Source organism: Psittacula echo (genome assembly GCF_963264785.1).
Source record: "Psittacula echo genome assembly, chromosome: 1".
Taxonomy (NCBI): domain Eukaryota; kingdom Metazoa; phylum Chordata; class Aves; order Psittaciformes; family Psittacidae; genus Psittacula; species Psittacula echo.
The window spans coordinates 59,271,885-59,560,242 of NC_137735.1; the positions used below are offsets into that span (position 1 = coordinate 59,271,885).

The 288,358-nt window shown below is 42.1% G+C and overlaps 1 protein-coding gene across 5 annotated transcripts; it reads left to right on the forward strand.

The window, feature by feature from the left end:
• Positions 1–17,164: 17,164 nt before the first annotated feature.
• EPHA5 (EPH receptor A5) lies at positions 17,165–220,006 on the forward strand (the record flags this gene model as incomplete). 5 transcript variants are annotated; one of them, XM_080621607.1, is made up of 17 exons in its annotated part: positions 17,165–17,291; positions 32,871–32,935; positions 65,545–66,208; positions 130,890–131,045; positions 136,443–136,778; positions 168,824–168,948; positions 171,781–171,940; positions 175,955–176,060; positions 185,258–185,323; positions 192,162–192,229; positions 193,693–193,818; positions 194,838–195,023; positions 199,509–199,570; positions 200,381–200,590; positions 202,422–202,571; positions 207,224–207,417; positions 211,158–211,317. In XM_080621607.1, the coding sequence occupies 17 exons, from the start codon at positions 17,165–17,167 to the stop codon at positions 211,315–211,317; spliced, it is 2,961 nt and encodes a 986-aa protein (XP_080477733.1). The 5 variants fall into 5 exon arrangements, with proteins under 5 accessions (XP_080477733.1, XP_080477732.1, XP_080477734.1 ...); XM_080621606.1 differs by lacking the exon at positions 17,165–17,291 and adding an exon at positions 219,593–220,006 and having other exon boundaries at positions 32,882–32,935; positions 211,158–211,313; XM_080621608.1 differs by lacking the exon at positions 17,165–17,291 and adding an exon at positions 219,593–220,006 and having other exon boundaries at positions 32,882–32,935; positions 175,958–176,060; positions 211,158–211,313.
• Between the last annotated feature and the right edge of the window lie 68,352 nt (positions 220,007–288,358).

Below are 288,358 nucleotides of genomic sequence, written 5' to 3' on the forward strand. Positions count from 1 at the left end.
TTGTACTCTTGCAAAGTGGGTTTTTGGATACAAGGTTTAAATGCATTCTACAGTTCCCAGCTAAGAGGTAGACCTCTGCAGCATAGCTCCCCTTCTATGACCAAGGTCTAATGAGCAACAGAGCAAGCCAGAATTCAGTTTAAGTAGTTTTATTTTGAAGTCTCTGAGTATTGCTCATTTCATGTAATATCTACTTGCTCACTGTAAAGGAAGCCACTGCTGCTTTGCAGAAAGAAGTAGCAAAATTGAGTATTAGAGAACTGTCTTTAACCCCTCATTTTCACAACTAATTTCAAGATGACCATCATCAAAAATACATCTTCCTGAAAATTCACAGCATGGACATTGAATTCATAAATATACTGTGCCACTGACCAAAGCCAGAGCTGCAAGTAGCAGAAGTATTGTTGTGCCCTTACAACAGGATCAAGGAGCTCAGCATCTTAAAGAAAGCAGCACCTTCTAGCTGCACTCAATCCCACAGGTCAACTCAGAATGTACCACCAATTATTTCCCATCATGTCAGTAAGCCACAAAAAGTTCAAGTTCCTGATGTGTTTATAAGATACCTTGAGACAAGCATTAGAACTTGATAGTGAACAGACATAAGTTTGTGTATTTTAAACATGTTTTAATACTTCAGAATAGTGAGGAAACTAGTTTTGTCATAACTTTGCTCTTGCTAGCATTGACCATCTTGCAAGAGAGGGCAGGTCCTTCATTGCTCCAGACACAGCAAACAAGAAAAGTCAAAACCAACATATTCGATAACAGCTGAGCTCTTGCTGAGGACAAGCTGAAAATCAAGGTGCTGCGCTTGGCTTCTTTTCCAGCCTCAAATGCTTGCTACACACAGCAAGCACTTTGGAAACTTTGGGATGGTTGTTCAAAAAGATGTACAGGAATCCTGGACAGCACAACCAGCTGAGCTATATCAAATGGTCTCATAGAATTTCTATACCAGCCTTCATTAAGCTTCTGCTTCTTGTGGCCAAGAACCCAAAGTCATGTTAATGCTCATTTAATATTTTACTTTTGAGTCACATCTGCTGTGTTAATTTGTAGCACAATCCAGTACAAATGATAGCATTTAACTTGACTCAAACTGTGAGCTGTGACTTATTTTTCTTTAAATCATGGAAAACCAGTGAATCTTGAATGGTACTTCACTCAGAAAGGATGTCAGTTTTGCAATGGGCATTTAAGCAAGTGCTGCTTTTAGGGCACACAGCAGTACCAAACCTGCCTCACTTAAACACTGATCAAAAGTTGCCTCTACGAAATATCTCAGAGAAATTTACATGAAATATTCAAGTACCGGTCTCCTCTTCTGTAAGAGATTAGAAATGTAAAAATTTCAACAGGAAGAACTGGCAACCTGCAGTGTGTTGGCCCCAGCTGGATGCCATGTGCGCAAAGCCACTCTACCACTACATCTCCTCAACTGATCAGGGGAGAAAAAACATAATGAAATGGGTCAAGATAAGGCCAGGAAGAGAGTATTCACTGCCTACCATCACAGGCAAAATAGATTCAACTTGAGTAAATTAGTTTAATTCATCACAAATCAATTCAGAGTAGGATAATGAGAAATAAAACCAAACCTTAAAGAACACCTTTGCCCTACCCCTTCCTTCTTCCCAGGCTTAACTTCACTCCCTATTTTCTTTACTTTTTCCTCCATAGCAGGGCAGGTGGATGGAGAATGAGGGTTGAGGTCAGCCCATCACACATTGTCTCTGCCACTCTCTTCTCCAGTGTGGGATCCCTCCCACAGGAGACAGTCCTTCATGAACTTCTCCAACATAAGTCCTGCCCGTGGGCTGCAGTTCTTCACAAACTGCTCCAGTGTGGGTGCCTTCCATAGGGTGCAGTTCTTCAGGAACTCACCTTCTTAAATGGGTTACTCCAGAGGTGCTACCACTGTCGCTGGTGGACTCGGCCTTGGCCAGTGGTAAGTCCACCTTGGAGCCACCTGGCATTGGCTTTATTGGACATGGGGGAAGCTTCTAGCAGGTTCTTAGAGAACCTCCCTGCTAACAAAACCTTGTACACAAACCCAATAGACCTCCCATCTCCAAAACAGCTTGCTAGGTAGAGCAAGTAACTGGCCTTTAGTTGTGAACCTAGTTCCTACACACTCTGGGTGCCCCTGAACTGCAAACCACAGAACACATGGTCCAGGCTTGCTGTTGCAAGTGAGGTTCAAAATGCCTTTTAACTCACCATAACCAGAATTCCCTATAGACAAGAACAAGCACATTTAGACATCTAAACTTCTTCAATCAAATATTTCACTGCAAGCAATTTCAGTCAGCCTTTATTCTGGGAAATCACACAGGTGTTTGAGTCAGCCACTGACCAATTAGAGCAAGAGGGTCAGTCCAATGAATTGCCAAGCTAACATTTACCTCAGGCAAACCTAAGCCAAGGCCAATCTCTTTTCACTGAGAAGTATGTTGTACAGTTATCACTGGCTCTGCAATTCCCCTCAAATTGGAGTACAGTTTGGGGAAAACCTATGAACATTCTCACCATCTGAGATGAAAGTTACTGAGTATTTTGCCCTGAAGCCAGACTGCAAAGTGCTATAAATGCAAGAAAAAAATCAGAAGCTTGACAGGAGGAAATATTTGCAACTAGTTCTTTCATGAAGAACCCTGTACATCACAGACACCATAACTTCTGGCCACAAAGCAAGGAACCCAATACCACCAAAATATGCATCCCACTCCCACAAAGCAGTGAAAACACCTGTCATATGTAGACATATACACCAACTGCAATCATACTACTGCTTAACTACCTGCTCTCCCCTGAATTGCCCCATGCAACTTTGGTCCCTTGATGGCCAGTTAAAAGTAACATGAGCAGATGAAGTAGAGTCAAACTGTTCTATTAAACTGTAAAGCAGGACTTCAGTTGAGGCAAGTTATTTCCCATGCACGTATGCAAAGTAGATATGTTAAGCAAACTTGACAAGTATCACCTGATGATTTTTTTTATTACTGAGTGTCTGAGATGGAAATCATACTCCTTTCTTATGCCTTTTATACACACAGGTCCAAACAGAAGAAATTGAGCTAGACGCTAATTTGCTATAGGACTCAGACTTCACATTCATGAGGCCTTTTCCAGAGCCTTGGCCATCTCTGACATGTGATAACACCCAAATTGCTATTTCTTAATTTCATTAAATAGACACACATGCTATGTATCTTAACATGCTGCAGGAATTCAAATGTTATTTTTTACTTTATTGCCTGCTGATAGACCACTTTTGAATTATCAGATGCACACTAGTATGAGGAAGAAAAAGCTGTAGTCCCTGAGACCAGTACAAAGTGGTGAGACTATAAAAATCAACTGGCCATTACGGCTCTATGTTAAAGGAACATGAATCAGTCAATTATTTTGTCACTAAAGTACCTTCTATAAATTAGTGTCTGACTAGTTCTTTTGGAACTCTTTCTGTGGAAAAAATACCAGCAAGGAAAGTCAAATTGACAAATAAAAACCTAGGCGTGACTTTAGTTACTTCAAGTTAAACCTGTAAGTGAGCAGGGCTTTACAATGTGAGCAAGTACTTCCAGTGAAGATTTCTCCAGATTTCACATCTAAAGGCACAAAGAATCACTTTTAATTTATCTTACATATCTCACATACAGTGTCTTTTTAAATCCTTCAGGTACATACTTGTCTTCTTTAAACTTCGGAGAAGTTTGTTTGGAAAACCTTAATGTCAACTCAAAACTCATCAGCTAAGGAGGGAATAACTCTTCAGAAGTATGGGAAAGTTTCTTACTGTTCCATAAATTTATAAGTGAAAATATGCATCATGTATGTTAATCATATCAAGTGTTACTGACAGACCACATTACTTCTCTGCTCACTATACAGCCTGGTCTATTTTCTGTAGTTTCTTGCGTATGTTTAGTTTTATGCCCCTGAGAAAGCTTCAGACATGTTAGCAAGATTACCTACAGCATGAAGCTGAGCATATGCTTAAGCAGAGAAACAAAACTTGATCAGTATATTAGCAGCAGTGCATAGAAGTAACCTGCACTGAACAGGCATATAGCTTTCTCCCGTACCTAGCAGACAAAGCATAATTAACAACCAGGTTTTGCTTTGCCTAAGGAAGACTTAAAGCTTCAACCAATTTTAACTAGTTTTTGCAAACAGCAATTATCACAGGAAGCTCTAGTAACCACCCTCTCTGCCCTCCACTGTTCCAGGGAAAGAAAGGTACTACTTATGCAAAATATGCATATACTGTAAAACATGGCTCAGGAAAAAAAGCTACAATACTACTTCTCAGAAATAAACAGAGAAAAGAAAAACCTCTGCTTACTACAAAAAAACACAGATTTTTTTTCAGCTCTCAAAACTGAGACTTCCTTATTGTCCACATAATACTTTAAACATCCTCTAGTACAGAGGAAGAGAGTTCACCTACACAACTGGGAAGCCCCAAACTACTCATGAACAAGAGCTGCTTACTGAAGAGGCACAATTATTTAGTTGACAAGAAAAAAAACAAAGGGCTTAGCAACATGACTGCCAGCAGAGACATCTTGTAAAGCTCTCCATGCTGCCTAAAACCAAAATACAATGCCATCCACAGCTCATAAGCATCTCTGTAGCCTTTCGCACCCCTAGTTTATCACTCCCTAGGCCTTTATTTTTAATAAAGGAAACAAATCTTTCTTACCACAAATCTTCAGCTGAAGAAAAATCACCCCACCTTCCCAGAATATGCTGCAATCTGCCCCTCCCTTACCACCAGCCAATCTCCTTCTCACATATTAGAAAACTCCTCCAAATGCAGACTTTATAGCAACTGTGTCTAATTGCTGCTTGACCACAGCTGGGAAAAGGTCTCAGACGTTTCCCTTCTTTTTTTTCCCTTCTTTTTTTTCCCTTCTTTTTTTTCCCTTCTTTTTTTTCCCTTCTTTTTTTTCCCTTCTTTTCCCTTCTTTTTTTTTCCCTTCTTTTCCCTTCTTTTTTTTCCCTCCTTTTCCCTTCTTTTTTTTCCCTTCTTTTCCCTGTGGTGCATAGCTGAGGTTCTTGTTTGTTCCTTATAAGAGAGTTGTAAAATAGAAGGTGGTTTGTTGCTATTTTTGTATTAAATGTTATGGTAGGTTGTGTTTATTAGCTTTTTCATATTGAAGAAAGTGTTAGTTTAATTTGGAGTCTTTGAATTTTGTTTTATTCAATTCAGTAGCAACAGGATTTCAACACTTTGATTTTATTCTTTTTGTTTTATTTATCTTTTGTTAGTTCAGCATACAGAATACCGAAGCTGTTCAGTATTTCTTGTGGAAAAGACATTGTAGGCATATGGTTCATTTAGTGTTGTGGTTTCATGGATACATTCCAAAAGTGCGTTATGTTATTAACTGGTATCAGTCTTTGATTATAGAGGAAAAGAGGCTACTTTTAATCATGTCTTATAACCTCTCTAATACTTCTGTTTTACTGTAACTTCTTGCTTATGACTGCAAGAGGCTTACAGAAGCTTTTGATAGCTCATTAACCATTTATAAAAAGATTTTTTTTTCCAGAGGACTGAATTTATGTGTTTTCTTAACATAAAAGTAAGAACTGACTGAATTTGGTCTCAAAGTTAGCCTCTGAAATATCTCGGTTTCTTTAATATTCTTCTTAATAATTCTAGTTTCCTAGTTGAGAGTGTTATAGAAGGTATTAATTGAGATTTTAATGAAGGTTGATATTTTCCAATGTAGGGAAATTAATGGATGGGAGGGAAAGATTGGAAAACTTGGCTTTATTTAACACTATGGAAGGAGATTGTCCAGACTGTAGGCAGTGTTAAGTATAAAAATATAATTTTCATAATTTTCTTGAGGATTTTATATTTCTTTATTTCTATATTCTGTATTTCTAGGTGATGGCTTTAATAGTGTTTTAAATGGTTCGGACGGATTAGTGATAATTAACTGGGGAAAAATTTAGTACTATTTAAACCTTCTGAAAGGATCAGTCTGAGCATCCACTGATATACATGGGCAAGATGTAAGCGAAATTTGGTGCAAAATCAGGACTTTTTCATTACATTTGTGGTTACAAAAAGTACTGGAGAGGGTTTAAGTTCAAGTAACAGCTTCCTGTTTTATAGCATGCTTGCTGTATACGTGTTGCTCAATTTCTTTTTTGACCATAGCAGGATAAAGAAAACCTGTCAGTAGCTAGTGATGCATGAGGTTTCTTAGTTACAGTATTTCTGGTTCTTTTATGTTTTAACATTAAATAGGATTCTTTTGAAATGCAAAACTGAGGGCTAAAACTGTTGGGCAGCTCTTGGTTGATTCTCTTCTACCTGAATGAGAATCTCACTTCTGGTAGTGTAAAAATGATGATGATTTGCCAAATCCTGTATCTTTAACCTGGTGTGTCAGTACAATGTGATTTCCAGTTTGCTGGCAGCCCATCTTGCTCAGAGTAGTCGTAAACAGTGATGCTGGTATTTTTATTGGCTAATTTTACAAGCTGGCATCTGTCAGCAGCTTCGTGTAAACATTCTCCTGCCACGGCATCTGTTCTGTTGCATATTGCCCTTACCCTAGAGCTTGCATGGAGCTGGGGAGCGAATGATAAAAGTCTCTTCTGAAACGAGGTATGTGTTGAAAAACAGGAGCCGAATAGGGGGCCTCAGACCTTCTCCTGGGACTGAATTTCTGGAAATTAACTACTTGAGTCAATTCAAGGACAGTGTTTTCTAAATGGCTTTGAAGCCTCCACTTAGAGTCCAACCCTGTTCTGTGTGTCAGCAAACACATTTTTCTTTTCATGCCAGGAAGGGGACATTAGTCAGGATGTGGGGAGTCAGGAAGTGGGGACAGTGATCATAGAACAGCGGATTTCTGCATAGAATGGAAGATGACTTTTTTGTGAATAAAACTTGATGGAGGTGCTAGCCAAATGCAGTTAAGCTAAGACTGATTTTGTGGAACCCAGGTATAACCCAGGTGTTTATGAGTATCAGGAGAGAACAGAGCCCAGTCAAAGCAGGGACTATTGTGTAAGGAGCTAAGTATATATACGGAGACAAATCTTTGATCTGAATGGAGAAGGTAAAAGGTAATTACAACCTGCAGTTTGAAGATGGATTATCAAGCTATCTATGTTTAGCTACGGATATATTAAGACCAGAGCAAATCAGTGGCAATGCCACAGAAAATCTGGCTTTCTTTGGTATAAGGACAAAGAACAGATCAAGGCAAACCCTAAGTAATTGCATTCAGTGTAGTATGTTACAGCATATTACCATGTTTAAGTGACCTCATGAGTCTCCTACTGCTTCTAGTGTAAAGACAGTTGCTTTGTCTGAGTGTCTAGATTCATTCTGTGCTTGTCACCATTAGCTTTCCTCCCATAAGAGCACTGAGGGCTGATTCAGATAAGGATAGAAAAAAAATTACAGAAATTGTCCTTGTATTTTTACTGAAAGGTGTTGAAATCTTTTGGTTTTAGAGGTTTATGGATCAGTTCTAGGAAAAAGGTCAGCTACAGAGTAAAGGGATCTGTATTGCTTTATAAGCATGGCCTAAGAAGGAGGGGTTTTCTCCCATGTTCTGCAATGCCCAAGTGAGATCTGATGGCTGGTATAGTTCTCCTGTCAATTCTTTCCTGGTATGTTTTTCTGCCTCCAGTGTTTGTGAGGGGAATGACATCCAAATACTGAGAAAGTAGCTATTAATCTGAAAATAATCTGTCTGCTCTGTTCTCCTGGTGGTGTGTGCATACCTGCAGCAGCCCCTTTTCCATGGATGCAGACATTATGTGAATGTGTTCCCACCTTCCAGATTAGGGGTTAACTCAGGCCCAAAACAAGATATCAAATATGTAGGTGTCCAGTTCCTGGGGTGGTGGTTATGAAGAGAATTAATGGGACAGAGTTTGCTACAAACAAAATAGGGAGAGCTTGGTGTGGAGGAAAGGAATTCACAACACCCACCAGCAACAAAACAGCAGAGAACAGAAGTGTCAATTGCTATCCTGTGCAATAATTAGCCCCTTCGTACAGCATTTTGGTAAATACTCATCCTTGGCATTGATGGTTGTGCTGGCCAGGGGATAATGCTTGGGCAAATCCCTGTCTCTCTCCTGGATACTTATCTGTAGCTCTGAGGTACTCGTATTTTCTGTATAGTTGCTTTTTGGTTAACGGACTTGTCCAGAAAGGTGGGATTGTGGATTTGATGCTTTCCTCAGAATACAGTCAAAACTTATTTAGTGTTGAAATGTTTGTTTGGAATAATTCTCTCTGAGGTGGTCCAGAAAGATGACTCATCAGCTAGTTACGTTAACAAGACAGAGAGCGAGATTTGTACTGCCTCCTGACTGGACTCTTCCCTATAAATGCTTTTTCAGCAATTTTTATTTTGTGGGCAGAGTTATGTTTGTTATTTGAAATATGACAAGTTAAACACAATTTGCTTGTTAGTGTTGAAGTCATTCTGAGCATGTGCAGGAACAATATGTGGCCCCACAAAAATATGGTGTTTATGTTCTACTTTACTGTTCTGTTGAGCTTATAAGGGGTCTGGACATTGTGAATATGAAATTGGAGTGAAAATATTAATTTTTGATATAATTTCTTTAAATACATTGATCTGCAGAGCGCAATTTGTGTCTAAGACTGAATATGTTTTGAAATGGTCATTGTTAGGTGGCTGGTTCTTGGACATCAATAATGCATCCACCAAAAGCCATGCTAAGGGTGATTTTTCAGTAAATCTTTATGTAAATGTCCTGGTAATGACTTCTGCTCACCTTGCTTATTTTATTATTCACTTCCCAATGTAGCTTCACTGTCTACAGGAGCTATGCAATCAGCGCATCCGTAATGGTTTTATTAAAGTTTAAATGTTTATACCAGGCTCAGTATTTCCTGAAGTAAATGTCTTTGGGTGACCATTGCACTCGGTAAAATGTTTATTATGTGTCCTAGACCAGAGAACCATTATAAATTCACATTAGGAAGTATTCTGCTCTAGGCTATAGCTGTAATCTGATTGCCACTCCTCTCTCAACTTGCTGTGCATATGCCCCCATCTCCTTCACCTCCTGATTGAATGAAATTGTAATCACCTACTTTTCTGTTTAGCTGGGGGCAGAATTAAAAGCAGTAAACAGAGGCAGCCAGAAGTGCCTGGGAGTGCACACACGGGAAGGCAAAACCTACCAGGGGGTGAACTGAGTGGAGATTAAGCAAAGGTGCCATAGCCCAGAAGATCTTACAAGAGACAGAAAGCGGAATGAAGTTTAGAGAGCAAAGAGGAGAAGCTATAAAAAGGAGAAATAATGGATAACGAGCTGTCAGTTCTCATTTAAAGCCATGCCATGATGCATGGTGTGTTTATACCGCAGTACTGTCCAGTACACTGGTAATACTTCAATGAAGTCTGTGAGGAATACAAACACACTGTCTGAGCATGAAAGGATGATATCAGAAAATGTCCAGCTAGAAGTGGATCTGGCAAGGGATGTCAAAAGTAATGAGAAAGGCTTCCGTGGGGAAATGGGTGACAAGCAGACATGGCTAATGGCTATGTTAAAAAGCAGTCCTGCTGGAGAGAGAAAGCAAAGGGTGTTTGGCAACAAAAAGGGCTGGACTTGGTAGAACAGGGAGGTGAAGTAAGGCACATCAGTGTTTGCAATCATTGGATTTGGCTTGTCTGGTTCTCAGAATGTTGCTTAGGTTGTTAAACCACACTGCAAATGAACAGTAATGCAAAAGTCCTACTGTGATAGTCATGGTGCAAGAGCCAGCCTGGATGGTGATCCCCTCACCTCATGTGTAATGCTGACCCTTTAAAGCACATGTCTTTCTTAACAGGATTTTACTTGCACCTCGTTTGGGACCCTGTCATAGAGCATTGAGTAAACGGATATCCTCAACTGAGAAATAGCTTCCCTAGGATTACTCAGGGTATCTGTGTCAGAAGCAAAACGTATATCAATGCACCCGAGTCTTGTAGCTTGATTGCAATACCACCTAATTTCTTCAGCAATTCTCGCATGGAAGGAACAGGTTTTCCTAACAATGAGCAGAAGTCTGCCTGGAAGGATTGCTTTCTTATGCTAGCTAGACCCTCAATTTGGGAAGTTTCTGTATGAAGGTTAGACGCTGGATTTTTTGCCTTTTCTTTCATTTTTTCAAAATCTAGCACGGTTAAGATCTTTTGGGTAGTATTTTGTTTGTAACTCTAGGATGGGATAGGAGAAGACACATTGAAAGCTAGGAGTGATGGTGGGAAACACATGGATTGTATGCCACTGAGCAATATTTGTGTCAGAATTTGTCACATGAAGCAATCTGCCCCAGAAAGCTGGCCCTGATCTTACCTTGTCACTCTGTTGTTTAAAAATTACTGAACAAAGCACATGCCAAAAAACCCCCCTTAAACTTTCTGAAGCACTTCTATGGGTAGACACTGGAGTTTTTCAAGCTAAGTATTTCTGAGTTTGAAACTCAAGGCCTACCTAAAGGCACAACTTGAACAGTACAAAGGAAGGAAACAAATAAGTAAGCTCCTGCATTTCAAAACCAGCTGCAATTAGCTGATGGAAAGAACTGAAATGTCATAGCTGTGATCCAGATGCCATCTCACAAGAACATAAATGAATGTGTTGGCAGCTGAAATTGCTAAGCATTTGCAAGTATTTGAGATATGAAGTGACTGACGATGATGTGATTTATTTAGGAATAAATTTTTATCATTAGGGATAGGTTAAAATAGAGAAGTCAGATCAAAAAAATTAATATGAATAGACATACAGCTATTGTATTCCACTATTCCAGTGTGGAATACAGGGCAGTAGCTTGAGTTAATGAAACTAGTCTGCCTATGATCAAAGAAATTCAGGGTAGCCATCCAGACTGCCCTTAGGAATTAAAGAAGGTGATATTGATCTTATGAAATATAGTTCAGAAAGGAACTGAGTTCTGGACAGTACTGTGTACAGGAGAATAATGTACTTCATTATTAAATGATGCAGTAATATAGCTATTTTCATCATTATATACATTGTGTTTGCACCTTGCAAGAATGTGCATTTTATAAGTGTAGTGCTGAATGTGAACCCTTGAACTACAGTAATGTCCACGTTTGCTAGCATAGATCCTGATCTAAAATGACATACTGGAAAAGGAAAACGGAGAATAAAAAATAAATGGATGCTCTAATAGCTTTTGAGCTTTATTCATTTCTGCCACACACCTTCTGTGTGACCTCGAGCAAATTACTCAAGGACTAGGTTTCCATAAGCATTCTAGTACTTGCAAATGTACCCAAGTCACTTATAGAATCATAGAATCATAGAATAGTTAGGGTTGGAAAGGACCTTAAGATCATCTAGTTCCAACCCCCCTGCCATGGGCAGGGACACCTCACACTAAACCATGTCACCCAAGGCTTCGTCCAGCCGGGCCTTGAATACCGCCAGGGATGGAGCTTTCACAACTTCCCTGGGCAACCCATTCCAGTGCCTCACCACCCTCTCAGTAAAGAATTTCTTCCTTATATCCAATCTAAACTTCCCCTGTTTAAGTTTTAACCTGTTACCCCTTGTCCTATCACTACAGTCCCTAATGAAGAGTCATCCCCAGCACCCTTTTAGGCCCTCTTCAGATACTGGAAGGCTGCTATGAGGTCTCCACGCAGCCTTCTCTTCTCCAGGCTGAACAGCTCCAACATTTTCAGCCTATCTTCATACAGGAGGTGCTCCAGTCCCCTGATCATCCTCGTGGCCCTCCTCTGGACTTGTTCCAACAGTTCCATGTCCTTTTGATGTTGAGGACGCCAGAACTGCACACAATACTCTAAGTGAGGTCTCACAAGAGCAGAGTAGAGGGGCAGAATCACCTCCTTCGACCTGCTGGACACGCTCCTTTTGATGCAGCCCAGGATACGGTTGGCTTTTTGGGCTGCGAGCGCACACTGAAGCCGGCTCATGTTCATTTTGTCATGGACCAACACCCCCAAGTCCTTCTCTGCAGGGCTGCTCTGAATCTCTTCTCTCCCCAACCTGTAGCTGTGCCTGGGATTGCTCCGATCCAGGTGTAGGACCTTGCACTTGGCATGGTTAAACTTCATAAGGTTGGCATCAGCCCACCTCACAAGCGTGTCGAGGTCCCTCTGGATGGCATCCCTTCCCTCCAGCGTATCAACTGAACCACACAGCTTGGTGTCATTGGCAAACTAAACAATACACTTGCCCAAGCCTATGCAGCTAGAAGCTTTTGACTGAATGTCTTCAGCAAATAACGCAGTTCCTCTTAACATCTGCTGATTCTTTTTCTGATACAAGAACAAGATAACTTCATTAGTATTTTAAGAATTTTTCCCCTGATCTAGAGAAGCCATAATAAATTTGGCAATGTTTATCTGGAACTTTAACCTCTTTGTGTCTATCCATCTGTGCAGGAGTAGTAACGCTCTTCTTCCTCACAGGAGTGGGTTGGGAAAACTGATTCAAGAGCTTGAGGTGCTGAGCTATTGCAGCTAGTGGGTGCATGTAAATAGCTTATGATGAGAAATGTTGAAGTGAGTCCATTATTAAATTTATACAGGCTAACAATGTAATCAAATTAGCCTTTGCACTTTCTCCCATGCTCCACTTTCTGCATTAGAAAATATCCATAAATCTTTGCAAAGCCATTCCATTTGTTCCATTTATTACTCTCCTCTGCTGTGATGCAAAGAAACACCTCAATGTTTGCTAAGTAGTGGGTGGTCTGCAAGTACTGCCACCTGTATCTGCTGCTGCTATTGGTCCTCACAAATGTGACTGTGACTGATCTGGATGCCTTTGCTGATCAGTTTAATCCAGATTGGCATGTGAAGAGACATACATTGAGCTCCTGGGCCAGGCACCATTCCTTTGCTTGCAGATGGACAGTGAGGTTTTATCATCTGGGATCTGGCTCCATGGGATCACTGTGGGGCAGTGACAGAAAGAGAGGAGTAGTGACACAGCATTTGCAAATGGGAGAGTGTTCTGCCAGGTCAGGGGCCTTTGAAAGAACTGTTATCAGGGCCAAGGGCTGGTGATGAAGTGCTCCAAAATGAAATGCCAAGCTGAAATGTCATGCTTTCTCTAAGCCTTTTCTGACTGAAACAAATATTCACGTGTTTTTCTCATGGATTTTTATGGCTTTGGATCTAATTTCAGGCTGTAAATGAAGTGAGCAGATTTTCCTAAATGCACAGCTGCCAGTAGCTCCTGTGTTTTGTGGGGGTGGCAAAAGACAAATCAGTGCTGAGACCATACAAGAGGCTGGGTTGTGAACTAGCACAGGCGATGATTTTTTTATCACTTGCTCGTTTTATTCATGCAAATATCGGTTTGTTTGTTAACATCTTCCTCAAATCTGAAGCATGAAGATTTCAGCAGTGACCGAGGGGCACAATCTCTGGTATACCTCGTCTGGCCAAGGGGTGGCCCACCTGCACTTACGGTTTAACTTCCCTGTCCCCGCTGGCTTTTGGTACAGATTTTGCTGTTGTTCTCTGGGGCTCTGATTATTGCTTTCTGCAGTCCTACACAGGCTGCTGTTGTGTTTATTGAACACAGCCATTTTGTGTTAAAAAATTGTAGTTGCATTCATGGTACATATCCAAATATATCTACTATGCAAAGCTGCTTAGCTCATCCCATGTGGCTTCTGCTTTTAATATGCATTTAGTTTTTGAATAGGAGGTAACTCTTCAGTTTCAAAGGGTTTGTGGGAGAAAAAAGACCCCACAAATTAATAAATTTCAAGAGGATATTCCTTAAAGGTGCCATCTTCTCTGCCTCTTTTGAAAGGACTTTTCAAAGGAGAATGGAAATGCTTATATGCCTAACTAATTAAACACTTTGTTGTATTACAGTGGGGCTTCTATTCCATTAATGCAATGAAGACATAGCTTTAGTGGGACTGTTTACCCTTAAATTTAAAGCATGAAATTGAATCTTTTCTCAGATGGTGGCCCTATTGAATATGGAGATGCAATAAGTATTATGCCGTTACACTTCCGTAAAGGGTAATGATACAGGGAATGGATTTGGTTGGCAGTTTTTGGTTCCTGAAATAATCTGAAGGATAGACTCATTTATTGTTCAAGTGTATCCTGTTGAGGATAGGATAAACAGCATGCTAACAAAATGAATTAGCAATGCAGAATTAGAAGCCAGTCAGAACACAGAAATTAGATGAAGAAACTATATACATGGGAAAGAAAATAAATAAACTTGGGAAAATGAGCTTTTGCATATCTAAGTGAAATAACCTGAAATGCACTAACTCAAAAGATGTCTGGTTCAATAAATAAATAACCAAAATAGTAATAAAAAATATATATAAAATATGTGGAATAGCTGACAGCAAATTATATATGAAGTGGCAAGTTACACTAGGCAAAGATGTCATTTCAGCTTCAGACACTATATGCAAAAGCATTTTAGAGATAGTTGTTTATTATGGCTTTAGTATGATTACACTTCTGGGCAAACTGTTATGAGGAAGATGCTGGGAAAACTGGAGGGAGTTTGGATAATAACAGTATTACTAATGGGAAGCAGGAAGAAAAATTTGAAACTAACATAAAATATTGGCTGGATATAGGGACAAATGGCATGAACCTGAGATGGTTTAGATTCCTGAATAGTTTGCGACCCACACCTTGTGATTTTTACAGTGAATTTACTCGAAGTGATGAAAGAGGTACTCTTTGGTGGGAGATAGGAGGGATCCCATCAGAGATCATCCAGCTTCTCTCTGATTACCCATCAAGGCTATCAGGAACGCTGCAGCACTTCACTAAAATTTCTGTCTTTTCTTTAAGGGCCCACTGGGCACACTGATAAGGCAAAAGGCAGGAGAAAATTGCTTGCTGCAGATTCCTCCTGGTTTTGCTCTTATTAGTAGAGTTGTAGAAGACTGAGCCCCTACCAAGTGGGATCCAGTGGACAGTGCATGAAGTTGCAATACTCTGCATTTGGGGTTAAGACAACGACTCCCACAAAAATAAGGCTGTATTTAGTTTATCAGTACTCAGTAATGTCCTAAAAGGTGAGGTAGAAACACTTTTCCTGTGCCACAGCCAGAATGGAGAACAAATCAAATGTCTTGGAATAAGAGCCGGTTTCCTGCAAGGAAAAAAGGCAGCTAGGATGAAACCTAGAGCATGGTGGCTATTTTTAAATAGCTATGAACCATATGAAGATCACCTCAGTGTTTCCTAGAAAATTAAAATGTCACTAACATATCTGAAATGCCTCTAAATTATAAGCCTGGCAGTCTAAACAGCAGTTAATGACTGTCAAATACCAGCTGAAAATCAGGAGCAAACAACAGTTTGACATGAGATTGTGATAAGAGACTTGTCTAGCTACAGCAGTCGTGTCCCTTGGCCAGTGGAGAGGCCTGTCCAGCTTGGCATTTTGCTTGTTCTTTGCCATCTGATCCTTTTTACTATGCTAGCAAGGCACTGTTTCTTGATGATGTTTTCCTGCATTGCCCTGATTTCTGGGTGGCAAAACTTAGCACTGCTCCTACAGATGGTAAATCTTTAGAAATGAGTATAGCACATGGTGCTGCTCCCATTCTGAATTGGATGCAGGGCTGGGGTCAGCTCACAAAATAACAGTTCTCCATTGTGATTTATCGCACCTGAGGATCTGGACATGCAGCTTTATGCACGAGTGGTCTGATGGCAAACTTTAGTGTCTTTTGAACTATACAGACCAGTAAGAGAGATGAATAGTGAAGATCTGATGCACTGCTGTAAACAGATGCATTCCATGCTTCTCATTTGGCTGGTAATTACTGATGTACCTCATGTTGTAAAGCAAAGCCCCTTCCTTGTCCTTCTGGTGGCAGTAAAAATGTTGAAGAGCTTAAGGCAGAAAATTCTCTTGCAAAATGAGTAAACACTTTTGAAAATAATATGCATGTACAGCTCAGGTCTACGTTAACATTTTGGCAGCAGCTGAGGTTTGTATGTGATGCAAGGACACAGAGAAACACATTGTCCAGCTACTCATGAATAAAAAATGAGCTATGGCAGTGTAGAGAGCTGTGGTATTGTCAGTTCCTGGAAGACTTGTCCTCTTCAAACTGGCTTTGGAGGTATTGTAATTTTAATTTCAGCTTCTTTGGAGCCCTGGTTCTCAGCCTTGTCCCCTTGAAAGAGAGTTTTTGCAGGTGCTCAACCTTTGGTTACTGCTTTTATAATATAAATAAACTGGCCAAAATCTTGGCAGTGGGATGAAATGGAGGAGGCAGCACTGGGTGAGCAGGGTTTTGGTCAACCTTGGTTTGCTGCTTGTGCACCTGCAATACTGGATTTTTGTCTTCATTGGCTTCTCTGGAAGTAGTCTTCTCAGGGGAGGAACTGATGTGGGTGAATAAACCCCCAGGAATTAATTCCTCATGCTTTTGGATTGTTGGCTTTTTGGTTTTAAATGAAGATGAAGTAAGTGACAAGTAGGGCTCTGAGGGATGTGAAACCTCAGTGAAAATTTCTATGAAACTAATTGTGCTGGGTTCCAAGCTGTGCTCTGATGGGGACCTAAGATTAAAACACACCTGAAAATCATCCTTTATGGAGTTTCTGGCATTTTTCCTTTCCTGGCCACTGATGAGCCTTCCTCTCAGGCTTCCCCGTCTCTGTGGGCTGACGGGATGGAGGTTAAGTTTTTGGGACCGTAACGGGTGGCGGTTGCGAGGAGCATCGAGGCTCCCCGATTCCCTTCGGCGGGCTCCCCGGGGCCCGAGGGACGCCACGCAGGGACAGCGCTACTGCCCGCTGTCCCAGACGCGAGCGCGGGTCTAGGGTAAGAGCCGTATTCCAGGTGTGATCCCGGCTGCTCCCCGAGGCTCCCTGAAGCGCGGCGGGCTCCGTCCCCCGCGCAGGGACGGCGACGAAGCCAACGACGACGGCGGCCACGGGTCCGCCCCGTCGGGGGCGTCTCCGCGGCGGCGCGGGGCCTCCTCCCCCATCCCCGCCCCCCGGCTCCCCAGTCGCGTCTGCCGCTGGACGGGAGCGGAGGGTAGCCGAGCTGTGCTGTCAGCTCGCCCCGTCCCGAGCCGACCCTAGCGGGCAGCGCCGGGGAGGAGCCGCCGCCTCATGTGCTGAGGGAAGGCGGGATGGGGCCGCGAGTTGCTGGCGGCTGGGCCGGCACCGCCGGGGCGCCGGCTCCCGGTTGGACGTGCCTCCTGCCGCTGCTGCTGTGCGCCGTGCTCCGGAGTCTGCTGGCCAGCCCCGGCAGCGAGGGTGAGCGCGGATGGGGAGGCCGGACCGTCGGGGCAGCGCCCACAGAGGAGGGAAGGCTGTCCGGCGGTGGTCTGGTTCGGGCTTATGTGACTCAGTTGCGGAACATTCTTGGGGAAGTGAAAGAGGCTCTGCTCGTGGGGAGCCGGATTCCGCGCCGGGAGAAGGGAGCGATACTGGTCGATGAGGTTGGGGGTCCCGGGGAAAGGGAGGCGGCTGCGTGCGGGAGCGGCAGCGCTGCCTCAGTGTGTGCACAGATTCCTTGGCATGGGCGGATTTTGCAGTGGTTTGGGTTTGGATTTTTTGGGGGGAGGGAGGGTGGAAAGGGGCGCAGCAACGCTGTATAGGTGCCGCTGCGTGGGGACGTTTGCACGGGTGGGTTGGCATGTCCGGGCTTCCTAGTGGTTTGCGCAGGGGGAGTTGCACAGGTACATTCGTGCGGGTGATTTTGCAGGGCTTCGCACGAGTCGGGCTGCACGGCTGTAACCGCAAGGCTTCGCACAGGGGAGTTCTCACGGGCATGGGGGTTTGCGGTGCCGCGCGCAGGCGGAGCGGGAGCGGGGCTCGGTGGGACCGGGCCGGTGGCGGCTGCGGCTGGGGAACCCTGCAAGCGCTGGCCGCAGTGCGCTTACTTCGTGGCTTGAAATACATGTATAAAAAGGAGGGGAAGCAGCGGAGGTGCCGGTATTTAACCCGCAACGCAGCGGAGCGCGGCCGTTAGGGATGAGTTTTTTTTGGTACGTTTGATCTCTCTGAAGCCAATAGCCAAAACCGTGCCCAGGCTGCTTGCCTGGCAGGGTACTTCCAGACTTTAAAACCGGACTGTGTTTTTTCCCCTCTATACGTGGTGTGGGCACTGCTTGGGGCTTTTTTTGCTATTATTTTTGGATCTGCGGACAAGCTGTGATGTGAAAGCAATGGATGGAGAAGTTCAGTATCTGAAGGGGATGCCGGCGGCTCGTAGCAGGCTGGCTTGGTGATGCACCATAATTATTGCTGAAACTCCTTTAGAGGGAGGAGGTGTGCAGGGTCTGGTATAGGAAAGCAGTACCAGAATTTCAAGTACGTGGCCTGAAGTAAGCAGCTAGCTGTAATTTGTTTTGGAGAGCGAGAATAATGTGAATCACAGTTTTCTTTAAAAAAAGTGCAGAGGAAGGGGAAAATACAGTTCCTCTGTGTGTGAAGTTATCCAGTGTTCAGGAAGTGCATTGGTTCAGGGGATGGTGGAAGTGACTTTGCCTTGGTTAGATAACGGTGGGCCCAATCCTTCTGCTCCTACGGGATTTTGGAGGTTTTTACCCGTGGGAGGTGGTGTAGATGCTTCTGAAGGTCTTTCCCTGTTACTTGCTTCCTGGAAGGGATTATGTCCTGCGTGCTCTAGATACCTGCTGAGAGACCGGCAGATGCTCCAAGCCCTGTCTCAGTCATCTTTGCCAGTTCTTGGAAGATCCGGATAGTGCTGAGGGTCAATGGGAACGTTGGCTGAGCATAGAGGTGTCTCTGCCCATGAACAGGCAACAGTAGAATAGGATTTACTCAATAGGAGGCAGTACTGTAAGGGATTAATGAAGCTGCCTAGCAAGCGGGTTTAGTGGCATTTTTATGGGGAGGTTGCAGGGGAATATTACAATAATGATGAGCAGCATGAGCACTTGCTTTGTGGTCTCTCTCCCCCTACTTTGCTTGCTGTTGCTCTCTGTTTCTTTAGTAAATGCAAAGCTAAAAGACTTCAGATAGGAGGAGTCTGACTCTGGACTTGAACTTATTCAATAACCACTGTCCTTCGCTGTTAGGAGATTTATCTGTAAACAAGCATTATTTGACAAGTGCTTCTCACAGCATGTCTCATTTGCCAATTACTACTGAACTGCTCTGCTCTGGGAACGTCTCACCCTGCAGTACGTGAAGTCTAACGCATGAGAAACCTCAGCTGCTGAAGTCTGCCTGCGTAGCTGTATGCCACTGACACTTGTCATGAATTTGGGCTTGAAAAATTCAGTTTGGCTGCTTCTGGGCTGTGATGAGAGAGATCCTCCCCTGGGGTTAGTTGTCATATTCAGCTGGTTAGAAACTTTACTTTTGCTTGGGTGGAGGTAGCCGTCTTAGACCTGGTAATAATATCTTCAAAAGTTAGCGGTATTGTTTTTTTCTGGGTTTTGTGTTTTATTATCTCTCATCTTACTCACCGTGGTTAAACAACTAGCCAATACCCTGTGCTGTGTAGGTGTGTAACATATACGCAGGTTCATAAGAATAACAAGTTCTCATAATTACTTTTTTCTTTAACCCTCTATTACACTATTTTATTTCTCAAAATCTCACCATAATACGCAGTGACTTTGTAGCATAAGATATATGCAGGTAAGAATTCACAGTGCGTGGTTTTCTGTTTTACCCTCCAGTGGAGGAACACTTAAGGGAAAAGACTTTAAAAATCTAGGTTAGGATTTCTGGGAGGAGGAAAAGAAGGTAAATTCAGTGCTAAACCCCCCAGTGCTTGGGTTCTTTAATGTGGAAATAGCTTTTTGCGAGAGCAGCTGAATTTCAGAAGCTCCTGCCATTTTTTCTGGGGAATTATCAAATGCCCAGCGTGTATCAGAAGCCTGGTCACCTTCATAGGTAACTTCAGTTACTGATAGAAGGGTATACATTAGGAAAATGGATTTATATTTTTTCAGGTTTTCCTATAATAGAGAAATAAAACAAATTTTTATTTTTACACTATATCTCAGTTTATATATTAAAAGCAAAACATATTTCATGTATTTTCAATTATGGCTTAGCCTTTGTTTTCAACACTTTATCAGAGTTCATTGATTAAAACCAGAGATTTCCATCTTCCCTTTGACTACTTCTACAAATGCAGAAATTAGTCCCAAAGAAAATGTTCCAAAGAGTATACTGTAAGTATCACACTATTTCCAAGTGCCCTTATTTCGAAAGTGCATCATTGCTGTAAAATGCATCCCCTATGATAATAGGGTGTGAGAGGTGAGCCCTGCAGTATGCGACTGGGCTTCCTGTGCCTCCTTTAGTTTAAAAGTGTGTATGTTTTAAGTCTTTCTATTGTAAGTACTGGAGTTTGGGAAGTGGCTTGTATAAATTATTTACATAAAACATAGAATGAAGACACACAGCACACCCCCCCTCCCAGGTTCATTATTTGTTATGCATCACCTGTGGCTTTGGAGTTGTTTGCAGACCTCATTTGGATGTCACCCAGATGACCTTAAAAAGTGTCATGCAGGCTAATTATTAAAAGAGTGGAGTAAGTTATATCTGATTGCTTGTAACAAAGTAACTCCACGACACATTTGCGTAATTGTCATTAAATACATAGTATATTTCATTTTAGGGCTTTTCAGTAGAAGTAAGTGCTGATGGGGCAGTTTTATAACAATTAAGTACATTGTTAAGAAAATAAAAGAAATACAGTTTGAAATAATGACATTGACCTAAATAGACAAAGGCATGAAAGACAAAATGAGTCTTTGTAATGTGTTGTATTTGTTTTAGGATTAGAAGGATATTCTTTAGTTACAAACTTCTGCATTTGTTCCTCTTCCTCTTAATTCTTCCAGTCTTTTTTGGAGCTTCCTTTATCTTAATGTATCGTTTTTATTTTGAATGAATGAATAAATGAGTGCAATGAAAGGGGTGGGTCTGGTGCAGGCAAAAATAAAGAAAGGTTTTAATTTGCGGATTATTCATGCCAGAGCCTGGAATGAGCCTACCTGTTCTCAGTGTGTTGACTTGCGCGTGTGTTGTTTCATACTGACATATAATTTTGGTGTTGTGGCACACTGCATAAGAGTATATTTAGATATAACATCACAATGTTTATCCTTAATCAGTGAATGAAGTCTTTTTGAGGGAGTTATTTTTCGTGTATTTAATAGAAGCAGGTGTGAAAATGGTTCTAATTTTCATATCAATGTATTTCAATTAGACTAATGCTTCAGATAAAAATACACACGATCTGAACGTTTTGCTCATTACTTTGCTTCTGGTAGCTTGTCTTTGTATATCATGTATTCCCACAGCAATTGCATTTTGTGTAATTACGTAGGAGCTAAGCACTGCTAGCATGCATATCCATGTGTATGCAGAACAGGTAAGTTTGGACACATTTCAGTCTGCTCACAATGCTTTGTAAGGGTGCTTTGAGGAGTTATATGTTTTTCATTTTGTAAATTGGAATGGTTCCTGGTGTGCTTTCTGTGATAGCAGAGCGTAGCCCCAGCGCTGTGTGTTTATTTTATTCACAGGAATAATCCCATTAACTTTTAAATTTACTGCAGTGGATTTACTGGTATGAGAAGGACAGCTCATGTCTAATGGTCTTTTTGGGATCAGTCTGATGTGTGATGTATGGCTTTTCAAGAGGTTTAGAATGACTCAATCATGGCTTTAAAATGGAAACTACTATCCTTTTAACAGTAAAACAACATTTGAAATGCAGCACTTTTAAGTATATGACTAAAAGCATTAGTGCCTAATGACACATGTTTAGAAAAAGCGAAATAAACAATAGCAATGATTGACTCGAAGATAGTACTGTTTCCTTTTGAAGCTTATTTTAAAAATTGTAATAGATAGTGGGAAACAGGCAAATTGTCTTAAACAGAACCACTGACAGTGCTTATAGTATCGTAAATGTTGACACCATAATTTGATGTATAAAGAAGCTATTTGCACATCAATCTACAGATGGGTAAACTAGCAGGTACCATGGGAGAGAAGAAAGTTAGTGGGCTTGTCTGACAGCTTCTTCCCCCTCCTCTATTAACTCTCCCACCATTACCTCACTTTTTAGCTCCAGTGTACAGTTTACCTCCATGTTTGCTGTTCTCTTTCTGTTAAATAAGTGAACAAAATCTTGCCTATAAAGAAGTGTTTATTCTTTGCATTACAATGCAACGTTTTGCAGCAGGCTCTAGGGGATTGGAGGCGGGATCAGGATTTAATAAAATCTGCCAGAAATTGCAAAGCTGGAAGAGTTTATTATGTGTGCCTTGTTCTCTGATCTTTTATTGATGCTTTACTGTTTTGAGGGTTTCTGTGCTGCTTCTGCAGGAATTCTTGTTCCCAGCACGTGCTGAGATAGCACAGAGTCTTTACCTTGTGCTGAGATCCCTCAGCTCATCTGACTTTAGGGTCTTGAGCAGAAGTAGGTCTGTTAGATGTCCCCAGTCTTTTTTACTTTTACTCAGTTCCTGTATGTGCGCAGGAATGTATATTCTTGAATAGAGATGAGCTTTAAACATTGCTCAGGGGTGTTAGGGACATGAGACCCTGCCCCAGAGTAAAAAGAAAACAAACCCTTGGCTTATTTTTTTCTCACTTCGTCCTTAGGAAGTAAATTGAAATCTGTATGTGGCATAAGGGCAAAATGAGATGTAAAAAAAGCCCCAAGTGCACACAGATTAGTCACTTTGTGGAAGCACTAAATTTCTTTGTTATTTAGTGCTCACTTCCATGGAGGAAAGAGTATTCAGTGAGGCTCGTCAGCAGATACGCAGCGTACTATTCAATAAAAGGTAAAAAAAAAAAAATCTCATGCTTATAATAAAACATCTAAACACATAATTGAGGTATTGGTCATAAGTGTACCTTTCTCAGTGACTGTAACTGCTGGTGAGAGATGGGGCCTCATTTCAGCTGGGATGGGCTTGAGCTGAGTATTTTTCTTAGAGAATGTTGAAGAATTACTGTGTTAAAGATTGCATTGGAGAGAACAATTTTTTTATAACTTACTCTTTACTAAACTCATTTTCTTTGATCTTGGTAAAATTGCAGTGTATTTTAAAAGCTAGTAGAGAATGTTTTTTTTCCTTTGAAAATATATTTTGTTTATAAGATGTCCCTCATTTTTGGCACAGGCAGAATGGAGAGATGGATTGTCCTCTGTGTTCACATTGTGCCTGTCTCTCTTCACTCTGCAACTGGCTGGACGTTGAGGTGATAGGTTTTGCTGAGGTGAAAGGGTTTGTTGCCGCAGTTGCTTTCACAGGCTTCTGTATTAGCAAACTTAAGCATTGGCTACAGTAGCTTAGGTGTCTCAAGGGATTTGTTACCCTTTTAGTTGTCTGTTTGACCTATTATATCTCTTACAGTCTCAGTTTTGGTATTTGCTATGACTTTAGCCAATGCGGTATCTGAGCCTGTCTGAAGGTTTAATGCGCTTATCCTCTTGGAGGTAGAAAGCAATTATCCCTGTCTTCCGCAAGGAGGCTAGTCAAGAGGGGACAGTTGGGAGGAGATGGGAACATTGCGATTCACAGCACTTGTGGGTATGGGAAGTGATGAGTGGCTGCTTGTAGAGGTGCAGTGGCATGTTGACTGCTGTGGACAAGTATGGTGAGACCTGCAGGCTGCCCTGAGCTGTGTGTATGAGCATGACTTTCCTGCTTCTGTCTTGCAAAGAGGACTAAAGATGCTTTGGGTCAGAATGATTGGCATGGGAGCATGCTGTGACTGTCTCACGGAGAGAGCTGCTTGTGGAGAAACACCCTCTTTTCTCTCCCTCTTTGCTGGTATTTGAATTGTTCAGGAGGTTTGTTAGGAGGACTTTGACCAGGTAGTGCTGTTCTGGTGACCGCTAGGCGGAAGGATGAGTTATCTGCAGGAGAAGGTGATATAGCATGTACTATCACAGCAGATCAGAGAATACCTGTGTGAGCTGGTCTGGCAGCCCTAAGGGAGAAAGTAACTCTTGCCTCTTGTCTTATCCTAGCAAGCTCCTGAGCATCAGCAGGGTTTCAGCTGGTATGCTTTTGAGCAAACCATGCCCCTGCCACAGCTGGGTGCTTCTAGGTTTAGGTGGCTGTGTAGCAGATAGTTGAAGCTGTAGGAGAGAGGACAGAACCCCTGGGCTTGCAGGTTTTCATGCCAGCTACTTAATTTTGGTGCAGGGGGCAGTACTGAAGTGTCTTGCCAAGTTCTTATCTTCTGGGTTCTCTAACCTGAATCACTTAATGTTAGAAAGAGGTCAGGCCAACCAGTCTGAACTCTCTAATTCTTTGAGGGATAGAGAAACACCTGGGAGGAAATTAATTATTCAGTATCAGTAATGTGCAATTCATGATGTTTCTGGGTGGGCTTGTATCACTTTTGAAGTTGTGTCCCAAACCAGTGTAACTACTTGGTGAAGTTATCTGCATACTTGCCTTTGCAAGTTAATTTCTGAAAACCCCCTGGCCATTTTGGTTTATCCATCTTTGCTTTACTAATATTTACACACTACCTTTTTTAAATGTGTTGGCAATGTGCTGTTCCCCCTAGCAACCTCCATCCTCTTCCCTCAACAGAAATAGAAGGGATAAACTGTCAACCCCCTGAAAAGATGATAGATCATCTTAAACATTTTTTTTTTCCTACCAAGTGCTATCTAAGCATTATGTCAGTTCCTTTTTTTATACTTGAGTGAGCTCAGTGGCAGCAGAGTAGTCATTATTGTCAACAGGAAGGCTTTATTGGTGCTGGACAGTGAGGTCTTGCAAGTCCACTGGTAGTGAAGCTGACAGCCTTGACAGGTCTGGATGTGTCTGTGCCATATTTCTTTCCTTTTGTTTAGTTATATGCATAACAGAATTTGTTCATCATGTCTTTTAGGATACCTTTTAGGAATGGAGACTGTATTGGTTTTAGCTGGTAATGCTCAGATTTAGGGAAGAAGGTGAGATACCACCTCAGCACTGCCGGCATGTGTTTTGATTGTGCTGGGAAGCTGTTGGGATTTTTAGGGCTTGACTTTGTGTATGTTTAATAAGGTGCTTGCTTAAAGTAGGGTCTTTAAGAAACTGCGTCCTTCAATGGATTGCAGTGGCTGGAGACCATGGGCCTGCAGGCAACGCTGGTATTTTGTTTCTTCATGCAGGCTGGTTGTCAGGTTGCTGACTGCAGGTGCTGGTTGTATCTTGCCTTCAGTGGAAGCTGCTGCTTCATTCTTACTGGCAGAATGATACTTGCCCAGATGGTTTCTCCAAAAGATTTGTGCTGTGGCCAGCTCAGAGATCAATTCTAGTGGTACAGTGTTGTTTGCATTGGATCTTATGAGTGGGACTGGAAGTATTTTATTAGCTTACTTCACAGTGAATAGATAATTTTGAATTACGTGGTGATTTTGGGTGGGAATGGGGGTGTTTGCTATTTAAATTAAAAAAAAAAAAAGGCAAACCATGCTGAAGTTTTTAAGTTTTCAGGCATTTTGATGTCAAGCTAATAATCTCCTGAGCTTCTGCTTTAAGTTATGTGTGGTGAGAAGAGCAAACCACTGCCTCTTGTGCAGGTCCTTGTAAAGAACCGAGTCCGGTTGTCAATGTGGCTTTGTGTCCCACTTCCTGGTGCTACAGCTGGTGCTGTGCCTGTGGGGAAAAATGCCGCCAACCCAAAGAATTTTGTCAAAGGGCAGTATTGCACCCCTGATAAGCAGTGTGTTCAAACAAATTACAGACGTAATGCAGAAATTACTGGCTAAAATTCTCTAGCTGATGTTATGATTGCAGTTGTCCATCTGGCCTTAAAAACCTATTAATCTCTGATGCAGATTCTAGTGTTTTGGCTCTTGCTATAAAAGAGAATCATGAGAAAACTTGGAGCAGAATGAAGCCAACATAATAAAATATAAATCTGCAGTTAATATTAGTTTGCTAGTTCATTAAGTAGTGTATATTTTCTTCCTCCAGTGGGCCATAAATAATAGGTATTGCTACAGCTTGCACTCTGCTGTAGCTTGTTTCCACTGATGGAAATGTTCCAGAGGTTCTTGCCTCTGTGTGTTGTGTTTGGTCCCAACTCAGTGAAGCTAATTAATTCAAAATGTCTGCTTCCTGATGGCTTTGATTCCTTTTAAGAGTTTGGTTTTCTTGGTTGTTTTTGTTTTCCTGGATTATTTTTGACTGTCACTCGTTGGAGTGCATTGGATTTATACTTTTTGAAGAAATACTTGGCACATCATGGAAAACAGTTGGAAAATGAATGGCAACAATACTGCAATAAAGCCAGTGAAGATTTATGAAGCAAGAAAACTCATGATGAAGAGTCCTCTGCAGTCAGTGTGTCTTGGTAGCGCTGTGAACTCCAGGAGTGCGCGAGAAAGAATGGGGGAGGTATGCAGTGTCAGGAGGAACCAGCTCTGTTAATGATGATGTGTTTGGCAGCTATACCCCTGCATTGGGCAGAGGAAAGAGGAGGAGAGCAGGGGGATGAAGCTTGGTAGAAAACCTGTGGTGCTACTCAGGAGACCTCCCGATAAGGGTTGGGTGCAAAGTGCTGCTGTCACATCTTGTCATGTTCCTTGACACCCATTCAGCAGAGCATTTCACCTAATGTTTAATTGGCAGTGTGTGAGTGTTCCCATGAGAGGTTTCTCACAAGTACTTTAAATGTAGTTGGTCCCATAAGCTATGGTCATGTCTGGGGCTACCTTGATGTAGCTCCGGCCTTCCCATGAGTGGCTGCGTCCTGCAGAGTGCTATGTGAAGGGGGCCAAGGGGCTGCAGAAGGAACCTTGAGGAGGATGTAGAAGCACTTGATTCACACGTTTTTTTCACATGGGAGTTCAGACTCAGGCTACCTAAAACAATGTTCATATTCCTGTTCAATTTGTAACTAATATATTAAACCAGAGTTTTGCTTCATTTGCTTAAAATGAAACATTAGAAATCATGTGATGTTTTGAAATATTTATGCAGGCTTTAAGGAAGGTTTCTCCTGTTTGTGATGGAAACTGTGCTTACAGGGTATTGATTTGCTCAAAGAGGATGTTTTTTTCCTCCTGCTTTAGGTGTGTTTTAGTGAAATAAGCTTCTTACGATTTTACAGCTTCATGGCATGAACTCCATCAGCTTTTGCTATTCTGATCATTTTGCCTGTTCTAGAGCAATTTTTCAGGATAAATTTTGGTAACATGTGCCCTGTGACAGGCTGTAGCCTGCAAATGATGCTACTGAAAAGCAGGACTACTCCAGTGCATAAGGATTTAGCAGAAATCCTCTCAAAGACCTTGGCAACCCAGGAGAGTTCAATCTTTTGTGTGCCTGCAGAGATTTTCCTGTAATGTGAGCAATGAAGGTTTTTGTGGAGGATCCTTACGTACTGAAATGGCAGGAGGGTGTGTGGCTGGTAGGGTCAAAAGTGCTCAGTGGTTTAGATTGTTGTAGGGCTTTTTTATTTATTCCCCCAGATTGTTTCCCCCTTTCTCCTCCCCTCCTGCATTTGAAATTGAAGTGAAGAAGCTGATTGTGCTCCAGACTGGATCCAGGAGAGCCATTTTGCTTAAATGGCATGACGAAAACAAAAGTCCATGCATGGATCAGAGGCTTGTACTTCAGGCATTGTATCATTATGACAAACATGTCCTGCTTTTGCCTAGTACTGCCACATGGCATTGTGTTAGATAGCTGTGTCGGATGGTGTGCTTTGCTGTGTACATAGCACTATTGGTTTAGGTGAATGTTGCATACCATCAGCCCTGGTATTTCTTGTGCTTCTTGCAGCCGTGGTGAAGCTGCTAAATGCTGGCTGCGTGAATGTGACAGGGACATTTGAGTAAAAAGCTATACCCAGTCTCCCTGTAGGAGATTCCTGTGTAAAAAGAGCACTGTTAATTTGCCAGCTAGAGATCAGGACAAAGTTTTAAATCACTTCTGGTTTTATTGTGACTTGATTGCTCACTTGTAGTAACCAGCCTGTCTGAGAACAAGAGTGTATGCCAATTCCCTGGGTTATTCTGTATTAAAAAAGAAAAAAAGACTATGGTATAACTTTAGACTTAATCATCATTTATCCTACCCTGAAGGCATAGAAATTAATGATGATATAGATCTGCGTGGCTTTGTGTTCCCCTTGACTGAGCATTAGAAATAATTAGGGCTTGTGGGATGGATGCACTGATGGTGGAGATGAGCAGAAAACATTTGCTGCTGTGTGTATGTGCCTCTTCCAAGTTTGCTGGCAAAGATACAGGTTACGTGTGTGCTTATGGGCTCTGAGGTTTCTTGCTTGTTTGTTGAGACATAGCTAGCTAGTGCTGACAAAAAGAAAGTGGGAATAAGCGAGATCTGTTGTTTTGAAGGCTTTTAAGATTGTGAGCCAAGCAGGGTTGCTAGCGACTTCTAGAGAGATTTCTTCAGTGTAAGCATTCCTGCACTGAGTCCTGCTGAGTCCAGCTCTGGGTTATGACTGTGGAGTTTCTATAGCATTGGGACCACCCCAGGAGCCCTAAACTATACTGAAGCTGGCACTAGACCTCTTGAAGTGTGGAAGCCTCAAGTACATAATTGGAGGCTTTCCTGAATTACCTCCTTCATTGACCTGAATGCTTGGATCAGTTGGTTGTTACCCATACCCAAATGTGTGCTGATGGTCATCACAAGTCAGATGGGGACCAAGTGGTTCTGCTACTCTGGAGAAAACCTCTGGTCTCTTTCTTGCTGTGGCTTGAATGAAAGCCAGTTTCAGGGGGTTTTATTTGGGTGCAAAAAGCCCTCATCTCTTCTCAAGTAGCCATGCAATGAATTAGGAAAGCACCTTTTTGGGATGGTGGCAGCCCTTCTATAAAGTCTCTGCTAAAATGGTTTCCTCTGTGTTGCAGGTACCTATTTTACCTGCTGTTTTCCCACTGTTTCTTCCCCAACCTGACCAATCTGCATTTTTTTTTTTTTTATTATATCTATTTCACCAAAATTTTGTTTGTGCTAGGCTGGAAGGTGGTGGGAAGAGAGTCTGTGCCGAGCCTGTATGGACTTCTGTAGTGGGACCATGTACTGGTGGCCTCTCTGGCAGGGTGGGATGGAAAGGCTGCCTGTGTGTCCCAAAAGTGTTGGTAGCATCATCACCCTGCGTGGAGAGCTCTTGCAGCTGGGCTGTTAAAGGAGCCATGCCTTTGGAGAGGGGATGCAGGGACGCTAGCCTGATTGAAGGCTGAATCAAGGTGGGATTGGGACCTGGCAATGATGCAAGTAAAGGACAGATGTACTGACAATGACTGGGTAGGGTACTGATGGAGAAGATGCAGATACTTTGTATCTAGATGAAACAGTGGTAATTTGTGTTTACATCAGAGTTTTGAGCATTCTCACAGCACAAATGCACATGGTCCTTTCAGGCAATTTAGAATAACTACTGGCTAAATATATTCCTGGCAGATCAATGTAGTGTGGTATTTTAGAAGATACACTGTGAAAGCAGTCCTGGGCAGAAGCATATGGAACAGATTTAGCCTCCCAGAGTTGTGTGGGCTGTGCTAGGAGCCCCTCCATTGCAGAGCAGCCTGAGCACAGGAGGAGCTTAAAGTCACTTGTTGCTTTTTGTCTTTCTGGTATGTGAATTTTGGGTTACTGTGCCACACCTGTCAAAAGGTGTATCCAGTCCTCTCCTATTTATTTTTATTCTATGCATAATTCTACTAAAATAAGGGAGGAATTGAGTCTTTTCTGACTGGAGATTCAGTATTCAGTTCTGCTGGCTGACTCACAGGTAGGAAGATTCTCACTGACTTGAGTTAGAGCTGAATGGGTTGTATTATCTTTTCACATGAAGAAAATTATTTTGAAATTGAAGTTAATAACTGCAATTTTAAAATTGTCATTGATAGCAAGATAATACAATATTTAGTTGTATCTTATTTTTATGATCTGATGCTTGAATAAAACATTTTTTCCTCTTTTCTTTAATTAGCATGTTATGAAGTTTGTGGCATCAAACACACCATCTAATTACATTCATTAGTAGCATCTCCAGGACAAGTTTTAATTAAATTGTACAATGTAGATCAATACATGTTTTGCATCCATTGCAACTTACGACAGGAATATATTGTTCTGCACAGTTTAATTACAGTGACTGTAATAGAAGGAATTTGAGTAAACCTGCCAGTTTGGCAATCACACTCCTGTCTCTTGCTTTTTAAAATAGCATACAGTTATAATACAGGACATGTTATTTATGTGTGTCCTATTGTGAAGAATATATTAAGATCATTTTTTTTATCCTATTGGAAAGAAACTGCAGTGTGGTTCAGGAGCACTTGGATACTAATGCTTGACTTCAACTGGAACAGGAGAAATTAATGTGCATTTTTCCTCAAGACTCTGGGAAGGGAAAGGCTGCCCAGCACTGGGTGACACATCTAGTGGTAGATAATAGGAATGCTTTTATTTTGCCTGGGCTATGAGGTGGAAAGCCACCTAATTGTATGTTTACTTACTATGAATATAGTTCATTGCGGTCTCTAAGTATTGCTTCCACCAAATGTCCTGTAGATTGGTAACGTTGCCAGCTCCCAACTGTTTTCTATTTTGGCAGGAGAAAGCATTCCAGGCATGAAAACCCTGAGCTACCAAATGTTTTTGCTCAACTTAATGAAAATGTACTTGGCTAGGTAGAACATAGAATCATAGAATAGTGAGGGTTGGAAAGGAACTTAAGATCATCTAGTTCCAACCCCCCTGCCATGAGCAGGGACACCCCACACTAAACCATGTCACCCAAGGCCTCATCCAACCTGGCCTTGAACACCGCCAGGGATGGAGCATTCACAGCTTCCCTGGGCAACCGATTCCAGTGCCTCACCACCATTACAGTAAAGAATTTCTTCCTTATATCCAATCTAAACTTCCCCTGTTTAAGTTTGAACCCGTTACCCCTTGTCCTGTCACTACAGTCCCTGATGAAGAGTCCATCCCCAGCATCCTTGTAGGCCCCCTTCAGATACTGGAAGGCTATATACCTTATGGTAGTGTCCTGTAGTAATACTTGCATACATTGTGAGAATGTGTGGATAGACAACTCTTTAAGACAGATATTAGATGCCAGAGCTGAGAAGTGATTGTTTTTCTACCTGAGTGTTATATTTTTGTGTCTTGGGCTGGTTTTGTGTGCAAGGGATTATAGCAGTCAGCCTTCAGTATAGGTACAATGATGAAGACCAAACTGACTCAGAAAAGTTTATTGTGTTTTTTCTTTTTTTTTTTTTAACCAAATCGGTTGTTTAATCATTTTAAAATTTTATATTTAGTATTATATTATTTATATTTATATTATTTAATATTATATGTAAGATTTTAAAGGAACATACCTTTTAGTATAGGTACTTCTGGGGTTTCTTACTGTTTCTCTGGAGATAGTGTAGTCCTGATATCTGAGGAACTTGTATGGCAGCATTGGTAATTTTTTCTGCAGTTCCCTGCAGTGGGGTGACCCGGGCTGGTGTAAGGTAGGCTTTGTTTACTTCGTAGCCATTTCTGTTAGTGTATTTTGATGTGCAGTGGCAGCAAATCAGCCTGATAAAGAATGTTAGTGATGAGAGTTATGATACTCACATCCTTTATTCTTGTGCATGAAACCTGTTTGTTTCTGTTCTCTGGTAATCTTTAGTGTCTACATGGTTGCATTTCTAAAAGGAGTGAGCCCAGCACCTCCTTCATCTGTTTCAGGCTTGTTCTTGGGGTAGATCATCAGGGGCTGGGAAGTCTTGAAAGTCCAACTGGGAAAACTTCCAGCGGGATTTTTAAAGAGCAAGGAGAAGATCGGGAATTGAAGACCCAGGGAAATAGCTTCCTTTTCGGAAAGGACATGAGTGCAAAAAGTGAGGTATCCCACAGACAAATGTACTGTGAGAAGTGAGCGTTGTAATCCAAAGACAAGGAAGCGTACTTCTAAAGAACAAGAAAGTTCTTCATAGGTTGAGATTTTCGATGACAGCTGTTAATGCAGAGATAAGCCTTTTACTTCGAGATTTAAAACCCTAAATACAGGAGGTGAAATTTCAGCACCAGAAGCTCCTATAATTTTTCTTAGCTGGTTAAGTGTGTGTAGACTTAAGTGACTTCACACTTTTTACTCAGTATTTCAGGTAAAATGAGGGGGGAGGAAATGTTAAAAGCTTAGGAATGTTCTTTTTGCTGCTTAATATAAATTGCTGATTGCTTATGTGTTTTAAAACTCCTCTAAATTTGATTGTGTGCGGAAAAAATTATCCCTTGGATAACTTATAATGAAGTTGTCAAAGACTTGGGGAAAAATGTGGGAGATAGAATAGATTCCTGATAACAGTAATACTATATACCTGCATATAAAATACTTTGAATTAATGATAATCTGGAAACTCTGCATCTGTTGTTTTGTGTTTCGTTTTGTCTTCAAGGCCTGTTTATGCTACGGACATGTGCTACCTTAGAAGAAATGTATGTATGACCCTGCATAGGTGTTTGTATGTACAGCTATGTACTTTATGTCTTACATATGCATATAAACACACAGTATGCATTGTGTATTTATTCCCCACAGAAGACTAGATCCTAGGAATGGGAGGGATCTGGATCTTACAAGAGTTTAGTGCATTTGCAACTTGGTTTCAGTGGCAGATCTCAATGGAATAAAGTAATGCATTCATAGAACTGTTTTCAGTGTATGACCTCATTGTTAGAGGAGTTGTCGCATTGTTATTCTGCTTTACAAAAATCCAACTTCCTTGGTTAATTTTAAATACCTTGTTTACTCTAGCCACCTAAACATGGAAATATTTATTGAATGCTGTAATCCACTCATCTTTAACATTTTTTTCCCTCTTATTTTCAGTGAATTTACTGGACTCACGAACGGTAATGGGGGATCTAGGATGGATAGCCTACCCAAAAAATGGGGTAAGTCTCTGTTGTTGTTTGCTTTCTCTCTTGCAAATTATACTAATCCTTTCCATTTGGAAAGTAGACTACTGGGTTTAAAAACTCCCTGGAGTGGTTTGTCAGCAATGGAGGGAGAAAAATAAAACAACAAGCTGTGACTGGAAAAATGGAGCTGTGTGGCTAGGGGATTGATTTATTTATGCAGTGGAGCCAGCCACAAGTATTAAAAAAACCCCCATAAGTCAACCCCCTCACTCTTTCCCTCACCAAGAAAATCCATAGGGTTATTTAAATTTTTTCAAACTATAAATTCCTGCTCTCTTTGAGCCTTTGGGGCAAATGTACAACACAATTTCCTGGAAATCTTCTTCTGAAACACAGGCCCTGGGACATTGCTGTTAGATTTAAATAAGCAGGGCAGTTTAGAAACACTTCTCATGCCCCTGATAAAATTCTGAGAGCTGATAAAACTGGAGCACGAGCTGAGTTTTAAACACCTTGAAGAGCCTCTGTCCCTTACCGTTACCTATACTGAGAACTGAAAGAACCTGGCTTCTAATTTCATACCTGAAATAATGTTGGAGTTTAGATGCTTTAATACCCTCCATTGTGTCTGCCTGGCCTGACTACATCATGTGAGCAGTCGTTGCTGTGACTTTGGCTTGGCTAGGGCATCCTCAATGCTGTTCCTCAATGCTGTACTGTAACAGAGCTTTGGTACAGTCTTGAAAGGTTGACTGAGTCACAGCTCTGAGTATTCCTGTCAGTTCCTGGGAGCCATGAGCACCATCTGAGGTGAGAAATCATCCCAACACAGAGATACTGCATGACTGAGCCCTCTAACAGAGCAGCTCTCAGGAATGTGTTATTCCAGAGCTTTAGTCACCAACTGAAATGGGCTGCACAATTGTTCTGAGCTCCAGTTGGATTGTCATAAAAATGGTGGCAGTGTTTATATGAAATGCAGCCAACCCTGCATATATGTATATATATATTACACAGTGACTTTCCATATGTTCTGTGTGAATGAAAAGTGGTAGAAATGGCAGCTTGGTAGAAATGGCAGCTTCACTCAGGCAAGCTGCATGGCAGGGGTGTAAAAGTTACATGGGGAGCTGAGTTTATCCTCAACTTAGTTCAAGATCTAATCCTGTTGTGGTCAAAGCTTATAACAATTTTTTTTTTAATCTATTAATTTAAAGCCTAGAACTAAGCTTGCTCCTCTTGCATGTGTGGACATCGGAAAAACAAGTACTAGGTGTGCTACCATCATGTGTTGGTGCCACGGCTTTCTATGAAGATCCTGATGTCCACTTCTTAATAGAAGATTTTTCCTTTTTGAACACCTCTTGGTATTTTTCCTATGGTATAAAGCACAGTTGCTGTATATTCCAATGTCCTGACAGGAATATCACTATTAAAATAACTAGGCCTGATGAGTTCAGAAGACTGCTGAGTCTGTATAGGTAGATGAGTAAATGTAAAGCAAAATATCCCATGCAAACGCCTCAGTTGTATCTTTTAATTATTTAGAGATACCTTTCTATATTTACAAGCTCAGTTTCCGAACAGCACTTGGAAGTGCACTCATGAATGCCAAATGAATGGTTACTTACTCAATAGGGAGATTTTTTTTTTCCTTCCTTAAATTAACTTCCAGAAGTAAAAAGTGAATCAAGCAGTTGGTTTTGAATTTCCAGAGGTCTCCTCTTAATCTTCTTTTTTTCATGGGGTATCATAAAAATTTAGGAGGTCAGTCCAATTGTCTGTTTTTTTGCCTAATATAGTTGCAGTATTTTGCAAGTACTTTCCAGAGCTACTTCTCTAACTGCCTTACCTGCTCTGCAGTCTGTGCTGCACTCATGCACTGTTTACTTAGTTTTTAAAAAAGATCTACCTTGTAGAAAGATTTAAAGTAACTCACTTCAGGATTTGAATTTGTAAAAGGAGGGATCTTTAACTGACATCAGAGATACGCAGCTATTTTTTGAGGTATTATCATGCAAATTTGTTATTTCAAGATGTCCTCTTAGGGAAAATCTTGGAAGGTCTGTGTATCTGTCTGCATCAAGGAAAGGAGCAGAAATGTCGTAATGAGTCACACTTTGCAACACTATAGTGTGTAGATACAGACTATGTGCTGAAAAAAGCTTTTTGATGCATGGTATTTTATTACTGTTATGAACAGTATTCTGTAGAGTCTAGTCATGCATGATAGCAATTCAGTGGTGATACGGTTCCAGCTGAAGATACATTAACTTTTGAAGTACCCTTCGACACTTCTAGTATTGCTGCTTCTCCACTTGATTTTTATTATGAATCTTAAGGATACAGTGTTTTTCTTAGGACTACATCTGCTGCAAGTAGGAGATTGCACCAGGAGCACAGCTGCTGTTAAAGAAAGCAAGTATTTAGTCTTCATAGTTGTATGGGAGTGCCTGGGAGAAGTTATCTGTGTATTACAAAGGTTCAAGCTGGTAGGTTTTCAAATCAGATTTCCACATTTATAAAAGACAAACAAATAAAACCACATCCAACCGAACACAAATCCCACCAAAACAATGGGGGTAAGATGCCCAGTCAAGCCAAAATAGTGCTTTTGGCACATCTTATGTAGGTGTCATAGTCTAAATTTTTATTATAGCGGTGTGTCATGGTAATTTTTGTGTATTAAAGTTTTCAGACATTCCATGCTCCAGGGAGGTCCAGCCGCCCTTGTTTAGCCACCCCATTTTTGCTGAACATAATGGGAAAGTATGATCTAATTTGGGAAATGAAAGCAGCAGTGTTTGGGAAGAAGACTGATCCTCTAGTCTGCAGGCAGATGAGTTTTAGAGGTAGGCCTGTTTCATGTCTGTAATTCCAGATAAAGCACTGCATCTGCATTAGTCCCCACAAGAACAGACCTATATCTACTGATAAACAGTATACAGCAGCTCATCTTGTGAGTAATGGGTTTTAGGGGAAGGGAGACCAGCAGTTTAGCCAAGGGTTGCCCCTTCAGAGCTTTGTCTAGCTGGGTGCTTATTTCGTGCAGGTTTTGGTGTGTCCATGATCCCTGTAACCTGAGTGTCCTTCATTTCCCCCATGCACATTGAAGGTGAGAAAAATCCCCCTCTTCCTTTTATATGGAGCATTGAGTGACCAGTGGAAATGAAATGATGTGGCCAGGCAGGGGTTGAAACAATGTCTCCTGGTGTGAAGAACCAGCTTTTGTGCAGCAGAAGGTGCTTTCTTCTTTCTGCTGCTTTGCTCTGAAAGATTAATGTGATAGTGTGGCTTCCTGGCTGCCCCAGGAGGCCTTCTCTGGCTGTGTGGGTTCATCAGCTTGCAGCAGTTGAGCAGTCAGCTCTTAAACCTGCGGTTATAGCTGTTAGAGTGTGAGCAAAGTCTTTGTGAGTTCTGCGTGGCCATGGAGCTCAGAAAAGGACTTTCTCTGCCAATGGTTTGTGGTCAGCTGCCGCTTTTTCAGCTCAAGTTGGGAATTGATCCTGTTATTATCTGCCAAAGGGACAATCTGGACTTTGTGTTGCAGCTCATGGAAGTTTATTTTAACCTGGAGGAGGTTATTAGAATTACCAGAGGCTATATCAGAGAAGTCTTGTCCCTCTTGAGTAGTAGGAAGCCTTCCAAACACATCAACAAAGCCAGTCAGTCTTTTTTATTAAAGCTATGCATTAAAATACAGAGGTCTGCAAGGTCTTTTACCTCTGGACTGATCCTGGAGTGTTGCTTAGGATTATCTGAATTGGGCACATCAGAGGTTTACGTGTGCATTACATATGGCTGTGACGCTGACCAGCTCTGACCTACAGAAACTGCCTGCACTTGCCTGTGCTAAGCATATATTTTTATCATACGGAAGCTCACATAAGCTTAAATACAGGGTGTTTGCAGGCTGTATCACCTCATTTCCTCCCTTGTTTTGGCAGGAGACTCAGTGATGCATTTTGACTCCCTGAAAAACCATAGCAGGGGGAGAATCTCCTATCAGCCTGTGCTGTTCAGTCGTATTTGGTCTGGCCATGTAAAAACATAACCACTTTTAACAATATCCAGATAATTGCAAAACTGATTAAAATAAATGTTTTTTTACCTGACTTGATTTATTCAGTGATTACGTCTGATTTTTGTTCCAGTGGCTGTAATAGCACTGATTTACTTGTTTCAGACCCTTCTTCCTTTCGGGGTATGTTTTAAAACTTCTTTACAGCTTAGAAGAACTCTTTCTGTCCCAGTTAGAAAACTACACACCTGCTTTGCTTTTGTGTAATGGCGTCCTCTCCCATCTCCTCCACTTCCATTGATTTTCCTGCTCTTCCTGTAGCACAGAACAGGAAAGCCTCTGCGGTCCCTGGGGAATTGGCCATGTTCTGTGGCTCATGGCACAGCTCCATGTGCTAGGATTTTCTTTTCAGGCTCAGACAGGAAAATAAGCATGTACTAAGAAACCTGGTCCTGTGGAGACGTTACAATTCTTTATTCATTGCAGAAAATGGGGCTAGATGACTGCTTGCGTGTGAACGGCGAGAGAGAAGACAATTGCCCCTGCTTTTGGTGGTTAATAAGGACAAATACCAAAAGTCGGGATAAATTCAGGCAGTTTGAGTCTTCAAGTTGCTTCTCATTTATGAAGGACATTGGTGGGTTTGATATTTTTTTTCCCTCCCCAAACAGCATTTCTGGCTCATTCTTTTGAGCACAGGTATCCGAGGGTGCCTCTTTGAAGTTAAAAATAACAGTGGTTTAGATTACTCAGCATGGTGTGTGAATACATTCATGTTGCTCTCTGTTAATCTTAGTTCAGATAGAGATTTTTACACAAGAATCCTGGATTGGAGGCAGTGTTTGCCCTCAGGGACAGAAATAAAATAAAGGGGGAGGGATATGGGGTAGTGAAAGGAGAAGGAGGATTCCTGGCACCATTGAGCTATGTCATGTAGCTATGATTCTAATTGGCATTTTTGGGGCAGTACTTCTGGCAGCCTGTAATTTTTGTTTGGGTTGTTTTTCTCTTGCAAAAGCTGCTTCTTGACTGTGACCAGTGCAGAAGAGGAACTGGGAATATGCTGTGGTTTCAGCCCAGCTGGCATTTAAGCCCCACACAGGCCCTTGCTCACTCCCCCCTGGTGGGATGGGGGAGAGAATCAGAAGGGTAAAAGAGAAAATTTGTGGGTTAACAGATTAATGGGTAAAGCAAAATCCAAATGTACAAGCAAAGCAAAACAAGGAATTCATTCCACGCTTCCCATCGGCAGGCAGGTGTTCAGCCATCTTCAGCAAAGCAAGGCTCATCATGCATTACTTACGAAGACAAACAACATTACTCTGAACATCCCCCTGCTTCCTTCTTCTTCCCCCAGCTTTATATGCTGAGCCTGGTGCTGCATGGTATAAAATGTCCCTTTGGTTAGTTGGGGTCAGCTGTCCTGCATGTGTCCCCTCCCAGCTTCTTGTGCACCCCCAGCCTACTCACTGCTGGGATGGGGAGAGAGGCAGAAAAGGTCTTGACAACACTGTTTTCAGCACAAATCCAAAACATAACCTACTAGCTACTTATGGTCACTTATGCTTATATCCTTTGGGGCCATGATTTTGTGTTTTCTTTTGGTTATGCTGCCTGTTTTAGTGAGCCAGAGTGATTCATGCATGCTTGCATTGTGCAGCATAATTATAACAAAAGAGGTTGAGCTTTGGGTCTGAAAAGACACCAAAGGCTAATAATGTAGTTACGCAGGACTCTTGTGGTAATTGAACTAAACTGCATTTTAAAGCAGTGCGGAGTTCATGTTTCAAAGTCTGAAAGCCCTTGAGTGAGGCTGAAGATGCTGGAGTTTATGGGAGTAAGGGCACTGCCAAGAGAACTGAATTAGGCCAGCTGACTACTGTTTGAATTGATGGATTTCCTTGGTTGAGTTGAAGGCCTTGCCAATGCTTGTAGAGCTGCATTTGTTTCACAGAGCTTGAGTGTATCAATCTAAATCTAAATATTTCAGTTCTGCAATGGGAAGATACATCTTGTATGGAAAGGCTGATGGAGTTGGGTGAAGCGTAGAGTATTGGACTGGCGCACAACCACCCACTTTGAAGGATGCAGAGAAGACAGGAATGACTTCTTGCCCAGCTTTGTAATGGGTAGGACAAGAAAAACAGGATTGGTTTCAGCTAACATGGTTCAGGTTAAATTTGATGGAAAGGACCTTATACTGGTGCATCTCTGGGGCAGATGTGGTGTTTCTTTCACAGGAGGACTCTGACAGAATGTCAGACATTCATCTCTGTTACTCTGGACAGAGTTCATCTCTTGTGGAGGAATAAACCAAGTGATGTTTTCATCTTTTCCAGCCATGGTATGTAGCTGCTTTTAAACCAGAGAACCTCCTGCTGGAAAACAGTTCTCATTGAATAGCCTCACTATTTTATTCATGTTCTTTCTCCTATCTGAAGTTAAATCTTTTCACTCCATTTGAGAATGCTCTTAAATTTGTTGTCCTGGGCTCTCAGCTACCTGCCCTTTGATTTGTATCCTGTTGTCATGAATCAAGCTTTTCTTTGGTAGCAGTGCCCGGTGAGGCATAGGTCTTATTAAAGGAGACCTAAAATGCCTAGAGTACTCTAAGGTACTGTAAAATAAATTAATACTAGTAAGATTAAGAATAAAGCAAATCTTTATCTTGGCTAGAAGTGTATTACAGGAATAATATATTACTATCCTGGTCTTGAAAATACACCACAGAAAAAAAATGAAGGCTGATCCTTTGCTATATCACTTTGTAAATACAGTTGTCATCATTAGGTTCCTCCACACAGGCTCATTGGGCAAACAGTAATCTCCTTTCATGCTAAAAAAAGTCTTTTTTTTTTTTTTCTTTAGTGCCTAGGAATTATGTTTGGGGATAAAAGAGCTTTGAAGAGCTTTATCTTCTAAATCCATTGTTTTCTCTGTTACTTTTGTGCCAGTTTCAGAAGTATTTGTATCCAACAGTTAGTAACTGTACAATTAAAATGTATAAATGTAGTGCCGTCACGGAGAATCTGAAACTCCACAGAATAAAATATTACCATTATAGAATGCGTATACAAAAAATTGGGGCTCATAAAACATGCATTAGGATTTTATAGCTTATGTTGATGAATTTTTGTAGTGTATTACTATTTCATATGCTAAATATGTGTCAGTGGGTTACTTAGCACTTAATTACATAATCCTTTTATAAGACTTAAAATGCATTGGCCTTGCTCTTGCCCCATTTGACAGCATATATTTTTATTCAGGTTAATAATTTTTTTTGGCATAACTTAATTCAAGAGTGCAGTCCTGTTTGGTTTTCTTTCCATGTTACTCATTTGGGAAGCCAGCTCAAAACCCATATAAAATGAATGCTAACTTTGGAAAGGGAAACACATGGTATGTTTGCTTAGGAGGAGAACAGTTAAAATGTAAAATTCCTGAAAATAGTGTTAAGATAGAAGCTGCTATTTTGTCTTCAGGACCAGTGGTTGCCTTGTGTATTGCACAATGAATCCAGACAATAAAAATTAAAGGGCTGTTTTGAAAACTCATCATCTAGCTTAAAACCAGCAAGAAGAGCTTTTTGATTGACTGCTGTTTTACTGCAAAATCCTGTTAAGTGACTATTTAAGAAATAGTTCAACAACCAAACTTCTATTACTGTTAGAAAAGCTTTCAGCTATTTTTCAAGCTATTAGAATGGTTCAGAAATTTTGAAGCTTGAAAATGGTGGCATTATGTTCTCTGTGCCCGTTTGTAAAATGGGGTGGTTTTCAGTGGGTGAAGGCTATGTGCACACATGAAAGAGGAGAGTTGGACCGAGTTTTTAGCTGTTGAAAGAAAATGCCACTATTTCAGTTGAAAGCTCTTTTTGCCTCAAAATATTTTTGTTTTATAGTCTTAGTTTACCTTAAGATGTCTTTCTTTTTTGGAGAAAAAACATGTAGAACTGTATGATTCAGTGTGGTTTGACTAAAGGAGGTAGTAATCATAAGATTGGTCACTTTTAATATTGAAAATACTGTGGCAAAGCAGCATGGAAAGTAAGTACCAGGAGTACACATGGATCCAAATACATCCTTTCAGAGGTTGTGTGTTAACTCTCTCCAAAGAAAAGTGGCAGCTCCTCTCACCAGGTTTTAGGTTCTTTCCAACATGAATGATGATGTGCTGTTGAAGGGAAGATGGGTGACACCCAACTATCAGTCATCTCTGCCTTATCACTGTGACACTGCATGCTGCCGAGACGCTGTGATAGATTGTCTGTACCCCACGGGATGAACAGTAAGTATGAAAGAATTGCAGAACTTGATTTGGCTGCTGCTTCCCCAGCCTGATCAGAGGGTTTGGGGAGAGAAAAACCAAACCCATGAAACCCTTCATGGAAAAAAAATAAAAAAAATCCTGTTGTCCTGTGGGAACCTGTCAGTATTTAGGGGAGAGAGCAGTTATTTCTTCCATGTGTAATGGGAAATTGCTGATCATTCAGGAGGGTTTACTGAAAACGCATCAGTGATGTGGTAGTGATTTAGAGTTAGAAGTGAATGACGTCTGTATGTTAGTTTGATCCTCACCTTACCCCTGTATGACCTTAGTGTGGAATAATCCATGGATGTTGCCAGGTAGCTGCAGGAGAGGGCAGGATGAGGCCCTGAGTGTTGGTAGGAAGCACGTGTGCTCCAGCCCAAGAAGAGTGGGAGCTGTGCATCAGCATGTTGGTGGAGAAGGAAAAGGAATTGCCTGCTGAGCTGGGAACCTCTGGGGCAGCTTTCAGGAGAAGGGTGGTGATAGCAAGGAGTAGAGATTGCTGATGGCTTTCTAAAAGCTGCAGCTGTCAGGCTATGCTGAAACACCTGCAACATAGCCCTTGATTTGCCTTCTATTGCTGCTGTCCAAGAAGTCCAAAGTATTATGAGATACCTGTTTCTTGCCAAAATGCTCTGATAAGCATTTAACTTGTATATTCTTACTTATTTCTCTTTTGTGTTCATTACTCCAGCAAGTGCCAGGCTATTGTTCTGATTACATTAAATTCCTGATTTAACAAACTGAAGAGTAGTAAAAAATCAAATTATTGTATTTTTAAGCACATGTGTTTGAATTGTTAGAAAAGTTATCCATACCTTAAAACCTGTTTTCCCTTTAAGGCTGTGCATTAACATTGCCCAGTTGTGCAGTGGTGGAGTGAGGAAGGCCAAGGTGCAGCTGGAGCTGAACTTGGCAAGGGTCGCAAAGAATAACAAGAAGGGCTTATACAGGTATGTCAACCAGAAGAGGAAGGTCAGAGAAAGTGTGCCCGCTGATAAGCAAGGCTGGCAAACTGGTAATGATGGGCGAGGAGAAGGCTAAGGTACTCGACAGCTTTGTGTCAGTCTTCACTGGCAGGCTCTCTACCCACACCTCTCAAGTGGATGAACTTCAAAGTGGGAACTTTGGGAGCAAAGTCCCTTCCACTGTAAGTGAAGATCAGGTTTGTGACTATTTGAGGAACCTGAACATACACAAATCTATGAGACCTGATGAGATCCATCCCAGAGTCCTGAGGGAACTGGCTGATGTAGTTGCCAAGCCACTCTCCATGATATTTGAGAAGTCATGGCAGTCAGGTGAAGTCCCTGATGACTGGAAAAAGGGAAATATCCCACCCTTTTTTAAAAAGGGTAGAAAGGAGGACCATGTGAACTACCAACGTGTCAGCCTCACCTCTGTGCCTGGGAAGATCATGGAACAGATTCTTCTAGGGGCTGTATTTTAAGGCACATGGAATGCAGGGAGTTATTTTGAGACAGCCAGCATGGCTTCACCAAGGGCAAGTCCTGCCTGAGCAACCTAGTGGCCTTCTATGATTGGGTAACTGAATCAGTGAACAAAGCAAGGGCTTGATGTTGTCTATCTGGACTTCTGTAAAGCCTTTGACATGATCCTCCACAACATCCTTCTCTCTGCATTGGATAGATATGGACTTGATGGGTGGACTGTTCAGTAGGTGAAGACTTGGCTTGGATGGTCACATCCAGAGGGTAGTAATCAGTGGCTGTACATCTGGATGGACACCAGTGACAAGTGGTGTCCCTCAGGGGTCTGTACTGGGACCAGTACTTTTTCATATCTTCATCAACAACATAGACAGTGGGACTGAGTGTGCCGCCGTCAAGATGACGGTGTGGTTGATACACCCGAAGGATGGGATGCCAGCCAAAGAGACATGGATAAGCTTGAGAAATGGGCCTATGCAAACCTCATGAGGTTCAACAAGTCAAAGTCCTGAACACCTGGGTTGAGGCAACCCCTGGTATCAATACAGGCTGGGGGATGAAGGGATTGAGAGCACCTCTGAGGAGAAGGACTTGGGGGTACTGGTAGATGAAAGATTGAACACGAGCCAGCAATGTGCACTCACAGCCCAGAAGGCAAATTGTATCTTGGGCTGCATCCAAAAATTGTGGCCAGCAGGTCAAGGGAACCGATTCTACCCCTCTGCTCTGGTGACACCCCACCTGCAATCCTGTGTCCAGCTGTGGTGTCCTCAGTACAGGAGAGACACGGACCTGTTGGAGAAGGTCTAGAGGAGGGCCACAAAAATGATCAGAGGGCTGAAACACCTCTCCCATGAGGAAAGGCTGAGAGAGCTGGGGTTGTTCAGTCTGGAGAAAAAAGAAAGGAGGGAGACCCCTTCCAGGGAGACTTTACTGTGGCCTTTCAGTTCTTAAAAGGGGCCTATAAGAAAAATGAGGAGAGACTTTTTAGCAGAGCCTGTTGTGATAGGATGAAGAGTGATGGTTTTAAAGTAAAAGAGGGGAGATTCAGGCGAGATATGAGGAAAAAATTCTTTACAATGAGGAAGGTGAAACTCTGTCACAGGTTGCCCAGAGAGGTGGTAGATGCCCCATCCCTGGAGACGTTCAAGAACAGGCTTGATGTAGTCCTGAGCGGCCTGATCTAGTTGAAGATGTCCTTGCTCATTGCAGGGGAGTTGGACTGGATGACCTTTGAAGGTCCATTCCAACCCAAATTATTCCATGATCCTATGATCTTACCAATTTCCATGTGTATGAACTATATATTGAAACACAGAAAATAATGTCCTCTAGATCTGTTACTGTGCTGGAATAAGATAAACCAGAATCTTGTAGAGATGTGTGCTTTCTGTGGAAAACTGTCCTCCTTGAGATGCTTTCTAGCATATCAAAGATGAGAACTTTTGGCTCTGAAGTGGGGGAAGGACTGAGCCTTTATGCTGCAAAAATTCTCATTTGACTTGAACAAAACTATTTTAGGGTAAGTGACCTGGCCCTAGCCTAGTAAGGTCTTCCTGTAACAACAATGATTCTTCCTGTAATATTGACAGTTCATAATGCTGTACAGAAGATGCAGTTGGCAGGAGAAGATAACACAGAGTATTTCTTAATGTGATTTGAGATGTTGGTGTACACAGTTAATCCATTTGCAGTTCTGTTCCGGTTGTGAGGAAGAGATGCAGGCTTGGTGTTATTCTTGTTCGAGTCAGCCCTTCATTTGCTTTGCCTTTGGCTGTAAGCTAGACCAAGAACCAGTGAGTGAGGGCCTGGTGAGAGAGGTGCTGACAGGACTTTGTAATTTAAATATCTACTTATTGAAAATGATCTTTCAGAATTAATGGCTATTTTAGATGTTTGAGTTTCTCTGTAATGCAGATGTGCTGCTCATAGAGAGCAGTCCAGAGGAGGGCCATGAGGATGATAGGGGGCTGGAGCACCTCCTGTATGAAGACAGGCTGAGAAAGTTGGGGCTGTTCAGCCTGGAGAAGAGAAGGCTGCGTGGAGACCTCCTAGCAGCCTTCCAGTATCTGAAGGGGGCCTACAAGGATGCTGGGGAGGGACTATTCATCAGGGACTGTAGTGACAGGACAAGGGGTAACGGGTTCAAACTTAAACAGGGGAAGTTTAGATTGGATATAAGGAAGAAATTCTTTACTGAGAGGGTGGTGAGGCACTGGAATGGGTTGCCCAGGGCGGTTGTGAATGCTCCATCCTTGGTGGTGTTCAAGGCCAGGTTGGATGAGGCCTTGGGTGGCATGGTTTAATGTGGGGTGTCCCTGCCCATGGCAGGGGGGTTGGAACTGGATGATCTTAAGGTCCTTTCCAACCCTAACTATTCGATGATATCCCCAAGACCCAGCTGTACTGAGCAGATGCCAAGTGGAGTGGGGAAACTGTCTGTTTCTGAAAAGCAGGACTTAGACTTGCTGTTTTCTTCCAGTTGTTTAGAAAGACTAGCACCTTCTGCCTCTGCTGGCAGCTGGTTGCCCAAGGAAGTTGTTGTCGTGGTTTAAGCCCAGGCCGTAAATCAGAACCACGAAGTCCACTTCCCCCCCACCCTTTTCTTCCCTCCGCTTCTGGAGGGACGGGGAGGAGAATCAAAAGAATGCAACTCCCACGGGCTGAGATAAGAACAGTTTAATAACTAAGGTATAACACAAATCACTACTGCTACCACTAACAGTAATAATGATAAAGGAAATAACAAGCAAGAGAATACAACCGCTCACCGACCGGTACCTCACCCCCACCCTGCCATGATCCAGCCCTTCCGGGGACTCTCAGTTCTACATCCTGGGCATGACGTGCTGTGGTATGGAATACCTCTTTGGCTAGTTTGGGTCAGGTGTCCTGTCCCTGCTTCCTCCCGGCTTCTCCTCCTCCCTGGCAGAGCATGAGACTCACAAAGTCCTTGGTCAGGGTAAACATTCTGACCAGCAACTGAAAACATCGGCTTTATCAATATTTTCCCAGGCCGAAAGTCAAAACCACAGCGCTGCACCAGCTACTAAGAAGAAGAAAAACTGACTGCTGCTGCTGAACCCAGGACAGTATCCACCCCTTATTCCATACCATTCACGTCATGCTCAGATCCCACATTTTCAATATACCATCACTTGTAACAGTCTTTCAGAGCAGGAGAGGCCCATTGCAAAGTCCACCCCTCGATCATGAGTCCACCTCTATGTTGCATCTCCGCCCTGATGGCCTGAAGTGTCATGGGCCCATCAGGCTCAAAATAATTCACCCTCCCCTTCAGCAGTTTCTGCAACTTGTTCTCGGGGACTCCACAGAGCTGCCTTCCATCTCCGACGCTTCCAAAGCACTGGAGGGGCCCAGTGGATTAGATACTCGCCCATACTGTCCCACACACCGTGACACTCATGACTGTCCAGCCTTGGGGAAAACCTCTCGGTCCCCCTGTATTGTCTAAACCCAGACACGACCCAAACCTGACTCTGCTTAACTCTTGGGATCAGACAAAATGGTCGTGGGTAGAACTCACTCTGTGTGTGTGCCAACATGCTGATCCCCATCACAATCAGCAGGCAGGTCCCAAGGGTACCCAAAGGCCATTCAAAACCTTCAAAACTCTCAAATGCTGCTGCTGTACTTGTCACTGGGGCTGGTGTAGCTGTTGTGCTTGAAGGCTCTCTCACCACCAGCTCTACTTTTTCCGAGTCCAGATCTTCCTCCTCTGCCTTGCTGAAAAGTGCTGCGGGGTCTCCTGCATCCTTCTGTGGCTCAGGCTCCCGGGGCTTGGTGGGCAGGTGCTGGGGGATGCTCTCGGCCGCCGCGGGGCTGGGCTCGGCCGCGGGGCTCGGCTCCTCCGCCGCCTCCTCCCGCTGCTCGGCAGCCGCCTCCTTCCCGGCCTCCGGCCCCGCTCCCGCCGCCGCTTGGTCCCCGGGGCCGCTCTCCCGGGCCGCTTCGGCCGCCGCCGGCTCCCGGGGCCGCTCCCCCTCAGCTCCCCGCAGCCTCACAAAGACGGAGGCGAGGACGAGGGCCAGGACGGGGAAGAGCAGCGGGACGGCCAGGTACAAGTCCACGGCCACGTCCATCCCGCCCTGCTGCCGGAGCCCGCCCGCATTACAAGCCATTACCATAAAGTACAATGAAACAAGAACCTTAGCCCAAGGCCCACACTTGATAAACACTAACACAGCAAATACCGGCCCTAAGTAAGCTGCAGCATACTGAAACTGTGGCATCAAGAGAAACAACTTTGAGAGCCAATAAATCAGCATTGTGCCTTGGTCAGATCTGTCGTTATCTCAACCCTTCGATCCCCACGTTGGGCGCCAAAAAGAACTGTTGTGGTTTAAGCCCAGGCCGTAAATCAGAACCACGAAGTCCACTTCCCCCCCCCCACTTTTCTTCCCTCCGCTTCTGGAGGGACGGGGAGGAGAATCAAAAGAATGCAACTCCCACGGGTTGAGATAAGAACAGTTTAATAACTAAGGTATAACACAAATCACTACTGCTACCACTAATAGTAATAATGATAAAGGAAATAACAAGCAAGAGAATACAACCGCTCACCGACCGGTACCTCACCCCCACCCTGCCATGATCCAGCCCTTCCGGGGACTCTCAGTTCTACATCCTGGGCATGACGTGCTGTGGTATGGAATACCTCTTTGGCTAGTTTGGGTCAGGTGTCCTGTCCCTGCTTCCTCCCGGCTTCTCCTCCTCCCTGGCAGAGCATGAGACTCACAAAGTCCTTGGTCAGGATAAACATTCTGATCAGCAACTGAAAACATCGGCTTTATCAATATTTTCTCAGGCCGAAAGTCAAAACCACAGCGCTGGACCAGCTACTAAGAAGAAGAAAAACTGACTGCTGCTGCTGAACCCAGGACAGTTGTGAATGCCCAATCCCTGGCAGTGTGCAAAGCCAGGTTGGACAGGGTTTTGGGCAACCAGGCCTAGTGGAAGGTGTCCCTGCCCATGGCAGGGGGTTAGAACTTAGACAATCTTTAAGGTCCTTTCCAACCCACACCATTCTGTGATTCTGTGACCTTTTTCATTGAGACCTCATTTTTTTTTGTGTGTGTTTGTGTGTAGGGGGTGTTGTCTTTGCATATTCAGCCTGCAAACTCTAGTTACCACACTGATGATGTGATTCTCCTAGTTTCCTGCTGGAGCTTGGGGATCATTCCTGAAGTTGAGGGCTATCAAAATAACTTCTGCTCTGTATGCTGTCTGCTCAGCATTGCTTGCTCCTGGTTGAGTCAACAGTAAAGGACAGCAGAAACGTGGCCTTTGATTTTCTGCTCAGAAACCTTGGGGGTTTTGCAGTTTTGTTTTATTTTAGCTTCACGTCCTTCAAAAATTGGGGAGATTTACACTTCAGAGCTTTGCCGTAGTTTCAAACCTCCAGACTCTTTGACTGGGCAGCTGTTGGACCTCCCTGCAAGACATAATTTTAAGTGCTGTTGCGAATTGTAGGGAATGCACAAACTGTTTTGGTTGATTGCAATGTAAATGTATAGTAAACCAATAAATCATAGCCAGTGTTGTGATTACAAATCATTACAATAATGCAAACTTTATTTTGTTGCAAATCATTCCAGACTGCACAATAAAAGTCGTAAGTATAATCCTGTGAGATAAAGTCACTTCATTACACAATCTCCTTCTGGTTTACTCTTTGCTTTATTTTGATGCTAGAGTGAATAACTGAATGTTCCTGTGCTGCGAACTTCAATGGCAGCATGTATGCTTTTTATGTCTCTGCGAATTCTGGAGTTTATTCTACTTCCTTAAAAATATAGAATCATAGAGTCATAGAATAGTTAGGGTTGGAAAGGACCTTAAGGTCATCTAGTTCCAACCCCCTTGCCATGGACAGGGACACCTCACACTAAACCATGCCACCCAAGGCTCTGTCCAACCTGGCCTTAAACACCGCCAGGGATGGAGCATTCACAACCTCCCTGGGCAACCCATTCCAGTGCCTCACCACCCTCTCAGTAAAGAACTTCTTCCTTAGATCCAATCTAAACTTCCCCTGTTTAAGTTTTAACCTGTTACTCCTTGTCCTATCACTACAGTCCCTAATGAATAGTCCATCCCCATCACCCCTATAGCCTCCCTTCAGATACTGGAAGGCTGCTATGAGGTCTCCACGCAGCCTTCTCTTCTCCAGGCTGAACAGCACCAACTTTCTTAGCCTGTCTTCATACGGGTGGTGCTCCAGTCCCCTGATCATCCTCGTGGCCCTCCTCTGGACTTGTTCCAACAGTTCCATGTCCTTTTTATGTTGAGGACACCAGAACTGCACACAATACTCCAAGTGAGCTCTCACGAGAGCGGAGTAGAGGGGCAGGATCACCTCCTTCGACCTGCTGGTCACGCTCCTTTTGATGCAGCCCAGGGTACGGTTGGCTTTCTGGGCTGCGAGCGCACACTGAAGCCGGCTCATGTTCATTTTGTCATGGACCAACACCCCCAAGTCCTTCTCTGCAGGGCTGCTCTGAATCTCTTCTCTGCCCAACCTGTAGCTGTGCCTGGGATTGCTCCGACCCAGATGTAGGAACTTGCACTTGGCATGGTTAAACTTCATAAGGTTGGCATTGAATGTTAATACAATAGTTGAACAAAGCCCTGATGATTTCAGTTCTAATGCTGGGAAAATCCAGCTTAAAAATTATAACGTTTTACAAAATAAGTGCTAGTTATGTCAGTCATTGAAGATATCTTGTCAGATGATCAGAAAATAAATGAGTTGCAGTCATTGGTACATGGTGTTAGGTGACAGAGTGACTGCAGGTCAATGCCTCCCCACAAAAAGTAGTTGCTGCAGTTGCTCTGCTGCAGAATTACAGTGAGGCAGAATACAGCTGCTGAACAGGAACAAAATGAATAGTTCACTTAGAAATAGATTTCAGACTAAATCAAACCTTTTTGCACAGTTTCAGATATCCATCTCCTTACTTGTGTGGTGCCTGTCTTTTCCTGATGTTGGATGTCACAAGCTTCCAGTGTGAAGGAAACCACAGTGGGTTAAGGAGCGACTTGTGCCTATCATCCGGAGCCCAGTGACTCAGTGTGTCAGAGTAATTCTGATAAATACCCAGACTAAGATAATCAAAACCCGTCAGGGGATTTGGTCATTGTCCTACTTATTAATTTTAATGATAATTGGATATCTGTGCTGATTACACAGGCTGTAAGCTCAGCATCCCAAGCCTTGTAGATTCAGTTTCAAAATGCTGCTTATTCAGAGTCTGGTATATTTAACGCGGAGGGGTAGTCTCAATGTGGACAGGCAGTACAGATAAGATGGAAGCTACCTGTGTCCTTTGGAGTCATAGTAACTAAGTCTGGCAAAGCCTGTTTCTCAGAGCCATATAAATGTACAGATTTACTGTACTGTATTGACCTGGCAAATGTCGTTAGCCCCCAGGGGATTTGGTTATGATGCTGCCTGTATAATATTTGTAAAAGGGTTTTGCTGTTAAGGTGTTGGAGAGAAAGCGGTGAATGCTAGGCAGTCCTTGCTTGGTGTTTGCAAAACTTTTTAGTGACTAGATGTCACTAGTCCAGGTAAACCTGTTGGACTTCTCTCTTCCCTGCTGCTTTTGAGCACAGAGCTAGTCCTGAGGTTTTCTGCGTACAGGGTTAGCTGCTCCAGGGGTGACATGGGGTGTTTCCCTCAGCAGTGCAGTTTGCAGAGGCTGGCCTCACTGAAGCTGGATGTGCATCTCTCCAGTTGCTGCAGAGGGTCTTTAGCAGAAGTCAGAATCTGTGCTGTGCTTTTTTGCCTGAGAGGGGCTTTTCCCAGATGAATTCCCTGTTGCTTCTGTCCCTGCTGGAAAACCACATAGTATCCCCATAGATGAAGGATAAAGCAAGCCACTGAGACCCAAAATGGGTGCTAGTGCCATAGGTGTCCTGTGTTTTCTTGAACTGGGAATGAGCCTAAGTTAGCAGAGTCTTGATTATGGTCTTTAAAAAAGACTGTCCCCTTCCTTTTTCCTAACCTGCATTTTGTCTATTTAAAAATAAAGCAGTAAAGAGAGAAGATAGAATGAAAACAATATTTTCGCACACAGTGCTGTGACCAAAGCTATTACTTGGCAAATTTCCTTTCTTCTTTGCTCTGCACAATTTTAAATCTGCAAACTGAACTAATTTTAGAGTTAATATGTAAATAATCAAAATAATATTAAGAAAGTTGGGCAACTCCCTGCTGTTCGAATATGTTAATTGCAAATCATTAACATTCTAGACATACTGTTTCTTATTGAGTTTCCTTTCTGGTGGAGTAAAACAATTGGAAAAAAAAGCACAACATTATAGTATTTGCTAGTTCTTATTATTTAAAAATAAGAACAGATTTGTGAATGTGTGAATTAAAGGTAATGGTGTTGTAGCTTCATAGGATTTAAGGCCAGTGGGCTTGTTAATATTGCGTAGTTGAATCTCCTGTGGTATGTACAGCATAGAAACTTTTTCAGGGGTCCTTGCAGTAGGTCTGTAACCTTGATTTGACCTCCAGTACATCTTCTGGAGAAGGATTTCTTCTTTGATTTAGTCTGTTATGGCGAGTTTACCATATCCGTTTGTAGCTTGTGCTAACAGCTGTTCTTGTTATAAGAAAAACTAATCTTCCTAACTTGATCTGGTCAAACTTCAGTTCTCAGTCAGTGGATCTTGCTATACCTCCTCTTGCTAACTTTACAGGTATGTACCAGTCATCTCTGTCTTTCTGCTCCCCACACCCTATTTCAGACAAATAGAGGCCACAAGCAAGTTAGCCACATTCCAGGCTTTTCACAGAATCATAGAATGGTCTGGGTTGGAAAGGACCTTAAGATCATCTAGTTCCAACCCTCCTGCTCTTTCTTCACTACTTTTTTTTTTTTCTTTACAGGTTTTTGTGCTGTAAAGTAGGGTTTTGATCTCTTGAGTAGCTGTGGACTCTCTTTTATGATATCTTTACAATTTGTCCTAGCTGAAGTTGTTGCCATTCGAAATGAAAGTGGCTTTCTGGAAGTGGTCATAGTAAAGTGTTGCATTATCTTTTTATTTGCTCTGTAAGGCAAATGGATCACAAGGAGAAGAAAATCATCCTTGTGATGGAAGTCATGTAGAACTGAAGGAGGAAACTTAGTGGCTGCTCAGGTTGATGCTGTGTCAGTTACAAGTTGGGATACAGTGCTAGATGCATCTATGACATGAAACTCTGTGCTAGGGCTGTGCTGAAGTCTCTGCCGTCAGTTGACCTGAGTGCTTGATTATTTGGCAAGGGGGGTCCATGGGAAATGGATGCACTACTATATGAGTGGATCATTTCTGGTGGGAAGGCAGGCTCCTGTTACAGTGGAAGATGCAAGTCTAGAGCCTCCTAAAGTCCTAGGAAAGGTAGAATTCAGTCCTGGCTCAGCATCAGCTTTAGTGCAAGTAAAGTCTTCATACCTGCAAAGCCGAATATCTTGCAGCATCTCAGGACTCTGCATCCCTGAGCAAATATAGAGAAAGCTGCACTGAAGTGTAAAAATTGCTTTTTTTGTATGTATGAGTGGTAGAGTTCTTTGGATCTGGACCTAAGTCACTTGCACCCTAGGTGAAGGGAAACTGTGGAGGAGCATAACAGTGGTTTTGTGTCCTTTCCCTAAATGGCCTATTCCTTTATTTAGTACGAAATTTCTTTCACTGCCTACTGTTTTAAGTTTCTTTGTGCACAATAATTTATGGATGAGAGCACACATTATTAGATAGCTTTGTGTTGTGCACTATGGGGGCAACTTTTCAACACAGTGCCATTTCTTCAGCTGTCTAACTTCCAGTGAGTATGTGTTTTGATAAGAAGAATGATGTCAATTAACCACATAACCTATAGAATGCTGTTTCCTATGCTAATCAGTTCTTCCTCTGAGAATTGTACTTTTATTTTTTTAAAGTGCATTCATTCATCCTTTTCCTTTCCAACTTCAACATTTTGTGAAACATGCACCCAGCTTCAGCATCCAGTTTCACTGAAAGAGTCTGAAGCTGCAGAAGACAAAGATTGAGAGGGGATTGATTTCAGGTTTAACTGCTTAAATAACGATGAAACTGGGTTTGTAATTTCATGTTTGTGTGAGGAGCTAAATCGGTCCGCTTTGTACAGTGAGTGTAAAGCCTAGAATAGTTTCTGTGCTAAGTAGTGCCGTTCCTCTGGGAAAGTCCTGAAGCTTGTTTAAAACTTGTTTTTACTAGAAATTCAAGCCGCAGATGAGGATTATCTTGCCTTGCAATAAAAATGATGTTGCTGCCATTTGCTACATTATGTATATAAGCTGCACAAAACAGAGATGTCATGGTGTTGGTGGGTGGATAAGGAAAGAATGACTGAAGTCATCTACCGAGACTTGTGCAAGGCATTTGACACTCCTGCACAACATCCTTGTCTCTAAACTGGAGCCTTTCCAGAAATGTATCTTTCCTGTGATGAATAGGATATAGGGCATCCATCGTAAACAAATGCGTGCATCCATGTTTCTTTAATTCCAGATTTAAAGAAATATTGAGGTCCAGGTTGCGTCTCTATCCAACAGATTACATCTTTGTAATTCTGATGCTGTATTGAAATAGTAATTTCAACTGGGCATGGTGGGAATTAAATCCCATAGAATAAAAAGTAGCTAGAAGTTTCATTGTGTTGTGGAATAAGCATAACAAGCACCCACATGTATAATTTATTACCTATAGTGGGTAAGTACTTAACAACAGTCATAATGAACGCATTCTCTTCATTCATTTTTAGATCTTGGAATACTGATTCAGACCTTAACTGAAAGTGAATATATAATCAATGTGAGGCTTTTTATGCTGGCTTAATAATGTAATCCTGCTGAGGATCTTTAATTAAATAATTATTCTTCATTCAATCAGGATAGATTGCTTCACTATAGGGATTGCAGGCAAGAGCATTCAAAAACTGCCCTGAACTAGCCATATTTTTAGCTGCTTATTGTAGTCCTGTGTGATAGTCTTTGTCACACAAACCAGTGAAAGCAACCAAAAAAACCAGGAAAAAATTGTAGTTGGATATTAAAAATGTAGTGCCTCATTCTGAGGTGATCAAAGAAGAGCATGCCAAGGCCCAATCTGGTGGTGCTGTGAACAAAGTTTCAGCTGTCTGACAAGCAGGAAAAGTGGATTTTCTACAGGGTTCAGTTTCAACAGCTTGCTTTGGTTTTGGTGACTATTGTAAGGTGCTCAGCATGTAGGGAATCAGAAAATCTCGGTTTTGGTTTTCTTACTGGTAACCTCATGTATTCAAGGGGTTGCAAATGGAGCTGTTAGGAAGAGGTGCAATAAATTGCATGGTGTATGAGCATGCTGTGCATGCCAGTTTCACTAAGAGGGTTTGTCCAGGCAGAGCAGCCTTCTCATTTCTTCGTCTGAGTGTACTGGAAATGAAAAAAATCTGTTTGGCGTGGGGGCTGCTGCTGGCAGCATTGTGCAAGGCTGACTTCAGATAGCTCCTGCTGCTGTGGCATGTCATTAATGCAGCTCATGGCAGCTGGACTGAGAGGACGTCAGTGTTTATTAGGGGAATATAATCATTTAAGCCTGAATAAGCTTCAAAGCTCTAATGTGGCTGTTTGGCCAACAGAAATGAGATGTAAATTTGTGCTGAATAGCCACTGATTACAGAATGATGATTAATGCAAGATTTAAAATTGATTTATGGGTGCAGTTGTCAAGGCCTAAACCATGAATGTAATATTATCTCTATGAAAAGCTTTGGGTAGATTACAGACCAGGGAGCAGGGGCAAAATAATGCATTTTCTGGAGGATCTGATATAGTGTATGGGCTGTCTGTAATCTAGTCAAATTTGATATATGTGTGAGAAGTTAGGCTTTGCTATCACAAAGCATGGATAGTTGTATCACTGTGCCTGAAATACTAGAAAAAAAAGAAGTTTAATCCACTTTATTTTCATTAAATGCACTTTTTGATCAAGTATTCTTTCTCTTTTACAGGAAACTCTTAAAAAAGGTTTAATTGCTTTCAGGAAATTATAGATAGCCAATGACAATGATAAAGATTAAGGATTTAGTTTAGTTGTCACAAATTTTCACTGTTACGTACTTATTAAAAATAAGCCAATAGCTTTGTGTATTTCAGTTGTACTAAACAGAAGCCCCAAATAAATTTTGATTCATTTAAATATTAGGACAATATAAAAGTAACAAGGATAGCTTCCTTTCTTCCTGCTTTCAAAAATTATTCTGTGAACCTATTGGTATTATCAAATGATGAGTAGCGTGAACAGTATTCCAAAAGGTTTGAAAATCCAAGGATCTGGTCATAAAACTTAAATGTATGTCATACTGTCAGTCCTTCAGAAAATTTGTCTCTGTCAGTCTTCCAGTGTTAAACCTTGTGGTGTCAACACTGTTTGTTATGGCTTTCGTTCAATTGTTCTGCAATGAGTGTTACGTTAAGCATTGAAATGTGATTTAATGGTATTGTGTTTCTTCATTGCCTCTTTCATGCTCATCTCCATTGTTTTACCCTCAATTGCTGGACTGGGGTTTGAAATGGATGTTTTCATTTGGATGTACAGAGAATTTCAAACCTTAAAAGAAATAAAAAAGACATAAAATTGTGGAGAGTGGATTGCAAATAACGCATTGCTTTGTTCTGGCAGGAGTCAGAGCAGTCCCTGATTAGGCATGCTAGAGAGGGGCTGATGCTCCTTCTCATTTCAATTGCGCTAACCTCCAGCTGGGTTCTCTTTCCATTTGGATTCTGGTCCTGACATTTTTCATTGATCATGCAAATGATCAAAGTCTGAGCTAAACTTCTGTCATATTTTTTCTTTCTTTTTTTTTTTTTTTTTTAATTTTTTTTTTTTATTATTTTCCCCATTGCCTCTTGGTGTGCAGCACTGAAAAGTCTAGGTGACTTTGTCCTGATGTTTCTTCATTTTTCGACAATTTGAATCATGCAGGTCTCTGAACAAATATTTCATCATAAGCATGTACTGCAAATAATTCTTAAGGGCTTAATTGCTCTTCTGTTTTACGGGCTTTCTTGGATGACACTTGGTTTAGCAAGTTACTACTTGTGTTTTGAGATGCTACCTCAGTTTTACAGAAATCTGCATTGTTTCTTGTCCCGTTGGTAGTGGAGAGCAACCCAGGAACTGTCAAAAACCTTGGCATATATTATATTAGACAAAGAGAGTTGTATTGAGAAGTTCCCTGCACAGCCTGCTACAGAAATAAAAGGCGTGGTGGCCAACTTTACATGCGTATTACATACATAAAAGAATATTGAAAAAGTGTTTGAGTACCAAATCTAAATGTTTAAACAATATGGGTTGATGATTATGAAATTCCCCATGTAACTCTAACTGACTCTGGTGCATCTTCACATCTAGCACTTCTTGAGAGGAGCAGTCATGCTTAGTCTTAGTTTCTGCATGGGTCTGTCCTATTTTCTGTTTTCCCTTAGCTATGAGCAGTGTGGCTTTGTGAGAGCGTTACTTGGCATAACTTTGTGGAGGAAGAGGGAATTCTAGCAGTCCTGATTGTGCACAGGACATTGGAAGCTTGACTCAAGAGGAATTAAAAAGACCCAAACCACTGTAGGATACAGAAGAAGAAACCCCAAATGCTTAAGTTCTCACTTCTAAAAATTCTTTTTGTTTTTTTTAAGCTGATTGCTGACAATGAGTTCTTCTGAGTATTGGAGAGTGCAATTGGCAGCAGGAGTTGGGATGGAGATTGATGGTGCGGTGAACATTCACCCAGCTCATTGTCAGTGTACTTCCGTTTTATAGTGGAGATGACACTTTAAGCATTCCCCAGTCTTCACTAATCCCTCTTCTGCCCTCAGTCACAGAGCAAAGCAGTACATAAAACCTTGGCATCAAGTGAAATTGAGCCTTGTTAAATCTTGATGCAGTGGTGAGTCTTTAACATGTAGTTAAAGTCCTCTGCACACTTTTGCTTGCCCATATGTTAAAAAAAGTTATTCAGAAGCACATTTTTGGCTGTTCCTTTAAAGTTGCTGAAGTGAGGATTTAAGTTTTTGTGAGCTTTGAGGGGAGGGTGGTGGAATTGACTTTGCTTTCTGCTAGGCAAGTATCACCTGTGGGATAGAAAGGAATATGTGAGTCTTAGGTTAATATAGAGATGGAGAAAAAAGTTCACCAGTCAGATGTGGTGTGTCTCAGAAAGATGCTATGAACTTCTAGTTTATACCTCTTTGGAGTTTACTTCCTCCACTTATGTTTTAGTTTATGAAAAGTGATAGTTAGCTTCTGGCTGGGATAACTCCAGTGAGTGAGGAAACTCACATTTACTTCAGGTAACTAACTTCAGGATATTCTGAGGCTTGTGTGTTAACTGGATTGTGCAGCTTAGTGGCCAGAAGCTGTGTCATTTAAGCTGACATGTTGTAAGAAGCAGCAGCAAACTGCAATCCAGTAGTAAAATGAGAAGTGTAGGCCCCAATGTTGTGGTATTCTTATTTGCTTTTATTTATTTTCCTAGTTGGACAAATTGAGGGGAGTGTGCCAAACAACCAGGAAATGTTAAGTTCCTTCTTTGGAAACTCAGCTTTTTAAATTAATTTCACTAGACCAGATTTCTGCCTGAAAAGGGAGATTAATCAGATCCTTTCTATCCTCTGTGTCTGTTATCCATTATGTTTTTTGCTTGACTAGTAACTGCTGTCAGTAGGAATATATGTCTGTATGCATAAATGTCTCAGTTGTAAAATTGCCATCCAAATAAGTCTTGACCTTGGGTGGAGGGAGTAGCAGATGTATGGAAATGGTAAGATCCTGGGCAGTTACAACTGCTTCTGGTACTTAGAGTTTTTAATAAATATTGGACTGAATATTGTTTGTATTGAACTCACTGCAGTTCTCTTTTGACACTGGCTTCTGCCCTCGAAGTGAGCTTCAAACCCCCAAAACCCAAGCTGAGACTGTGTAGGAATCTTCGCCTTTTACATTGTAGAAGTGGTTTTTGGTATTGGAAAAGTTTGTACAAGTAAGAAGTGTTTTTTTTGTTGTTGTTGTTGTTAGCTGAAATAAAAACATAAAGTGTGTTTGAGATTGAAATAATGAGTTTGGGTTATTCTAGAACAGTTTTCTTATAATTTCTTTTTCTATTTTTTTCCCCCTTCCTGCCCTCTATGTTGTTTATGTTCAGGAAGGAATGATGGTAAACACATGGTTTGGGAGGCTGTCAAAACCACTGTTTCGCTGATTTATTATTTCTTTTTTTGGCCCCCTTCCCTTCTTTCCTAACTTGATCCAAGTACATTAATAGTTTTGGTTTCCTGGTTATTTTTATTTCAAATTTGTGATTTACTGGAAAAAGTCTCACAGCTATGGTTGGTAGTTTCCTTCCACTGTCTGGTTGGTGCAGGGCAGGAGGGGGGATGCTTAGGGCTGTCCCAGTGCATGAGCATCCTGCCCCCAAGCAGAATTTGAACTTGAAGCCTGGGTTATAACACTGGCACAAGTACCTAAAACTAGTTGCCTAAGAGCTCTATTTAAAGCAGGGCCCAGTGACCTGGCATTGGTGGCAGAAAGCTGAACAAAGCAATTTTGCCTTCCATTGGACATGCAGTGGGCATCATTTATGCTGTAGATCTTGAGCTGCTTGCCATGTCTCTACTCTGCTCCTAGCAGTGTTGCTCCATTGGGAAGAACACGCTTGCAAACTTGCAGCATTGTTGCTGCATTTTAATTCTGCATGAGAATAGTTTGGATCATTGTCCTTTGCCTGGCCTCCCAAGTGCTCCATTAGGTGCTGGTGGACACTGCCGCAATCAATAGGTCATATAGGTTATACATACACTTCTTGCCAATGCCAATGTTCAAAATGGAACTGGTTTGCTCTGGGGCAATCCTGAGGTCAGCATACCTTAGAGGGGGCTACAAATAAGGTGACTATAAATAAAGTACTTTCTATTTTTTATTTTAATGATGAAGCAAAGAAAAGCCTGAAACACCCTCAGCTAAAGCAAAGACTCTCCTTTAATCATACGGCTCCAGAGCTGAAAATCTGGGCAATGTCATGCATTGCAGATCATGTCGATAAAACTGGCAATATTGGTGACATGCTTTGAAGTAGTTGAATTTTGGGACTGCTGTTTCTGTAGGTGGTGTTTGCAACAGGTAAGATGGTGACACAGTCAGCCTTATTTTACAGCTATCACAGCCCTGCAAAACCTTCCGCAGTGCAGGAAGAAAAAGATGTGTCGTGCTCTGCCTGGCTTTCACTAGAGATTTAGCCTTACGTGACCTCGCTGAAGTCACTGAAGCTGTGCTTCTTACTTGCTTTAACTCTGTGATATGGCAGCAGGTGGAAAGCTGGCAGGCACCTAAAAGAAATCCAAACACTCAAGTTTTTGGGTTTTAGGATAGGAGGAGAATGGCAAAGGGAGGGAAGAAGCAGGCTGGGAGATAAAGTTGAGTGAATGCAGGAGTGAATGCTTATGGGAGCTGAGCTGGAGGCTATTGATTGGCAGCCAGGTCTTAACATCAGCTGCATAAAAGGAAATCGAAGAGACTGCCTGGATATTACCAGGATGAAAAGAAGGATAAATAACACAGAGCTGAACATCAGGCTGGTTTGCCCTTCTGGAAGGGCAGCAGGTCTCCCTTTTTATCTTGGCATAGGGATTGCATAGCCCCACGCCATGCTCTCCTCTGCATGAGTGTGTGCTTCTGTTGGGATTGACAGCAGGATCCATGGGTGAAATTACTCTTTTGTGTCTGTAGGCAAAGCATATGGAGTATCTTTAACTAAGCTTTAAACTAAGAGTTGTTGGGGGAGGGGAATCTCAATCCATCCAGCTCCTACTCATCTGATGTTGGTGCCAGTAGGAGATGCCCAGAAACTGGTGGGGGATCACCAGTCTGGGGCAGTGGTCAGACTTGTTGATCTTACAGGTCTTTTACAACCTAGCTGATTCTACGATCAGCAAGGGAGCACATGATGAGCAGCACAGAGGACTTCCAGCCACTCCACCCAATAACCCAGCATTGTCAGGGGCCCAGCTGAAATACCTCTATGCCAATGCATGTAGCATGGGAAACAGTCAAGAGGAGTTAGACGTGTGCACATGCCTGAAGGGCTGCAAACTCATTGGTATCATGGAGACATGGTGGGACACCTCCTACAGCTGGAGTGTTGGAATGGAAGGATACAGGCTCTTCAGGAAAGACAGGCTGGGGAGATGAGGAGAGCATGTCACCCTCTATGTCAATGACCAGCGGCTGAGCACAAAGCTCTGCCTGGGGATGGATCAGGAACTGACTGAGAGCTTACGGGTCAGGATTAAAGGGAGGGTGGGGACAGGGGATATTATGATGCAGGTCTGCTACAGGCCACCTGACCAGGAAAATAGAGATGATGAGGCCCTCTATAGACAGATAGACATGGCCTCATGTTCACAAGCTCTGATCTTCATGAGGGATTTCAACCACCCTGCTATATGTTGGAGGTACAACACAGCAGGGCACAAGCCATGCAGGAGATTCCTGGAATGCATTGATGATAACTTCCTTGTCCAAGCAATAGAGGAAGCAATGAGGAGTGAGGCTATGCTGGACTTTGTTCTAACCCACAGGGAGGGGCTGGTAGAGAATGTGAAGCTGGAGCCTTGACTGATAGAGGAGTGTGAAGCTGGAGAGCAGCCTTGGCTACAGTGACCATGAAATGGGAAAGTCTGAAATCCTTAGGGTGGCGAGCAAGGTGAGCAGCAGTCTTGGTACCCTGGGCTTAAGAAGAGTGCGCTTTGGCCTCTTGAGGGATCTGCTTGGTAGAGTGGAGGGAAAAGGGCCCCAGGAAAGCTGTGCAGTATTCAAGGATCTCTTCCTCCAGGCTCAGGAGCAACACATCCCAACAAAGAGGAAGTCAGGCAAAACCACCAGAAGGTCTGTGTGGATGAACAAAGTGTTCCTGAACAAATTCTAGCATTAAAAGGAAGGTGATTAGTGACAGCATAGCTTTACTAAAGACAAATCATGCCTGACAAATTTGGTGGTTATGGCCCATTGGTGGATAAGGGAAGAGTGACTGATGTCATCTACCTAGACTTGATACTGTCCTGCACAACATCCTTGTCTCCAAACTGGAGAGGCATGGATTTGATGGATGGACCATTTGGTGGGTATGGAATTGGTTGGATGATCACAACCAGAGTTGTCAACAGCTCCATGTCCAAGTGGAGACAAGTGACGAGTGATGTTCCTCAGGGGTCAGTATGGGGACCAGTGCTGTTTACCATCTTTGTCAGTGACGTGGACACTGGGATTGAGTGCACCCTCAGCAAGTCTGCTGATGACACCAAGCTGTGTGGTGCAGTCAACACACTGCAGAGAAGGGATGCCATCCACAGGGACCTTGACAGGCCAGTGCAAACCTTATAAATTCAGCAAGCCCAAATGCAAGGTTCTGCATGTGGGTCAGGACAATCCCAAGCACTACTACAGGAAACTAGATGGTCTTTAAGGTCCCTTCCAACCCTAGCTATTCTGCGATTGTAGCTCATTCAAAGCCTGGGATTAGATATCTATGCCAGTCTTGCCTTTCTCCAAAAGAAAAGTGCAAATGCATAAATCTTTTTCCAATTTTACATCTTTTTGCCAGCAGATTTTTAAATTAACCTGCCTGTGTTGTACAGCTCTATATGGTGGGTGGAAAATTAAATGGGAGAAGATGAGGCTTGTACCCATGGAGCCTGTGGAATAGGTAGTGGGAACCAGAGGCAGGTTGCAAGTTCTTGGAGGTAGGGAGTCCTACATGGAAGGTTCCAGGCAAGTCTTAGGAACCCCTTTGCTTAGTGCTTTTAAGCTCCCTTTCCCTCTTTAAACTCCTAGGATTTTGCTAAATGTTTGATTTCTCTTTCAGCAGTGCCAGGATGTGTGAAATTATGAAGGGGGCTTGAAATATCTGCACTACCTTAAGTGTCTGCAAAAGGGAGTGAGTTACTGAAGACCAGTAACAAAAATTCTTGCAGAAATACCTTTGAAACCACATAAACAGCAGCTCTGAAATTTTCATCCCTGCTGTCAGTGTTTGTTTTTGGGGCAGCAGCCTTTTGCTGTGCTGTGCTAGCAAATTGCAGTCCTGGAATCTCGGAGATTAGACACAAGCCTGAGTAGCAGACAGCTGGCAAATGTGTTCTAAAATTGCCCCTTTAACCCAAGGCTGCTCCACTGAATGCTTTTTAGCTCTTATATTTTTAGTTAGATGTGAGATATCTTTGCCCTTTCTATAGGCAGACAGCCTTCATGAATCGCATGCTTCCTATTAATGGAGCAGAGTGCAGTCTTTAGCTTCTGTTAACTTGCCAGCAGTACTGTACTGGAAATTTCTGATTCAGAAATAGGTCTCCTATAAATGATTTAACATCAGACCATTGAAATGTTTTCGTGTTTTCCTTCTTAGGGCTATTAAAGGTGTAGAAAAAAATTTTAGCACCATATTAATGGTTGCATTTTTGTTTTAATCCTGCAGATGGGGTTGATTTAGATCTCAAATATGTTCTGCAGAGAGGAATTATAATATTACACAATCTTTCAGTTGTACTTAGTTTTTTTTTTATGCCAATATTTTCAGTTAGATGTTGTTTCTTTAATGTGGTGACTTTTCTTTTTCAGTAACCGTAAGGTGCTGCATTTCATTTTCTAGTTTGTAATCCTTTGGTTGAAAAGCTTGTCTGGGGTCTATAGGGATTGGGAAGCTGGGACCAGGCAGAGGTGCAGGGACTCTTTACCCTCTCCCTTTGTCATGGAGGCATGTAAAAGCAGAAGGCTGACAGGCTGCCTGCAGTCTTTGAGGGAGGCAGACCCAGCTGAAGAGAAAGAAACAGTGCACTCCTACATGCAGATGGGAGAGAAAAACATTAAATGACAGAGCAGAGATTTTGCACAATAGTGGCTGTTCTGATAAAATCAGGTTGGCTTTCCCTTGAGGATTATACAGAGATAAACTGCCTTAGCTCATTAGCACCTCCCTTTCCTCTTGCTCCCTGGTGATTGCTTTAGGTTTGATGGCAGGTGATGATGGCAGGACTTGCTCTGATCTGGGGTGCAGTGCTGGAAAGGTGGCACATCCTGAAGACTGAGATGTCAAGTTCTGTGCCATTTCTTGCAGCTAATATTAAACTAGCTCAGCTGATGTATTGATGCTTCGGCCTTCCTTTTCACAGTGCTTAGTGCTGTTAGTGTGTGAAAGCAACTATTAGATTCACTGGATTTAGTTTCTGAACAAATGAGCTTTCTTATACATGCTCCCACTAACAGAACTTGTGGAGCAGCGATAGAAATGAGCTTTACTTCATAATCCTGGAAAGCATGATGTGTTGGGTCTTTGATAAATGATCTGGCAAGTATTAAAGAAAGAGAAGCGATGTTTTTAGATATGCCTTCAAGTAAGGTCTCTAATGATATTACTGCAACACTACAGTCACTGCAAATGGTCAGTTCTCTGAAAGAAATACACATCCCTGCTCTATCCCTGGCAGTGTTTAAGGCCAGGCTGGACAGAGTCTTGGGCTACGTGGTCTAGTGTGAGTTCCAACCCATGGCAGAGGATTGGAACTAGGTGATCTTAAGGTCCATTCCAACCTTAACTGTTCTAAGATTCTACACTTAGGGAGCATCTGTGGAGTTACATTATGTACCTTGTGGCTATCTGTACACATTCCCACTTGCTAAAACTGGTCTAAGCTATTTCGATCCCTCACCGCCTCCTGCTGGAGGTTAACACTTCTTCATATACGCTGGTTGATGGGTGTGATTGTTTGGGTGATCCTTTGACCTTCAGCCAGAAAAAGCAAAAGTATAAAGTCATTAAGGTTATGGCCTATATGAGGTATATCTTCATCAAATGGAGAATTGCTGCTGTGATAAAAAGGAAACTACGCATTTATAAAGTGTCATGTTAAATAAATCCACTTGGAAGCTTATATGTACAGCATATTTACCACCTAATCACAGTAGTTGAAGGATGGTGCTTTTCTGCTTTTTAATTTCATGTATTTAAACCTACCCCATTTGCTGGAATGTAGAGAAGCTAGCTGCTGATTTGTGCTATCTTGCATATTCTTCCTATGTGTTTTCTCAGCGGCTCTACTCTTTATAATTGTTAATTGCTCCTCCTCTAAGTAAGGCGAATGAATCCTGGACAGGTCTGCCTAGTTTTTGCTACAGGCATATCTCCAGCCAAGTCTGTGGCACTACCAGGAAGGGAGAAGTGACATGTTAATCATGATAGGGTCATGGCCTGTTTAAGCCCAGAGACATAAAAAGAGTTTAGAAATTAAGATACTGCTTGGCATGACAAAAACTCTTCAGGTTAGGTTCCTCACTTGGAAGACTGGCTGTGCATGTGAACTCTGCACATCACAGCAGGTATGTCTTGCTGAAGTTGTGAAAGTCTCCACTTTTTCACATCCTGAGTCGAGGAGAGAAAAGACTTTTTTGCTGGCAGTATTTACAACTCATTTGGGACTGTAGTATCAGGTTATGTTTTCATTCCACTTGTTGCTGCCATTTTTATTTAAATTTTAAGAACAGCATTTCCTTTAGAAACCTTTATCATTATTCTGACTCTGAGGATGTTCCTCCTCATCCTCCTCATCAGCTTTGCAGTAATGGCAGCTAGGTTGAGAAGACTCTCAACTTAATCTCAGGCTGTATTTCCAATGACAAATATTGGCCTTTAGCCTTAGAAGATATGCATCCTGGAATATAGCTATTACCTTGTACTGAAGCACTTCTAATTCATGCTCTGAGCGTTTTCTCTGTGATGTGACTTGATGCAGGCAGCAATGTTGAGCAGAGGATGGAAGAGGCTGTGGAAATTAAGTGCTTACAGAGGAACAGGTCAGAAGTAGAAGGGAACAAAACTGAAACCATCACAAATTCTCCCAAGTTCTTTGCTGTACTTACATGGGTTAATCTAATCTCATTAATGTGATGCTACAGTTGTCAAAAGCAAAGAGGAAACAATGTTGTGTTTCTATTGTAGGCGTTATTGTGGTACTACTAACTGTGGTGTGCTGGATCAGGAAAAGCATTTCTTCCAAGGGACGTACTTCAGAGTATGGCCAAATTAAATAAAAAAAAACCCCAAACCAGTAGCTACAATTCCCACAAACAGCTGTGAGAAGTTATCTGTAGCTCTGCTTAAAAACCTGTGTAGCTCACAGACAGCTGTACATTTGCATATCCTTGTAACCTTTACTGGAAGTAATCTTCTTGCATGAGCAGGAACTCCTCTGACTAACACACTTGGGGAGAGCGAAGGCCTATTTCTTTCATATATCACTCTGCTCATTTTCTGGAAGGCTGTTTGCTGGGGGAGAATAGCTTGGAAAAATGTGGTTGTTCTCATTGTGTTCGGCAGTGATTTGAGGATGTAGTAGAAAGCAGCCTGGAGGAGCAGGAACAGACGGACCGTAATAGTGATCTTGGTTATTATTTTTTTTCCTCTCTTATTTTGATGCATTGGAAAAGGCCAGCTCATGGCCCCATCTGCTTTTGTTTTGTTTCCTAACAAAGTGTTAGTGGACAAACCCAGCAGTATGTTTTCCCACTTCCAAAATACCTGAAAGAAAAGGTTTTAACCAGCATCTTTTTATATTTCTAAAAAGTCTTTTATCTGACTTTACCAGAAATGTATTGAGCCTCCAGTATGCAGAACTGCCAGTTAACTTCTTTCACCCTAAAAGTCCTCTTGAACCTCTGAAGGCCAAGGTGCTTTTAGGTGGGATTAGCTAAGATTTTGCGGGAGCTGTAACATTTAAAAAACAGTAATACTTTTCCTTTCTATACAGTGGGAAGAAATTGGTGAGGTGGATGAAAACTACGCTCCGATACACACATACCAAGTATGCAAGGTAATGGAACAGAACCAGAACAACTGGCTTCTGACCAGCTGGATCTCTAATGAAGGGGCATCCCGCATCTTCATAGAGCTCAAATTCACCCTGAGGGACTGTAACAGCCTTCCAGGAGGACTTGGGACTTGCAAAGAGACTTTTAACATGTATTACTTTGAATCAGATGATGAAGATGGGAGGAACATCAAAGAAAACCAGTACATCAAGATTGATACCATTGCTGCTGATGAGAGCTTTACAGAGTTAGATCTTGGCGACAGAGTTATGAAGCTAAACACAGAGGTGAGAGATGTTGGTCCCTTAACGAAAAAGGGATTTTACCTTGCTTTCCAGGATGTGGGTGCCTGCATTGCTCTGGTCTCCGTGCGTGTGTACTACAAGAAATGCCCGTCGGTGGTCCGCAACCTGGCCCGCTTTCCTGACACCATCACAGGAGCAGATTCCTCACAGCTGCTGGAGGTGTCAGGCGTCTGCGTCAACCATTCGGTGACTGATGAAGCACCAAAGATGCACTGCAGTGCTGAGGGGGAATGGCTGGTGCCCATCGGGAAGTGCTTGTGCAAAGCAGGGTATGAGGAGAAGAACAATACCTGCCAAGGTAAGGGTTTGCAGGAAGGGTGCTGTGCTGAGGTGATGTGTGGTCTCAGCTTTCTTCTCTTCCATGTCCTTCATGCGTGGTTGAGTTGACAATGGTGGGTCAGGTTCTCACTTCCACTGAGGTTCTTTGAATGACTGTGACATCAGGAAGGGAGAGGCCTTGGCTGGATGTAGTGAGACTTGACACTTGTGTATGATTGCTTCTGGTGCTTGCAGGACTGTGGACAAGGAGAATCTGGCACACTACTATTATCTTTGGAGCACTGTACTGCTGAGCCCATGAGGCAATTGCAATTTTATCTGTTATTTAAGGCTGTACCTTTTTCTACTCAGCGTTGGAGCTTCCTTATGAATTTTAGAAGCTTGATTTCTTTTTTCTGGATTGTACTAGGGAATGTTTGAAGTTAATCTCCCTATGCAAGATGCATTTTGTTTCTGTATTTAAAGAAGTATGTTTTTCTTTCTTTATAACTCTGTGGGGGGGAGTGAGGATTTGATGTGGTGAGGTGATTGATTTTCCTCTCTGGTAAACAGTTTAATATGAAGCTGCTCAGCTGTTTAGAGTTAAACCTAAAGCGCTACCAACAAAAATGCTTTCATATGTGCTGAAGTTTTTCATGCAAGTAGCTGGCTGAGGTTCCCAAGTTGCTGGTCAGAAGTGCTGGTCTCCTGAATCATCAGGGGCTTTTTGCAAGAGATCTGAAGCTTAAGACCTAAAAAAGAATACTTTTAAAATGCAACATACTCGAGGAGTGCATAATCTCATTTTATGGTTTGCTGTATTACATGCTGGTTTATAAAATTTGCCCCTCTCTTGTAAATATGTAACAGGTAGCTTAAAACTGATTTGGACATTAAAAAGAAGGGGAAAGGGAAAAAAACCCAACATTTCATGCAGTTTGCTTTTTGCAAAATTACTATATGTTGGTTATCAGTCCCATCTTAACTGCCTGCACTTCAGCCACTTAGTAGTACCTAACCTGTGGGGAAGTCAGAGGGATTCTGTTCCAGTCAAAGGTGGTGTTGAATTTCCCTCTTCATCTATCTCCAGACACTTGTTATTTATGATTGTAGTGTTGGTGCAAAGGCTAGATCAGTACATATCCAAAGCAAACTGGCCTCGATCCTTTTATACTTGGTCACACACTGTACCTCAGAAGTTCAAGTCTTTTCTAGGGAGAATTTTCTTGGAGAGAAAATGTAGGTAATATTGGTTTTGAAGAACCTTCTGGTAAACAGCATGTGGAGTGTGCTTTTTAACCAGGGTAGTCTTCTTTTTTTTGCAGATGTAGTCCATGCAAAAAAATCTGACTTGGTTTTGCTTTTCCTGTGCTAATAAAAATACTTCCTCCACGGGGAAGGGGGAGAAGAATCAGATTTGATATTTGATACTGCACAAGGGGAGCCAAGATCAACATTAGCCCAAGCTGAGGAAATCCACATTGTCAGATGAGAGGTGTGGGTCAGATAGATCAACAAGGATATGCTTCGTTATGGATAAAAATATTCTTATACTTCACCTACAGGCTTCACCCGTGGCAGGAGTTCATTAAGTAATTTAATTGGTCTAGAGCTGTTAAAGCCCATAATTCTCATTTGTAGGAAAGCCCTAAATTCCATCACCAAATCAGTGGGACACTGGGATCTGAGTGCCTACAGCAAAGTCTGTTTGAGGGCCCCGTTTGGATATGCTGGTGTTTAACCCAGGTCATCGTGCCAAGTGTTTCCTGCTGGTTGGCTTTGAGGAGATGCTCAGTCCATAGGAGATATTCAGCCTTAGGCCATTCATGCATGTATGGCATGTATAGGCCACTCAGCATGTATGGAATTCCTGCTGAAGCTTTGTGAGTAAAGTGCTTTCTTGTTTGGGTATTGTTATAGTCATAAGGATGAGGGTTTTTTTATAGGACAGTGAAGTTAAATTTTGCAACCCACGAGCAGTATAAGTAACACCAAGAAAGGTCCTATGTGCTTGTAGATGCCTCTTCCTACTGCCCCACTGGCCTGACTGGTGTTTAGGAAATGCACTCTGTGCTCCTGGCTGACATAATAATGATCTTGGCACTCTTCAGTGTAGCTTAGACAAACACCTAAATAACCTCTGACCTTTAGTTTCTAAATCACTTGGCTGCATCTTGCAAGCAGTTTCCCTGCTTCCTTTTGCTTAAGCATAAGCAGGTTATTAATGACCATGCTTTAGGAAACACTTTCAACCCAGAAGAGCCTGGCTCTGTTTATTAAAATATCTCCTGCAAATATGACATTTTCCAAGCTCTAGTGTCACGTCTGGACAAAGCAGACTACACTCTCTTATTAGAGGTAATGTAAATCCCAGTCACCCTCACAAACATATGGGAACTATTGAAATCCCTTCTGCCTACAAATCATTAATTGGCAACGATGTTCTGAATTCATCATCCTGTCAGCAGGGTTCCTGTTTGAAGAAGGCACTGACAGTAACAGCTGAGCAATTTCTCTCGCTGGGGACACTGAGGCTGTAAATATGACATGGTCTAATCTCCTTATATAATGCACTCACTCTCTCAATTAATATAGGCAGCTAGCTAGTATTTATTGTAAAGAACTCAGACTACTTGGATTTTATACATCCTTTGGCAACATGGCTCATTTATCAGCATCTGCTATGGAGCAGTTAGAGGTAAATTGTGACTGTTTTGGGACATGTTTATAAGGGACCGGTGTTAAGGTTCATTATTCACAAGAATAAATTGCTGTACTAGTTAATAAGAGAAATGAAAGCAATTGCTCTGTGAATTTCTATGCTGCTTTCCAGAGCTGTGATTTGGTGTTGCTGAAAGGACTAATGGTTATTGGCTTTGCTTTGGTTCAGCTGGTGCTGTTTGAATGGGGCCTTGAGGAAAATTGAGAAAAGTGCCCAGTTTCAAGTCTGTTTGGTCTATTTCGAGTCTCTTAATGGTGGTATCCTCCTTAGCAGGCAGTACTCAACCAAAGTTAATGGTCAGCTCCCCAGATACTGTAAAAACATCATGCAGCACCACTGCAATGTCTGCCTTTATCCATTTAGGGGTTTGGCAAAAAAACCTCTTATCTGCCTCAGTCTATGCTTTCCTTCTTCCTGCATTGGCATAGATGGGTTTTATTGTAACTTCGGTTTTAGTTGTTTTCTGTATATAGCAGGGCTCACTATTGGGATTTGTGTAAGAAGTTAATAAAGCAGCTGTGAAAAGGGCACCTCCTAGCACTTCTCTTTGTATTCATCCTCACCTTCAGCCCAATGTGTTCTTAGTAAGAAGTACTTACTTTTATGCCTTTAAAGGCTTTGGAGCCCATAGTACTGGAAGGGAGAGGATGTTGACAGGTTGAGCTAATGAGACCCAAATACAATTGCAGTGGTGAGGTCCTGCTAGTGACCAGAGTGGTAATTGTGGGTGTAATTGATTTGCAGAGCCTGATTTTTTTTCAGCTGCTTTTAGAGCTGAATCAAAAATTAATTAAATATTTGAGTTTAAAAAAAAATAAAAAGGGTGAGGGGGGGGAGGGGAGAAAAACTGCACTGAATGAGAGCCCAGCTGAGAAGGTGGATAATGAGTTCAGGAGGTTGTAAGGCTTTCCTTTCCAAGAATCAGTGCATGCTGCTACTTAAGAGACATCAAAAAGAGTACAGCTGGTTTTAGTCAGCTACAAGTATGGATAAGATTACAGATGTTAGAGGTGGACAAAATAATGGAGGAAAACTCAGTGAAATCTTTTTTTACCCTTGCCTTCTTCTGAGGAAGAACTTTGAAACTGATGGCTGGAGGGAGGATGGGTTGCAGTATTGTTTTCTGGTTTTAGAAAGGAATTGCTGCCAGAGGAAATACTTGGATATTTTTCATTTGTAAAACAACTCCAGTGTTCAAGCCCTTCTGCTGTCTTAAATATTGATGTTTGTTTGATTATTCTTCCCTTAATCAACTTTGAGCATACCTCAGTGCATTTACCAAACAATATTTATTTTTGCTGATTGTTCATTGCTTGTGTTGCAATTCAGCTGAGCTCTGCCAAGAGAAATGAGAATTTCTTACAGAAAACAAAGCTGAAAAAACCCCTTGAGTTCACAGGTCTTTTATTCTTGATATAATTAAAACTAATTGACGTAGGTAGCTAGTATACATAGATCAGAAGTTTACCTGATAAATCAGTTCTCAGGTGATTTTGTTGCTGGCTGATTGGGGATGAAACAGAGTTACTCATCTTCCTCTAAGAGCAGTGCAATCAGTGCAGACATTCGAAGGCACTTTCCTAGAGCAGTGATTGCCCCCCTGTTGATCAGCGACTGGAAGGGTATTCAGAGGCAATTGGGTTTCTTGCAGCTGTGCAGGAGCAGGCAGGCAGAGGTGGTGACCCTTGCCTGGTAGGTGGCACCATCTGTGGAGGGTTAGAAGGCAACTGAAGGCTTGCCAATGATGGTGATGGCAGAGCCACGCTTGGCGAATATCGCGTTTCTGTGCCTGCACAGCAGCTATCCCAGAGGCCTGACCTGTGAATGAAACACGTAGCTGATACCACAATAAAAAACACCTCTATTTTTAACAAATTCACTGTATGCGGTTTCCTCAAGTGACATAGTGCTGCAGCTCAGCCATTGCTTTCCCTGTCCCCTTATTTTTAGGGAATGGAAGCGTGCTGCTGCACAGGTACCCTTATTTTGGAGCTTGGGCTTTTGCTCTGGAGCAGCCAGTGTTTATTGTTTTGCATCGGATGTAGGTACAGGAGAGGGGCAACTTTTCTTCCTCTATACCTTGTTTGCTTGCCTCTTTGACTCAGGGCTGAATTCTTGCTCTAAACTCCTTGTTACAGATGCTAGAATGACAGTGTGCAGCTAAATTCTGCTTGTCCTGTGGGACACTTCCCACCTGGGGCTTAGGTGAATAAGGCAAGTGTGCTTTTACCCTTGTGGTGGAGTGGAAACCAAGCATAGTCCAGGGATGACAAACAACCAACCACCCATCCAAAAAAAAACCAACCCACTTTTAATTGTTCTACTGGGAGGTGATTGCATGGAAAGAGAAGCAATGATGGAATTATTCAGTATATGGAGAATACTGAATTTGGAAATACAGTTGCCCCTCAAGGGAGCTCTTTGCCCATCATTCATACTTCTCATGCATTTTTCTGATTAAAACCAAATTGGTTAGGAGTATAGCATCATAGGTGTTTATATAATTATGAGCTGAAGTGCCTAGTTAATTTTAATTTAGGCACAAAACAAACCAGTGTCAGAATAGCTGAATTTTTGGCCACACGGTGTGTATTGTCTTTTCAAATGTAAAGAAAAGCAGTTGAATGCATCATTTTAGCGAAAGGCAGTTGTCACCAGAGGGAGAATGGGCTTTATTCTGCAGAGAGGTATGTGCATGTGAATATTTAGATGGTTTGTTCTGCAGCTGAAATAATTAACAAAAGCAGGGAAATGTTTTCCATAGATCAAAACTGTGTTGCAACAGGATTAATTAAACATTATTCTCTTTGCTTTATTTTGCATGCATATATGCCTTCATTATAGGAGGCTCGGTATCTCTTTATGTGCAATATATAGTGCTTTGCTAATGAGTTGTAACCTTCTGCACTGCCTTGTTTGCTCATAACCCCAATGACTCTGAAGATCTTTCCTCATGCTGCAGCAACACTTTTTAGGCCATTACTTTGACCAACCTAACCTTACTGTTTTTTGCAGTGTGGCTGCTGGCAGTCACCTTCCAGAAGGACAGTTAAGGAGCACTTTTTTCCCCTACAAAGTATAGATTGAACAGTGCAAATAAGGTTTGGAAATGGCTCCAAAGGTGTCAACCGTGAAGGTTGTGTTTGCTTCTTAGCTGTAAGATATTTTGGGGCAGATCTTAGGGTACGCTTTTTAGTCTGATCCTAGATAATTAACTGATATTTATTTGAATACTGCCTTTGGGTTTAGTGTTCTTTACTGTAGGGTATCCATTGGTAGAAATTGGGATTTCTTAAATTATGGGATGAGAGAAGTGATGCAGCAGAAAAGGGAGTGTTAGCCATGGTGCTGTTAGGTTCCTTTAATGATTCTGAAATTCTTGGAAACAGCTTTCTTATTAACTGTGGTTTTTTTAGAAACAAGTAAAGACTCTGGAGAAATACTAAGGATAAAGTACACAAATGCTGGTTGGCAATGCAGTGAATTTAATTGCCTTGATTTAAGGTATGGCTGTCCCCAGCTGCCCTCTCTCTCAATCCGGGAAGCTGCTGCTGGCTCTGCAGAACTGGATAATCTGCCCAGGAGCCGATGTGACAAGTATAGGGTTTTTCTTGATGCCCCAGCTACCCAGGAAGCAGGCACTATCCCACTGTGATCTTTAACAGGAAGGTATCTACAACCTTTTGAACTGCCTATGGTCTGCCAGAGCTCATTTGTCAGAACCCTCATTCCACCTAATTTAATGGGATATTAAAATGAAGTTGTACTATTGTGTGTTGTTCATAATTTGGGTTTCCAGTTCTGTGTTGCTCATTTAGAAGCACTTAGCAGTAGTTAATGATGTATTGACATTTCAATAATAAGCTTTTCCATCTGCCTGCTTTACATTTTGACCATTTTAACTTACTTTGGGTTAACATTGAGGTTGAAATCCTGGCTCTGCAGAAGGAGAATACGATTGTGCTTGCAGCTTACTTTTTATTTAACTTCTTTAGCTGGATAAACCTATATCATGTATAAGGTAAGTGTTCAATAGACTGCAGTAAAAGCAAAGAGACTGCAACACAGATGTCTTCAGAAAGAGGTGAATCTGTTCTTCATGTAAATAGAAATGCCCATTTATTTTGCTTGAAGTTTGCTCATTTTCTGTCACTGAAAAAGTTGATCTAGTATAGGCACAATGGTATCAATGAACGCATGGCTGAGGCTGCAGCAGATACTGATGTGCTTCTATGTTTCATTTCACTCAGGGATGGCTGAGATTGTTAATACTGGAATGAACTTGAAGAGTGAGGAGGCTAGGTGTTACATAAACCCCAAGCTCTATAACCAAAGCAGATTGAAGGGGAAAAAAATAAAAGACAAAAGAGACAATGCCAGGCTTGTGGATGGATGTCTCTTATTGATTTCATATACATGTTTTATCTCTGTAAATGTATGTCCTTAAAAACACAGCTGAAGTCATGTTCCTGGATGCCAGCTGGGTGGGTGGGAGAGAATATGCATCAGCAGAGCATCTTCATCTGCATCTTCAGCCTGGCATCCTTGCACAGCCCGCTGTGGTGGTGATGGTGGTGGGCTCAGCTCCTACAGCAGGTTTACCTGGCCAGTGTGGCACAGGATGCAGCACTGGCTTGGGACGTGACCCATTGTTGTGGTAAGACTTGGTGGTGTATCCTGAGTCACGGCCTCATTGTAGACCTTGAGTGGCTTGTGAGTAGTTTCTCTAGCACTTCAAATGTGACTGTTTTAGTGTGAGGAAATAAATGGTTAATACAGATTATTAAAAACATTTGCAGGTTGTATAAAGGGCTTTTCTCTGTTGGATCTTGAAGGATCTACTTTATGAAGTAAGTCAGAGTCACTATTCCTCACTTAATAGATTACAGCCTTGGGCCAGAGGCTGAATTGCTCAGTGCCAGCCAGAGGCTGTAGCCTAAATGTACTTGATCCCATGTGCTCCTTTCATGGTCTTAGACTAACCTAAAACCCTAAGAACATTCATCTCCCAAGTAGATTCGTTGAGAAGTAACAACAAACTTGCCATTCCTCTAGATCCAGAATTTAAGTAGAAGCTGTCTTTGCAAAAGGCTTGCTTTTGTACCTTGATTTGATGCTTCTCTTTCAAAAAAATGTTTGGCCTGGAGGTGCATTTTCTGAGCAGAACTCGCACATCAGCCATACCCTTTGCCTGGTGTGGAAGCTGTGCCGAGGAGTCCATCTCTACCTAAAGGTCCCTTTCACTGCCAAAGCCTCAGCTTTATTGAGTGCCAGACGCTCTGCACAGAGATAAAAATGCTTCTCCTACCCCAGCAGTCCCTCTGCACGTGTGACTAGTACTACTTGAATAAAGTGAACCTGTCTAGGCAGCCAACGTGATCTTTATTGAACTCTGGAGTCATGGTTACCATCCACTGAGTGAAATAGCTGCCTCCTGCATGGTCAGAAGGGTCGCTTTGCTGTAATACTAATTCCCCAAATAATGCGTTATAAGTCTTACACTGAGTCTCTCATCCCATTGCAGCAGTGATGGAGGTCACAGTGTTGCCTTCGAAAGCTGCCTGGAAAGGAAGCTTTTTAATTACTGCACAGCCGAAGAAAAGCTTCTCCCTACAAGCTTGGAGAATGTGCTAATTTGGTATTCAGCAGAAGCAGCCTGTGGGTTGTAGATTCCCAACTATAAGCTGCTCTGCAGATAGCCTGCAGCCCAGGCAGGGACAGAGACAGAACCGTGGACTTCATTACTGCTGGGACTCTGTGCGTGTTCTGAAAAGCGCCAGTGATGATGGGGTCTTGGGACAGGAGTCAGCATTTTATTTGTATAAATCCAAGGCAATTTGGCATGTTAATTACTGGAAAAAAATCCATGGCAGGGAGGAAGAGGTTCAGGATGACAGAGAGATGCCACAGTTAATTGCCAGTGTCCACAGATGCCCTGTGACCCTGTGCTGATGGGATTTCCTGCATTGCAATGGTAGACTTGCAGCAGATTGAGTATTATCTCTCTGTCAAAGAACCTCTAGAGCAAAGTGTTTGCAGAGGGAATTTGATTTTAAAATGGCTGAAGAGCTCACAGAGTTGCAAAACCAGCCATGGGACGTCCAGTACCAAGTCAGATGTTGCTCAGGGTTTTGCATGCAGGTGAGTGTGCTGGTAAAGGGTAAATGTACATGTGATAGAATTTCACTTTTCCTGTCCTGTCTGTTTTGGGGGCTGCTCTTTTCTAGAACACTTGATGCTCTTTCAGTGCTAGAACAGGTGATTGGCAAGAGACTCATCCTGGAAATGAAATGCATGTAAATGACTACAGACCTCTGTAGAAAAAGGCAAGTGTCTGTCTTGCAAAATAATCTTTCACTCTGTGCCTACCCAAAGTTTTCATTTAGGCTCAGGTAAAAGATTTTTCTCCCCTTCCTGTATTCAAGACTGGCCCACATTATTTATTTATTTGTAAGACTTTTTTTTTTTTTATGACTTTTACATTATTTTTCTTTGCTCTCTCAGTTCAAGCATGATTTAATATGTCAAAACTAGTTTGCATTGATTGTCTTGCATACTCCCACTAAAACAGGGCAGTCATCCTTTGAGTCATGCTGCTGCCCAGACAAATGAAGTGTCACAGCTGCTAGGACTTGCTCTTGTGTTGTGACAGCAGTAGCATCCACCAACAAAGCCAGCAGCAGGGGATTTAGATGGGGATAATGGCTACAGACATGGCTTGGGTCAGAGCCGTGTGGCCCCACACAGTCAGATGCAAAGACAAGCTTATGCTTGAGGGAGTTAATTGACCATTTATGTGCAAAGGCAATTCAGTCCAGATTGAGAGTCTAGCTAGTATTAGAGACAGAAACTGCCCTTTTGGTGTCTGTGCTGGTGAGTCTGGCAGAAATAGCAGCCAGAGCCCTTGCTGCGGGGTAGCGCTGCCAGGCTAATACGTCTGGGTGCAGGTTTCCTGGCAGAAGTGAGTAGCAGCGTGATCTTGTGCTTTCTGTAGTCAGTAGGGATTTTATCATTGATTTTTGGTGGGAGATGATAATCTTTTATAATATATTCTTAACAACTGAATGATTTCCTGTTGCACTGGCTGCCAGCAGAGCACAGCCTATACGATAGAAATGCAGTTCATAATAATTGATGTAATTCACATCAGACCTCTTTCTCAGCAAATGGTTTGATCCTGATCTCCTCCATACCTCCCAAATTTCAGAGTTCCTGGCTCTTTGTGGTTGTCTTTTTCTCATCTCATGCAGGGAAACACAGGCTAAAGCTCATCCATGTGTTTCTGCATTGTGCTCCATTGAAAAGAGTAGGGAAGAAGTTTTGAGTCACTCCTCGCTATTACTACCATCTAAAATGGCATGTCAGCACTCTGAGTCTGCTTGCAGGACTTAGTGCATCATAGGAAGCCTTTTTCCTAAGCTGCTGCTGTCATTCTGTGTGCTCAACTGACTCTTGCTCTGCAGTTGGCATCCCCATTGTTGACGTTTTTGGGCTCTCGCTTCCTGGATGCGTTGATAACACAACATTCAGCAGTCAGGTCAGACATCTCCTGGTGCTATCTTGCTGGTGTTCCATGTGGGGTTTTCACACTGATGTGTGGCATGACTGCCAGCTGGAAATCTGGTGCTTGGGGGCAAATGAAATGATTGTACGAGTCTGTTATTGACTGAGCTCTGAGCATGGCTAATGGCATTGACAAGAGCTGTGTCATTCTTATGGTGAAGGTGGAGAGCCACTCATGGGCTCTGAAAGGTAGTGTGTTAAGTGCACTGGTTGATGAGGGGTCAATGACCCCTGTCAGACCCTACCCTTCCAAAACATTGGTGGGTACTGTCTGGTTTGATGGCCTCCCAGCAATTCCCAGGGCAAAAGGATACTTACAGAAAGCCAAAAAGTCTGGTTTTTTCTCTGATTGGTTGGTTTATTCCCTACCTCCCCCACGGTAAGTCTATCCTATATCAGACCTAGGTGTGTAAAGCAGTTGTCCAGTGTTATCTGAAAAACCTGTTCCCATGACTGTGTGAACTTATGGTTGAATATCTGCTCTTAAAGGTGTTTATCAAGATGCCTATGCATGATGCCTTCTGTGCCTTTGGTCATGCCTGCATGTCTTGGTGTGCAAGTAGTTTGCTGCAAGTTGTGCATACTGTGCACATGACTAAGAACACAGTGCTTCTGATGTGTCGTGTGTTAAATACCATGTGTAGCTTTGGATTAACAAGAAAATGAGTATTTTGGAAGGAAAGCAAGAGCACCCTAAACTAGAGTCAGTGTTTTCAGGTGGAGGCTTATGCTTTTAGGTTGAAGGCATAAAAGTATTAGCTTGACGTTCCAGTGTTCATTTTCAGTGAGCTTGTTTTGCCACTCAGATCAGGGAGAAACCAAGGCTGTGCACCAGTCGTGCTGCAGTTACATCCATTGGACATCTGAGTCTGCAGAGGCTTTGTGGAATTTAGTCAGAAGCACGTTGTCACTGCCTGCATGCTGCTGGCAGATGGGTGGGGGCTCATGGAAAGCCAAACTAGACCATTTCTGGTTGTGGAGTTCCCTTCTGTATTTTCATACTGTGTACGTGCATGTGAACAGAGTGGGATGTGAATGCAGAGAAACAAAAATATTCTTTCTGAAAGTTTATTCTTTGAGACAGAAAGGCTTCTGCTTTAACAAATTCAAATTTTACATGTTCCAAAGACTGATTTTCAGATGCCATTGGGAAAAGTGTTGGGCCACATTCAAATTAGCCTTATTGTTCCATAGTATCTTACTGGAGTACAAGGTTAATTAGTACCATAGGCAATATGCATTATTCATCACAGCAATCAGGCTTTTCTTCTGTTGGGCTGTTGTATGCTGCAAATGTTTTCCCTTCCAATAACAAATCCTTGATATATTATTTTCATATTTAATCCTGCCAAATATTATTTGTGATATATATATTATGTAGGCACTCTTATGCTGATGGAAAACATTTTGGGTGTCAAAAGGGCTATAGTTTTAGCGTTTAACTCCTGACTTGCTTGGGCACAGACCTCCAGGACTGTAGGAGATACAAGATGATTTTATTAACACCCATCTGACCTAAGCTGGGTATAGCACTAGTGATGTCAATAGTGCTGTGTTTTACATTGGTAGTGTTTTCAGTGCTAATAGATCAGCAGTATCTCGTTGCAGCCATGAAGTGCTGAGGTCACGTTGCTGCTACAGCATTGTTGCTGCTTGCAGTACCCCAGCACAGATCTCAAGCATCTCCATTCCCAACCCAAGGGTTGCAGCTGGAGAAGGCCCTTTCTAGCAGGGCTCCTTCAAGCACAAGGGCTAAATATGAGGTGCCCTTGGCTACTTCCCAGCTCCCTGCCCTGCTCAGCTGTGAGGAGGGGAGATGCTGGCTAACTGGTTTGCAAAAGTTCTAGCCAGCAGTGGCTTTCACTTGCAAAGCCTGTTTCTGGTGCAGAGGGTTTGGGCTTTCTCTCTGTTCAAGAAACCAGGACTATTTAGTCCTCAGCCAGTAATAAGTCCACTAGAGTCATGTAGGAGGAGGAGTTACACAGTGCTGTGATTCATCTGATCCTTCCTCACTTTCACCCCTGAAATCCTGCTGCCTTTCTTGTCCAGCATTCAGGAGGCTGAGTCACTCCCTTGTCCTGAGATTACTGTGCTGCAGGTGCCTATAGCTTCCAGAGCAGCACTTGGAAAACGCAGTGAGCTGCAGCAATCCCTCTCTGCCACAGTGCCTACCTAAAGAATAATATCAATCTGAAAGATCTTTGGGAGGCCTTTTTCTGCTGCTTTCTAGCTCCGACATTTTTCCCTGGCTGCCTTTGGGAGTTCTCCAGATTTGTCAGCTGTACACACACATATTAAATACATAGATAGGTATTTAGAGGGGAAAACTGAGACATAAAAGCTGGGTGGCATGCTGAAGGTCCATTAACCAATTTTGATGGAGTCAGGAGGCTCAGGCTTCCTGGTTTCATCATCTTTCCTTCAAAATCATCAGCAATTCCTCTGATCTCTCTTGCTTTCATGAAAAGGATCTAGGCATGCACTTGTTATCCAACAGAAGATGGTATAGCATCCTTGCACATCTAAGAAAGCCTTGCAGAGTGGTGCTCTGCTGTCAGGGCCTGGGGGAGTAACTTGCACTGACATGGCTGAAGGACAAAAATGGCAGAGGTTTGCCTTAAATATACATACTGTGGCAGCAGATCCACTGTGCTATGCGCAGTGTGCCTCACTGAAGGGATGGTGAGGAATGCTTGAGATTCCTTTGTGTTCAAATCAGAAAGTAAATATTTTCCAGCAACCCTGACTCACTTCCTCTCTTCCCCTCTCGTTTTGTATGTGCATTGTTTTCCCCTCCGGAGTTTCCCTTTAGGAGGAACTGAGCACTCAGCTTGGGTGACTGCTTTGCTGTTTGCCTCCTCCTGGCTGGGACAGAGAGGAATTTCAAGGGCATGGTTTTTGCAGTGTAATTCAGAACATAATGTTGGTTTTGTGTCAGATAATAGAAGATGAACACATACTTTGAAATTTAATACCCTGGTGTGTCCGGAGCTTTCTGTGGCACTTTGGAAACAGCTTTTCAGCAGGAAGAGGCAAGTGGATAAATGCCCAAGTAACGCTTGTCTGTCTAACAACTGGCAAGTGTCTCTGGTTCTTGATTAGGTGCTGTCGTGATATAGACAAATGAACAGCCACAGGAAATGTAAAGAGGTGATGATGAGGATTACTTTTTTTCCCCCCGTCATTGTTACCCATTGCTTTAAAACATGTAACTGAGATGCCTTTCAGGAGACCTCTGCTCTTGCATGAAACTGCATTTATTAATTTCGATTGCTTCAGGTTAAAACATAAGGGTATACACATGATGTTTGCTTAAAAGTTGATTATAGGCAGCAGAATAATAAATAAATTGTACCTAAAATATAATTATGTAAATCACCAGAAGTGGAATGGCTTTGTCAGCTTAGTCTTTAAGAGTCTCATCAATAACTTACGAGCCTCAATAACTGCACAGTGCTCATATACTACTTTGTTGTACACTGTTATGACATAAAAGCAAAGGAATTTAATTATTTTTATTTTAAGCATTCCTGGGGGCAAAAAAAAATTATTTCACAGCAATCAGTGGTGTGTAAATTTAGTGTTGTGCTGCAGATCAGCATGGCTGAAAGTATTAATGAGGGAAAATCTTCTGTGAGTGCTGTGTCCATAGATCTCTAAAATAGCTTGTGGGGCAAAGACTAGACTATGTGGCTGATAAATAATGGAAGAGCTTTGCTCCCTCTCCTCCCCTCACTTTTCTTAGGTTTATACGACATGAAGCACTACTTGGAAAATGTAGTGTGTTATTCAGTCTGTACTGGAATATAACAAAATATTGTTGTTCCAGAGAAAAGTTCTATTTCTGTTCTGTTTAGATTTTGAACTAGGTGTTCTATAGGTCTGTTGAGACTGAAGGGGAGAAAAAAGACTATTGATAGCCATGACAAGGTGGCATCATGACTGGAGAAAGAGCCATGAAAAACCCAGCAACAACATAACATTAGCACTAATGTGGGGCTAACATGGCCTTTTCAAAGCCAAGGGAATTTTGCAGTTGATGGAGGAAAAAGAGCCGAAGCAGTGAGGCTCAGTTACTCTTCTTCTCTACTTGTCTTCTGGGAATTCTAGCCTCAAGGCTTCAGTTACAGGATTAAATATCTGCTGTACATAGGTGATGTCATTATCCTGATTTTGGTGACGAGGAAGCAAAGCAAAGAAGGAAATTGCCAAAATCATTTATCATTTAGTGGAAAATCAAGCTTCCAAATCTTGTACTACGCTTGCTAAACCACATGTTGATGTAGATACATAACTGTTATGTCTTCTCATTAGTAACTGTGGACATGTGCCTACTATGTTTTAGCTGATCATAAGTGACTTGTTGTCCTGGCAATACTTAGTTTCAGTGATGTGATTTGTAGTTAACAGTTGAGGGCTTTGGTTTTTGGTTTTTTTTTCCAAATACCTAGGCCAGGTTTCCAGCTGTAGCTCAGTCAGACTCTTTATTACGTTTTGTATTGCATGTTCTCACAGTCTACAGATGTTCTCAACTAGTTAGGAAAGCTAGAGACAGGAGATCATCATTGATATAGGAGTATTTAATTTTTAATGTTTTAAGCTATTGGGAAATAAGAGATATTTAGCATGTTATAGAAAATCCACTACAAAGTACATGGTATTACTACCTGTCCCTTTCTAGAAAAGGTTGGATTGAATATTTTGCTCTGTTCTGACTTACTAAAAAGCATGATTTGCAGCTGAATGTCTTTTGCTGAAGCACCAGTTCTAAATACATATTCCAACATTTGCTTTAAAATAGCATGCCACTGTAGCTGGTGTTTCTATGTATTTAATTATCTCTTGAAAAGAGGATAAAAGTGGATCAGTGCCTTGCAAAGCAATATGTCTCTGGTTTGCATCCTGCGGCAACAGGACTAGATCTCTTCCTCTCAAGTAAAAATGAAAACAAAAGCTCTTACTGTCTTCATGCAAAACTGGCAATCTACTGTTTAGACAAAACCTGACAGACTCACAGCTTCACAGTCAGAAGATTAACAAGCCAAAACATACAAGTGTAAAGTTTCCAATAAATGATGATTAACTAGTGTGTAGAAGTGAAGCCTGCTGTGAGCTTTCAGTCCCTTTAGTTGAATTGTTTGATAATGTAATGCTATCAGGATATTTCATTGTACACAGACAGGCAAGGGAATAATAAAATACATGTGCTAGAATAACCATGTAAGGGTGAGTTCCTTGAATTTATCAAACTTGCTGGTGTGCCTCCAGAAATTTTCCCCAAAACGATGACTACTTCTTTAATTACACTTAGATAGAGCTGTGTTGGTGGTGGTGTTCAAAACTACAGATTGAATTTAGTAATGTAAGTGTCATTAATCTGGTGAAATAAAAATGCCGAGTTTTTAAATAAGGTCTCAATTTAATGTTTTTAAATGCTCGGAGGAGATTTAATGTTAAGCCAACTGATATAAATCTGCTCAGCTCCTCTGTAATTGTCTCTCTCAAGCATGTATCTCTCTGCAAGGGAACTTGGCTCACACTAATTTCAGAGCTGTTTACTGCCCACATGAATTTGAAGGATGCTCACTTTTATTGTTGAAAGTTGTTAACATCAGAGGTGACCAGGAAACTGAAGTGGCAGAATCTGTATGTAGTATAAATTGTCCTATATTTTTTGCAGAGTGATTCAGTCTTTCTTCTCTTATGTTCTAGATGCCTAGACCCTGCCCAAAAGAGTTTGCAGGTGTGAGTCTCACTGTCTTCTAAGCCTTATAGGTGAGATTTTGGCCCCTGTTTTGGGGAACTTGTTTGTGTAACAGGCTGTGCTTTGCTTTTTGATCTTGTAAAAGGAGGTTTATCAGTGCCACTACTTGATCTTGCTGGTTGCAAGGCATTGGGAGATGGAACTTTATAGCTGCATCAGCCTAGCACATTGAGATTTCATGCAGTGCTAAATGGAGTAGAAATATGCCAGTTTTCATGAGCACATTTGTTTATTCCTAAACAAGCTCCAGTTGTCTTTTTTTTTTTTCTTTATTTTTTTCTTTTTTTGCCCTATGGCATTGGCATTTTGGTTTCCTCCCTTTTCTTTTTTTTTTTTTTTTTTTTTTTAGCCAATTTTACTTTTCATAAGAAATCATCAAATTGGTATGTTTCAGACGAGGAAGGGAGGGCCTTTACTTGAGTTGTGTTCTACTATATATATATATATATATAAAAAATATATTATATTAATATATATATAAATAATATTTTATATATATATATAAAAACCATGCATATAACATGCTGGATTTGCATTCCTTCTTATGGAGATCTTAGTGGCTTTTTCATTAAACTTGCGTTTTTTCAACTTTTGTGGACCTGTCATTTATATTGGTGCAAAGTATGTCCAGATGAACTCCCTTCCATGTTTAGTTTGCTTGTATGGGAGAGCTGAGAAGACCTTGCCTCAGGGATCAGGATGGAGCTGCCTGCATGTCAGTGAGTATTTAGCTATCCTGATAGTAAATGTTGTGATTGAGAGGCAGTGGTATTCACAGGGGAGCTGAATCACTGCAGTTGCTTCAGAGCAACAAAAAGCGGAAGTTGTACCAGCACTGAAGATGAATTGGTGCTGTGGTGATTAAAAAGATATACATTTCCCATGTTCCAAGCAGGGAGTCGGTGCTGTTTTCTCTGGGGATTTTTGTCAGTCTGTAAATAAAAGATGCTGATGGCTTCCTTGGGGAGCAGCTTAAGGTCTGAGAACATAGTTTGCCTTGAGATACTCATTAGATGGTGGCTGGCACAGGTGAAGGTGGCAGGTAGGGTGCTGAGCTTCAGCACTTTTCCTCTCTCTTACTGAGTCACCCCTTCCTTCGGGGCTTGGTGTCCCACCATCTAGCTGAGATTGATACCTGTGGATCACCTTCCCCAGGCATTTGGCAGGGTGTAGAGGTGAAAAGGTTTCTCGGGGACTCAATGCTGACTGAAGTTGGAGAAATCAGAATAAATACTGTGTTTCTCAGTGTGAGGCAGGGAGCCTGTGTATTTGCAAGCATGGGGCTGGCAAAGCAGCCTGTACCTGTTCCACACTATGCAGTTAATGAGCACAGCTGCTTTTCTTCCATTGATATGTGAGTGGCTTAGCAAGCGGGCCAGGGAAGATGAGGGGCAGCTTGTGAGCCCAGTTGCTGTCCTGCTCTTTAATTATTATTGTTTTCAAATCCCTTTCAGTATTCACAGCTCAATTTATGTGTTAATTGGCCCTTTTAATAATCAAAAGACACAGACTACAAAAGTCAGGGCGTGCATCCTCCTGGCAGGGCCACTGCGTAGCTGTGATGAATTATCTGTGGTAAACGTTCTGTTGCCTTGTGGTGCTTGGCCTCTGTCAACTGGCACGTTTCTGCTGGGTCTAGTGGCCTCCAATATGAAAACTGGTCTGGAAAGGGAAAAAGCTGATGGGAAGCTGGCTACCGAGTACTGTGCTGCTGCTGGAGCAGGGGGATGTTGAGACACAGAATGGTGGATGCTGCCTTAGGGTGGGTTTCTGCTGCTGGGTGTGATGGTAGAGGAGTGGAGACTATCCAGCTCCTTCCTCAGAGAGTGAGTGAGTAATTCAGTGCTGAGCACATGTTGAAATGAATTATCTACAGCTCCTAAGGTGCAAAAATAGAATTTCTCATTTTCACTGCCTCCCTTGGCTTCCTGTGTCTGCCTCCTGCTCCTGTCCCCCATGAGATCTAAGGTGGAGTGAAACCACCTCAGAGTGTCTGGCTCTTCTCTTTGCCTTGGCATACACCACAGCATTTTCCTGGAGCTGCTTGAAATGCAGCTATAATTATCGAGTACATATCTGCACTCATTCCCTCCCACTCACCCTCTGGTACCTTGTGCCGGCCCCTGCTTTTCATTGCAAACCACCTAGCTTGTCCCTAACACTTCCACCTCCCTTCTTCCTCCCTGCTGCTCCTGGAAGATCCCTCTTGCATCCCACAGCCCTTCCCATGCTCTTCCAAGCCCACTGGAAGGGAAGCTTTTCTGTCGTATCCTTGTCAGAAAGGGTCGGTGTGCTTGGAAGTGGGTTGTATTCTGTCCTGAAATGCCAGTTTAATCGTAGAATCATAGAACGGTTTGGATTGGAAGGGACCTTCAAAGGTCATCTAGACCGAGTCCCCTGCAGTGAGTAGGGACATCTTCAACTGGATCAGATTGCTCAGGACCACATCCAGCCTGGACTTGAATGTCTTCAGGGATGGTGCATCCATCACCTCTCTGGGCAACTTGTGCCAGTGTTTTAACACCCTCACTGTAAAACGTTTTTTCTTTGCATCCAGTCTGAATCTCCCCTCTTTTAGTTTGAAACCATCACCTGTTGTCCTGTTGCAACAGGCCCTGCTAAAAACCCTGTCCCCATCTTTTGCCACCCTTTTAAGAACTGAAAGGCTACAGTAAGGTCTTTCTGGAGTGTTCTGTTCTCCAGGCTGAACAACCCCAGCTCTCTCAGCCTTTCCTCATGGGAGAGGTGTTCCAGCCCTCTGATCATTCTTGTGGCCCTCCTCTAGACCTTCTCCAACAGGTCCGTGTCTTTCCTGTACTGAGGTCACCACAGCTGGACACAGGATTGCAGGTGAGGTCTCACAAGAGCAAAGGGGCAGAATCACCTCCCTTGACCTGCTGGCCACTCTCCTTTGGATGCAGCCCAAGATACAATTTGCCTTCTGGGCTGTGAGTGCACGTTGCTGGCTCATAACCAACCTTTCATCCACCAGTACCTAGGGATGCTCTCAATCCCTTCAGCCCTCAGCCGGTATTGATACCAGGGGATGCTTTGTCCTCTGTTTTTTACAAGAAGATGGCACGTGTAACTTTTCCTTGCTACTTTGCTTCTAAACTGCATATTTTTAGGGGCCCTCACAGAGTTGGGAAACCTTTCGTGGTGCAGGTGTTTTACAATGTTTCTCTTGCTTATCTGGAGTTGAGAAGTATCCATTTGTACCTTTGGAGAAGTCAGTCGTTGGAGAAAGCTGGTTTTTTCTGATGCCTTACCTTCAGGAAATTCTGCTATGTTGTTTGTGAGATGCTAATAATTTTTTTCCTCCTGGATGTTTTCCTTCCCGAGATAACTGGTCAGCCTCCAAATCCAGCCCTTTCAGCAAGAAATCAGGCAATACTGTACGTTATCTTTTTTTAACCAGCTCTTTCACTTTATCACAACAGATGTTCACCATGAAAGAAATGCACAAACCTTCTTTGCACTCTTTATGGTAATAAAATTGGTGAAATAACCTCAAAGTAGAAATTAATTTCTTGGTATCTTTATGGGGAGTGAAGCAGAGGTTATCTGATTTGTTAGCAGGGTTTGGAAAACTTCCCTGGGAGATGTTGCTGTCCATGATGGCTGAATGTCTGTGCAGAAATATCAGTCTGCAGAGATAACCAGATGCAGCTAGTACACTGAAAGCAACAGTCATGATGCTGCTTTGAATCATGCACTTGCTGAGGGATCTTGCTAGAGGTGAAATAAGATATAGCATGGTAGAATCAAGAGGAAGTGCTGAAAGTGGGGAGGTAGTTAAGTATAATGCATAATTACTTAGAAATTACTGAAAAAAAAAAAAAAATCTTCTCCATAGGCTTTGATGGATCAGAATTTTCTAAAAGCAGTAATTATCTTTTTTCTTTGTTTTCATGGAAAGCAATGAACTGAGCGCAAGCTGATTTGTTTCAACGAAGCTTCTACCCTGTTAACTAGGGACATAAAGAATTCATGCTGAAAATATTATGAGCCAGAGTTGTTATGAGCCTGAGTTGTGTATAGCTCACAGTTTTCGTTTTAACCCATCCTTTGGCTTTATTTGTTTCCTCTGGTGGAAGAGAGGTTGGTGGGAAGGGAAGATATTTGCATCCCTAAAAATATGTGTGGTTCTTAGTAGAACAAAACAAATAAATTATTAAAAAGCAGGTTTTGTCAGAAGTGGTCAGTAAGCACAGAGTTCACTGGGTTTTCCCAGCTCCCTCTGGAGGCAGGTGGATGTACTGGGTGACTGTGGCAGGGCTGGTTTAAGCAGCCAAAAGGGAGATTGTCTTAGCAACATCAAGCCTTGGGGAGAAATGTTACTTGAGACATGGGCTTCAACTTGTTAGTGTAGGCTCATCTTGCAAAACAGTAAGTTTAAGACAATACATATTGCTTTGTTTTTTGGCAAAAAATGTGGAAAAAGCCTTGGGATTTAGCAGCTTGTGAGGCTTTCTCTCATCAGTCTTTTCATGTTGGTTGTTTCATAGAATGTAATTTATGAAATGAGATGGTTTTAGGGGGTTGATATTTATTTCCACTCTATAGGTCCCAGCTTGTCTCAAGCCAGGAGTGACGAGATGTAATTACCATATGATGACCACATATGTATAGTTACAGAAGTGTGAGAAAAAAGGGAGAGGCAAGGAAATAGGTAGAATATTGGCTGCGTGTTGTTGCTTCTTGCAGTTATCAGTATCACAGTACTGCAAATGTATGGATGCAGAAGTTGTGCAGTTTGATTGAAAATCATTAATTTTAAAAGCTACTCCTTGGTTGAGTTCTTTGATTGCCTCACGTTTTGAGCCTTTGGTTTTCATTTTCAAGCTTTACTTAGAAAATGTGAAGCCCACAAACCTAATTAGAAAAAGAAGGATGGAAGCTGTGATTCTAATGGGTCATCTTAATGTAAATACCAAATAGGATGAAAATAAGATACCTGGCAAGAGTGGCAGGAAAACATAAACAAACCTTTTGCATCTGATGCAGATGATGCTCCAGCTGAGGGGCTTGCTCCAGGAATAACTGGGTTAGGTTTTCTGACTACTTGGTGAGATAAGATTAGTATAATAAAACCCATTTGGCTTTAACACTTCAGTGCTTTTTTTTTTTTCATCAGAGGGGCAAACAACTGTACCCATTTGAAGATCAACCTTGCCGTCTGCATCAGTAACAGTCTCTGAGAGGACTTGAAATAATAGAGGTGAGTTTGGGGAAGATGTATTGCTTTTACCGAGGCTCCATCAGAGACAAACAAACATTAGTTCCCAGTGCTGCCGTTCTGTCACTTTTCTTTCCCAGCAAATTAAGATATTATCCATGGTGTAGTAACTTATTTAAGATCAATGCACTGGCAAGTTCTTATCTTGTGTAGTAGGCTGAAGATGAAAAATTATACAGCATGTTTCCAAATGAAGTGTTGCATACATGATAAATAGTCATTAAATTGTGTCTCACAAATGACATCATACCTAATAATACATTAGGGGTGTCTATACCAGTGCAGCTCCTAGGAGTCAATTATATTTCCATCTAATGCTGCCTCATGAAAACAGTGGGTTTTTTCACCAGGCCCAGGCAGCTAGCCATGAGGGAGAAACTAAAGCACTGCAATGCCACTGTAAGCAAAGTGAATACTTAGAAGTTGTGGAGAACCTTGAGGTTGGTGCTTTTTTCTCTTACTGACAGTATCAAATGGCTAAAGTGCAGAGGGAAAAAAAAAAAAAATGTTCATTTAAAAACAATGGGGAGCAACAGAAATTTTCTAAATGGGGGCATGCATCTCTACGTGTAGGTTTAATGCTTGTGTAATGATATGCCTAGAAGGAAGGTTTTAGGTTTTTTGATGTGTATTTATTAGCTACCCTGTCACTAACGGTGTCTACTTTAAACTCCAAACTCAGTCCAGATTAGAAGCTGCTCATGAAAAATTGAAAGTTGCCTCCTATTTGTAGTACTATTATCTACCTACTGAGTTACATGTCATATATTTCACTGTATGTATTAATCTGCAAGTCTATATACCTATTTATATTATATGTGGCATATCATATATGTGGCATATATCATATAAGCCTTAACTGGTTTAGACTTGTTTTAGAAGTGCTTTTTTGTTTCCTATGAATGGTAGTGCTGGGGGTGATGAGCATGTGCAAATTAGGCCATACAAGTCTTTTATAAGTCGCAGCAGTTGCAAGTCTTGACATAACCACTAGTCGTCCTTTGTAACTGTAGCTCCTTGAGCTCTCTTATGTAAATATTTGCGTACTTTCTCTTCTCTCTTAAAAAGTAAAGCTTTAAGACTTTATACTGGGGCAGAGACTTTCTTCTGTGCTGATGCACAGAAGGACTGTGAGGTGATGAAGGACTATGTTTGTGGCATGGGCAGCGTTGGGTACCATGTTGCTTGCAGGAATGGGCATGACTAACCAGCAGATGCTTCTGACCATTTCTGTGCCATGGCTGCTCCTCCACTGCTGGAAATTAATCTGGAGCAGTGCTGTGCTGTCAGTCATGATTTTGCTCAAAGGAAGCTGATAATTGTGTTTAAATTGATCCTGCAGACAGTGAGGAATGATGGCTGCTATTTTGCCTCTTCTCACCTTTTTAGTCCCAGGGTCTGTGTTTCTGTGAGGACTTCCTGAAACCCTGAGAGCTGTCACCCAAAATAGCTCAGTGAATCTGTGATTTAATTTAACAATTCTGCATGTTTTTTCATGCCATTGGAGGGTTTTCTCCTTGATGGCTCTGCTGTTGGCTGCACTGTCCATAGTCAACCGCTTGGTTTGGGTGATGAAGTCTCCTAAGTAGACAATGTGCTTTTGGACTTCCATTTTCTGTAGGGTTGCAGGGCAGGGATCCTCCCCAACCTCCTTCTTAAAGTAGATACTTGATGTTTTTCTGGTGAAAGAATTGGGAGTTGGTGTATTGGAAGTGGATGGTGGTTGTGTTGCTGGCCATCAGCAATCACCTCATCCATTTGCTCTGAACTCTCCTCCTTATGTGTGAATGCAAAACAAATCTGTTGAGTCTTCTTTGCTTTGGCTAATTCAGTCATCCTTATAAAACACTATTAGTCTAATTCCAGCAACATGCTTTTCCTTTCTCCCAGGTTTTTTTGGTGTTTCTGTGTAGAAGAAAGGGCAAAAAACAGAAGGGGGAGAGAGTAAGATCTGAACAACAGTTGCAACCCAAACGGGAGAAGTATGTTTTGAGGAGGAGTTTATAGGGTGAGAGGTGTGATGGTCTCAAATGGCTTGTTCAGAAATCAGTGAAAATCTTTTTTGACTCTGTTAAGTATTTTTAGTTGGAATTTAAGGACTATAGGGAGAAAACATAAGGATGAGAAACAGTGGCTGGTATGATGGGAGTTAAGGTTTTGTAAAGGAGCTTTTATAATGAAACTCACTGTCTAAGAATAAAGCAAGAATACTGTTTTACCTATTAAAATGTATTATTTTAATTAGCCATGGCTGGATTTAGTTCCCTATAGTAGTGTTTTTAAGCATATATGAGAGCATCATAGTAATCTTGCATCTATCACCCACTTTAGGTAGGACATCTACTTTCTGGCAATACTACTGACAGTAATGAAAACAGTGTTTTCATCAAGTGTAAAAAACATGTTTTTCCTAGGTTAGTGTTTGCATTACTTCAGTGCTAGCAATACAATTATATATCATGTTCAGAAAACATGACCTTAAAATATCCTTAGTTTTACCCCTTTTTGCGTTAGCGTGCTCTTCTAATCTTTCTTTCTTCAAAGCCCTGTTTTGGACAAATGATGTGTGAGAGTCAAGGAGCAATCATAGATATCGCCATGTTCTTCCACTCTCCCGGTATTTTCTATTGCAGTGCTTGAAGTGTGTTAGGATATTGGATTATTTTTTGTGTTATAATTAGTTTCTTTTGGGGTCGATGTGGGGATTTTTGCTTTAAGGTATAATAATCCTGTGTTTCTGTTCTGCAAGTGTTATAGAATGATAGAATCATAGAATAGTTAGGGTTGGAAAGGACCTTAAGATCATCCAGTTCCAACCCCCCTGCCATGGGCAGGGACACCTCACACTGAACCATGGCACCCAAGGCTCTGTCCAACCTGGCCTTGAATACTGCCAGGGATGAAGCATTCACAACTTCCCTGGGCAACCTATTCCAGTGCCTCACCACCCTCTCAGTAAAGAATTTCTTCCTTATATCCAATCTAAACTTCCCCTGTTTAAGTTTGAACACTTTACCCCCTGTCCTGTCACTACAGTCCCTGATGAATAGTCCCTCCCCAGCATCCTTGTAGGCCCCCTTCAGATACTGGAAGGCTGCTATGAGGTCTCCACGCAGCCTTCTCTTCTCCAGGCTGAACAGCCCCAACTTTCTCAGCCTCTCTTCATACGGGAGGTGCTCCAGTCCCCTGATCATCCTCGTGGCCCTCCTCTGGACTTGTTCCAACAGTTATGCATTGATTTGTGATGTTTTGAATGGGAAACGGAGCCTTGCATTGGTTCATATATTTGAACTTCGTGCACTTTGTTTTGAGGGAAATCACAGGTCACACAAACTTTTGAGACTTTTTTAGGCTCCCACTGGAGGGTTCTTCCACATGACTGGTCTCCTACTGAAAGGTGAAACCCTGTAATCAGAAAATTGAAGTTGTTTTCAGGTTCTGTTATTGGCCTCTAAAAGACCAGCTTTTGCAAATCTTGCCTCTCTTCCAATGCAGTCCACAAGACCTCTGTGTCCTGGGTTCAGCAGCAGCAGTCAGTTTTTCTTCTTCTTAGTAGCTGGTGCAGTGCTGTGGTTTTGACTTTTGGCCTGGGAATAATACTGATAAAGCTGATGTTTTCAGTTGCTGGTCAGAATGTTTACCCTGACCAAGGACTTTGTGAGTCTCATGCTCTGCCAGGGAGGAGGAGAAGCCGGGATGAAGCAGAGACAGGACACCTGACCCAAACTAGCCAAAGAGGTATTCCATACCATAGCATGTCATGCCCAGGATGTAGAACTGAGAGTCGCCCAGAAGGGCTAGAATACTGCAGGGTGGGGGTGAGGTACCGGTCGGTGAGCGGTTGTATTCTTTTCCTTGTTATTTCCTTTATCATTATTATTATTACTGGTAGCAGTAGTGGTTTGTGTTATACCTGAGTTATTAAACTGTTCTTATCTCAACCCATGGGAGTTGCATTCTTTTGATTCTCCTCCCCGTCCCTCCAGAAGCGAAGGGAAGAAAGGTCGGGGGGGGGAGTGGACTTCGTGGTTCTGATTTACGGCCTGGGCTTAAACCACGACACACTGTATTTTTTCCTATATTCTCTTCTGGCTAGAAATTACCTATGCAGGATTCGTAGCAGAAAATGTTCCCTTGCTCCCAAAGGAAGCTGAGAAGGGAGGAGATTTCCAAATCAGAAGCCAGGTTCTATAAATTTCTCAGTATCTTGAATGGAGACTAAGAGCTTGTTTCAGGATGTGTGTTAGGACTTGAAGATCAGGTATAGCTGCAGTATATTGCAGTGAGCTCTTTGAATACCTGACCAGAAGCACAGAACTGGGACTATGTGTGTGAGTCCTCTTGCTGTACTTAGACATAGCATCTGAACAGCTAAAGCCTATTGTGGGTACTCAGAGCTTCGTCTTGCCTGTTAAGTTCAGTAAAAGTGGAGGTGTTCTCCTGTTTCAGCAAAGGGAACCTAAGCCACCTTCTTCCCTGACAGGTTTCTTAAGGAAAAGGTTATAATGAGGGTAATTAAGGGGAGAGAAGGGAAGAAGGCCTTCTATTTCTGTGGCTGCTTGCATAGCATTTCCACATGATGAAATGCAGTCAGGATTCAAAGAAAAATTGAAGCAGTGCTAATTTGGAAAAAGAAGAAAATCTGATCTTTTCTCACCATCATGACAAGCAACTGGACAAGTAGCTGACCTATTCAAAAGAAACATGGATGCACCATCAAGACAAAATACTAATCAAGTTCCTCTGAGTGATCTTACATCCGTGTTTCAACTCCTGTGCAATTGCCTTGATGGTCAAACTTAGTACTGAAGTGGTAGAAGTTGCTAAAACACAAGGACTTTTTCTACTTGGGTGACTTATGTAGGTGCACAAATAAGCATTGAAAAGATTAATTTCAAGTTAGACTTGCAGAAAGCAGCACTAGGGGCAAGATTGTGTCTCCCTTTGAAAGTTCAGTCTTGCTCTGGAGACTTATGGCTTGAATGTGCTGTTGAAAGTGCATTTTTAGGAAGATGCACAGCCTGATTTTTGAGGACTAAATAGGAAGTGCAGGGAATTGATGTAAATCTGGGGAAGGCATTGCAGTGTGCTGTGGACACATCCATCTCTGCACAAAGAGTAGAGGCTGGGATGTTAAAAGCAATTCTTGTGACCTTGAGCATTCTTTTTCTGACTGTTTCCCACCTTTCCATCAGTTCAGCCTATTCTTACTGTCTTTGGGGGCAAAGTATACCAAATGGCACGGAGATTTCCTAACCTTATATGGGGTGTATCAGTACTGCTGTATTACACATAACAGTATGCTTGGCATTTGATTTTTGCATACCCATCTGTTTGCCCTTATTAAACGCTACTTATAAGCTGAGAGTCCAAGAGAATTTCTGCCTTATTCTGGACATTTGCATCTATTAAAGTATTAATGATAAGAAGGGAAGGGGGACAAGCAGTTGGAAAATGAGATTTGCAATTAGTAGGTGAATCGACTGATCCTGGAATTTGCTAAAGCTCCTGGGAGGACGATCAGACCTGCTCTCATGCACGTGCTCCTGATGCGGCAGCACACAAACATGGGGGTGTGGCATGGGCAGCCTGGGTGGCTAATGTTTATTGAAATGAACAGCCTGTGAAATCGCTGTGAAAACACTGAATTGTGGAAAGACTGCAGAGAGACCCAAAGGCAGCTGTTGGGACGAGACATCACAGATGCTCCTTTGGAAATGAGTGATTTGCTGCTGAAGAGCAGCCTGGCTCATTTGTGGAGTGTGCCCTTGATGCTACTGAAACAAGGAATATCCACTGCTGGCTGCCTGTGTTGTAGCAGAGCGGAGTTGACAAGTTAAGTGCTTCCCTTGGAGTTTTTACAATACGAATTTCAAATGTTGCCCCACAATGCCAAATTGGTGAGTTGACAGCACTGCTTACTGCATTATGGAAAGCCACATTGCCATGCATTTATTTGCTGCCTATCTGGCCTTAATCCTGAACTTTACAATATTTATGGATCAAAACTAGGGGTGAAGGAAGGATTTGAACTTCTTCAGATTCTAGTGCGGTCCAGAAGCTTGCCCTGATTCAGTAATTTAAAAAAGATGCACATAGACACAAAAGCAGTACTTTGCAACTGGGTGTTCTATGACTCCATAATAAAGCTTGAGCTGGGAATCAAACACATTTTTTCCTAATAGAAGCAGTTATCCTCTTGAGATGCTTGAGTTGGAGAGATTGTAAGTCTAATCATTAACTCCTTTAAGAGTGAAGGCAAATATGTTAGCAGCAGATCTAGAAAGACTCCCACATCTCCTTAGGTTGTAGACAGCCTGGCTGCTGGGATGCAGTGTGTTTTCTTCCAGGTTCATGTGCTGCTGAATGTGTCCATACTCCAGCCTGGAGTCTGTAGAAGGTAGCTGTGCTAACCTGAGCTATAGTCACGCTGTTGGTCTGTGGAATAGGCGTGTTATGGAGTCTGTTGGCAGATGGGTCAAATCTAAAAATGGATGTAGGCATCTAAAAAAAGGGATTCAGATGGTCTTGTAGGACTGAAATCCCAAATTGCTCTCTCCATGTAGCAATGTCATACTGACCTTGTTAGGTATCTCTGACCTAAGCCAGGGCCTCTACAGTTATTCCTGCAATGAGCAAGTATATTATGTTATTATGTTGCTGAGACACAGAGACTAACCACCACTACCAGCAGATGAGGTTACTCATAAGAATGTTCTTTGGCTGCACAGACTCCTGGAAGTGCTCGTGGTGCCCCGGGGAGACAGGGATGTTCCTCATAGCTGAAGCATTCAGCTCCTTCTTGACAGGGGGATGGAAAGCGCTGCTTTTGGGGGCATGATTGAAGGAGTTTGAGATTGTATTTTTCTCCGTGATATGTTGGGATTTCTTATGCCTTTAAACTTGCCTGGTTGTTTTAGGTTTGTGCCGTAAATAGCTCCCTCTCCTGTACTGTCATAGGATCATAGAGTCAACTAAGTTGGAAAAAAAATTAAGATCATCAAGTCCAACCGTTACACCAGGACTGCCAGAACCGCTGCTAAACCATGTCACTGAGGGCCTCCTCTATGTTGCTTCCAACACTTCCAGGGACAGTGATTCCACTACTTCCTTAGCCAGCCTGTTCCAATGCCTAACTATCCTTTCAGTGAAGAAATTGTTCTTAATAGCCAGTATAAACCTCCCATGGCACAGCTTGAGGCTGTTTCCTCTTGTCCTATGACAAATTACCTGGGAGAAGAGACCAGCCACCTCCTTGCTCCATCCTCCTTTCAGGTAGTTGTAGAGAATGATAAGGTCCCCCCTGAGCCTTCTCTTCTCCAGATTAAACCCCAGTTCCCTCAGCCGTTTCTCATCACACTTGTGCTCCAGACCCTTCACCAGCTTTGCTGTCCTTCTTGGACGTGCTCCAGTACCTCAATGTCTGTCTTGTACTGAAGGGCCCAGAACTGAACGCAGGATCGAGGTGTGGCCTCACCAGGGATGCTCACTGCCCTGGCCCTGCTGGCCACACTATTGCTGATACAGCCTGGGATATTGTTGGCCTTCTTGGCTGCCTGGACACAAGCTGGCCTGTGTTCAGCAGCTGTCAGTCAGCACCCTGAAGTCCTTTCCCACCGGGCAGCTTTCCAGGCAGCTTTCCCCAAGCCTGTATCATTGCATGGGGTTGTCGTGGCCCAAGTGCAGGACCCAGCACTTTGCTTTGTTGAATCTCATACAATTGGTCGCAGCCCATCGATCCAGCCTGTCCAGATCCCTCTGCAGAGCCTTCCTATTCACCAACAGATCAGCACTCCTGCCCAACTTGGTGCTGTCTGCAAGTTTACTGAGGGTGCACTTAATCCCCTCAACCAGATCATCAATAAAAATATTGAAGATATTGAACAGGACTGTTGTTGCACATGAGGTAAATAGCAAGTCACTCTGACTTGCAGGACTGTGGGAATTGCTAGAACTGTGGGAAATTGTAATATTTTTTAAAGTAGGTCTGCTGTACCAATCGTGACTTTTTCTTCTTTTAGTTATTTTTACACAAGAGGGTTTTCTGTAAATGTTTGACTTCTTTTGGCCATCTTGTGACTGTGCAAGAGGCATCAGGTATATTTCCTTTATTTTTGCCTGTTCTTGGCGAAAAAAATCTCCATCAGTAAAAGCACATTGCTGATAACTGATACTTCTGGATATTTGCAGCCAGCGAGTGCCATGGAAAGCCTGCAGCTGAGCTGTTGGATGGAAGAATAGCTTGCTTAAAAGTTGTTTTACCTTTTACAGAACTTTTTCTCATTTATTTAGGTCATCTGTTAGGGGGAGGAGGGGAACTATTACCCCTACTATCTTCATGCTGCTTGTGATTTATTTTCAACTTAAGCATCATGCTGGTATCACACGCGGCATTTACAGTTCTGAACTGAGATGCCTCCCTCCCTGCTTGGTGGTAATGCCCTATCAACTCCAAGTGGCAATTAATGCTGTTTCCCTAGAATGACTCCTGCAAAAATAAAGTGTAATTGGAAAGTAGTTGCCTATTACAGTGATTTATCTTGTCAGTGACTGATTTGTTATTTAACTGTAAAACGTTTTATTGATGTCTTTCGAAAATGACTGTGTGACCTAAGTAAAAATGTTAAACTTATCAATCATGGTAAGTTTTCCTTGCTGGGTTTACCATGTACATGAATTATGTAGCTTGTAAAACAGGCTGTTTATTATTCTAAAAAAAAAAAAAAAAAACAAAAACCAACAGTGCTATACTACAGGAAGCGCATAGTTTTAATTTTATTAGTGTTAAAAATAAAATGTTCAATAGATAAAAAGGTTAAGTGCAAGTTACTTGGTTCTTTTTTGATAGAGTCCCTTTGAAGGTAAAGATGCCATGTCCATGGTGAATAGTATTGTTGTTATTAATTTCCAAAGCTTGAAATTCTTATTACTTATTCAAGTTCAAAACTTGAATTTGCAACTGAGAATCACCTCTTTCCCCTGAAAACACCAGGTGTGATGGATTGTGACAATTTAGACCTCTCTGAGCCTTACAGATTCCAAAACTTTGACAAATTCATTATCTTTAATATAAGAGAATAGTTTTTATTACCTACTAGATATCTTTGCATTTCTGGTGGAAAGCAACATGACTAATAGCACTTGCTCCCCTCTTTGCGGCAAGAGTAATAACTGTGAAGGTTGGTTTTGAAAGCATAAATGCCAGCCTCAGCTGAGTTGTGACATTTCTCACAAAAGCAGGGAGAGTTTAAGAAAAAGATCTATATTTCTCTAGAAAACAAGTAAAAAAGGGAGAGGGAGTACAGCTCTGCTCATGCTGAATCACTTGAAATGCCAGAAACAAGCAAAAGGACATTGTAGATCCCGGGAAGAAAAGTGACTATGTTGTAGAGGAGGACTTGAAGGACGAAGTTTTCATGTCTCTGCTGTGCATGATAGTGTTAAGCTCGGTGCAAAGAGGAGTAAATTGAACTTGAAATCAATCTTCTCTTCAGTTAAAGCGTTTTCTGGGACTAACAGGGAAAGATGAGCTTGGACCAATTAATTTTGTACATAGAGGTGCTTTGTTTGACTTTTTCCTTCACAATTCATCCTCCTTGTGATATGAATAGATGCAAGAGCTATGCTGCAAGTGGGGGCTGTCTCAGGACAGGCACCTTGACCAAACCGAGGGCCAAAAGTCAAAATGCAAGTGGTGAAAGGACCAGACCTCCTCTTCTTAAACCAAGCAAACTCAGAACAGAAAATCCTGTCATAAAAATGTTGACAGCAAAGTTCTTGATGCTGATTCAAAGCAAACTGCACAGTTACAAAATTGCTGCAGTTTTTCCACGCAGTAAGATCTGATTCCAACACTTGCTGCACTGCAAGAGAAACGAATATCATGCTGTACTGGAGTGAGACTTCTTTGATTTCCATTCTGTCTCATGACAACATCTGAGAAGGGGCAGAAACTTTGGCATAATCGAATTGGTATTTATTACTCACCTGTTTATGTGCTCCGTGTCTGGCGGATCTGAGCGGTTCATTTACAAGACTGCCCACATCCTCTTTCTCCTGTCAGTCCCCTGTATCACTGCAAGTGATAAAAAGATGCTGTGATTTGGATCTTGAAGACATATGTATGTTAATATCCTGTTGAGTAAAAACGCAGCTCTATAGAAGTTTTTCTAATTTCCTTCTATGTGTAATGCCCAAGATATTCATTATATCTCATTTTATTTTATTACCTTTTTAATTTGTGTTTTATTCATAACAAAAACATAGGATGAGCAGAAAAGATGAAGATCAAATAAAACACTGGCAACAGATAAAGAACTTTGTAACATGAAATAGGAAATTTTATGCTATTAATATTCAATCGCACTGGAAGGAGGTAAGGGGAGAAAAACTGAAGAGATGTGGCAAGAGCACTGGGCTTGGCATTCTTCTGCCTGAAAAATCTGGATTATGTGGTTGTCCTCAAAGCAGCAATGTAGCTTGGAGTGATGACCTTTACCAATATTTATCTTCACTATGGAAATTCTTTATCTTGTTTCTTAACTGGGATAACAGATCAGTAAACCTTGTGCTCTTTAAGAAACAAATGCTTGAGGAATTTAATCTCTTGGGCTCCTGTCCTACTGCAGATCTGGAGGAGTGGGGTTATGGCTGGACAAGGTTCACAAACTGCCTCATCTCATTCTTCTGCCATAAATAATATTTCAGATGGGATGTTCTGTGTGTAGGGCATGCATGCAAAACTGTCAGCTTGTAATTGGTCCAAGCAGGTGCAATCCATGATGTAGCTGAATGAGGGTAAGCCAAGCTGTATCTGAGCTTGAACATCATCAATGGGAAAGCTGTGGATGCCTGATGAGGAGGTAAAACATTTAGGTTTTGCAGTGTATTGCAATTTGTGAGTTGGACAGCAATGATGTGAAATAACAAGAGACACAGTGTCCAAATTTCTGTTTCTCACTGAGCTGTGATATGATCCTCAAGCACAAGCTTTATGGAGATCTGGTAGTAGCAGGGAAGACTGCAATTACTCACATCTGTGTATCCAGTGACTCTTGCGAAGTCTTTTGACAGAAGATCCTTAAGCCTTTATTCCCAAGTCTACATTTTAAGCAGTAACAATTAAAATGAAGGGATAACAGTTTTTAAAAGTAGGAGTGTCTTATTTGTTTGCATCAGAGCTGTTGCTGAAGATTAAAGTTAGAGGTGGTTACTGATGGCTTTTGTGGCTTCTGCCATTCAATAGTGGCCAGATCCTGCCTGCAGAAGTCTTTTCCTGTTGTCTGTCCATAATGTATCTGTGTGGTTTTGCCCCATCATGGGCTCCCCCGAACTGATGCTCCCAGCTCTGTAAGGCTCCTTGTGATCACCTTGTTGGTAGGGCATGGTCCTGTCCTAGCTGACTTGGTTCGAACAAGCCCATGCTCCCATGTGCCTGCTTTGATAAGGCTATCAAAGTCAAGTGGTAGGTGCAAAGCACAGTGGCAGCAGAAGACTGTAGGACATTGAGATGGGTGCTTTTTACAGACTGACATATGCTGTAATCCACTTTTGTACTTTTGTAGTTCATTTAATTAGCTTGGCACTCCCTGTCTAAATATAAAAAAATGCATGCTGAAAAATCGATTACTGTCACTTGTCAGTGTGCCTCATTTATCCTGCCTCAATGCCTGGGGATAATGGGCAACAATGGAAAAGTTAGCAATCTCTGACTGTCAGAAAGGTTGCAAAGGCACAAAACAGGGTCTTGTGACATTGGTGTATTAGCTTTGTAGGGATTTTGAAGCTGGGTTTGGAAGGGTGGTCCCCATTGCAAGTTCATTTTTGCTCAGAAAACCTTCTCTTCTCTGAATTGCTGTCTGGAACAGTCCATCCCTTTTTTCCCAGTTCTGTAAACCTGTCTGTAGACAGCTTTCTATGAAAGTGAGTTCAAAGAGCTGGAAGTGCTGCTCAGGAAAAAAGTTTTCTTGCGGCATGTAGCTCTGAAATAAGTCTGCATGTATGAAGCTGGCTCTTCCTCAGCTTGTGTTGAAACTTGGATGGAGTCCTGTGAAGACAGTATATAATATCCAGTATATAATGTTTTCCTGAGGTGAGGTAAGCCCTGTGAGCCCATGCTGCTTGGGAAACACTGGAGCGCTGGGTACACTTGTATTGTACTACAACCTTTCTAGTTGGAGATGTGGCTTAAGGAGTAACTCCAGGAAAAGATTATAAACTGTCTAGGGGTGCCTGTATTTTAGTCTTCCTAATCTATAATATTTTCATATTGATTGATTGGGTTTTCCTTCTGTAATGTTAAGAATAATTATGAATAATTATAAGAAAATTAAAACCTTAGTAGTGGGCCTCTCTGCTGCTTTGATATGGTTAGTTTTTTATTCTTTTTTTCTTCCTGGTTAATCAGCAGTCAGTCTCACAGTGTCAGTGAGTGGTCCTCCATATCATCAGTTAATACAGTTCTGTGGACCAAAACTTGATGTCTTAAAGTATATTACTTGAGAGAGCAGCTGAGGTTTCGCCCTGTCATTTTGAATGTTATTCCATAATGCTATTTCATGTGATGTTAACTTTCAACAGGGGCATGACTAAATGCTAGAAATTAATTTAATTTTTTTTTTTTTTTTACATTTGTCTGCTGTTCATTATGGTTGATGTGCAGTTTGGCATCCTTTTGAAGTAACACTGCATCTAGCTTTGATAACATGTTTGGAACATAATGAGCTGTCAAAAGATTACAGCAATGGAAAGGTCAAATAATCACTTAAATGTGGTTTAAAAAAAATCTTGAAAACACTGTTGGGCTGCTTCCTCATTGGATTTAGTTGAAATGTTTAAAGAAAACCCCCAATTCCCATAGATCTGTTTTCCTGAGATAAACGCTACTGAAACAGATAAAATAGAGGAAGAAGAAAACCCCTTACGTTTTAACATCCTTTTAGAAAAATAAAATCTAAGTGCCTTGACTTGACAGGGAGGCACTTTGAACATATTTTTCATGCATGTTTATCTCTCAGTACAAATTAATTACTAATTGCCTGTTATGTGATGTGTTGAAATTAAGCACTTTCTTCCTTATCGTAGCTTGAGACATCTTTGCCTCCCACTTCTTAAAGAGGTCAGGGCTTCAGCCTCCTCTGGAATCCCAAATGAGGTTTGCCAGTCAAGCGTAGCAAAATGTAATCTCATCCAGAGAAAAAGAAGAAAACAGACCAGAAAATGATCTGATTTTCCGATTTCATGGCCAAGGTTACCCCGGAAAGTGGCATTTAAAGCCCATAACTAAGGTGGCATGCCAAACTAAGCACTAATAACAGAGCAACTGTGTGGAAAGATATCTCTTTAACAATTTTACAGTTGCTAAGTGTGAAAATTGTAGTGTGGGCAAGCTCCTAGAATCTGTGGCAATTGGTTCAAAGAGCTGGAATTGATGCTCAGCGAGAAAACACTCTCGGCCCCTGTAACTCTTAAACACTGATGAGGTCGACTTCTGTTTCTGCTGTTCAAACATAAGGCTGAACAGCTTCATTAAAAAGACTTTTTTTTTTTCCTTGGAGAATAAAAAAAAAGGCAACAACACCGGATAGAAGGGGTTTGGTGGCTTGATAGGATAGTGTTATCAATGTGATTTTGTGCTTTACAGACCTAAAAGAAAAAGGATTAGGTGGCTGCACTTAAAAGATGATGCATTTTTGTCTGTTATAAGTGATGTTCTCCTTTTGCTTCTCATGCACTTGTGTGTGTGCACACTCCCCTCCTTTGAGTTGTGCCTGTGCACAGTTTTACTCACTGAAAATACCTGCCTGATGCAATGCATTACGTGCAATGAATGCCTGTCTCTGGGATGGGGTCTGTCAGATGATGTGTATCAGGAAGGTGTTGAAGGAGCCGATAGAGAGCAAGCATATGCTTACATTTCTGAACTTATCTCTGGGCTGATATGCACTAGAAGTAGCAGATACCTTGGAAGAACAATCTGTTGAATGAATTTGTATATCAAAGGGATGGCTACTGTCTAGCCAGATATTAAAGGCCACTAAACATCTACTACAAGATATCAGCCAACTGTTCCAATCCCAGCACGGTGAAGTGCTCACACTAGTGGCTGAATGTGGTGAAAACACCACTGGGAAGAGAGTTGTCTACAGTGTGAGGTGTTCTTGTCTCCTGTGGCTTCAGGGTACGCCTGAACCTGGATGAAAGCACTTTGGACCAGGCTGCAGCAGTGCTGCAGGTTGATGGGCTGTCTTTACAAGGCACTGAGTGAGAAATTGCCAGCTATGTTAGGTAGCTGCCCAGAAGTGATGATTTACAGTAGTTCTTTCTGTGAACGTGGAGACCTTTGGTGTAGTGCCTCCTCCTGGCTGATCCAATGTCAGCATCTTGCAGCTGAGGTAATTTCAGTACCTAAATGGGGTTGCAGGGATTGAGCTTTGGGTAGCTGCTAGGTTGTAGCTCTTGATTAGTGGCATTAGTGAGGCTTGGGAAATTATCCCTGCTGTTCTTGGAATCGGGATGGGAATTTTAAGCCTTATCTATTTGAAAGCATATTTATAACCTGCCATTGAAAAGAGTATGCCCTGGCCTGTGTGAAGCACAGCTTGGGAATTCTTTAGGGCCAGTGTAATTTTTGTCACGGTTTTTCTCCCCCCTTTATTTCTACCACTTTGCAGATCTTCTGTGTTTCTTTTTCTTCTAGCCCAGTTTATCTCTCACCTTTTAAAGTGAAGATTCCTGTGTGATAGCACTAGAGAGGCAAAATGTGTCGGCGGTTGGCTGAGTTGCAATAAGCTATTTCTGCACAAATTTCTTCTCTCATCTCATGTTGATGTCAGCGTGTCATGTTTTCAGAACCAGAAGTCTAAAGCAGCTTATATTTAACACTGTCTCCAGAGAGAGTCTGAAGCCTGGCGTGGTAATGTAGAGTAACGAGCTCTTTCAAGGACAACCCAAGATGTCATCTTGAGAGCCCATGCCCTGGACCACATTGTGCAGAAGGCTGCCTGATGCCGGCAATGAGTACATGGGCAGGTGAAATCCTTGCTTGGTGGATGGGAGGGAAGAGATGCTCCAGCATAGGCTTCTGCAGTAGCTGCTCAGCCTGGCAGCAAGCACTTAGAGCTGGTTGACTTGGCCTAAAGCTTATGAGTTCATATTTTTCTCTCACAGTATCACAGTATGTTAGAGATTGGAAGGGACCTCAAAAGATCATCTAGTCCAATCCCCCTGCCGGAGCAGGAACACCTAGATGAGGTTACACAGGAATGTGTCCAGGCGGGTTTTGAATGTCTCCAGAGAAGGAGACTCCACAACCCCCCTTGGGCAGCCTGTTCCAGTGTTCTGTCACCCTCACTGAGAAGAAGTTTCTTCTCAAGTTTAAGTGGAACCTCTTGTGTTCCAGTTTGTACCCATTACCCCTTGTCCTATCATTGTTTGCCACTGAGAAGAGCCTGGCTCCATCCTCATGACACTCCCCCTTTACATATTTATATACACTAATAAGGTCACCCCTCAGTCTCCTCTTCTCCAAACTATAGAGACCCAGCTCCCTCAGCCTTTCCTCATAAGGGAGATGCTCCACTCCCTGAATCATCTTAGTTGCCCTGAGCTGGACTCTCTCCAGCAGGTCCCTGTCCTTCTTGAACTGAGGGGCCCAGAACTGGACACAATATTCCAGATGCGGTCTCACCAGGGCAGAGTAGAGGGGAAGGAGGACCTCTCTCGACCTACTGACCACCCCCCTTCTAATACACCCCAGGATGCCATTGGCCTTCTTGGCCACAAGGGCACAGTGTTGGCTCATGGTCACCCTGCCATCCACTAGGACCCCCAGGTCCCTCTCCCCTACACTACTCTCTAACAGGTCGTTCCCCAACCTATACTGGAACCTGGGGTTGTTCCTGCCCAGATGCAGGACTCTACACTTTCCCTTGTTATATTTCATCAAGTTTCTCCCTGCCGAACTCTCCAGCCTGTCCAGGTCTCGCTGGATGGCAGCACAGCCTTCTGGCGTGTCAGCCACTCCTCCCAGCTTAGTGTCATCAGCAAACTTGCTGACAGTACACTCAATTCCCTCATCTAAATCATTGATGAATATATTAAATAATACTGGTCCCAGTACTGACCCTTGAGGCACTCCACTAGATACAGGCCTCCAACTAGACTCCGCCCCAGAGACTACAACTCTCTGGCTTCTCTCCTTCAGCCAGTCTGCAGTCCACCTCACTACCTGATCATCCAGGCCACACTTCCTCAGTTTAGCTGTGAGGATGCTGTGGGAGACTGTGTCAAATGCTTTGTTGAAGTCAAGGTAGACCACATCCACCGCTCTGCCATCATCCATCCACTGTGTTATTTCCTCATAAAAGGCTATGAGGTTGGTCAAGCATGACTTCACCTTGGTAAAGCCATGTGGACTGCCCCTCATAACCCTCTTATCCTTGACATGCCTTAAGATGGCACCAAGGATAAGGTGTTCCATCACTTTCCCAGGGATGGAGGTGAGGCTGACTGGTCTATAGTTACCTTTTAATTTTTTTTTTTTTTTTTTAATGAAAATACTTAGAAAGCATCAGAGGATTGAGGAACAGAGAGGACTTCCACTGTTCTCATGCTAGTTCTTGTCTACCATAAGTGCTGAGTCATACAAATCCTGCCCATTAACTCATTTTAATACCTCTACTTTACCACAAGCTTCAAATAAACTGGAGGTCTGGTTTAACGTCACTTGCAAGTAAAAAGCCAAACTCTAGACTTCCTTCATATGGAGAACTCCTGGTGAAATGAAAGAAGACCAAGGGAAACGCTGATTTAGTTCTTTCTGTAGATCCCTGTACCACCTACCCCTCCACTTTGGAAGAATTATGAACTATGTGTTGCTGCTACCAGGGTGCCAAAAAGGAAAAGACTTTGACAGAGAATTTGTGCATATGCAGTACCTATCTGAAAGCCTCTGCTTTCAGGGGCTGTGATACCTGCTTGAAATGGGGAAAATAAAGTAGTTCCATTTTGTGTCTTTGCAGCCCATCCCTCTTCCAAACAAGCTCGAGGCACTGGGAAGGCTGGGAGAGACTGAAACAAGTGATCTCCCTTTGGGGAGCAGCCTGAGCAGCTTCTGATGTTGGGAGCAGCATCCTGCTGCCAGCAGCTGTGTTATGGCAAGGCCTTGGGTCCTGGCTGGGCTTTCTGGGGCTGGTTTTTAGAGGCTTGGGTTTTGGGTTTTTTTTCAACACGGGAGATTTGAATGTATTTTCAATCAGGCTGTACTATAGTTGTAATCTATGGCAATTGTGAATGTAGATTTGTCAGATTCTCCATATTTATCTTAAAAATTTTTTTAGGGCTGTCTCAGTCTAAAGATGCTAGAAAGGCTGTTGTTGTTTCAATGGGTTTGGCTTCAGAAGTATGTTGTCTGCATGGGTATTTAAAACCACATCCACTGGCACGTACTGCAGGCTTTTTTCTGATGCCCAGAATACGCAATATGTATTTACCTACATAACTCTGATAACATTTTATAAACATTAACTCTTCATTCACTATGCATCAACGATGTTTCTTGCAGCCGGGGATATTTGAACTCTTGCCTGTCTACCTCCTAAACAGGCAGGTATGACCTCATACATTTGAAGTGACACATGGGAGATATTTCTGGGTTTATCTAATAGAGAGGAAGAATTGCTTACTTTTCTATCTAACCTTTTTGCATTGGGTGGGAGGAGAGTTGGGGGTGGAGATCGCCATACTTGGCGTTTCAATCTGTCGCATGCCTGTACCCAGGATGTCACTGCTGGCTGACTGCTGGTATCTCTGCAGGTGGCAGAGGCAGCTGTTAAAGGCTAATATGTGCTAACTTGTTTTTTTATATCTCTATCTACCTTCCAGACCCTAAGGGAGGGTGAAATGAGGAGCAAGTGACTGAATCAGGAAGAGGCTTGTAGAATAGCCTTGGAGCATGTCAGAGTGCTTATTGGGTTCAGTCCTTGCCTGGGCTGGAGAAGGGTGGGGAGAATGATGCTATTTCTGCAAGACATCATTTCACTATTGTTTTTCTGATAGATGCTTTAAAAAAGGAAAGAAGTTTAGGCTGCCTGCACAGCCCCTTTTAAGTCCCTGGACTTTGGCTCATCCACTAAATAATGAGTCTCTCTTTTCCTTTTAGGTTTTTGTTTGTTTGGTTGGTTTTTGGGGGAATTTTTTGTTTGTTTGTTTGTGGTGGTTTGTTTTTTTTTTTTTTTTTTTTTTTAAACCCACCTTCAAATGAAGCATTGTCTCCTAAACCGCGTAGGAAAGCTGCGTCTGGTGTGTCTGTTAAGTCATATGCACTTAAATTCAATATAGCAAAAGCAAAAGACAAGGTGAACATTAAGTAATCCACTGATAATAAGAACTGACTCCTCTGTAAAAATAAAAAATCATCTGTATGTGGGGAAAAAAAAAAAGATGTAAATGGCAAAAGCTGTACATTGAATATTCTAAAAATAAGAGTATTTTAAGGGACAAATTGTAATCTATTTCTAGGCAAAGTATGATAAATGATATGATGGATTCTTTCATTTGTGCATCACTGCCTTTTAGCTCAAGACCTGGTACCCAAATATTATTCTCTCCTGAGTATTTTTATCTGGAGAGCATCCATTTCCTGCATCACTAAGAATGTTGACTGCTCTTTTCCTCTAAATTACTCAGATGGATGGGGTACCCAAAGGAGTGTTTAAAAAAAACCCCACCAAAACATACGGGTACTTGGCTGCTAAACAAGTATTGAGCAACAGTGCTCTGCAGTGATGGTGTGGATTTAGTACTGCAGATGGAAAAGAGGGATTTCAGACCTGAGGTTAAGATCTGGTGGATTCCCATACTGAGGTATGTTCTATTCTCTTGGACATCTCTGCAAGCCCAGCTGGCAGGAAACTTCCCTGGACTGAGAAAGCAAAATCCACCAGTTCCAGTTTAGATCGGCTTGGCTAGTGAAGGGAGTGAATTTCATTGCTAGATGTTAGCAGCCTTGCACAAAAGTAATGGGTCATTCATTTGCCCTGGTATCTTTGCTGCAGTTTGATGTCCACTTGTAGCACGGTCAATTGGAGGATGCTGTGTTGTCTCTGATTAAAAAATGTGATTTATGCATTGTAAGTTATTCTTATGGTTTGGCTTTGTTTCAGCCCTTGCCTTGTTCTCCCTCCTGATTCAGTCCTCAGGGGAATTTTGACCAGAAGCCCCAGATGCTGCTATAAATTAACCTAAATCAGCAGCCATGGTGCTATATGGGAAGAATGAAACTAAATGCTTTGAGCGTATATAAGGTATGTTCATCATCTGCACAGCTTTTCACTATGGACATTGTTATTAGAGCAGCTACCAAGTGTTTTCCAGGAATGTTTAGGAATGAAATTAAACTTCTAAAATTCTTCTTGTAGCTTCAATTAAGATGATCTTTTACGGAGTGAAAAATTCTGGATTTTAGACAACCAGTGCTGCACCTCAAATCCTGTGTTCGGTTCTGGGCCCTTCACTACAAGACAGACATTGAGGTGCTGGAGCAGGTCCAGAAAAGGGCAACAAAGCTGATGAAGGGCCTGGAGCACAAGCGTTATGAGGAGCAGCTGAGGGAACTGAGGTTGTTCAGTCTGGAGAAGAGAAGGCTCAGGGGGGACGTTATTGCTCTCTACAACTGCCTGAAAGGAGGATGGAGAGAGGTGGGGGTCTGTCTCTTCTCCCAAGTAACAAGCGATAGGACAAGAGGAAACAGACTCAAGCTGCACCAGGGGAGGTTTAGACTGGACATTAGAGAAAATTCGTTCACCCAGAGGGTGGTCAGGCATTGGAACAGGCTCTCCAGGGCAGTGGTGGGACCACTGTCCCTGGAAGTGTTCAAAAGCAGTGCAGATGAGGTCCTTAGTGACATGATTTAGTAGTGGTCTTGGCAGTCCTGGGGTAACAGTTGGAGTTGATCTTAAAGGTCTTTTCCAACATAGTTGATTCTATGATTCTATATAAACCATATGGTGAATCTAAAATGGCTTGTGCTTGGCTACTGTTGGCAGCAGCTGCTACCTTGCCAGGTTTGGTAGCATCTACAGATGTTGTGAGCCACCATTACAGACTGCTGACTGCCACGTCACTCTTGATTGTCGCAGTTGTCATTATTAATCATCTTTCCTATTTTGTGATTTCCATTCCCAGAAATGTCCATTTCCATTTCACTCCCCAGAAATTAATAGAGTAGGGAGTTTTGGAAGGGTTTTGGCTTCACTTCCAGCAATACACTTGGATATGGTACAAGTAGCCTTCCTGCTACTTGTCAAGAAATACAGTCCTAGCAGTGTGCATCAGTTATGAGGGATAAATCACTGTGTAACATGCCCCTGCCTGAAAGGCTTACATATTAGTCAAGTAAGTCGATTTGCCTTGAAAACATCCAGCAAATTCAACCGTTGATGGTTTTAAACTCCACGAAGCAAATCTGTGCATCTGCAGGAGGACTCTCCTGCTTCATTCACCTAGAAGCAAGGTCGAAAGTTATTAAAAAGGGTCAGAAATGCATTTGACATCTGTGGCACAAACACACTCAAATCTTCATCCTGGGGGAGGGAGGGCCTTCAGGTAATGGGATTTGGGAAGTTTCTCTCCTCTTTAAGACCTTGTTAGGTGATGTGATTGCCTTGCCACCTAGTAACAGGCCAATAACATGACTTTTGATGGCTGTCACTCAGCAAGGGAAGTGAATGAAGTTAGATGATGGTGATAAATTGCTTGCTATGTTGGCTATGGAAGGGGTTAGAACAGGGCAATTGCCTGCCTGAAGCAATGCGGAGCAGGTGCAGTCGCACCTTTGCTCAGTAATGGGAACTGCATTATATTAGACTTAATGTGTGCATGCATGTGACAGCAAGTGCTCCAAGGTATTGTGGGGTTATAATTGTCATTAAATCCTTAAAAACACAGGAAAAAAAAACAATTCACCAGGTAGTAGGCAGAAATACATTAATTTCCCTCGGAAGGTCAGTGCAGTTCCAGAGAGCAGCATTTCTGGCATCAGAAGGTTCCTGGCTCTACATTTCTTCTTTTCCCCTAGTTTTTCCTATACAAAGTTCTTTTTGCCTTTTCCAGCAAATGCGCCACACCTTTCCATCATGACTTTCATTCTGTCTCACTATGGATTACTTGTTTTCTGCTGTCACTCCTTTACTGTGAGACAGTACCAAAGTTAACTTTTGCCCTGGTCACATCAAGGGAGGGGGTACCAGGCAGTGTTGCTCAGGATGGGGTGTTGCTGCAGGGAAAAATATCTAGGAAAGGGGTGGTCCATAAGAATGATGTCACTTGGAAAGGTCTGACGTATTTCCTTTACTCAAGGGAACTATTCTTGGGGCTGAGTTGGGGGATCAGCTAAGCTTGTCCTGACCAAGTTTCTCTTATTAGTAGGATTTTGTTTGCTTCACTGCTTTCATTGCTGAACAAGGCCAAGAGCAGTTGTTCCCCAGATCCTTAGTTGCTGAGATGTGGCAAGTGGGATCTGAGCTACTTCCATACCACACTTGAGATGAGCTGGGTAAACACTCTTCTTGCCTTTGGGGGGTGTCTGTAATGCAAAGAATGTAAGCATTCATTTGTTTTCAATTCAGTTTTGAGTGGAGTTAATCTTGGGTCAAGCAAAATTATAGGGCAAGTCCTAAATCCACAAATCTTTTTCCAGGCTTTTGTGCTGACTCCTTAGAAATAGCCATTCAGTTGTGTATTGCTGTGTAGCTATTAAGTCTGGCTAATTTTGGCTTCATAACTAAATCCTTCTTGTTTTTTTGCGTTATTAGAGTGAGATTTCCAAAAGAAGCACAATAAAGTTAGGTTTCTAAATCTGTATTATGCAGGCATGTAAGTGAAAGGTCTTGAGTAAAGCCTCTATTCTATTGAAGGTAGTGGTGAACCTACAGTCACTCCTATTTTTCTGGGAGGGTTTAAGTCCCTAGGAGTGGCTGGGCACTGATTTATAGCACAAGACAAAAATCCCACACTCGTCCCTTGCCTAACTGTAGGACTTTTCAAACTGTTCAGTTGTACTGGGAGTGATTTGGACTTGGGTTGCCAAATCATTAAAGATTGGGCTTTTAAACGCATTTAGGTGTTTAATGACTGGACATGCAGGACTTCTGAAAATCCATTTCTGGTTTAGAAAGTTTTCATCCAACATCTTGCTGTTAGAAAAAATTAATATCTGCGAAGGGTGCTAAGTATTTGTTGAATTGGTGCCTTTTTGTTTTTAGGGACCAAATGTTGCCATTTTTCCTCTAAGAGGGAGCGAACTCCAGTAGCAGCTCAGGAATGTCCCCTTGCTGAACCCAAATTCATTCAGGGAAATTTGCTAGACTTGGATATATAAAAAAAAAAAGCCTACTTAAGCAGTATCCTTTATTAAATTTGAATTTGTAACATGAGATGAAAAATGTCTCTCTTCATAAAGGGTAGACTTTAGGATTGGTTCTCTGTGATGGGAGCTGATGGAGGCTTTACACAGAGTGTATGCTTGGGAATTTAGGTTAGGCACAGATGCAGCTGTGAAATTTCTGGCCAACAGCAGAAATTTGCTCAAGTCTATCTTTCCTGAAGTCATTGTAGCAACATATACTGCTTTTGTACCTCAACAAGCAAATGCTTGCATAGAAAAAAGATGACAAATACAATCCCCCACCACCACCTTCTAATGGCACTCTCTGATAAAAGTAACCATGCTGCCATGAAAGCCATAGGTAAACAAAGGGTAACCTGATAACAAATGTTGTAACTGTACACAAAACCAAAAGGATTTTGTATGTGTATGCCTTGCTAGGACCCTCAATTGCCTTCAGCTCCTCATTTTCTTAGTTAATCTGAGTGATGGTGGGTCAGATCCTGCTATAGGGGCTTACCCTGGGGATGTGGGGGGCTGGGACTCAAGCCTGTTCTGCAGTTAGTGTGGCATGTCTCTTGAGATGGACCTTGTGAATAATCAATTGGTATAGTAACACAATCAAACAGTCAAGATTTTTGAAATACTTTGGTTTCTGAATTACAAATTGCAGTGATTTTTTTTAAAGCAGGTGTTGTTACAGTGTGAGAAGAGCTGGCTGGAACAGCAGCATGAAATCTTCCAGAGCATGTAGACCAGCATGATTTTCCATGCATATGGATGAAAAGAGAAGAACTATTTGTATTTTCCTCAATAGGCTTTACCGATGTCTGACATATTACCAGAGGTCTTCCAGCAGAATAACAAAGAAAGCAATAGTTTTCCTCTGTGGTCTCATAGACTCTCTCTAAGAGTTCTGGCTTGGTATTAGCAAGTAAACAACGTTTGCTTCTGCTGGATTGCCTTATGCTACAGAGATAAGATAAAATTACCAGGAAGAGAAGGTTTTATAAATGAGCTACTGGAGTTTTTGTTGTGGGGTGGTTTTTTTGGTTGTTGTGTTGATTTGTTTTGTTTTGTTTTGTTTTTTCCCTTTCTGAAAACAACCCAAACCGAATGCTGCCAACTGAAAGGAACAAGGGGAGAAGCCGCTGAAGGAGGAGCTGGTTGGATATGTATTTATTGCATTTGTAGGAGTACATTATTGCTGATTCAATGAAATAAGAAAATTGTTTAGGCTTGCCTGAATGAGCATTACTTTATCTAATCAACCTTTTCTAAATTGGTCTTAATGTACTTCTATAAATACATTATTGCCAAACCCCAGGTTGTGTGAGCAGCATCAGTTCTGCTCTGCTGTGGCACTGAAATGTGCCCACTCTGTTATTCCATGTTGGAAAGCATTATACTCTCTTTGTTTGGTTGTCTGGGTTTTGTGCTTCTGTTTTTTGGATTTGTTTTTTTTCTTTTTTGGTTGGTTGTGTTTTTTTATTGTGGTTTTTTTGTTTGTTGTTTTTTTTTTTTTTAACTTTCCTCCTGAAAAATTAGGACATTGGTTGGAAGAATGATGGGATAATGGATCATACAGACTGAATGGAATGAGTTATTTAGTGGTAGGGTACCAGCTTCTCTGTAGGCAGGCTGCTGACTGCAGGCCTCGGTTTACCATATGTTTAGGGCTGATTTTGGTGATCCCCTGGTAGCCTTCTCATCCTTCATGCCAAGATTTGACATCCTTGTGCCCGTGAGGTCTGTGGAGTGAATTGCTTTTCCAGGGGCATGGGAAGCCCAAGTACTTTGGCATTTAAATACTGAGAAAACTCTGTAGCCTGGGATTCGATTGCTGCCAGGATAAATTTTGGGGCTTTTAGAACATAACCTCCAAAATGTGACCCAGAAGGCTGACTTCATGAAGAAAAATAAAGATTCAGTGCTAGAGCTTAGCATAACCTCAGGCAAAGAAGCTGCGGTGCTATTCCTTCAGGTTGGGGAAAGGGAAGTGCCACAGTCAAACTCCAAAAGGAGTCATGTGGACTTTGCCCTAAGGAGCTGGGATCAGGGGCTAAGTGTTCCTCCTTGTGCCAGTGGGTAAGGAAGTTTCTGGCCAAGCAAATAAAGAAGAGTTTGAGTACAGGCTGGTGGTTTATGCCTTGCTAGCAGAGCATGCAACTTCTCCTTGCTCCGACTGGAAATTAAGCTGTGACTGTCCCCTGAAATTCATTCAGTGATTGTAATTGTGCTATTAAGCTGAAATTATACATCTAAAGGTCTTCATGCATGGATCATGAAAAAACTAAGCAGCATTACAGGCCTGGGAAGCAATAAACCACGGATTCATGCAAAAAAAACCCCAAACTAAACAACCCTAACAACCCCTCTCAGTTTTACCTTTGATAAGCAGTTAATTTAGCTCAGAACTGGCAGAATTCCCTGTAGTTTGTGTAGGGAATTTCTAGGTTACACTGCAAGCATCAGAGTAATATTTTGTTATCTGAGACAACTGACAAGTGTTGGGGCATGACAGCCATTGGGAAAGCAAATTCCAAAGACAGCTTGAATCTGAATATATTATAGCATAAAGGCTCCTACAGTTATGTATTATGGCAAACCAAAAAGCAGGATTGTGTAGTTAATGGTAGTAGCTCTGTCAATGTTGACAGGTGGGATGACACACTGGGAATGGATTCACAGGATGAAGCAGCATGCTGTGCATTTTGCAAGGACCCTGCTTGGCTCTGCCTGTGTCTTGGCCTTTTGGAAAAACCCTTAAGCATGTAACTGCACTCTCAGGGCACATCTTCGTGTTGTGTTTCATCCTCCCCAGATCCATTTTGCACAGTTGATACTATGTGCTGATGAAAGTAAATTGGCACAATTGAGAGTTTCACTTCAAAAATATGCTCCTGAAAGAAATGTAACTGATACAGTTTAAGTACAGGTACCTTGTATTTTGAAGCATTTACTTTTGTTCACACTGTGTTATTTAAGCAACTGTCCATCTTGAAGCCACAACGTGGTACAGTCAGTTGCTTTGATAGCCGTGCAACTGTAAACAAGTGTGTCTTTTCTCCACCAAACCATGACTCTTCACTACGCTCTTATGAAATGCACAGCACTGTTATAGGACTGTGTTTTGAAGACTGGTTCAGCTAGCCAGCAGGTCTTTCCAAAGGAGAGACCTTTAGCAAAAATATAAGTGCTACAAAGACAGTCAATGAAAACAACCAGAAATCTGTTTCTCTCATCTAAGAAGGGTTTGAGACATTTATTGTCCTGATGTTGGTATGGAGGTATCCTTATGAAGCAATATGAGGATAAATTATTTTATATAATTATATAAATGTATTATGTGAGGGAAGGTGTGTGTACTGACATGTATTTTTGTGATGATAACTAGGATTTTGGTTCAAAGCCAACACTCAAGGAATGTGCTTTCCACCTCAATGTAAGACCTCAAGGGGCTGCATCCTAAAGATGTGTGCAAGCAATCACTTTTGATGCTCAGTGGTTGGAGGGCATTCCCAGCTAAGACTGTAGGTGACAAGATATCTTTTCACACAACAGCTCATACTGGCTGGGGAGCTGAGACATGAGAAACCCAAAGTTAACACAAAGTTAAATCTGTAACTTGGAAGTTGCAGCTGAGGAGCTCGTTACTATTCATTTTAGGTGTTAAAATGTCTTTGAGGTTGGGGATTAGAAGGTGAGGTGCTGCAAGGTTGCAAGGTAAAGTCTCACAAGGCCAAAGTAGCATATAAAGAGGTGGTAGCTGTTATATTAGGGAGCTTTGCAGAAGAGCAGGCTTAACAAACAGACCGTATTTGATCCCTGCAAGGCAATATGAGAAGTTTAATGCGTAGCCTTCTGCAAAAGCAAAAACGTCATCGTTTATAACCTTTTAAGCAGCAATCTCATTGAAGGGAAATAACAGATAGCAATCTGGTTATTTATTTATTTGACATACTTTAAAAAAGATGAGAGCTGGTTTCTACATTTGTTCATCTTTAGAATGACATACAGCTCTCTGAGTAAGCCACACATAAGTTTTATAAACCCTGGCAATATATTTTGTTTTTTAAAGAGCTATCTGGTAAATCCAGAGACTAGCAGATAATATACTCAGCTTGAAAATGATAAGCATGGAGATATGAAAGCCATTTCTTTCCCTGCTGTTGAAATAGGAAGATTAGTGGAAATGTCATGGCTTAGAATTTGTGAAGCAATGTTTCCCTAATCACCCATCAGACTAAATTGACAGAAAACAGTATATTTGTATTTATTTTTTTTTATATGATCAGTCTTTGTCTAAAAGTATGCTGAAACAGATGTTCTAAGTACATGTAGAAACCCTTATACGTAAACTTTTGCATTATAAGGCTTATCTTCTAATTGTGTTATGTCTGTGATTAGGCACTATAAAACAGCTTAGCATGTTAAATACCTGGGAAATACTTGCCGTAACATGCTTTGCAGGAGGGCCCTGCCAAAATACAGTGCTGGTCATTGCCTGTTTACCTTGATTGGGAGTATGGCCCATGTATCACTGGTGGTGCTGTGTCCTTTGGCTCTGGAAAAAGTGGGAGGCAAAGGTTTGCTTTGCTTCTAAAGAAGTCTTGGCAGTGCCTGCTAGTAGTGCCATCTGAGTGGACATGTTCATATTGCTTCTGTTGTTCTTGGGAATGTATTTCTGGTCGAAGCAGTAAAGGTTGAGGGCTGCCTTGGTTGCAGCGACCACGAGATGGTGGAATTCAGGATCTTGTGTGGTAGGACCAGTACAATAGCAAGTAGAATTGCAACCCTGGACTTTAGCAGGGCAAACTTTGGCCTTTTCAAGCAATTGCTAGGGGAAATCCCATGGGCAAGGCTGCTTGAAGGTAAAGGGGCCCAAGATTGTTGGTTGACATTCAAGAATTGCTTATTCCAAGCTCAAGAGCAGAGCATCCCGACACGTAGGAAGTCAAGGAAGAGGGCCAGGAGACCTGCGTGGCTAAATAAGGAACTGCTGGGTATGCTCAAGTGGAAGAGGAGAGTTTACAGGTCATGGAAGGAGGGGCTGGCCACTCGGGAGGAATATAAGGCTGCTGCTAGAGGATGTAGGAAGGCAGCTAGGATGGCTAAGGCCTCCTTAGAATTAAATCTGGCAAGAGGGGTCAAGGACAGCAGAAAGAGCTTTTTCAAATACATGGCTGATAAAACTAACACCAGAGGCAAGGTTGGCCCACTGGTGAACGGGATGGGTGCCCTGGTGACAGAAGATACAGAGATGGCAGAGTTATTGAATGCCTTCTTTGTTTCAGTCTACTCTGCCAGAGGCAGTCCTGAAGAGCCCTGTACTCCTGAGACCTCAGATGAAGTCAGGTCACTGGAGCTGTTTGCCTTAGTCGACGAGGAATGGGTTAGTGACCAGTTGAGCAATCTGGACATCCATAAATCCATGGGTCCAGATGGGATACACCCGCGGGTGCTGAGGGAACTGGCGGAAGTCATTGCTAGACCACTCTCCATCATCTTTACCAAGTCTTGGGAAACAGGAGAGGTGCCTGAGGACTGGAGGAAAGCAAATGTCCTTCCAGTCTTCAAAAAGGGCAAGAAGGAGGACCCGGGTAACTATAGACCGGTCAGCCTCACCTCCATCCCTGGGAAAGTGATGGAACACCTTATCCTTGATGCCATCTTAAGGCATGTCAAGGATAAGAGGGTTATGAGGGGCAGTCAACATGGCTTTACCAAGGGGAAGTCATGCTTGACCAACCTCATAGCCTTTTATGAGGAAATAACATTGTGGATGGATGATGGCAGAGCGGTGGATGTGGTCTACCTTGACTTCAACAAAGCATTTGACACAGTCTCCCACAGCATCCTCACAGCTAAACTGAGGAAGTGTGGCCTGGATGATCAGGTAGTGAGGTGGACTGCGAACTGGCTGAAGGAGAGAAGCCAGAGAGTTGTAGTCTATGGGGCGGAGTCTAGTTGGAGGCCTGTATCTAGTGGAGTGCCTCAAGGGTCAGTACTGGGACCAGTATTATTTAATATATTCATCAATGATTTAGATGAGGGAATTGAGTGTACTGTCAGCAAGTTTGCTGATGACACTAAGCTGGGAGGAGTGGCTGACACGCCAGAAGGCTGTGCTGCCATCCAGCGAGACCTGGACAGGCTGGAGAGTTGGGCAGGGAGTAACTTGATGAAATATAACAAGGGAAAGTGTAGAGTCCTGCATCTGGGCAGGAACAACCCCAGGTTCCAATATAGGTCGGGGAACGACCTGTTAGAGAGTAGTGTAGGGGAGAGGGACCTGGGGGTCCTAGTGGATGGCAGGGTGACCATGAGCCAACACTGTGCCCTTGTGGCCAAGAAGGCCAATGGCATCCTGGGGTGTATTAGAAGGGGGGTGGTCAGTAGGTCGAGAGAGGTCCTCCTTCCCCTCTACTCTGCCCTGGTGAGACCGCATCTGGAATATTGTGTCCAGTTCTGGGCCCCTCAGTTCAAGAAGGACAGGGACCTGCTGGAGAGAGTCCAGCTCAGGGCGACTAAGATGATTCAGGGAGTGGAGCATCTCCCTTATGAGGAAAGACTGAGGGAGCTGGGTCTCTATAGTTTGGAGAAGAGGAGACTGCGGGGGGACCTTATTAGTGTATATAAATATATAAAGGGGGAGTGTCATGAGGATGGAGCCAGGCTCTTCTCAGTGGCAAACAATGATAGGACAAGGGGTAATGGGTACAAACTGGAACACAAGAGGTTCCACTTCAACTTGAGAAGAAACTTCTCAGTGAGGGTGACAGAACACTGGAACAGGCTGCCCAGGGAGGTTGTGGAGTCTCCTTCTCTGGAGACATTCAAAACCTGCCTGGACACATTCCTATGTAACCTTATCTAGGTGTTCCTGCTCCGGCAGGGGGATTGGACCAGATGAGCTTTTGAGGTCCCTTCCAATCTCTAACATACTGTGATACTGTGATGTATTTATGCTAGAAAATGCCAGATTTAGGAAGAGTGGGGGATAGAGTTTGCAGAAGCATGTCCTATACATATAAATATAAAAAAAATATACACAGACACATATCCCCTTGCTCCTCAGCTAGAGGTTTTCCCCTCTTCAGGTCTGGACACTAATTAGAATGAATAAATTAACAAAAGCCATAAATTATTTAAACAAATGGGATTGCTTCAATGAAGCAGGTGAGGGAGAGATCTGCTCTGCTGCAGATCTGCAGGCAGATCTGGAGGGGCAATAACTTCTGACTAGGAGAGTGTTTGGGACAAATAAGCTCTTTCCCCATTAAACATTAGTACTAGAAGGGAAATGGGCGCCTTTGGCTCTTCCTGGTATGGGACAATCTTTGTGCTTTTCTGTTCTGCAAAGGGAACAAGCTGGAAAATAGTTGTGCTTACACCTGATGATGTTATGTTCCATGGTAAAGGGAGCTTAAGAAGTAAGTAAGGGATAAGGGACATAAAGCAGAAAAAGCACAAAATTTGATGGGACAACGTAGAATAACCCCCTTCGGTTAGTAACCCTGTAATGGTAACCCATGGGCCCAGTAAATGTGCCAAAAGGTATTTCATGCTATTTTGAGGTTATATCACTTTTTTTTTTTTTTGTCCAACATGGACAAAATTCATGTTCTCTGGGCTGGGCTGAGATTTATAGCAGTGCAAGATATTAGTAGTTTTCCGATTACAGCGCTGTGGTGATAGACTCCCATGCGTCCCTCTTACTGCTAGAAGGCTGACAGTGTGTGCTTATGCCTGCATGTGTATTAGCAAGGGTTATTAATTTCTTTTGGATGGAAAACTAAAATTAGTGTCCCTTGGCTTCTTCCTAACTGAAAATGGATTTTTAAATATGTAAGTATCTGATTTTTTGGGAGCTTTTTTGTTTTTGATACCTGGGTCTTTTCCTGAGTCTATCATTTACATGATCATCTGTCATTAGGCACAGCAGGCACAAGGTTAATTGTGATTGTGCAGTCACCTGGACTATTGTTTGATTTGAAGCAGAGTTTCTCTGCTGTGTCAGGTCCAACAGTATATTATTTGAAAGCGTTAGTGCCAAGTTGCTCTTTAAATCTGCCAGGGAACGGAGGAAGAAGTGATTTAAGCCTTTGATTTAGCGCTCTGTTCTTGCTGTCCATTTCAGGCCACTTTACTAGTGATAGAAGAATGTGAGTGGAATTAAAATGCAGAATTTTAAAATAAAATCAAAATTATCAACTGAGAAGGTGGAGCCCTTCATCTTGGTAACTTAATACCATGTAGCTTTGTTGACAACTCTATATGTAAATCACTAATTATTCTAAACTATTCAGTTCCCCTCCAGGAAATCTAGATTTCAACATTAAAGGCTAGCTATAAGGAATGAAAGCCTTGCACTGATTCCCAACAGGTTTTATTAAGCTGCAGAGAAAAAACAAGGATTTTTTGCATCATGAATAACAGTGATAGAGCGGTCAGCAATTTACCTATATCAGTGGAGATTACTGGGTTTGGGACCATAACTGTAAGCACTTACAGCTTCAGTAATACGTGCTTTCTATCTTGGTGGAACAGCAAGGGAAGGAGGGCACAACTGGCTCTCCTCAGCCAAGGTCTCCTTTCATCACTTTACTAAATCTCTCATCTCTGATTAATGTCTCTTTTAAATGCTATACTAATTTTCTGTTTTCATCTTTGTAGCTTATTCTTATTGTATTTGATTCTAACCTATCTGTGTGCTTCTGGTCCAAAGATCTTTGAGGGAGAGGTGAACTGAGGGCTTCTAAATTCAGGGCTCCATAAGCAGAGCATGTTCCAATATTATTCCTGAAAGACAGCTTCGTTACCTTCTGCTTCTTTTCTCAGGCTGGAAGAGGGCAGCCTTGGAAAGCAAAACTTATTTAGATTTCTTCTTAAATTTAATTCTCAGGAACAAAGGATAGGTTTCTTTTTTCTTCCTTTCATTTCTCCTTTTAAAAAAAAGAAGTAAGACCATCCAAAAATCTTCCTGTGAATGAGTGTACAGTGATCCCAATGCCTTCTCCAGTGCTGGCCTTTTGTCTTCTTTCTCCTCCACTTTCTGTTTGTATTATTCTTGGCCACCTTTCTTGAAGGAGCTATTGATTAAAGGATGCAAACTGCCTTAGATCCTGCATATCAAGCTGCTCTTTTGTTCATGTTCTTATGTGAAGAGCATCCATTTCTGCACTGCAGTGCAGCTTTACCCAGATACCTGGTCTCTCCAGCTCTCTTTTTTTTTTTTACCTTTCCTTTGCCCTCCCATCCTGCTAAATGGACATCTTGTCAAATCGTATTTGCACAGACTGACAGCTATAGAGGTCTTGGAGAAAAAACCAGATCCCTGCACATACACCCTAACAAACAGAATCAAAATGTCAAAGTATAAGCGAAATATATCACTGTGCTTCCCTGTCAGATTTTGCCAATATCACCTGGAAAAATTGACAGAGGAACACCTGCAGCAAGTTAACCTATTTTTATTAGCACTTGTTTCACATATTTGTATCTGGTTATGGATACAGGGACTGCTGGGGAGAAAGCTTTCAGTTATTTCCTGGCAGGATGAAATGTTCCTCACACTGAAAGACAGTCGAGGCTGTAAAGTTGCTTTCAAATAGCAGAGCAATTAATCATAGAACAGTTTGGGTTGGAATTGACCTTCAAAGGTCAATCCAGTCCAACCCCCCTGCAATGAGTAGGGACATCTTCAACTAAATCAGGTTGCCCAGACCCACATCCAGCTTGGCCTTGAATGTCTCCGGGGATGGGGCATCTACCACCTCTCTGGGTAACTTGTGCGAGTATTTTACCCACCCTCATTGTAAAGATTTTTTTCCTCACATCCAGCCTGAATCTCCCCTCTTTCAGTTTAAAGACATCACCCCTCATCCTGTTACAACAAGCCCTGCTGTAATAAAACAGTTCAAACAATGTCCCCATCTAAAGAGCTACAATGGGAAGCTGTATGGATAATAAAGAAAGAAAAAATAATTTCACAGCCTGTTGTTAAATTAGCAATTCTTCAGAGTCTCTAGAGTTCCTGGCAGAATTAATATGCACTCTGAAGCCTTGGACAGCCTCGGTGCATATCATTTACACAGCAGCTGTAAGAGCAAAATGCAGAGACGAGGAGAGATCCTCGATTGCAAGGGAAATACTGGAATTATCTGCCTAGCAATCATTCAGCAGCCTTGTTCACAAATAATCAAGAAACATTTGGATTTGGATTACATCCCTCACTCTTTAAAGACAGAAGCAGCAGAAACAGTGGCTAGAAAATGATGTGTTAAGTAACACAGGGAAAAATAAAAGGCAGGGAGAAGAAAGTATACAATAAAAGTGTAATAAATTTCCCTTGTACTGAAGGGGAATATTTTATAGCATTTTTCTGCAAATTGAATGTGTCTACATAAATAATGTAGTGCTGCGTTTAATTGCAACTATTTATTTTCAAATTTGGCTGGATGATGAGAGAATTTCTGTGTGGAATAACGAACTGTGTGTTTTTGTGACTTGTGCAACTTAAAAAGAATTAAACTGTGAATGGTATTTGAGCCTCAGGAGTTCCTAGCTTCTCTCTAGTGCATCTGAAAAGAAACCTACAATCAGGATTACATCCGTGCAGAATGGATGCAGGATACTGGGGAGGCCAAGTGGCAGGGAGGAAAATATTACCAGTCCCTACTTGAGGCAGGAAACTCCCATTTGATCCTTCAGTGCAAAGCGTACCACTTCCAATAAAAGAATTAATACTGGGCTTTTTATATTTGCCTTCTACTGGTTGATCTGTTGGTGCTTGCATTTTCAGGCTTTCTTCTCAAAAAGGCTAACAAACTCTTTCCTTTTGGGTTTGTGGTTTTGTTTTGTTTTTTGTTTTTTGTTTTTTTTTTTTTTTTTTTTAATAACACAACTGATTCTTAAGCTTCTCCTGCAGTCTCCACCTTTCAGGGCTGCTGAGAGGACAAGCAACATCCCCTCGTTCCACCTTTGCCCACTGGGTATCCCAGAATAGATGCCACAATACTTGACAAGGCTTTGAAAACAAGACGTGGAAGAACTATGGGATGGTAAACTGTTTGGGGTGGTTGTGTATGACATAAGATGAACAGGTTTCAGTCTTCTCTTGCAAGACCAAGCCCAGGGTGCAATGCCCTTGTGTCCACACCAGCTTTCCTCTTTCTCCTCTCCTATTTTCCAGTCTTCTCTTGAACAAATCAAATGTGAGTGGTTTCTATAAAGCAGAAGTGTTGCTTTTTTTTTTTTCCCCAGAATGCCTTAGGAAGACTGTTCAAGTTCATGAGATGCAAGGGTCCAAAGATGCAGTGGAAATTACAAATAAAGTTAGTGCTGGGTTTCCAGGGTAAATAGGCTTGTGTAGGCGATGCTTACTTCTTTCATGTAGCTGGAGAGCCAACTAAGCTACATGTGAGCAACAGTATCCCTTTATAATAGTCTGAGAATTAAATCTCCATAAATCAAGCTTTGGCAGCTCAAAACCTTGAATAAAAAGCCTGTGAGAATGGCCAACATCATTGCTGCAGAGTGTGCTTTGGGCTAGTGCTGTCTAGTATGGGAAAATGGATTTGGTGGGAAGGCGGTTATGGTGAGGCTTCATGCAGCAAGAGGGAAGGCAGTGTTTGCTTTGCTTTCCTTTTTTCTTCACTTCTGAATTTCTGGAGCAGTTGTGTACGTCAAACAGCCATTTTGGGGGCAAGCACGAAGCCCATGAGAATAGGCAGTGGGCAGGAATGCTAGCAGGACATCTCCCTCCCAAGTCTAAGATGCTTTGGTCTCAGAAAAGTGCTGTTTATAGTCTGATAAAATATCTTCTTGAGATAGAACTGTTTGGGTTTGGTTTTCTGTTTTCCTTTGGGGTTTTAGTGTTTTTCTGTCTGGTCTGGAATCACAACAGTTCTAGCTCATTTGTGGCAAGGATGATCCAATTCCAGCATCCAAAAGACATGAGGCCACCTACTCAAACAATATTGGGATTGGTTCCAAAATCAGGAGGTTTAAAGTATCAAGTTGTATTGATTCATTTTGCGTTTGCACATGTTTGTTGATATTCAGTAAGTTTTCCTATAGGAATGGGAGAAATTTTTGTATCTGCATGTGATGGGATAACCGCTTGTTGTTTCTGCACTTCTGTGTGCGTTTAGTGTAGCTTCTCAGCATTCCTCATTACATTTCTCAGGGTATTAATACTTGTCTTATCCTCGTTGTACCCACCCTTTGATTGCCTCCTAACTAACGTCAGAGTATCTCAGGGTATGCATATTGGGGGAGAATTTAGCTCAGAGAGACCTGCATGTGTAACTCCAACTGTTGTGCTCCAATGCAAAAAGCCATGACGTTCTGTGGAATACAGCATGACTGAAGGGAGATATTCCCCAAGAGGCATGCTCACATTTCCTTCTATGTCCCTCTAAGCCACCAGCCTGCTGCAGGATTTTGCTTAGCAGTGCCTGTATCTTAAATTTGCAAAATAAACCCCACTTCCCTCGAGTCACTTTTATATGCATAAACCCATTTAGCACACTTAGGCCAGGCAACTCTAGATAAATCCTCCCTATCTTTTTTTGGTCGGAAGGACTGTGAACGATCCATCTCTGTCACCCTGTGATGGAATTTGAATAGATGTGTCTGGAGTGACATATGTTCAACTATAAATTACAGAGGAACAATTTTAAAATAAATTGTCTGCAGCCAGTCCTACCACATTTACCTCCTGAGGCAGCTGATCGTAAAGCTTGAAGCAAACAAGTCTTTAAACATTGAGGTATGGTTTGAAATGATCCTTTTGCGTAGGTGTCAGCATCGCTGTAGGTTGGTGGGATGCTGCCTATTTTGGACCAAAATAGTCAGCAGAGGAAAGGCTGATTTTATACCACCTAGAAATGTTGTCCACATAAATGAAGTTTCACAAGATAGAACCAAGTAGAAGGAAATATTTTAAACGGTTTTACTTCTCTCTACTGCCTGCATATATACAATCTATTAGTTCAGGCTAAAACCTTGAAATGTTGGTCAAGTAAACACACATGACATAAATCATCACAATAAATCCTCCCAAATGTCATATTTCTTAACCACAATGGGTTGCAATTTTCCAAGCCACAGCGTAATTACAGAATCTTTCTTTCTTTGCTGGCTGGGCTCCAGATCCCTATGGTGGACTGAACCAGAAGACTAAAACCCTTTCATTGTAGAATTGTGCCAACAAATATGCAGCTTTGAAGAGCACTGTTTTCCAAGAGATTTTGCCAACATGTCTTTGCATTACTCTCCGTAATTGTGTATTGCAATTACGTATTGCGCATAGATAGATATGGGGGGGGGTTCGTCTGCATCATTTTCAGGTTTGATACCATCACCCTGCTGCCATTAGGGATGATGATTGCTATTTGCTATTCAGTCAATGCTTCTATTGAACTTGAGGGAGTTCTGCAGCTTGTCCATCAATCCTTCCTTCACTTAGAGTGCAATGCAGCTTGAATGTTTAAGTTGCCATTCGCACAACAAAGGATAACCTGGGGTGTGTGTCTACGCGTACAGAAACTTCCAAAGCAGACTCTTGTGTCTCTTGGATTACACGTAGAGCTAGGCATCTAAAGTTATGTTTACAAGCGTGCAGAAACAAGTGTGTCCCTGCTGCCTTCTTTATCTTAAATTGTATTTTTCCCTTAGGTGCAGCACTGTAAATCATTGCTTCCTTTGTTTATGAGAATAAAATTATTTCAGTTTGTCTTGACTTAAGAGAAAAAAAACCAAAACACCAATTTGAGCATAATTTTGTGCATTTTTTCCCCATACTTCGGAGAGCAAGGTAAAGATGCATATATAGGTTTTATAGAGATTTAGAAATTTACGGATATAGATATTTTATAGCTATAATAGACAGAAAGTCTGAGCAACAGGATGTGGACTGCCTTTTCTTACTGTAAGCCAGATAGCTGGGGCTCAGTGAGACCAAATTGGGTCTGTCTCTTGTAACCAGAAAGCAAAGAGAAACACAGGTGCCACCTGGGCTGGGAGCTGAAGGAGCCCTTGTACATGCTTGCAAGAACATGCAGCTGCTGGCCCCAGAAATTTTGTGTTTGCTGGGAAATGACGCTCCATCTGAAGCAGTGCTTTCTCTAGAAATGGTCCAGTTTCTCACAGGTTTTTTTTTGAAAAGTCAAGTTTGGAGAAAAAAAGAAAACAAACCAAATAAAAAACCCCAACCACTTTGAGCTGGCCCCGCCGTCAACACAGCTGGTGAGAGCACCCTTGCATGGTACTGAGTGCTTTTGAGAAATCTTGTTTCCCCTAAAAACATTTATTTTCTGTAGCTTGCTTTCCTTCTGCAAAATTAAACCCAAATGGTAGCATGGGTTTGCATATATGCCAGGATAAATCTCTTTCCCTGCTCCTCCGTCACACTGCTGAGAGTTTAGGCTTGATTCAGGTTTTGCCTCATTGATTGCTTCAAAATCTTTTAGAGCAGAGTAGGAATGTACAGAAGTATAGCCCATTAAGACCTTAATGTAAGCATAAGCATTTTCAAATACATTGTGTTCCAAGTATTTTTATGGCTTGCAAATGTGGCTGACTTGGGAATTTGATTAATTTTTCAGAACGATGCCATGTGATGAAGTTTGATGCCATTTAGAAGAAACACATTAATGTCATTAGTGGCAGTTAATTCTTAGTTTTCCAACAACTATGGTCATGTCATAAATTGCCATGTGACAATTTAGTGAGCCATGTGGTAGAAAAAGTGGTATTTCAAAGGGAGGAACTGCAAGTACTAATTTATTTCTGTTCAAGTTTTCAAGGTTGTTTTGGTGTTCAGAGCTAAAGCTGATTTCAATGTGGAGTAGAGGTAATTCAGCCTGAGTTAGTGTAAGGCTGGACAGAACAGCATCAAAAGACACTGTTTTCTTAGAACAACAAAAAAAAACCAGTTTAAGAATATTTCCCACTTGAGATGCATGAATCGGCTTATGTCCAAGGTACGGAACCAGTCTCTTTTTCCAAGGTGCAAAGTCCTCAGATGCTCCACTTATCCCCAGTTAGCAAGCTCCAGGAACCCATTTAAAAGAACCTTTAGCAGGTCCTGGGCTGCAGCCCTGGGTGTTGAAGTTGCCAAAGGATGATGGCAAGTACAGTGGGTTTAAGCAAACCAGCAAATTTGAATTACAGTGTTTTATTAGTGGGTTTTTATTTAATTCCCTTCAAATTCCCAAGGTGTGCTGCAGGAAGCAACATAGCACCACTGCAGATAGAGAGACCAACCCTAAAGTAGATATGACCAGGGCATTTTACACATTTGTCTATGGCTTTATTGCTTGGGCAGCAATTTCGATGTCAGCCTGCAGTTCAAAGAAAGCTGTTAGGGATTAGCTTTTGGAAGCCTGCTTGTAAATTCTGCAGGAGGATGCTCAATCGTGGGTTGCTGGAGTTCTTGGAATACTTTTTAGAAGAGCGTGGCAATCATCTCTTTATATTGGTTGGAAGATATGAATGCAGTCTGCTGTGGTTTTTGGTTTGTTTTTTTCCTGAAAGTAAAAGTCTGTCAGAAGCACAAGCTGGAGCTTGGAGCCACTCAGCAGTATAATTGATTCCACATTGTAAAGACCTGTACCTCACTAAACCCTTCTTTAGGTTTTGGATGCATCCAACAGGCAGCAGCCACCTCTTGCTTCAAGGCATGGCAGCTTCAGAGATGAAAACAGGGGGTTGTTTATTTGTAGATTGGTCTTGCTCAAATCTTTCAACTATTCCCCGTGCCAGCGTGATGTGTTAATGAAGGCAGAGTTGATGAGCTACAGAGCTGCTTGCTTTCCTTTCTACTGAGCACACATGCAAGCACCGCATCTTGCTTGTATTTCCGCCAAGAGCCTGCTCTAGGTGGATTATGGGTCTGGCATGGGACAGAGTTCTATGCTGTAGTTGCATCTAAAAGCTGTGGTAATTTGAGCTGTGTGTGTCCCTGACAGAAGTTTGCAGCCTAAAAAAGCAAATGAGACTAAAGGATTAGAAGAAGAAGCAAAGAGGTTTTGTGTTTTGGGGAGGTAACATGTTTCACCTGGGTAACCTGTGCTCTGTCTAGATTAGGCATCCTTATCCTCATTACTTTTTTGTTAGATTTTGTCCATTAGCTTTATTTATGGATTAGTGGCACTGCCTTATGAATTATACTTGTAATTTCTGATTACTGTGGAGAGTAATTTGGTGCTCTGCAAGAGAGACTGTAATTCCTGTTTGAGCTTTATTTTCTGCGATATATGAAAGGTCACTTTGCTGATCCTAAGCACTTAAATACTCTGAGCGTATCCTCCCGGCATTATGAGAGTGCAAAGGGACTAATAGGTTGGACCTTTTTCATGATTCCTGGAGTTTCAACACTTATAGGGTCATGCTTCGTAGCTTTTTTATCTCCAGGGACAAAACTGGAATTCCTACTAAATATTAGTTAGATTGCTTTACCTGAATGGCCATGTATGTGCCTGTGGATATGGAAAGGCTTGAAGGTGGTCCTTGCTTCCAGCACTTGTTGCCTGGGGTTGGTGTGCAGCAAAGGCACAGGGTAGCCAGAGAGGGGAGAAGCCCTGCCCATTGAATGAAGCTCAGGGATGGTTGCAGGGATGCAGCTGTGAATCATTTGATGTTAAGGCTTGCAAAAAATAGTCTGTCAAGTAGTCCCAGCTGTTTGATTGTTACTCTGCCCGCTTCCCCCCACCTCGACCCCTCCACTGGTGCTCACTGTCTCTAGCACTGATATAGCATATAAAAGTTCAGCACATCATTTGAAGAGGGTGGTTTTCATTGTAAGAGTACAGGTGATCCTTTCCTCCATCCACCCGCATTTGAAGAGCCAGCTTCTATCAGCACAGCTCTTGTGGGCTTCTGTCTGCAAAGTGCAAAGCCAGTTTCTAATCCAATCACTGCCAGTTTAAGGGTTCAGTTCACACCATAGCTGTTGCAGGAGGTTCTTACTGCCATTGTTCATTGCAGCCATCTCTCACTGGCCCATCATAAAGTGGGCAAGCAGAAGACTGCACAGATATTAATGGTCTGTGCCTGCAACATTTTGCGGTTGCTACTAAGAATAAAAAGAGTGAAATTAATTGCTAATAATGGATGTGCTACTAACAGAAACACATCGCACTTGTACCTAACACCAGCAGGTTGTTTATGCATATTTGCTGTGTCTAAAAATACTCTAATTTTGTTTTTTTTTCTATCAACCAATTTCATTTAAAGACTATTTTCACACATCAGTGGCTGTTAATCAGCTAAGGAGTTATCAGTTTTGATATTAAGAAGAAAGAAGTAGATCACATCAACAGCTTAAAACTTAATTTCATTTCTTTTTTAGCTGTCTTGCAGCAGATTATTGGGAGTCTTAGGCTCATCTTACTTCTCCTGCTTTTCCCCCCACCTTGAAAAGAGATAGTACCATTACGTGTCTGACTGTACTGTGCTAGTTTTACATATCCTTTCAAGAGCTGTTGAATTAGAAATACTAAGATAAAAATATAGGAAGACTAAAATAAGATTCAGTTAGAAATTAAACCCAAGACATGCATGTAATTTTAAAAAAGTCATGTATACTTTATGAAGAGTTGTAAGGTTGACTGTCAGAAGAGGAATAGTGAGATAAAGACCAAAACCCAAGGTATGTGCAAGGTAAGCTGTTTGTGGCCCTATTCTACTCTGAATCCAGTTTCCAAAATACCTGAGATATTGCCACCAGTGGCAGAAAAATGACATGGTACCAGCCCCTGCTTTTGGCTGTTGAGCTCAAACAAGACTGTGCCTGTCTGGCTACCGTGATACCTGCTGTGCAGTGTGGCGGCATAAGATGCTCCTGGGTCAACTTTCATCTAACTCTATCCATTTTATCACAACATTCCTGTTTATTAAACGATTGTTGCTTGAACCATCTCATCATCTGTCCTCTCCCTTGTGTCAGGTACAAAGCAAACATAGAAAAGTGTACAGAGAGAAGTGTTTTAATAGATACTAGTTATGTCTGAAACACCCTTGCAGCTACAGCTGCTTCTGCTCCTGAGCATGGTAGCGCAAGTGTATTTCCCATCAGGAGTGGTCCCCAAGCTGCTAGTCATGAGAGGCTGGAAGGCTATGTTGGGGGAACCCTGCAAATCCTGTTCTGTCCTCCCCAGAGCATCTGATGCAGGAGCGTGGACTCGGCATCCCACCACTTGCTATGCTAATTGGTGCATTTATTTTTATTTCCTGTCCTTCCTCTTTTAGCATATCCCATCTCCTGTCCCTGATTTTTTCCTTTCTATCCAACACAAGAGTATTTCACTTAGATACGACAGCACACTACTCTGCTGGCTTCAGTGTAATTTAATGTTCTTGATTGTTCTTTCTTATACCTTTTGGATAGAGAAGGGACTTGCCTGATGCATGGGAACCTGTGGATTATACAAAAATTGGTCCAGTTCAGTTTTATTTCACATGCCTTATTAAAACATGTGTTATTAGTGTTGTACATCTGTTGACTCCGTATTTATTCATAAAAAACAAACACTTCCTTTGAGCTGAGCTACGTATCATACCATCATTAACAAGCTGCACCTTGTTGAAAGTCTGTCAAGGAAAACTGACTTATTCTTCATTTGCTGCTTTGCACAAAATAAAAACATGGTAAACTCTTGTGCTGTAGTGATTTTCTGTCTGTCTTGATGGGACATAATGAGGTAAATTCAAGTCATTTTTTGCAGGCTAATTACATCAAGTACATGCTAGACGTGGGCTGCCCTCATTAATGTTGCGCATTTTTGTGCTTTCATTTCCCCATCCCTATTGTCTGCAGGTGCAAGTGAGTTTGATTTGGCTTTGAAATACAAATTATAGGGTATAGAGGGGCCGTTTGGTGGTCTCCTCTCCCAGCAGACTCTCCAGCGATTGTATAACAAGTCCTTTCTGTAGGAAGGGCAGCATTTGAAGGTGGTTGTGAAGTAAATAAAAGAACTTAACCCTGTGCTAGTAACTGAGGAATACACATAAAGCGCGAGGGCAGCTAGCGGCAAGTCTGCTAACAGCCATCAAGAATAAATTGAGCCCTAGGTTTGTTGCCAATCCTGGTGTATAGACACAAAGCAGATGAATGCATCCTGCAGAGCTCACAGCCTAGGTATAGAGCACTAGTTGGATGATCAGCAGTTTTGGAAATTGCAGGGTTTTACAGGGCTTTTTAAACCTGTAAATTCCTCCAGTTCTACCAGTTTCTCTGCCTGTCTTGTGGGAAGAAAAGGGAATTTGGGGCAGATATGGGAGAGTGCCCTGTTTGGGGTGGTCAGCAGGGATGCTGGAAATGAGCGTCCCATAGAGAGATGAAGAGGCTGCATATGCATGATGGAGATCTGGCAGCCTGTGGTGGGCTTGTGAACTGCTTCAGGGTTGCATGGCATTCAATAGGAGAGCTTCATGTTCTGAGCATGACTGTGGGATTGAAGTCTGGGGAAAGTCTATTGAATGTTCTTGGATCACACTCCTTTTGATTCATGAGTGTTCTTGATCAGCAGACTTACTGGTTATCTCCAGGAGTTAGAAGTTGATGTGCAAGTGTCTCACCTTTGGTGAAGCTAGTGGCATAAAAGGGAAGATGTCGAGACTGTTCTCTGGTACTGCAGGAAGCATATTCAGCTTTAGAAGCAGTTGTCTTAGTTGGTCCATCAGAGGAAAAAGGATCTCTAGCAATGAACTGTACTTTATCTACCATGAAGATGAATTCTGTCATTACTGGCTGAATTTTAGCACATGATCTTCATATCGTGTTTGTCTGGACATTCCTGATGGGATAATATTAATGCTTTTTTTGTGAACTCATTTTCTTTGTGAACTGATTACAACTGGGGAAGATTGAATGCAGATGGAATTTCCAGGTAACTTCTGTAAGTCTGACAGCAGACCTGGGCATCATTGATATCACACTAGGCAGAATCATTTTAAAGCATCTCTGAAGGAAAAAGAAAGTAGCAGCATTCTGGAGCTGCTTTAACTTATCTCCATGTCTCTGCTTTTTGAGACAAATGCAAAATCAAGTTTTCCTCCTTTTGCTAACAGTGGGTTTGTAATTCTGCATATAACAGTGTGATTACAGGGCCAGCTGCTTTTGTGCTAATGCCAGGGTGGATACATGTAAACCTATGGTTGTCACTGCTTCTGGCTGAGTGTGCACACACAGGTGAAGTGCAGAGTGCTGTGCTTAGGTGAAAGAGTGCATTTTTCAGGAGGCTGGGAACACGATATTACTGTATTCACTTCAAATTATTAAAAAAAAAAAAAAAGAAAGAAAAAAAATAAACGATCCTAAGCTACCATAATCCATATATTTGTGAGAACAAAAAACAGCTCTTGTATCAAGTCTTTGTGCCTTGTCATGCATATATATTGGAGCTGGGAGGAATATCTTGTATGGCAAGCATGCCTGGTTCAGGCTATACCCAGAGCAGTCTGTCTTGTATGGAGCACTTTAAAATTCATCATAGGTTTGCAGAGGAAAAGACCCTAGGGAAGTAACCTTATCACAGTGTCTTAAAGCTGTCAATCTTGAGGTCCTTCCACCACTGTGTTGCTATTTGTTTGCTGAGACATTGATTTCTGGGTGTAGAACATCTTAAACAAAAAACATGAGATGTATTTTACCCGTTTTTCTAAGACTGAATGAAAAAAATCCCCAAGCACAATAATGTTTTCTAAAGCAGAGCCCAAATGATGTTGCCTCTAATGCATTCAACAAGGAAAATAAATGCCCAGCAAAGGCAGATGCTAGGGGAAAAAGAATAATAAACAGCTTCACATTCTCTTTTCATGCAGATACTTAAGTATTCACTGACTGCTGGTGTCCTAGACTGTTTTATAATATGCAAACCAAATAGCTTGCAAGTGTTTGTCTGTTTTCTGGCTGAACATACATTTTTATTGGGGTTGGGGTTTTTTTGGTTGTTTGTTTTGTTTTACTTTTTTAAGGAAATGTGAAGAGACTGATTTTATGATGGGAGAGCTTAGCCTGTGGTTCTTCTTTTCACAGTATGCAGACCTGGGTTCTTCAAAGCTTCACCCCACAGTCCATCCTGCAGCAAATGTCCCCCTCACAGCTACACGCTTGATGAAGCATCCACATCTTGCCTGTGTGAAGAGCACTATTTTAGGAAGGAATCAGACCCACCTACAATGGCCTGTACAAGTAAGCATGTGCTTATAGGGTTATTTTTAATCCTTTCAAGCTGTTCCTGTACTATGACCGGACATTATGATCCTAATTAATGTGCTTTTACAGGCTCTGGGCTGGAGTCTGAACTAGTCTTGACACACTTTTAATGTCTGGTTTTGTCCACCAGACCTCTGGTTACACAAGAATAAACTTTTCAAAGCCTTTTGCTTCAAAAGCTGGCATTAAACCCAGGAAGTATTTTTTGTCTCCAGAGGTCCCTTCCAACCCTAATGACTCTGTGATCTGTGGCTCTGTAATGAACAGATGCTCCATCTCTCACCAGCCACTTACGGGCAGATTCAGCCAGCAACATGGCATTCAGATACCCTCATCGGTGCGTGCATGGGTACCGGCGTGGGGCACACACATCTAGGAAATGATGGGTAGTGCTTGTCAGCGCTAGGCATGGATAGAGTCTATGTGTTCCTGCTTAGTATCTTCTCTTAGCTCATTTTCAACAAGCAAGCAGAGAGAGATCCTGAACTTTCAAATCCATCTGGAGAAGGTAATTCTTCAGGGTAGCCTCAAAACTCTGTGATGGAAACTGCTTCTCCAAACCTGCAGCAGAAATGTAGAGCTTTTCCCCTTGGTGTAAGGGGAGGGTAGATAATGAGCAAATTGGGGTATTGGAAGTCCAAGGTGGAGTCTGTGGAGTCAGAATCACTAATTTTGCCCTTTTCCTGCCATCTGTAAGCTGTCCTGTCAGCTGTACTTTGAAAGTTTCTTGTTCATTTTATGTTTCATATACTGAGGGCCACATTTTGCCACATTCCAGCTAGTCCCACTGAGGGTAGCACAGACCACAAGCTTTTTCTGGGTCCCTCATGCTCCAAATGAATTTTTTTGTGGTGCAAAAGAGGTTAAAAGGGATCAAAGTGGAGCTGAGCTACTGGAGCAGGAAGAGGTAGAGCTTCCAAGGAACTTAAATAGTGGAGGAAAAAGTAGATGTATGAGTCCGCGCACGCTTGGAGCCACTGGGACATAGTGCAGAAGTGCCTTCCATACTGTTTCCTTGCATTATGTGGCCATGAGTTTTTGTGCCTTCATCAAAAGCATGATCTATTGTGCCTTCATCCCAGTGAATACAGATGTCCTTCCTAGCTTCCCAAGTTTGCACTTCAAAAAGAGAAAGAAAGTCTGTTCCTGTTGGGAAGACGCAAAGGAAATTGCCCTCGGCAGGTCTCTGCTTGCCTGAAGGAGGCACTCAGAATAGAATCGGGGCCCTTGAACTCTGTGTTTGCTCTTCACCAGCCAAAGGAGCATAAAGCATGTGCCTATTGGAAGGTGTGCTGCAGGGAAGGAGAAGACAGCCTTAGGCAGCTACCAGTAGCTGGTGCTATCAGATCAAAGTGGTCTGGGGGGATGAATCATGCAAGCACTTCTCAGTTTATTTAATAGGCATGCTGGTGTCTTTTGGAGCAGTAGTTAGGGTGGGTTACAGCATGAAAAACTTTGATACCAGGGTTTCTTGATGTCCATTTTGCCCCTTGGCCTGACTTAGATAAATGAGAGACAATTAGGTCCAACATGGTACTGGGAAATGGGAAGGGAGAGGAATACTCCAAGCTCTGGAAACACACGTAAAATCGGCTTTTTTATGCAGGCAGAACCAAAGCTAGGGACCGACACAGGTAAGCCAGGCTGCCAGTGTCAGCAGTACCTCCTGCCCACCATCAATGATTGATATTGCTCTCTGTCCCTTCTCGGGATGGAGGGGTATGCATCCAGCCTGTCCTGCTGATGAAGCAACATGGGGAGGGAGTTGCAGTCCCCAAGGAAGGGCTTTATGCGTGCCTGTGACCTGAGTGTATGGCAGGATTTTCAGAGGCACAAGTAAGCTTGGTGACCAGCTCATATTAAAAAGTAGTACAACTCGAGTGCCTGTCACCCCCAGGTTTCTGGTGCAATTTGAATCCTGTAGGTAAAAGCTGTAATTTCTGATTCTGCACATACGATGGGATTTCTCTGTGTTTGTTTGTGCTTTTTTTTTTCTCTTCTTCTTTTTTTTTTTTTTTTAATAAAAAATAAGTAGTAAATTTTGGCAAAGACAGTGAAGAGAAGGTAGTGACGCTAACGTTTTAAGCTAGTCCAAATAGATCTGAAAAGGAACATCTCATTGTGAACTGAAATACAAGCAAGACAGACTTAAGTCGCGACTGGTAGGAAAATACTGCAAAGATTCGGTATGTTTTTAATATTTATTGCCACAGAATTTAATAATATTTGTAGGTTTCTCTCACCTTGAAATCTTGTTAATTTTAGAGAATATATCAGTGTCCATCTCAGGACATCTGCAAAGTCCCCTTGCCAGTTGCTGCAGCTATGAAATGACATTTTCCTTATTTAAAGCAAATGTTTTTCACTCCCCACCACCAGCAGCATCACTGAAGAAAACTGACTGCTACACCATGGTTAACTGCTCAGTTAAGTACACTGGAGGGGAAAAAAAATAGATTTAATTTAATTTTTCCAGTTCCATAAGTATATAAGTAATGTTTGGTGATTTTGAAATTAATACTGCTCTAACACAGTCTGAAATATTTATTGACCTTATATTATATATTGACCTTGATTATAGCTAAGTAATCCTAGCTTCAGTTCTTTGCACATCATCTTTTTGAAATTAAAACATAGTTTACACCCTTTGGTTTCCCCCCTGCCTCCCATCTCAGAGAATAAATTATATGGCTGTTCAGAGCATATTGGGGAAATATCTTTACTAGTATGAAACATGAGACAAACTGAAGATTTTATAGTATTTAGTGTAATGTCCTACTCATAAGAATTTTACAGTTAACTTTGTTTTGAGTGCATACATATACATCTTTGTATCTAGAGGGTAAATTCTCTCTCAGGTTATGTTTTTTAAATGTATACATCAACAAATAACAGGTTTGATGTCCATCCAAAAAAATACTAATGTTTGTCTTCAGAAAGTGTTTGCCTCTAGTCTAGTCAGTAAATGGTGGTACAGAAGGGATGTTTAGGGTATAAATTAACAAACAAATACATATATACATTTATATAAATGTATATAAACATATAGACATAATATACATGTATACATCTATATATACATATAGATGAAAATATATATATACACAGATATATATATATATATCTGTAAACTAGTATCTTTGTCCTTGATAAAAGGAGGTTGGAAATTAAAACAGACCTTCCTAGTAGACCTAGGGCCCACTCTTCCAAAGATAAAACACTGATTTGTTATCCCAGCTGTGATTTATCAAAGTTTTACCCATTGTGGTTTCAGGATTCGTCAAGTAGGTCTTGTAAGAATATCTGTAGACTACTAAAGACCTTTATCTGAGCCCCTGTGAGAATGCTAATTTTATAGGTTATGAAGTCCCACTAGCTTCAAAGTGCTTCCGCTGAAGTTGATGTTTTTAAGCCTTCAAGAACAGCAGCTGACTCTTCTGTACAAACAAAGTAAAAATCTCTGGTGAATTTACAAAAGTAGTAACTTATCCTAATTAAAGACACATTGTCCAGTAAGTGTTTCTTGTGCCTGATTTCTGAAATTTTTTCTTAGAGTACTGAGTAGCAGTAAAAGGGCATTCATCCAGTGGAAGAAAAAATAGGCCAATCTAAACAGTAGAAACATATAGAAAACCCCTGAGTGCAGTATATATAACTCCACACAGCTCCTGCGATGAATTTCATAGTTTCAATTGTATCAGTATGAGTATGACAGTGCAGAAAATAGTCCTGACTTGGGCTGTACCTTAGTGTCATTAGCTAAATAACACTGGGTCCCTGTGGCACAGATTGTGAGTGGCTTGCTTCCCGTGATCTAAAGTGATCACAGGACAAACAAGGCAGATGTGTTATTTCCTAAACTAACTTAGCTTTTGAAAAAAAGAAAAAAAAAATCAGTATTATTTATTTCCTCTGTGAGTTTCTCACTGAATCATAACAGCTTGAGTCAAAATTGTGACAGTGTTTCATCAGTGTTACCAATTTTATAGACTTAAATAGGGGAATAGGAAAGGGAAATAGAGGAAAGTGCTTCTGGTTTATAAGGTAATTTCAGTTTTGCAACACTGCCTCTTTAAAATATGATATTGAGTTTAATTATTACAACAAAACAAGAAGATGACAACCTAAGGCAGACTTGAATTCGTATGGATTTCTAGCTGATGAAGTTACTTGTCGGGCTCTTTTCAATGAACTGCTCATGAGTTTTGACAGCTTTATTCAAACTGAAGGGAAGTGTGTTGCCTTCCCTCATCAACATCCCTTGGCAAAATCCTGGTCTTTGCTGCATAGCTTCTGGTGGTGCTGTGACTAAAATCCTTCCTGGCTTGCTTTGATAAATTTCCTCTTTCTTCCTCGTTCATTAGCATCCTTTGAGTACATAACACATGAATCTCTTGCATGAGATTCCTGCTTGTCCTTTCACATTGTCTTCAAGGGTATATATGCAGCTTGCCCTTCATCTCCAACACAAGCCTGTTAAAAACACTTGCAGCACCTCTGCAAGTAAGCAGTCTTGAAGGTGTCTCCAGGTGGGCTTTGCTTGCCCAGCTGTGGTCTTTCCCAGCAGGGTGAAGGAAACAGCTCATCTTTTGCGGGAGCTCTGGTACCTCTGCGGCAGCTGTTTCTCCTTTGATAGCCTTGCCAGCACCATGCTGGCATCCTGAGCAGGGAGGCTTGGCAAAATAAGCAAGCACAGTGTGGCTAACCAACCGTGCTAGAGCTTGGCAGGGATCAAGAAGGCTGCCATTGAGTAGCTGGATATGGCCACGTTTCCAGTGACCTGTGTAGATCACCATCTGCTTTGGGCTACATTGAGCATCTCATTTAGGTGTGATTTGGATGCCCAAGCTTAGGTTTCACTGTTGACAAATATCTGATGGGGAGAGGCGGGTGCACACAGAGGAGAGATTTGGTGTCTTAGCTGAGTACCTACGGAGTGTTAATGCCACAGTGTATGTCCTTTTTTAGGACCTAGGGCTAGTAATATAGGGCCAATGAGATGCAGAGCGGGAATCTTGCTGCTGGTGAAGCCAGTGACTTGTGCAGAGCAAAGATTTGCAACTCTTTTCTCAGGAAGAGTAAGGAGAGCATAAGAGGCAATGCACAGGGATGGAGTGCTCCTCTTGTTGAGTTTGAGGCAGCCCCATGCCTTGTCCTCCTATGCAGGTGGCTGCATCTTATTGCAGACCCCTTGAGGCGAGGTGGGAATACTCAAAACGAATCCCCATTTTCCCACTTCTTCAGGTGCTTCTGCAAAATGTACTTTGTGGCGCATGAGCAACAGGGCATCTCTCTTCAGCCTAGTGAGTCACAGAGAGCAGGATGACTGATAATACTGTTTTTACCATGTGTTTTTCTCACTTTACAAACCAGGACCCCCCTCTGCTCCTCGGAGTGCCATCTCAAATGTTAACGAGACTAGTGTCTTTCTGGAATGGATTCCCCCTGCTGATACTGGTGGAAGGAAAGATGTGTCTTATTATATTGCATGCAAGAAGTGCAACTCACACTCAGGTCTGTGTGAGGCATGTGGCAGTCATGTCAGGTACCTCCCCCAGCAAACCGGCCTGAAAAACACCTCTGTCATGATGGTGGATCTGCTTGCCCATACAAACTATACCTTTGAAATTGAGGCAGTGAATGGAGTATCCGACCAGAACCCTGGAGCCCGGCAGTTTGTGTCTGTAAATGTAACCACAAACCAGGCAGGTAAGTGAATCTTCAACATGGGGAAATGTCTGGGGTGGGAGCCTGAGCCAGTTAAACCCTGTGCAGGCCTCCCTTTGAAATGGGTGGAAGTCCCCAGCATGAAGGGCTGGACTGTGGCATCTTCAAATATATGTGTGCGGGTGGTTGTGTCTCATAGGTTACAATTACTGCAGTCTTCAGCATGTTTCCTCCCAGCAGGACACGCTTTTAGGATATTTGGTTCTTTCCTTTTACACTAAGCTACGTGGAGATCCCTCCACTTCTTCACATTTTGCCATATCCACCTGCTAAACCAGAAAGAAAACAGTTGCCTTTCCTGTTGAGGAAGGGAAATTTCTAAGAGTTCATTTTAATTTCAAATTCCAGTCATTAAAATGTCCTACCTTTGCAAACAGTTACCTGAAGAAAAATGCTTTGAGTGACTTTAGGGAATTTAATCCGTCTTCTGCACTGTGATGCTAAAGTGACTGGACTTAGGGTGGTAAGATATGATATACTGTCACAGCTTCTCCAACAAGGTAGGACTGACATGTCATTACGTACAGTGTACTTCTTGGTTTTGCCCTGTACCGGCAGAGATGTAGACTGGTTTGTTCCTTTGTCCAGAGCTTAATCTGTCTGTCCTTCCTTTGCCCAGCAGTTGAAAAGAGCTTTTGCCTTGGACACTGACAGGGAGCTGCCGTTGTGCCTTGTCACTTGGAGCTGTGATGGGAGGCAAGAACATGATTGCATGTCCTTCCATACACATTAACACACCAGGCATATCGCAGAGTTTCTGTAAGCCCTGGAGACCTGTCTGTCCTTCTTCTCTTGTCCATCATGCTCTGTGTTTTAGGGTCTTAACCTTTGCTTACCTGGCTTGCTTCCTGCCACTTTAACTCAGAGCTCCCCAGTCACACTCGTCCACTGTGGAGTCCTTCTAGGAATGTGAACAAAAGATGTTTGGGGCTGTGAGGACTGTGCTGCTAGATCACTGAAGCAAGCCCCTTGTCTTCTGACAGACAGGGCTTAGCCAGAAAGTCTGGTGCACTATGCAGCATAACAGGTAGATCGAGATTGGCAGATCCTCACTGCAGAGCAGAAAACTGCTAGCTGAAAGCAGGGCTGCATTTCATTTCTGCTACCCAGGTGAACACGTGCAGGCTTGGCTTAAGAGTGTGATTGCATCTCACTTCATCAGATACCTGTCCTGGTAATTAGAGTGGAGAGGAAATAAAGGCATGCTGATGGATGCATCTGGACATCTTCTGGAGGAACATCAGTGGATGGCAGTATGACACCTGTTGAGGGCACCTGTTTAATGCAGATCAGTGGGTGTCATGGTTGTAATGCTGTTTCCTCTTTTTCCATTGTGAAAGCTGCTGCCAATAGCTGCTGTTGGAAAAGGTGTATTTTCCTGTTAGTGGGCTTGCATTAGTATTGCATTGCTGGCAATGGATTTTCCCTGATACATGGAGTTAAATCCACATAAACCTCAGTAAGTGTAGTTGCATGGGGGGAGATGATACATCGCTGATCTGTGCAGATTGTAAGGAAATGGTCCCAATTCATGACTTATGTCCCAAACTCCCCATAGTTTCAGTAGGATTTATCCACGTAGCTGTCTTCCTGTTCATCAGGCCAAGAATAACCTCTCTGTGCAGGTATATCCTCCAGCCTTGTATTGAAAGGTCTGTTATACGAAATGGTAGACCTGTGATGAAAGTGCCTTATGCTAAGGACAAGTGGGTAAGTGTAGCTTTTGGTTCAGTCTCGCTGTTTATCCTGGTGGAGCTGCAGTCAGGAGATATACTAATGGATCCAGCCATGAGTGTTTAATTCACTGTGTGACGTTGAAATTGCATCTGTATGCTCTCGTGTTTGATTGTATTTTGTTGTCTATCTGGCTGATCTCGTTCAGGAGGAGAACCAGGCCTTTCTGCTGCACCTGTAGCATCAAACATCCTTCCCAGTAACATGCTCTTTCAGTACTCCCTGGGGTGATAATCAGTTTGTTCATGCCAGAAATAAAGTAGCCATAGAGGGGGGGACTTTGCAAATCAGATGGAAAGTGAATATAGAATCATAGAATAGTTAGGGTTGGAAAGGACCTTAAGATCATCTAGTTCCAACCCCTCTGCCATGGCCAGGGACCCCTCACACTAAATCATGCCACCCAAGGCCTCATCCAACCTGGCCTTGAAATATCTGTTGTCTTAAGCTGCCTCCAAAAAATATCCTTTGAGGCAAGTAATGGAAGTGTGCAGGTGGAGTGGTCCGTGCCTGGCCATGCCCAAAGATGCTGGATATCCCTAAATGAGCCTCACCTTCAGCTGTCCTCTCTCAAATAAGTACAGGCAGGGCACATGGAGCTTCAGGAAGTCTCAGCCCACTCGTCTTCCACCTGCAATTACCACCAAGACGTACAGCTCTGGGGCCTCATCCTTTTCCCTCACATGGGTTTTCTGGTGGTGTGATTACATTTTCATGAAGGCTGGTGTAACAAAGCTGAGTCACTGGAAGTGTAGACACAAGGACAACTGCAGCAGTAGGAGAAATCCTGATACAAGAAATGCTGGCTGCAGAAAATGAAAAAAGTTGCATGCTGCGGGATAGGTCTGGCTGCTGGAGTCCTGTTGGCAGCTATTCACTAACCCAGCACTGCAGAGAAATGCCAGGGTTTGTTTTGTTGGTTTGGCTTTTGTCTGTCCCAAAAAGACCATGTGAATTTCAGGGCTGCAGAGAATGCAGAGGCAATGGGGTGCTGAGCGCGTGATCTTTTCTGTGCATGAGAGCTTTTGGCAGCAGAAACTATCTCTGGGTTGGGCTTTTGAAGGGATTGCTTCCTGAAAATAATGTTTTTTTCTTCAAAATAATTTGTCCCACTTTCTCTTTCCCCAACTTAAAATAATGAGAAAAAGAATTCGCACTGTCAGTAAGTCTAGCATTTTTAGACAGATTTAATTTTCCACTGAACTTTTGAAATTAGATTTGGAAAAACATCAAGGAAACAGCAATGTTTTGTGCACAAGAGGAGGCTGGTGACTCCAACATGCTTCTGCTCCATCAGTCCCTTGGGACCTGGTTCTACTTGGGATGCCACCGTCCATGTGGGACGCAGTGGCATTAGGCTTCAGGTACAGGACTAGTTCCTCTGTCACCTTCTTGCAATCCCTAAGCCTCTGTTGTTTCTGTGGGATTTTACAGATGTTTTCCGAGAGAGAACATGTATCTAGAAGGGATGAGCAATACCACAAGCCAGGGGAGGTAGAAAGTGCAGTGGCCTCCATTGTGACTACCCTAGAGCTGTTGCAGGCAGAGGAACTTACTTCTTTTGTGAGGACATGGGTTGGCCAAAGTATGGCTCTCTCCTGTGGGATTGCTGCAAAATAGATGCCCAAGGGACTTCCCAGCACAGATGGCAGGGAGCCATCTGTAATGCACTCTCACAGTGCATTAAAAAATGTGCCTTGTGCACATAGGCTGGAGCCCAGTGAATAATTCATAGGCTGTAATGATAGTATTAAGTTAGTCATCCTTTCCGTTTTCATGGTTTTGCTCAAGTTTTCATACTTTTGGAGCTGCCACCTACTTAAGATAGTTTCCAGAGAGCAGTCTGCGTGTGCGGCTAATACTGAAGTTTGCTTTTCAAATGACAACCACGTGATGTTTTTTTCTCAGCAACTTCACCAAGCCGGATGATTAAGTAATGCTGTCGCTCTAGACAGAGATGTGCATCTCCCTTGAGGCCTTGCTTCTTATCTGCCCTGTATATAGAAAGCACCTACCATGACGTCTTGGTCAGAGATGTGTGTCTTGTAATGGGTCCGTAGAGAAAAAGCAGTTGTGATTCATGGTTGCCTGCGCACCCGTTGTATCATCGTAGGAGTACATGGAGAAGATGCCATGTATAAAACCTTTCTAGGCTTAAAACCTGCCAAGAGTACTCACTTTAAGCCTAAGCAGCCAAGCAGTTTCCTTTGCTTTTCATTTCCAGCATCTCCCATGCTGGGTATTGTTTCAGGCACGGTGCTGGCCTGGAGGTGGGGGGGTATGAGTGTGGGGCGGTTCTCCTGCTGGCATCCCAAATGCCAAAGGGTCCTTTACATTTAAAGACCTTATCTGTGTGTATTTTCAGATAAGCTGCCTGCCTGTTTTCTGCTTGAAAAGTCAGCAGACAGTGTTCAATCCTCTCCTGTGACCTGTACGATATTTTTAAGCCTTTTGGGGGAGAAAAAGAAGAAAAATCAAGATGTGCTTGCTAACAGAGGTGTTAAGGTGTCTAATGCCTCAAGAAGTCTGTGTGTGCCTGAGGCCAAACCAGAGATACAAGTTGCATCCTATGGTGCAGTAACACTGTTTAAGTAAAGGGGCTACAGGACAGGACCTGGCAACTTGTGCTGCTGCCTGGGAAGCATGGCTAGGTTCTTACTTGACAAAACAAAACCCCAACAGCTCATTGGATGCTTGGAGAAGCTGGAAAGCTCTTGGAACAGAGAGGTGTGCTGAGAGCCATGATCCTCACTCTGATTGTGCATTCTGGGATGCTGCGATGGGAGAGAACAGTGGAGAAGGTGTTTTCCTTAGCACTCAGGATGTACCAGTCTTTGAAAAGCAGACAAAGGTGATTCGGAAAGGGAAACCTGCAATATAGAGCTGCTTGTAATCTTATATCAGCAGCTGTGTGCTTTTGAAACCAATAGAGTGCAGCCTGGCTCAGTCTGGGAAGAAAACATCAGAAAATGAGACAAGAAGATGGCTGTGCTGGGAAGCATGTTTTCAGAGACTGCCATCGGAAATGGACAGGTTCAAGTCCTGTAAGGTTCAGGGCCTGGTTCTTGGAACTTTCAAGCCTCACAGGCTTGTTTGGTTTGGCTTGGTGAGGGGAAGTTTGCTTATTTTTTTAGAAATAATACAAAATTTCCAAGAGGATGCTCCAGTAGATGCAGTGTGTTTCATGCATCTCAGATGGTTCATTAAGACTGGTTTTGCAGCTCTACTTTTCAACCAGAGCTGCTGACCTAGGGCCTGTGAAAGCTTAAGTAGATGCTTAGTTTTGGAAGACTCTTTTCACCGCCAGGGAGGTGAGCAGGGCTTGCCTACAAATGTCCATTGTAACAGTGCTTGATCCATTGAGGTGCATCATGTCCTCAGCAATGGTCAGGATACCACAGAAAGGGTATAAGCATGAGGCAGACACTGATGCTTCCTTAGAGCACTTTCAAGCCTCTAGGGTCAATGTCTTTGTGCTTTATAGCCCTTAATGGATTTTTCTCCCATGAATTTCATCATTTTATGAACTCCAAGAAAATTTTAGCAGCTGCAGGCAATCCTGTTTGAATTTGGTATGTCTGATAGTTTAAGCTGTGCTTTAGATTCACGTTGGTCAGAGAGGAGCTATTAGTGGCATAAATAGAGGGTTTAAGGCTTGCAGTTACCTATCTATTTGGAAAGCGCTGTTACTTAGAGATGCTGCACTAGCTTCCAGTGCATTAACACAGGTATTGCAGCATCTAACCTAGAATAATGTGCTCTTAAAAACGAAGTATAATCATCCATACAAGGATGGTGAGTACCTGAATATTTTAATAAGCAGAGGTAAACTAATACTCTTTGAAGACCGTGGTCTCCATTTAAACTTGGGTGCACCTTGCACTGCAGTGTGTGGCAGCATGGCTGCACCTTGCAGCAGGATCCTTCACGTCCAGGGAGATGCAAAAGTGAGTATCAAGCTGCGAGTGAGGGTTCAGGCAGAAAGAGAGATTAATTTCATTGTCCTGTGCATATGCTGGTAATAAGCCTCAAGAAGTATTTTGCTCTTTTTGAAGGTGATCACATGTAATCAGAGGATGCAATCATAGGTAGTTAAAAACCAAACATGCTGGCAAAGTAAAACTTGAAAGCCGGTGTTGCACAAAAGGTTTATTGTTTGATATTTTTTGTGTGTGTGTGTGAATGTGATGGGCACATTTATTCTGCATATAAAATCTTCATCCACCGTCTTATTCCAGGGTCGTGAGTTCACCCCAGCCCAGATGGCTGGGTGTCTGCTATTGAATGAATTATGGATCAGCTGAATATTTTACAGTTTTATTTATAACTCCCCATTTGATAATTGCTACTTTTTCATAGTTTGTTATAAGTCTTTTTGTTATACTTGGAGTATTAGAAATATGTGCTTGAATATTGAAAGAATATTTTAGAATATGAAAAAAAATCCCCCGAATTACAATATGACTTTTAGTTAGAGGTCATTTTTATTCTTGAAGACAACCCTGTTGCTGATATATGAGGACATTAAAAGCTGAAATAAAACATGTTTTCCTCCATCTACGGGCAGACCTTTCAATTTTGACATGAAATTAAAATGTCTTATTTATAGATGAAAATAAAAATAGTAAGCAATAGTCATCCCCATCCACCCTCCTCCTAAAAAGTGGAAAGAGAAAGGCACTGAAATTCTTGTGATGAAATTCAATCAATGACATCTGTTCTGTGTTATGCAGTAGGGTGCAGGTTTTACCATCTCCCAGTGGCAGCAAGACAAATATCTTTAAAAGAATAAGTTTCCTTCAAAGCATGATGCTTGTGAGGTAGTTGCATGAACTATGAAAAATAAATCATAGAATCATAGAATGGTTTGGATTGGAAAGGACCTTAGGATCATCCAGTTCCAACCCCCCTGTCATGGGCAGGGACGCCTCACCCTAGACCATGTTTCCCAAGGCTCTGTCCAGCCTGGCCTTGAACACCGCCAGGGATGGAGCATTTACCACTTACCTGGGCAGTCCATTCCAGCGCCTCACCACCCTTACAGTAAAGAACTTCCTCCTTATATCCAACCTCAACTTCCTTTCCTTGTTTAAGTTTTAACTCATTACCCCTTGTCATATTGTTACAGTACCTGGTGAAGAGTCCCTCTCCAGCATCCTTGTAGGCCCCCTTCAGATACTGGAAGGCTGCTATGAGGTCTCCACGCAGCCTTCTCTTCTCCAGGCTGAACAGCCCCAACTTTCTCAGCCTGTCTTCATATGGGAGGTGCTCCAGTCCCCTGATCATCCTCGTGGCCCTCCTCTGGACTTGCTCCAACAACTCCATGTCTTTCTTATGTTGAGGACACCAGAACTGCACACAGTTCTCCCAGTGGGGTTTCACAAGAGCAGAATAGAGGGGCAGGATCCAGATTACACCTGGGGAAGATTTATCTATGGACTGCACAGAGGTGGTGCCATGCAGCTGGGAATAAGGGAGCAAAAGCTGCCCAAAATATGCTGCTTGAGGTCCTGCAGCCAGCATAACTGACCCTGGTTGCTCCATAACATCCCAGAGCCACAGGAAATACCACCAGCAACATAGATTCTGGCTTGGGGTAAAGTAGCAGAAATTGGGCAGCCCAAGTCTAGATTTTTCGAGGTGTATGAGGAGCAAATATTGATGTTTTCCCAAAGTCATAGAGCAGTCTGTGCTGCAATCAGATGTGCTAAGAGCATCACAAGGTCAGAGCTGTAAAAAACTTGTGGTTTTGTAGAGCATAACTGATGTTCCATTGCAAGCATACTAGTGCTGGTTTAAAGTTTTATTTCCCATTTTGCTCGCATCTTTTTAAAGGATTGCCAAGTAATTTTATATTAATCTAATTCTGATCACTGACTGTTTAAAAAACAGTCTTTTTGGCCAAGGAGTTCTCTTTGTATTGTGTTGAGCATAGTACCTGGGAGACAGCAAACGTAAAGCATCTAAAATATTTTCACTGCCCAGAAATGGCCCATCAATGTATAGATTATTTTTTAACATAAATGTAGCTTCTGAATTTTACTGCTGATAAAATCCTATTCAGCTCTTTTGTCTCAGTCTGGAAGCTGATAATTCCTTTGACTGATATGTTGTTTCTCTGATTTTGGTTTTAAAAGTAGTTTTATAGTTTTAACACTCTACGTAGATGATATTTGTGAAAGTGCTTGTAATACACCAAGACTCAAAAATGGCCAAAAACCCAATATGAAAATACTTCCAGTCCTGTTAGAGAAATAGCAAGGGACTCATAAGCATTTAATAAACATCCCACTTGCTCTTTGGCTGTGGCTTCTTTACCATACCAAGTAAGTTCTTTATTGTAATCTCCCTCAAAGGTTAAATATAATGGTGGAGGAGCCAGAGTAGTTTGCAACATTTGCATTTCAGTAACTGGGCATTGAGCAAGCTGTGCTATAGAAACACCACTCAGGATATAGCTGCTTTACAGGGCATTTCTCCTTTCTCATGCAACTATCATGCTGATAATATGAATTTGAACGAGCATGAAGGTGTAAGTACGAACACGGAAATGTGTACATGTTTGTGTGTGTACAAGCATGCAGGGGATATGCCAGGCAGAAGATGAAGGTTACCCACCCTTGTTTTACATAGATATCTGTGACAGCTTTGTAAAGCTCAGGTGATGGAAATGCATTTTGCTTTTGCTGCCCTGCTACCGAATTGCATGCTAGCCGGGCCCATGTTCACATAGGGTGACTGTGCTGCAAGGCCACCTGACAGTTTTCTTGCAGTATTTTCCTCCTGCCTGCTTTCTTATACCTTCAGCCTGGCCTTCTTTAATATGCAGTTTGTAATTAATCTATTTGTTCATTTGACCAGATGTTTCCCCTTCAGTTGCTGATGTGTCTATGGAGCAAGCTGGTTTCTGCATTTCAGGAGGGACTTTTCTGTATCCAGGCTGAGTTCCAGCTCGCAATATGCATGAATTACAGGTTCCCAATCAGTATTTTACAGTATTGAGCTGAAATGCTTTTCTCCCCTGGCTTGCTTGTTATTGGATAATCATGTTTCAGCAAGGCTTGAAAGGCTTTTCCGTATCTTCTACTGTGGTTGCTATTACAGTCCATTTCAATAGCAAACCCCTTGCTCATTCCTCGAAAGATCTCTGATATGCTACTTTTGGCACTGTAATTGCTTGCAAAGGTTTAACATAATAGAATCATAGAATCATAGAATGGTTTGTGTTGAAAAGGACCTTAAGATCATCCAATTCCAACCCCCCTGCCATGGGCAGGGACACCTCACACTGAACCATGCCACCCAAGGCTCTGTCCAACCTGGCCTTGAACACCGCCAGGGGTGGAGCATTCACAGCCTCCCTGGGCAACTCATTCCAGTGCCTCACCACCCTAACAGTAAAATTTCTTCCTTGTATTCAATCTAAACTGCCCCTGTATAAGTTTTAACCTGTTACCCCTTGTCCTGTCACTACAGTCCCTGATGAATAGTCCATCCCCAGCATCCTTGTAGGCCCCCTTCAAATACTGGAAGGCTGCTATGATAGCAGTAGTGCAGCTAGTTAGTGCTTTATGCCTGTTTACTGCCCCTTCTCTCCTTGCCTGGGGGTTTGGAATGGACTGGAGACCTCTATCTGGAGAGTCAAGAGCAGGACTAAGGTGACAGACAGTGCAGCAGTAAACTATATTTCTTAAACACAGCAGCTGGGCCAAAGTTCAGCTACATGTAAATACTGCAAAAAGCTCAAGAGTTAGAAGGCTTTAATTAAAATGCACTTCAGATGTGCTCATTTGCTGGCGTGGCGGAATGCTTTTGCATCTCCTGGTCCTGGAGGAACAGTCCTGATCAAAGCGAGTAACTAATGGGATTTCCAGCTAGATCAGTACAATAGACATCACCAGAAGGAAGGTGTTATTATTTATTTATTTTCCTGCTTCCTCGGGCTTGATAACTTTTAAGAATACTGGGTCTGATCAAAGGCCGTGTGTGAATCGATGCAGGACACCCACTGGCTGTGGCACCGCTGGTTGAGTGTTTGTCTGCTTCAATGCAGCAAGCCAGAGCACTGCTTTCGCTAAAGGGTTCTGAGCACACTGACGTGATCCTGTGTGAGCACTTTGCCTTGGGCAAGCCTTGGAGAGATCACTGCCCTGTGGAAAATCATGGAAAAGTTTGCAAACTCTGTTACGGATTTGGCAAATCCACCCTGTCGGTTTTGGCTGGGGGTGGTGGGTAAGTTGAATAGCAGTAGAAGAGGCCTTTTGCTCCTGACCCATTAGCTCTGCATGGTATTTGGCAGAAAGAGGTGAAGATGCCCCAAAAGCAAATCTGCAGAATTAGGTGGAAGATACTACTGGAGGGCACCAGCACCTGCTTGCTACCTTCCTGGGAACACACATTGTAGCTGTCCAGTGTGCTTTTGCATCCTGTGTGCAAAACTTGTGCATCTTTGCTCCTTACCCCTAAGTGAGATGAAAGGAAGCAGTGTTGAATCAGGTAGACGCAGAAAACTAGGCTTGCCTTCCCTCCTTTGGTCTGCAAGGGTTTACGGAACCCTATGTGTAATGCCTTCATAGCTTCTTCACCGCTTTGTGCAATCAGCCTCAGTCCAAGGAGAGAAAGTGATTCTCAGCCAAGTAGACTATTAATGGTGCTATCTTCTGAGTTGTCTTTCACACAGTTCAGCATTAGCGTGGCTTATTACAGGGGACTGATCTGCACTGCACTGTTATCCTATCATCTTGTTACCCAGGGCTCTGCCTTCCCCGTGATGGGCTCCTGCCTTGGGTCATTAAACCGTGCAGCTCTGTGGTTCTGCCTTGTACTCCTGATGGGTGGCACTAAGAGCATGAAATCACTTGCTGACCTTGCCAGAGACTTATGGTGTGAGCCATTAAGCACAAGACCATGCAAGGACAGTTTCCACAGAGAGGTAGTCTCCCCCAGTTCAGTAAACTGGAAGATTATTGTTGCAGAAATGACCAGATAATTTAATTTATTGCACATCTCTTTGTACCAGGTGTGACTTGGTCCTTGCAAGGTGATGGAAAGGAGCTGGAGGATGACTGAGCAAGGATGCACATGAAGGCTTGGGTCCATTTCTGCCTCTTCCAAAATTGCAGTTAGCAACTAGCAAAGCTTGGTGTGCATGAAGGACAAAATGCCCTGTGCTTTCTGCAGAGGTGATGCACCACACTCTCTCCTACATGTTGGCTGTGGCTTTGAAGGGGCGGCTTCTGCCAGAGTCAGATACGCTTGTAGGGCTTTGCGTGCTATTTGCAACCTTTGCAGAACATCTCTGTAAAATAAAACAAATCACCATAAAGCAGTCAGGCAGTTGATAAGTATTGCATGTGCCCAAATAACAATTGTGCAGCTGTCATGACCTCACACCGTTCCTGTATCTTCTGATATTAGCCAACAAATGATGACTGCTGTTTTAAATTCAGTTGGTACAGTGTCCGGTTCTTCATTTAGGACAAAATATGGAAGCAAAATAGATGGTCATTATGCAAATATATACTGTAAATAAATGCGACTTAGCTTTCTTTTTTCCAGACCTGATGGATACAGCAATATTGAAAGGATAGCCAGTAAATTGCTGTTTCAGTGCCTACAATTTTTGCACTGCCTTTCATCAGGGAGATTTTTCTTGTATTTGTTAATGGGGAAACTGGGGCATAGAGGTGTGGTGGGACAAGCTAAGGGGCCCACACCAGTGCTGGGACTCTTCTTGCTGTTCTGCCTGTGTTGAGCCCTTGCTGTAAGGCTGGAGCCCTGATCTGCATTGGAGATGTTTCCTAACCTGTTTACCAAGATGACTTTAAAAGTAGGTAGGAGAGGCTTGCCAGAGTCCACTGGAGATGGGCTTGGTGGTTGGGGTTTTGTTTTTTTTTTTTCTGAATTGGTTTCAGTATTACTGTGGTTTCATACACATGTCAGTCAACAGTATATTTATCCAAAGTGTTTAGTGAGCTGAAATATGATGAATAGCTTGGGGAAAAGTGTGGCAGGGGTTCTGTTTGCTCTCAAATCTTAATTGCAATAGTGGCAGTTCCCTTCCCTCTTCTACACCATCAGTCAGGAAAGACAATCTTTGGTCCAAGTCCAAGTGCAAGGTATTGCCTGCAATACATTTGGTTGGTGAACAGTGCTTTGTCTGCTAAAAATGGAGCCGTTAATAATGTGACAGTATCCATTCCAAGTGGTTGCAAATTCCCATGCCCAGCCTATTAAATGTAACTAAAATCCTGATCCTTTTGACTTCCTATCCAGCAGGAGAGCAATTGCTACCTCTTCATTAAATAGGATGAGTTTCATTTGGCATTCTGCAGTAATAGTATTTAGAATGGCTTGGCAACTATTCACTGATGAGGGTCCAAAAAAAGCACTTAGCAAAATCAAGGGATAACAGTAATGAAGTGCTAAAAATGCTGACACTTTGTTTATTCTCTTGAGAGGTTAGTAAAGATTTCATCAGCTCCTCCTGGTTTCTCTGCCTCTTCTGGATCATGAGACAGCATCTGTTAGTGGCTGGTGTGGGGGTTGCCCCCCAGTGAGAGGCATCACCACACAGAGCTGTGTCAGGCTGTCCTCCCCTGGGATGTTGTGGTCCAGGGTCACGCAGCCCTCTGCTCCCTGGTCCCCTGCTAAGCTCCAGGCAGGTGCTTGAGGAGCTGCTCCACTGGTGGTTTGGTGGGATAATATCCAAATATCTGAAGAAAGGATCTGTGAGGTCTCCTGCCTCCATGTATCCGGATCCAGCTACACTGCTTCATAGAAATAATGATGAACTTCTGGGGACAGGCCACACACGTGGCTCCTAAACCATTGGACCCTAGGAGGACTATGCCCTTTTTCACAGCAGGAGAAATTTGGTGCTACAGCCGGAGCAGTGCTCTGGCACACACAGCAGCCACCTTCTCCCTTTGCCATTTGGGTGCTTGAAAACTTGAGAGATGCCTGAAGTCAGACATTTTTATTGCTGAATCCAGGAGTGTTTTCCTCTCTGAGAGAAGCAGCAGCTATTTTTCACAGACCAAATGAAGCCACCTGTTGGGATAACTGGGCTTTGTTCGGTCCCCAGGCAGCCTTATACGTTCTTTAGGGCCCAAAGGAGTCTTTGAAGTACCATTGAATTTTGCTGTTTATGTCTCAGTCCCTGAGACATAATGTTCCCTGAATGGAAGAGGGTATTTTATTTTTCACTTGCAGGCATGAATAAACTCTCTAGATTGCTGGAAATAATCCCTCTTAAAGGAGAGTTAAAAGCGCTGTCTTTTAATATAAGATGGGAGGAGCCAAGAAAAAAGGAGGCTGGTGTGAGCTGTGCCTAGGACCGCTCCAACTCTTTGCAAAAGCACTGGATTTTTTTCAGTGATTAGAAACAGAATAAATCAGATGAAAGGAAGGAGCTGATGACAGGGTGATACATGTGTTGGAGAAGAGGGGGATTGGCAAAGCAAAAGCACATAATGTGTGTGACTTTAATTATGTGGAAGGTGGAAAGATTGACTTCTCCATCCTGAGCAGCATGTGTGAGAAGATACATTAGTCTGTCTTCTATCAGGGGGTGATGAGGTCTTCTTGAAGATGTTAGTAGCTACTTGTAAGAAAAAAGGTGCACTCACTGGCAGTATTTATGGGAACTTTAATTACATTTCACAGACTGAGTTCCAATTAGAAGGGAAGGGGAAAAAAAAAAAGGAAAGGAAAGATGTACAGCATGCGTTAAGAAGGATGGTGATGAATCTGTGGCTAAGGATAATGGTAAACAAGGTAGCTGTGCATCAGGGCATCATTTGTACACTTACGTGTTCATTCCAGCTTCCCTTCTGCCTCCACCACAAGCAAAACGCACATAAAGGGGTCAAACAGAGGCTTCTGTTACTCATCTTCCAAGATGGAAGGCAAAGATCATTTGCAATTGCTGTGGTACAAGGTTATTACTTTTTTTTTTTTTTTTTTTTTGGCCAAATCCTTAACTGTGTCATAAAACAGCACTGCAAAAAGGCAGACAGAGACAGATTGCACATTTTTCTCTGTGCTCGCATGAACAGCGGAAAAATATTGCTATCGTTAGTGCATTCTTTCAAATTGTGTTTAATGCTGCAGGTTTCCATACTTAGAGTCACAGACTGGTTTGAACTTTGTTCACATTATCCTTGTTATAATCTCACCCAAATGGCTTCTTACCTAGATGTAAAAACCAAAAGGTAAAAAACCAAAGAGGGAAAACCAAAAGGGGAGATGTATGAACTGCTCAGCTCTGGCTTAATTCACTTTCCAGTGTACTCAACCAAGGACTTTGCTGTTTGCTTCACTGCAAGGATGATACTCCTGTGTCTGAGTGGCTTTGGACAATTCTCATTACATCTCACATGCCTCAGAAAGAAGCTTTTCTGTGCTCTTTAGTTGTGGTGTAAGCTGTTTGCCAATATCTCTGCAGGTAAGGCAAGTAAGAGATGTACCTTGTCTAATGAGATCGGTGTTAGGCACGGAGAGTACCTTGGATCTGGCAATATTGTTGATTAAAGCAAAGGTGAATCTGCAAACAATTCATGACAAACACTGAAATCCTGGCTGGAGAATAGCAGGAATTACCTAATGATATTGTTTTCTTTTCAGATAGCATCATTCCTCCCAGTGGTTAATAAAAGGGCTAACAATGTTTCTTAATAGTGGTGAAATGGCTGCATTGAAGCCCTGGCATTACTTCAACAAATGGGAAATTTTCCTCTTCTGTAATTCCACAATTGTTCTTGGAAAGTTAAATGGATCAAAGGAGAAAACTCCCTTTTCTTTGGTGATGTCGAAATAAAAATCCTTGTTTATTTGAAAGTAGCTATGTCAGGAGTACAGTATGATGGAGTATAATTGCAAAATTCTTATTTGGTAATTAGTATCTTTCAGCCATCTTAATGCCATTAAGAAACAGGCGTAATTGCACATAGGATGCATATATTTATCATGGGAGCTGGCACTTCAAACCATTAGGGTGTACCTGTAGCGTTGCTGTATGTTGCACGTGTATTAGTCAAGTTCAAGAGACTTAAGTCAGAGAGAAGCTCCTGTCACCACTGTCAAGGAGAGCGCTTGGAGAGGCACCAGATGTTTCCCATAGCCCTATTACTGTAACATTTTGGGTCTCTGATATTTACGCATTTCCAGAGGTTTCCCCATAGTTGGCTGCAGTATTCACATTTGACTGGTTTATATACACACATGAAAGAAAAAAAAAGCAAAAGCATAACCAAAATTAGAGAGGGACAGGAGGGAGCAGTGTTCATCTCATTTGAAATCTGCTGTGCAGGGGATTTCTGTGTGCCAGCACTGGAGGAGAGAAACCTGGACTCCTGAGAAGAGGATTGTTTGTGGAATAACCCCAGCCACACATCACAGGCACAGGGCTCTGCAGTCTTAAATGAAAAAAGTGTTGTTGGGGATTAAACCTGTTCTGTTGTCAGACCATCAAATAAAGTACAGGTAGAAGCAGCTTATTGTGGAAATAAGCAAGACTGAAAGTCGTGTCTGGAAATAAGACAGGAACAACTTGACAAGGGAAGAGGATTTTCAATAAAAGATCATCATTAGCAGCTCAGAATTTAGGGCTTTTTAATTAAATGTGTTTGGGAAGGGATGGACAAGGTGGATCTTGGGGGAGAGATTGTTTCAACCACAGGCCTAAAGCTACCACCAAAGATCAAGTTGTTTGCACTTCAGTGAAACATGTTAACTGTGAACCTCGTGGTGTTTTGCAAGGGACGTGAATGTTCCTCCCACACATTTTGCAGGCTGCAAGAGAAAGTGAAGTGATTTTTCCCAAGGTCACCCAACAGTTCAGCAGTGGGGCCAGGAAAAAAGACCGAAAGTCACCAGGGTCTGGTGGCACTGCGCTTTGCTGGAGTCAAGGTTGAGCCGTAAAGTTAATATAGTTCATTTGTGTCCTCCTCTTTTCCCCCATGTTTCTTGACTACTTTTTAGTGCTCTGTGAAGGAATACAGGATTAGGGATTGTTAGGGTCAGAGTGTACATCTGAGTTGTTCCTGATGAGGACTGCTGAACAGTACGAGACCATAGATAAGATCTCTTCCACAATGGAAGAGCAAATTTTTTCTGTGTTAATCTGCAGCTGGCCATTGGTCCAAGTGGTCTTCTGTTTCATTCATTGCCTTGGCTAATTCAGTGCCTGGAGGGATATATTATGTTTCTCCTTCCCTAGTGGTTCTAATTCTTGTCTTAGTAATATGGAAGCTACTTCTGATGAAGTCGGTGAGTAGTCTGTCATGTGGACAAATAGAAGATATGGCCTGATGCCTCAAATAGATTTGATCTTCCCACTTTTTCCTTTGGATGTCTTTACAGCTGCTGCTTGTGTTTCTGTTTGGGCTTTAGAAATTTTGGCTCTAAACATAAAATTTTCCCAGGGTGTTGAGAAAGCAAGTTTTTCTGGTGCATGAAATTGTAATCATTTTGATTTCCATTCTTTTAAGGATGCAGTGTCTCTTTCTTCCACAATTTTCTGAAAATCTCTTTGCCCAGGTCATTTAGTATGTAGTTGTAGTATACGAATTGACATGCCTTACTGAGTAAAAGATGAAGCAGAGAGCATCAGATTTATTCTTGGGTCAGTGACTGAGATTTTTTGAGTTCCCAGAGCTTTATCATAGTGACCATTCTGGGTCTTGTCAATAAAGAGATGATCTCGAGAATTAGATCATTGAGATTATAATATACTGCTGTTAGACAAGATTCATGGTTGAGAGAGGATACGGCATTTAATGGCCCTTTAAATGTCACGTCTAGGCTTTAAAGGCCATAGTCTCAGAATAAACAAACAAAGAATGCAGCTAGCTCCAGCAGCTTTAAAATTAGCAACACCCCAGTGATGCCAGTGGGAATTTGCAGTCCATATTTATGCAGCAGGTACAAGACTAAGCATCACTGCAAACCATGCAAGAATGATAGTGGTATCATTCGTGAGATACAAGGTAAGATGTGCTTGCATGGCTGGCATGCCTTTCATTTAGCAGGAGAAGGAAGTAAGTAATAAGAAGTTCTTATCAGAGCAATGCACAAGATGTTAGATGGGCATTAATGGTTTGAGTAATTTTTGTTGGAGTACAATAAATAAAGTGATTGTGTATGAAGTAATACATGTCTCCTCAAGCAGTTGCTTGGCAGCTGTACAACTGGATGGGATTTTTTTTTCTTAGCTATATAGCATCTGAATGGATGATAACGCTGAAAAAAATATATTCCACTTTTCTCAGATGCATTTATCACTGGTAGGAAAAGGCACATGGGACGGTAATCCACGGAGCTCAATTCTGTACACTCTAGTGCTAAATACTATGAAAATGTGTGTGGACAGTTTGCACTGATCAGATAGTTCCGTATCTGCAGGCTTTTTAAAAATCAGGCTGGTTTTATAATTTTTATAGGCTGATAACTGTTGCCAAATTCCTTGGAAATTCATTGGCAATCTTCAAGGGACGTTCAACTTTAAAAAACACCCTTGAACCATACGTCTTTACTTAAGGCTTTTCTTAATTGCTTCCTGGGTGACTCATGGAAGTATGTATGTGTGTATATCTGTATTTAAACTGGTTTTTTTCTGTTTTCTTTTTCAGCTTCTCAGCAAGTAACTTGTATTGATATTTTTTGTTACGCTTTTTGTCCTCTGTACTAATTTCTAGAACAAAGTTGAGTTATCTCTTAATTTTTACTTTTTTTTAACCAAGTTTACTCCCTTTTTTAAATTCTGCCCTTTCTTTACACAAGCATACATCACTATTAGATATAAATGTGGTTTTGTTATTGCATAAGGCAAGATGGGCAGTAATCCAGCAAGTCACTGCATGGTGAACTTTGGTAAACTGGCCCAGGGTGAATCATTATTGATTTAAGGAAAGATTAAAACTCAGTGGTGTTTCGTGGGAGGGCTAAATTACCTCTTCGGACCTTAAAATCTAGGGATATTGATTTAAAATTGATTATCTTGCCTTACATGCTGCCTATAAATTTGTGAATTCAAGTTAAATGAACATAAAACATATTCTGGTTTAGTTCAGTGTATTTGTACAGATTTTTACTAAACCATTTCAAATATTGCTCTTTCTGTAAGCTCACTTAACTGTGTGTAGCTCTCTTAGAGTACTTCTTATTGTTTGGGAGGCAGTTTAGCAACATTTGAATACTTCACTGTAATTGAATCCTGATGCAAACCCAAGTCTCTTATTCTTGCATTTACTGCAGTGACCTTGATAATGTGAATGTTTCACCTTTGCTAGTCCTTGGAAGGCAATCCTTTAAAAACAGGATCAATTACATGCATTCCTAGGATCCCATTTTCAATACCAGTGAATTAAAACCAGCTAGAGCTAGTTAATGGGCTTTCCCCTTGGGGTGGGGGGGTGGAATAAACAGGCAAATAGAAGCTGAATTGTTCGAGAGGAGGTAATCTTTGTTTTCTTTCTGCTGTAGATTAAGGATGATCAATTATCATGTCAAAAGGCGGAGGAGCTAGTATACCCTAGAATCTACACATAGTTATTTAATCATCCTGTCTGATGCATACCATTCATCATTCACTTTTTTAATGCTGCTTACTGTTATCATCTCACATTTATGCAGGGCACGTTTAAGGAGAGAAAAGTCATCCTATTAGGCAACGTCCTGGGGAATAGAATAGTGGAGAAATCTGTAGGGTTCAATATCTGGCTCTTCAGTCTAAGTAGCTAGATCCCTGGCCCCATGCAGACAAACTATTTTACACATCTGATCTTGAGATGACAGCCCTGTGAAGGACTCAAGTTGTCGTCTGAAGGAAAACCTTTGTGAACTCCCACCTCTGCTGGGTGGATAGCTCTCAGTGGTGCTGTAAACTGCTTTTTTCCAAGAGCAACTGGGAGCTAACATAATCGTAGACCTGTGAAGGATGCATGCAAATGCCTGTGAGCAGTTGGTATTTGTGCATTAAGCATTAGTAGCCACCACATCTTGTCACCTGCCTTGCTTTGGCTACTTTCAACCACCTTCAAGGTACAATTTCAGCCATCTACTGGATGAGGTGAGCACTTGCAGCATGAAGGGGGAGTCTTAAATGTGCACAGTAATACCAAACAGGGAAGTTATTTATGTATTGCATGTATGGAGACATGCAAGTACATATTGTATTTCCTCACTACACGTGTTGGTGATCTAGTCCACATGCTGAATAGGTGAATGAAGATGAAAGATCTGGAAGGAGTAGGGCACTTGCTTAGGTCTAAGGCCTAAGCAAGGTCTTAGATCCCTGGTCCAAATTGGAGAGGAGAGCCAAGAAACTCCTCTGAAGGACAAACCCCTAGTGACTGATCATGTTGAAAACCCATTTTCTCTTCTAGCAGTTGCAAAGCTGAGAGGAGGTGAGTAATTAGCATAATGAGAATTTGCCAAAACCAGATCTGTAGCCCTGTTGTAGTGGTCATGAACCTAAAGAAGAATCTGGACACAGTGAGACTTGTCTTGCCTCCATCCTTCTATAATGAGGGCTTGGGAATGCTGAATGACACAATGTCACCAAGGCCTCAAGATGTGTTTGAGAGTGCAACTTCACAAATGCTTACTCTGAAGCAGTACATTGCTTGATTCCTGTAAGCCTCTTCCAGGCCATATCTAGAAATAGTGGAGCTACTGGCTTTGTTTTGTAGCCAGGAGGTGGACAGTTCTAAAATGTGGATTTGCGGTTCATTTTTTAACACTGAGGCTTCAGAGAGTGGCACTATTGGAAATGCAAGCCAAGAAGGCAGAAAATTCCCACTCTGCTATCCTGTATATGTATATAATCACCTGATTTTTGACCAGTCATATCCACAAAGTGGTGAAAAATAGTGTAATGGGAGGACCAGCCACCAACCAGTGCAGATTGCACTAAACAGCATGTTACAAACAGAAACCTGTTTGATCAAGAGTTCTGATGCTGAGGAGAAGCTAAAGATGTGTTGATTTATGCATTATATGTGCAACTGCAATTTAAAACATCTGAAATCTCTGTTAAGACCATTTAGTTTTTAGCCTCAGATGCTTGGGCTGTTTTCCTGTTCCTGTAGCGTTGCCCTGACCTCCAGAATTTGTGGTGACCCAGTTAAGTGGGCAAGTGCTTAGGACATACCCTGTCAGCAGTAAAGGGGACTAGAGAGTCCCTGTAAAGGCTGTAAATTGCGTTTTCATGTCATAATTGTTCTGGAGTATTCTTGAGTTTGTCTCTAAATCCTTTTCAACCCTTTCAGAAACTAACTGGACTGGAAAAGCCTGCCCTGTTTTGTCAGCGGAGGATCTCTGCTTCCTGCAGGAAAGTAATGCCTCTGCAGGGCAGGGGATTCAAGAGCTATGCTTTCACATGCAGCTGCATTTATCCCATTCAAAACACTGCTCATCCCACGCTTTGTGTTGCTTGGTTGCGATCGCTGGAGTTTCACCTCAGCAAAGCAGTTTTACACAGTGCTCATCTTTAAGCACACAACTAGTGCTTCTGCTTGGAAACAGAAGTTGGAGAGAGCTATTAAATTATGAAAATGAGCATTTCCCACATATTTCCCCTGTAATTTTCCTTTTTGTCACTCATGTAGGGTTTTTGTCCATGTTTGAGCTCAGCATGGTGTCACCAAGTTGCTTGTGGTTTAAATAGAAGAAGCCGTCTGCCAGGAGTAAAGCTTGCAGGTATTCCTTCTTTTCTTTATTTGCCTTACAGCAGTGCCTGCAGGCCATAGCAAAATTGTGCTGGCAGCATCTGAATAGTTAGTTCCTGCCCCTCAAGTCAAAATAGATAAAGGCATTACCATTATCTTCATTGCACAGATAACAGCAGGGAAAGATGAAGTGACTTGCTCATGGTCGTGCCACGAGTCTCTGGCAGAGCCAGGAAGCAAAGTATTATTTCCTCTGCTCTGATGCTTTTATCTCAGTGCCATCCTTTTGTTCAACTAGCTGCTTTCAACAATTTAGGTTTTTCCTTAAATATCTCCTGGCACAAACGTGCAGGCTGGTAAATGGTACAAAATCTGTTTCCCTGAACTCTGCCTTTCAAGATCCTTTCTCATTGTATCATTCACCTTATGATGCCCAGCTGCCTTTGTAGGGCTGTGTGTCTGGAAGGATCTCAGGATGTGCTCATCTAACCTGCTTTAAAACCTCCAAAAACACAGATGCCACGGGTTCACTGGGTGATTTTTCCTGGTGCTTCATTATTTTTGTCCTTAGAAAGCTGTTCCTAAATTTAATTCTGTCTTGCTCCAGAGACAGCAGAGTTTTATTTATCTGGAGGCTCATATCCTCTTTCGATCTCTTTTTTCCCAGGACTGAACAGCTCTGTTTCTTTGAGCTTTCTCAACTTGTTCATAGCTTTCTCAACTTGTGCTTGTTCTCCAGTTCCCTCTTTGATTCCCTCAAAATGCACTGTGTTTCTTCTGACATTGAAAATTGGGCACAGTATGGAGATGCCAACTGCTTCGAGCACTTTCCCCTTCTCCCCAAGGCCCTGATAAATCAATTCTCTGCCTCCTTGGAAGCCCCAGGGTGAAGCTGCAGCTCTTCTTCCGTGCCCCCTGATCCAGGGGCATTGCACATTCCCATGTTTCACGCTCCAAAAGTTACTTCTTAGGAAGCTGAATGTACCCAACTTTGCTTTGGTAATATCAAGAAATGTTTTCCCAGGCACCCATAGTGCACTTTAATCTGTGCTGCATTTGCTAGTTAGCTTCATTTCAAAGCTTGGAACCTGAGATTTTAGAGCAAACAGTACCCGTGGTCACACTTTAAGTACCAAAAGACTGGGCAATATGTGTGGGTTGGCAGCAAGGATGAGATCTGTTAGATTTTATCTCTAATTGTGTGCCATTTCACTTAGAAACAGTGGTAGCCTGGGCAGCATTTGCCGATTTCCAGACAAGCCACTGTCACTCTGAAACCAAAGATAGGGTGGGAGTAGGTTTATGGATCACAGGCATATAAACCTTTCTATTTCAGCTCTAGTCACTGATGTTTTGCTATTTTAGGGGTTTGTTCTGATATAAACTGCTTGATATCCTTAATCTTTAAAAATTTTATTTCAAACTTTCTGGTCTTCATTGTTGGGAGGGAACTTGCTTATGAAAGAGGTCTGGACCATGGTTCTGCAAAGCTATGGCCAGCTCAGGGTCCTGTCAAAGGTAGTGGGCTTGTGCTTTTCTCTCATTTATGAGCAAGATGTGAGAGAAGAGCAGTGGTGGTAGGAGAGTCCAAGTACCATAGGAAACCCAAAACTAGGTACTACGTGAGTTAAGGATGAAGTACCATAGGAAATCCAAAGCTAGGTATTGCAGGAGTAAAGGACTTTTCCCATTCTTCCCTCTGACCTGCTGCTCCTCTTCAGTAGCTGTTCTTCAAGTGGAAACATAAGGAGTTTATTTGGCTGCCTCTGATTTCACTGGAGTGTTTAGTAATTTGGCTTTAATATTAGAATTCATCAGCAAGACTGATTGGTGTATTATACAGAGTGGCAGGCTTAGCAGAGAAGGAAATTTCCCCCACAGTTTAAAAATGGTCAGTGAATTTACCGAGTTTAGAGTTTGATAGCAGCTGGAAGAAGGATGCAGTGAGTCTTGTATGAAAAAAAAAGCCAATATAGGCATTAAGAAGGTGAGTTATGGGAGGGAGCAGGAACATACATGTTTTATGCATTTTATTCAGTAGCTATGGTTTTAGGGGTTTTTTAATGGCATGTGGTTTTTAAAAGAAAGCTTTTGCTTCCATGCAAATAAGATAGTAGATTACTAATGATAGGAGAGGTGCTGGTAAATGTTCTGGAAGCTAACCTGATAAATGCACTCAATAATGAGGATTCTATTGCAAAATGCTGAGCCCTGTGGCTATGATCCAGCGAAGTGCTGACAGCAGTAGTAGTACTCATGCGCTTAAAGTTAAGCATTTTCCCAAAGCACTTTGATGGATCAGAGCTGAAGTCCTTATCACCTTGCTAGAAGTGAATTTATAGTAAGAGTCTTGTGAGTCAATAGTATTTATTCTTAGGTTTCACAGGCTTCACAGCTAAACCACTAATGGAATATAAGGAAATTACAGCTCTGCTGTGGCATGAAGGAATCTGGCTCTGGTCTTAACCACAAATTGTTCCCCAGCCTTGAGAAAAATTTAATATCTAGATTTCCAAAGGCCCTAGAAAAAAAAAACCAGGTATTGCAGTTCCCTGCGGATCTGCACCCTATAGCAAGCTACTCCTTCATGCCTCCCTCCCCTGCTCTGGCAACCCTTCATATTGAGTGCATCTAAGCCTTGAGTGCAAGCACCTGCTAGGGATGGCAAAGAGCCCTTTTTTCTGAGCCCAGGCAAACCGTGATGCCCTAATGTTTACATCTCCCTTTCTGGGATCAGGGTAAGTTACAGCTGAACAGAAACTCTGTGCAGAACTTAGGGCTGATGCTGCTGTAAGTACAAATGAATGTATGCTAGGCCTGGCAATTGGAAACAAGTTTCCCAAACAGTGAATTATGACCATGGGCAGTCTTGCCAGGCCAATTTTTAACAGTTTTTTTAAACAGTCTGTAGCTTTTTTAAGGGGATTTTGCACCATGATGTGTGTGAGTCTGGCTTTGGAGTTTCTGCAAAATACAGGTGAGTGTTTGCAAGTGCAAACTTGTTTTCAAGGTTTCAAGGGCAAAAAATTACCTCTAGTAATGTTACAGAGCTTGGTGCCCTTGTAACCTTTGTTATATAGACAGTCCTTAAAATTCTTATACACTAGTGTTACTGATAAGGCATTGAATGTGTTTGTTGAGTGAACAAGTTGGAGGTAATACTTTCCCTCCCATTGAGATGAGTGTGCTCTGTATTCTACAGTTGTCTAAGATAAGTCTTCTTGGAAATCACAAAAGAAATGAAAATAATAGAGTATGAAGGATTGCGCAACAACTGAAGTGTGAGGACATTTCTCAATTCTCTACATTCCAACAGTGGAACAGCAGACATTTCCAATAGTAACCATGCTACATGCTAGTTAGCTCTCATTATCTGGAGATAAACTACCCCTAATGCCATTATTCTCATGTATAACTTTTAAGATTGCCTGGGGGAAGACAGGGTTCTATCACCTGCAATTTTTTCTTGCGATATGTGGTCATGTTTACCTAAAGCCCTATGCCTGCAAGTCGTGAATCTGCAGGCAGCTTCCACTTCTTAAGAGTACACGTCTCACATCCAGGATTGCCAGGAACTGAAAGTATGTCTGTACAACTCCATAAACAGAAGGCAAATGGCAAGAATCCAATTTATTAATTGAAATCATGTGCATTTAAGAGTCTTGCCCAAGATTATGCGGTGCTTGGAGATGGCAGTGATATATGATAGATTCCATTAAATATTCTAGGTCTGTTGTACATGGGGTGGTGTGCACATGAGGAATGCAAAAGTAGTCTTGCCCCAAAGGCTCTGTAGCTTGGTGCCCAGATTCTGTGATGTCTTTAGGCTCTGCTGGTAACTCAGTCGCAATTGCAACATGTGATATGTGTCATGGCATAGCTTCGTTATGCTAAATTTTTTTTAGAAGTTATTTGCTTTTTTCTTTTTTTCTTTTTTTTTTTTTTTTTTTTTTTGTGATGAAAGCAGTAACTTTTTGGAAACATTTCTGCAGTCAGTAGTAAGGCATACAGAAAGGAGTGCTGGAGGTGCAATGTTGCTACCCCTGCCTGACTTGGCTCCACAAAGGTAGGCGCTGCAGTGAGTCTTAGCAGTATTTTGCCATGGCAAAATATTTTGTGAATGGCAAAGCTTTGTATTTGCATCCCACATCCTTTGAGGAATATGTGTTAAGTCCTGCTTTCAGTTAACACCGTATTTTGATTAAGAGGAAAAGGCTACATACAAATGCTTTAAAGCTATGCATTTTATTGTTTTTATACCTTATGCATCAGAAATTGGTAATCAGTCTTAATAACAAAGTATATTTATAGATATATTTTTATAACACAAGTTAATATAACAAGGATCTGAGTAGTGATTTTTACCTGCTGTAGTACTGCTCTCTTGCTATTTGTTCTTATAATACCATTTTATAGGTGTAGCTAAATATGGAGTGTTCATCAAAAGATTTGTGACAGGAAGCAATCAATCCTTATGGGTGGATCAGTTGATGTTAGCTAGTTGCTGTGAAACTGAAGAGACTTAGTTTCCCCTGATTTTTCTCTTTGCAGTTTCTCTTCTTGCAGCTTCCTTCTGGAGATCCTCAGAGGAAAGGTGGTCTTGAATTAGGTGAATTCAGTGTGCACGCACCCCTTCTTCTCCCACATTGTGCTATCACAGTGTAATTACAGCAAGAGCAGGGTATTGGGGCACAGTAAAATTTGAAGCCTTAGACCACACTGGCACCTTGCAGTCCCAGTCTCAACCAAGCATATCTCCTGAGCTATTACATAGATCAGAAGTGAGAGATTAACTGTTATCCTTGTGCTACTACAAATTGCATGCAGATTACTTCTGTTATCTCTCTGAGTATGAATTGGAGGTTTTTTCCTGTTTTGTATTCTTCCAACTATGAACACTTCTCTGTAGTGGGGATGCTGGTAATTAAAAGCATCAGGTTAGCAGTGTCCACAAAACCACAGCATCCATCCAGCTCTCTTTGCCTTTAGCAGGGGTACTTTTCTAGTATCTTAGGTCCAAGGATTAGAAGTCTAGGGAGGCATTATCTGAGGAAAGCTTTGCCAAAGAAAGAACAGGCTATCCATGAGAATTAGGCAGCGATTCGGGTTTCACTTTGCACCACCTCAACCCTGTGTCCAGCTAGGAGGCAGCAAAGTCTGGAAGCAGCATAGTTCTGTGACCACCTTGAGCTTCAAGTCATGTCCTGCTGTCAAGCTCAAGGAGTTGTGTTTAATCTTTTAGGGACTTGGGTAGAAACCATCTGAAAGATCACCACTTTTCCTATGAAATAAATCTGGTTGCTTGGGTTAGCCACGGACTCATGTTACAAAAATGGGGCCCTGCCTTCTGTTGTGGTCAATGACTGCTTGAAGGTCCTCCTTCCCCTCTACTCTGCCCTGGTGAGACCGCATCTGGAATATTGTGTCCAGTTCTGGGCCCCTCAGTTCAAGAAGGACAGGGACCTGCTGGAGAGAGTCCAGCGCAGGGCAACTAAGATGATTCAGGGAGTGGAGCATCTCCCTTATGAGGAAAGGCTGAGGGAGCTGGGTCTCTATAGTTTGGAGAAGAGGAGACTGAGGGGTGACCTTATTAGTGTATATAAATATGTAAAGGGGGAGTGTCACGAGGATGGAGCCAGGCTCTTCTCAGTGGCAAACAATGATAGGACAAGGGGTAACGGGTACAAACTGGAACACAAGAGGTTCCACTTCAACTTGAGAAGAAACTTCTTCTCAGTGAGGGTGACAGAACACTGGAACAGGCTGCCCAGGGGGGTTGTGGAGTCTCCTTCTCTGGAGACATTCAAAACCCGCCTGGACACATTCCTGTGTAACCTTATCTAGGTGTTCCTGCTCCGGCAGGGGGATTGGACTAGATGATCTTTTGAGGTCCCTTCTAATCTGTAGCATACTGTGATACTGTGAATTGCGTTGCTCTCTTTTGTGTGAACTCTTTCATTTCAAGGTATACATCAAGGTGTCTCAGGTTTTGGAGGCATTCAAAATGAAGGTAGGTAACAGAGACTGTAAATTGGCCTAAGACCTGGCATTTACCTCAGGTGTTCATCTTGAGAGGCAGAAGATGTGAAGAAACACTGTATATCTATTACCAAGTTAATTTTAAGACTGTGCTCTTCTTTTGGTATTTCATGTGTAAAAAGGACCAGCGTGAAGTCCCCATATACTGAAGATATATCTTGAAAACTCATTCAAGAGAAGATGATCTCCATATATGAACCTGTGTTTTAGGATTTGGCTTGGTTTTGGCAGGGTGTTTGGATATAATCCTGGGGCTAAAATTAACCCCTTGCACTATTTAGGGGCTGTGCATCATTAAAATCCCATATAAGAACTCTGAATTGAAATGGCATTTAATGCTATGTATTTCAAGGACCTTTCATTCCCTGGACTCAGTTTTCAGAAGCACTTAGAAGTGCCTGCAAATTGAAGCCTGGTCTGCTCACTTAACTAGCCAGGCATGGATTGCAAATACTTGTCCTCAAGGGACAAAGAGTTTCAAAACCCATTATCAGGCAAACTGAAGTACACTTTGGGATATTAAAAAGTGAAGCCCAAAAGTTAATTTATGCTTAGTTAAAAGTCAAATTATGACTTAAATGCTAAGTTTTGACCAATATATAATATCCACAGTAAATGTATCTTTAAGGGAGCCATTGGGTATTGAGCTTTTCTAAAAGTAATAATTTCTGTACAAAAATGCAAAGAGATAATATAGTGAAGCCTTTCTTTTTTTTTTTTTTTTTTGATTCTCCAGTGTTTCTGTTTTAACTAATGTATGTATCTTGTTTAAAATTAATCTACTGCTTGAAGCCATCTGAAGCTTCACATGCCTTTAGTGTGACTCGGTGAATAATGCAGGTCTTGCTCCAAACTCTAAAGTCACCAAAGACTTGAGAAAAAAAAAATCAATAATGTCATTAATTAGAAACTGAGTGAAAGATTGCAGTATACCAGGCTTTTGAAGTGGAACCAGAATTACTTGTCTTGTGGTTACTCTTCTGACACAGATTTCATTCTCTTCAATTAAACCTGGCTTTATAGGTGCATTAATGATAATATAACTATTTGGTTATGTGTTAGCAGATGAAGTTATTGATTTAATCACAAGCATGAATTTGATTTTTAAATCTTCTGACATAAATTCAGACTGCAAAAGAAATGTGCCATCACACGGAGAGAGGAACCCCAAGGTGTACTGTGAAGTCTGAAGTGTTAGATCCCAAACGTTTTCACATATAGGAATGTAATCACAGTAAAAGAAATTGCAAATGCATGAAAACATTAAAATCCACTGCATAGATGTCTGTATCTATAGACATTTGTAATATAAATATCTATAACAGCAGCCAGGACAGAGGTGGTAGCAGGATCCTTCTCTTTGATGCCTTAGCTATCTTTGGAAAGAGACCTGAAACCCAGACATTTAGAGATGCAAGGGATGGAGAGGTGCCAGTCGCTTTGCCCAAGCAAACCAGCATCTCTTCCTGTGGTACTCTGGGTTGCTCTAACTGAGGACCTGTCCTGGCAGGAGTTAAAGCTGGGTTGAAGGCCCTGGGCTATTGGATTGAGTTTTGCTCAAAGGGTGAAGGACGCTAGTTTTTGGTTTGGTTTGGATTTTTTGAAGTGGAAAACTTTACTGGCTGTGGGACTAAGGTGGGATGGTGAGCCATCAGCTGTTGTTTCTGCCAGAGTGAAAAATACCAAAGTAATTCGGCTGGAGAGAGCATTAGATAGGCCATGAAATGCAGAAACTGAATTATTTCTTTTATCTAGGTGCAGTGGTCATTCACCTGATAACATTAGTTTCTCTTAAAATACAATTAGCATTTTATTCCAGTAAGCATCATTGTACATTAGATGTTAGTGGAACACAGCACAGTGTGTTGTAAATACTGGGTTTGCTGCCTAGGTGGCTAATTCAGTGCTAATGTCATTATCAAAGGTTGCAGAGGAAGAATGTCCTTAAAGGTCTATTCTTCATAAAATCATCTCCTATAGTTATTCAGATGTGACTAATGATACGTCTTCTGCAAAACCTTTATTTATTTGGTATGTCCCCTTATTCTTCTTAAGAAATTTTAGAACAAAATGAAGAAAAAAAAAAAAGTAGAATCAGTTTTCTGTGCTTTTATTTGTGTCCCAAATAATTTTGGTCTTAGGAAAGCAAAAACGTACATTAGAAATTTCACACCTTGTTACATCTTCTGTTTGCTTTCATCACATGCATAGCTGTTTTCATGAATGGCAAACATAAGCATAAATGATGTAATATGCCTCTGATTTTGAGTGTCTTGCTAAGAAATTAATACGTATGTGCAAAGTACTTGTTACAGCAACAACTGAACAATTCACAATGTACATCCACCCTTTGTAGTGTCAAGGTAGGGATTTGAACAAGAATTCTGCCTGCTTACATAAGAAACATGGGAGATTTATGTACCGTGAGTCATACGTGAATTTATTTTTTACATGTTGTGCTCCAAATGGAAATGCTCCATGGCTTGGCTACTTTCTATTAAGAGGATGCTGCCCTTGCAGAAGCAGTGACCTTTGAAAAGCAAGTCTCAAGTAATCCTTTTATTTTTCTGAGATCATATAGCACAGTATCCAGTTGCAGGCTTTTAAGATGGAATGATTGCAGGCTTTGTCCGCTTGCCTGGATTGGATTACATTTTGTTTGACAAAGAAAATTCTAAAATACTTATACCTTCCTTCCGTCAGTTCAGGGTATCGTAATCTCCGTGTGTGGAGGATGCAGAGTAGTTGCTGTATCATCCCTGCACCGCTGGGATTTATTGAATTTACTTAATTGGCCTTTATCTCACAGTTACATTTCAACGCTTCTTTTGAAGGAGATTCAAAAAGGACACAGTTACTCCTTTTCTAATTTACTTTGAGGGTTGGGTTACTTATTTTCTTATCTTCCCTCCTTTTCCAGGTAGTGCAGAGCGTTCTGCAAAGCCATGATTGAATGTGTTAGAAGCTTGTGCAGCAAGAGATTTAAGTCCATGAAGCTGTTAACTAGCCAAGCTTTTCATGCACTGCTTTTTAAAGAGGATGCCGTGGTTTATGGGAGTAGGGGGTTTGATGCGTGCTTTTGGATGGCTGGTGGTGCATCTTGTGCTGTACCATGCTGATGCATGTGAACGAGAGCTAACACCTCTGAACCTCCCAGGGAAAGATTTTGCAGCAGAGTTCAGGAGCACTTGCATCCTTCTCTTCTTTTTAAAGGACCTGTGAGCCTCGGTCCTATAAGCACTTCGGGAAACCTCAATAATGTGGATGAAAAGTCCATTATTTGGTCAGGCAACTTTGAGACTGAGAATTGCATGGTTTTCACCTTCCTGAGAGGTGTTCAATACCGGGAGAGCTGAGGTCTCCCCTTGCTGCACTCATCAAGTTTACTTTTGCTATTAGGAGTTTAAAAAGGTTCAGTGCTCAGCTCTGTGTCTCTCCGTCCTTCCAGGCCTCTGCTGCCAGCTCTGCAAGCAAGGGATAGGCATTGCAGGGAGCGGTTCCAGAGCATCATGGGTCCCTTCTTCTGAGTACTTTGTTGTCTCTATCCCCTATATACATCACTCAAGTGGCTCATGATAAGAAGTGATCAATATGGTCTACTTAACCAGGGTTTTAGAATGCCTATTATTTGGCATCACCACCCCTTGTGGTGAGACTTGTTTTCTAATGCCTCTGAAAACCATGTTAGCTCCCTTTGCATTAGAAGGGAAGTTCATGCTATTTTAACAGTTCACTGCTTGCTGTGTCTTCTAGGCTAACACATCTGACTAAATGCACGTGCATGGACCATATACCTCGTATACACAACTCAGCTTGCTGTACACATGCATTCATAACATGTTTAGGCACCTGGATGACTTAATGGGAAGTCCTATACCAGATTAGCAGTTTGAGTCTAGATAGCTATTTGCCTTCACATACCCCAGAATTTGTGGAGGACATCAGACAAGGGTAAGGTGACTTTTGTGGATGAAAAGTTGTTGGTGATCATCCTGCAATGCCTGAATATGTAACATGATCATCATTCAAATCAAGGTGGTTTTTACTTGCTCAGTGGAGCAGTTATGAGCTTGGCGTAGGATGCACCAAGCTAAAAAGTGAGCATTGTTTGTGCAGCTTGATGCCAGCTCTCCAGCAAAAAACAGTATGGAAATAGCCAGTACCTTTCAGGATCCTCCCAAGAGCCAAATAGGGAAGAGATTAGTAAACAGGAGGGAGAAAACCTGAGGCTGAAAAGAGACTGAGATGCACGAGCTTGCTATAAGAGAAGACTTGCTGCTAGCCTTTGGTCCAGGAATAATTGGCTGGAGCTCTTCACTTACTCTTTTTGGCTGAAGATCAAACCTGGCAAAATTAATTTGTTGGTTTTATTTTACGTAATGACTTTTTTTTTTTTTTTTTTTTTTTAATAGTATAATGATAATTAGCTAATCCTGCATATAGGAGAAGTCCTTTTTTAGTTTTTTTTTTCTTTAACTTCCAAATACATTTTAGAAGATAAAATGTGGTCATTTGCTTCTACTTTTTGCATTCAGTGTCCTTGGAAAGAGCTGTTCTGTCAGGAGGGTGAGTCAAAGGCCCTCAGCCAGGCATGGGCTGTTTTTAAATCTGGAGAAGATGGTCTTGGCCCTGTGAATTACAGACTGAAATTCTCCAATCCCCTTTTCACTCCATGTTGTTTTCTAATCTCTGGCACGAAGTACCTGGGGCTTTAGGGTTGCATTGCCCATAGCAGCTTTTGCTAGGGAGCTGGCAGGGGTGATAGTGACCACAACTTTAAAAGTCCCTGCAGATAGTGGACTGAAAACAAAGGATCAATCCTGCATCTGATGCACATGTGTGCTGCCAAGGGCAGATAATTTTTCAGGGCTGCGTCTTAAAATAATAGGCACAACTGGTATATCTGCTTTCATGCTGCTGCTTCCCCAAGCATGCTGCGAAATTCCAAACCATGATTGCCATTAAAATCTTTACAGTTGGCATTTGCAAAGAATTAGCATCACTATGTGAGATATAATACCCCAATGAAATTTATTGAGAGCAGTTGAATTATAAAAGTTGTAATGGCCTTGCTACCCTTTTCCTTCCATCTGGAAGGAGGGGTCTGAAAGATGCCTAGGCTTTTACTACTGTACAAGCAAAAAAAAAAAGAAATAGTTAAGAGCCCATTTAATCTAAGGTCTTCTGAAAAATACATACATTCAAAGCACGTGGAAGAAAGCAATACGCAGTCAACATAATTCTGATAATGTAGCCCCCTGCCACATTTGAAAAGGCAAGGTGTGGGGTTGGTGTGTTTGAAAATGCTTGAGAAGACAATGTTGATATGTAAGCTGCTGATGGTAGTTCATATTACTTTCGTTGGGTGGGTGATGCTGGTCAGATCCTCAGCTGCTGAAAATCTGTGTAAGTCCAGTTGTTAAAAATGGGTAAATATCACCAAGTGAAAACAAACCCTGCTGATCTGCAGTAGCTAAGGATCGCTTTGCGTTTGAGGATGCACTGATGAGTTTGACTTCAGCAGGGGCAGACCATCTTACTAACCATGTATGTTGTCTGTTCTGTTTTTCTAATGTCTTGCAGCACCTTCTCCAGTCAGTAGTGTGAAAAAAGGGAAGATAACTAAAAATAGCATCTCCCTTTCCTGGCAGGAGCCAGATCGACCCAACGGCATCATCCTGGAATACGAAATCAAATATTTTGAAAAGGTGTGACGAACTGATTGCTGAGCATCCCAAGTACCTTCTCTTTACTGTCCTCTTATTTTAATGATAATTATTTGAGTCATGGGAGGGAATGGAGCAATTTTATGCATAAATCAATGTTAGATTGATTTTGCAGTAAATGATTAGGAAGACTTGAAATGAGTGTGTTGTTTTCCATTAGTGTGTCACTTCTGTTGATCAAATACATTAAATCTGCATGTCAGATTCCTCACCAGCCTTATCACATTAAGATAGAGCCTGGTCATTTGTTAAAAATAGGAGAGGTTGGGAATTGAGTGTCTATCTCCTCCCAGAATCATCAGGCTATCCTTGCCTTTACTATTTCAATTTCTCACTTCATTTTACACTCACAGTGTAAGAAGAAGAAGGAGGTTTTGTGGAGAGATTGTATCTGCTCTGACATGAAGAAGGGTGTCCTGGCTTAAAATCTTGCACTGGCTTTCCAGATCTTGTTCTTAGTCTAATGGGAAGTATTCTCTCTTCCTCCAAAATGTGCCCCTCCTAGTCTTCAGTTCAAATGGTGACTTGTTTGCTTCCTGCAAAATTAATGCAGTTTAAATGCAAAGAGTAACAAATGCACTTTTTCTAAGTAGCATCTTTTGAGTGGTGAAGCATTACATTTTTGAAATGTTCGCTTTCCAAAAATCAGGTTTGACTGGATAGCAGTATCTTGCTTTAGCTGGGATTGTAAGGTGTTCTTTTTAATTTTGGAGCAGCCAGACCTACTTGAAAACAAGAAGAAAATAATTAAATTGAGTTACAATTCACACGAGGTTGGAGAGGAGTGGTTGAATTTCTATTTTAAGGAAGATCTTCCATTAGTTCTGTCTGTGATCCAGGTGAAACCACTTAACATGGACGAGGACTGGGTCCTTACTCCTCTCTCCTTGCTGTGATCATAGGGGGGATCCCCGCTCAAGCAGGGAAAGAATTTCAGAAGCCTTCTGCACCAAGATAAAATCAACATTATTTTTGCAGCTGAGGGATCTTGGGCAAGTGCACAAGATGTGTGGGTGGCTTAAATAGGGCTGAGGTTTTCAAAAGATTGAAGCATAAAGCAAGAATCAGGATATGCTATTGCTGGAAATAGTCCATTACTGATTCTTTTAATAACTTGTATGAACAATCGTTGTGGCGTATTGAATCCTTCCCGTGGAGTGGCCTGGAAAGATTAGCCTCTAGAAACCTGGATAATGACCAAATAATTAAAGAAAAAAAAAAAAAAAAAAAAAATCATATATTTGGTCATTTGACTTTTTCAAACAAATTGGGAGAAGAGGGGCTGAAAATGTATTTGTGGTTCAGAACTAGTCTGAAATATCTTCAGTAAATAGTTCTTCAAGTGCAGGTCTTTCACGGGGAGGTAGCTACAGCCAGTTCGAGTTTATGCTGTCTTGATTTATTTCTCTCAGACTGATAGCAAAGCTTAATGTTTTCTGTACGAATACTCAAGTGTTTAAGTGTTTGCAGAAGCCAACAGTGTATTGAAAACCTAATTGGGCTGACATACAAGAGAAGATGTGACCTAATATTCACTTATTGCTTTTTAACCAGTCATTGAGTTAGATTTGGGATGTCATCTTTAATTCTTCTTTTTCTGTTGCTACTGTCTTTTATATCCTCTTGGTTTTCAACCCTTTATAAGGGTAAATTTGCAGCATTCATTTCCAAGGGATTAGAATGATCTATATTAAGTGTTTTGGAAAATTAAGTTTTGTCAGATCGCATTCCTTTAAAAGAACTCACTCCTTAGCAGGCAAAAAAAAAAAAGGACATATATATATATATATACATAGACACACACACATATATGCATTTCTACAAATCAGTCTTGTGTAGCTACAGGCTTCAATGAAGCAATCTATAATCCTACATTTGGAAATTCCCAGGGCCGTGCCCAGGCATATTATTGTCTATGGAAAGTTGTCCATTAAATTCAAAAGGAAAAAATAAAATCAGTTCAGAGCTATGCAGAAATCTTGGTAGGGAATTACTAAGACCTCCTGTTTACCTCAGAATAATTTGGATCTGAGAGGATATGGTGAATAAAAAGCAGTTTCCAAGTTTGTAGATGTGAATTTATGAGTCCTTGTCTAGATTATGTGTTACAGTAAATAACTGTAAGAGTAATTACCAATCATTTGAGTGAAATTTTAATCAGAGAACTGAAACACTTTCGCATTAGGAACTGATGTAAATGAAGATTTATTTCAGCAATTTTTCTTCAAGTTTGTTGCTTCAGAAGAACAATGCAAAATTAGATATTTTCCTGGAGTTTTGGTTTATTATTCCCTTCCCAAGGTCTAATTCGTGGTTCTAGAAATGCCAGCATAAACTTGTAAAATGTATAATATATTGTTCTCCTTTTAGGTCTAATTATATTACTGGGAAGTCATTTTGCTACAAATTAAAATCTCTCTCTAAGGCAATGGGACTTTTTTTTCTCTTCCCAATGCCTTGAGATTGATTTTGTAGGATGAACTTTTCCATTGCCCTGGGCCATGTTCATCTCAGGAAATAGAAATCTCCTCCTACTGCAGATGCTGGTTTGGGCCCCGTATTGTTATTTGTGGGTTGAAAGGCCTTCTGCTTTGTTTCCTTCTAGAGCCATTGATTAAAAAGGAGAAAGTCATATCTCACATTTTGTACTGCAGAAAGGACCTTTGGGGGGGATGAAGAGATATCCTCTCAAAAATGCATATTTTGGTCATCCTTTGTAACATTGCTGTGGGGGTTGTTAAGAGTCCATTTTCTCTGAGAGATACTATTTGTGTGTTTGAACTTTATGTTTTTTTTGGGTGGGGCTGGGAAAAGGATGAAGAGACAAGTTACACCATCATCAAATCCAAATTGACGACGATTACAGCAGACGGCTTGAAACCAGGCTCAGTGTACATCTTCCAGATCCGAGCCCGGACAGCTGCTGGCTATGGTGGCTTCAGCCGAAGATTTGAGTTTGAAACCAGCCCACTGTGTAAGTACTTTTAATCACTGTCAACCGGTGTCTCTGGAACAGTTACCAGAAATGAGCCAGGGGATCAATACCTTTTCAGAGAGCTGTTTCTTGTCCTAGCCTCATCCCTTGCCTTTAGAAACATCAGGCACATTATGACCGTGCACTAGACAGGCCTATCTGTCCTTGCCTCCTCAACTTGCATAGTGAGGCAGGGGGTGAAGTCAGTAGGTGTTCAGATTCCAGAAATTCACAGAACTCTCTGCTTAGAAAAATTCTGCATTTATGAGAGCTGATGCAAGAAGACAAAGGTCCTCCTCTCACAGGGGACAGAGGGATGGGACCTGCTCCTCCACACCTCATAATGGAGATCTGTGGAGTATGCTGAGATCTCTTAAATATCTGCATCTGGAGAAGAAACCCTGAAATGGTGTCTTTCTACAAGGGGAAGAATTCAACCAGCCTTAGTGTCCTTTGGTGTTAAGTTTCTGTCAAGTTGGAAGATGGTTTCTGTTTGTTGCTAGTGCCACAGTCCCGAGGCATTTGACTTGTGATCAGAAACAGGAAAAACACACACTGCAGGCACAGGACTTTGGTTTGGCCTGTTAGAAATTTGTGGGGTTTGATTTTTATTTTTTTTTTTAACTGAGAATTCTTGTATTTAAATAAATCTGATCATCCAGGTCTGGATTCTAGAGCACATTCTGAGGCACACAGAGGCTCAGCCGCTCTTTTGCCTCTGTTCAGGCACAGCTGTGGGGAAATTCTTTTTGTCCCAATTACCAAATTTTTGCAGAGGTGTCAAAATAACTTTCTCCCTCAGAAAAGAGTTCCTATCTGTTTCAGTTTGTACAACTGCTATTTATTGGGTTTTTTTATACTGTTTGCAAGGAAGGGAAATTTCGTGGTGGGAATACGTGGTTCATTGCTGTGGGAAAAAGCCTATTTTCTGTATGTTTTCCTTGGAAATTTAAATTTGTCAATACCTGGATTACTGTTATTCCAGTTCATGTAAATTCATCATCTTTGAGAAGAGGATGCCAAGTTGTTTTTTCAATGCATGCTACCTTAGAAGCTGTAATAGATTTTAAAGGAGTCATTATATATGTGCAGATGTAGCTGTGGAGCCACTGATTGAGCTAATACAGTGCAAATTGCATCACGATGAGAACATTAATGCAGTAAGAATGGTCCATTTAATGTATTTCTTATTTTATTAACCATTAATTGTGCCTTATAAATAGCAATAAAATCATGTTATGCCAAAAATTATTCTATACTATACCAAGGAGAATTTTGCTAGCAGTTGGAAAGTTTCTAGTATAGAGCCATTTGAGTAATAGTGTTCCAGACTATTAATAATATAATATATTAAATATATGCACATTTCATCCAGTGCTGTCAGTACTTACAATCCTGGTCCAAAAATAATGGCACTTTCATAAAGCCCATCGTGTAAGTATCTGTGTTAATGAGGATGTTTTGAGGACATCACATGTTAATATCTTTAAACACCCAAAACCCCTTTAGTCATTTAGTCACACCTGCACCCCCATCTTTTTAGCATTTTAAGATGGAGGAGTAGGTAATTCTCTAATACTAAGGAGCTGCCAGTGTAGTCAGAGAAATACCTACTGCACGGGATCTGGGAACTCTTCCTCTGTTGGACTTGAGCACTGGCTAAAGCAGGACTTAACCAGATGTTTAAATGCTTGGTAGAATTAAAATGCATTGTAAACCTCAGTATAATGCATGATGCAGATCCATTTGACATGTAAAATCTTTTAAAAGAAGCAATTTTTATAATTTTTTTTTTTTTTCCGCAAGGCCCAATCTAAAGTCAGTGTCAGTGGCGGGAGTGTGTGACCAGACTCCCACTGCTTTCCCACACATCCCAAGTAATCTGAAAGCAAGCACAGCCTGAAATCTCACTGCTACATCAGGGTTCAGATCTGAACCTCTTTTTAGAGCCAAAGCAAATTATTTTGATTCAAGCACAAATGAAAACCTTTCAGTGACTGTTGTGGGACTCAAAAACAGGTTCCAAAATCATTTGGACCAAGCAACAGGTTTTGTTTCCAGTTTGCAAGGTTTCTGCAAAGTTATTTTTAATACACTTAGAGGAAATATGAAACAACAGCCTGACAAATGGAGTAGGGGAAGCCATAACTTGTTTTGGACTTTTCTCTTCTTCCAGATTCTGGTTTTTTTTTACATACTGCTACTATTACGTGCAATTCTGCAAAGCACCATGAAGCAGCCCCAGCTTCAATTTTTACTTTTTATTTGAGTGGAAGCTGTTGCTAGGTGTATCCGCTTACTGCTGTCCTCTTTTTCAAATGCCGCCAAACTCATCTATCCCTGATAAAACCAACCTGGCCAAAAGATGATTTTTCACTGGATTGGTGAACTAATCTAGCTGGTCTGCTGGGCAACAGTGGGAACATGTCATCAAGTCAAGGAAGGGAAATGCAGTTTCTCTCCAGCCTTAAAAGGCAGCGAGGTCCCAGCTTAGCTTATGAATTCGGGCTTTTTAGCTGCCATAGATCACAGCAAGATTTATCTCATTTCCCCATACCTAGAGCTGTGCAAAAAAACCACCAGTCACAGCTTAATGTTCTCCTTTAAATGTTTTTCTTTTTAATTATTTTGTCAAGAAAGCAATAAAACCTCATCTTAAGGAGCCTCAATAAATTCGTGAGGCTAATAAAATCTCTGGATGATGGCATGAGTTTGGAGCAGTTAACATTAAATATTTAGTGTATCATGGCCAATCCTTCTGAAATCATTTACAGTGCCATAGCAGGTCCACACTGCTCATCATTGAGTGCTGAAGAGCTCCTGTATGAAGAACTGCTTGAAACCCATTGCAGATCAACGTTTAATGCCATGCCTTTTCATCTTTCTCTTAAGAAATAATATGGCACTACATTCAGTTATTTTATAGCCTCCATAAAGTTAATCCTGTGCTAAGGACCCGTTTTTACTTCAGTCATTTAGTTAAAGGCTTCTTCAACGTGCAATCGATTCCTGCTGTTCACCTGCTGCTCCCCCTGGGTGGATGAAGCTTCGTCCAGGGTTTTCACAAGGGTAGAGCTGTAATGACGTTTTTCCCTGCACAGCAGCAGTGCCTATGCCAGAGCTAGTTTTACAGGGAGGAAGTCAGATTTGTACCCTGGAGTGGTTAATATATGCAGCTAAATAAGCAGGCAATGAAAGAGCAGGGTGAGGTGACTTCAGTTTCTGTGTGGGGACCCTTTGGGGCATGTGGGTTCCTGGCCCTGCAGTGCAAAGCAGATAAACAAGATACAAGCGTGTTGGCATTTCCATTTTACAGTCTGCAGGAGCTTGCTCACCTGCTTGTACTTAATCTGTGACAAAATCCAGGTCTTAAGCAGCTTTCCTGAGCTTTCTGCTGGTATCTTTATCACAGGACTTGTCTTTTGCCTTTTGGCATGAGAGCTTTGTACGAGACATGGATGGGGGAGTTCTGTTTCCCTTAGCTGATAAAAAGACCAACCTCTACATGTGTCTTAGCAAATTCCTGTATTACGGAGTGCACCTTCTGGCCGTGTGATACAGATGCCACAAAGAGGTTGTAATTGTTTATAGCTACTTGAAGCACAAGTAAGGCTTATGTCTCTTAACAATAACATTCCATAAATGTCTCTCTGCAAAAGGGAACCTGTTAGGTTTTCATCCTTTATCTCTGTGATTTCTAACACAGCTAACCCAGGAAGACAAACTTGAGTTTTCAAACTCAAAGGATGAGTTCTACAACACTTTTGTTTCTGAATTCAATGACAAAATGCAATTTTATTGGGGTTTTTGCTTGGTTTTGCGTGTGTGTTTGGTTTCTTTCCACTCATTTCCTTTCCAAACTAGAAACAGCCAGTTAAGGGGGAAAACACAAACCATAAAAGAAGTAGTGAACTGGTAAGACTGGAAACCTTGCTGGCAGCCTCACTAGAAAGACTTATGTGAGTGCCGACTACCATTTTAACCTTAATCTCCATTTTCTGTTTCTCATCTCAGCAGTAGCTGCATCCAGCGACCAGAGCCAGATTCCTATAATTGTTGTGTCTGTAACAGTGGGAGTCATTCTATTGGCTGTTGTTATCGGTTTTCTTCTCAGTGGAAGGTAAGAGAAGAAACTGTGTATTTATACTTCTCCAACTTTTGTAATAACTTTTATCTGACCAGCTGGTTAGTTCACTTTAGGTGAAAGCAGCGTGTGCATGAAGCTGTCAAGAAGTAGCGTTGTAGCACAGCACGAGGATGGGCTGATTGATCTGTTTGGAAAGGCAGTAATGGCAAAGGCTTGCTCACAAATGTAGTTCACTTCCCAATGATTTTTCATCTCTCGATATACTGGCCCTAATTATTCAACTTGATCCTCACTGGAGTGTTTTAACATTCCTTTAAAAACAAGCAGGACATGTTATTACAGGTAAAATATCCTGAAGTCCATATGTTTACACTCAGATCGCAGACAAAACTTGACTTCAGGAACACACTTGCAGAGAAAAAGAGAAGAAACCCAGCTGAATGGCCAGATGCCCTAAGTTTTGGTCAGGTCTGCATTTAATTTTTCATATGTAGGACACTAATGTGTTCCCCAATGCTGGTAGATTATACAGAGAGCTCCCATCCATGGAGGGAGACACTCTGCTTAAAGCCATAAAGTAATCCTGTTGACTTCTCATGTGCTTAAACATAGGCAAGTAATGAAAGTCTGGGCTATACCATCTTTGACAACTCTAATGGAAGTTGATGAACTTGTTGGTGAACAAGGGGTAGTGGTATTTGGGGAAAATCTGGCTTGTATCAGGATCAGTTTGTACTGTAGCACTAAATTTGTGTAGCAGCCAGCACACAAGACACTTTTTTTCATATACTACTTGTGTATTAGTAAATTTTTTTAATGGCAGTAGTAAACCGGTGCAATGTAAAACAAAATGAAGTGCATCTATTCATAAGGCTGAGCTTATTTTCAGTGCAAAGTAAACATTTATACTTCTAAGGTACCCATCAGCCCACTGTTGCTTTCATGAAACGGATCTGTCTTTAGCTCAGCTCTAGCATGGTGGCTGTAAATTACAGGATGTTTTAAGTGTTAAGAGTAGTTGCAAGATACAGAGGAACTGCACTGATACTGGACATACTGGCTGTGGGTCTTATTTCCCAGAGGAAGTAGGGTATCAGTCTGTGAATGCAGCACAGTGAAATCCAGACAGGCTGAGCAGCAGTGTCCCCAGGCATAAGGCATTCATGGAAGAACAGAGTTATTTCCTGTCTTGAAAGGTAAGTGTGCTGCCAGACTCATCTCCACTCAAGGTCAGAGACTGACAGTCTCTTCCAGTTCAGCTGTTTGAGCTCTTGTTGTCTGCTCTGAGTGACTTGTTGGGCTTCAAAATGGAAAAGTAAATGCTTCTGTCTGCACAAGAAATATGCAGTGGCATGAGGGGTGTGAATGACTATAGACCATTCACACCAGGGGCTACAGGAAAGCTGTAGCTAGAAAGTCTGGGCTCTGAACGCTGTAGGCAGGAGTTCAAGTCTTTCCTTAAAAACTGGATGTTTTGAGTCAAATCCCTCCTTAAACAGAACTGGGGGATGTGGACTTTGGCCTCCCCAGCCTGAATGTGTGCTTGTGTCAATGCAAACAGGAGGATGCATGTGTGGCCTCAGGGAAGCTACAGATGTAATCTGGCACCTCTGCAAGGAAGAGTCCAAGGGGGTGAATCGCAGGTGGAGGGACATGTATCCCTCTGTGGCCATAAGGAACTGCATGGCAACTAGCAGTTCTTGCGCCTCCCTCAGTCACTGAAAAATGCTTGGGACCCAAAAAGGAAGACATGCCTTTGCAAGTCTCCTTTTTGCTGCTACCCTCTCTGGTCTGAACAAGCAGTTTCAAAGCCTGAGCCATTTGTCATCAGCTCTTGTTAGTTATCTCCTTCTGTTCTTTGCTGTGATGGGCTTTCCAGGATGTGCTTCCTCTTGGCTCTTTATCTCTTGATATGCTTATAAAAGCCCTTGTCTTCTCTGGCTAGAGTTCTACCACTGCATCTGCTGCTGCCTTAATCCGCCTACTTGGTACTCACACCTCTCTCCATGGATCCCATGGAGCTTCTCCATGGTGCCACACTGGACGTATGGGAAGGTGCAGGCAGAGGGAGCTGAGCTCTTGATCTATTTTTATCTTTTCAGCCGTTCCCCTAAACTGGGAAGAACCTCATCCCTCAGCTGGAGGTAGTGTAGAAGCTTCCAGTGTCAAGGTTTGGTCTATCATTAGAGAATTGGCTTGAGTTCCCATGAATTTTAAAGCTCATCTAATGTGTGGAGTGACTTGTGAGACCAGAAAAATAAACCCTAGAAGCCAGAAAGCTGACAGCCAATTTGAAATTAAACAAAGCAAAACAAAAAAATTGCTTCTGTTTGGAAGTGAGTCACTTACGCCGCTTTGCCTTGGATGTGATTTTGAGATAATTCATGGAGTGAATGGTCACTCTCCTGCTGTGACACTGTGGGGATGATAAACACATTCCAAGTCACGGGCTAATCCCTTTCTGAAACTATTAACCTGTTTCTGGAAGACACTTTGCTGTATCTTTGGAGTGGTTATGTTGTTCCAGTGCCTGGTTCCAGAGAGCTAAATTTCCTTCCCTATTCTTTCCCATACTTGCTTTTATAAAACCAGACATTTTCAACTCCAGGAGTTGCTACAGCTAGAATCACCACTGCTTTCCATGCCAAGGAAGCTTTGCAAAGCCCAGGCTCTGTCTTCCCTGCTAACATAGGAAAGCAGGTACAGTCCAATAGCAAAGCTAAGGAGAAAAACCCTCTTGCTCTGCAGCACTGAGGACATAGCCTGGCCAGCTTCTGCAAACAGGCTCCTTGTTGCTGGCTTTATGCTTCTCAGGCTTCCTGGGAGGCCCTGGACACCTCAGGATTAGGGTATTCCTCTCTAGGTTTCTGCATAGCATCTCTTTGCATCTATCCTCCCAAATGTCAGGCTGAAGTGAGCAGGGGCTTGAGACCAGTCCTGCAGTGAGAAGGGGATGTCCTTCAGTTCTCGACATCTTGGAAAATATCTTCCCAGCTGTAGGACTCAGGATTTTGCTGGGCTCTGCAGGGTTTTTATATTCTGCTAGGTTCCCAGAGGCAGAAGTTTTTGCACCTTTTCCCTTTTTTTTTCTTTCAAGCATCTCTACAGTTTTCTCGCTTCTTTTGAACGAATGTAAGTAACAGCTTGGCATTTCCCCTTGGCAGCTGGCCCTAAACCAAAGGTCAGCTGAATGGTAGTCACAGTGGCATTTCCACATGCCAGTGTCCATCTGTAGAAACACACTGTGTCTGTAGCTGGAGGTTCCTGGGAATGTGAAACTAAGTATGCTTTGCCCTAAACAATTAAACAGCGTTTCAGAGCTGATTTACTTGCAGATGTTCCAGAAAATTCTTCCTGTAAATAATGCATCCTCTGACCAAGGTCATAAATGCCAAGAAAAATAGCTGATCACTTTTTTAAGTTATCCTGGTCTTTGCATCAAGGGCATATTAATAATATAACAATCAGGATTACAAATCAAAAAGACACACTAAATCAGACTGTAGTTGTCTCAGCAAAAAAAAAAAAAAAAGAAAAGAGAAGTGGATTGAAAATCTATCATTAAATCAGCTACAAGCATTGAATTAAAGAACACAAAGTTGTTATTATCTTTGTTTTGCTAGGATTATGTGTTCTCAAAAGTGCAATGCATTTTACAGATAGAGCAAGGCTATAAATTCTGCTTTCCTAACAATGCTTGAATTAGATGCCGCTTGATATCATTGCTCCTGATTGAAGTATATATTAATCTAAAATCATTACAGACTTCTGTTTTACAGTCTGTATTGGACAATGCCAGTCACAAAGATCTTTGCTCTCCATCTTGCAAGGAGCAATAACGTGCCACAGTTCTCATTGTGGCATCAGACCCTTTCTTCCTGCAAACTGAAGTAGGAAGCCAGGTTTGCATCAGCATGGGAAGGAGACCCACTGCTCTAAAACAGTTCACCTTCTTTGTCCTTCAAACCAAACCCTCTTTACAAAACTGACAGGGTGTTAGGGTGAGTGTTAAGAGACTGCTGGTCCTCTAAGCATTTGAGCTTTGTACCACTGAACAAAGGCATGGGCTTTGACAGAGTAAAATGTGGATGCTATTAGGTCAGTGTTTGTACATGTTTGGAAAAGCTACTCAAAATAACTAAGTGTACTGTGCATCTGCATTTATAGCCATTATAGATGACCTTTCCATCTCGAGTGATCTTCCAATGAGCTAGAGGGAGATTTTCATAGAACTTAAGAAAAAAACAGACTTGAAGCAACAAAAAACTGCCCCTCACCCTGTCTCGTGCATATCCAGAAGGTCTTTTTGTGGCAAGGAACCAGCCTTCAAAAGACAAAGCAAAGACAAATCTTGCCATCTGGGTATTGGCAATTAGAGACTTCTGCACTGAAGTATCCATCCTTGACCTTAGCTGATTTAGACTTTTAAATATCAGCCCCTGTGGTGGCAAAGGGCTACTTTCTGGACACAAATATGTGCATCTTGTTAAAAGTGACTTTCAGGGAGTAGAGAGGATGAAAGGATTATGGTTTATATCCTAGGTCCTGAGCCAGAGTTTGCAGCCCTCTGTGATGTGGAAGGTCAAAATGGATGAATTTTTCCACAACCTGCCCCCATCCTATTTTCCAAGATATGTCAAGGCTTAAAATAGTTTGCTTTTTTGATGTTTCCGTAGGAAACAGGAGACAGTTTGTAGATAATGTTTCTCATAGAGAATTTTTCCAGCATGAGTCACAGTTTTTGTTAGTTGTGATTTTTTAAAGGATTTTTATCTACATTCTTCCCTGCTCTTCCTTCTTCCTACAGGACATTGTCTCCTGTGATTTATAGCCACTTTATGGTGCCTCCTACTGCCAAATACTCCCCTTGATTCACCTGACAAGAGGATTTTATTAGAGAAGCTATTGTGCTCTGCCAAGTCAAAATTCCCATTCACCAAGAGCAGGAGGGTCTGGTCCTGCTTCTGTTCGAGTCAAGATTTTACTACCGCCGTCACCTTAGCAGCCTCGTTGCTCTTTGGCAGTATGTTTTCCCAGGGATGAGTGTTAGCACCATTGGTATAAAGGATCCTTCACCAACAAAAAAAAGTGCTCCAGTGCACCCTTCTGCACAGGGTGATGCCCTCCAAGGGCTGGTGTGGAAATCTGCTGCCTGTATTTCCCATCTCAGCATCTTGCCTAGATTGTCTTGGCAAATTTGGCTGCTCCAACACCTTTTTCTTGTTTATTCTAAGCGCTTTTTGGCTTAGTACATCTGTGCAAACACACCGGGCTCCACAAGCCAGTCTGAGCTGCTGCAGTTTCAAGGAGGGTTTAAGAACCCAGGCTAATCTGCCTTCAGATGACTTTGGCCCAGGCAGGTGAGGGTTGAACAAGTCTGTAAGCCCATGAGGCATTGCCCTTGAAAGGATCATTTCTGAGTTATTCTAGCAGCAGTCAAGGGAATGGAGCAGGATCGTCATGATAAGATGAGCCGGTGGCATAAGCTTTGTCTGAGCAGGGGAAATATGGGGCAATGCAGCAGTCAGTGATGAAAGCTCCTCACCTTCATTCAGATGATGCATTTGATTGCATTGTGCAAATCTCATTTCCACATTAAGAAGGGAACTGGGTGGCCCTTCAAGCTGAGAATGGGGCCTGATTTCAGTGGTTGCAGCTCTAGGCTCCTGCTGAGCACTGGTGAAAGCCCTTTGTGTACATAATGCCAGAAGTCTTTCCAAGGGCATTTCCTTCCCCATAGTGTTTGCATAGATATCGTCTGCTTGGGCATTATTCTTCAACAGTGCGGAGACATGCTTTAACATGTGAACTAGGTATAGCTCAGCACGACAATGAGATGACTTCTTAAACATTTGTATAGTTCTGGGCAAAGTAGAAATATATTTCTGCCAGCTCACAGTGTGTAGTGTTGCTGCTCTGATGTTTGAAGCAAGCATGTTGACTCACAAGGTGCTAGGTGTAGTGCTGGCCTCCTGACCTGAAGATGCAGGAAGCAATCATTGCATTGCTTAAGGCTGTATGAAGGATTAGAAAAATCTTCCCAGGCATCCTCAAGTATTTCAGTCTCTAATTACAAGCCTCTGAAAAACATCCCATTAGAGCAGCTTATTAAAAGCAACAAACGAGGTTTTCATTCATCATGACTCTGAGTCTTCAACTTATAACTCTTAAAAGCCACAGCTACATAAGGCACAGCCTCTCTGAGATCTATCTAGCCACTAGAAATGTAGTTTAATTCCGAATACTGTCTGGGTCATCTGCAGACTTGTGGTAAATTAATTACATTGATTGTAGGCACAGTTGTTGGTGCTCATCAGATATATACATTTCATTAACAAAGTATGTAGCCCAGGGTTTGAAATTATGCCAAGGGTGTTGATAAGTCCTCCTAGCACAGGTTTATTAAAGTTTGCTCTCTGGACAGTTGGGCTTGCAAACCACATAGGCATTGTGGGGGTCACCTTTGCTAGAACTGTATCAGCTTTGTGTACATGAGATAGCTGGAAGAAGTAAGGTTCATCATCTAGCCAAAAAGTGGGGCAGTGCCAGCCAGCCACAGAGGTTCATAACGTGCAGCTGCAGCTCCAGGCTCCTCTACATTGTCTTTGCCCACCTTGCAGCCCTTTCCTTGAAGCCAGGGCTCAAAGCAGGAGTCACATTCTGTTTCAAGCCAGCTTGGCTTTTGAAGACACTACCACCTCAGCACCTCATTCTTTCCTAGCAAAGGCGATTTAACATTGTAGATGTTTTCTCAATAACCTTAACTATTACATGGTACCTGGACATGTCATCTGTTAACCTGCAGCAGATTGGAGGGGCTCCTGACCGCCGACTGGGGCCAGAGGCGGTCCCCACAAGCTCTCCTTGTAGTCTGCTGGTCAATTCAATGATGCTGTAGGAGACTTTGCAGACAATTTTGATGTATACAGTGCTTGGTTCAACTCTGACTGCTCTCCGATACAGGTCAGCTTGCGGTCAAAGATCTTAAAACCCCAGAAAGGTCTGGGTGTATTTCATTAAGCAGCAATCTCTTATCCTGCCACAGCATTTGATCTCATCTGGGAAAGCATTTGCTCTCAGCTTCTTAGTTTCTAAACCAAGACCTGCGTGGAGCAAGAAGACTGGGAAACTCTGTCCCTACCAGGAGCCATCAGCACCCAGATGCGGTGGCCATGAAGGCATGGCAGGTTTGCTGCGGTTTAATATCCAATTTTATTTGCCTCAGGTTTTTTATATTCTGACATTTGTCTGCCAAATCAAGCCATCCTTTTAACACAAGCAGTAATAAATCTTCCTTTGTCTTAACTGTGCCAGCCAAGTAGTCCGTTCACTTACTTAGCCAAGCACTTCTGGGATTGGAAAGTGAATTTTGTTGTCTGCTGATCCAGTTTAGTTTGTTTCTAACAGCTTTAGATTTCCCCTAATGTTACACCTCAAAGTATTTTCATCCTAAGCGCACAGCATTATGCGACGGCCATGCAGGCGTGAGGTTGCATTTGATGTATTTCCCTTACACTTGAGCATTTTTTTCCTCCCCATAAAGGCAGCAAGTGAGATCTGAAGTGTTTTGCATTTAATGCAGAGAACCAATTTTGTCTCAGACCAGTCCAGTTACTGATGAGGTGCTCAATGAGTTTTCTTTGTGTAAAAACACAGTGACCTCTTTTCATTTTAACAGGGTGGTTGCTTTTCAAGTTAATTGAACTATGGTTTCAAAACCCTTGACTTTTCATGCTGGGCAGTGTGGGAAGGTCTGGTGACAGCAACTGTTAGAAAATGCTTGGGGGAAAGGGCCTCCTAGCTAAAATGTAAGCTCAGTTGCCAGAGCCATAGTGATCTTCTGGAGACTACCAGTTCCCTGCGCTCAAATCCTGCAATGTCAAACCCAGGAAATGGCAAAATTGACTCCAAGTATGTAATGGTTGAGTTCCCTTTGTGTGCTTTTGAGTTTTGGATCTCTGGTATTAACTTGACTCAATGGAGAGGTTTGTGAAGGCTGAGCTGGTCCCATATTAGTATGACTGCACAAGCTAGGGCATTATGAAAATACAAAATATTGTCAATTACAGTAAAAAAATATTGGCATATTGTTGTTTAGAAAATTAGCACGTTGTTTTGCTGGTGCAAAAGGAGCTTAGAGAGATATTCTGCACCAGTTCTAATTTAAGTAAGCACATAATTGAGTATATAATTCTGTAAACCATTGCATGCCTGAAGTTATTTTGAAACATAATTCAAGGCAGTGCAGTCGCAGAATGTTAATTTTGTCTAAATAGGCTATTTTAACTTGTTCAGGCATTGCAAGTTACACTTTATAAAAATCTGATGGGCACAATTTTTTTTTCAAGAATGAAATGCTATGATGATTTGAGAAGTGATGAGTGAGATCTTCAGCTGACTCCAACCAGAGTATGTCTGCACCATTGGGCTGCTGCTTGTATGTTGTACTGAAGTCCTTCCTGTTGTTTCTTCTGCAGTGTGTTCTTTTTCAGGATGAATTACCTTAATAGACTTGGTAACTTAAAAATTGTCCATGCCAAGTTCTCTGACAAGGATAAAGGTCAGTTACTGAGGTGAAGCCAACCTTGGGTTGTGGACTGATGCCAAATGAACTCACACTCTGACTGGACTAGAGTAAAGGCTCAGCAGCCTTCAAAAGCAAGCTATGGATGCACTCAGTACCTTTCTACTCACCATATTTTGAGTTTATTTAGACTGAATGCTCACACACAACTTGTCCTGCTTCTTCAGATATATAACGCACATGCAAAGAGCTTCACTGATACAAGCAGATCCAGAAAGGGCTGTGTGAGTTGAGTACATGCATAAGGGTCTGTGAAAGCAGGGCTTGCATTCATCCAGTGCTTTTTTTGTTAAAGGAAGCTGTACTATACCACACACACACTTGTGGAAAAAGTCCCTTTGCCTGCTCCAAGGCAGGTGCTTAAGTTTAAGCACATGGGTGGCCCCATTAATCCTAATGGTTGTACTCAAGTACAGGAAGCACATGGTTAATTGCTTTGAGGACCAGGATCCATACACTCTCCCCAAGGCATTTTTCCCCAGCAGTAGCACATGCCATGAAATTCTTGCAGCCCAGGGTGTTAAGGTCCAAATAATAGTTGCAATAAGATGGAAGAAGTTCATATAGAAATGTTGCAAAATGTATTTTCACCTTGCCAGGGCAGTGGGATTATTCCTTATCCTGGGCCTTTTTGTTTGCTTTTCAGTTGCTGCGATCATGGCTGTGGGTGGGCTTCTTCTCTGCGTGCTGTTGCCTATCCAAACCTAACATGGTCAGTGTTCCCACCCGTGCTGGCTCCTATTTCGTGTCCTCCCTCCATGTTTTCTGTGCATGGTCTGCCTTCCCGTGCCTTTCTTATATTGGCCTGGAAATTGCTTTCTCTTCTGATCTCTGCACCCAGTTTGTCTATCTCAACAACTGGAAATGGCATGGCCTGAAGCAGAGTGTGTCTCCAGCAAGAGCAGGGGTCTCAAGGGGAAAAAACCCACCAAACTAATGTGTTATGCTGTGCTTGATCCAGACACTGCACCAGCAATGTCATGTGTCATAATAAAACATCACATAAGCTGGACACATTCTTCTGCTTCTTGTCACCAAAAGGGGCTGGGGGAGGTAATGTGCCCTCAGAAAGGAGGTGGGAGGCAGGTGGGAGTGGAAAGGTATTTAGTGGCATGTAACATGCATGTCAGTGAAACGAACAGTTTGTCATCGACACATGTGTCGATGTATGACCTACATGGCAATGACATGATGCTGTTTGCCAATGATACGCTTCAGTAGTATTGGACATATCCCTGTGAGCATCAAGAGCTGCGTATCCGTGCTGCATGCTGCCCCATTCTGCCACCATCTGAGCTGTCTCACCAGATCCTGCTCTCTTGTACTCTCCCCTCTTTTCTAACTAATCAAAAGAAGAGTAATTTTAACTTCTGTTGATCTGACTGGACGTGAGTTGGGTTGCTTCCAGAAAGGAATATGTTTTAGGTCTTTCAATGAGCTGTAATCTGTGCAGGCAAAGATCTTCTTAAGCCTTAAGGAGACTCATGCAATCACCATCCCCATCAGATAGCTGCTTGAGACCACAGAAGCATTGAGACATCCCATATGTGCTGTTAAACTGGGAAGGGTTTGCAGCATAGCTGGGTGAGAGGTGTGAAACTCTTCTACTGTGTTTTCTGAAGAATGCTGAGGCTTTATATGGTGGGAGCTGGGTGATGGTGTTGTCTGTGGCTGTGGGGCACAGCAGTCATGAGGGTAGATCTTGGTGCTTTAGTGATAGGACCTTTGGGTTCTCTAATGCTGTATTTTGGCTCTGTCAGAGGCCTGAACCAGGCAGGAGTTTGCAAATGCAAATCTCAAAGGCCTAAAAGAGGAGGAGTTTGGGTTTTTTTTTTCCTGCTTGTTTGAGCATTTTTAAATTGTTTTTTTTTTTGTGACTTTTGAGTGCTTAAGAGCAGCGTTAACAAGCAAGGAAGCTCAGCTCAAAGTGTTAGGCTGCAAAGTATTCTTCTGGTATGTGTGGTCATTCCCGCAAGCAACGATTGTGCTACAAGAAAACATCCCAGTACTTCTGTTGTCTATTGTGCCTGTGCCACTAACGCACAAGCAGTCCCTCAGTGGAAGTCATGCTTCAAATGTGCTCAGCAAGACTCCCCACCAGAGAGTGGCAGCAGTGGAAAATACTCTTAGACCAGGAATGGACTGAATGGCAAAAAGAAAGTTGGCTGACCTGGAAAACACTCTCTACAAGTTTCCTCCTAAGCTGCAGAAACTAACGTTGCAGCAGGCTGGGAGGGGAAAATAGGAAAAGTGACTACAAGGCATGTATGCCGTCAGCTGTACTGTGGGAAGGCACAATAACCTCTTAGCGAGATTTATGGAGATCACTTCAGAGGGAGCTTCCTGCAAGAAGGGAAAATGGTATCTTGTTTATTTTTAATTGTTCTAGTGGTGGTTTAGGAAGGTGAGGAGTGATTCAGTGTGAGGGCAGGGAAAGACTAAGAGCCAAAAATACCACTGCTGGAACTGTGAAACCTCCTTTGTAAGGCATCCAAGTTAAACAGAGGTCAAGGCAGGGTAGTATTGTGTAGAGGGGGACAGCAGTGGCTGGGGAAAGCTGCTGAGAAGGCCAGTGAGCCTGCAGCGGTTTTGAAGGGACCCTACCTCAGGCCAGTTGTCTAGTGTATCTTTGAACTGAGGTGAATGTCTTAGCTTGTCACCTCAAGACCTTTTACTACTCTTTTGATCCCATTCTCCAAATTATAGGACTTTGAGAGTAGATAAAGGAGTTGAATGAGTCATATTCCCAGCCTGCATGGGTTGCTCTAAGTTACTACAGGTGAAAGGTTGGTCCAGCACTATGGAAGTAACTCCTTATAGACATTTAAAAATGCAGGAGGAAAGTGAACAGAAAAATGGGAAACAACTTCCAGTATAAAAGCTGTTCATTTTACACCAGTCCCTTGAGTATTCCCTGGTTTTGCGATAGTGAATACTGAATTGCAAGCAGAAAGGGTGAATGTTGAACACAGACCAACATTGCTAGAGGTAGATTTTTGCCTCTGTTTCTCAGTATCAGTGTTGTTTATCCAGGCTAAAGCTATTTGCTGGACAAGTTATTGTCTCCAGACCCAGAGCTGAGGTGACAGGATCTTGGCCAGATAGGCGGATCCATTTTTGTTTGTTCCTCTGGGTGAAACACGGTCCTGCCCTGCAACACGTATGCAGCCTTATTACTTTAACATCTTGGAATCAATGGCATGAAATGAGCATTAACCCCTTGTAAACAACAATCCTGCAGTTCTCGCAAACCTCCGGTAAAATGACAGCTCAAGATGGGTTTGATGCATTCCTCAAAGTTGATTTATTGTAAAAGATGTGCTTCTGAGTGAAGGTCTGGCCCCTGAAAAGCAACTGGCATTTTGTCTCTGTTTCAGAGAAATGCACAGAGTTCATTTATCTCATATTTAAAAGATTAAATACATGAATGATTCTCTGCAGGACTGGGATGGGAGATTGCATGCTGCTTCAGGACACAAGCCGTTCAATGGTACTGACTGCATCTAGCAAGGTGAGGTCCCTTTCCTCATTGGGGATGTCTTAAGTGCAGTCTCCTGTGCATTTCCAATAGCAGCTTAGCTGTGTGCTGAAATGCTTTGGCCTCTGCCTATAAAAGAAGTATATAAAGACTCTCCCACATCGCTTACTAGGACTTGGATGGCCAAGGCCCAACTCCACAGTTCTCTGACTGTGTCCTGTATGGGTTGTGCCCAGTGTGGTGGTCCCAGCTAAGAAGAGGAAACCGCTTCCCTTGGCTATTCTGTGGTTTTGGGGAATGCCTTGGGTGGCTGAGGGACCACACTCCACCCGGTAAGGGCACCCCAAAGCACAAGGTCAGACACAGAGTATCTCCATCAGTCCAGGGAGAAAAAACATCTTCCTGCCTCATTTCTTGAAGGATTTTTCTCCATGAGTTGGCTTCTGCCATTCAAGGAAGTGGACACTGGTTTCCCAGCTGGATTCTTCATCTTTCTACCTGTCTGTTTTATATTTTATAAACCTATATAGGGATCATTTTACAATTTCACTTTTATAATCTGCTCCATAAATATTTTATGAGCTGCCTGCCAATCTGCAAGTCATTTTTAAATAAGACATAATGCCTTAAGAATATTTAAAGTCTCGCTTTCTTTCCCTCTGATACTTTTATTGAAAAACACAGAGCTCTGCAATGAAGACATCTGCTTTCTAGATAGAGAAACTGGGACAAATCCACAACAGGAGTAAATGAGTTGAGATTCAGGTGTGCTGCTGAATGACATTAACTCTTTGTCTGAGTGTCTCCAGCTCAGTGGGAGATGAAGCAAGTGTCAGGATCTTTATGCTTTTGCTGTACATGATATAGAAAAGATATAGGAAATCTATGTTTTGTACAATGACAATAAACTAGAGAATGAGTCTTCCATCAGGAGGCTATTGACAAGCAGCATTTCCGATAAATATGAAGAGAAATACACATGCAGAAATTGATTATTTCATAAACAAGTTATGGGTTTTTTTCTTTCCTGAAAATACATTGCAAAGCCACAATATTTAGATACTTTTATCTGCTAGTAAGGTTTGCATCGTGAACCAGGACCGTTAACCTGAAACAGCAGATTTTCATGGTATTTAGCTGGGGAGGAAAGGAAGAAAAATAGTTGTGTGTGTTATTTAAAGCATCTGAAGGTCAAGAAGGGAAGAAGTGTAGTTTAGCCCCAGTCAATGTGTAAATGGCTTGTTTCTCTGGAAGTTTAAGGAAGTGAGTATGTAAAGGGCACAAGTGATTGCAACAGACAGGTTTTGCAGCAAGCTGTTAGCGACACCCAACTGTTGCTTGCTGTTTGCAGTCCACTTACTGCCATTTCACTTCAGTGTCTTGTCAGAGCTTTTTTTAATGATGCTCTGGGGGTCCCAGAGCCTTATTTCATATGCTAATGTGATGTGCTGCTGTATGTGTTACCTAGCTTCAGAAAGAGGGACAGCCAGAGCCAACTGATTCACACCGACTCACTGAGTGTGTCCCTGGGCAGTAAAACATGGGCCATTGTGCATCAAGGTATGCTTGTGCTTGGATCACTGAATGCTAGCAATGGCATGTTCCCCATTTTTCTCTCCTCTCTCTTCATGGTCAAAGAACTAGTAGATGCAGATAGTAAAAAGGATAATGTTAGGAAGCTTATTTATAGGTTAAGTACTCCACATCTGAATAAGTGATAAGGGCATTTGCTCTGAAGAGGCAAATAGAAGCAGTCTTATACATGTGCATTTGGTAGAACGATGAATTGAAACACTTGTGCTTTTTTAAGAGGAGAACTGAGTTATATGCCTCAATCCAGAACAGTACTTCTGTGGAAAATGGATTTAACTTTTCGCAACTTGCAACAGAAAAATCTGGGGCTGCCAGAAGTGGGAATTGATACTAACACTCTAGTTTATACACTTTAAGGGGAGGCAGTATGATGAAGAAGAACCCATTTTCACCCAAGAGTTGTGAATACCAAAACATGCTTTTAAATGACCCTTCCTCCCAGGATCAACGTGTACACTGATGCTTGGGTTTTGAGTTAATTAGGCAGGACCCCACCTTGGGGAAATGGCACTGCCACTGCTAGAGCAAGGCGATGAGCGCTGACATGCAAATAACTGAGCCTCATTGCTGCTGTCATAGGTTTTGCATTCAGAGTGTGGTGATCTCTCCTGCCCTGCATGGATAGATAGCCTGGCTGTTTATCAAGTGCGACCAGTTTGTCTCTCTGCCTGTGTCCTGGGACTGCCTGCCAGCCTCCCTCCTTGTCTTCTGCACCTTGTCTTGATCCATTCCCCTGCATTTGCACAACCTTTGCAGACTCTTTTTTCCTCCTCTCCCCTTGGCATAGGTGTCCCCTTCTCCCCAAGGTAAGTCTAAGTGCCTGCTCCCCTTCCCTGGAGTAATCCAAGGACCTCATGTTGCTTTTCCCCTCCTCTGCCTGCCCAGCTCTGCTGGGGCCAGCCCAGCAGCGGTGCATGCGTCCCATTGTGTTGGGGCTTTTGTTGTAATTGTGATCATTTCACAGATCCAGTGCCAAAATCCTATAGCTGAGAGAATGCTTGGCCCCATGCATCCGAGCAGACAGCAGTTCCTTGTAATAGGACTTCATGCTGAGGTCATGTTTCATGCAGATGCCTATTACTGCCTATTCCTAATTGCAGTTTTGTTTCTGCTAATCGTATGCTCCTCCTTGCTGTGAGTGATGCTGGAGTGCTTGCATCCCCCTATCTCAAAAATCATGGGCAATGGAAAAGAAGACTCAGAGTCTCTCAGCTTCAAGTGGTTTCTTGGTAACCTGAGGCTTTCTTTGAGGTGTGCCAGCTAGCAATCCCACTGTGTGCTAGATGGCTTGTAGGTGTCTATTCCAGGTTTTCCACTCTACCAGGCAATGTCCTTCTGTCTCATGTTAATGCAGTTTGCTTTAAGGTCAGTCCAGTTCCTGTATCCAGTTATCATATCAGGTGCTTGGAAAGACTGGCATATGTATGTGCATTGTACATACCACATACTGTATTCTTAAATGTGCATATATATGTGAGTATATAGCAGTTCTTGCCTATGCAGTTGCCCTGTGGTTTCTTACATGGTAGTCTTAAGTGAAGCAGATCTCAGAAATGCCACCAAAGCGTTCAGTTAATGCTAATGCAATAACATTGCCTAGAGAACCAGTGAGAAGGGTGAAGGATGAGTCAGGGAAGAGCAGCCGAAGGCTAACATGAGGAAGATGCCCTGGGGAAGGTACGACTCTCATATGGCTGTGGTTGCAACTCCATGTCTGGGATTCAGAAGCATCCTTGCAACTGCCTGGTGCTAACATAGGAGAAATCAATCAGGCAGTGACTGCATGTCTTTTTCCATCTTTACTGGTGCTGGGCAGAGGGGATTGCATGAATGGTAGCTTCCCTGCATAGACAGAAGACATGCAGAAAACCCCTTCAAAGCCAGAAATACATAGGAGACCCTTGAAGGCACTGACACAATGGTTTTGGGTTTTTTTGTTTAATAAGCCATTATTTTGCATGTGTTTAAGGTTTTACATGTATAGTATTTACACAGGGCTTTTTCCTAAAGTATCAAAATTTAAATTTCTATGTAAATGGCCAGTGGATGGAGGGGAGCATGCAATGCATTCAACATGGTGCCTGCAAAAAGCTCTGTGGTCCGGTAGATCTTGCTTCTGTGATTCTGATGTTTCATCCCATTCCTCTTCCATTGTCCTTCCTGTCCTTGCCTTCTTGTCTTCTTAATAATAGCTGAATTAGATGTATAGTAGAGTGAAGTGGTTCAGAATCATCTGTGGGATTTGGAAACACAAGTCCAATTGAAAATCAGTGGGCCTTGGGCCCTAAATCCCGTTAGGGAAATTGCAAGTAGTTGATGAGCTAAAACTGGGACAGCAGCAATACAGCTGCTAGAGAGGTTGGGTTCATTGCTGCTCTGGGTTTTTGTGCTTTGTGTGATTTGAAGTAAAGAGCGGGGTTCTGCCATACAAGAGACAAAAACGCTCTTCTGTTTGTTTGTTTTGTTTTGTTTTTTCCAGGAGATGTGGCTATAGCAAGGCTAAACAAGATCCAGAAGAAGAAAAGATGCATTTTCATAATGGCCACAGTGAGTAAAGATCAAACACACACGTATGTGTTTTTGACTGTCAACAGTAGTAAGACATACAACTGAGAGGGTTTTTTTGGTTTGGTTTGGGGTTTTGGGGAGAACTTTTTGTGTTTTGTCTGTTTTAAATTCTGGGTTTGCTGGTAATTCACAGATTTTTTTTTGTTCTGCTATTTAGTAAGTCCACATCTGCCCTTACTCTAAGCTCCATGGAGAACTGAACATTTGAACAGGCCTTATATGTGCCCAGCTATTCACACTTGTACATTTCCAACAGATCTCTCTAGCAAGACATTTTGTTCTGTCCTCTTGTCTTTGCTGTGTGACCCAAGGTGCTATTAATTTTGCCCAGTCAGCACATAACAACTTTACATTTTTCTGGTCTGGACTTGTCAGTCCAGAATACCTGCTTGAAACCCTTACTCCACCCCAGCCAGTCATAAGGATCAAACCCACATTTACTCTTTGCTTTGGATGCCTCTGCAGAGGCATGAGAAGTAATGCCTGCATTTTGCTCCTAGGAAGTTTTCAGAAATGCTGTGTTAATGCCCTTGCATGCAAAAACCTCTGTAGTGATGCTAAAAAGTACAGCTCATGGTTACCTATCCGTCCTTCTGAACACCCAAAGCCAGTGTTTGAAAAGCATTCCTTTGTCTAGTGCTGTGGGATCTGGGGATAGATAACAGCAAGGTGCCTTTTGGGGTGGAAAAGGCAAACGTATCTTGTGAAAGTCAAATTTCCATTAGTGCTATGTAATGAAGGCAGCAGGAAGCAAATCAATTAAAAGCCGCAGTGTAATGTAGCTGTCTCATTAGACTGATGAGCAGTTCTTCATGTGAGTAGCCTTAATGATTGTCAAAATAAACTTATAATATGGATAATGAAAATAGTTCTTTTTCCTCTCATGTCCTGGAGAAAAAGCCTGCTATTGATTATATTTATACTGGTACAACCCACAGGATTTGCACTGCAAATATTCAGTTCATTTAAATCTCAGTAACTCCGTCTGAAATAATGTGGTTGATTGATGAGCTAATCTGTGACTAGTAGGGCATAATTTATTGCAGGTCTCCATCAACCCCCATCCGCTTTGCAAATTGTTCACTTAACTTTTTGCTTTTTGTACTTTTCCTCCTAGCATACCCTTTCCAGATCCAGAAAAGGGTCCTTTTGTACCACACCCTGGATCAGCCCTTTACACAGCATTGAGAGGGAGTCTTAGCTGTGCATCATTCCAGCTCAGCAGTGTCATGTGCTTTTCTAAATACAATGAAGTTACATGTATGTCATATATAAACTGGATGTCATTTTTCAAGAAAGTTATTTGTTTTTTCTATAGAAATAACTTTCCCTGCTGCAGTTTTCCTGCTTTTCCAGCAAAGCAAAGTGCAACAGGCAGGAATATCTATTACCCATCTCTTGTCATGCCATGTGCCATTAATGCTTTTAATTTGTTTTTCCAGTTAAGCTGCCTGGAGTAAGGACCTACATTGACCCCCACACCTATGAGGATCCTAACCAAGCTGTCCATGAGTTTGCTAAGGAAATTGAAGCTTCATGCATAACCATTGAAAGAGTTATTGGAGCTGGTATGGAAATGCATTTCATGAACCTTAGCAGCATAGAGGGTTGGCTTTCTTAACACAAAAGATCAAGGAATGGTCATGAACTACTTGTGCTGTTAGGTACCCTGCAAGTGATGGGGAGTATGTTTCAGCTGAAGTGTGAAACAAAACCTGTCATTATCTGCAGTTTTGAAATTCAGGGACTGAACTGAAAATGGCACAAAATGGTCACATTTGGGCCAAGCTGAGTTATTTTGATGGATGCTAAGGGTTCAGATTCTTTTCACCATTTTAACCTTTTTCTCCCCCCCATTAAGGTCAGTCTCAAAACAACAAGTAAGAATAAGAAGTCATCTACAAAAAAAAACCCAACAAACCAAAGACCAAAGCTTTCAACTTCCTTGGTTTTAAAAGAAGCAACTCCCATTTTCTGTCTAGTTAAGCTGTTTGGACTTGCATCTAACCTTAGGAATATTTTCTATCCTCTGAAATTACGATTTTGGAGGTAATTTACTGTTCACCAGAAAAAAAGAAAAAAAATCTATTTTGGGTCATAAAATCAGAAACAGTTTATAGTCCATAAAAATATGTGTTGCTGTGAAAGGCTAACAGCATTCCATCTATGTAACTTACTAAAGGAAGGTTAAGAAGCAAGTGGCTTGCGTTTTACGCAAGCTGTCTACACAGGGTGATGATATAGGATGTGACAGGACTGTTTCATCTACTAGACAAAATATAAAATTAGGGAAAAACCCCAATAGACTATGGAACATAGTTCTTTAAATATAGGAAAATGACTTTTTTCTTCCTAGTTTGTTTTTTGGGGTTTTTTTTGTGCCTATGAGTTACTTGGCTTGTGGTACACTGACTATTTGAGATGGCGATCACTGTGATGTTCAACTTTCCACATCCGTGACTGTGGAACAGCCCTGCGTGCTTTTGATCAGCTGTCTATAGGGGCTGGGCTGCTTGCTGTAAACAAACACGTGCTGCCCATTCCTTCAATGTGCCATGATCCCATTCTTTCTGATTTTGTTCTGAAGGTGAATTTGGGGAAGTCTGCAGTGGGCGGCTGAAGCTGCAGGGAAAGCGCGAGTTTCCAGTGGCTATCAAAACTCTGAAGGTGGGCTACACGGAGAAACAGAGGCGAGATTTCCTGGGAGAAGCAAGCATCATGGGGCAGTTCGACCACCCCAACATCATCCACCTGGAAGGTGTTGTAACAAAAAGTAGGTAAAAGTTCTGTGGACTGCTGTTCTGGAACTCTGGCTGGTGGGATAGTTGTGTGAGGGAAGTAAGAGTTGGGTACTGTGCCTTTCCTAATTTCAAAAAAAGCAGTGAATTCTTTTTGCCCAAAATGTCATACTCTGTAGGTCCAGACAAGAACAAGTTCCCCAATATTGTAAAGAGGTTTTGTGCCCAAAGGATTTTGGTGTTCCTTCAGCTAGAAGGGATCGATAACAGATAAACTGATAAAAAACGTTAACTCCCTCTGCAGACCTTGCCTCACCTAGGCATGATGCGCATGGCCTAAGAGGCAATCCTTCTTCAAAGGCCCAAAATTAAATGAGACAGAAATAGGAGATGATATGCTTTGCCAGCCTCAGGCAGTGAACAGGTGATGGAGATGGCTGTAAGCCTGGGATGTCTGAATGCAGATGGAGTGTATGACCTGACTGCTGCCTCATAAGTAGCTCAGCAGCACCTACTGCCTGAAAAATGCAAAAGCATTTTGAACGCAGTGATGCTAAGCCACTTGCTAAGTTTTTTGAGAAGGCTTGCTTCTTATTCCTGCCTTTATTTGTTTGCTTTTGAAACCACATGGGCTCCAGGGTGAGCAAAGATGTGCCAAGAAGCAATTTCTCTGGCAGGGAAACGGGGAGGATTTTGCTACCAATAGCCTGGGAGAAGTAAATAAATATATTAAAAAGGAAAACCCACGAATTCCTGATGATTTCCAGCCATCACTTTTTGAGAAACTACTGAAGCAAAGCCCACAGGAGGGTAGTGCTGAGCCTTGTGATCACTCACAGGGCATGTGAGCAAGAACAGAAGTTAGCTGAAGTTTTCCTTTCCAGAAACAAGGAAGAAGAACATCAATGTAGCTGAAGACAACACGACTGTGTAAAACCACAATTAAGGCAGGCTCCTTCTTGGATCTGCTGATGATGCCCATAGTTATAGTTGCTGCCGATGCTGACATACAGATTGTGAGAGGCGTTGAAGGGTTGGGGAAAATGTGAAATGGCTGGCAAAACGTGCAAGTGTGAGAGTTACTAAGGTCTGACTGCTCAGTTAGCAAAATAATCTTCCATAGTTTTTGCAGTCCAGTTCTTCTCTAAATTACTGTATTCATTAAAGATAAGGGCAGAAGAATGTTTTTCCTCTTGCCTTCATGATTGGTAATATCAGAGCTTAGCTACTACCGTTTAGATGCTGTTGTCTGGGGCCATGTGGCTGCGGTTAGTACGTTTGTCATTCATCAGAGGCAGCATCTTCAAAATTTGCTATTTTGCAATCAAAAGCCTTTTCTTGCATTTTTCCTTGAAATTACATTTCCTAAAGCTTTCAAGAAAAAAAAAGAAAAAAATAGCCAAGGTAGGTTTCTCTCCCAAAATTGAATAAATATGAAGATCTCTCAGGGTCTCCATGTGTACCCTCAATGCATAAAAGCTCCCATTTCTAGCCCTGCAGGGATGTGGGATATTGGGCAAGAAGCCAGTGATGATTATACATCCATAAAAGCTGCTGCTGACACAGGCTTGAGTCTTTCTGTCTGCTGAGGCCTCAGGGGATGGGTGGGAATCCCACTTTTAGAGAGGATGTGCCTCCCTAGTGAGGTTTCTTTTACATAATGTGGCTGTCTGTTCCAAAGGCCATGGGAGTTTTGCTTCTAAGTTGGACTTGGGGCAACTGTAGGTTTGGATGCAAGGACACATGTTCACCATGAGCTCCTCATTAGCTGAGTAAATGCTTGTTTACTGCACTCAAAATTTTTTCCATTAGGCATCTGGAGCGTCTTCCCAGTTTTTTTATTTTCTTTTAAAGGGATCAAAACAGCTTTTATGAATCCCAAACTATGCTGCTATCTCCAAGTGTTGTTTAACTTCTTTTTCCCTTCAGTATTTTAGTCATTGGGCTGTTGTAGATTCAGATCTTTAGGGTAAAATGTCTTTGCTGCATCATGATTTACTTTGGAAGTAAATTAAGTTAAATTGAATTAGACCATTTTTAATTCTGAATGAGAATATCCACACAGGGGCTTAATACCATTTAACTAATCTAGTTCAAATGCACACCTTAGTTAATTTGGACTAATCATCTTCATTGTCCCTGTGCAGACAAGCCCTTAGCTATTTCTGCTTTGCAAGGTAACGACAGTCCTGTTTTTATTTGCATCCTTTTGATTGCACTGAATGTGTGTGCATTGTATTAGTATGCTGATATGAATGACATCTACACACATTTTATGGCCCTGTAATGCCAGGAGAGAGCCCTACTGATACTGAGAATCTGCTCAGTGCTTTAGAAGGGCCAATGTTTACTTTTAATTTACTCCATTGAAAAATACTCTATTTGTATCTTTTATTTCCATGCTTTTGGATATGGGGCTAATTTATACCACAATTACTGTCAACCTGCAGCAGTTAGGTAATGAAACATGAGTGCCAGAAATCCTATTTTCTTTTCTCTGATGGCAACCAAAGGCAGGAGTCTGAAGGAGGTCCCCCAGAATGGTCATGTAACAAGATGCTGTCGCACTGCAGTGCTGCAGTGTCAGAGATAAGGGACCTCATGCTACAGTTGAGGATTTGTCGTGGTTTAAGCCCAGCCGGTAACTCAGAACCATGCAGCCGCTTGCTCACTCCCCTTCTTCTTCCACCCACTGCTCCCGGAGGGATGGGGAGAAGAATCGAAAGAATGTAACTCCCACAGGTTGAGATAAGAACAGTCCAGTAACTAATGTATAACACAAACCACTGCTGCTACCACCAATAATAATAATGATAAGGGAAATAACAAGGGAAGTGAATACAACCGCTCACCACCCACCGACTGATACCCAGCCCAACCTGAGCAGTGATCTAGCCCTTCCGGGTAACTGCCCCCAGTTTACGTACTGGGCATGACGTGCTGTGGTATGGAATACCTCTTTGGCTAGTTTGGGTCAGGTGTCCTGTCTCTGCTTCCTTCTGGCTTCTTGTGCCCCTCCTCACTGGCAGAGCATGAGAGGCTGAAAAGTCTTTGATCAGAGTAAACATGACTTAGGAACAACTAAAAACATCAGTGTTACCGGCATTGTTCTCAGGCTAAAGTCAAAAGCACAGCACTGCACCAGCTACTAAGAAAAAAAAAAAAAATGACTGCTACTGCTAAACCCAGGACAGGTTTTCATGTTTAAAAACAAAAAATACAAAAAAATACGGTATTTTCCTTCCCTGTGTAGCTACTGATGTGTTTGCCAGCCTATGGCAACATTACATGAGATCTCTCCTTCCTCATGCATGCAGCCCATGTGCATAGACAGACAGCTGTCATCCTTGAAGATGGGGCCTGTTATTTCTTTTGGGAATTATGGGTATTTTTCATGTCCCCAAGGTGCATTTCTCATATCAAAAGTAATACTTTCAGCAAGCTTAGAAGCTCAGGCAGAAACAGTGATACTAGCTTAAAAGAACTGAAGCAGCTCAGGTCCCTCATGCTGCAAAAATAGTATCTGCACAATGAGTGTTTTGATTGACAAGTTTACAATTACCTTTATTATGTGGATAATTAAGCAGTAAATTAGGCAAATAGTTAAGATAACAGGAAAGTGGGAAGATTAAGATCAATCTAAATGGTAGAACATGTGCCGATTTTTAGGAGCATTTACCTTCATGTGCATGTTATGACACACAGCAGTTCTTGTTGATCATTTCTATGAAAAACATTTATAATGCACTTTACAAATAATTGACAGTTCCTCTTTTGTCTGTGCTTCATGCTAGCTAATAGAAATTGATTTAAATAAAAAATAATTTACGTGTTCTTATAAGATTTCCTTGAATTTACAAGGGCTGGAGCACACCACATTAATTATTGCTATGTCATTGTGGCAAGCTAGCGAGAAATTAGATATAAAATCTGAGCAAAAACTATATAAAATTACCATTAAAATGACTCGGGGATGGAAATTAATCAAATGGATTTGGAAAAACATTATTATTCCTGTCAACAATAGGAGACCAGGTCTTTTGTTAAGAACTTTGATTTCCACTCAACTCATTCCATACTTAACTTGCTTTTGTTCTGCAGCATAAATATTCCTATTCTTTCTTCCAGATGTGTTTACAAGGATAGTCACATGGGATTACTTGAATTACAAGGGATGTAATACCATTCTGTCCTGGTCTTAGTTTTGGTGGTTACCAAGCTCACACAGATACTTCAGATTATCCTTGTAACCTCTTCCTCAAACATTGCCTATAAGCTTTAGGGCTTGGTACCCCACATATAATACAGGATTTCTTTTTCATCCCCTACTCCTCGGTTCCTCTATGTCTATATATATTATGGCAAAACCTATTTTTATCCTGCTGGGACAGCAGTGTCTCAGGGTAGATTTACTGTTGCATGGCTGTATATTCACATTCAGATGCATTATGAAAAGACTTTATTATTGTTCATGTTATTTTAAATAAAATGCTGACAAACTCATGCACTTTTTTTTCCAGGCAAACCAGTAATGATAGTAACTGAATACATGGAGAATGGTTCTCTGGATACATTTTTAAAGGTAATCCTTAGATCCTTTTTCCAGGGGGACCTTGGTTATTGTTTGGGTTCTTTGCAGATAGTTAATATCAATGAAAATGTTTGCTAGGTGGTGGTCCAACTGTTGATGCTGTCTGGAGGCAGGAGTAGCTTGGTTGCCTGATCTACATTTATACAGCATCATGAAGGACCTGGTGTGTACATTGATACAAACAGATAAGAATAAATTGGAGGATGTTTATTTTAGAAGGCAGTCTACTGCATGGAAATGATTAACTTATCCTGCAAAATTTGGTGTGTTTCAAGAGCACATCCACACTACATCATGGCAAACCCCAGACTTGTCAGAGTTTTTCCATGAAACATAAGAGCTAGCGAAGGGAGGATAGGGGAAGTGGTTAGAAATGTGGTGCGGCAACATGGGGAAGAGCCCCTAATACCAGATATTCGCACATGGACTTCTGCGGGTAGGATTTCTATGCAACTTGGTGCCATTCAATTGACTGACTTGGAGATAGCCCACTCCTCTGCCTTTATACTCATAACTACATGTGTTCACTCGCAGTCACCGTCTCTTTATCACTCACCAGTAGAAATAGCTTGCTCCTTGATCTCCAGTTAAAAGAACTACATTTCATTAGCTTTGTTTCTAGAGATCCTAATCCAAACAGTAGAAACTTTGAAAAGCTTCATGGTCAGAGCATAAGAGTAATGAATTATTAATTTCCCTGTTTTTCTTCCCTGGAGACTTGCCTTTGCAGTTTATTCATGCACACACAATGCTGAGGGTGCAGAGACTCTCACCTGATCAAATGTCTCCTTCCTTGTGCAGAAGAACGATGGGCAGTTCACGGTCATTCAGCTGGTTGGGATGCTGCGAGGCATTGCATCAGGAATGAAGTACCTCTCTGACATGGGTTATGTACACAGAGATCTGGCTGCCAGAAATATTCTAATCAACAGCAACTTAGTCTGCAAGGTGTCAGACTTTGGCCTCTCCAGAGTCCTAGAAGATGATCCCGAAGCAGCGTACACTACCAGGGTGAGTTATGAGCTCAAGAAAATGATTGAGAGCAAGTAAAATGCATTCCTGCCAAATTTTGGTGTTCAGGCTCTCTAGCAAGGAGGTTTCTACAAATCCAGAACCCTTAAACTGTGCACAAGGGTTTGGCCAGATATTACCAGTTAATCGTTGTCAGACTAATTTTGCAAATGCCTGTAACTTCGTAGTGGAGGTGGCCAAATAAGGCAGAACTTAACTAATAACTTTATGTTAACTAAGTTCATGTTGGGCACCTGAGTTGAATAGCAAACTTTGCAAAGGTGCCAGGCTTCCTTCTGTCCTCTTTAGTGAATACCAAAGGGAGGAAAGAGCAAGAGTAAGTGTTTTGCTTGGGCACCCATTCAAGGATGTAAGCCACAGTCTTCTTGACAATTTGACCCTTTTGAAACTTTGGTGAGCATGTAATATCATTGCAAGTGATGCACATGGTCTATAACATTACTCTGTTGTAGGTAATATCCCCCAATGTGAGAAAGAGCTGCTTCAGCCTCAGTGCTCTGCCCTTTCCATCCTTTATTCATCCTTTCATGGCATCAGCCCACCTATCCCAGTGCAAGGCCACATGGCCCCAGCACCATGGAGAGGGGGTGGGCAGGATCCATCCTCAGCAGGGTAGGGTTGGAGAGAGCTTCCAGTGTTCATGGCAGTGATTGGCACACCCGGACGTGTCCTGTTAGCCTGCTATTCCAAGGGTATTATTTAACAGGTAGTGGGATCTCTGGGTCACATTCCCAGTTCCTGTGGAGATCTGGGAAAGGTCTTTCAGCTCTTGGCAGTCACAGCCCCACAATGCGACTCAGTGCATGACTGGACTGGAGTTTCCCTGCAGGCTGAAGGGCTCTTGGCCAGCCCTGCTGTGATTCCAATGTACTGCCATGTGCTAATAGGCACTGCTGAGAATCTGGCCCATCACTTAAGGCATGTGCTGATAGGGGTGTGAATAAATAATTATTGGAAGAAGGGACTTTTTAAAATTTACTTTGAAAATGTATTCCAAATTCTGCCTTTTTCCAATAACAAACACTGTTAGGGGGCATTCAGGGAGACCTTCCAATACTTAGCTCAACACTGAAAGGGATGAACTTCACAGTAAAATATATTTTTAAATAAATCAAGGCAGACAACTCTTTAAACCCAATGAGAAAAGTATTCCTTAATCCAAACTTCCCTCTTCCTCCCCTCTTCCTTCTCAGAGCTGGTCTGAAGCTTGATTTCTAAAATGGTAGAAAGGGGAAAAAGAAACAGCAAAGTGCATTTGACAGCTGTGGCATCACTTTCAGTCCCACAGCAGAGGCCAGCCGACTGCTCTTTGCACACACAGGTTTCTGTGGTGGCTACACAGCTTTCTCTGCAGGATCAGGACCGCATTAAAAAGAAGACATTATTTCAGCAGCAATTTGCATGAATCCTGCATTAGATCAAAGGCTTCCTGAGCTTCAGAGCTGTCTGTTCCTCCCTGGCTCGCTCTCAGAAATGGAGGAACTGTATTCCCCTACCAACCCGCGCAACATAATTGAGATGTTGATCCTATACATGTCCCAGCATTCAAACAGTATTCAAACAACAAACCTTCAGGACAGCCAATTAGTAGGCAGCCTACAAATGCTTATGGGCTGAGATAATGTGGAAAAGGGCCCCATGCTGTCAAACAGATTTACTTTAAAATTCGATGTCTCTTTCTAGAGAGAAAATAACATCCCTTGATGCTCTAGGAAATGCTGTTTCGTCCTCCTTTGCATGTTCTCTGCCCTCCTCTGCAATCTGGTTTTGTTTGATTTGAGGTTTTTTTTTCCTTTTCTTTTGCTTCTAGGGAGGGAAGATCCCCATCCGATGGACAGCACCCGAAGCGATTGCCTTCCGCAAATTCACATCAGCCAGTGACGTCTGGAGCTACGGCATCGTGATGTGGGAAGTGATGTCCTACGGCGAGAGGCCTTACTGGGAAATGACAAACCAAGATGTAAGCATGTGTGACATCTGCCGCGTGCTGGGACTTTGAGGGCTTTGGTGTTCATTTTGCAATCAGAGAGGCAGGATAGGGACAAGAGGAGGAGAGCTGCTGTAAAAATGGCTTTGCTCCCCTATGCCTGACAAAAATGTTCTTCCCGTTTGGTGCTCTATTTTGCAGCAGCAGCAGCAGAGAACCGACTGTGTGCAGAGGGAAATGTGTCTGCACAGAGGCAAGCCTGCTTCCCCCAGCAGACTGCTGGAGCTTCACTAATGCTGTTAGAGCTGGAGCCTGTCCCTCTTCTGCTTAATGACAAAGATTGCCAGGGGATAGATACTGATAAACTGGCAGCATTTCAATTGTGTGTTCAAACCCCTGCTGCCGCGTAAAGCAGAAACTCAGGGGAGTCATGGTAAGGGCTTTGTTTCTCTGCACAAAAGCTGGGTGATTTGATCTAGTGACAGCAGTCCAGAGAGCTTTCTTGGTTGCCCTTGCGTTGCTGATCTCAAGAGAATAGTTTTGCTTGTGTTGTGAACATCTTGTAAGTCTGTGCTAATGCAAGCTCTTAATGCTTTCTTTGTACAGCACCCTCAAGTTCCTTTCCTCCTGTGCCCCTGCTTTCTTGAGCCTCTGACCTCAAGGCCACCCTCTGAAGCATTCTCCAGACAGGGAGATGCCTGGAGACGCTGTCTTCCTCCTGTCACAGCTCTGATCCCAGCCTGTGTATGGATCTCTTGATCCTGCTGCAGGGCTAAATCCTACCCTGAGCTCATCATAAACATCTCTCCTTGTCTAAGGCTAAAAAAAATTAAGCCTGGGGTTGCCAGATTTTCTGTGCCTCACCTTCCTCTTCATATCTCTGAGAACCATGATGTGCTTGAGGTAGGGATCACCATAAAACATGTGGGGCCACCCAAAGCAGCTTTCTGATGTGGAGGACAATGCAACCCCTGTGTGTGGAAATGAGTCATTCCTCATACCTTCCACTTCATTTCTGCAGCCATGCTGCCTGTGGAGGTGCTGCTGCCAGCTAGGCAAAGCAAGCAGGTCCTTGTTCCACCATGGTTTCCTCTGGTCACAACACCTGATATTTCATCCTTTTTTTGAGCAGCATCCCTGTGAGTTTCTGTCATTTCACTGGCAGCAAAGGCTCTGGCTGAGCATTCTGTTTCTCCTGTGGTTTCTCTGCAGGCTTTTGCTATCAGTGGATGTTACTACCGTTACTACCTGTCATGCCAAGCTGCTGTCTCATCTCACTTTGAGTCCAGGCATGGAAATGAGTGGTACCTTTGAGACGGTCACGCCATGCTTCTTGCCAGGGAGATGAGCTCGTTGTTTGGCATGAATGCCCCACCACTCCTGCATTGCCGAAGCTGTCACGTTTGCAGGGAGTTTGGTAAAGCATCATGTATTTACATAGGGATTTATCTCAGTCAAATATGGAGACTTTTTTCCATAGCCTGTGTGGAGAATGCAGCAATTGAGAGCCAAGCTTTTTTTGTCACACTGAGCCCTGTAACTATCTTTAATGCTGATGCCTCAGCATAGCACAGATGTTGTTCAGTAAATGCCAGGCTAAGATTCAAGCTGGTGCCAGTAAAATAAGGCCCTGTGGCCAGGGAAGTCCCATGTCTGGATCATACTGCTATGAATACCCACACTTTGCAGAACTGTTCTGAAAAGCCCAAATGCCTCCATGCACTGTGAGGCACGATGAGTTTCACGCTTGCCTGAAGGGAGGTGGATGGGGGATTGGTTTCTTTAGCAGTGGAAAGCAGAAGACTGGTGAAATGTTTATGAGCATCAGTTCTGCTCAGGTTTTGCTTGGGTTACCTCTGCCTCTGAAGGTGGCAAGTGCCTGGATGCTGGAGGCTTATGCAGCTTGATTCAGTGCTGTGGCATGTTTCTCATGTGATTTATGCCTTCCTCTTCCATCTTCTGAAGGCTGCCTCTTCTTTCCTCCCCTGCTTGTCTTGTCAGAAGAATCAGTGGTGTTAGATACAGCTTTAGTTTTTCATACGGAGGACATGGGGTCTCTACTCACATGAATTTCAGACTTCATTGCACAAGAGTTTCTTGTTGCATGGGTTGTAATTAAAGCACATTGTTTGCAAGCACAGTTAGTAATGAGCAAAATGATTCTCACCGTGTTACAGCTGGATTGCTTTAAAGGAGATGCAGTGCTGTAGGGCAGGCAGCATTGTTACTGCAAAGGCTACAAACCATGGTTTAGAGTCGTGCTAGTTTCTAAATGACTTTCTAAATATATGCTTTGACTTGACCACAAGATAAGGCTTTGATGCAGGAAATGTTGGGAGGAATTTTGTGGCGTGTTACACAGGTTGCTAAGCTAAATGATCACAGTGGTTGCTTTTTAGTATTCACACTGGTAGTTTTATGAAAACAGAGCTAGAAGTGTTGCTTTGATTTACTGGAATAGACTATTCCAAATCATCCTCTCCCAAGCACCCAGTTCAGTGACCCCAATCCATAAGTGAGTAGTGTGTTTGTCCAGAAGAAGAACAGGGACAAAAATGCCTCCTTGGGTGCAAATTTTAGCTCTTCAAGTCTTGCAAAGCAGTACACACTGATGAATGGAACAGCGAATGTGCCATTTTCTTATTTTCTAACTATTGTGGCGGCTACAAGTGACTTGGTCCCTGTTGCTTCATTCCTTTGCTCCTTTTAATGCCAGACCCCCAAGGCACCTTCAGATGCAAGAGTCTATTTCAGCATCCTAGCTCCTCACAGTATCTTGATGCCATTTACATTGTATCGCTAGAACAAACGACATCCTGTAAATCGAGTTAAAGACATTGATTGTGATGTTACTTACTGCCAGGAATATCAAACATGCATAACCCCACTGCAGATGTAGTTCAGATATTCTGAGCTGGTGCCAGATGGTCTGCTCCCTGTCTTGCTACTATTTTCTTTCTGCTACACCTGGAAGATGAGCCGTTATTGCTATAAATACAGATGTGGACACAGCAAATAATATTCTTGTGGCTGTGCCACACTGAGACTTTTTTTAATAGGGCAGCTGCAAATCTAGTATCAGGGACTAGCTGAAAAGCATGATGTGAAGAACAGACAGTGCAGACAGCATAGTATGGTGGGGCTGGTTTTTGATGTTGCGAGCAAAAGCCAGGTCATTGAAGAGATTGCTTTGCAAGCACAGGTTGAGTAGAGAGCAGTGCAACTGCTCTACTGAGAGATGAAATCTTAAATGGGCACAAAAGCACTGCAGGTCTTGTGGGCCAGATCTTCAGATGTGCGCACTGCATTTGGAGAAGATTGCAAAGCCTCGCCTACTTCTCTACTACATACATCCTTAGGGAGTTTGAGGTTCCTGCTGCTGCTGCTCAGCCAGCCCAGCTCATTCCTGAGACTCTCCCACTTGGCAAAAAGCTGTGTGGTGGAGGATAATTTAAAAGTGATACATGTGGTCCTGAATTTCCAAGCCTTCTGAAATGCAGTGAGAGCTTGAAGCAGCTTTTTCCTGTACTGCACGTATAGAGACTAAAGATCAAGAAAACAACTTCCATGCTAACCACAGCACCTTCTTTTTGAACATAGGATGTTTTCAAATCATGAGATTGTGCCTAGAATGAGTAGTATCTGATGTAGCTCTTGGAGTCCAGCAGTCAAGCTCTGTGGTTTTCCACATTGCAAATAGCTGCTTCCAGATCCTTTTGGACAAGGAATCTTAGGAGTAGAGGGTGTGAAGATGGGCTGCCGAGACTCTCTTGGCATGAGCACAGACCCCTGCGTCTTGAAACACAAGCTGTGTTCTCCTGAAAGTTGTAATGGTACTAAATGAGAACTGCTGAGCTTGAAGCCCTGCTGTAAATCTGCCCCAAACTGGGGAAAACAAGTCGCTTTCTTCAATTCTCCCCTCATTTATCCATTTCTGCCTTTCAAGAGGGATGGCAGCACATGTGCATACCACTTGCTTAAGATATACAACCAGAGAAGGTTTGTATTTGAAATCAGCGCAACAACCCTCCCGTGGTTTTAATTTATATACTTTTGGGCTGACATTTTAAATTCCTGGCAGAAATGTGGCCACACTAAGAAACAGCTAGACCCAGACAGTATTGAATGATATATGAGATGGTTATTCTGCCTCTGCCTTGAATCCATCCATCAATTAGCATTCAAAGTCTCTTTTGAAATGCAGTCAGACTTTTATTACTGTAATACAAATTTGTGGTCTAGCACATGCTTTTTCATTTAGAAAGAAGCCAACATCTAAATAAATAAAATCACTGTACTTCAAGAAGATGCCAGAAAGCCCTGTAGGCTGCTTTTCATGGCCTTAGGATAGGCTCTGGGAATTTCCTGGTATATAACCTACAGCCTTCAGCTGAGCTTTGAACAAGTGAGACATGGTAATCTGCCCTCCCAGTTGCAGCAGTGCTGTGGCTTTCTAGATTCATTTTGCAGTGACCAAAACCTAATTTATTCAACCCATTTCATAGACAGTATGAAAGACAGTGAAGTTTTCTGGGTTTGCCTCTTGTGTGCGGAGCTGGGGAGTTGTGGGATTTTACTTGAGCATATTGCTGGTCCCAGAGTTCTCTGTTTAAGTCAGTTTGCATTTGGGGAAAAGACGAGAGGAAGAAAAGCAAGCCATCAGCCTTGTGTTTTGTCTCCCGTAGGTGATTAAAGCCGTGGAGGAAGGCTATCGCCTGCCAAGTCCCATGGACTGCCCTGCTGCTCTCTACCAGCTAATGCTTGACTGCTGGCAGAAGGACCGCAACAGCAGGCCCAAGTTTGACGAAATTGTCAGCATGTTGGACAAGCTCATCCGTAACCCAAGCAGCTTGAAGACATTGGTTAATGCATCGAGCAGGTACAAATTCGGGCCAAAGCCATTTCTCAGAGTGAGATTCTTGTCTGAATACCTGCCCCTGGGGTTGAGTTACCACTTATTATTTAGCCTCTGTGTGTCTGCAGGTGGATGTTACTCCAGTTTAATTATGTCTAGGGGATTTTTCCCAAATATACTTCTTCTGTTGAAATTGGCAGGCAGGTGAGCAATTCACCTACTGTCTAAATGCAGTGCTGCTGCCACAAAGAAAATTACTGTGACCTGTCTTTCAGAAACATGAGTTTCAGTGGTATTTATAGTGCTATAATAAAGCTACCTGTGCTCTATCACAAGATTAGAGAGGGCAAGACTTAAGTGCAAGAAGCAGGTAGTAAACACTGCTCAACTTATTTGCCTGTTGACTTCATATTAGTGATACAAATGAAGAGCATCTCTTGGGGAAAGTCTTAGACTATGCAGAGTTCACAGATGTCGGTGACACCAAGCTATATGGTACAGTCCTCATGCTGGAGGGAAGGGATGCCATCCAGAGGGACCTTCAGAGGTCCCAATGCCAGCTTCAGGAAGCTCAGCAAGGCCAAGTGCAAGGTCCTGCACCTGGTTCCAGAGCAATCCCAAGCATAGACACAGGCTGGGCAGAGAATGATTTGAAAGCATCCCTGAAGAGAAAGACTTGGAGTTTTGCTTGACAAGAAGCTCAACATGAGCCAACAGTGTGTACTTGCAGCCCAAAAACCCGAATATATCCTGGGCTGCATCAAAACAAGTGTGACCATCAGATCGAGGGAGGTGATCCTGCCCCTCTACTGGGCTCTCCTGAGACCCCACCTGCAGTACTGCATCCATCTCAGGGGCCCCCAACATAAGGAGAACATGGACACGCTTGAGCGAGTCCAGAGGAGGGCCACAAAAACAGATCAGAGGGCTGGAGCTCCTCCTGTTGAAGACAAGCTGAGAGAGTTGGATAGCAGCCTTCCAGTACTTAAAAAGAGCCTATAAGAAAGCTGGAAATCTGCCCTTTTTACAAGGGCATGTGGTGATAGACAAGGGGTAATGGCTTTAAAATGAAAGATTTAGGTCAGGTATTAGGAAGAAATTCTTCACTGTGAGGGTGCTGAGGCACTGGAACAGGTTGCCCAAAGAAGCTGTAGCTGCCCCATCCCTGGTTCCCCTTTCAAGGCCAGATTGGACGGAGCTTTGAGCAACTTAATCTCGTGGCAGGTGTCTCTTCCTGAGGCAGGGGGTTGGAACTAGATGATCTTTAACATCCCTTCCAACTCAGACAATTCTATTCTATGTCCAAGATTCTATGTTCAAGTACATTCTCCCACAACCATTCCTAGGCATTCTAGCCACCACTGCCGGTTGTGATAGTCTTGTTAATCAAAAGAGGATCTCTGCATTCCCAAAGTTCTACACAAACTATTTACTAAAGCCATATTAAGTTAATAGAAGAGCAGGTGCACAATTAAACATGAATATGAATAGCTACATGGCTACAATGAGGTAAATATGGTTAAGAAATAAAGCTGCACTTTAATCAAGAGAGATTAATATTTTTTTAATGAGTTTTAGTAACAGTCTCCACCATACTGGAGTCTTGGAGAGGTTTTTTCTATTTCCACTTGAAGGACACAAGTATTACTTCTGAGCCATCTGTGTTGCTAATCATGCAGTGGCTTGCAAGGTCATGAAGGAATGATGAATATAAATCATTGCTGCTTCACTGATGGCAGTGGAATTCCCCTGATTTACACTGGAAGAGGCCCTTCAGAAAAGCTTATTCTCTGAGGAGGAAAAAAAAGACACATCATTTTCCTTGGACAGGAATGAAAGGGATCTAAGATGAGGTTGGACTGGTAGTGTGGACCCAAGCAGATGTACTGTTGTGAGCATCATCTGAGTGAGTCTTGCACAGCTTCATGTGGCTAATCTCACCTGCTTGACCTGCTCGACTGCTGTTGCTCAGCTTCACATCCCTGTGCTGGGATCTCATTCACTGGAAGAGAAGAAACATGAAATCTCTGTTAATATTTAAATAAAAGGTAGATCTGATTCACCAAGCTATTTCACATGCATCATTTACCATCTGAAGAAGAAATTACTCTTATTAGCAATTAGATGTAGTGTCAGTCCCAGCAAACCTGCAGGAAAAGCTGTATGGTAGCATAAAATATGTGATGTTTCTCTTTCATTTTCAGTTTAGAACAAGTAATTTTCCAGGCCTGTTACGTAGTGTTTCATGCACTCTTTTATACCAAACTGTTATGCCAGAAAAGAGGAAAATAGGCAGTAAGCCATTTCCTTGAACTGCTAAGCACCTTCCTGATGTTTTATTCCATGAACAGGTTCATGCAATTCCAAACTTTTCCTCTTCAGAGCTTCTGTAGGTATTTTCAATGTGGATGGAGCACCTGAACAGCAAGGCTTTGGGAATGTGTTTCTATAGTCACAGATTGCCATTCTCAGACCACAGTAATTCCAAGTGAATCATAGTTTCAACATACAGCAGCTGTAAAGGATTTTTTTATATATGTAATGTATTTTTTATGGAAATTCTCATTAATGCAAATAAGTGAGGAAGTCACTCTCTACATTACAGCATGTGCATATCAGTAGGTGCCTTCTGACATTAGTGATGAAAATCCACTTCTCATGATGATTACTTAGGAGTTTTGAATTTCTTATGTGTATAAAATGTTATGGGAAGCCATTATGTTCTTGGTACTGCAAGTATTCACATTTTATTGGATCCTTCATCATTGCTATTAAATAAACAAATAATACTAGCATGCTCTTAAAATACATGAAGGTTCCTGAAGTGCTATAATAATATAATATCCCAGCTCTCTTTGCAATTGAAAGTCTTTTAAGTATGATTCTCACCATCAGAGGCTGACCCAGAAAAAATATTGGTGTTTTTTTTTTACCTGTGGGTAATAATCTTTATGCAAGGCTTACATTAGCTGTATGTCTTGGTTTATAAAGCAAGGGACAAATCTAGTTTCTTTTCTGGCTGACCTTCAACAAGCCCTCTTTCCTCTCTGTGCATCATTAGTAGGGTGGTGGACCTGTACGCGGCATTGGTCGCTTGTGCTAGGTACTGCATCGGTGTTTCTGCTGCGGTGAAGGGTTATTATTTGCCTGAATTGCTTCTTCCGTGTATTGCATCACTGAGCAGGTTGCAATTGCAGCAGAGGGGCCTTAAGCAAGGGTTCAGGAGCAGGCGTCTACCTCTGGATTCATGGTTGGAGCATTGCTGCTCTCTGCAGGGCTCGTCGAATGCTGCCTGTATCTGACATCCCCACCCAACTTCGCCGAAGCAGTCCCTGAAGTGTTAACAGCAGCTTGCCATTGATGGCCACTGCTGGGAAATGTAATTTGGCTTACAGCTTCTAGGCTCTGGCCTATCTTAAGTTAATTATGAGCTTTAAAGGAGAAGGATGAGGAAAACAGAGCAGGAAGAGTGAAATGGAAGACTTTGAAGTAAGAGTGAGCCTGCTTGCTGGTGAGAGGTAACGGGGATAGGTGTTAGTCCTCTCCATTTTCTGCTTGCAGTGAGGACCAGAAATGGCAGGAACAGACTCTAAAGTGGGTGAAGTTACAGCATATCAAGCCTGCTGCGAGGATGTCGGCTGCAGCAAGCACTGAAACCATAACAAAAGCATCATCTTTACCGTATAAAAATGTGAGCAACTTAGTCACGTTGGGTACATCTCAATACTGATTCTGTTTGCTTTTATGTTTTCACTTCTCTTTAGAGTATCAAATCTGCTGGTAGAGCACAGTCCAGTTGGGAGCGGCGCCTACAGGTCGGTGGGTGAGTGGCTAGAAGCCATCAAAATGGGCCGATACACGGAGATCTTCATGGAGAACGGATACAGTTCGATGGATGCTGTGGCTCAGGTGACCCTAGAGTGAGTAGTGTCCAGATCATTCTCACATCATTTTCTGGAATTTAAGAGGGTGGGAAGACAAACCATTCAAAACATGCAGGGATGACACTGCAGAGAGCAAACCATTAACTTTGGTTTGCAATCAGCAGTTTTTCTTTTAGCATCTGTATTGATGATAACAAGTACAGGCAAGACTAAAACTTTAACAGTCACTACATTGGCAGTCACTAACTTAACAGTCACTTCTTTGGCTTCTTAACTCACAGAAATCAATGCTTCAGTTTGAATAAGTGCCTCTCGACATAATAGCAGTTGAATATTTGGGGTTATTGCCAAATAAAAAAACCCACCCTACTATTAAATGGATAGAAACTAGAGTCCCTGCTGTGGTATATTGCCTTTACACCAGATTAGCTGGTTTCACAGTCGATCTGAACAGTCAAGCCCAGTAAAGGCAAGAAACAGTATTCAACATTAATAGAAGTAAGCACAGACACAGCTGATGCCAACAGAAGAGTGTCAGCAAACCGACAGCTCTAGGGGACAGGCTCCCTGGTTATGAGACTTCCATCTGAATGTGCCCTTGGCTTTTGCACATGCGTATGACTACCATTGGCGTGACAACATTCAAATGACTCGATAAACACCTCGCGGCTGCTAATTTGGTATGTTCCACTTTGAATTTCTTGCCTTGCTTGTGTGATTGTGTCTGTACTTTCCTCCTGCCACTTACTCAAACTGATCGCAAAGCCTACCTTTCTGGCTGGGTTAATTTGAGCTTAGTTTAGTGCAGGCGTTAAGGCAGAATGGGAAGGATTATGGTCTGTGTTGCTCTGGAGAAGGTTGTGGCTCTTCTGTCCATATGCAAATTGCCAGTGCATATACAGAATCCATGCTGAGGATTAGGAATAAAATAATCTCCACAGAACCCCAGCAGTTCTCCTGCCTGCCACAGGGCTTGCTTTGAAGCTCACTGTATAGAGTAGGAGGTCCTTTGCACATGATGCAGGTCAGTAGCATCTCCATGGAGTTCAGTTTTGCATGACACTCCTGCACTCCCTCCATGTGTGCATCTGCCCTCAGATGTTTGCACCATTCACATCACCAATATTTATCCCTTACACCTGGATATGCACCTCAGGGTGCATGGATTTCTAGTGAGATCCTTTTTCGTGTGCTTTGAGACCCTTACATGCCAATTCAGAGCTAATACTGCATTTATGTGCCATGTTACTTCGGCTTTTGAGCACTCCACCATTCCTTACCTATTCATCCGATATGGCAGTGCCCAGAAACACCCAGGCTTCAGGGCTCCATTTAGACTAGTGATGTACAAATGCTGACCAAGAAAGAGGTCCATCCACAGACTGGTCAGAGTCCACGCAGCAGAAAAACCCAGATAGAGGCTGAGTGGAAAGAGGAGGGATAGGAAGCGGCAGTAATTTAAAAGAAAAGGAAAATGTTGGAACATTCCCCTCTGCTGTGCCACTTCACACTTCTAACCATTGCAAGTTCTGGTAGAAAATGAAGGTTGTCTAAATTATATCACAGACTTGTTGCTGCTTGGCTGAATTAAAAAGAAAATTAAGTCTCAATAAAGCTTCCAGTTTGTTCCTCTTTAGAGTTTTATGCAAATTCAAGAGCTCTAAAAGAAATGCTCAGAATTGAAATGTTTTGGTTTGGGTGAGAGAAATGTTGGGTTCAACCCCAAATTAATGGTTGTTTTTGACAGTCAAGTAGAAGCTTACTTACTCATGCAGCTTTAAACAGTCTTAGCATCCCCCTGTGCTGACGCAGTCTTGGCATCTCATCCCACTGACAAAACCCCTCACTTTCTTGAGTGCAACATTTTAGATTGTGAAATTATGTCATTAATTTGCCTTAAAATTTTAAATATTTCCCTACTCTTTGATATTCCAGAAATCTTAGAAGTATCCCTCAAAAATCTTTTCCGGATACTCAAAAAGTATTTCAAAATGGTTTTTGCAATTGGCAGTGAACCAAGAAATCCATTATCTGTACAGTTCTAGCCAGAAAGGCAAGTTGGTTTAAAAGTCTTTAAGTAAGATTATGGCTGCCAGAGATGCTCTGACCCTCACCAGCTGCAAACTGCCTCTAAGGCCCCCTCCAATGGGTCCCAGTATGTTCTGTATAGCACAAGTGTCATCCTGCTCTGACCTTTACTAGCCCCAGTGGAGACCACATGTCTGAGCTGCTCAGTTTCAGCTTTTTTCAGGGCCTTTACAGCAGCAGAGCAGTGCAGTGGAGCTGATGCCTCAGAACCTGGGGAGCTTCTGAGTTTTGTTTGTGGGTTGGGTTCTTTTAAGCTGAAAGGACACATCTCATGAATCCATTTTGAATTTCAGTTGAAAGTGAAAATGTTGAAACTAACTCCCAATAGTTAGATATCTATGCCAGCAAATAAACTCCTCCCCTGCCTTGGACAAAGATGCATGAGTCAGGCAGGCTTAGTTCTTGAGCAACTCATGGCATCTTTGCATTAACAAAAAGGCTTAACCCTACTCGGATCTATTTTGGGATAACTGTGAAAGGTTCATTAAAAGCTAGCCAAGTATTCAGATCAAGACTTCTCTCGTCCTTCTCAGATATAGTAAAAAAAGACAAAAGGTTACATTCTCAACTATTAAAGAAAAAGAAACCATCATAGTGGCTTAAGAGGAAAGGTGTCCCATGTTGAAAACCTGAACTACATGCTCAGGCTGATGTAAACTGGTAGATTGCCCTTAAAATCAACAAAGGGTGGCTCCTGGGTGGGCTCAGCTGAGACTCATGGGTTCTCCAGAACATAAACGCTGCAACAAGAGAAGTTCTTTAAAGGTTGATATATTGGGGGTTTCATTTTTCTGGAGGTTTTAATTTTTCTGGAGGTTTTCATTTTTTTTTTCTCCCTGCAAAAGGGAGCTGCAAGCCATTTTGTACTCTGCAAAAGAGAATTTTGGTTAAATGTTCCTTGTAATTTTTAATAGAGGTGACTGTTCAGTGTATTCCAGAGCTGGGACTTGGGGGGATCAGGTGAAAAGGTGAACGGAACATCTGAAAGTAGCTTGCTTTCCCCAAATGACAACAGTAAAACATTCTTTACAATTTAAGAGGTTACCTCCAAATACCGTCCAAAATGATCTTTTCCAAATTTAAACTGCATAGGAGACAGATGTGGAAATCAAATGGAGAAAGGAGAACAGGAGAACTGCTGCTAGAAAAGCCAAAAAAAATGATTAATGTAAAGGATTCCTAAAACCTTCTGAAAAAAATTACTAGCGCTGTAGTAGGTGTTGGCCATAACGCTGATGGCACTGCTGACTGTGGGCACCCAGCCTGTGGCCTTTTTACAGGATCTGGTTCAAATGGTAGATGTTCAGCACTTCTTTTAAATTCTGCCACCGTTTCCGCGCCCCCTTGCATGCAAAGCAAAATCCCAGTTACTGCCCTGCTTTTTTTTCAAACTGATGTCTGGATGCATTTATTCCAGAAAAGAGTAGTAGTAGTGACAAATTTCTGAAATCAGAAGATTAAAAAAGCTAAAACTGGTGAATATCGCCCCAAGTCCTGAGCTCTGCCTGCTTAAGCAAAGTCCTGAAAATGTATGTGTTCAAACAAAGAGTGATTTCTACATTTAGCTCTAATTCTTGCAAAGGGATGAATCACCTTGTGAAAAGTGGAGCCTCACCCTCCACCCCCTCTTTCCAACTGGATATCAGACTTGAAGGCAACCTTTCCAGTGGATCAGACCTGCTCTTTAAACTTGTGGATCACCTAGTGACTTTGAGTGTGTCTGGACCTCTTTCAATCCACTGCAAGAATAACTTTACCAGGACAATACTCAAGAATAGATAGATCCATGACATGAGTTTCAGTTTGACCCTTGACTGGACCAATTACTAACCATGTGGACTGCATAATTCCACCTTTTGAAAGATCTGTACTCACTGAATCTCAGGACACCCTCTTGTTTGTTATTAGATGAAGAACTCTGAATATTTGTAATATGTGCTGTGTTGCTTTGCATTGTATTTATTTTTTCCTTCTAAAATAAAATAAATTATTTATTAAAAGTTATACTGGATGAAGAGTTTAAGAGTTCACCTGCTCTAGATGCTTATTATTAACCTGAAATCTCAGTCCTGAGATTGTGATACTGTGTCTGCTTCTGAACAAACCAGGTCTCATCTCATAATCAAGCAGGAAGGGAATAATGAATAAGAGCAGATGAACTCTTAAAGTCCTTATTTGATGCTGAAGTCCCTAGCAAGTGGATTTCTCTCTCTTTAGCATCTTCTGAAGGTCTTTGAGGTTGTTCTTATCACTTATTCAAACTGACAACTAACTCTGTGAGTAGTCCCAGTCTGATGAGGCAACTGTAGAGTTACACCACCTAAGGGTGGTGAAATCTGGCCTGGATAGGAGATAAAATACAAAATACCTGTCGTAGGTTGACTAGTGCCAGCCACTGGGATCTTCCAGGAATGTGGCCCTTTTGCTTGCATGACTAACTGGCTAATGAGGAGGGTTATATTTTATGTGGCATACCAGTCCTAGTCTACACTGTGTTTGGCAAACTGGTCCATGGTGTATAAGTAGTTCTGTTTGTAAATAAAATGGTTTAAATATATTTCTTGCTACGTGGAGACTGTGAATTCAAGCCTTTCAAATGGAGGATATTGCAGGGAAGAAGATACCGTGTTGTCCCTGGCACATTGCAGTTGAGCTTCTGTGCAAGGCAGTGGTAAGAGAGCAGCATGCATGCAGCTGTATACAGGCTGGTTTGGATGAGCCAACACCAATTTGCCCTTTTGTTTCCTTGGCTTTTTGGTCAACTTAGGTCAGCTTCTTAGTACTCTGTTGGCAAGTAATTTGAATCCCTGCCTGTTCCCATTTTCAGCCCTACACAAATGAAAGACAAATGCAAAGGGAAAACTAATCCCTGAAACAAAAATAAAAGTTGTCTGATTGCTTGGGGAGGTTAAGTATTTTGAAGTAGGGAGACACCACAGCACATGGTTGCATGGCCTCTGTGGTGCCTGTGCTGCTGCATCTCCACAGCCTCGGGGGGTGCCTGTGCTGCTGCTGCAGTTAGCACACACAAAACCCAACACTGGTGATCAGATCACTTGCACAGCAAGGTGAAGCCTGGATCCTGATCACAAGTGTCGCTTGTCCACGGGTCTTAGTTGTGCCTTTTCGTAGAGGGAGTTGCACATTTCTATTTCAAAGCCCCAGTAGATAGCCACACACATCTCCTCTGTTGAGCTGAGCCCACTGAAATTACTAGTTGGCTGCCTTCAGATGAGCCAGACAGCTCTACACTGGACCTTGAGAACACTTGTTTGACAGCCCTTAAGCACAGAAGTTGGGGTTTGTTTGGGGGCGGGGGAGGAGTTTGGCCCAAAACCAGCTGGTTTGTGCACCTGGTTTTGTCTAAATTGGCTTCTGCCTTGCACTGCGTTACGTCCTTCAGAATTGAATGGGAGTGTGCATCATGCTGTAAGACATGCTCGGAAAAAAAGGAATTAAAGCTCATGCAACCTCTAGGCAGTGTTTTGTAAGTTTTGTTGCTGGCTTTGAAATGCGTGAGGTAGCTTTTGAATAAAGCTGCTAATTTTACAGTAGGTGAGCATCTGGCTTGGGAGCTGTTGTCTTCTGGTGCCTCTTTGTGGAGGTGAAGGACCCCACAGTAGCAATTTTTTTTCTCCTCTCTGAGGAGTTCCTGTGCTTTTGACTCATGGCTCCGTGTTTGAGAGAATTTGATACCCAAGAAAGAAAAATTAGACCGGATCCCCTGATGAGCAGCTAATGGATTGAAACTAGAAAATCTTTTTTCTTCTTTCCCTTTTGTAATCATGAGGCACACCTCAAGGATATTGAGCTAAGGGGTTACTGTAAGTGGCGAGGGGAAATCTGTGTAGTAAGTAGTTTGGGGGTTTTTGTTAGACTGATGGAGGTGATGTGAAATGCCAAGACGTACTTGCCTTTCTCAAAGTTTCAAGCTATTTTTTTCCTGCATAACATGCAAGACTATCAGAAACAATACATCTGTGAAATACATGGTGCTGGATTTTCAAAAGAGCTCAGCTTGCACTTTACATACCTGAAAAAAAAAAACCCTGAATTTTCAAAAAGTGCCATCAGAGCAGCACACAGCAGGGGGAAGATGGATGTTGGCTCTTTTAAAATCAGGTCCTATAGTGGGTTGGTTTGGGGTTTTTTTTTTCGATCTTTGGTGTGAACTTCCAACTGTGCTGTGTACATAAAATAAATTGCATGTAACAACAGCATTACCACATTTTCCTTTATTATTTAGATGACTTGCTGAACTAGTTTCACAATTCGGTGGAGGCAGAAATGAAAGTATGTCCCCCTGAGAAGGTAGACACCTTTTGCAGGTGCTGCTTTCTTTTCTCTGCCAGCTAAGGAGCATTGCTGATGTGTCTCATTGACCTCCCTTGCTCCATGCTGCTTATATTTGTTATTTCCCCTATGAATCGGCAAGTGGCATTGCCAAAAAAGAGCATGATAATAAAATGAAGTGTTTAACCCTGCAGCAGAGTATCTGATATTTTCCAAATCAAAAGGCTGAAAGTGTGACAATCTTAGGAGAACGACAGATCTAGCTTTTGGCTTCAATCAGCTTATGTGTTGATGTATCAACCTTCACTCAGGATTGGTTTTTATTTGAAGCAGTGTTCATCTATATAAGTTTTGGACATAGGTGGTTGGTTGTATTCGCACAGGACTCTGTCCAGAGTGTGAAGCTGCTGAGAGAGGTACACCTCCATAGGCAGCTCATGCAACACTACATGAAAGTGTTTTGGCGGTCACTTGTGTGTGTTCACCTGCACTCTAGCATGCAGCCATGCTGTTAGCTATAGGCCAGGTTTGCAGTATGTCTCAGGTGATGGTTGGGCTCCTGAGTGTTACTGGCAGTCCCCAGCCCTTGTGCACATCAGTCCTGCCAGTTTAGTTTCCAAAAAGCACCTATGTGTTTGAGGAGGTCACATCCCACTGGCTTTCAGTAGAGAGCTTTCTCCTCAAAGACTTGCCACAGGGTGTCAAAAGCTCTGGGATTCGTGTGTGTATTACAAAAACTGTAGAGCCCTACTTCAAAAACATCCTTTATTCAGTCCAGTGTGGAGATAGAAGGCAAGGGGCTGATATTTTTCTAGTGAAAGTCTTAAGACAAAATACCATGTCTCCTCTAAGACAAACTGCTTCTCTAACAGTCTCTGTGTCTTGTGCTGGAAACACAGATAGACCTGTCCTGATGTTTCTTCTGAGATATTATTGCTACAATTTCTTTGTTAACACTTTTTCCCCCAGAAAGAAATCCTTACAGCTATACTCTGCCATAACCCATGGCCTTACCTGGCTTTAGGTCTGTCATTGTCTCTGATCACCCAATGTCCTGCTGTAGTATCTCCAAGGGACAATTTGTCATACTTCTGTCTTTGGATGGGATAAATTGTTGCCTGGAGGTGCCTCTTTCATGCCATCAACGTGAACCTTGGTGATTATCTTCATCTATACACCTAAATTTTAGAGGGCTGAGCTTCTGAGAAAACAATCTTTGCTCCTAATCCCGCTTTTCACTTAAACTGTCTTATATTACAGCTTTTCTGTAATGGCTGCCCAGTAGACAGACTCAACACAAATGCCTTTGGCATTTACCCCCCCAAAAAAACAAACATAGGCTTATGGGAAGATGTGCAAAGGCTCAGAGGGGAGCTGCATTGCCAGTTCATGTTGACTTTAGAGGGTCACTGGGCTGGTGGCTCTTCCAGAGGCTTTTGCCTTTCAGCTCTCTGTAGCAGTTAGCTCTAGGATTGTGGTTTGTGTATCTTTGGCTTTGCCTCTTCGGAAGAGGAAGGAAGCATGGATTGACCTCACTCCTCGCTGCTTGTATCCAAGATGAAATACCAGCCTTTCCAAGAAGAGGAAACTGCAACACAGGCTTTCTTATATATCTTTTCTCTTGAAAATAGGACTTTTCACACCTAGCAGAGTCCTTGGCTAAAAGTGGTGCTGGCGCTTTGCTGCCCAGCTTTTCTTCTTGGCCAGCTAGGTGATCTCAGTCAAATTCTGTCACCTCTCTGAGATACCATTAAAAATAATAATAATTAAAAAAAGAAATAGTGAAAACTAAACTTGCCAACTAAACTCAGCTTCAGGAGCTGCCAATGGTAAGAAGTAGGCGCTGACAGCAGCATCGGCGCATGCGGTGCGTTTTGTGCGTGGCGGCGCGTACCTGAGAGGCCCCTGGAACCAACGTCTGCTTTCTCCCACAGGGATTTGAGGCGGCTGGGAGTGACACTTGTTGGTCACCAGAAGAAGATAATGAACAGCCTTCAAGAGATGAAGGTCCAGTTGGTGAATGGAATGGTGCCGCTGTAACTCGGTTTTAAAGTTGCTTCCTCAAGTGGGTCGGTCCTGCACTTTGTACATTAGCTCTGAGATTTATTTTGACTAAAAAAAAAAAAAAAAGAAAAGATAAAAAGGGAAATTCAGTGGTTTCTGTAACTGAAGGATATTGGCCTCTGCTGCAGCGCTTCTAAAGCAGTGTTTTGACTGAAGTTTTCCTTTTCTTCCTATTTGTGTCCTCATTTTCATGAAGTAAATGTAAGATGCATGGAACATGGAAACGAATTTGCTGTACATGAGATTAACCCATCTCTTAAGCTTCAGCGATGACTACAGCAAGCCTTCCCACCACACGTTGTCTGTACATGGGAGATACAGAGTTATATATAGCACCTTCGTATACTTAATTACAGCGCACATGGTAATACTTCCAAGGACTGACTTGAGCAGAGGAGTTTCGTAGCCATTTTGAGCTCTCAAAAGCTGAGGTTTGCTGAAGTTTCACTTCAAGTCTTATTTGTCTACAGAAGTGTATTGAAGAGCAATATGATTAGATTATTTCTCGATAGATATTTTGTTTGTAAATTGAAAGAAATGGAAAAAAAAATGCTGTTACACAGCATTAAGTTATAGATATTAGTGTATAAACATGTTGCTTGCTCCGTGGTAAATACAATACAGGGTGTATATTTTTTTCCCTCCCTCTGTGTTATCAAGCTCTTTTTGTTTGCTCTTCTGGGAGGATAATACATGATGAAGATGTATATACTGTACAGTTTGCTACGCATCAGGTACAAAATTTGGGCTCTTTCCTTGGCTTGTGCTTTTCTTTCCTCTCGCTTTGCTTTGGCTCTCTTTTGTGTTACCACTATGCTTTGTATTTTTGCTGCTGTTTGGCTTGAGCAACATGTAAAGCCTTCAGGAGTTTTGACTGCGTACATGACGTAGAAGGAGCCTGCATAAATAAAAGATGTCCTCCCTTCTTTCTTTCCACCATGGACTGGGAATGTCCAGAAGAAGAAAAGTAAAACATCTGCTTCTCAGTGGCCTCCAGCAACAGCATGGGATTGTTTTTTGTGTGTATGAGTCCTACTCAAGATACAGTGGGACTGCCTCCATACCAGCATTTCAACCTGGCAGCCATCACCCCATGCAGCCCTCACACTTGTCACTGGAGCCCAGAAGAGAAGCCATGACGTGGTTTGAGCTGGAAGGAAGGGATTTTGCTGTGCCTCTTCTCATGAAGGGGATTAAATCCTGGGGTGGAGTGTGGAGGTGAGACTATGGTCATCCAGCATGGAGATTGTGCAGTATTTCCCCCGAAGTAGTGGTGGGGTGGTAGTGTGGGGTTATTTTGGGAACTGTGCTGTCTTAAGTTGTCTCTCTGGGCATTTTCATTTTGGGTATGGACTTGTCCACTTTCGGGCAGAGCACAGAGAGAAGGGAAGAGCAGAACAGCACAATATTATGACAGCAGTGGCATCCCATGGGTGAGAAGGTACCATCTGTCTAGGGCTGGTATAGTTCAGATCAGCACTTTCTTGTAGTTGAGGTTCAATGTGTCCACTAAAGCTCATGGCTGCTGTTTTCAGAGGAAGCTATTTTCAACCTCATCACCTGGGAATCCCACCAAGAAACAGTTTGGGGCTGTCCTTCTCCTTTTGTTGCACATAGGATTAATCAGCACACTTAATTTGCAATTCATAGGTCGGGTTTTTTTGGTGAAGGCTTTGGTAAAGATAAGGATTTAAAAGTGGATCAGTGGATGGCAAGTGTTTGCTGTTTCTGTAAATATACTGCTTCCTTAGAGCTTGGGTAGCATCTTGTAGCATGCTTCCTTGGTGATAACACTGACATACTGACTTGCTGCAGCTCCCTTCATCTCCAGTGCTGCCAAGCCCGAAGAACTCATCCAGTGCTGAAAGGAGGCCTGTGTCCCTTCATATCTTGCAGGAGCAGGTGTTGAATGCCACCTTCAGCTGTTTCAGAGGTCTTTCTCCCAGTTCCCCCAAGTCTTCGGATGAGATTTGAAACAAAGCACACTTTCTAAAGAAAAGAGAAAGGTCTAGGAGGAGAGGGTTGGGTGGGCTTTTTTTTTTAGCACCAGGGCTTTACTTGCTTTCAGCAGGGTTTCTTCAGGCAGTATTTGCCTGTTCTGAAATGGCCTCCTCCTCGTTTTCTGTGACCTGCTGCTGAAATCCTTGAGAATCTGGAGAAATAGGAGGGAAAGGAGCTTCAGCAAGGTCTGACAAATCTTGATATTGTGATTTCTCATCCTGTTGTTTCATTTTGGCAACCACTGGACCACAAAAGAGGAGGGGGAATCAAGACATAACAATTTTGGCACAGAAAGAGATTTGTTATATAATAGGTTATTAGAGCTGTCAGGAGAACAGTCTTGGGATTATTTGTGCCTCCCTGCCTGCAGCGCTTGGGAAAATAATCCATAAGAAGGCAGAAACCACTTATTTCATTGGGAGGAATCGTTCTCTGCTTGTTCTTTACCTGTTGGCTCTGTGAGAGTTGGGTTTGGTCTTTTTTCATGATCTTTTAACAGCAAAATTCCCTTTTCGCCATTCATGGAGTTTTAAAGGCATATGTGATATGGCTGGGATGTACATCAGATGCTGGAATAACGTTCAAGATTATGAATTGGTGGAAAACAAACTGTCCTTAAGCCAGACTGTGTTTGTAAATAGGACACCTCGGTTCCTTAAATAAATAAATAACCTTTTCTGTTTATTTCAAGAGCTGTTCTTGCTACAAATCCATGTATAATAGGCTTTGTCTCGGAGCTAAAAGTAAAATAAAATGGTAATTTAACAAGTAGGGTCCAAAAGTTACACCTTGTATGTCCACAAGCAAATTCCAGAGACAACAGAGACTTTCGGTTCCCATCCAAGAACTGGAAGTAGTCTATGTTTTGGGCATGATTGTATATATTGGAGTGCAGCAGAATGAGATGACAGTAATATTTTACTTGTTATGCTCTTTGTAAAGCCTTTAGGTGGGTTTCCTGCCTACAGTGAGTCCAAGCTCTTTTCTTTTCCAGCTCGCTGTGGCTGGTCCAGTGGGTGCTTTTTTCCCAGTATATTTTGCTGCTAATTGTAAGGAAGGTATTTCAAAGGATCTGGGACGTGAAAAGGCTCTTTTCAATGTAGTTTATCCTTTTGGGAGAAGGAAGTGTCCCCAGGCATGGCTTGTGTAGACTAACTCCCTTTCATTGTGTAGCTACCATTTGGAAAAAATTACCTGAGCATAAAAAATAAGACTGATTTAAAAGAAAAAATAAATACTTTAAAAGTTTTATTTATTCCTTCTATATGTTAATGGCAAGAAGAACAAAAAATGAAGGTAATTTTCTTTTTTTTTGTCTGTTCAGTGTTGAATATAATGTAGAAAATTCCAGTGGTCAAGAAATTGTAACTCCTTAGACTGCTGTGGTCTTGAAATTAGTCGTTAAGGCATATGTAACATACATCTGTAGCAGTCGTAAGAGTGACAGTTTCCAATCCTTTATTGTAATTCCTTAGGGCAGGTAGGATGGGAGCTGGTGCGTCCAGCACTGCCGGAGCCACAGCATACGTCCTGTCTCCTCGCATCAGCGTGTGCATCAGCGTGTTAACTCATAGGAGACTAGCATTGCTGTATTTATTCCTCTCCTTCCCACTCCCCCACCTCCTTGGATGCTCTCTGTGCATTTTGTTTGTGTACATGGGTTTTTTTTGTAGTGTAAGATACAAAATTTTCTATTTTTTCATAAAAATAAAAACCTTTGACTAACAGTGACATTCAGTTGTGGATCACACGCACGCGTGCTCCTTCGGCTGTCCACAAAGCGTCATGATTTTCCCCGTGGAAAGGAAATAAATTCTATTTTTTTCTCTCCTAAACACAGACTTGGTGCTAATCTTGTGGTCCCTAGGGAAGAGAGGGGCCTCTGGGACAAAGAAGATGTGTAAACCCTACATGAAGCCATCCTACCTTGTTACAGGCTGTTCCCGCTTTCCTGTGCTTTTTTTTTTCCTGTGGGGGGAAAGGAATCTTTTTAGTCTGGCTTGTGAGGCAAAGCATCTGCCAAGCCAATCAAGACTCAAAACAGTTGCTGGCCACACCATTCTTCCTCAGAAATACCATGGTTTTGTGATTTCCCTCCTCCAAGAACTGCTTTCCTCTGATTTTTTGGGGGAGGGACCCCAGCCGACCCACGGCAGGCCAAAGCATGCATCACAACATTCCCTACCCCATTCCTCCCCTGCCTCATGGATCTGAGGAAACCTCATGCTGCAAAGGGGCATGGCCCAGCCTTAAAGAGCAGTGAGAAAAGCTGTGGCTGGGAAAGGCTGAGAGGCAAGGGGGAAAAGATCAGCCTGGGAAAGGTCTAAGAGAGTTGGTGGTGGGCAGCCAGCATCTTCTGGCTTCTGCACGATGACTGCTGCTGGAGAACGAATGGGAGAGCTGTGGATCAGGATGCTGGTTCTCCCAACATCATGGGAAACCACACGTGACAATGGGTGGTACACTCACACCGTAGCTAGAAAAGGCACGGTAGGCTGGGGCAGCAGGGGAATGCTGCTTTATATATTAAAGGGAGCACAAGGTCAATTGGGTTAGCAAACTGAGGTTGTCAGCAACTTGGATAAATTCTCTCTGGATTGACATGGCAGTCCCCATGCAGTGTTCTCTTATTCAGCCCAGGGTTGTCTGCTGCTGGACCACGATGGCGACAGACGTTGGGAGGATCAGAGGGACTTTGAGGATGGGGAAAAAACTCACCCCATGTGAGCAGCATCATTCATGGAGGCAGAGAGCCTGCTAAGAGGAAAACACAAAAATGGGGAAACTTCTTTAAAGAGGATGCAAGCAAAATAGCTTTACAGGTGATGGGGAGGCATCTGAGAGCTAAGGCAGGCTGGTCTTGTAGGGAAAATAGGGAGGTTCACCACTGCTAGCAGCTTCAATGCAAAGAAGAAAAAAAAGAAAGAAAGTAAAAATGAGAGCTAGATGCAAGCTCCTTCCATAATGTTCCATTTTAAGTGAGAACTAAGGAATTAGGCAATTTCTTTGAGCCTTTGTGCCCATCTTGGTTTGGGACCAGCCTTACGGAAGTCTTGAATCAGGGTTTGCTTAGTATTTTCTGCCATTGGGCTCAGGGTGGGAAGATGCTCTTGTACTTTGTGCCCACAGACTAAAAAACTTACCTGCTCAGAAGGGTAAGGTGCTTTACATGCAAAGTGGGTCCTAAAGCATGTGCCTGACTTGCTTACATTTTGGGTGTGCTTCTACACAGTCTCCAGCTGGTCCCTGCAGTAAATAGACAGCTTTATCTCCAGTCACATATGCCATCTCTCAAGGATGCTTAACAGGCTGTGAAGAGGGGAATTATTCTCTGCATCACGCTGGTTTTCAGTAAATCCAAAACAAACTGCAAAGCAAGATGACCCCCAGTGCTGCAGACACTGCAAGGCAGTGAACTAGCACCTCTGTCTTACTTTTCTGTCCAATAACCTAAAAACAGGGCTCAGAGGGCTCTGAACACTCCCCCCCTTCTCCTCTGTTAGCCCGACAGGATTTGAGCCTGTGGTGCCAGCATCCCCACAGGATGCTGCAGCTCTGGGGCAGGAGCAGTGGGGAGGCTGCTCCCCATCACCCGGTGAAGCTGAGCTGCCATGCGGAAAGTGATGCAAGATTTATGAAGCTGTGGGGAGGAAGAGCAAGGGACTGTTCATGTATTTTTCATGGGCTGCACTGCATAAATAGCATGGAATGCATAAACTGTGACTGGATACTTCCACAAAGCAAGGGACCAGTGAGCAGAAGAGATGAAAGAATGAGATATATTTATTCAAGTCAACAGGGCCTGTTGAAAGTCACTCTCCAGTGCATTAAGAAGCAGCCAAAACAGCACGACCTGATCCAGGGGTGATTCATCTTTGCCGACATGAGGAGGGAGCTGGACTTTGAGGAGTGGAGAAGGGCATACACTGTACCTGCTTGGTAAAATGGATGGGTGGGACGGGAGAGTCTACCTCATACACAATGCTTCCACTGCAGTATTTAGGGAGCTCCTAGGACAAGCTACTGCACCAGCAGACAGGCCAGTGCAGAAACTGAATCAACATCAAGGCATTGCAGAAACAACTGAAACAGTAAGTTGGGAAAAAAAGGGCTACTCTGGAAAACTCAGCACAGGGCTGCAGCGGGGACAATGCTACAAAGGTGGCCGTTCCCTCAGCAGGGCATGTGTGCTTCCAAGTGTGCATTTTCAATTATTCTTTTGCTGCCAGAGCTCAAACCTCATGTGGGCAAAGATGGCTACCAAGGAAGCAATCCCGGACTGATACAGGGTAGGAAATGGGAGCCAGAGCAGCATGGCCAGCAGAAGGCTCACTGCATCCCAGACAGCAAACCAGGGTGTGCTTGCAGTTACTGCACATCAGAGGGTCTCTGTGGAAAAAGCCTCAGAGAAACTTGGGGAAGGGTGATGCTCACTGAGGATACTGATTGATTGCCTCTATAACAAGACTTCCAGTTGGAGCATTTGGGGCAAGTCCTTTGGGACTCACAGGGGTTTGATGGATGCAGACCCCTGCATTACAGTGAGCTGTGATAACCCGTTAATGTATGGCTCATTTCCTCCTGGAAAGACTTATGAGCCAGCCATGGAGGAGAACAAGGTGTCCACATATAGATGATTTTTTTATCCCATCATTCCCTCACCTCCAGGTTGGGTCAGCCCTGCTATTTGTAGCATCAGTATTAGCAATATTCAGCAAATAAAGTATAATAAAAGAAAGAAGATGCTTTTCTATGGTGATACGAGGCTTTGATAACCTATTAGCAGCTCTAACCAGGATTTTTTTGACCACAAAACTTTTTAAGCTTCCCCATAAGCAGCCAATGGATGCGTTTGTGCTGGTGAAGATGACATTTCTCTCAAAGCTTATTTTTTTTTAACTTTGAAACCAAAAGGAAAATCTTCTGAGCTGAAAAAAAAGCAGCAAAACTGTGAGATAGGCTGCCAGCTATTTTCTTGGTTTGCTCCCAATAAAGGCCATATTTATTACAAGAAAATTGAAATCCTATCGATTTCTCTTCTGAGCTGCTGTGTTTCAAGCTTGACATTTAAACACAAAACTCCAGGCTCCAAAGTTTAATCATTTACTCCTCAAGAGTGTGGAGCTGCTGAGCAAAAGGGCATGCAAGGTAAAAATGATATTTCATTGGAAAGAAAAAGAAGATAGGGAAATGATATGTTCATTTAAAAAACAAGATAGGCAACAACCTCTCCTATCTGGTGGGAAAAATGCCGACAAAGTGGCTTCCTGCAGTGTCTTTCCACAAGACGTGTAGGAGCTCAGGACCACTGGGCTTTCTAATATCTTTCAAATGGGATAAAATCTATGCTTGGACCCAGATAATGTAGGAGGAAGGGAAAGGAGATGTATGTGTACAGATGGGGAGGGAAGGAGGGATATATATGCATACATATGCAGAAACACCAGGTGATAAACTGATATATGGTGGTTGGCAGCAAACAGCCCAGGAGTGATCAGGCTGAGAAGGGGTGGGTTTCGGCTGCACAGCCAAAATCATAGGTCTTCTTGCATCAGCAATTACACCTTTTCCAGAAGAAAACAAAAATAATAAGTAAAATAAAATAAAATAAAATAAAATTGTAAGTCTTCTGTGTGGCGAAAAGCTGGTGACTCTAGTACAGGAAAACTTTGGATGCTCATGGGGAGGGCAGTAATGGGCATGCAGCATCCTGAATCAATGAGAATAGTTCCTTCAGGGCACAGAAATCAGCCTTGCAATAGCTTCATCCTTCCCCAGATCTAACTAAGAGCTGTGGGTCATTGCACTGCCCTCCAATTTTATGCAGCAGCTGGAGAGACATCAAACTCTTGGTCCCCACACTTCACATCCTGAAGGGGGGGATGCAGCCAGGGGAAAAGCCTTCATACATTATCCATCCCTCCCTAACGCCCTGGAAGTGGGTGATTTCTTTGACAGGGAAGGCAATTAGCATTCAGGTGCTGCTGTTAGCCTAATCAGAAGGGCAAAAGGCTGACAGCAATATCTGCAAAGCCAGGCTTGGGTCAGAAATGTAATGAAGAAATAAATTATGGCAAGAGAGTGCATTCAGATACAGACTTTAACCACAGTGGGTACAGGGACAGAAAAAAGGGCCCTACCTCTTTCTAGTTTATTATCCAGGCTCTTGTGATCCTTATGGCCACAGCCGATAAGCAGCCAGCTTCTCCAGCAACGGTAACAATGCCTGTAATGAGTGGCTAATACCCCTGGTACCACCCAGGGATTCTGCGAGTTTTCTTGGCATTGCATCCTAGTCTAAAGCCAGACCTTTCCTTTCAAAAAATCAGCTTATTGCAGGTGCCTTTGTGGGTGTTGCCACTGGGATTTGCGATGGGGGAGAGAAATTTACAGGCCACAGGGTTTTGCAAGCTGCTAGGTAAGCCCTGAAAAGGGGGGGGAAAAAAAGAGATAAAACCATATGGTTTGGAGTGGATTTGGGTGTAAAAATAAGACTAAAAAACACAGCTAATTGTCTTGGTGGCCCCTCTATCCCTCAAAATTTGGAAAGCCTGAGTGCACCTGAGTTTTGGGAAGGGAAGGACCAAGTAGCAGCCCTACCCTTGCAGCCATGGTGCTGCAGTGGGAGGCTGTACAATGTAGCATGGCTCCCTTTGAAACTGGGCTTCCCTTGAGACCAGTCAATCAATCAATAAATAAAAAACTCTGACAAAAAACAGACAAAAAAGGCAAAAGGTTTGTTTTCTTGGAGAAAAATGCCAGGAAGTCAAGCCGTGAGCTGAAATGCCTCCATAAGCAATGGTGTTGTACAGGCATCTGGTCCCCAGTGATGGCAGGGGACGGTTTTCTCAATATACATTCTTTTTTGATGATATTATTCGCCTATTCAAGAAGAGGTGTCTTATTTTCTAAAGGAAAGATGAAAAGGATGGTAGCTGTGCTTCAGGTTATTTTTTACAGTGCAGAAACATCCCACTGGTGAAGCAGTGGGTTTGTAGGAGCTAATAAATCAGGAGTTGAATGGGAAATGGCATTTCTTTGGTTCCCCTAGCCCTGTGATTTGATTTTAGCTTCATTTGAGGCTGACCCATGGCAAAGTCTTTTTATATTTCCTGGGAATGTTTACCATAGGGCACTGCAACCTCCTCAGGTTTAACAAGTGAGCGTGTTGAGGGAGGTTATAAAAATATGTGAGAATGTTTAAAATATATATATACGAAAAATATACTAATTATAAAAGATATATTAAAATACACATATATATCTTTATATATAGATATAAAAATTTTATATAGATATTCTGATATATATACATATATATGTATATACAAAGAGTCTTTATCAAATCAAAGTTAAAGCTCTAGCATTGTAATCCTGTGCTTCTTCCAAGCAAGGGAAAGCAAAATAATCTCAGCAGGCCTGCCACACTGAGGACTTGACTTAAATTTGAGTGTGTAGCTGAGGGATGCACAAAGGGAGCCGAACTTGAGCTAATAAGCAGTTACCCAATATGCCTTGATGAGTGAATGCATTCAGAGCCTATAGAGAGCAAAGTGTGTGTCTGGCGAGAATGGGAGATGATTTGTCTCCTGTGAATTTGCCTAAGCACAGAATAAACATCTATTTTCTTTCTGCTTTCCCCCTTTTTCTAAAGCCCAGCTGCCTGTTAATACATATAATGATGGGCCCGCTGGGGACCAAGCCTGAATTCCCATTCATATGCAAAAATTGTAAGGGAGAAACTTTAGATTTGGCCCAAATAGCGTCGTCTGCTTCTCCCAGTGAAAGAAATTCCAGCTTGCCACATTTTTCCTGCTCAGTGTATGCCAGATGTCTTAAAAAAAGGGGGAGTGATTATTTCTCTGCATGGAGCCAGAGCTGCCCACAAGGGAGGGATACTCCTGGCACCTCCATAACATGCTGTGTGCAGGAGTTTGGAGCAAGAGAAAGCAGGAAGAACCACCCTGTTCACACAGTTGCATTCACCTTGAACACCAAAATCCTCATGAGCCTGTTTTGTGACCCTGCGAAAGGCAAAGGATGAGTTTAGGGAGCACTTCAGATGCTCTTTCTTAAACAGCCTTTTCCTTGTGGCCACAGGCCAAGTGGTGTATGCAAAGGGAGTGAGTTGATGCTGCGTGGTCCAGACTTGGAGGATATAATCTGGCCATCAGAGAATATTAAAGTACCTTTAAGAAGTTAAGATGCAGCCCCCCAGAACTGCAGGACAAGCAGCGCTTCATGCATACTGGCCAGGTGACAGCTTGCCTTCCTCCAGCACCTTCCAGACAGCAGCAGAGAGCAGAAAAAAGGGCTGAATATGACAGCAAAGCAGCTGAGGCAACTGGTAAACCCAGACATTTGTGCAAAACCATCTCCTAGGTGCTTACTGTTTATCATGTGGACCACTCAGTTCTTGCATGCTGGTCAGCACTGTCTCTTTGAAGCCCTGCCTGGAGCAACCCACCACTAGCCTGCAAAATACTAAGGAAAGCAGAAGCTTAAGGAGCAACTTCACCAAGCCATTTTGCTTTTAAAGGAGGCTATTTGGCATGGTAAGGGAGACTGCACTGAGCAGAAAGGGGAGCACAGTGCTTTGCAGCAAAGTGACTGCTGGAGGCAAAGCACTAGAGCAAGTGCTGGGGCTCATCCCTGGGTGATGGGTGGAGCAGGATTTCATTTTGGGGAGAAATAGCTACAAACAGCCAGTTTACTACTGGAAAACCAAAACCTCTGGTTATTCCTCCTTTGGGAAGCTCATGGGTTTATTTCAGGAGACTGTGTGGGTTGTGTGTGGTGGGCAAGTAGCTTTTCAGGCTGGATACTTGCCTTGGGAGCATGTGCTGTGGAGAGACGAAGTGATTTAAGGAAAAGACAGGCAAATGTGAGGGTTTTTCTTTTTTTCCCAAAGAAGAGGAATGGTCAGGAAACTATTATTTCTTCACCCTATCTAAAGATGAATGGGGGCTTTGCAGCGATGAGGCAGCAGTAGTCTGTTCAGAGACTTGGGGATTTGGGCTGGCAGGGGTTTTATGCTGAACCTCACATCTGGTGCAGGTGCACTTCCAGCCATAAGAAGTAATAAGAGTCCCAGTGGAAACATTTGGCTGCAGTAAAAGCAGACAGAAATCTATTATCCATGTGAATGCAATGTCAATATTTACAGAAGGAGGTCAAAGAAGAGAGCTCTGCTCAGGAAATGTCAGCTCTGGAGGAGAAGGCATTAGCAGCATTCGCATTCATGCTGGAGCAATCCCTGCACAACTGGGAAATATTGAGGAGGTTTTGTGACTTCCAGCCCTATTCACCCCATCTTCTTCCACCACTGCACTGTCTGCTGCAACGCTTTTGGGCACGTCTGCAGTGCCTGGAAGCAATGCTGAATGCTTCTTCCTCTTCAGGGGATGCAAGTGGTCATTTGGCCATGGTGACTGCAGGTGGCTTTCCTTACCTGTGTTACATGGGACCTACTTTTACAGAGAGGGAAAGACAAGAGGGTACAAGAGGAACAGGAAAATGGTACAAAGCAAAGCCCTCAGGTAGAACCAGCAGATAGATCATGTTAGAGCATCCCTTGTGCAGAGGCTTTCTGGCAGTGGAGGGAGCTGGCAAACCCCAAGTTTTTTGCGAGACTGCCTTTTGTCTTTACACATCCCACAAAACACCATCCCCCTACAGCCAGGCAAGAGCTGTGCTTTACATTGACCAGCTCATGAAGTCCATACTATAAAAAGCATTGCTTAGTTTACCTGCCAGATATCAAGGCAAGATTCTCACTGTGTTTCACCCAGGGTAGAGGCAAGATTATGGGGTTAGCTAAAGGATCTCACAGATTATTTTTCTACAGGCTTATTGCTTAGTGTGGAAAGTACTTGACATAGGTTTAATCCCCATTGCGCACTGTTAGTAGTAATTATTATTAGTAGCACAGGAATGCACTACTTACTTAGCAACAACTGAAACACCAGTGTATTAACAGCATTATTCTCAGACTAAAGCCAAAACACAGCACTGCACCAGCTACTAAGAAGAAAAATAACTCTATCCCAGCCAAATCCAGGACAGTGATGTCTTTTCAAAGACTTTGGAAGGCTTCTTTAAGTCTCGTAATTCCCATTCCTATCTCCCCATCTGTCCAACTCCCACGGGTGTCCTCATGCTGCCGCGCTACTTGGCAACCAGGCGGCGCCACTGTGCGGAGCTGAGGCTTCAATAAGGAGAGTGTTCGCCGCGGCCGCCAGGCGGCGCCAACGCCATAGGAGAGATGTGAGGGTCTGTCAGCGGGCCGTGCTGGGGCCCGGCCCTCGCCGCGGCTGCGGCCGATGCCGCTACGCCTCCTTCCACCTCGGATGTGCTGTGGGCCGAGAAGAGGGTGCCGCTGTGCCGGGCACCGGCTGCAGCCGCGCCGGGCCCGGGTGTCCCGTGTCCCCGGGCTGTGGTGCTCACTGTCCTGGCGCCGGGCGGTTGCAGCCAGCAGCCGGGAACCGCGGGCGACGCCGTTTCCCTTCCGGCCTCGAGATCCCACCCGTTTTCTCCCATTCGCTGGCTCCGACATGGGAGCGGGGACACCGGCATTGACCCTTCAGGGAAGGCAGGTACCGTCTCCTCGCAGGGCTTCCTGCAGAGCCCTTGGGAGGGAAAGAGGTGTCCCAGTGCCAGCAAGGCAGTACCAGTGGGTCACTGCAGGTGGCACTGCAGTGCCTCAGGAGCTCAGGACTACGGGACCAGTGCCCACCGAGGTGACCTCCTCCGATGGCTGGGGTCAGTTGGTTTTCAATCAGATCCTGACTCTCATCTGCTCTCCCAGAAAAAAAATGGGATATTTATGGTGTCCCGATCCATTGTTCCCTCCTCCCCAATCATGGGTGCTTACCAGGGAGCCGGTGTTGAGAGTCATGGAGGGATTGAAAGGAGCTGCTTCCGGCTGGAGACAGTAGGGTTTGCAGGGGCAGCAGCTCCTGGCACCACAGGAAGCTCTGATTTTTGCCGTATCTCAACCTGAGCAGAGATGAACAGACATGGCAGGGGGGTTGGAACTAGATGATCTTAAGGTCCTTTCCAACCCTAACTATTCTATGATTCTATCATAAAGGAGCCCCAGCCACACTGGGAGCCTTTTGTGCCCAAGAGACATGCGTGGGGTGTGGATCCCCCATGAAGAATGTCTGCACTGCACATGGCTGGGGACAGACCAGGTCTGAATGCCTGAAGACACCACTCTTTACAGCTTCAGCTTAGTTGCAGCTTCAAGTCGGTTGTTTCAGCATCTATTTGTTTTGCTCATGGATGGTTCCAGTTTAGTTTGGGCTGCAGTTTGTTTGCAGGTCCAGCTCATGGACAGCTGTACTTCGCGGATGGTTGCAGCTCATTTCAGCTTTGTGTCCACCTTATGGACAGCTCCCATTTGTTTCTGCTCTGGTTCGTTTCAGGTCCAGCTCACAGATGGCTCCACTTGATTTCAGTTCAAGTTTGGTCACAGCCCCTCTTCATGTCAGCACCAGGTTCAGTTAATTTCTGCTTGTTCAAATGATCGTGGCTTTTCACAAGGTTGGAAATCAATCACTGTCAGAACTCGTACACATGAATATGAACTCTCATAATTGTACATTGTCTAAATATAGACTAATGAGTTAATGACTATTCTGGCTGTTGTACATGCCCTGAATAAAGAGTTGGGCAAGAAGATGGTGTTAAAAGTGTCTCTTCCCCCGGAGACTATCATCTGTCTATCTCAGATGCTGAGTTCAGGCTGGTACATGCCAGCCTCCCAAACTTCAGCGACCAACACAACCAGACCACTTTCTCCAGCAGGGTCCATACTTCCTGCCCAACCCCTGATGCCCTCCCACTCCCATGCACCAGTTCTCAACCTGGCCCCGGTTTTGACCCCAGAAGCAGCCGACTGTCTATTTCCAATCTCAATTACACAGGACCCCATCTCTGCTCCAACCCCCAGCCCAGCCCCAAGAGCCCATTTCCCAGCCCCAAACCCGAACGATTCCTTCGTTTTCCAGCCTGGGAAACGCCCGATCCGCTCCGTGCTGCCTCACCCAAAACCTGCTCCCAAAACCGGCCTCAGGAGCCGGGTCCCGGGTCTCACAAACACCCCCGACTGACTTTCGGGGCTGAGCCGCAACCCCTCGCCAGTGCCGCCCGAGAGCCCCGGCCGGTGTTGGGAACTGTCCGGGGGGACCCCGTGTGGCGGGCTTGGACGGGAGACGCCGGGCTTCGGCCCTCCGTCCGCACTTGCCCACACGCCCCGGGAGCCCCGGGCTGCAGCCCCACAAGCCGCGGCCCCGATCCCCGTCCGCGCTCCTCACCCGGCCTCACCTGGCGCGCTCCTGGAGCCGGGCCCGGCTGCTGCCGCCCCCTGCCGGGCGAGAAGAGACGGGACGCGGACACCGGGGTTCGACGGCGCCGGGCGGAGCCACTGGCCGGGATGCGGGGCTGCAGACCTGGCCCGCCCCAGGGCTTCTACTGTGGCGGTGTAGAGACCCGGGTGAGAGCGGCAGTGCTGCTGCAGCCAGGAGCCAGACGGCCCCGCCTCCTCGTCAAACTCCTCAGGGACAGCCCTGCCCGGAGCTGGGACAAGTCTCCACAGCCCCTCCCGGATGGAAGAGCTACCGGGGACAGGAATAGGGAGAGCTGCCTGTGCCAGCTCTGCCCAAAGCTGCAGCTAGTGGTTGGAACTGGCAGCACCCAGGGGACCCCCATGGACCAAACCCGCAGCATTTCCCCGCGCTCCATTACTTGAGTTTAACCCTGGCCCTCAAAGGGTCTCCAGGAATGACCTGTGCACACCTCGTCCCCCGGCAACGGTCTCACAGGGATGCCTGGGTCTCAGCCTCTGCTTTTCTGTGCAAGTCTCCCCAAAAAAGGAGGATTCTGCAGATACTCAGCCCTGCTGGTGCACATCCTCCCCTTGCCTTCTCCACAGCCTTTTGCTCCCTTTAACGAGCCAGGACACTGGAGACCAATCCAGTCACCACCCCAAGTGCCAGCAGTTTAATGGCATGCTATAGGAGGAGATCTAGGTTAGCCTCCTGTTAACCTTCTGTTCAGTATTGCACAGAGCAGTGGGTTGTGTTGGGAAATCTGGTGTTTTAACTCCTGTGGGAGATGCAAAGCATCAATAAGGTACACACAGGTCACCAATTTCAGTTCAAGTTTCCAGTAAATAAGTCTCAGCCTTCTGCTGTACATCAGGGTGATGAAGAGGTGAGTGTTGCTGCTCAGTTCCCACAATGGCCATTTCTTTTTTCTTTTGACTTAAAGAAATGTCAGGCTACTTTTGACACATTTGAAATACCTGCACTGTGGCCTGCAAAACCTGTTCCAGGATTTGCTACAAGGCATATTTCATGTTCCCATTTCTTTTTGTCTTTTTTTGTCTTAGTCTTGGATAAACTGTTCGCTAATGGCTTGTTTTAATGTTTTAGACTGGATGGTGTAAACCACTGCTCTTAGTCATACAAAGTAACAGGCAAGTTATGACTGTCTTTCATTAATATTAGCAAGGCTATCCAAGTGAGACCAAAATCACTCAACAAAGATCCTCTTCCCAAGTCTCCTGCTATAATTCCACTTGACTGGATCCCATTTTTATTTTTCAGTGTTTATTTCTAAAATAAACCCCAAAAGCCAGTTCCAGCCATGTCTGTGCAATGAGAAGGTGCTCACTCTGACCTCCTCCATTTATTTCATTGGACTTTTAATAAAGTGATTTATACAAGGAAAATACCACTTTCAGACCTCACCTGTTAATGTCTCCCTCCCTTCCCTCCTGGCCTCCATGCCATAGTTAAAGAGGCTATGACAGATCTTTTCACGTAAAGGTATTCTCTGCTAAGGAATTGAGAAGTGATGCAGTTGCCTTTCCAGGAGCTTGAATGGGGACAGTGTGTGGTCCTGGCAATGCCATGCTCCAGCTGCTGCGAGAAGTGTTGCCTGGGTCAGCAGCAAATTTGGGAACTGCCAGAACAGCAACCTAGAAGCAGCAAATGGAAACATCAGGCAGATGGGAACTGAGGGAACCCAAAGTCATAACAAGACAGTTACTAATGAGCAGTGATGCTGTACGTCCTTGGCTGGGACAGCACTATGAACAAAACAGTGGGTTGATTTCCCTGCTATCTTGTGGGCTACATACCTGACACAGCAAAGCGACTAGAAACTCAATTTCACATGTTTGATGCCTTGCTTTATGTTTGCTTTGTGCCACTGGGGCAAAGTTGATCTGACAGTGCCTGCCTGTACATCTACCTCTGTGATATGGGGCTAGGTGGGGAATAACTTGCAAACACAGTTGTAACATGCAAAGAGACGTCCGTTTCTAGATGGATCCACCACGTGAAGAGAAGGATGGGATTTTTAAATGGGTGAAAGGCTTCTTCTCTGCACAACACCATCAAGTCTTATGTACATTCATAAAAGGCTAACCTTTCCTGCTTCAGGTAAAGCCATCATCTCACCATCCTGATTCTCCTTCCTTCCACTTGTTTTTCCAGTGCTGAGTATCCTTCTGTAGGCTTCCTCAAGACAGAGAGTCTCATGAGGTTTAGTGGTGTAAAAAAAAAAAAAAAAAAAGAATAAAAACTAGAAAAGAAAGCCAATTTTCCTGCCAGCAACCTTCCATTAACCAGGAGCTTGTGCATGAGTGATGGAGGGAAATGCTCCTGGAAAGAAAATAGGTTTTGGTGTCAAGATTGCAAAGGTTTATTAATATAAACAGAGGACATAAACTACAATGATTGCTGAAAATGATGAAAAATATCTCAGCAGTATCCTTCTCATGTTGCTTGCTCACCATTTGAGAGTATAAAGGACAGAATCATCACATGGGTCCAAGAGACTCCTGTTTGCCTTCAAGCATGCATTTATTCTCCTGACTGTGGGATGAATAATTGACCTGCTGTGTTTAGCAGCTGTGGTTATCAGAACAGCTTCCTTCTAGATAAGGAATGCAGCAGATACAGTTGTCACAATATTGTTCCCATTTTGGGGGGAGGGAAGAGGTTTCGTAGAGGACAAGACACTAAAGACAGTGGATGTAGGCTTGGACCTGTGTTCCTGTGATCCTAAAACTCTGTTCTATGCCTCTGAGTGATAGCCAACAGCCTTTTTAAAAACTTTAATAGCTAGATAAGGCAATGCTTGAATTTCTCTACTCCAGAAAAATAGTTTTCTTCTTTCATCCAGCTCCTCGACCCTTGGAAGGCTAGATAAAGTTAAATTTAAAATTGAGAATTAAGTTTCCCTCTCCTAGCTTAGAAGATGATCAATATGCACCTAGAATTATCTTTCATTAACAACATTAAAAAAGGAGGAGAAAATAAATGGTAGAAACCACCAAAATTCTGATTTCTATTCTGGCACCTGACAATGAAACATGTCAGAATATATATGCTCTGAGACTGGATTCCTCTGAAGGACCATGAGAAAACAGTGTGCTGGGGTTGCTAAGTAGACTTGTTCTATGCTGGTTGAGACTGCAATACCTTGCTACATAAAGGAAGCAAACACAACCACAGGTTGAATTGTTTACATGCCGCTATTTTGTTCAATACCTTTCTCAGACTGAAACAAGTAAAATCCATGCTTGATAGCCACGGCTATTCTCTTCTGTGAAATTATATTAGCACAGCATTAGCTACCGAACATTTATTTCATTTAGAAGCCCTGTGCTGTGTCTCCCTCTTTAAATTAATTTAATCTAGAACTCACATCAATAACTGTGCCAGCATCAAAACACCTATGGGCTGAGACTCCAACAGCCGTTCCATCATGTCAGAGTTTCTTCTCTCTGAAAACTATATTTGCTAATTAGCTGCAATATTTCCAACAGTGGACCAGAGTTCACTGAGGTCCTTTGCAAGTGCCTGCTTTCTCACAGTTAGTGTATTTTCAAGGCTTAAAAGTGACTCCTTTAGCTGGTTGTCCATCTTGGGAGTAGTTCGCCTCATCTTGCACTAGCTATATTTTGCCAGGCATGTGATACAGTAAAAATTGCTGTTAAAGAGATGATGGTAATATTTAGGTCAGTATTTCATCTTGGAAACCTCTGCTGTCTATTAGGGAAGTTAGTGCATACTCTAGGACAGATTCTCAGTTGGAACACATAGCAAAGTAATGTACTTGCCTGTAACCTGATTACTGCAACTGAGGCCATAGATTTCAGCAAGAGTAAGCTGATTTGCACTAGCAGAAAATTGATCTTATTTTCAAAAATTTGCTAAAAGTCCTGTGTACTGCAGGATTCACTCTCATGCCTGGTACTTCTTGCTCTCACTGTAGTTCGTGTGAACATTCCCACCAACTTCTGTGCTGAATATATTCTGAAAGGGGCACTGTCATGCTCAGTCTGGCCAAACTTAACATTTTAGGGTCCACCTCTCCTTCCTCAGTAGAATATCATCTCTTACTAGCACCCGTTTCATCACTGTTAAAGAGATGTGGGTGCTATGCAACTCCAATGCATTTGGAAAACTTGTCCTTAGATAATAAGTTTTTTTGACCTGTAAACAGAAGTTTTTAAATCACTCAAATGTTAAACGAGTTACATATCCATCTTAAAACATGATTACTCCTAAAGGTGATTTTAAAACAACTGGTCCTTCAAAAGCGGTCTGATTTGATTGGCCTTAGCAATCTAACGAGCAGATAGGTATTCTTCTTCTCACTGAAACTCTTCCTTCTAGTGTTTAAGCTGTATTTACATTAATGACACCTCCGACTTACTAACTTTAATAGTTCTCACTAATCACTGATTTCAAACATTGTTGCAGTCGGGCAGTTAGAAATGTAAAATTTCATTCAAATTATATACTACCTCCTTCTCTGAAATGCCAAAATTACTGCTAAAAGAGACTTCCAAGCATTCAACACTTTTCAAAACGCTGCCTTCAACCAAGTTAGGTAGACATTCTTTTTGATGTCTTGTATTAAACACTCCCCTCAGGATTAGTCCAGTAAGACTGAAGGCCTTAGCTTGAGATTAAATAGAGCTCCTGGCCAATAAGCAGACACTGAGGGTGGAAGATCCCACTTTTTAGGTCTTCCAGGGTAATTAGAGCCCACTGGTGCACTCTGGACTCTGACAAAATGTGAAAGAATACAGATTTGAATTACAGCATGACCAATCACACAGTACAAACAGCAAATTCAAATAAGTCTTAGCAATTATTTCCAGTAGGCTGAAACATAGCTGCAGAAAATACCTGCTTAATAACTTAGAAAGATGGAAAAAATGAGTCTTGCTTACAAACAGTACAATACAAAAGTTTAAAAGGGTTAAATTTATAAAATAAATTATTAATTACAATTAGCTCATCCATTAGTGTTATGGTAGCATCCAAATGCACCAACCAGCATCAGGACTCTGCACTGGTCACAAAGGGCACTCTGCAAAGGACAAACACAGTCCTATAGGGACTAGAAGAGAGGATCTCCTCCATTTGCGTGTTCCACCACGAGTCTGCCAAGGTCAAACTACTCTTTTCCTTACTTGGCCCAGTAAATCTTTTATTTCCAACAAGTCAGAACATTCCTTCAGAGAGAGTGACTGTGAATGTTACTTAGCAAGACCCTGCAACCCTGCATCAGAGTGCACATAATCTTTTCTTTGCTCTTTTTTTTTTATTAAAGCCCTCAATCTGCAAACATGGCTTTAAATAATTCCCCAGGGCTTTTTCGGCACAATATCCCCATCACCATCCTCACCCTTCTACCACACAAAAAAAAATCTTATCATTCTCTATTAGATTCTTGCTATCGTCTGGCACAGATTAAGCTTGGCATTGACTTGGGCCACATTGCTGAGAATTCATAGATGACACCACAGCTACATGTGTGAAGACATTATAACAAATTACTTTTACATTACTGAAATTTAATGTTCAATTTGATGACAAAGCTTAAAAATACAAGCAGTGAGTCTACCTAGAAGAGGAGAGAATGAAGGAAAAAACAAAACCAAGGATGATTATAGAAGAAATTTTAACTTAACACTTCCAAGATATCCCCTCCTGGAGATAGTTATCTGAGGTCCTTGAGGCATCCACAGTTGGATCAGACAAGGCTTTTGGAATTGCTTTTTAAGAATACCAAATAGCACTTTCACAGAGAGAAACCTAGCAGTTTTACTCTTCAGCACTACATAAGAGGATGATACTTAAGCCTGCATAAGAGGATGAGCACTCTGGACCTTCATGTCATTCTAGCTGTGCACCTCAACAAGTTTCTTCGTTTGGGGAAAATTCTGAAAGCCTTTAGCTGTTAGGATCTCACATGATCACCTTTCCAAGCATCTTCTATCCCCTCCAGATGCTGCATAAAACAGCTTTAATTCTGAAGTACGACATGGGGAACAATGATGATCTCCCTTCTGCCACTTGTCATTGCTAGCACAGAAAGACAGAATAACTCACTTGTGGCTATTCCTCTTGGCAGTTGTCCCTTGTGTCTGCTCACTCATGGAGATAAATACTGCCATGGCAGAACATGGCCTTAAGGCAACTCTTCTGTACAATATGCAATGCTAGCACTGCATTGCATTTTATGGAATTAGTTTTAAAAGCTCCTCCCCTTCAGCTGGTGCTTCTTTTATTATACATTCCCATTTTGCTATGTGCTTTTTCTTGTATGTATTGTGTCCTCTCTCTGGCAGCAATTTATGCAGATCTTGTCAGTTCAACCTTCACGCAGAGCAACAATTGCACAAGGACAAAGACTTGGATCACGTTGCTTTTTTTTCCTTCTTCAGAAATGAAGCACAAAGCTCTGAGGCACTGTTCCTGGGTCTTGGTATCCTTCTTAGACCAAAGCTTAGGATACTGAGTTTGATAACTGGAAACAATTTTGAGAGTCAGTGTGGTCTCAGAAGAAACTAAGCTAGAACTCTGGAGGCCATGAAGAAACCGAAAGCCTGTAATTCAACAGCATACAGGGAGAAAAGGTCACCCCAGCTGCCTTTCCTAAAAACTGCTGCAGAAGGCAGGAGGACAAGACCAGATTTCTTAAGACACAAAACCTCTCCTTTCAGTGAAGTCAGGAGGATGTCTCCAGCCAGCATACTATGCTAGCACCTAACACTGGGCTGAGCTACAGCTGCAGACTTCTTGTGTCACCTGTACAGCACACATGCACAAACACATGCATGAGTAGTAGGAAGTCATGTTGCAGTATTGTAGCAACAATGTGGGAAAGGCCAGTGAGAGACCTTACAGGAAAGGAAAGTGATTCATACTGACACTTTTATGCCACATACCCAAAGTACTAAGATGTCTGCATGCATACAACCTGGTCAGCATTCAGACACTAATAGGCTTTTATCCCATGGTCATCATTCTTATGATGACACAGGAATGAGGGATACTGGTTACCCAATCCACCTTAATATCTTGGGATGATGACCACATGTTGGTTTTTGACATGCTTTTGTTTTTTACCCCTGCAGAAATCACCAGCCATCCCACTATTAATCCACCTCATCTTTCAGGCACGTATAAACCAGTCAAGAACATTTACCTAATATTTCTTTAGGAAGCGTTTGTTCTCTTATAACCACTTCTCCCAGATGCACCATACTTCAGTGAGTAATGTCTCAAGGTGTCAGAGCTTATTTTTCTGTGCTGAAAACTAAGTAGGTTAGAACATTCCTTTTGGAGCCTCCCAGATCATCCCAACACTCAAGCACTTTCTTGAAGGTCAACAGGAAAGTGAATCAGAGTTCAAGATTCGTAGTTTAGAATCACCTTATTAAAACCATTAGTTGAATCCTACCCCATGCAGAATTATGTTTTGCACCTTTCCACATGCTCCTATCTTATCAAATGAAGTAATTAACCTGACAAGTCAGGTATTAATCTCAGCCAAGCTTATTTTGCAATGTGTCACTAAACTGGTAATCCATCTCCTCCTTTTCTTATCACTGGCTATAGAACATTTAATAATTGACTTTATAAACTCAGCATTTTGGCAGAACCCTTCATTTAGGGGTCTCAAGACAATCCTTTTTTTCCATTCTCTGTGCAAGGGTGGAGGAGTAGGAAGAAAGGAGAAGCCAACCTGTACCACTGTGAATAATGGGATTTTGCAATGAGAGGGTGGAAGAAAAAGGGAAACTTTTTCTATTCTAAGGTACAGTCTCAAAAAATGCATAGTAGCAACATCCTGGCCTGACCTCAGTAAGTGCAAAGCCCTATTTGCATCTAGTTCAGTGCCACAATTTACTTCCTCTAACCAAGTGTCAGCAAATTCGGGGCTGACTCAGACCTTTCCCTTACACGTGTCAATGCACTAAGCCTTTGAGCATGGGCAAAGAGATAAAGCACACAACTATGTACAAAAGAAAGGAACACCAGGGATGAAATTAGGAGCTGGTACAATTTTCTGAACCTCCTGCTCACTGTCTCTGGTGTGCCAGCTCAGGGAGCCTCAGCCTGTGTTTCTCTTCCGCTATACCTGCTCTGTTTGCTGCTGCTGTCAGGGTGCCCTTGGTACAAGGAACTTTGTCTCCCTCCCTGTGCTGGCTCATGTCTCATTAGCTCCATAAGGACAGTTGCTTTCTTTCCAGTTACAGTTGTGCAGACTGTTATCTATTTATATTCCTGTCTTACACCTCTTTGATCTCTCTGGGCTGGCAAGGAAATTTCTTTCACTGCTCATTTAAGTTCTGCCTTCCCCATCCTCTTTTTCCTTCACAGGCCCATGACCTCTGTGTTTGCCCTGAGAGGTAAATATCTGTGAGGGGTGAGTAGCATCACTTCCTGCACACAGGTGACTGCAGTGCCCAAACCGCGCAGCTCCTATCTCTCTACATACACAAACGCATCATCACCTTCTAAATGCGAAGTTTAAGGCATTGTGGCTTTGAAAATGGCATTGTGTTTAAAAGCAGAAGAATATCTGTTGGGCACCTGCTTGGCCTTAGCACCTGGTTGCGTCTGGGAGTGTTTTGAATATTCCCTAGCTGATCATTCCCTTTTAGTGTCCCTGTTTGCTGAAAGGCACTGGGACTATTACTGGGAAACTTACCATCTGACTCATCTCTCTCCCAAATAAGAAGATTTATTTTCCCCTTAAGATAAATATTGATAAGCCTACTTCAGTCAATATTTACTATTTGCTTTTGGGAAGAAGCAAAAAAGTCTAGCCCAAAGTTTAATAGCATTTGATATCTGTTTTTTATCTACACTACAAACACAGTATCACATTGCTGCACAGGCAGGCGAAGAAAAATTAGGTTTTATTCATATTATTGAAACGCCATGGGGCACTTTGTAGCAGAAGAAGGATGGGAACCTGAGGTTTGTGAACCAAATGTAGCCCGATGTTTTTATGACCAGCAGCTTTGCTGGTTTTGATTTTGTTGGGGAAGGGTGAGATGTGGGTTAGATGTGACCTGCCACTTCTGTTATAAAATGTTGCATCCCCATAACACAGACACTCTCCTTTTGTTCACACAGGAGTAGATGTAGTGAATACAACTGCGCACACTTTCAGAGCTCTTGGCTGTGTTGATTGAAAACATGTGCATTAATTTGACCCGGCATAAATTCATAATTCTTGACACCTAGAAAATGAACACATTACCTTATTAAATGCTGCTCACTCACAAATGTGCAGACCAGCTGTTTCCTCCCTCCATTATTGAACTGTAGTAAGCACTTTCTAGAGGAAAATTAAAAGTAATGATTACAATCAATTTTAAAAAGTCAATTTAAATTCTTCTGCCACACAGGGAGCTACAGGATATTTTCAATAATTGTTGTTCTATTTTTATTTTTTTCTTAAATTTCCTATGTGTTATGTTGGACCCCCACAGATAAAATATCCTCCTTCAAAAACACAGGTTTGTTTACTTTGGGGAATGAGGATATACCTAAGCGGAAAAAGAAAACCTGACCGGAGAAATATGTGACTCTTCTCAACCTAAACCAATCTAAGATTGTGGTGAAATATAAACAAGCATTTTCTCAGGCATCTGTGTGGATGATGACTAAACTCTCCAAAAGATGGCTGAAATTCAGGCATCTTCTAATCCTATCAGGGCTCTGATCAAGTCATAAGAGGATTCGGAAAATTCAAGCCATTTCAACCAATATCAATCAATGACACTCTTTTGCAATTTCTGGTAATTTTTTCACATTTTGACATGGAATACCCTGACTTTCCTAGCACATAAAATCATAGAATCATAGAATAGTTAGGGTTGGAAAGGACCTTGAGATCATCTAGTTCCAACCCCCCTGCCATAGGCAGGGACACCCCACACTAAACCATGTCACCCAAGGCCTCATCCAACTCTCTTCAAGGGTTATTGATGAAGGCAGGTAGCAGCCATTATCACCCTGTTCCTTCCCCCCACCCCCTTTTTTTTCTCTTGCTTTGTGAAATATTGAATTTTAATGGTTACTTTTCCTTTGTATTTTAGCAGCTTTGATTCTAGAGAGCAGAAATCATGTCTTGATAAATACGTATTTTACAGGAGTGATTTACCTGGCAGAACAAATCACTAGCCCTGGAGCCAGCATGCAAATCTTGATTTAAGACTGCCATCAATACTTGACAAGTGATGTCTCAGATGAAGGGAGCCAGAACAACCTTTGTTTGCTATTCTGATTTAGACACATCCTTCCTTCCCCTTTTAACTTTTCTTCTGCATGCATGTGCTTGTCAATGTGTGTTTGCTAAGATTTGTGTTCCTGTTACTTACTTGGTTTCTATCACATAATGATTGCTGCTGGTCCAAAGCTGACCTCTTTCGCTGGGTGCTATCCTCCCACTCACTTGACACTGAAGTGACCTCAGCTTCATTGGTATTCAGTCAGTGTCAGAGATGTGCTTGCTTCAGCTGCTTGGGCCTTGGTGAGCAGGTGGAAAAATGACCAGTTGAAAATGATTTGTTAAGACCACTACAGCAAAAAAGATTGATACAATTATTTTTTTATTACAGACAGTGTCTGTAGATTGTATTCAGCTTGGATTGTTCTTTCTCTGAGGCATAAATAAAATGCAAATGGTTTTTGAATAAAAGAAAATGTTCTTTATGAGGTACTGTGCTATTCAGACCAGCAAAATGGCTTGAAATGGGGATTATGAGGGATTTTATGAATCTACCTAGGAGAAATTAATATAGGTTTCATGCAGAGAAAACCACAGGTGAGTTTCCTGTCAGATGAACATATTACTGCTCAAGCAACTGGAAACAAGAAAGATCTGAAGGCTTTAACACGTATTTAATAATCCTAATACCTAGCTCTTTTCATCAGGAGATATCAATGCACTTTACAGAGAAGGTACTTATCTTACAGGTGGATTTAAATTAAGTTTCTTCTCCAAGCCACCCTTTCCTCCCTACATCAAGGAGTAGAAGGCATGCCTACTGTGCTCTGCCAAGCACTTTGGCCCCTGGGTAATACATTGGATCAGAACAGTGATCAGAGCAGTTCTGAACAAGCCTATTCACACTGCAAAGCATTCAGCTGGACAGAACAGCTGTATTGTAAAGTTCTTTCAGAAGCTTGGCCACAGGGTCAGCATGCAAATGCTCTCCATACTGGGAACATCGTACCTAGAGATTGTTTTATAATGCACATACCTTTCACAATTGAGCTCCTGCCTCACAGAGCAGACACCAGCTTGGGAGGAGAGCAGCTACATCAACTACTAATTGTCCCACATCTCAGGATAAATGAAATATTTCTCACCTGCCAGCAGACCCTGGACTCAGCCCACCAATGGCCTTCTTAGTCAAGGAAGGTGGAGTTTAGCTGTGGGAGAAATGCCTTTGATTTTGGCAGCAACTATGAACGCCTGTGCGTTTCCTGTAGTTTGTATGGTGCTAGTTAATTGGAGATTCAGAGAACAGGCTGCTAGATCTGGAAACAAAAATTAATTATGTGTTTCCTCTAAAACAGAGTGAGAGGGAGATCTTGGTAGGAAGAAATGGGTAGTTTCCCCACAGTTAACTGCAACTGCATGCAAGCTAAAGAGAAAAGAAGTGGGAGGGAATGCAATGAGGCTTTATTGCTTGCAGAAAATGAATGGCTTTGCCATCAAAGGAATTGCCACCGGTGCCAAGGCCAACAAGTGTTTTGCTAAAATTCCATTGTATTTTGTGCAGTGTATTCTTTCTCCTGGGTATTACTATAATATATCTTATGACTGTTTAGGCACTGTATCAGATAAAGGGCTGAAGGGACCACATGGCTATGGCAGTGAGTTGAGGGCATTGCATTACCAATTCCCTGGTATGGGAAATCCTAACAAACACTGTCACTCCCTCTTTCAGAAGTACGAAGTGACTAGCTCCCATAAGTTCTACACCAGCACTCATATGCTTAAAATCATTAATCAAATCTTGGTGATACCAGTGAGCCATGCAACTTCATTCACAGCATGGGGACTGTTTTCTTCTGTAGCTTTCTAAGAGCTGAGCTAGACTGTCAGGCTAGGAGATGAAGACTGACAGCTACATGCACTAGCAACTCCTGCTGGAGGAGCCCAAGCTGTGTGTGCCACTGCTTAGGTCAAATGTAACTGGCACTACGCGCTTATGTGTGAAGCATAACTGTTCCGCATTAACCGAGAGGTCTGCTCCACTGAAGTCAGTGTTAATTTTGTTGACACGATTCATAGAAAGGCTACAACAAAGATGACTGACTTGGAAAATCCCAGCACAATTTTCCCCTGTTTTTCATTTTAAGGCATTGCTGTTTGGTTGTTCTGCATGATGGGGTTGGTTTCTTACAGTGCATATCAGTTTAAAACTGAGGATTTCATTTCAGATGATTATGGCAGAAGCAAGCTGTTTATTGGGCATGTAGTATTCGTGCTTCACCACAAAAGTAGAAATGCTTAGATCCACAAATATGTTCCAGTGCTTTGCTTTCCTTGTTTTGCATTCTCAAGACCTGACAAAAATCCATGGATATCAGCTGATACCAGTAAGCACATTTTCATGGACCTTAATGCCTTTTAACAGGATGTTTACCTCTGAAAGATCCCACTCAACAGAGTAGACTTACTTGGGCTCAGTGTTAGCCTTACACAGTTCTTGCTAAAGTTTAAGCATCATCTAGGAGCCAAATCATATCAATGACATTTTAGCACAGTCAAGCCGCCTTCTGCCTTGGAACCTTTGCAAGTCAACACAGCGTAAGATAGAGACCAAAACATCTCAAACAAAAATGCAAATATCTAAGTGTAATGTTTTTGAATTGCATTTGCCTTACACAGTACATATTTTCTAGCAGACTGAAGACACATTACCTTCAACAGCTCAGAGCTATTCCATATCCTGCAAAGAATGGGTATGGCGAAGTCATTTCACTGCTAAAAAAGACACACTGATTGTGCAGATTAGAAATTAAAAGGAAATGGAGAGTCAGAATCTGGATTGCTTTTTGTTTTAAACTGAAATTGCACAGAGACTTTCTTATGATGCCCTTGCAGGATACACGGCATTTTTCTCAATAAGAAGAAATGAACATTCAGGAGAGAATAGAGGCAGTATGAACCAAATTAAATCCTTAATGGCTGTGCAATTGGGAAGAAAGACTGTCAGTCAGCCTAGGTCAAGTCAGGGCTGTGAAGTGTAACATAGTCTAACCTCTGCCCTGAAAAACCATCAGTCTATCAACAAGGCCATTGGCCTTTTCTTCATGGCATGATTTTTAATGTGCTGTTTTATTTTTTTTTAGCACATCTCTAACATCATTGAACTCTTTTCCTTCCCTTCACTCATTTTCTATGTTCTCACTTTGCCTTTCAAAACCTAATTTTATTGTGTTTCTGTCCTTAGCTGGAGAGACTCAGAATAGGTTTTTTTCTTAATCTATATTATCATAATGGTCTTCTTATAGATGAAGCTGTTTTGTCAGTCTCTGTTTGTTTGACATCAACCTGGAGCAACATGATAACATACATAAAAGCCTCAGATCTGAAGAGCTAGAGTTGAAGTCTAGGAGCCCTTCAGGACAGGAAGGATGTTTTGAGTGGAATTCTTCTGCAGATTGCAATATTCTTGTGTAACTGCAATGGTTTTGAGTCCACAAAATATAAATTTCATATTTATGTGGGTTTGGTTTTAGAGAAAATGACATATTATGCTGAAAGAAATACGCTGGGCATGCCACTCAGTAATCTTTGTAGTTAATATGGAAATTTCCTGACTGACTGTATGTAAAAGGATGTTAAGTGGCATAAGTGTTTAGTTTTAAGGATCTAACTTCAGAACAAGCATCTGTGAAATTTCTTGCTCTCTGTAATGCAAAAAACTCTATTTGGTTTTGAATTGTATTAGAGAGTGGCCAATAGCAGATGCTTATGTACAGGGACAAGACCAAAGCAAGATCAGAGTGGTGTTTCCCAGGTAAAATGAAGCTTACAGTAACCCAAAGCATAAAGCCCCTTGAATAGGATGTGGTGATGGGGATTAGCACTCTCCAGTGATTTTTCTATTTTTCCTGTATTTATTCAGTCACTTTTTGAACTTCGTAAGCTCTTAGCATCCACACCATGCCAAGGAGTTCCATAGGTAAACTGTATGTTGTATGAGAAAGCGTTTCCTTATATTTGCTTTGAACCTGCTCATCCACTACACTGCTTCTTTCACAAAACTTGTTCTGGACCACTGATCACACTGTAGACCTTTTCCTGCATGCTAGATTTCAGAGGCTGGTATACCATGACAAAACCCACAAGTTTCAAGACAATTCTGAGCTCCTGCTACGTGCTTGGGCTCCTGATATAAACATGTATTAAATAGCATTTATGATGGGTGTTGGCAAACTTTTTCTCAAATGATGATACTCCAACACACGTTCCTGAAATACATAGACTATATTTAAGTGTCTTGGCCTGATCTGAGAGTGTCTGCAGCGTAAAGCACAAAGAGAAATGATGCTGTCTGCATGACAGCTGGCATTTTTAAAAGACAACATCTACATTTATATTTCTGCTTTATCTGTGTGTATTTGTGCCCCTCCAAAGCAATAAAAGTAAAATTAAGCCCTCAATGTCACAACCTGTAATCTAATTTAACAAACAACAGAAAAGGAGGGGTTCAAAGAAGCATAATTTCTCTTTCCATTTCTAAGAAGCAGAATTTCTCTTTCCATTTCTAAGAAGCAGCCAAGCAGCCATGTGATATTGCCCTGACCTTTCTTTAGCCATTTGTTCCTCCTTGCTTCTCCCTCAGATGTGTTTCTGTGTCACTTAGCAGTCATGTAAATAAGTGTCAAGAGGTTTCTCGTGATGGAAAGTTGCAGTGAGCTGTAAGCCATTCCAGTTTTAATTAGGTACACAAACTAAACCCAGTAGTAATATGTCTGGGGTACCATGAATATGACAATCACAAGTCTTTTCTTTTTTTCAACATTGTTGAGAGGCATAAGGAAAACTACTATTCATTACAGAAACAGGTTTTGCTTTCACTGGCTCTGTTTCAATTGGCACATACCCACTTTGTTGAACAAAGACCTCAGGGTATTCCTCTCTCCCTTTACTCACCTGTCGGTTTTTAAGGCTGGGTTTTTCTAAGAGGATATGGTGAGTAATGCTCACAATCAGCTGAGATACTGTATTGAGGCAAATGTTGCATAACTATCTGAGCAGCTCAGACAGCATTTCCAACACAGGAAATACTTTAGAAGAGTTTCTGACCTTCTGCATAATTTAGAGCTGGACCAAGGTTGTTTGAATCTGAATGATATTTCAGGCTACTCTGTAAAGTGCTCAGCTAGGGCCCTTATTTTCTCAATGAAATGGTAAGCTTGATCCAATCTGTGTTCGGTTATTGGACATGACTGCCTTTTTTGAAAGTGTGACTCTATAGCATAGCTTTCAAAGAAGCACATGTTTGAAAGAGTAGGGATTAGGCTTACAAAAAGACTTTGGGCCAACTGCCTTCCCTGGAAGGTGCCTGGCAGGCTGCAGGCCAAACAGTTTGGACGACCATCTATCAGAACGCAGCTTAACCAATCAGAAGGCAATGATGCAAGTGAGGACAATTCAAATGATTTCATGAAATACCCGGTTCTTGAAAACCTGCTTGTAGCAAAATTATTTCACAAGTGTGGCTAATACTAATACAAAGCTAACATTTCCCAGTAGAAGCAGCTGAAAAACAATTTTCCTGACATCCCTATAAGCACTTTCATAATTACTGACATTTCATAGAAAATTGGTAAGCTACAATATTTTAGAGCTGGCTAAAGACACAGCTGAAGGTGTGTAGCTTCTATGAAAGTTATAGGCCTATTTTTTTTTAATTTGAAAAACACTACTGTTATTTTAGTATTTGTTACAGCTATTTATATATCCTGACAGGCCTACGTGAAATTAATTGAAACCACATGACTCACCTTATATAAACTAATGTTTCTTGTCAGCCAATTTGAATTCACATTTATCTTGTGCGGTTTGACCAGTCATTCCTTCCTGCAGTTGAGAGAGACAGGTAAAGTTACATTATTTTTCCCTTTCATTTTCTCGTCAGTTTCTCTCAGCTGTGTATAAGGGACTTGTGTGTGTACTAACTGAGCTTTCTGTACAAGCTTTTTATAGAGAATATTTCTGTCCAGCTCTGCTCTTCTGGAACTGCTCACTTCTATACAGTGATACATAAAAAGGATGTAAGAACTGCTGCAGGAAGGCTGGGGAGGAAAACTCTACAACTTTCACTATGGTATGAATCAGGTCACAGGAAGCCTGATTATAAAGTACGTTTTTCAGAGGGGGAATTTAATCACCTTATGACCATGGTATGCAACACGCATTTAGTAATACTCTAAACAGTACAGCTACACAGAACAGCAAGTTTCAGTGAAAGAGGTTTGCATGGGTAAAAATACTCCTGCTGAAACTGGAGGAGGGAAGGCAAATTTTTTCTTGATAAATGACAAAAGCACTGCATGAATTGATGATGCAGCATTTGGAAACAAAGTCTACGTTTAGAAGCAACCATATCTTTAATAAAGTATCAGAACTCAAGTTATTGTTTTCCTCCTTTGCACAAAGGAAAGCAGCTGTGCTTTCTCTATTAAAGGATCAACATAACTTACTGTTCAGTGTAATCTCAACGGCTAACCATGTCTTACCAAATTCTAGCAAATTTCCTGCACTTCCAGATTTTATGTTAAAGGAAATACTGGTTCATCAAGGAAATTCAAACTTGTACAACTAAACACATGCCAAACATTAAACATTTGTCTAGTTCCAACACAATCAATGCTAAACTCGGGTTTCGAAGTATAATCAAAGTCTCTGATTCAAATCTAAAAAAAAAATAAATAAATACTTGGTCTTTGATAGGACTTCTTAGCCTTTAGTATTAGTTCTGCTCTAAAAACTGAATATGGATGTGTACAAAACCAAGGAATAGAGTGTGCATCCTAATCTCAGTGAGACAACAGTATGTGAGATAAAACAGAAACTGAGAGAATTTGGATGTTGCACCTCTGGTCTTACCTACTTTTCACAGCTTTGGCTGTGGCAAAACTGCACTCTAGTGGAACTGAAGCAGAAACACATGCTCTGGGCTGAGTCCTCCACATCTCAGTCCCTTTGCTTGCTTACAGCTCTGAAGAGATGCATCTGACAGATTTTACAGGCTGAAGGTCACTTAGAAAGCTCTTCAGTATGAGACCATCCCAAATAACAAGCCTGATGTATGGTTAAGAGAGAAGTTTACACACTTTTTTTACTGTGTGGCTACTCACCTCACTGGATTTAGAGAACAAAGGCATTCACAAACCATGTTGTGGAGTCCCTAAATCTCCGTGGGATGCAACACCATTAAACCACCAGAACATTGGGGTTGCCCAGATTATGGACAGGTTTTTTCCAAAAATATCTCAGCTCTGCAGACCCCACTGATTTTAGTGACCACTAGTGTCTTATTACTTAAAATATTCATAGATTTTAAGTGCCTTAATAGGACCTGAGTTATTTATAATATCTGTTCCAAGAGCACCAGACCATCAAGATGGTTAAATCAACATCAATTCATAAAATTTAATGGAGCAGAAGTTGGAGTTATTGTCAGTAACTGAGTTAAAGTGAGGCTAAGATAAGTCTCTGCTATTTGAACAACACAAGATGTGTCTTAGATAATGTCAAGATCTCACCTGACAGTAAACCAGACTAAAGGGCTTTTGGTTGCTATGTGTAAACAATAGCTTTCAGAAGGAACCTATCTGTGTAACATTAACTTCAGTTGTCTGAATTGAATATTCTGAACCAAAGCCAAAGATAACGTGAAAGCATAAGAGGACCAAAGTAACCATACAAATGACAGAGGAATTAGTGAAGAGCTGTTAAAAAAATAAAAGAAGGAGCAAATTTGGGAGATGACTATTACTTACATTGAAATCTATTTGGCTTGACAAGTACTGATACCACTGTAAGTTCTGCTGCCATCTTCTGTTACAGAGGCCATTATGGACATGCTGCTACTGAGCAGGTCTCGACTCTGGATTGCTGTGCCACAGAGCATGGCAGGCAATAGGTGAGGATGGCAAAGAAGCTTCTGTTTTCAGATTAAAGAGCAGCTTGTGAACACTTCTACACAAGGGAAATTAATTTTGGTTTATTTTCCAAAATGCATGTAAAATTTCAGTAGAATTTGGCAAATATTCTTGGCCTGAAAATTAAAAGTGAGGAAAAAGTTCTGGCATTTTTAAAAACTAAATACTTGAAAACTCTGTGAAGTAACCTTTTAGTTACCCGTCATCTTAATTCTTTTTTTGAAGATTGAAAAAAATAATCAGGACAAACTATATAAACTAGAAATTGATTGTTTGACCGCTGTTTCTATAGAAATACTCATTCTAAAGGTTCTGGTGTTTGTGGCCTGTGCCATGTTTTTGTTGCTGTAGGCCCTTGCCTTTTAGATGAAAGGTATATCAGGCAGGTCACAGTTACATCCTAGTTATACCCCTGGTGTTTGCAGTCCAGAGCGCCTTTGAATTGTTCCTACTACCCATGCGTGCAGCACAAAACACCAGGAGACAGTAAACTTGGTTTGATGATCTAGGAATCGCACTCGTATCACCAATAACAAGGAAACATTCACTATTTGTGTATCAAGACCACATTTTGTGCTTCACATTTTAGCCTTCACACTGAATTGCTGATTTTGTGATAGAGGCAGCACTTCAAGATGCTCATTTCAAAAATACAAAGATAGTTTAAAGATACAAAGATAGTTCACTACCGATTTAGAAAAGAAAGAAACACACAAGGGACAGCTGCACCTTCATCTTGACTATCAGCAAGTGGATTCTGTCACAGACTTTCTTTTCAAAACTTCAAAATACTTTGCTTTGCAGGGGAAATGTTAGCTATCTCTTTTTGAAATGGCATCAAGGGAATGTGTTCTCCCAAATTCCATTTCCAGAAGCTGAGGTTGTGTTCTGCTTGCACTAAAGGACCAACTGACTTAATATTTTCTGTTTCAGACAAGACTCTCCTTTTGTGCTTAATATTCTGTGGTCTTGATCATTACCTCTTTAAAAAAGGAACAACAACAAAACTCAAATCAACCAATCAACCAAAACCCTCACGTAACAGATCTCTTTTTTTCCTTATTACCATAAACCTGTTGACCATACATCATCAGTCAGGTGCATGAATAAAACATTCTGAAGCAATTCTTCCATGTGTCTTGCCCTGTTTCAGTCCCTGTTCAAACTTTTTGCTTCAGGCAATGATTTGTTAATGCAGGTGTGCCATGTTTTCTTGTGGTTGCACAGGCTCGAACAGTGACTTTGAATAAAGGAGAGTGGAAATTCTAAGGCTGTAACAGAGCCGGACCTAAAGATAGGGCTGTGGACTGACAGAGACTATCATCTTAAAGCCATGCCTACAGAAGAGAATTTTACTTTCAGAGAATAGAAAAGGCTTATTTCAGTAACTGATTGAAGCACAGTAATGTATTCAATAAAGGCAATAGTAATAATCAGGCTAAGGCAGTAGTTCCATGTCTATCTTATACTCTTCTAAACATAGGCAATTCTACTATGTTCTCACAGTTAGGTAGTGACACAGAGCAAGGAATGGATCTGGCACTGTGACAGCAGCATCCTACTCAAAGTAATTCATCTTAATGAGGCCATAAAACCACAGTCCAAGATATAAGGATGTCCACTTTTCTTGAGATTTCTAGAAGGCTGAAACCTTAGTAGGATTTAGAGATTACAGATGGATTTCTAGAGGCTGAAGCTCTCCTAAATCATAGGTCCCTATTGCTCATTTGCTCCAAAATCTGGCATCAGCAGTCCTTGAATCAGGACCTAAAATTCTACTTTAAGCTTTTTGTAGTGAACTTTGAGGCAGAGATGTTTGCCTCTTGCAGGAAGGAAAACTGTTGAAGTAGAAGGAGAAATACAGGGAGAATATCAAAGACATTCACATTTAAATAATGCCTATTTTGCCGATGCTAGGGTTAAGGTGCACAACAATCAATACAGCTGACATGTTTTCCTCTAATTATCATCCTTGCTCTTTTATATCAAGCCCACATGCTATGAGAAGTAGTGAAAAGACAATTTCATATCTACTAGCTATTATCATGATGTTATTAATTTAGACTAAGGATAATAATAAGATAGGGCATATGTAGAAAGAATTCATTGTGAAATTAATTGCTCTGATTCGGGTCAACACATATGATAAGGTTTATAAAGCATTTCAGAAACAATTAGTTATGATGGCTATTTGGCATCCTAAGACATGTAAATCCAGAGCATGTATTTTACATTTCTCCCCCCTCCCCATTCATATGTTAAGTTCTCTGTTAAACGCTGCTTGTTCAAAAGAAAATTGAAATCAGTGGATCGAAGCAAAGCTGGATAATGATGTATTACTGATATACTCTCTCAATGCTTCAATTATTCCTGCCTTCGGTCTTGAAATTATTTCAGAGAAACAAAAAATAAATAAAAAATGGCTTTTTACAAAGTCAGTTTTAATCTCTCCATTGCATTTGTGGTTGTCTTTTCCTGTTAATAGACATGGGAAGGACTTGATTGTAGTTACCTTTCTGAATATACTGTTGTTCTTTGTAATTACCTTCTCTTGACTCTCAAGGGCTCTCAGAGAATGGTGCCCCTCAGTTATGTGAAGCACCTGTTCCCAATTCATCTTTGTAAATGAAACTTAACATGGCTTTGTCTCCTTGAATCTTAAATGTACTTTCTTTTCTTTCTTTGTCTGCCCTGAATTCTTCAAGAAAACAACTGTCAGAAGGGGCTAGCAGAAATATCCTTCCTTTGAAAGAGTGATTGTACATTCAGGATGTTCTTTACCACAAAGATCTGCAGTAATCTACATTTCTTCCTAATGCAGTTCAGTTTTGACACTTGATTTCAGCATGATTATACTCAGTTAATCCTGGCAGCTTTCAAGTATACTATCGTAAATACAGGCTGTTTACAGCAAAGAGACGGTTTAGCTAAGCTTACTGCTTCTGACCCAGTAGTGGTCAGAACTTCACCTGTCACCACATGGGGTCCCAGGGGATTATCAAGGTAGCTCCCCTTATACTAGATATATCTGTTTTGGTCTTACTTATCCCCTTTTCTCACTGTCCCATCACTCAAAGTAACAATGGAAGCAGTCAGCTCTTCTATGCAACAAATAAGAAGTCCTTGGGCATTGTTTTTAAAGAAGCACCTATCATTACCTTTATCTTTGCAAATGGGGAAACTGAGGCCCTAAGGTGCATAACTAATGTACCCAGAAGACCAAAGTGCTGCCAGGATACAGCCTATATCTCCAGAGCCCTGGCACAGGAAGAACATTAGGGAGGTGTGGGTACATGAGCACAGCATATCTAACTTCCTAGATTCAAATCCCTGAGAAACACAGGGGGGTGCAATTAGGAGGGGAACCAGAGCTTACTGAAATCAGTGGAAATCTTTCCAATTATTCAATAAGTATCTGGCACAAGCCCCTGGTGAATCTTCTGCGGCTGCCTGTTGCCTACTCTGTGTAGTTCATTAACATCAAAATTCATTTGAGCACTTAACTCCTCAATGGGAAGGTTTGCAGGTATCTATGTTTACCTTTGCATTGCAAGCAGCAGCTGACAGAGACAGAATGGAGGAAAGAGTGTAAGAGGGGAGAGATCAGCCATAGCAAGTCACAACAAGCAGCAGCTTACAGGCATGGCAGGACCTCTTGCTCCCTTTTGCCTGTGCCCCAGGATCCTGGTAGAAAACTGACAGCTTTGCGGCAGTTAGTAGAGCAAATACCCTTTCTCTGGCTTATTTTCTATTGCAAAGACTAGCGGCTTTATACTGTGACTGATCAATGCTCCTAGTGAGTCAATACTCAGATCACATGCAGTAAATCCCAGGAGCTGTGCCAAAACTGTAATGAGTGAGTATGTCTCATCACACTGCTGAATTCTCCTTCCCCTCCCACACCAGAAACTGACCAAGCCAATGGAGCTGGTGAAAATCAACAACAGCACACCAGGAGCTAGGAACTCATTCAGTCCCTTAGACATCACCACTGAATATGTAGCTTGAGGGGAAAGGTCTAGAAAAGACCAGAAGAGAGAGTAGCACTGACAGGTATTTTGGAGAGCTGCAGTAGTACAGTACACTACATTGGTGATCTGCCACTTAATGTCCTGTTTCAGAGCAAGCTAGGCGATTTCATGAGTCTAGTATAATGATCAGAAAAGAAAAAAGAAACAGATTATACAACAGCAGGCAGCCCTGCTACTCAATACCAAGTCATAAAAATCAATTGAATGATCAATAGGCTTTTCTGTCCTTTGGGGCTTTGAAGATTCTGCTGTCATGCTCTCCGCTATAATTAGCACTTGATGAACTTAAGATGTTTAATGACTGTGAAATTACATTCCTATAGAGACAATGCATACTTGGAATAACAGCATGCAATTCAGGGGTCTGTGGAGTCCCACACCATTAAACACAGAACTTCAAATAGAGTTTTCACTGTGAAAATAGAGCAAGCTCTTTGATGTGCTAACATCAGCTCTGGTCCACTTGCTTCTCAAATTACTGGCGTAGCAGGCAAACTTCAAAGAGCTCAGGATACGCTTTAAAGCAACTACAGTGTTTGCTTGGTTAGGAATGAATATACTCTCCTGGTGGTAGACCACCCTTACCTCAGTTTCACCTTCATATTCAGAATGAGGGCAGAACGGGATATATCATTCTGTATACCTATATATATATAGGGGGAGAGAGAAAAACTCATTGACCAATGAACCTATTCTAACTTCAACATAAAATAAGCTGCTGTTGTAGTTTAAACTGAGCCAATATCTAAATACCATGCAGCCACTTGCTCACCTCCTGCTTTTCTCCCCTCCCTGGGCAGAACAGGGAGGAGAATCAAAGGAATGTAAAACCCATGGGTTCAAATAAGTACAGTTTAATAACTAAAATAAAGTACAATATACTACTACTACTAATAATAACAAGGAAAATATCAGGAGGAAAAGAATATAAAACTATAAAGTGGAAAGGAAAATAATAAACAGCAGTGATGCACAATACAACTGCTCGCCACCTGCTGACCTATACCCAGCCCAACCCAAGCAGCGATCTGCCCTTCCGAGTGACTCCCCCCAGTTTATATACTGGGCATGACGTGCTGTGATATGGAATACCCCTTTGGCTAGTTTGGGCCAGGTGTCCTGTCTCTATTCCCTCCCAACTTCTTGTGCTCCTCCTCACTGGCAGAGCATGAGAGACTGAAAGGTCCTTGATCAGGGTAAACGCTACTCAGCAGCAACTAAAACATCAGTGTGTTATCAGCATTGTTCTTGGGCTGAAGCCAAACCACGGTACTGCACTGGCTATTGGGAAGAAAATTAACTATCCTAGATGAAACCAGGACATCTGCTTTGTGACCCAGGTTAGAAAATAGAATCTTTTGCAGGGAGGAAAAGGAGAAAATGCATTGCAAACATGATTGACTCCAACTGACAGTTTTGTAAGGCTGAGAATGCGATGGAGATGTACAGGAAAGTAAATATTTGAATTTCCAGAATCAGTATTTTTCATTAATCATTTTTGCCTTGCACACTAAATGAAATCAGCACTTTCTTGCCTGTGGTGGGGGTACACACCTGAAAAGAAAAGCTGAACTGGCAAAGACAAGGGAAAGGACAAGGAGAGGCTGATATTTTCCTTCCTAAATTCAGCTGAAACTTTGCCATGAGCTCAGTTAGAAATGATCCCTTCATAAGGCCAGGACAACCTGGACTAATGCTTCTAGCTGTGCCATTCATTACTCATGCTAGCATCCAAAACCCCAAAAGAGAAGACTCATTGCATCAGACAGCTATTTCCAAAGAGCATGCACACAAGATAGATCATGTGGTGTTGCCAGCCTTGCTTTAAGGGTTAACGCCAATAGAGCATGAATGTGACTTTCAGAAGACCTTCACCCTGAGAAGCTGGTGGTCTCGGAATGAGGACCTACACACAGTATGGGAGCGCTATGTGTCAGCTCCAACTGGCCTAAGCTGCCCTTCACTCTACACAAAAGTCTGAAAAAAACCCCAGCCCAACCCAAACCCAAACCAGCCTGCAAATGGATTTTGTCCTTCTAGGACTTTTCAGAGTCAGTGGTGGTCAGAACCAGAACCTTGGCTTTCTAGTATCATACTGGGCAGATATTTAAAGAAGCTGAGGCAGAGTCCCAATCAAAATTTAATGCTGTCTCTTCAATCATTGAATAAATTTCTCTCCTGTCTCCCTGCACCAGCCACAACTGGCCCTAGAGTCCAAGGCCACACAAACATAAGCCTAAATATTTGTAAATATCATGATTTCACTCTGACTGCATGTGCCTCTGCACAGAAATTCAATAGGGAATCCTGGTTTAAATCTTATGTTTGATTTCTTAAATTTTTAAAAGACTGCTATGGAAGGCTTGTCATGAATTTATTGTGAAGAAAGGTAAAACTTAGCAGTATGCTTGGCATTCATTACATGGACAAGGTTAATATATGGTAAGATGGGAGGTCTGCATATGAATATATAGGGCTTCATCTCAGAGTATAAATGGAATTGCTTAAAGGTTTGTCTCTGCTAACACTGCTAGAGGTAGCCAAGTTACTCCTGGTTCAAATCTGTAAGGTCTAAAACCTAAGTGGCAGTTCTCTGACACTCAAATTGCAATGAAGATCATATGTTGACAAAACAGAACAGTATCTCATGTTTAAAGAGATCTGCAAAAATATGCATGCATATGGATTAAAAAACAACAACAACAAAATCCCTTCACATATCATATGAAAATTACCAGTGTGTATTTTCTGTCTGCTTTTGTAAGATGCATATAGAACCTTTTAAAGCTAGGGGTTAAACATTTGACCTTTACTTTGAGCTTTCCCATCTCTGAAGTGTTTCTATACATAGTTAATATATAAGACAGCCTGACCTTTGAAGGGTGCTCTACTGAGTTTTCAAATATCTGATTGTAACACTTTGTCCCTAATCTGTTCTTGGCTTCTGCCTCCTATTACTGTGATGAATCTCTGGTTTTCAGTCTGCAGGGGTGAGGTCTCTTTTTTTCATCAAACTTTAGTGGCACAGCATTGGAGCAAGCCTTTTTTGACCTTTTTAAGGTTTGAGTCAACAGGGTGCTGGGACATCTAGTTTAGATCATGCTTTGCCAAGAAAGGTTGAACCAGATGATCTGTGATTTCCCTTCCAGCCTGGTATTCTATGATACTATTTGCTTCACCAGTTCTTTGATCACCTGAGTTCTTGCAACAGAATTTCAGCAAGAACATAAACACTAGAAAAGCTTTAGCAATTCAAGTCCCTACTGCCCTCCTACACTCCCCATCACCTTTTGTTCTTCCAGAAAAAGTGTAGGTGTAATTAGTTGATGTTTGCCCCTCCAGCCATGATGGGTAGCAAGACAGCCTGAATATAGGGCACTTTTTTGCTTGGCTATTCCTCGACCTGTAGCATGGGTAACAAAGAACACACCAGATTCCTACCCTGACCTAAGTGCATATCCCAGCATAAAGCCTAGAACATTAGTTACTAATCTGCTGCACCTGGGTTGTTATACTCAAATGACTGGATTATAGTTTATGTTTCAAGGAAATATCTCAAGTTACAAGAGCTGGAGGAGCTGGGCCATTGACAACAAAGACATGATAATTTACGTTAGCCAGAGCGGAAGCTTGGTGGAGCTTTGCTGATTTAAACCAGTGGAGGATTTTATCCATTATCCCTAGAAATGTTGCACAAAAATGCAGCGTTCCCTCTAGTCTTCTTTGTCATTGTCTTAAGCAATTACTGCGCTACATTCCCAGGAAGGGGTATAGCAATATGTATTTTAATCTCAAGGTGACTTACTGCCTGTTTTTCCATAACAAGAGATGACTGCTTTACCTCAATAGCTTTTATTACTGGTGAAAAAAAGAAAAGGCAGTGATCAGATTTTGTAATTGAATAGAGAAAGTAATTTGCACCCCAGTCTTCTTGAAAATGAGACTTTTTATTAGAAAAAGGAAAAGGTCTGAGAGAAATAGCTGTCTTTCATGCATGGTGGTACATTAAAAAAACCCAAAGAATAACAGAGGCTGCCCCTTTCTTCCATTTTGTACTGTTTTCCTAGAGAGAAAACCGCAACTAAATCCTAGCCAGATCTCTGTGGCACTGCCCCGTTAGTTGGCTATCTCTCAGGAGTCCTGAATGTGTGCAACCTTTGTAATTATAGGCCTTGTCTTGCACTGATAATACCAGGAACAGTACAGAAGAAAAGAGTGTATGAAGACCTGCATTGTGTTCCAGGCCATACCTAAGGAGACATCCTATCCACATCCTACCTGCCAACAGACCACAGGAACCTGCAGAAGTTATAGGAATGGACAGTAAATACATCCTTCATTGCTGCCATATTTGAGACAATGGTACTGCTCCTCCAAAAATCAGATGCCATGATAAATGAACACCGTGTACTCTAGCTATAGCTCAGGTGGGTATCTGAAAAAGTAGAAAGCTTAAATTTTAAATGAAAGGCTTTGAATTAAAAATAGTGTCAAGAAATTAATGAATGAGGCAGAAACCAGTGGCTCAGAGAGAGCTACGTTTCCACCTGAATAGACTGGAGGGTGACTGAAAGCCCAAAGACATTTGTTTCACAAAATATGAAGTAGGAGTTTTGACACCCTTTGTTAAAGTTTCTAGATAAAGCAAAAAAGCCTGGTTACAAGCTGCATTTATATTTCTATTTTATTATGAAATAGAAATTTTGTTTGCTTATTAAAATACAGAATGAAACACAACTGGAAGGTGAAAATGCCAGCTTCATTTTGGATTTCTTAAAGGGAAAAAAAAATAGCCAAACTGCAGAAGCGGTTGAAAATAAAGACTGACTCCACTGGCAGAAAAAAAAAACAACCCTGCACAACTCCTGATTAAGGAACAAAAATAAAAGCAATATTTTTCATAGATGAATTAAAAAATGAAATAAAAGAACCTGAAATAGCTTTTCCTAACTATTTTATTCAATGGGATTAATTTTCTCACTGTTTTAATCTCAGGCTTTTCTCTGCCTGCAGGCCATGCCAGGTGCCTGCAAACAACAGATAGTGCCACTGACACATAACTAGAGAAGAACTCACTGGAGCATGGAGGTGTGAAGGGTTGAACCAGTCTTGACAAAAGCTCAGAAGATGACTTGGTGCTCACAGACACTACATGGTTCTGCACGATGAGGATGACAGGATCAGCTATGATTACAGACTTGAATCCTGAGTCTGGAACAGTCAGAGGCTGCATGGCTGCAGCAGCAGAAAAGACTTCTTAAGCAAGACCCTTCCATTTGGAAATTTTGGGTCACATCCTCCACTGAGGCAATCAGCTTTTTGAGATGAACAGAGCCCCAGATTGGGCTATCACGACTTTCTGGTCATGTTTTCAGAGTACAGGAAATTCTGCAGCAGCAGTTGTCATAAGGTGCAGCTGAACGAGTACATTTTAAGCATTGGTTCTGTATATACAAAGTTTTACAGTTCAAAATTACTTGAGGGATCTTCAAGAGGAGAAGGAAAGATGAACTTCAGATTTTAATAAACTGGTGTAGTTGGTTTCTGCCTTTACGTTATTTGATTGCTAAGCATACCAAATGCTTAAATGAAGATAGATAACCTAAGAGGAAAATAGCTGTATTGCAAAAACAGTTCAACCAAGCTTTAATTTTCAATTGGCTAAAAAAGCTTCTTAGACTTAATACGACCTAGAAACTGCATATTCCCCAACAGTCCCAGCAGCCTTAATTAGTTGAAGAAACTGAGCGTTTTACTACATAACCTTCAAATAATCTCTTAGAATTCACTCTTTGCCTCTAAATCTCACTGGTTTCCCAAGTGTTTCCTTGTCTGATTTCATACAACTAATGAAACAACTCAATCAAGGAGCAAGTTTCTATATGTGAACAGATTCTGTTTGCATCCTAAAGGGCTGAAATTTTGAATAAGTTACCACTCTTTGCTTTGTTCCTTAAAGTGAGTGTCAACACCACATCCTTTTTCTGACCCCCAAATGGTTTGTTAGGTACTCCATGTCCTGCTTTATTCTCAGAAGAATACTTTCACATGTCAGGAGCAGAAGAGTTTGGCCATGGTAATCAAAAATGCTTTTTTTCCCCATGTACAGTTGCCATTTGAAAGGGTATAGCCCCTCTTCAGCTTCAACTTTTGAGATGAAATGCTTTGCTTTGTACCCTGTGAAAGACCCTGTGAAGAGAATGCAGTTCATACTTGTCAAAGGAATGATGTCGCTAGACCTGGCACATAAATATAGAAATAGAGTTTTATCCAAGGCAGAGGCTAATCGGAGCATCCTGTTCACTCTTCCTTTTTTTTTTCCAACAGCTGTTCAGAAATTGTCTTGGAGCGACCCTTAACCCTAGCCCTAACCCAGCCTTCCAGGAAGAGACCTCTAACCTAAGATGTCTAACCTAAATTGACCAAAGTAATGCGATCCCATTCTAAAGTTTTGGAAAAATTAGCTGACACAGAGGAAGCCTGGATTCTGTGTAGCATTTCTAGAGCTTCTTCCACCTTTGTCCTTGTTTTCTTTTACTCATTTTCACTATGACTAAGTAGGACAAATACAGCTGAAATTGCTGTTAGAGCTATTGCCACTGACAAATTTTCTACTAGGGGAAGAAACTGATGGAGTTCAATCCATTTGAAATATCAAGACAACAGAATTCAGGTGGTTAAATTGTTCACATCCTATAGGAACTCAATAACCTTCAAAATTTGGAGTCTAGTTGGCTTAGTCACCTCAGTGTGGTCACTGGTTGCCTCTTTTTCTCACTTCGAATAGACCCTACTTAAAACCAGGCACTTAGTCAAGAGATTTGTAAGCTTGTCAGTGTTTTGAGAACAGCCGGTAAGCAAAAGAAAATGAAGTCAACTGGTCTGTACAAGAATTTTTAACATTTAATTTGAAAATATTCAAATAAAAGCTTGTTTAAAATATAAGAATAATAAGATGGGATTTTCACAAAAAAAACCCCAACCAAATCCACTCCTGCTAATGTGGGGATTCCTTCAGGCTGGTAGAGGAGCGGTGCTGGAGCTAGTGGTCTGCTTGCACCACCTAGTGATGCCTGCAGGCCTGCACAAGTCCTGCCTGCCTGAAACACAAGTGAATCCTATCTGAGGATGCTAGAGATCTCTGGAGGGAAAAAAAAAGAAAACAACACTTAAACCACAAATACTGTTACAAGGACTAGCATTTTCCCCTCAGCATCACCACTCTTTAACTGGCTTTTCCTCTGTCACACCGTGTAACACTAAGAGCATCTGCATCCCATTGGTATGGGTATCAGATGAACTACAAAGGTCCATCTGATTTTAGAGTTTACAGGGCACAAGAGAGTCATACTCAAGTGAACTGGAGAAAGAAGGATGCAATAGGGAAGGTCAACAACATTTCCACATACATTTTTCTGTAAGCCCAAAGTTTACAGGAAAAAATAGATAAATCTAGGGAGTCATTTATATGCCACAGAAACAACACTTTCTATATTAAAGAAACCGTTTTCTGTGGACAACCCCAAGTACCTACTTGCAGTCCAATCTTTTAGTACAATTACTCAAGAAGGTGTCACCTGAAGAGTTAAGTTGCTGAGTGACATCTATATATGAGCTGATAAACATATTTTTGGAGTCTGCATCGTTCTAGTGAAGAGCCAAGGGAGCTTTCTCATTGCACTTTGGGCTATGAAGATACACGTTGCTTTTTCTCCGCCTGAGCATTTCTCTGATGACTAATCACTTAATTCTACTAGCAATTAATATTAGGCACTCTTCCATCTGTGGCTGCAAAAATGAAAATGCTATTACTTCAGGCAAGACATAGGTAATTGGGCATGAACAGGGGTGAGGGAAGCGTACATGTGGTGTGGATTTTCTGGTCTTTGTTTTACTTGGTCTTTTCTGCTCTTAATGTCTTTGGTTCTGGCATTTGAAAGGGCAAGCCAGTTGAGCTTTCAATCAATCCTTCTTTATTATTAACTTGCAAATTCACGGAGGATTTCATATCTTATATGCTTTTCAGTGAGTGCATTATTAAGAATTAAACTTACACCCAGAAAGAGCAGACTTTTCAAGATCATCCAGCAAACACAAAATCAGACAATATTAACACTACTCTGCTTCTCCTAATGCAAAGCCATTCCATTGCTGTGTTTCAAACTAATTGAATGTTTATCTGAAAGCCTTCATTATGCTAATATCGATAGGATCCATATTGATGCCAGCTTCTACTGAAATGACTCATTTTAATCTAGGTTGTTGCAGAGCTCCGTTGCACAGTAATATGAATTTAATGACAGAAGGCCTCAATTAAATCTCTGAGGTTTCTAGGAACATCTTCAGCTCTTCAAAAAGTGATTATCTCCCAACCATGTTGATTTGGCAAAGATATTTTAAAGGCAAACTTCTCTCCTACCTCATTATTAAGGCTCAAGCAAAACTGACATCAGAATAAATGGTGGTTAGTGAATCAGTCTTTTTGTAATGATAGCAAGAGTTAATGGAGTTTGGACATCTTGATTTTAATATGTCTTTTGAGATTAATCTTCCTTTTTCTCCTGACTTTGTCACTTTGATGTTGACCTTCCCTTGCTGTCATTGTTCTTGCCTTCTTTCCTTCCCCCATACTCACACAATCACATGGCTGTTCCCATGGAGTACATACCCCTTACTGGTGTACGTCCTAAGATGATTTTGTGCATTTGTGTAACTACCTGAGTGGCATTCACAGTGGCAAAAGGAATCCTTGACCCCACTCTTCTTGAGCTCCAGAGTCCAACTACTAAAGTCTCCTGCTCTTCATACTTATCTCTCTCATTCATTGGAATAAGCAGGGCATCTTTAGACCCATCTTCTGCTAGCATAGCTCTTGTGAAGATGGTGCATTTGTGCCAGAAGAAAATTCGAAAAGTGTTAAATATCAAAGTCAACTCTATCTTTTCATTTGACCTCCTTTACAAACTGAAGGACAGAAAAGAGACCAAATATTCCTGTTATTTAATAACACAATGCTCAAACAGATACACATCCGATCTGAGACCATCAAGTAATGTAAAAACCAAGCAAATATTCTCATACATTTTCAGTTGTTAATTGGCCTTACTATTAATAGTTGATTTTTTTAAATCTAAGAGTATCGACTTCCTAACCTAAATCAAGGTTATCGTCCCACCCCTCCAGTTGTTTCTACATTATTGCCAATTCACACCTCCATCAGCTTTGTGTTTAGTAAAACTAATTGCATTCCTTCAGTCTCCCACTTTAATGCCCTATGGATATAATTATAATGTGCAAAAATAGTATTCCTTGTTAAAATTTCTGTGTCAATAAAACATGGGTGTGCTTGATATCTGCTGTAATTTTACATCAAGGACCTGAAACTTGCCCTGAGACTGCTATACTGGAAGATGGAGTTGGGTACAGTTTTCTCTCAACATCAGTGGGGTTTGTCTTGAACATGAAAAATTCCCAGACAAGCTCTGCTGTCTGTCACTCCTTGCCCCACACATCTTCTAATGCAAGCATTCAAATGCCAAATCCCTTGTTACTGTGCTTTACTACCTTTGGCGGATATGAAAAAATCCACATCAGTCAAGAGAAGTATGAATAAATGCCTTGTTACCATTGAAAGGAAAGCCTGATGAATACAAATTCTTTTATACAGTCTAGATTCATGTATAAATCAAATTGAATAAAGATTTATCACATCTTTCTGCATTATATATACATCTTCCAGGAGTTATACTACTTTAAATGTCTTTGTCACAGTATTTCTGACATATGCAGGACTTTTATTTCAGCAACATCTGAGTAGCATCAGAATATATCACCAAAAACTTTAAAACCTGTGGATCTTTAGACACTGACAGAAATAACTTGGTTTCCAAAGACACTACAAGTATGCAGGTTTCTTTAAGTAGCTGAATGAATTTAGCCGTCCTCAGAATCAAGCTCCATGTGAATACAGATATGGCATTTAAATAAAGACGTGATGGGCTTGACTTCTTTTCAGTCCTTGCACAGACTCTTCAAGTTGTAACTATACATGTGCTTAGTCAGATGCTGAACGATCCCAGCTCCTTTCTTCAGTCACTGTCACAGTTCAGTGGCTGTTAAATACAATCTACATTTCCTATACATAGACAGCAAGTGTTTTCAGAGCTGCCAGGGTTTGGAGGAGCGGTTGTACTCTAAAGCAGCAGGAGCAGTGCTCAGAGTACACTATTCATATTTATTACTAAGAAGCCTAAGTCATGACCCAGTAGCAACTGCTTAGTCTGCACAGAAACTCTATGTCTACATCTCTTGTTTGTCATTTGATTTGCTTTAACAAAATGCACCTGCTCTGACAAAACACCCATTCAGAGATGGAGAAATCTTGAACCATCACTAGTGCAATACCTTCAGACCCCTCTGAGACTCCCATTTGGGTTACATTCCTGTGCTCTGCAATTCAGACTCAGACCTCAATCTTTTCATCATCTATAAGTACCCATGCACCGATCTGAGGTTGGTCTCTTACCCTCTTCCCCAAGAGTCGCATCACAAAGCACACAGAAAGAAATTCAAGCTTCACTTCATAGCACAGCTTCAGATCTCCTAGCACAGCAAGTCATCAGCCAAGCAGGTACATTTTACACCACCAGCATCAAGAGAACAGCCAGTTACACCAGTCACCCTGCAAAGTGTACCCATCTGTGCTTGCCACATCTGCCTGGATTGTGGCCTGGATCCCACCTGCAGGGCAAGACCTACCCATTATCAACACAGTAGTTGATGCTAAATCTCACAATATTATCACAAGTATTATGTATTCTTCTCCAGGAGACTTGACATTTGATTTTATGAAAAGTAGTTAGGTGGCTAATTATCATCACAACCAGGAAGAAAAGTCATTCACTCCTGTGCCAGTTCCTGCAATTCCCACTTGCGAAGTTTCAGCTTTCTTTAAAACCATCACCTCTTCTGAGCACTGTAGAAAGACACTTGGAAGTGGCATCTGTCTACAGTTAATAGTCAATGAAAAGAAACACTGGGATATTATTTGTCAAAGCTCTCAATCTCATTATCAGATGCATTAGCTGATGATTTTCAAGCAGCTAGGCTGCAAGCCTTCTGAAGGCTGGTAGTGCAGCTATACTGCTCCCAGAACAAGGAGAATGGGAGCACACCAACTCTTCAGAGAAACTGTGTTTTAAGCATTGGTTAAACATGTTTTTTCCTCCCTGAATATCACAGAGCATACTGATAAGGATGACCTGAAATGGGTGTGCCAATGCTAGACCAGTGATCACATTATAGCTACAGACTCTGGAGTACCTGGGTGGCTGAGTAGCCCAAAACAGCAGGCACACATTTATGACTGATCAGCAATTGCTACACACAATGTCTGCTTTGCAGGCGATATTCTTATGCATTAAAGTGCTATTTGGCACATGACACCCTGTGCAGCCAAGGTTGCTTTGAGCAACCTGGTCTAGGGGAAGGTGTGCCTGCACATGGCAGGGGGGGTTGGAACTAGATGATCTCTAAGATCCCTTCCGAGCCAAACCATTCTATGATTTTTATAATCATCATACCATATCACAGTATTACATGTCCTTTTCTCTCCCCTTTCAGTGATGTTACTCACAGGACACTATTAATGGCCAGACTGCAACAGAACTGTTTCACCTGACTGCCACCACAGACACTAGGGAATTTCATGTACTGACTGCCACTATATCTTATCTCGATGTGATTAAGGTAAGATATTGTACGCTTAGCATGAGAGCAGACAGTGACTGAACTAACAAAGTGTATTGCTGGTGTAGCAGTAAGAGGTCAGATTTTTATCTTCTAAATACCAAAATAGATCCACAATGACTTCAGTGGAGGACTTCAGACTTCACAGGTGGATATGACAATAGAATTTGGCTAAATAGTTTAATTTCAGTATCCCATCAAAAGCTGCGAAGGATTTATCAGCATTAACCCTAGGGAATGCATTATACTTAACTTTTTTTCTTCTCATTAGTAAACCAAAGCATTGAGCAATGCACAAAGGAAGCCATCCGTGGGAGGAAAAACTGAACCTTTGGCAGGTCGGGCTCAAGGGAGCAAGTTTGAAATCAAACATTCAGGAAGAATCCCTGTTCTTAAAGAAAATGTTGAGGCACCTTCATTTCCAAACAGCAAACGACCTTCCAAGCTTTCCAACTAGTCAGGATGATTGACATTTTAACATTATTCACAAATAACTGCAGGCCAGGTATTTCCAATGCTTTGCCTATCACACAGCCATAAAAATAAAAAAAGCCAATCACAAAAACTGCCATATAACTCTTCAAAGTTTTTCCAGTTCAGTGTCCTCACCTTCCTCTGAGTAGCTCATGGTAAAGTAGATAGCAAAGCAGCAGCAAAAAATGTAGAAGTACAGAACTGACACTAATTATAGACATAAGAGGGACGCTCAAATGAGACAAAGTGGTAAGAATTGTCATTTATGGTTCCTTGGTTCTCTATATGACACGTTCACGTACTGTGGGTCAGTAGGGGTATGAATAAAGAGGGAAGACAAAAGAATGAAGCATGGAAACAAGAACTACCCAGACCAAGGTCATTAAAAGTGAAATTGTTCCTCTTTTTGTACTTGCTCTTTCAGAACATTACCTGTTGTCATAATATAATTAATTCAATCCAAAATGATGTGGCACTTCACATCAGCCTAAGCGTCAGTCTAATCAAAATAAAGGAAAATAATCAAATTACAAGGAGCTTGCAACATGGTTGTGTCTCAGAAGTGCTGTAGGAATGCAAGTGATAGAACAGGTACAGAAACAGTACATTAGAAGGGGAGTTTGTCTACAAAAGGGAGAGCAGAAAGAATGATTTAATAATGTGGCTGATGCGCAACAGGATATACTACACAGAACTGTAAACTGATTTGGTGTAGCTGAGCTGGTAGGTGTCTGATGGGAAGATACTGATTTTATTTTTTCAGGAGTGTTTTAGGACATGCACTAATGTAGAAAAAAAAGAATTATTCAATTTATGAAGCTAGAAAGCTGCTGGGGAGGGGGTAATTAACAGAGAAAGAGCAGGGAGGCTACTGCAGATCTCCAAGACCTTTTAAATTCGTGTTTACTCTTTCACGCAGCGTGCTGTAATTTTGACAGTTATAGAAAAAAACCCAGTAAACCTCAAACAAACCAGGAGCCACCATCATAACTTGTAGGATGGTTTATGGCTCATAGGTAAGGTTTGAGATACATAAAAGGGATGGTCTACAGACCTTTCAGCAATAATAGGCTATTGCTTGCTGTCCTGTGAAGACAGAGAACTGGACTCAGTGATCAGCATGGCCTCTGCTCGTCCTTTTTTTTTGACAGTGATACACACACCCGATACCCTGTCCTGTACTGTATACTAGGCACATTCCAGTAACTGAACTACTGCCATGCTTTAAAGGGGGAAAAAAAGAGTTGAAGAATGGAGATATTCAGAATCAGGATTACACCTATAAAGCAGCCTAGAAAGATTGCTAGACTGAACAACACTGCCAGAGGGATTTTGCATTGCTGGCTGTTCCCTACAACTTCCCTAAGATGAATACTGATACTGACATCAAGGGACTGTTGTATCAGCCTGGAATCATCATGCAAATTTCAAAACCATTTACAGTTCTTTTCTCTTTTTCTGAAATATCTTCGAGAGCTTTTTAGTCTCCAATCAAAGCAGTAATTTTAGTCTACAACATATTTCAAAGCCCTATGAGGTCTGTGAAAGGAAATATAATCCCAACATTTGCCTTTCAAATATTTGGTGCAAGTGAAGAAGAGTTCCGTAATATCCACAAAAAGGCCTTGTTATTAAATTCATGTGTACTATATTTTAGATATCTAGATATTTGCATTATGAGCATACTTGATAAATTATTACTGTTACCGTTAATTATCCAATTAATTATGAGAAAATCAATTTGGAAATTGGAGAAGCTTTAACAGTTGAAATAAGAAGAGTGAAGAGCAGGTGAAAGGAAAAGGTAAATTCAATTAAAATCTGATTTAAGTCAACTTCATAATTTTTAAGACAGTGAAAGAGATGGACAAGTTCCATCCTACTGCTCTGAGATACTTCACTGCCATTTAGATTTCTAACACCATTAGCTCTGATCCTCTGAACCTTTGAACAGTGGCTCAACCTGTACATAGAGACCACTAGTTTCACTGAACTCTGGGCCCACTTTCCCTGAGGAAGGTTTGCATACATAAACAGAGATGCTTGAAAGCTTCTGTTTAATAATACATTATTGGGAAGTAGCTTTGTATGAATTGAAGTATTTTAATTTGAGTCTGCAGGCTCAGCATAGGGTTTATAGCAAATATTGCAAGACCAAGAGTATATATGTGATGCTGCCTCTAATGCTGCCTTCAGCTTTGATGACCTTTCTTTGATACAGATTTGTTAGCAGCAACAGACTGACTTCTACAGAGCCCGGGCCAGTCTGGCTGTATAGGACTCTGCATCTGCCCCACCTCATAGTGAGGGGAGAAAGATTTGCTTTAAAGAGGAAAGAAAACAGAAGAGCAGAGGTAAATTGCCTTTTCCATGAACCAGCATTTCAGTCACTCGAGCACAACAGACTGCTCACTGTGGCAGTGGGGCAGGCAGCTTCTTGGAAGAGGCTGGGAAGTTCTGATGTTCACTTGCTTTGAACACGTTAAAGCACAGCCTCTGCTTTTCACTTGTTACTTTCCAAGTCTCCCTTGTTTTAGCCGTACCTTCACCAACCAGCAGGTTTACTTTTCCAACAGCTTTTAAAGTGAGGAGAGAATAACTGCAATTTTAATCACGAATGCTTTCAGCTGTGTATTTATTTTTAGTTAATGCTCTGTTCATCCTTTTCCTGCTTTCCCAGGTAATTGGGTACATACCTACTAAATTACCTTTCATTCTTCACCATTGTCTTCTGATGAACTTTTCCCTGTCACAGTTCCTTGGCAGTTTAGAAAGTCCACACTATGAGATAGGTTCCAATAGGTTTTACTCTTTGCTTTATAATACTAATACTGAAACTCCCTCTGTTTTTTCCCCCTGATTTTCCTGGACTACAAATCACATAGCATGCAAATATAGTCACTTAAAATCTTTGCAAAGTCTCATTTTTTTCTTCCAGCCATTTAACTGTTAAAAGCAACATTCCTCTGTTTGACATACAGTGTATTGCCAGTTCCTCTTTTCCTCTGCTTTCCCACTTCCTCTCCAGCTCCATGTAAATACTGACAATAAAGAGGATGCCACACCTGGCTATTTCAGCATGCCAGTGTTACAGGTGCTCCCCAAGGAGTAAATGAGGGCTCCATTTATGCTTCTGTGACTTTTTTGTCACGGAGGTTTGCTGTGGGCAAGAACACAGATGCAGACAGTTATCCCAGCTCAGCTGACCATGGATAACTGCATTGAGTGTAAGTCTTCACAGTCAGTGAAAAAGAGGAAAGCTGGATGTTCCTTAGTGCTTTTGACAGTGAGAACAAGCTGCTTTGGAAAGGTTTGTTTTGTTTGTTCTTAGGAAAGAAATGACCACGGTCCTGATTCCAACTTGCCTGTGTTGCTGACCACAACTTACTGATGCACTCCAAACAATCCCTCAGTTCTTGCTCATCTTGTTCTTTTTGCTTGACATTTTCCTATTCTGTTATTCCAAACGTCTGCTTCAGCACAGCTGTGACTACCCACTAACCATGCTGTTTGTCTTACAGTTGCACTCTAACACCACTTCATTGCCTTTTTCATCAAGTGAAGGAGGCAGTGTTGAGATGTGTTTGGCATCAGAAAATATCCAGGGAAAATTTTGTTCAAGAGCGAAGTTCAGAAGAATTCTGCCTGGTTTGCGAGGCAACTTTGTCTCAATAATTTTAATGAACCTTTACCTTAACATATATGTTTGTATATATATATATACACATATATATATATATGAGTTTCAAGGGAAAACTAGCAGATCCACTTTATGATGCTCTTGGTCTTATCACCCACTCGTCTAGGATAACTGTGCAATGGATGTACCTGTATGCTGAGGCATATTGCCTAATACCATATTTATAGATGTACTTAGGGACAGTTAATTTCTAGTGATTTTACTGAGTACAGGCACCTTAGCAGCTCTTTAAGCATGAACTTCACTTTGCATGCACTCAAGTTACCTGGCTGTAAACAACAAAGCAGTAAGACTTTTCCTTATAGTGACATAGGCATGTACTGAGACTTAAGGTACTGAGGTAGTTTGATGATGGAAAGGGTGTAGGTTTCTAAGAAATCCTCAACAAGAATTCTTCCTGTACCTAAATTAATCCCTTCATATCCCTAACCACAGTCAGACATTTCTGAGCCAGCAGCACCAGCATGGCTGGAGCAATAGGGGAGAAGAACGGAGGATCTCGTGGTGCCTCCACGTGTCTTTCACCAAGCAGGCACTACCAGTAGGTCTGAGATGACAGTGGCAGTTTCCCTTCTGGGCTGACTTGAGGTACATTGAAATCAGCATAGTCTGAGCAGGACAGAATTTTCATCAGTTACTCAGAAGGGTCATTCAGGAGCGGCTTTGTTCTGTTATATAGGGCATACACCACGCTCTATGATAATTAGAGCCTTTGACAGACTTTAAAAAGGTTAGGTTTCTACATAAGCCTGTTAGAAGAGCCTTGAAGCCTGTTAATAGACATTTGCCCCTGTAGTTATGTGCCCAGTAATCCCAGCCACAGAGCTCTTTCCCACCTAGTGCTGTGGTGGCTTATCAATATTTGTCACTTGTTATTTATGGATAAAAAGGTGGCATTCAGGGAACACTAGATCTCCAGGCTTAAGTTAGAGTTGTTCTTTGCCAAGTTCTATTTTGTTGTACCACTTGATGGCACACTTGCATTAGCGCACTGCAGTCTGCAGGCAGGACAAATCAACAAGCAAATCCTGTCCAAAGTTGTTCCACTTAATTTGTTTTGCATCAGGAATGTACCTATTTAATTGATTAAAGGAATCTAACACTGTAGTATTGAGTAGAAATAAGCAGGGCATACAAAATAATTACACCAAGAAAGCCCTGTATTTTGCAATATTAATCTCAGATATTGTCTTGAAAATTCATTACTTTTTACATTCATTCACTAAGTTTGGCAAGAAATTTGCTGTTGCTTTACAGAGCCTTTTCATCCAAAGGTGACAAATTTTCTTTGAGTGATAATTTCTTCTTTATCAGAAGGTTTGTAGCAGGTTTGTTCATTGCATGTGTTCATGCATGGTTCGGGGATTTCTTCTAAACTTTTGGCTCAAAAGCAGCAATGAATTGCCAGTGAAACTCTACAACTGTAACTTCTGTTTATCTAGATGGTAAATGGAAATTAATTTGTCTAATAAAATTAACAAAATTATAAATCATAAAATTATGATTCAACTTCATGTCAAAGAAACATTCTCCAGTGGGCTGTATGAAGCTAATAAATGAGTATAAAGTGTTATCACATATGCCACTTATCTCTAGACGGTTATAAATCAGTAAATGCTGCAGATGGTTACAGGCCACAGGCAGAAACAACTTGCTGGTCTGTTGGATTTTATGACTTCATGAAGAATGTATTAAACCATTTATTAGCTCTTTATATGCAGAATCTTAATGGCAAATGTAAATTACCAATATCTGAAGTTAAAATATTTCAAGGACTGGGGCAAAAATCTTCAGAGTGTGGCTGACTGTCATAGGAGCATCTTCTGTTTAAGGGCTGGGATCCAAGTTCTGAATGAGAACCTCAAGGGGAAAGCTGGAAGCATCTCAGTACAAATAACTGAGCGCAGGATGACTACTGGATTTACCAAGGCCTTAATTCCACCATCATTAAACACACAAAAGAGAAACCCCACAACACCAAAAAACATTTGCCTGGTCCACAATGCAGTTGCTAACAATCTTACCTGCCCAATGCTTTTAACCATCTGATCCCTTATTTTGATATTTCATTAGCTCCCCTGACGGCTAAATTAGTGAGTGAAGAAGACTTTTTGCCTTTGTTCTGTAATTACTCTTGTTCAACTCTTTGACTTAGTTCCCTTTCTTGCCCAGCATTCCTTCAGAGATACAGGTAAAAGATAAGCTACAGGTTTAAACCAAGGAAAGCTCTTTTTTTTTATTCTGTCTGGAAAAATGAAGGATAGAAGCCTCAGAAATAAGTGTCATGGGTAGGTAGCACCTGAGAGGTTTTGAAGCAGATTCAATCCTGACTTCCTCCATTACCATTGCATTGACAGTGATAATTGCAGCTTCAGGAAAAATAACTGCTAAACAATGATAGCAGTAAAGCCCTACAGTGTTTCTCAATTAAACTGAGTGTAAATGTAGTCCTTGAGTACTACTTCTAAACTGGCTGAGCAGAATACGAGCAAGTGCCCCTGGTGGGCTGGAGGATAGCTTAAAGCAGGAGAAAGGCTGCTCACTTTGCTCTGTGACCATCCTTCTTATGGCCCCCATCAGAAAAGTCAGTGGCCACCCTCTGCCCTGTATCTAATGTTGGTGTGAGATTAAAATAACAGATTGCAAGCTGAGTCTGCTCTAACAGAGGCCATGTAAGGTGGTGAATTTTGGAAAAAGCCACTGTCATCCCTGTAGGCATCATTTCTCTTATGGTTTTGCATCAGCAGCTTGTACTTCCACCATTATGTATCTGTCTCCACCACAACCTCTTGATCTTTAAAGGCTATTTAGGTTTTGTATGTTTTTACCTCATTTATTTCTACCTTTCTGCTTATCCCAGTTCTTGCTGGTTTTTAATCAACATTATCTTCAGAAAATCTTACATTTTTTAATGGGTCTTACAAACTTGGGTCTTGCAAACTTAGTCTTACAAATTAGAACTACCCAAAATGAAAGAATAAAGCAAGCAAGTAAGAAGTCTTTGTCATAATACTCAGTGAATCTAGGAGATTTTCTTCAAATTATACATAGGAGAGCATTTACCTCAGTCTTCATAAAGGAAAGGGAACTCTGCCTTAATGAATTTTGTTTGGGATAAAGATGGGATAGGAAGGACAGGTTTTTGCAGAAAAAAACAGCCTGCAAATTGATATGGCCTTTTAACCTCCTTCTGCAGTGTTTAGAAACAGTAATCTAAATAAGTAGAAAGGTTTTTAGCCAGCCATTAGAACTCTTAAGTAGTGCTGTCTCAAAGTGATGCTATCACTTTAGTACATTTTAAATGGAGATCATGCAAAAATGAAGGTGAGACTAATTTAGTATGAACCCACACTGAAAGGGATTTTTCTGCAGCTCAGAGTATTCACCTGTTTGTACAGTATACAAGATAGTGGGCAGGTTTACATTCAGAGTTTGAGGGGACATCAATGCAAATACCTTGAGGGAAAACACCAGTGCATGTGTTGGTAGGCATCAGTGGCATAGCAGAATAACAGTGACTTCTGAAGAGTCTGCTCAGCATGCTGGAGATAGAATTTATTCAGTCTCCAGGGTACATGGGCTCCAACTGGTGCTGGGGAAAACAGGCTAATTTTGTCACTCCACTTCCTTATGTCATACCTTGGTTAAAGGTCCTTATCCCTGGCAGAGAGGTTGTCCACGTTGGCAAGTCTGGAGTTTTTATCCTAATAGCATTTTTGTCAGGGGATAGTATTGCTTCTCTACTCATATATCAGGCCTTCCATGAAGCACAGAACTGGACCAGTGCATGCACACCTGCTACTTAGTGCAAAAAGGGGGGATGAGGACCTAGCCTTACACTTTCTCCCTTGGGTCAGGCAATTCTTACTCACTAGACTGAAGCTCTTATGAGAAGCATCTGGGCACAGCTTTCCATAACCAAATGTTCACAGTGCTTAGCAAAACTATCTAAAACTTTGGAAAGCAGATAGACACAGCACATGGCTGACACAAGAAAACTGTGTGCATTCACATTTGCCTGCCATCCAAAGCTTGTCTGCTGAATTTGTGCAGTTCTCCCCATAGGGTGACCAAGCTCTTCACAGTGCTTGGGTCTAGCTCAAAATTTCCTTTGTCCCTCTCAATTTCTTGTGCCAGTTCCCCACTACTTTGGGTATATTTTGAGCAGCACTTAACCGAAGCACTCAGTGACAACACTTTATCAGTGTAACAAAGCATCCCTGGTCTTGTGGGAAACAGAAGTTGTCGTCTGTCTGGAAGCAGCCAAGACTTAGTACAGGTTGTCATGCAGAGTCAGAGGCCGAGAAGAGAGGACTTGTCAGCTTTACCTTGATAAGCCCATGAGTGTGAAAGACATGCCACATGCAATTTCCATTACAGAGATCACCAGGAATCCATGAGAAGCGTGAATGAGTGGAAGGAGACAGGCATGTAGAAAATAATTCAGACAAGAAAGCCTGGGCAGTTCCAAGTGTGCCTGCTTCCCATAGGAATCAAGGGGATTCTCAAAATTGTCTTAACAGATCAAGAGATCAAGAGATCTGTTAAGATCTGTTGAGAGAATCAAGAGATCATTACAAAGTACATCAAGATAGCAAGATAACATTTGCAGATTAACCTTCCTATATATTTTCCCCCTCAAGCAAAAAAGGTCAGAACTTCTCTCACAACAGGAAATCAGTTTTGCTATCACCCAAAACTGCTTTAGTGCTTTACCATTTAGTTATGGACATTTTCCTGGTTCAGTTAAGAGCAGTGCACTGCATCCTCCGGGCCTTTCCCCAACACTAGGTACAAGCATCCTATCACTTTGTGCTGGAGGAGGGGTATGGACTGTTTGGTGGAATTGCCTTTCAGAGACTGGAAACCCCAACTGCCCTTACAATGAGAGATCAGAAATGAGGATCCTGTTCTTTAGCAGCATCTCAAATTCTGCTGTGAATGGCTCAGCAGCTACAAAGGAATTGGCATGTGCCATGCTGCTGTGCTGGAAGATCTCATACAGGAGCTGGCTGCAACTTGGCAATGAAGAGGACTGGCCATCGGTTGGACACCTACCACTCCTTTTCCTCCCTCTGAAGCACAGCAATGAATAATGATCTGCAGTGAATATTTGCACTGTGGCACCATTGCCAAGCAGTAGCAGATGTCACATCCTCAAGTCTGGAGTTTCTTATCTTCATGATAAGAAGTCATGATTTGAGGCTCATCTTCCTGCAGCTGGCTGGTGTCAGCTGGGGGTGATGCAAGGAACCGTGCAACGCATGCATGTGCTGTGCTTGGTTTCCAGGCACCAACTGGGTTTAAAACTTTGTTTTAAAATCTGATTGCGGTTAAGGATAGAAATAAGTTTTTTGTGTGTATCTCGCACAAAAAGCTGCACCTGGAAGCCAGCATCAGCACAGCATATTTGTACAAGTTAAAAACAATGTTTCGCTTGGGAAAAATAATGCCCTTTTCAAAACTGCAATTAGTTGAAAAAGTGATGTAATATGCATATAAGATCTTTCAGACCAGTGTTACTGCTAGACAAAGTGCTCATCAATACAGTGCTAAAATAGCATCACTGCAGAAGTTCAGCAGCCTGTTTCAAGAACTAAAGTCAGATAATGGTTACTTTTGCAAGACAAGTAGAAACAAAGTCTGGTTGTGTCAATCAGTATGAAAATGTAATTTAGCTCAGTGCAACAGAAATTGATTTTTCTCCTAGGATCTAAGATAACTAAATATCACACAGTCAGCTTAATTAGTTTTTGATATTTGTACAACTTCACCTTTAAACTCTGGAAAAAGCACAGTTCATGCATTTGTTCTTTATAATTCCTTTCTGGTTTGCTTTACTGCTTAGAAGAAAGAGGCTTACAAAGCTCCACAGTGGCAATAAAATCTTACTCCAATTCTGACTTTCTTTCTGCAACCAGAAGATGGAATCAATGCTCCATCAGATCCATCAGGCCATCTCATTAATGCCACTAAAGCAAGCTCAACAAAAGGAAAAGCACAAAACCAGAAGTCCTTAAACCTTTCAAAAAACTTTTTCCATCAGTTGCCTTCACTAGAGAAGTAGCCAGCACATGAAATGCAGAAGACTGTCATTCAAACAGGTACCTGCTCCCTGAAAAGAGCTATCCATCCAAGTCTTTTCCAGTATCAGGGGCTTATCTTAGAACCCCTGCTTTGCCACCTTCCAGTGTGAGGACACCCAGGTCCCCAAGCTTGGGCAAGGAGCTCTCACAAAGCAACCCAAGTCTCCCTACTGCAAACTAAGGCCCTGTACCTTTGTGTTGCCCTGCCCCGTGCATTCCCCAGCTGTGTTTTCTGGGATCTCACACCACACACAGCCCTGCAAGGAGCATTAAGTTATCAACACCAAAACCAGTCTCAGTACCTGTGGCATGGGCAGACCCTGTGCCCCAAGGGGTGCTCAGCCAGTCTGACCCATCACTAGTGCACAGGGCAGCTACCTTGGAGGCAGGAGGCCAGCAGCAGGGTGCTGGGAGAACAGGGCTGCTCCATGGAGGACAAACCAGGATGCATGGGTTAGCCTCACCAGTGTGGGGCACACTGACAACCACCACAAGCAGAGCAGGGTTGGTGGCAGAACAAGTCCAACAACAACTCAGTGACCATCAGACAAACATGGAGGGATGAAGCAACTCCAAGAGCAAGCTGGGAAATCTGTCAAGTAAGTCAGGCTCAACAGAGAACAAGACTAGACCCAAAACCTCTCTACAAAACAGTTCGTAAGAAGAATACAAATAGACCTGAGCTTGTTTACAGCTTCTGGGCTATGGGTGGATGCTAGAGGCACCAGGAGAGGATAAGGACAATTAGAGTCTATTAGCACCCTCATACCCTGCTAGCTGGCTTTCCATCTCAGGCAGTTTTAGTTGAGGATTTTACCACTGGTCCATGAGACACAATCTGCCACTTTGGCTTCCAAAATTCAGACTCAGTTGAAAGAATTTTACTTGTAAATGTTTAAAGCAGACTTCTGCACTAATCCCTTATCCAAGATGAGGTTTGTAACGGTTGAACTAAATTGGCTCTTGGACTTGGGTTTGCACCTCTAAGCCTAAGAGGATGCTGTCTGAGAACATTGCAACATCTCTTTCCGATTTGCCCTGAAACACTATGCTTTTCCCTTATATGCCCTGCTGCCTTTGCAGGCCTTTTCCAGGCTTATATGCTTGCCATAAGCACTGTTCTTGAAAACTAAATCCAGGTCTGTGAATTTCGCAGACATTCGGAAGAGGCATGGTCCTACTGTGCCTATAACCTAACTTGAACAGCCCAAGGTCACACTGGTAGTATAGGATGAAGCAGGGATTTCAACTCCCATATGATTAATGTTATGTTCTCTAGACCACAATAAGCACTTCTATAAAGCCATGTTCACTGAAGGGGGCTCCACAGCATACTGTAGCTATCCAGAACTTTCTTGGCAACCGCTGGTTGGAAAGAGAAGGGATGGTTGCTTTAGCAGAGCTATGCACTCTAAATGCAAAGTCATGCTATGATACAATGAAAGATTGAAATCTGCATGGCTGTGCAACGTGCAGTGATAAAGATGACTATAACCTCCCGTTCTCTTTAAACTTATCAAGGGCAATGGGCTGAGAGTTTAGTTAATCAATCCAGAGGAATCCTTTCCTTCTATCTTTTCCATCAGTGAAAGAATGAAAGCACAAATAATGAAGATGATTCATACCCAGCAAACAAAGGCATGAGAAGCTCAAAGTGCAGTTGGCTTAACATAGCTTAATTAAAACAGGCTTTGCAGGAGACTGTCGATAATGCCCTGTCAAATCTCTTCTTTTTGAAGTGGCTGCATCCCAATAGATAAGGTCTTAAGGTAAAACTGCTTTAAAACTGAAGGCAAAGAGCATGTCACTGTTTGTCCTGCCCTAACACTTAGATACATTGGGATAGAAGACTGCACAAATACTCCAGGTAGGGTACATATGTCAAAAGTTGTATTGTGATCACTCCCACTTAGGTTTTGCCACAGCTGTAGCTGCCTCCAGCTTTCAGAGGGATTACCTGACTAAGAAGCTGGTTATTGGCAAAAACCGAGGCCCAGTATAAAAAGTAGATTCCTGCCCTCAAAAGCTCACAATTAAGCTTCATTATTGACTCTCAGATTAAATAGAGATTGCAGAAGTAAAGATGTTGAGAAAGGAGTGCCTGCATGTGCATGTGTGTGGACTGATTGTAGAGGGAAAGAGAACAGCATAAAAATATTAAAATTCACACTGGCAGGAGAAGCAGTTTGGGCTGAGGCCAACTCTCTGCAGCACATTTGATTGCCAGTGATGGCAACAACTCTGTGTGTGGTTTAAAGTCCTCATTGGAGTTGATCATAACATGTAAAATGAAGTGCCTTTCTAAAATCAGGGGCCCAGTCATTCTCTGCTAAGACAGACACTGGTTTGCCAAAATGTACACTCAAAACATCATTCATGTGACATCAAAAATGAGAAGCCTAACTTCTTGTTAATAAAAACTGGTGCTGTAGTATAACTTTACCCCAAAAGGTGGATTTTTCCAGGAAGCCTCAAAAACCTCAAAACTTGCAAGGTTCATGCTTAAAATCTCTGCATATCTGATTTTACAGCACAGGATGATTTTAGAGAAAAATGAATCCTAGTCATAATGGTGCTTATTATTGAGAGAAGTCGAATTAAAACAGGTTAAGTGATGGAAAACAAAGGAAAGATTCCCCCTTAGGAAGGAAGACTTCTCTGACAGAAAATATACTTAATTTTTCCCTGTATTTCATTATTTTAAAAATTGTCTAGTTTGACAGTCTTTAAAGACCAGAATAATTTGCATTGCAGTGCACTGGCTTGTCAGAACTTCTGACGAGCTTGACTCAGGTCCAGGTTTGTCTTTTCAGCCTTACTTGCAACTTTCTCTTCCTGTAAATTGCTGGTCAAGCTGCTCAAATTTCAACTTTTTCTTGTATTGACTTGGCTTTTATATTCTTAGCTCATTCATTTTTCAGGTATACTGAAAATTTGGCTGGACTCTTGCTACTCAAACCACCTGAATTAAAATCACAACTTTCATGTGGATTATGCTTGGATTAGAAAGACATCCAAAGGTCTTGAATGTTTCTTAGCTGGAGAAAAATTAGATTTATGTGGGGATGGGAGAGGTTCATGTCAAGGGTTAATAACAGCATGAATTTCTGGATCACTGTGGCTGTACCAACATTTGGCATAGATCAGAACCAACCATTTAGCTGCCTTGATCAGTTGGCTGAGAACAGAACTGACCTTTGAGATTATTAATGGGACAAATATTAACACCATTGTAATACTACTAGCATCTAATAATGATACAGGAAAAATATGAAGCCCATATAGAGAGACGGTACAGATCATATCAGTATGGTGCCTACTGGTACTGGTACTGTTGCTGTGGTTTAACCCTAGCTGGTAAATAAGTACCATGCTGGCACTTGTTCACTTCTCCCTACCCTGGATGGGGAGGAGAATCGGAAAACAAAATAAAACATGTAAAACCCCATGTACTGAGATATGAACAGTTTAATAATTGAAATAAAGTAAAATATAATAATAGTAGCAGTAGTAGTAGTAATGAAAAGGGAGATAATAAAAATAGAGGAATAAACTCCAAGAAACACAATACAATTTTTCACCACCTGCTGACCTATGTTCAGCCTCTCCCTGAGCAGCGAAAGGTCCCCCGCAAGCCCACTCCCCTCAGTTTATATACTGGGCATGATGTGCTGTGGTATGGAATACCCTTTTGTCTAGTTTGGATCAGGTGTCCTGTCTCTGCTTCCTTCTGACTTCTTGTGCCCGTCATCACCGGCAGAGCATGAGACTGAAAAGTCGTTGATCAGGATAAGCGCTACTGAACAACAACTAAAAAATTGGTGTGTTATCAGCATTGTTCTCAGACTGGAACCAAAACACAGCACTGCACCAGCTAATGGGAAGAAAATTAACTCTATCCCAGCTGAAACCAGGACAGTTGTTTGTATTACATTCCCATGTGTATGGTGTAGCTTAGAGCAACCGCAGAAAAGCTTTAAGTGATTACATGGTCAGTTCTGGTTTTGAGAATCATTGCATTGGGAACTGCTTTCTCACAGTCTGCAGTTTCTAACATGTTAGTCAATCTGCCTTGAGAAACTGACAATGTTTAGTCTGCTGTATTTGAAGGTAAAGAACAGTATTTTCTGAAGTAGTCATGGTTTATTCTTGTTATTTAATAAGATATACCAAGTAATTGTCTAATTAGCAAATATTGTCCAATACCAAACATCTGGTCCCTGTCTGATCTTTGATGAGTACGAAGAACTGTTTGTTACTAGCACTATTTCCAGTGTGTCTGAGTTTTTATTTCGTTAGCCTGTACACAGCTAATTCTCAGACAACCATCCTGTTGTTCCTCTGTGGAATAGATGTATATAGCTTATGGGATGAAAAAGGTGTTCAGTTTTAGTGTAGAAGGGTGAGAAACAAAACTATAGGTGTCTTTTTAGAAACCGGCAGTCACGCCACTGTCCCTTATATTGCTGTTCTGACAGAATGGGCAGGATGTAATTCCCTCCATCTCACACAGAAACTACTTGGCCATGTTGACATTTGCAGCCCTCTGAGATAGCCCCAGCTACTGACCTGTTTGCTAAACACAAATTCAGCTCTGTCAGTTCTGTGGAAAACTATTTCCTGTCATTTGTGTTTAGCTCACTCTATTTTGCAGTACCCCAGCAATGATTGTTTCTTTTCTTGAGGAAAATAGCCTCTCTACTTAGGCCACTGAAAACCTGGGTGTTAAATGCCTTTCATGTCTTTGATCAGCACTGTTTGCCTGCCTTCTCTGTTGTGAGAAATCATTGCTGTTCATAGCATGTCCATTTGTCATGCTTCACGTCCACAGACTGTTAGTGGGGTTGTTTCTGAGAAGCTGCATGCACAGAGTGACCTCTGAACACTCTGGACTGTGCAACTGTATTTATGCTTAGAAGCAAACTTCAGCATCGCTGTCCCTTGCATAGCAGAAAGGGCAACATCTGCTTTGGGCTGGAAGGGAAGCTGAGTCCTCAGAAGCACAAAAGCATGAAGCCATTTCCTTCTGTCAGTTACTCAACAGAAGTCATTGGGAAATTACTAAGAACAATGTAACTCATTGCAGAGAACTTATGCACATCATGACAGCATGCATAGTTTCTTCAGTAGCAAGCAGTAACACAGGCATGCCTGCAGTTCTTCAACATACTCAAAATGCAAGCAGCATAGACAAGGACTGGCTTTCTGTTTACATAGTGCCTTTGCACTATTCAGATTGAGGGACAGCGCTTCTACTTCCTTCTTCAAGTTCTGTACTGTGGACATCTGTACGCTCCACAGGTGTTCCCCACATTTTTCCTAGTGAGCAGATTTGAACAGGTATTGTGTCATTGTGTTTTAGCAGCATCTAATCCCTTACACTTCACTAGCTCACACCCCAACAAGGTTCATTTGGGACTTATGTTTTACTCAATAGGATAAACAGATCTGATTTTCCGTAATTCAACAAGAGACACAAACACATTGGAGCAGAAAAAAATCTACAAAACTGTGCATAGAAGTGACTAAAGTTTTATTAAATTGTATTTTTCCCCCCATTATTTTATTAGAAAACATCCACATGTATACAGCATTGGAAGAAAATACTGAAGGAGACAGTCTGCTAGTCTCATGGTAGACCAGAATTAGCCACTGTTTTGCAACCTGTTTAGAAAAAGTCAGTAGCAATCTGGGCTGCCTTTACAGAAGTATTCTGGTGCACTCATTTCTTGAATGTCATGCTGAGTCTGGGCATTGTGTTATCAGTAGGGAGAGGTCAGAGCTGAAAGAGCTAAAATTGATGAGCAGATTGTTAACTTGGAATGGGCGATTTATACACTATGAGAAAGATTAGAAGTACTAAAGTGATTTATACCTGCTGAGGATCTGAGCTGGCTAGTTTAGTTTTGGCCACTAGCCAACCCAAAGGGTGAGAACAGAGCTCAGCAGTCTGCAAATAACTGAAGATTGTTAAATACCAAGGAGGAAATTAAATGATTAAATGATTTAATGAAGCACACAAAGGTGTAACTAGAAGTAGTTGGACTAGATTAAGGAAGGGAAAATTGTAAATGAGTATCCAGAAAGCTTCTTGCTAATGAAAAATAATAGTCTGCAAAATCACCTTCACCTGAGACTTTTAAACTGTGTGTGACAGAGTACAAATGTCTTTTGGGTTGAGAAAGATTGTGTGTTTATAGTGTGTGAATTTATAGTTACCATGGGGCTAAGCTAGCAGAGGCTTCACAGTCTTGGGCTCATCATATTTAATACTTCTTGACAGACACACCAAATAATATGTGCATCTTACCTGCTGCACACCATCACATATGTTTGAGAGTTGTAAGCACACAACCAACTATGTGTTCTTTTCTCCCTTTAATGTATATCTGTTCCTCTCACTTCTGACAAAATAAAACAAATTAAAAAAACCCACCACCAAACCCAAAACCAAACAAACCCCACAGCTGCCAAGACATGCTTAGCAGAAAACTGGTTTTATGGTTAAACAGAAAAAAGTGATGACAACTGTACAGAAGAGTAGCCAGGGTAGCCTTTGCTGAAGTTCTTGGATCAAAAGATGTTTTCTGAGTTGTCTCAAAATCCTTATAAAATGCTCGCCCTGCAGTGAAGGTACCACAAAGGGACTGTCTGTGCAGTCCCAGCAGGACAGAAACTTGAGCTCTGATGGAGCATTTAGGTACCTCTATGATGCAAAGAAGAGGTATAGAATTGTTACTGCTCCCTTGACATTAAAACCAGTAGCAACAGACTGGGGGAGTGACATTTCCATTTGTGAGCAAACTGTGAATCATTAGCTCAGATATTTGAGAGATGGATATTATTCTGAATTAGCTAAAATGGCCACATCTGAATTTATTTCACAGCTCATTAGGGAGCTGTGTATAATAAATTACCCAGCATGTTATATTCAGCTAACCTGCCAGCTAGCTCCCTGGTTGTTTTATGCTCTGGGTTGCTGAATGTGAATAAGCGAATAGTACCTCTTTGGTCATTGTTTCATCGTGCAAATGACAGAGGCAGTGACTTGACAGAGCCTTTTCTTCTTTGCATGGAACCTAAAGGGGTTTCTTGCAAACCTGGAGGTGATTTCCTGCACTCTACATCCATAAGGGCTGTTTTCAGGTGATAAGAAAGGACACATTAGCAAAAGGACAGAGCTACCTAAGGCCAAGAGGGTCTATTTTTTTAACCCAGTTGTTGCTCACAGGGTTGGTTCCTTTCTGCTCGGTAATTTCCACTGCCCAGTGGGCAAGATTTCCAGACAGGCTTGAAATTTTTGCAGACTTCAAGGACATGCTGGACACAGGCTCAGCCTCACTGTATTGCTATTCACTTTGGGCTGTGGTTTCATCTGGCTACAGCACAGCATTGTGCATAAGGAGAAGGCTTCACTTCAATTTCCATCTGTTATAGCTATGTGGGGTTTGGTGGTTGTTTTTTCTGTTTTACTTGACTATGCAGTCCCAGTTTGCTTTATGGTTTCCCCCATACCATCTCTAGAGTTGTGAGAAGGCACAGTTGCTGAGGTGGGAGAGAGTGGCAAAGCAGGAAGAATTTCTGTGTAGTTTGATTTTCTTATTTTTACTTAGGGCTTTTTTTCTTTTTTTCCTTTTCTGTTTTACAGGTATTACTGAAAAGTGGTCCCTACAGAACGAGAAAATGTTTCGTTAACTTCTTCAGTGCTTCCTAGGAAAGAATAATTCACTACTGGAACTAGTAAAATATATACATATATGTATGTATGTATATATAATGGGACTTATGCTTTCTCATAGCAAAAGCTTTTGATGATGAAGGGGGAGCTTTTGTGAGCTGTTTCACTGTGGAGCGTTTCTACTTGCTGTCAGCACTGTTCATCAATGGGATTGATTTTTTTCACAGGTTGGCTGTCTCAGGCCATATTGCTGGCTGTATGAGACTGTGTGGGGACATTTCCTATTTATTCTTCTCTTACATATTCACATTAAATCCGGTCTAAAAAAAAACCTGTACAGACTGTCTATTCAGATTCCCCAGTCAATTTCATTAAATCAGCAACATCCAGGACTTTGATAGGTATTTTAGATTGCAGAGTATTTTATTCAGTGTTCTGTCAGTTGTTAAAAGGAAAGAAAAATGGCCTGGTTTTATTCTCCTTTCCAGCTGGTAACACCACTGAGCAACCACCACCTTCACACACACATACACCCAAATAGCTTTGCAAACTTCTGTTGTTTTCTGACACTGACCTAAATAGAGGACAGGGGAAACAACCTGCTGTATGCAACAGAATACAGAGATTTCCTTTTTCTCCAAATCATGCAGTCTGCCTTAATTGCTTTTCTGTAATAATATAGTGATACGGTGTTGGTTTTCTATGAATAATTCAGGGAAGTAAAATGATAATGTTATCAACAAAAGATGGCTTACAGTGATTATTTAATGCATTCCACAGATATTTCAAAGACAAAAAGATATATCTGCAGATGGAATGTGAAATACTATATTGAGAATATGTACAAATGTATTAAGAGGCAAAATAAGTCAGCTGAAGGATAGTGAATAAAACATTCCCTGAATGTGTGCTATCTTCTTCTATTCAATAATGAACAAAAGATCCTTGCAAAATTCAGATAATCTCTTGTGCAATAGGTACACTTTATTTTATGAAGAAGGCCCAGGCCCCTTGTCTAGTGGGCTGCTTAATGTGGCAGTATGTATGCAGCAGCAATATATAAGGGACAGATTTTATGCATGAACTACACGTATCACAGTGTCCTAGGACTTTCCATTAGAAAATATGCTCTGCATGCAAAACCTCTTCTTTCTTTGTCCCCTTCACTCTCCCAGTTTCCATGCACAATAAGAGTGGTTACCCGAAGTAGCAACTGAAGGCAAGTTAAAAACAAAACATGAAGTGTTTCAGCTTCAAGCTTTCAGGCTGTGGTAGTCTTTCGTGCTGCCTTTCTGGCCCAAGTTAATGCTAGAACTGAAGAAACAAAGGGAAAGAAGAACTGAAGAGCTGAGGGAAACAGCTTTTCAGAGAAAAAACTTAGTGGCTACTAAAACCTGCCAACAGCTTCAAGTGTGCTAACAAATGTGAGTGAGGGGGTGAGGAGCAGCTCATGTTTCCTGGTATAAGCACTTGGAGAACAGGGGAACGTATGCATGCACATTTGGAGAATTGCTGAGGCCCTTGGCAGTTTGCATGTTCCACTGCTGCCTCTGCTGCTGAGGCTGAGAGGACTGTAGGGTATCTATCACTGCTCTGTACAGCCCACTCAGGAGGCATCATGGGCACAGCCAGCCTGCTCAAGAGAGCTGCAGACTTTGCAGCTTAAACCTTGAGAACTACTTGACCAAAGACCACGGTTTACCAGGTGCTGCGGAGAACAAAGACTGTAAAGGCTTTGAATTTTTGGGGCGCAGTCTCAACCACTCTAAGTTTGGACCACAGTTTGCTTTATGTGCATTTATCCATGCAGTAATGTTCTCGGTGTCTATTTATCCTTGAGAAGTGCAAACATCACCAGAGATCTGCCCCTCAACTAAGCTTGAAGATTTCTCTTACATTAAGCAAATTACCTTGTTAAATACATCTCCCTTTTTTTTTACATTCCTCCACATTTAAAACAAATTAAAGAGGAATCCTTGCTCTTCAGTGTCAGAAAATGAGAAGAAAGAAAAAAAAAAAAAGGCTTGACTTAATGGTCTTTTCTGTTTTTCCTCACCATTCTATTACCCTTCACACTATTCATTTACCTGTTCACTATTAAAATAACTATCTGATGGTGGCATTACTGGGTGAAGTGCTACAGATATGCTAAGTGGAGTGTGACAGATGAATTCCATTATTTGAAACCTACTAGCTATGAGGTAGCACGCACTGCCTTTTTCCATCTTTATTGACTATTAAAGCTCCATTTTGCAGCAAACGCTGTTCCAGTGACATAGTTTTCCATATAAGAAGTCCTGATTTATTTTCTGAAACCAAAAATATTCCCTACTGATTTCAGGTGGGCTGTGTAATATTGGGGTAGTTTATTCGGACCAGAGAAAATAC